The sequence below is a fragment of the Dermacentor andersoni genome, chromosome 10 (genome assembly GCF_023375885.2).
Source record: "Dermacentor andersoni chromosome 10, qqDerAnde1_hic_scaffold, whole genome shotgun sequence".
Lineage (NCBI taxonomy): Eukaryota > Metazoa > Arthropoda > Arachnida > Ixodida > Ixodidae > Dermacentor > Dermacentor andersoni.
This window is the reverse complement of record NC_092823.1, coordinates 3,837,418-4,125,775: the sequence shown is the minus strand read 5'-3', so window position 1 is coordinate 4,125,775 and position 288,358 is coordinate 3,837,418. Positions and strand designations below refer to the sequence as shown.

Here is a 288,358-nt window from a genome sequence, read left to right as displayed (position 1 = left end):
GACCGACAACAAAGAAGCTGCTGCTATGGTTACAACCTGACGCTGCGTTTCTTTCTTCGTGACTTATCTCTGGGCATACTTTTGCGCGAAAGTACAAAAAGGATATACCGTAGGTTTCGCATGACCCCTTGACCGAGAAAACAAGTATGCAAATCAATAATTTGACGACATGTAATGCGTTAGAAAAGTAGATTCATCTTGCAAGGATGGCTAACAAAAACGCCTACCAATATGGTGTTGTCGAACGGCTAAGACGCTGCTGCTTCCGCACGGAAGCATCGTTCGCCATAGAGTCAAAAGTGTCACCAGAGTGGGAGAATAACACGGCGACGTTTCGGCACTAGCTCCAGTTCGTTCGGTCCTCCACTTCGTCGTTATGTCGGAACCTGCAAAAGGGTTTTACAACAGCAAATGATCGAGCCAGCAGGAGCGAGTGCCCAGATGTCGCCATGTTCCCCTCTCGCGTGACCGCCTTTAGGGTCGTGACGTCATGGCTACATACAGCTCTCGTAACACGAAACCAAAACTGCTTCTTAGAGAGACGCTGCATAGCTTTCAGGATCGGAACGCTATAGCCATTGAGGCACCGCGGTGGATATAGTCTTGAGCTCTAAAACCACAGAAATAACACGGGCGAGCCTGAGAGTGTCCTGAATAATTCAGCGTAACTTTGTACTCAACTACTGAAGGCACCCCCAAGGCTTACCGGTTTTGCTTTTTATAGTTTTGACGTGCAGAACTGTAACCCGTCACGATGGCTCAATGGCTGTAACGTTCTCTTTCTGAGCACAATATGGCGTCTTCGATATCCAGCCATGGCGGTCGCGTTCCAATGGGAAGGATTGCGAAAAACGCTCGTGTACTGATGTTTAGGCGTGCGCGAAAGAAGTCTCAGGTGGTCGAAATTTATCCGTAGCTCCTCTATATGACGTCCCTCGCAACACAGTGTGCTCTTTCGGGAGACTGAACCGAACATTATGACTTTAGGGTCTTCATTTAAAGCGATAAACCAGAAGTCGGAAATACATATCGTGTGAGCAGGTGCCCTCTTAAGCATAACTGCCAGTGCGGAAAGGTGGGCTTGTTGATTTCACGAGGTTGCGTTCATATTGCCAGTGGAAAATTGAAGAAAACGCACACACACAAAGAAAGTAATGAGATGTACGGGACACTGCTTCTAGCAATAACATCGTCTTTCTTGTTTCTTTGTATAAGTGTTTTCAATTTTCTGTTGCCCGAATGGCTGGAAGTATTAGGTATTTGTGCATGAATTCCCTTATGGTGGAACAACGAAAGCTAAGTTGATTGTGGTAGTTCAGCGGCTATAGAGTTATGCTGGTATACACTTAAGGCAGGGGTTTTGATTCTCGCCGCAGCGGTCGTATTTTGATGGGAGCGAAATGCAATAACGCTCTTGTACTTAGATTCTGGGAGGTTTGAACCTCAGGGGGTCCACTACATCTGACGTCATGATCGGATTGTCCTTTGCCCGCACAAAACTTCAAAATATAATTTCTTTTTAATGAAAGCTAAGCCAACTACACTAAAAAGTGTAAAGTTTGGTATGCAACGGCTTCGCTTCGCAAGACGGATCGAAAGGTTATGGTCCGCTTTTTGTAGCGTATTATAAGTTTGCAAAATGAGGGAGAGAGAGTGAGAGAGAAATCATTTGAAAGAAGGCAGAGAGGTCGGCCTGAGGTTTCGCGCCAGAAAAGACAGATGAACAAGCATGTCAGTATATTCTAAGCAGCCTTCTCAGACATAGTAAACAATAATAACTAAGTATGGTCCTGTTTTTGTAACAGCGAAGTGCAGCTTGATTACAGCTAGAACAAAAAATAAAGACGGTCAAATAGCACAAGCCTCAACAAATGCAACATGCACGTCATGCCTTCTGTGTGTTCGAGTGTGCCGGCGCGCGCTAGTGGAATGTTTCATATTTTCTAGGAGGCACAGAAGAAATTGCAATGTACGCAAAGCGACAATTGCGCAAGTGGTAGCTCAGAAGTGGCAAAGGGTTTTTGCAGAGAGGAGTATCCAGGCATAGAATGAATGCGATACCGCCTTTATAATGATATTGCCTTTATCGGTCCATTCGTCCATTCGTCCAATGACTCATCCGTCCATTCGTGGCGTAGTGACTAAGCATTTTTTACTCCTAAGAAAACTCTGAGAGTGGAACTGGTTAAAGCTGCACATCGACGTTCGCCCTATGAAGTAGTGGCTATATTTTTGGGATCGTGGAGCTATGTGACTTATTTCTTCTTTTAATCCTTTCATTTTGATTCTTTTTTAATAAAAGACTTCGAGCGAGCTTTGAAATACGGTTTGAGGGCTTACAAGTTCATTCCAAGCGAGAGTGCCTTATCGACTGCGCTCTGCTCTGAGTATTTGTTTATGGCGTACGTTATTTCTTTCTTCTGGAATGAAGACTGGCGACATTCAATTTTTCGAGTAAGCCGATAAAGTACGTCACCACAATCCTGGTTTTCAAGAAAAAGGATTAATTCTGGCGCATGAATAAGTATTTTGTTCCATGTATTACATCACGTTTCTAAATATGGCTTTGGAAATATCTTTGAAGCGTTTCTGCAACTGTCTCTGTTTTGCGCTTTGGTCGGATTATTCCATTCATCTATAAGCAGCTATCTGGAGTTTTTAGTAGAATAACGATGGTCACAAAAATTTAGCCACATGTTTCTTGCTATCTGCTGCGATGTTCATCCGTCGCCCTGATTGAGCGGCTATTGTATTCCGTCGCTCAGGACGAGGACGAAGCGGCTGCGTTTCGATGGAGAGAAGACGTCAAAACGCTCGTGCACAGTGATTTAGGTACCCGTCAAAGCTTTTCCTTCTATGACGCACATTATTTCTGAGTTTTCTACGAAAGCGTACTTTGTCATCGACATTTCAGTTCTGGCCCATAAGACCCCAACATGTTGATTCGTTTCTACTTCATTTGCTATGCGGTTCCATTATCTTTTTATTCGATTTTTTTCCGTGGGGTAACCTCCCGTTCATAAATATTTATGGAAGTCAATAGAAATTCGTCTTGCGGTTTGACTACTGCAAGATTTTTTCATGATAGAGGAAATGCTTTCACCCACTGAAAAACACGTCCGAGCCTGGAAGGTACAGTGGGAACTCGTCCGTGCAGCAAATACAAATATATTTATTTGGTGTACAAATTATTGTTAAAAAATAGGGCTCCGATTGAGACGGCAGCCCTCATAGAGCACCGTTTCCTACGGGAAAAACAGAAACTGCGTAAACCAGCCAAATAGCAGAATCAGGACACAATATCCGTCGAAGCAGATATCTGGGCAACATACACACCGCAATTAGGATCATTTAGGGAAATCTGGCGCTCTGTGGGTGCACCGCATGCTTCGATCATAAGTGACGTCCCGGTTACAATGGCGCAAACAGTGACGTAGGGCAAAACGTAAACAGAATCAGTCAACTGAGGAGTGCTTTTTTTTTTTTTTGCGAACGAGCAGCATGGTGCTCCGGCGTTACACTGACGTTCTCAAGTCCACCTTAATCACCTTATCTGAGTCACTGTTCATTAAAAACCGCATGGTCATTGCCCAAAGGAGCGTGGCGGCCCTTCAGCAGGCTTTCATGAATGATGGTGAGTTTGCTATTATGACTAGGTTACCAAGATAATAATCTTAGAACGACCGTTTAATCCTACTGAGATACACTGTCTTTTAATTAGCTAAAAAGAAGAATCTACTCTAAACTCTATTCCTTTAAATAACTCTGTTTCTTGATGCAAAAATGCCCCCAAGTTTGAACACTCTTAACACGCTCCTATGCTTCAAACTTGCTCGCAATTCCGAGCATCATTTTGGCCGCGAGGAAAAGCAGCGCGTATGTATGGTTACCGAGCTAAGAGAATACAATCTATATGATTGCGCAGAACATTATTGGTTGAAGAACTATGCGAGTTCCTATTCGCAAAAACTCGTGCATTTCCATGGAAATCGTGCACTTCTAGCTAGCATGCCGCCGCTGGGAGTGCTGTTCGTTTACATGCCTTTTTTTTCTGGACTTGGGGCCAACAATGCACTTAAACAAACTCATTTTCTTTCACGAGGCCCCCAATTCAGCTTTTTTGCTTTGCTTCGGCTGCAAAATGATACTCAAAGTGTTTTGCCCGTTGCCAGCACTAACAGGAAATTTACCTAACAACCTTTGCCCCCCCCCCCCTCCCACCCAACATAGTCTCCAATATTCAGTGCACTTGAAAGTTTTGTTCTTCAATGAGATGTGGAACTTGCGCTTACGTGCCTGATTTTGCGTGTCTCGTTAGAAGCACACACCAAACAGTCAGGTACTGCACCCAGACAGCAGCGTCATCATAATTGGGCCAGCGTGCAAGAATATGCGTCAGATATAAATACGGCATAAGAGTCTTAAAGTGGGACATAAGGAAGCATGCAGATAGGTTCGTATATAACGAAGGAATTTCAATGGCCACAGTGAAGTGTTTTCAAAGTCTTGGCCAGCTTTTCGGCAGTCTCGAAGGGACTGAGAAAGTTCACATGTAGCTTCAGTGTCTTCCAAGAAGATGCTCGGACTGACATAGATTCGAGGTTTTCCTTTTCTAACTTAGTTTCCCCCGCACTCCATCCTCATTTCAAATTTCATTCAATGGAAACTGTCTTAGTATCTGTGAATGCCCATTTGCTCTTTTATTGTTTTCTGTGGAAAGCAAGCATATTTTAATACATCGTAGGAATCATAACACATGTACTTTATGCACATGTCTTTCACTTCGCTGGTTTATCCTTCACATAGACACTGTTTTTACACACCGACAGTAGTATTAAAGTTCATCTCGTTAGGAGTAGAAATACTGAAAATAATTGTTTTCTAGAAATCACCGAATTTCGGCAGTATTTCATATTTATGAGGCTTTGGGAGGGCAACCACTTGGGAAGACCGAGCGGGGGGAACATGGGCTGGAAACGCCTACAGTGACGCACCTACTATGCGCGCTACAGCACATCTAACATCCTAGCACCTTCAGGGAGTACGAGTGAAGATGAAGCCCAGCATGTGCTCCGCAATTCCGAACAGCAGAAGTGGCAAATCTTAGAAGCTATGCAACAACCTGCACACTACCTTCCGTTGTAGAAATCGGGCTTCACCAAGAATGATACCACATTTAAAAAAAGAATATTTGATGAAATTGCTCACCGCCGTGCGCGAGAATTAACGCGCCGCGACGGCGATGGGGCTACATTGGATCCGGAGGAGCTCGGCCACAGCGACCCCTTATTAACCTTTCACGAGATCGTCTCCCATTATAAAGAGGAACGCAGGCGCTTCCCGCCTCCACATCCAAATCTATGCAGATCACAATCGATCACGCTTAGGATGCTTCAGACGAGGTCATATTCTTCGCGAGGTTTCTTAAGCAGGATTTATCCAGAAATTGACCCACAGTGCCCGGATTGTGGGGAGGTTAGCACTCTACCTCATATGCTCTGGCAGTGTCCTGCGTTACGGGATACGTCCCTCACCAGCGAACGGAACTGGGACGAGGCCATATCTAGTACGCAACTCAAGCTCCAGTCCATGGCCGTCCAGAGGGCCCGTGAAAGAGCGGAGAGGCTTGGCCTCCCGATTCCGACATGGGAGCAGCCAGCGGCGAGCCGGGGGCCCCAACGGGTCTCCACCGGCTAGTCCCTCAGGACCTCAATAAAGGTTCGTTGTCTGTCTGTCTGTCTGTCTGTGCTCTCCGTTTGCTGTCAGCGTTGCCGCCACTCGGACTTCCCACGTGGTCTCACTGCTCCCGTTCCTCTTCGCCTCCCCCCCCCCCCCCCGCCACAAAGGGATCAATAATTAATGCTGTAAAGTTTTCATAAAAACAGACATTTAAGCAATACGTGGCCTAATATACTAAACTTGTATGCTACTATTGTTGTTTCACATGGTTTAGCCCTGGAATAAAAGAAAAATCTGCTTCCGTGACAAAACCACGATCTGATTTTGAGACACAATGTAAAAAGGGCGGGGGGAGGAGGAGGAGGGCGTTTCTGTAAAAAAAAGAAAAAGTTTACAACATGGCGGTCTCAAACGCGCACCCGTAGGCACGGCACACGAGCGTTCTCGTGTTGCGCCACCTTCGGAACGTGGCAGCCCCTGCCGAGATCGAATCCGCGACAATGTGCTCACCGGTGCCATGCCATAACTACCTAGCTACCATGGCGGCTGATTGTTCTGCGATATAAACGGCGCGAAGTAAAATGCATCTGGAGCAAGGGAGACGTCTATCAATGCTCAAATATTTAGTATCACGTAGTGCCATTTCGGGCCTACTAATCTTACTTCCGAGGCTCACCGTGCAAATCATACCGCACATTTCAAGCGACACACATCAAGCGGCGTAATCTCCGTAATCCGGCTCGCGCACCACGCACGCGACACGTGGTGAACTCTCCCTCTTTCAGAGCCATACCACACCCGGTAAGACTAAACCGAACATGGTCATGGCGCGGGCCATAGGGAGTCCGCTGCTGCAAGAAGTACACGAAACGCTGAGCCACAAAGCCAGACCAAGCTGAATGACGGCATTAGCGGCGGACGACCTTGAGCGAGCAGACCGATCGTTTTACCTGGGTAGTTATGATCGACCTTGGTGGTGTAGCGCTGCGTGTGAGGGCGCCATTGCAGAAGCGAACCAAGCGCCATACTCCAGACGACACTCCTGGGGACACACTTGTGGGAATTAAAAAACAATGTGTGCCTTGCTGCATCGATTTGGCCACTGTCGTAAATACGTTGGCCTTCGTCGGCGGTTTCACGATAAAAAATGAAGCAGAGGCTAGCGCTGGGTTCATTAGCTTGCTCAAGCGTATCGATGTGATGTGATGCGCGACAGCTATTCTGCGAAACCTAGCGAGCCTACAAGTAGGCACTGTTGGTCGATGATACACCGGGTGTCTAGGCCATCACAGAAAAGTGACTTCAATGAAGGTGTCTCCGATGGATTGTCGTCGATACGTCTGACAAGGTCTAATGGGTTTTTTTCTGTGCCCTTTGCATGATTCTACATAAACAATGTAGTGAAAGTGAATGCGCGCGAGAGAGCGTTTAAGTGCATTTGTCGCAAGGTTACAATAGCATGCTCAACTGTTTTCATTAAGGAGATTCGTAGTAAGGTGGCCGATGAGCAGGCACAGAAAAGCGTACCGTATTACACTTCTTTCTCGTTGTGATAATTGTTTGACTCCTGATTACTCAGGAAATTCAGGGTTCCGAGACAGCTAATTTCCAAAGTATCAAAATAACTGTTGCTTGATCGGTAACTCAACATGACACCGTGGAGATAATGATAATGTACAGATAATGTGTAAATACAGTAGTGTGCCATTCAAATACACGATTGCTGATGATTGTAGTTGCTATATATTCCCTGCCTAGCCCGTCTTCACTTTTCATAGCACAAGACAGCAAAAGGGAGAGCACTGTTTTCTCAAGCACATCCCCCTTGCTATCGGTCTCGCCTCTCTTTCACCATTTCTGTGTGTAAATATTTTCAGTGTTGGGGCGAGAAATTACAAGCTTACTGGCGTCTTTCTCAACTACAGCGCTTGTATTTTATTTCGATTTGTTCTGCTTCATGCACTGCCATCTTTCATTGTTGCTTGGTGTGCCCGCCCATGTCTTGATATCAGTTCAATATTTCCTTTATGTCATTCCATCGTTCATCCTGTTTCCTAACTTCATTTCATTACTTATTACATGTACTTTTTCTCAAGTCACCTTGTTCTTCCTATGTTATGTTCTGTTTTTCAGCCATTGCTGGGGAACCTAAACTTGCGCGTTCACTTAATTACGCGTCTTCCCTTAGGCTATTCTTTCGTCCTTTAGTTTCACACGTGGTCCCTTGATAAGCTCCCAGAAGAATGACTTCATTACGTCGCTTTTCTCGGTCTGTTGTTGCAGTCTTCATTGTGTGTAAGCCTGTTGTAGTTACAAGTATTGCAGATTACCTTTGCAGTTGATGTGATTAGTTTGCTTAGCCTTGCAGTTCGTGTGACTACTTTGCTTAGCTTTGCAGTATATAAGACTACATATGCTTTTGAAATTTCCCTCCGGGCACTAAGGTTTTTTTCCGTGGGCTTGTTCATTCATTGAATTTTACTGTGAGAGCAGCTAAATTCCTTCAAATGAGAGTAACGTTGCATGCTGATTGTAAAATAGCGATCAAGAAAGACGAGGACAAAAAGAAAAGGTAGACTTAACATGCGCTGACTTCAAACAGGCATCTATTCAGAAGCACTGATGTATAATATAATACTTTTATCCCAGCTATCTCACACATCGCTCATCAAACATACAAAAAATAATGCAAGCCTATGCTCACTATCGCTGAAACTTATAAATTGAATAGTGCACGCCCACATGTAAGTAAGAATTGCTAAAAAGAATGACTACCCCGCCATCGAACTGTGACATCAAACCATTACACCTACGCAATTTCATTGTCTAAAAGGTGTACCACAAGTTGGTTCACGTACGCGGAGCCTTGGTTCTGGATACAAAAGAAGCTTTAGTCAGCTCCCTTGTTGACTGACCAACTATGGCGAAAAAGAACTGTCATGCTTTCCAAGATAGGCTTGTGGCCGCACTGCTGGCAGTGTAGCGCACAAATTTGTCGAACGCCTTTCACGCCAACAATTTAGTAAGCGGCGCCATGAATAATGCTCTGGGCACGTGCCGCTCTTCAAGGAACTTCTCGCCGGCACTAGCGACGCCATGATTCTTGTCTCGGAGGCCACGGATGGACTTCTCGGCAGTACCACTAGATGGCGCAGCGTATCTAGAAAGAAGAGCGAGAGAAGAGCCCAGTTGCCAATTGACGCGCTTCTCGGTGTTCGCACGCAGAAGCGTGCAGTACATTTCGGAGGTCACGCGCAAGTTTCGCGGCGGCGACGCTAGATGGTGTCGAGGGAAACGTCGAAAGAGGATTCCCGCTGTAGTACACGTGTCATACATAACTTGTTTTGATGGTGGCAATACGTTGTGAAGCTGTATTTATTGAACGCAAGCCATTTACTGTCGACAGTGATCGGGAGATGGGCTCTGGCGCAATTTTTTGAAGCGATTGCTTTCTTAGGTTCTTCCTCCTCCTCGGCCCCCAATTTGCGGATTGTCAGTTTCGGGTCGTTTGCTGCACACTAGGCACCCTAGAGGCCACTAGCTGTCACTAGAAATAAATGCTGTATATAACTTTAAATAAAATAAAATAAAACAACAAAACAATATTGCTCATGTATGCCCTTTTTATGTTTATTTGTACTAACAGTCATCTCATGACCGCAGTAATTATTGCTTTATTGTCGCTATGATAGACAATCATGGGCGACACTGGAGATCTTAGCGAACGTTAGGTTCATGCACGGCCGATGGCGCGTCGTAGAGAAGTTGGTCTTGGTGCAACATTGAAGGCCTAACCTACCCACGAGAAACACGAAGAATCGCTTTCCGTCGGGAGGAGATACATCGACGTTAAAATCCCCCAAAATGACAATGTGATTTTGGTCCACATGGAGGATCCACCCAAATGTTTCGTTCATAAATTCTTCAAGGTCCCTCTTTGACGTTCCGGGATGAAAGCGTACTGTGGTGACGACGATGCCTTGCCCAGTCTGTACGGTAACCGCACTAGCTTGAACCACCGCAAACTGCCTTCGTTGGCCACTCAGTCCACTGTTTTTATCCAGGGTGAAGTGAAGGTACGCAACTCGATGGGAACCAAGTCCGCCATGATCTTCGTCCCCCGTCTCCAAGCAGCATGCGCGAGGGGCTTGGCTTTGATCTGAGCCAGTCGGCCAGTCTGTGGCATATCACATTTCCCGAAAATGCGCAATGCATCGTGCTCGTCGCCTTCCCGGTACTTCAATCTCTCGAAGTACACCGACTGTCACGAGTCCGTCCTTCACGTCGATGTTGAACGCGACCATGTAGGGCTTGCCCCGGGTGAGCAGTATTGTATGGGTTGAATTGTCCATTTCAACACGCGTCATACCGGCCATCATGGGCTGTGCGTGAACACACTCGTCGTCGGACCCGTAACTGAGGTACACATCAACTGCTCTAGCCTCGTGTACGTCTTCCACACCCTGTAGGGAAGCATTGGTGTTGAACCACCCCCGCCTCCCGACATGCGTCGCATAGCCACAAATTCTTTATAAAAGGAAGGCGCGTGCCCTCTTGATTTAGACGACGATGAAGCAAATAATTACAGAACGTGTTCACTCCAAAATTGCGCTTTGATGTGCTAAGATAATTTTGATTACAAGCCTAATGAGAAGGCGCTTCTAAAACCAGATGCGGCTTTGCAAATCTCCTGTATACGGTTATGATGCATTCTTCAACCGCAAACACGCTACGAGTGTGCGATGGCATTATTGCGCTGTGACTCAGTTCTGCTAAGTCCAAAATGGCATGCCTTGCGACTAAGCATGTTTTGACGATGACTAAAAGTAACTCTTTCTCTGCAAGGTCCAACAAGGTGGCTGAGGAGCACGTTCGACAGTGAAATTTGCAGTCTGTCTCTCGTCATAATGTGCAAGTTATCGCTTACAACGACATAAACCCAAAGTTTCTTTTGATATAATTTTTTTATACATGAGCCCATTACCTACCTATACGATGCAAACGTTTTGCAACAACAGTTATAAAATCTTTCTCGTTTAATTTGCAGCGTCGCTCAAAATGACAGCTTCGAGGGCAGCATTGCTTCTGTTGGCAGTGGTGGTGGTGCCGACAACACGAGGCAGGAATAACGATACTGCCGCACCGAAGTGGTAGCTAAACCGATACGCGATTACCTGGAGTTGCAGTCCGACAATGACGGTGTTAAGGTGTTTGCACGATGCCATTTACTGTTGTGAGCACGCCATTGAATGAAACTGCAAACCGAACGCTGAACCAGAAAAACCACGTACACTGTGCGTGCACACAAAATACGATTCTGCGGTGTCTCTCGCGAAGAATTCCATCGATATCCAAAAGTTGTGTTGAAGAAAGGCGTCGTGCTGCTGTAGAATGGAGATTATTACAAACGTGCAGCACCGACTAAGCGGTCACGCGACCGCAGAAAAATAAAACTCTACTGGAACGCAACAAAGGATACCCCTCAGCCTTGGTGCTCGAGGCGTTTTGGGCTCACCGCCCCATTGCGTGCCGGCGATCGCCCCCGAATTTCTTTCCATCGCTGGCGTCACGGCATGTGCTCGCTAAATAAGTACGTCCTCTAGTGCCTATGAATAAGGCATGCGAGTAGCAGCATTGGGCCGGTATTTAAAACGTGTTAAATTCTCTACATAGCGTCGTAAATGGAGAAGGACGGGGGTGCAAAGGTGGAGTCCTAAATGTGATTCATGACGCTCTTGCAACCAAAAATTGTGATTCCCTTGTTTTAATGATGATGCTTCAGACACGAGAACTGGCGACAATTGTTTACGATATTTAGATTGCTCTAGCTACGAGTGAACGTTCCTTTTTTCATTTTTTTAGGAGACTGGAAGAAGCCTTGTCATTTTTATTATGACTGGTTACGCTTCTTATACCGATATTTCTATTATTTCGGTTTCCCGAAGTTGTGGTTATTTTCGGGCAGACTTCAGTAACCGAGTATGGTCAAATTTGGAACATGGTCTAGTCAGATTTATTTGGACATTGCATTGCTAACCCAGATAAAAATGATATTTCTGACTTCCGATTTTTCTTGTGAATGGCCTAAGGGGAAATTTGTAATGCATGAAATGTCTTAGTGAGGGAGATCAGGTAAGCTAGCTTCATTTGACCTACAACCTTAAGCCTATTCGGGAGGTTCTGGTGAGAAGTTTTTTTTATAATGTCAATGAAGGAAAGGGCTGCAGAAACAAGGAACGTGTACCAATTTAATGCTATATTAGCTCATATGATAAAACTGCTCCACCTGACTAGACAGAATTCTAAAAGCTTCTTCATCTTTCTTAAAGCTGAATTCTTTATTTGTCTCTTTCGTTGTGCATGAATGCCTATAAGATAACCTCCATTATATAGCATAAGCGCACTGACGGCTACCTCAATGATTGTACGTCATTTTGTGGGTGGTACGTAAGCGTATTCGTTTGAAAATTTCGACGATACAAAGTGTGTCAGGCAACAGGTCTTTGTGGCTCATGCTAGAGTACTTAGAATCATATGTGGCCCTAAATAACAAAGGAACACGACCTTGAAGGTATTGATACAGTGTTGGTGAAAATAATGCGACAGAACATACCTCACGATGACTAGCGACAATAATGCGATGAGCATTGAAGGAAAGCTGAGACACCCCTTATTGCTGTAGACAGCGTTATCTAGAATCTGGGATGGCTATTCTGAGATTTTTATTGCTTAAGCTATAAACGTCGTACACAGTCATGAGGATCGGCTCACTTTGCTATGACACTCCCTCGCCGGCGTTTATGGCCGCACGCCAACGACTGTATGACGGCGGCGCACAGATGGCGACGGAAGAACAAACGAGGAATTACGTCGATGGAACGACGACGGCACGACGAGGTCGAGGTGAGTATTCTAAACTGATGAAGACGGCATAACGATGGCAGCATAACGACGGCAGCATAAGGACAATAGGATGATGACGGCTGTATGACGACTGCGAACTGACAGCCACGGAAAAACAAACGAAAAATTACGTCCAAGGAACGACGACGGCACGACGAGGTCGAGGTGAGTATTCAGAATTGATGAAGATGGCATAACAATGAGAGCATAACGACGACGGCCTAAGGACAATAGGATGATGACAGCTGTATGACGACTGCGCACTGACGGCCACGGAAAAACAAACGAGGAATTACGTCAATGGAACGACGATGGCACGACGAGGTCGAGGTGAGGATTCTCAACTAATGAAGACCACATAACGATGACAGCATAACGACGATGGTATATTAGGATGACGACGACTGTATGACGATAACGTGACGACGACGGCCTCATGGGTGTCGATAAACGATGATGGGAGGACGATTGCATGGCGACAATGACGCGACGATGACGGCACGACGTGAGTCAGACACAACTGTAATGGCTACGTTGAAACGACCACGACAGCCTCACAAGCACATACCATGCTGGTAGACAACTTGGATCACTTCATAGCCATAAGATAGATAGATAGATAGATAGATAGATAGATAGATAGATAGATAGATAGATAGATAGATAGATAGATAGATAGATAGATAGATAGATAGATAGATAGATAGATAGATAGATAGATAGAAAGCGCCTGAAGTAAGCAAAATTGCTGATCTACAAAAGTTATTACGATATAGGACCCTAAACTTGCAAGGAAACGCGTCTTTTACCACCACGCGACAAGTAATTATAGTGCCTCCGAAAATCTAGCGTATAATTTTCCTCACGAGTGGTAGCAAAATTTCTGTGTGTTCTGCATAAAGTTAGGGGAATGGATTGAAAAAAAAAGTCATTTTCGAGCACAGGCCGATGGAAATGGCTTAATTTGTCCTGTAGGGACCCTTCGCCTTATCAGTGCATTCAGTGGTTTCATTCTGCCAGTACAAACATAAGAGACAGAAACTTGAAGGTGAGCAAAAAACATTAATTTATGTAAGGGAGCGTGGGATGGGTGATAAATGTAAAAATAATAGATGCAAATTTAGGTGACGGAAGAACAACAACGTGTATTAAACCGGGTGGCCTTTATCATAGTTGAGATTAGGAGCAAGAATTTAGTTCAACAAGCCATTTTATGCGAGACGCAAATAACTGGTGGCGCATTAGGCCTCATTCACACAGCCGTCAAACGCTCCGTCGTATCACCGTCACGTCAAAAATATTAATAATAAAGAAACACGTACAGCAGATGCAACGGAGGAGCGTACGAATAGGCGGAGGCGGAGGTGACGTCGACTGCAGCACGGTTTTTCACATTGTTGACTGACCGGTCCCGTGTTCGCCTAAACCTAAGCTCCATTATGCATTGAATCTTGTAAATAATTGGTCAGTAATGTTAAATATGTTAAATAAACCACTGAAATGGACAGCTGAGTTTTTGATGTGCCACAAGTGGAACGCACATGTAAACAAAGCAGAAGCCCCGGCTATTGCCAGCTTCAGCTTTTTAAAACAATAGCTTTCTTTTGCGACGGCTTAATAATTTCCGCTTGGTCCAGTTTCTAGGGACTGGGCTCCATCACCGTGCCGGCGACAGAAACTTAGAACATCGCTCTACGTCTTCGGCGAACCGCTTTTGAGCCCAAAACGACTCCGAAACCCCCTCCCCCTGAAGAATACCAGTGCCCTGGCGGCGACTCGACTGAACATTTAACGGCTGCGTGAATGAGAGGCCTTAGGGTTGCGCAATTGGTGCGAAAATAAAAGCGTAACCGAGCACGCAGAAAACTGGGTTGTGGAATAAGATAGCAAATTTGGATGCAGGGAATGGAATCAGTTCAAGCAAGGCACGTGTAGTTGAACATCGCCGGGGAGGCCTTGATCCTGAGCACGCTTTAAGATAGGCTCACGATGATGACGAGAATGATTGTTAGACACCAAGGATTATCGAGCGCAGAACGAAACTTTGCAGCAATTTCGCGTCGTTTTGAGACCTTCGCTATAATGATGCGCTAACAATTGGAATGTATCATACTGTGCCATAGCACCATGGCACTCCAGGAATACACTTCAGAACATCGTGAAGCTCACAATTTCAACGTTCACTAAACAATGACTAAGCTCAAAAATATAATTGACATTCATCGTTTCGCTCTTAAACAACAACGAGACAAAGGCGCGATTAACATTCGACATTTCATTCTGGGTTTCTATAAAGATATCAGCATTAACGTCAGCGGATGTTGTAGTCGCGTCACTTCTAGAATACTGCTGCGGGCATATAACAAAAGTTGCCATATTATTATTATTATTATTACGAAATAAAAAAGAGATTGGCATCAATATATGCGCCGTCTACTAATATAACTTTATTCGCTGTCTTGTTTTTAGGCATGCCCGTTGCATAATTTTGTCATCTTTGTTGCCTATTTATTTTTCTAGCACGCAGCCGCCTATTACGTCACACGCAATTACACCCGCGGTTTTGTAACAATAAATAGAAGAGTATGAGCGGAATACAATGACGATTTCATTTGCATGACAAATATTAAAAAAAAAAAAAACATCCCCTGGATACATTGTTGCGCAACGACTAATTTGACGACTAACCTGCATTTCTATTATTACCGGAACCTGGCGACAAATATCCTGCTGAATGCTAAGACAAATGCTAAAAAAGAAGAAAAAAAGAAAAGCAGAATAGCGCAGTAGTTCGCTTGCACGTGTGGTAGTTCAACGTGAAGATGTATTACGAAAAATGGTAAGACAATATTATGTTCCCTGGAAATTGGACATGTCGGATTCCTTTCTTTCCCTAGGGGGGGTAGTTGTCCTAACGGATTACATTGAGGAATCAAATTACTCCTATCATAATCCAATTTAAATTCTTGCCCTGGCGCAGCCTTGCGTCAAGCTTGCTTCTCCGTACTATTGAATTGCGTTTCTACAAAATATCGCTGTCTCCTTAACCTCTATTTCATTTTCTTCTTCTTCTGTAGCCACCACCGTAGGCAGACTTCGTCGTTCAGCTGGAGCACATACTTTCCCGGAATATCTTCCCATTAATTTTTTTTTCTTTCACCATCTCTAAGATTGCACGAGCGAATGGTTCCAGTCTTTCTTTTCTGTTTTTGATCTTTTCACGGCCTGTAGCTCTATTGCAAGTTGAAATTAGTTATCCGCGATTGCACTGCGTTCTATTTTATAATGTACTTTCTAGTTTTCGTGCGAACTGCATTGGAATGCTTCTATATGCAGCCTGCCCTCTGAAAAATACTTACACGGCAGCACTGGTAACGTGCCTTCCTCGAAAATATCTTACTGTTTTATTATTTTTTTATTTTTTGCCAATGTTATCATATTATGTCGTTCGTTTCCTTTCTGGTATCGCTTTGCAAAGTCCGGTTTGACTTTTTATTTAATGCTCGTTTTGCGTTGGTGCACTTCGACCTAATTGCGAAAGAATAAAATGACGGAGCGTCTTTAAAATTTTAGAAGTAATTATGTTCAGATTTAGTGGGAAAGTTGCAGCAATTTACGTTGAAAATAGGTCAAAATGCCATATAACTTCTACATCTAATATTGTGACATCCACTTATGGTATCCTACGTAAAATTTTGTATGCCCTATATCATCTGTGATTTTACATATCGGAGGGGTGAGAAAGGCTAGATATTTTGACACGGATCACGTAGGAGATCATCAGTCGTCGGCTATTTTTAAGCAATACGTCATACGTTTAACGTTACTTACGTTTGAACTGTTTAGACATTATTGGCTATTGAACTTTACGGGTTTGAACATACTGATGGCGAAGTCCTACCAAAAATTTTTTCTGCATACTAATTTGTATTGTATCAGAATATTCTCACTCTACAGATAAATTCTTGAAATATGTATTGTGAAGATCTAAAGTATGCCGATAGTTTCGCGGTATTGTTACAATTTGAACAATGGGTTTAAAAAGTAACTTGCATTTAGTCATATCTGTATCTTTACCTCCTTCAGTGATTCTACGGTTACTGCATCTTGTGGCTGAAGCCAAGAATGCCAATTCAGTTTCCAGCCCTGAAGGTGGACTTCAGTGTATGCAGAATAAAAATGTGTGCTTGCGAGCGTTTCTCTGGGCATTAAAAAGAAAAGAATATTCTTGAGCCTTCCTCTTCTCTCGTCTTTAAGAGCAAACGCGTAGGCTTTCACTTATAGAGGCCATAAGTTATATGTGCCTTTAAATTTGAGACGGTGACTAACAGTCAGTGGATGTTTCTACAGGGTAGACCTGGAGCGGAATTGAGTCGACAGGGATCTCGACACTTGGAAGAAACTAAGCTTGCCATATACGATAAGGAAGCGGCCCAGAGCGAGTTATATATTCTAACCATCGAATAGAGAGCACGCTATTAGAGGAACCTTTTAATACATGTAGTGAAATAAGCAGGTAGATGAATAGGTTTCATTCTCGCAATCACGTTGTGGTTATAAAATTCGCAGTTCGTCGGTGGTGACTAGCATGCGAGCTGCCCTATATTAAAAAAGCGATGTAGATTAGTTTTCCTTTTTTACTTGTCGCACCACCAGTAACATGTGGTAACAGAGATATCTTGTATTATGCCATACAGGTTGCCCAAGATTTTAAAAATGAGACACATTTAAAGTGAATTGAACAAAGAGAGAGAGATAGTAAAGGTAGTGAGGTTAACTAGAGGCGAGTTTCCGGTTTGCTACCCTGCAATGGAGGGGGGATATTTAACCGAAATGTAAAACTGTTGGCAATAGCGTAGAGTTACTAAGGGTTACTTTTATGTTCGACATGCTCCATTGTATAATCTCATGCAATTACATAAGTTTTTAATGATTACCTTAAGACCGCAAGTGCGATATGCAAAGCTTTAGAGCGTATTTCAGAAACCACCTAATAAATTGTTTTCTGCGCATTATATGTCTGAAGTAGTTGCTGGTGTTTTTTTTCTTTTCGCGTGCCAGAAAAGCCCATGAAATCCGAAATGAAAAAAATGCAAGTGATGGGGCGATTGGAGTACTGCTATTGCTATTGTACCGCGCTCGAGCATATACAATTGGCGAAGACATGGCATAGATGATAACATGAACACATGGCATAGCATATATAACGCCGGAACTATACCTCATTTAGTATTCTCCAAAGTAATGCTTGGTTTCTTTACGTCACGCTAATGATTTAATGTACCATTCCCTCCGTTGGTCAAATGAACGTACGCTCGTTCGTACGTCATGACCTTAGAGGCTTAAAGTACCCGAATTTTTTAGAACGCGATTACTACAAATGGGTTCGAGTTAGCGAGAGTGTTGAGGGTTTCAGTCTAGTCCTCCGAGTTCAGAAACAAACCTCACAGCAAAACGCTGCGATATCCTAAATGTGACATTCATTTAGCGCATGCTGGTGAGCTTTTATCTTTTCCTGATCGACGCCACCTTCTTTGTGACTTCACTGTCTGAGCCACGTAGGGAGCAAAAGTTACCACTAAAGCTTTTTGTCGGGCTTATATTAACAAAGCGACCATAGCTTCAGAAGGCGAAACAAACTTCTCTTGGGGTGCTTGAAGGTAAAGCAGCGAAAAAGGCACCACCAACGACCGGTAGTCCTTTATATGACCGCAACATTTCGAAAGGTTGCAATAGTTCCAACTCCGAGTCAGCTTTACCTAATGGATTCATTTGGATCCACACGGGAAATTTAAGTCGCGGACCCCTATTCTCTGGGAATATCCCTTGCGGTTTTTCGAGGCCTATTTGAGGGCATATGCACCTGGTTTTGCTTTTCCAATAGCTCGTGCCCCAGATAATGGGTGAGCACTGCTGTTGATGTTCGCTAAAACAGGCGCGGGAATTCCTACACAATGTCGCGCAGCTTCGTGGCTGCGCATCTCAAAGAATGCATCTCAAAGAATGACTTCAATAGCAACTATAAGCGACCGCTGTTCGTCTGCTTTGAATTTGTTTCTATGCCGCCATTGTAAGGGGAGATTCCGCCAACGGGAATTCCTACCGCAATTTTTATTACCTTCAACATATCCAAACCAATAATACCCCCGCTACGTGCAGTTGCGTGCCCCAACTCTCGAGTTGGAAGTGGGGGGGTCCTAACCGAGCGCACATTCAATTTCCGAATTCTTCGGTCTACTGCAGTGCTACAGAGAGCACGCATGCTTCGCATTCTTCTTGAACAACCACTTTCAACTCGTCTCTATTTTTTTCTGCATATTATTGCCGATTGTCTCGAGCACTCCGCTCTCGATTTCCTATTTTTAGGTCACTGTGCGTTCTTCCTATGGGAAGAAATATTGGCGGCGTAGAGTCCCTCGAAGAATCGCGGACCAGGGAGCCGCACTTAAGTAGCCTCTTGCTCCTCGGTGTCGTTACAAGTAAAGATACTAGGAAGCACAAAAACTTGAACGTTCTTTAAGTAGCTGATGTGTTATTTCAAGTGAGCCTTAATAAATTTACTCAGACGATACTGTTCCTCTAGAGCCATAAATTTTAGTACGCGACTGCCTTCGTCTAATGCAAATGCTGGGGGGTGAGAAACGAATACGCCCGAGGTTGAGATCGACATTAGGCATCATACTTCGCGTGAAAGACTCTGGAAATTTCAAAGGGCTTAAATCTCTCGAATGGTTAGAAACCGTTTATTGGGGTGCCGTCGACTTATTTTTAGTAAAAGTATGGGGGTTTCATTTGCGAGACTTTTCGAATCGACGCGATTACAAATATCTTACAATACATCGGTCAATATCGACTCGTATACCGAATGCATTTTTTCGAAAAAAGAAACGAAATATAAAGCTTTCGGGGGGTTAGTTCGGGAGCAAAAGGCTTGGATACAAAGAGAAAAAAGGAAATCGTATCGGCAGCGCCTTCACAATGATTGCAATAAAAAACCGCAACTAAGGGAATTACTACAGACCTGTACATTTTGTTGCCTTATGAACTATCTACAATCAGCTTTTACTAGCCTTCGGCCATTGGCCCAGTGGTCTTTTGGCAAACGACATGATATTTCCATATTCATGAGAGTGCCTTTTTGGGCTAGTTGGTACATGGTTATACTAGGACAATGCCAGCAAACTGGAGAGCAGAAAAAAACCAGCCACCTTCGTGTCTCTTTGTCTATGTCTGCCTCTTGATTTTTTTCTACTCTTAAGTTTGCTGGCATTCTCCTAGTGTTTACATATTGAAATCTATTTTTAAAAGGAAGAAATTAATAAAGAGAACAGCACCATCACATGAACGTGAATAGGAAACATCATTCGTGTCATATTTGAAATTTTGAATACTGCCACAAGCCTATTAACGTTCGCGTGAAGTGAAAACCCAGTGCTCTTGAAGGCGACCGAGCGAGAGCCCAGACACCAGTTCTGAGGAAAAAAAAAAGAGAGCTTGAAGTTTTCTCGCTTATGTACCAACCAGCCCTAGTTAGCACACTGTTAATGTTAATCTGATGACCCTGTCTGCTCAGCGTAGGGTAGCAAACCGGATCTTCTGCTCTGGTGAAGAGGAAGCTTTAGCTCGGGTGCGCCTATCTAAATACATGTAAAAGGATAATTTGTTTTTCTCGGCAACCACTGCACCAAATTTGACGGGGTTTGCTGTACTTAAAAGAAAAACTTAAAATCTAGTGACTCTTGGTTTCGAATTTTTGATTTAGGTTGTGATTTTTTTATAAAAAATTGGCAAACTTCGCAAATTTTCAGAAAACGAAACTATCAAGTTTAAACCTCCGTAACCCAGCAAGAAAAAATGATATCGCAATTCTGTGAATCGTATCTGATAGCACATCTAAGGCGGACAAAATTGATATGTTACACATGAACCTCAAGAAATGTGTCAATGTTATTACAACTTTTCCAAAACCCTCGTAAATAACGTAACAAATTCACGTAAGATGCAAAATGACATATCAAATTTCTCCTCTTTGAATGGTCTAATGGATGACGTTTACAGAATCGCGATACCTGTTTTTAATGCAAAGCTATTAGTTTGTAAACTTCGTGCTTCTATTTTTTTTTCAAACTTCTGAATTTTTGAAAATCTTTTTAACAAAATTCAAGCCATAAATCAAAATTCCGCTTCCAATAGCCACTAGAATTTAACTTTCTCTCTCAAATACACCAAATTTCATTAAAATCGGTCCAGGGGTTATCTCAGAAAAACGTTTTTGCGTTTTTACATGTATTTGAATAGGCCGCGTCGGAGTTGGGCCCGAGCTAAAGCTTCCTCTTAACCTCTCAGCCTCTCCACTTTCCTTCTCTCTCTCTCTCTCTCTCTCTTCATCTCATGACCCAGCAGACCTTTAGGCGCAAGCTCAGAGATGCGTGCGAACACAGTAGGATTTAGGCTTGGGAGCAAGAACATGAAGGTCAAATTTGCCAAAATCAAAAAAAAAAAAGTACGTGGTGCTGTAAGAGTTGGGGTCGGGCATGCGAAAAGGTTTAGCCGGCCCATGCCTCGTCCGTCTCATCCACGGAAAGGACCTTGTTGAAGGGAGGAAGATGTTCTCATCGAGAACGAGGGGTACTGGGCTCATTTACGATATCTACACGAGGAGTGGAGAACGTTACGTTTCATCAGTCTAGCACTACTGAATTGAAGCACCCTGAGGAGCCCAAAAAGTCCGCCTAAACCCTCTCGGTCTTCCGTAGATCCCTAGGCCAGGGAAATCCGCCGTGCCACCTTCATCCAATCGGAGCGTCCAAAGTCGTCGAAGGACCCGCGTTGGAGGGTGAGGGTTCACATCAACACTCTTGCACCATTGTTCACTGAACACGCAGAAAGGAGGGGAGCTTCGTAGACAAGGATTGCCACGGTTGAGTCAAATTGGCACGTCTTAGTAGCTGGAATGACCCAGCAGTTAGGTGGAGCGTCTGGCAAACCACCGTGGCGGTTACCAGACTCCGTGAGAAAACGCCGTCGAACACCCTTTTCCAGGAGTTTCTTGCTCCCATCATCCGTGGCGGTGGCAGGGAATCAACAAACGACGACAAACAACAAACGTCGCCACAGGTCTTTCCGAGGGGTCCGCATTGTTAGCTTCACGAAGCGATTCGTCACCGCGGTACAGGAGAGGCTAGAAGGTCACTACTGCCGTTGGCCAATCGTAGCACTGCTTACTTTGGCAAGTTAGCTCGACTCGCCCGTAGACAAGGCGCATTACAAGGAGTTGCCGATGCTTGCAAATACGGTATAAACTGTAACCATTGTGTCGGGCGAAATTGACTGAGCCACGTGTTTTCTGCTATCGCCCTTTCTTCTATCTCTGCGAGCAATCATGGAGCAACGCGGGAGCGAAATAACTTTCAACACTGCAAGCTTCTAACTATAGGTGGCCGTGTTCGTGTTCGATTTTCCCCTTCTTTCTCCCCTCTTCCATCCCACCATAAAATATCTATGCGCTGGTAGAAGAGCACTTTAGCCTCAGTAGTTATGTGCAGAGCTTTTTCTTATACAGCCAACATTCATACATGACTAGTCTTGCCCGCATGGGTCTACATTTTTATACATTTATAGCAGTTTATAGTTTTAGTTTACATTTATACAGCCTTGCAAACATTATTTCTTCAAATTTGAATGATTGCCTTTAATATGACTAGTATAGCTGGACGTATGTGGAGGAGCAATATTGAGAAACACAGATTCATGATATGCCGTGAATTATATTCCTTTCCCACTTACCAATTTTAACACTTTCATGTGTGATATACTTTTGCACAGCACATGAGAGAAAGACCGGCAGGCTAAGCACACTCAGATAGGTTGGCAACCCTGCATTGTAAACAGGAGAAATGGGAATATAGCATGACTAGAGGGACATCCCAATAAGTCACAACAAACGCAAGGACACCCGCATTGAAGCCACCGTCGTTATATTCGTCGTCAAAAAGCGGTCATATAGGCTGATGCACCTCTAAAAACAACAGCCTTTTCCTAGTTTTGTACAGGCTCGCACATGCTTTACACGGTTTACACACTCACACACGATTTAAGATGTGGGGTCGTGGTGGCACTAAGCAAACCGTCAGTGCGGCAGGCGCGGCTGTGCTTAGCAGAAAATCTTCGCAGGTGTAACGACGTCTCAAGGACTGCACGGGCATGCTTTGGGTCTGCGTTCTGGTGAAGTGAACTTCGCTCATTCATATAGTCACGTCTCCAAATTTGGACTTGCGTTCGCGCATGACACGTAAGCGGTGGCCGAATTTCCCTGCCGTGAGCCACTTGATATGTCGAAGGGCAGCAAACGTTTTATCTCTCTTTAGGTAGAATAATTTGGGTACTTCTGTTAAGTGCATAAGCTGACGATAGCGGCAAAACTGTTTTACCTGAGGCAAATACTTACTCCAATCGGTGCAGCTTGTTGGACTGAAGGACATCCCATTTCTTTTTTTACGTTTGGTAAACAAACACAAAACTTGTTTTCCTAGGACGGCGATGTGTTTCTTAAAAACGAAGCTCCCTCCATGGCCACGAAGGCTTCGTGTTTCGCTCCCTAACAATAAAGCAGAGGACACGAAGCCCCGTCTCGAAGCATTACTGCAACTGCGCAGGATTTTTTCGATGAGCGGCCGCCACGCCTGTGCTGGAATTTCCTGGAGCCGAGGAAAGCGCTCGCGTAAAATGTCTCGCAGTTTTACGCCACGAAACATGACGTACTTATTAGATGAAAAAAAAAAAACCTTTTAGCCACCAACCGAGCGGAGTAACATGTTTCTGCGAAAAGCGGCCGCAGCCCATCACTGACGCTCCTCACGAAAACGTACAACGTCGCCTACTAGAGCATAAATACGCACGGGTAATGCGTGATTTGACGTAAGCATGCGTTCACGTGTAGGTGCAATGTGTGAAGTAGGTATTTTGCGGAAACATTTACAGCAGAACTTATCCCCCGATGACTGTTGATCATAAAGCGATTATCATTCGAGCAAGCGACGCACCGTATTTCCGAAGTCGCGTTTATTTACCATCTGTAGTGTGACGACGGCACGAAAACAATCCTGATCATGCAGTTAGACTGACGACTATGGAACGACTACGATGACATTGCGAGGAGGGTGCGGCAATAAATGGCTGGCGACCACTGTGTGACGGCGACACATTGAAAACGAAGGCCTAACAGCGGTGTAGGGCACTGTGATAACGACGAGTGTACGAGGACAATGGCATGAGAAGTGCTGTATAAGTAACTCTGTATGACGGCTGTGGCATTACGACATTCGGAAGGCGAAGCGGGATTGAGGATTGGGGTACGACCACGAAGGCATGACGATGACGGTATCAGAATGGATACACGGTAATTGATATCTGATGACGATGGCATGACAACAACAGCTTACCATTATTCAATTACGACAGCATGATAGCGATAATGACGAAGCATTTACTTCAGTGGGAAGACGAAAGCCGCATGACAAGACAGCGCCACTATAATGCGATGGTTTTAGCGATGAGGATAATAAAGCGACAGCATGAGAACGACGTAATGGCGTCAATGGCGTGAAGGCGATTGTGTGACGACAGTAGTAGGCTGATGACGGCATTGCGAGATTCAGATTAAGACGGATGGCAGTATGATAACGAATGGATGGCAACAATGGTGTCCCGACGACGGCATGACTTAGTGCAATAACTAAGCTGAAGTTATTGTGATAGAACGACCACGACGGCATCCCGATGACCGTGTGATGACCATAGCGTGACGATGACGGCACAACGAGAGTTGTAAGACAAAGCTGGAGTGACAACGATGAAACCACCACGACGGCATCACGGCCATGAGGCCATACATGCCTTGTGGCCCAAGCTGTTAGAACTACTTGGGCCATTGGAATGTCTGGGTAGATAGATAGATAGATAGATAGATAGATAGATAGATAGATAGATAGATAGATAGATAGATAGATAGATAGATAGATAGATAGATAGATAGATAGATAGATAGATAGATAGATAGATAGATAGATAGATAGATAGATTCAAAACGCCATAAATGGGTAAACAATTGTAACCGCATTAAAAGTTGCAGATCGGCAAAAACAACTGCACAGATTCCGCACCGCGACCGCCTATGTATGAAACGATTTATAACTACAAATGCATTCGATTCTCCTTCGGTCGCATCTCGCCCACTATTGAGGTGCGACGCCTGTTGCACTAGTGGAGGCGCTCGTCAATGCTATAAACGCTCTGTGATAACACTATATCACAGCAGGCTAGGCCGCACGAAATTGCCTAGCCTGCAGTGTCGCACCAGCGTGCACCCCGGCATGTTCTTAGAACATTGTCTGAGATTCTACAACGCAGCGCTAATCCTTACTATCGCTTTCAATAGTGGGCCCTTTGTGGAAAACTGTCCATTGTTTGTATAAGCAATTTTAAGCGACGTAGCATCACCACGAAAAAAACGGCAGCTAAAAGCATCACTTTGGTCGTGGTGTCGTCTGCTCGCACCGCACATGAGAGCGAAAGCGCCCCCTAAAGCCTGGAGAGCATTACTTCGTGTCACATAGACACATGTCCTATTCTGAGCGGAAGCCCGAGTAAAGTATTTCACTGCGCTTCCGGCACATTTTATGCCCCGTCAGGATCCCGCACACGGGCACTAGGCTTACTGTGGGACCTGTTTTCATATGTTTTCTTCTTGTAGGCCTTTGATGTACTACATGCCATCCAGTTACTATGGGATGTTTACTACCTCATTCCTCTAACCCATCTCACGTTGCTTTATCTTCGCTGTACCTGATGGCTGCCTTTTTGTGTGTGTGTGCTGTTAGGTATGTCGGAAGCGGTAAGCCACTATGTGATACAATCCTTCCTTAAAATTTCTTTATTCGTTAAATGAAAAGCCAATCGCCCTGAGAAGTGACAGTTATTGGATTGTGTCTCGCCCAAGGGCTGTCCTATCGGCCTGACCGAGGGCTCAGTCGAACGCTGATACCCTCCTAAAAAGTTCCAATTTTTTTTTCTTCATCATGTAAACAAACGAGTTTTTGTTACTCACTAAGCTTCGTCTTCCTTGTTTCGGAAGCGGTAAGCCGAGTAACTTCCTTTTTTCCCTATTTCCGACGGGAACACCTCGGACGTTTGAAGGGTACTTTTAAACAATAAAATCAAGCAACTTAAATGCCTGTAGTTCCAACAGCCATCTCGGTATTATGGTGTACTAAAAACAATTAAGAGCTCTTAGAATCGCAGTTTCGGCCTGCTTCGGTTTCTGACCAAACTTAGCTCAAATATTTTGGCGTCAAACTTTGGTTGCCCTCGATTTTTGAAGGAGTAGAAGCGAAACTCATTTGAACGACGTTGAAAAGCGCGTGCCTGGTGCCTTCACGGTTCTTCCAGAGCATTGCCACTTTTTAGCCAACGTTGCGATTAGTTGACAAGGGGTTAAGGAACAACAACTAACGCGGAAATAGGCGTACATTCAGAATGATAATAAGTTATCTGTGGGTAGTCCCGATTGCTAAACTGGAAGATTAGAGCTTTGAGGCGAATAATAATCATCGCCAGAAGCAGCTGCAACTGTAGGACGAAGGCCCCTTGCATCAGTTTCCAGTTACATGCATGTCTTACGCCAACTGATACCATTCTCTTCTTGCAAATTTCGTCGTGCAAACTAGTTTTCATAAGTGATCGACTGGGTCTTTCCTCAATTGGTGTCCATTTTTTTAACTCGAATAGACGACCGATTGTCTTGTCTACGTATTATATGGTACGCTCAACTCCATCTTTTCATCTTATTCTCAATTACAATGTAGATATCCGTTTATGGTCTCTAACGCACAACGGTGTCTTCCTGTCTCCTAACGTTACTTCTATCATACTTCGCTCCATTACTCGTTTAATTAAAAAGATAATAAAATAATTTTACTAAGTCTAGGTAAATTATTTAACTGGCCGGAAACTTCACCCTGGGCTTTTGAGAAACGCTTTAAGGCATGAATCAGGATTACTTTGATGACCTCAGGTTTATTAACTTACACCTAATTTAGGTACAAGTCCGTTAAGAAATTTTGCGCATGTTGAAAGGCGGCCACTTCGTCGAACATCAAATGCACGATTTCGTCGCCAACAGCACAAGGAAAATTGCGGGCAAAGCAATACACCGAAGGATGAGTAACAGAGTAAACTGCTATTTTACTAAGTCACGTTAGTTTATTGAACTAATTCATCTAACATTTCGTTTTCGGTACCCATTTATGGCCCTAACTACCGCACAGCGTTCAAACCCACAGCACTACGCACTCTCTCTATTTAGCACAAAAGACAGACTCAGTCACGCAAGATTACAGAAGAGTAAGCTTACAACCGGTCAAGCTTTGTATCGACTAGCGTGTTTTTCTACGTCCTTACAAACTTTTGCACAACGCTATCCTGTGTATTTCAATCGCGCAACCGTATAAAAATCCCATATCATCATTAAAATTTACGTTGCCGGTGTCACTATGCATACCACATATTAGGGCACACTAGCGATTATCTCGATTTTAGTAAGTTCCAGTTACACTTTGGAACACTTTACCACATAGTATCACACACGCCTCATACTTTCATTTATATAAGATCACTTTCACGTATTTACCATCCCAAAATAACTCTAATGGTAACGAAGCAAACTTCTTTAACGTGCTTGCTAATATATTCTTTTGTCAACAAAATTATTGTACCATCCGCATTTGAATTTGCGTGTGGTTAATTGATAGTCCCACATCTTACCCCTGCTACAACGTTTGAAATTCTCTTGTGGCCCTAGCTGTATAACAACAAGGTGTGGCATATATATACATTGTGTTGCAGGGAGGAGCCTGTATTGAGATTGAAGAACATGTGGATATAACGATAGAAGCGTTCACGTAGGTTGGTGGCAGGGTGGCATATATATATATATATATATATATATATATATATATATATATATATATATATATATGCCACCCTGTTGTTTTACCGGGAGGAGCCTATAGTGAGACTGGAGAACATGTGGATATAACGATGGGTGGGTAGACGCATGTTGGTGGCACCGAACTGTTTGGGAATTTAGTTTCGTCTGCTCTGAATGCAGACCGGCTCATTGACAAAGATATCCAAAATATTGTGAACTTGCGGAAGCTTAGAAGGTTGTAGTGGAACACGAGTACCTCAAGCCCTAAGCTCGTTTACACTAGGCCCGTTTTTTAACAAAGTTGGTGCCGTTGAGCACACACTATGATACTGCACATAGCTAGCAGAAACGAAAAAAAAAGAAAAACGTCAGTGCTTGCTCCACCTCTGTGTCCCAAGCGGGGTAGCCTGTATTGCATGTTTTCAATAAGGACATCGCAAACGCTGTCACTGCAGTCTTTCTCGTCACCTTCGCCGACTTCCGATAATATGGCGGTCATAGGCGAGTCAGCGTGGTCGATGGCAGGGAACGGCTGTTTAAACTGTTCCTTTGTTTCTGTATGCCTACGGCTGCGTTCCACTCTACACGCTCGACGTCATCCTGAAGTACACCGAACCACGGAAGGGTTCATCATGCGCAGTGACGCTCGATGCCGCTTCTCTCGACGTACCTGTCGTGCGCTACCAGCAAGCGCCTCGTCAGTGCTTTGTCCTTCTCTAGTCCGGCGACACCTTCCGTCTTCTTTCGCGTCAAGTACTCGTATCGCATGGTACCGAAGGTCAAACAAAGCCTTCACGCGGTGAGCTCTGCCGCTGACGAAAGATGTGCTGCAGGCAGGCGGTGCGCGATGGGCGCCACATGAAGCGTGCTCTCTCTCGTTCAGCTTCTAGGGTTAGTACTTGGCCATGCGCTAGCACTAAAAGTAAAACGCCTGGCCACGACAGACACTACTTAGTAACTAAACTTGAAAGCTAGCACGCGCTGGCTGCGTTGGTCCGCCATGGTCTCTCTCGTGGTTGTCCGTCGCATCCGCTCATAAAGTCAAAGCCACGCTTGCGCTGAACGTGCGCACTTCATCGTGTGACCAGTCAGCCATCGCCGCCGATGCAGCCTCGTCCATCCGGCTGCGGCCTGCCAATCCCGCAATCTGGCGAGCAGGTCCACATTACACTTTCTGTAAGTCAAAAACAAAATATTTTGGTATGTAGCGGAAGAGGCCGTATTTCCACTTAGAATTTCCGGTGCGCATGAAATATCAAAGCCTGTATTCACAAAAAGGTCCGCCGGTAGCATTGTTCAAAAGAAATGTTTAAAGCAATCTTGTTGCTAGAAATGTTACTATAGAAGGCGGTTGGCCAATGTCAAGCAACACTGAAGAAGAAATGACTTTCGGAATTCAGTCTCAGCTGCGAATTCAGCAAAACCCAACTCGCGATGGCGGTCGACGGTAATGCCTTTAGCATTCAACAAATGCAGGTATACAACGTATCGCCCCCGTCGAAAGGGGTTAAGTATGAGGAGTGTAGCGCAGCGGGACTCCATTTTCGTGCTTCCCAATGAGCACCTGGCGCCATCTAGCGGGGTCGGTGCGAAGCCTGCGCGTGGCCTCCAAAACGCATGGCACGCTGGTGCGTGCGAACGGCGTTCCTCTCTCTCGTGTTCTTTGCTGGACACTCGGCGCCATCTAGTCGCGCGGCCAAAAAGTCCACACGTGGCCTCAGAGACGAGAATCGCGGCGCGCCGGTGCATGGGAACGCTGAGAATTGTTCCCTCGCTTGGCACACGCCTGGTGGCATGTACACAGTCACCCAAGTTGGGGAAAGGTTCGCTGAAAAGCTGCAAATGCGCAGTGCATTCATGGCGCTGCTCGCTAAAGCATCGGCTTGAAAGATCTTTATTGAGAAGTGCATACATTGCAGAAGTGCATGCATACATACATACATACATACATACATACATACATACATACATATTTAGCGCTCGGAAAGTGCGTGAAGTACCATAAGAAAGTTAACACAATGATAGCCGGGTTCGGTTTTGGTGTGTCACGTAGCTGCTGTCGTGCTCAATTCCTCGGCGAAACTGCAAGCCATAAATAATGCGGTGGCGTTCCGGAACAAAGAAGGGGCGCTTTTTTTTCACTTATAGTTGCTGGCCTGACGTTCTATGCTTGTATGTAGTCCAGTGAGTCAGGTCGTATTACGCCTCCTTGTTCGATATGAAGAGAACAAGAAGGCACTTCCGCGTCCACAAGGTACAGGTGCTCCAGCGCCGTCCACTCTGCGGCAAAATCGCGGCGCTGGCTACAACTCCGCATTCGTTTACGCCTACGTAACAGATGCCAGCGCAGAACGCACGACAGAATCGCGAAGATTGCGCAGACGAGTCCGCCCATCCATCAGTGCTATACCTTATCGAACAGCACGTGGGATCTTCTCGAGAAAGCATGTACCGCGCCAAGCGTGTCGAAAGCTATTTGTCAGAGAATCCTGACGCCCTTCGACATTGGGGCAAGGCGCGTTCGACAAGACCAACGCGAGAGGTGTACCGTAAAAAAACCGTGGTTCACTTTATCGCGAAAACAGCCGAAGCCGGTTTGCACGACTAAGCCCATCCCTCCCTCCTGTGGCCCTTTCTCTCTCCCCCATGCGCTGGCGAGATTTCATGCGTGCCTTATCTCGCGAACCCGTGCTTTGTTTGCGGACCGCATGAGGCTGTAGTATAGATAGCGAACGCGGAGTACACAAGGGAAAAATGTTCGTGGCACCCGTTGCCCCTGCGAGGTGGTAGTTTTATTGTCTTTTCAATGTTAGGCGTAAGCTTTCGGTTATATCCTGCTGCTTTGCCCTTCTTCTGGCAAACATTCGGACACTTTATCTATATGCTTTAGATTCACCGATGTCCGCAGCCCGATCCGCCCCTGCCTTTGCGACGTAATTTAGAAGCCCCGCCGTTTATATCGCATCTAGGAGGTCTGGTGTTCCTTTCGTATTCCTAAAGATGCCGTAAACAACGTTGGATGACATACACTTCCGAAACTTCCGACCTGAAAACACGGGTCGGCATTCTTCTGTGTTTATTTACTGATGGCGCTTTCCTCGTCGAATCATTTTCATGAGCTTTATAGTGGAACCGGCATAACGTTTACCGGGTGACTCCATGACGCTTACTATTTTTATTCTAGATGCATTATGAGGACACGAGTGAAGGGAGAACAAATCGCATGTATCCCAGATGTTTTACAGATACCGTGACTTTTTTTGTCTTGTTTTCGGCGGTTACGTGCCAGGTAAATTTGGAGCGGTGGTAGGGCTTTTGCATTAGCATGTCTTCAACACTATATAAACAAATAACAGCGGTTGCCTCCAGACGAGCAAATCCAGGCCAGATGCAGGAATGCATGACCACCGTTTCTAAATATGCAAAAACACGTCGATTTGACATTGTGCGCTCAAGATAACAGCCGGCATTAGGCCGCGCTTACACATTGAAAAGTGGGATAATAATTACGCAGCCACAACGCTTCTTTCCTTTTTTCAGGAATTTATGTGAAGCTAAGCTTTTGTGAAGCTGCAATCAAACGCTATTAAACTGTTTTTCTATAACGCGTCTTCCCACGACAGCAATTACGGCGACAATCACGCGTCTTCACTGCCCCGCACATCAGCAGCGCGCCACTCTCGTGATCCACACGACCACGCATTCCACGCCCTCACGAAGCGGTCCAATTTTCATCACGCAATCTCCCCAGATCAGCCCAGTTTAGCCTTGCACTATCTTCCGCGCCAACCGAGCTTGTTTAGCAAGCAGGCATAGATGGAAAAGCACCAGGAAACAATGCTTACAACGCATCCCTTTATTAAGGAATCAAATTGCGCGCTCGAAGACGCGTAGTGCTTCCACTGGGGATATTTACGCAGTGCTTGTTGTTTCCCTAAATAAGTCCCCAAAGCACAGAGCTGGCAATCTGCATATCGGTAGGGCTAATACAGGTGGGGCCACATGCAAGCCAATTCGTTGGTCGAGTGCTGTCCTGAAAGTGAGCTACTCGGCCAGACAGCAGCAGCAGCCATCTTCAGCAATGACGGGGAGGGTTTGCCTAGCAATGGCTCGCCTTAAAGACAATGAATTCGCTGTGTCGTAGCGGTTAAATTGTAAAACGCTATTCTGTTTGCCCGAGCCTCGGTTCTCTGGGATGTCCTATCCAGTGCTATTTTGAGCTGAAGCGCTCATCCTGTGGTAGCTCGCACTCCTTGGAAACGAAAAGGTACACGTGACGTCATAGCATGTCAGACCGCACTGCGTGGTTCTAACTGCAGAGAAGGCGCAATAAGAAAAATGGGGAATGGGGGCTAGCCTGCTGATATTTTCATCTCCCCCGAAAATTAAAGGTGATGCGCATGAGTCACGGCCCGCCCAGTCGCGCGCCAGCAGAAACCGCCCTGGCTGTAGCCCTCGCTTATTTCGCTGCGGCATCCATTGTTATGCAAATAGGGAAGCCATAAGAGATGCGGTTGAATAACCTCGCTATGGGCGCCAGGAGGGAACGCTGCTTAATATTATAATGCAGATGGCGCCCACGTAGTAGCGTGTGCGTTTATTGAGCGCATTCGGGACACATTACGGGCGTTTTCTTCTCCGCTGACAGGTTACCGCCATTTTACAGCGATAAGTATAGTCTCGAAAAATCTGTTTATCCTGCACGGTATACGTGATGTGCCGTAACGTGACGATCATTTCATCAGACTCGAAAGTAGCCATGGGCGATCGTGAAAGGATGCGCAAATAAGATTTACCCCTAAGAATATAGGCAAACATCATAAGCTATGTATTTGAAGGTTTCCAAGAAGTGGGACCATCCTACTTGATGGACTGAGGGAAAAAAGATTTTGAGGTAACAAAGCGTATCTGAAAGGGTGAAGACGAACGTATAGTAAAACTTAGGTAGCATAGCATTCTTTATTCTAAAGTATTTTGTATAGTAACACGTGCATACCTACTTCTATCACTTCGGCTGCTTGTGCTCTACTCTACCACTACCGTTGAGCGTTCAAAGTAACTTGTTTGGCTGGGCACAAGTTCGCCCAATAAATAGTCCAATTCGTAACTCACAGTTTGACACTGCCTGCTTCTTCTTCCCTAAACTGTGACAGTGTTAAACGACATGGAGCCCATAGTATCACAACACCTGCAAAGATTTAATGCCTATACTGGCGAACATTACTTGCAGGAAAAAGTATCAATGATGACATAATTGATTAGAATGAATCACATTTGCTAAAAAGCTTGCAAACTATTCACTCTAAAACAATTGCCTCAATGGCCGAGCATTTAGGACGAGCAGTATCGAATTCAGGTCATACTCCGAATGTCACTACCACTTTTGATATATTCATTTTAACAATGTGCTACGCGAAATATTGACATTCTATTTAACACTTTCCCGAAGGCCCTGCTCTGTTAGTCTGGCACGGTCATAACTGTAGCTGTAGCCCATTTTTATCAGATTTTGGGGACGGATATATTGAAGATGACGCTAGTTTCAGGATCTCTTTTATATATATGGGAGAGTGAACGTCATACTGCTCTGCTTTAATTTCACATATGGAAGATCCGCCGTAAAGTAAAATATAAGAAATTTAATTAGGCGATCTTTCAAATGAGCTACGTGGGATAGAGCGATATTCATGCAGGTAATTTCCGCTAGTTGCGGCTGAATAGGCATAATACGGGTGTCAGAGGTCGTCTTAAAACATATCTGTACGAGCTAAAGTAAAACAGGAAAATTAACGCATAAGAGATGTTAGATGATAACATAGACAGAATCTCCTGCAAACATGCCAGTTAAAATGGGGCATTGGCCGTCAGATAACTGATACAAGCGGTAACAAATCTTGCTAAATTATGTGCACTCAGTTCTCTCTTCTTCATTTTTATTTTATAATTATTTCATTTTCTCTGGCTTCTCGTCTCCATTTGATCCCGTGTGCCGCTGTATGGTTTCTTCCTTTTTACGATCAGGCAGCTACTTATTTCCGGTAGCTGAGAGCGCACTTCCTCTTTGGCAAGTAAGCAGCAGGAGATTGCTTAAGTAACAAATTACGTTGTTTACTATCTTCCGACATAGTTTTCTAGAAGTAGATATTATGTGACCAATTAGCGGGCAAACGGATGCGTTAGCGTTCCATCGCTCGCACCTCTTTTGAGGTCCTGGATCCATGACTGAAACCGCATTGGCCACATTTCCAAGCGTTTTTTCAGAGCTCACTCGACACAGATTCGTGCCTCATGGAAGATCGAAGTGCCACTGACGGTGGTTCGCAGCAGATTACTGTCAGTCGCGTTTATATATATATATATATATATATATATATATATATATATATATATATATATATATATATATATATGTATACGTATAGTGCTTATTATAGCTATAAAATCTTATAATTAGATGAAACGTGTCAATGAGAGAAACTTGTAGAGCAACTTGCAAAACTCCCTATACAGCTTTCAGATGCTTGATACATGCTACATAAAAGTGTTTTTCCGAGCGTGAAAGAAGCCCGCGAATGCACGCTAAGTGCCTCGAGCGGCCAAGCGGAGGGACCAAGATGCGATGCTCCTCTGTACTAAATAACACTCGCTATGCGTAGGGATCGGCACGGCTCTGCTTTTCGTTGCTTCGACTTCTTTCGCGTATTCGAACCGCAGTTCGCCATGATGCGCTTGCGGGAATTTCTTGTGCCAGTGTTTGTAACGTCACACAGCCTACGAAATCTTGCAAAGCGCGGTTTCAGCAAAAAAAAAAAAAAAATCCGAGCTTGGTACCCCAGAGCACTGCCGTCCGCGTTCTTTCGAGTCTTTATGTCATTTTAAGAATGTATTTTCTCATGCGGGATCATGCATTGAGTAAAATTAATAAAAGGACGAAAATATTTAGCCTTTCTCACAGACGAAATACTGTCAATACGACGCCGAAGAGAAATTCTGCATTGTCTCTTTTTTTTTTTTTTTGCAGAACCGCACCTACATTCGCATAACTCTTCGACGTACTGTAAGGAATCACTGCCAAACCACGAAGTTTTGTCGTTAAATATGGGCTGTGTATCCAGTCCCTCAACCTTCGGACTTGCATCTTCTGAGTTTTTTTTTTTTTAATCGTGAGGCGTAGTCAACGAAGCGTGCCTACACATTCAATATGACATTTTCCTCCGCGTTCACCGAGGATGCGTTGCACCCGATTTCGTCTTTCCCGACAAGATGATGGCGACCCTTTCTCCCTTCAGCCCCCGGCTTGCAGCTACAACCTCATCTGAGAGCGCACATCCGACACCTGAGTCGGATTCCCTCACACCATCTTGCTTGCTTGCCAGCAAAAAGGCTACTTTCAACTTTTGCTAAAACTATTGTAAGACATCAGTCGTACTTGCCATCAGAATTTACGCCCGCTTCACGATTGTCAGATCCATTGTGGTGTCTGCACCGGCCGCAAGTGCAACTGACAATTCCAGGAGTCAGAAAGAAAGCTGGAGCGCCATTGCAAGCTTTGAAGCAAGCAACTTTGGAGCACACTCACAACGTGCACAGATTCCGGAAACATGTATACACAGATGGCTCAGTAAAACTCAACAGCGCTGCTGCTGCAGTCATCATCCCGGCACAATCTGAGGAAATCAAATTAAGAACTTCATGTGTGACCACATCGACGGGTGCAGAACTCGCGGCGCTCCGTGCTGCACTTGATTTCATTAAGCAGGAACCACCGCAACAATGGACAGTCTTCAGTGACTCAAAGGCAGCCCTTCAGTGCATACGAAGCCCAATGCGCCACGGACCCAATGAACAACTGGCCTCAGAAATTCGGCACATATATCATCAAAGCTATGATAAGGGACACAACATAATCTTTCAGTGGCTTCCAGGACATTGTAACATCAGCGGGAATGACCAAGCCGACGAAGCCGCCCGATCTGCACATGAAAGTGGTCAACGAGTCTTCATTCCGCTTTCGCGAACAGACGCTGCGGCTGGGCTGCGATTGATGTCCCGTGAGTGTACTTTGCCCCTGTGGGACTCAAATGTTTTCACCATGTGTCGGTTGCGTTCGTTGTCTCCGGACATACGGATGTACCTCCCGCCTAGATTACCACGACGTGAACAGACCATGCTTTATCGTCTGTGGCTAGGCGTTGCCTTTACAAACGCCTATGCTTTCCTCATAGGAATGGCCAACAGCCCCACGTGCGACACATGTAACATCGACGAGACGCTCGCACACATTATCTGTGTCTGCCCGCGATACAGTGCTGAGAGACAAGTGATGTGCAGGGTACTGGACCAGCTGGACAATCGTCCACTTTCAGAACTAAAAGCTTTAGGCCAATGCTCCGAAAGAACATCCGCGTTGAAGGCCTTACTCGCGCTATTAACGTTCTTGCGGTCTACGGGGCTTCACGATAGACTCTAAGAATGCCGCCCCCTACCGTTCTGTAGTGTACGCGCTTTGTTCGTGCTTGTCTCCCTTTCTTTCTTTCTTCCCCTTCCACTCTGTTTCTCTTTTTATCCCTCTTAACCCTTCCCCCTGGGCAGGGTAGCCAACCGGAACTACCTCTGGTTAACCTCCCTGCCTTTCTCTGCATTATTTTCTCTCTCTCTCTCTCTCTCTTCATCTCAGCTTTCACGCCACTGCAAAATGCAATCTGTCATCGCGGCTTGCTTCTTTTTGTGCACTTCTTTTTCTCTTTCGTTAGGAACATATTCTCCAATACTGCAGTCGTCTTTTCATTCATTCCTTCTATATAATTTTTCCCGACGAAGTATTCTATAGCGGGCGTCTGTCGCGACGTCCAATATCCGGACCCTACACACGTGTCTCGAAATGTGACGCAGCATTTTATTTTAGTATATGCCTCATGCTTTCGTTTTCAATACTTGAATCTTCTGCCCCGGCTTTCGAAATTTTGTCTGTGCTCGTCGTGATTCAAATTCGGACGGCTGGCGGAAGGGATAGACAAGTCAAAGGCCGTGTCGTCGGCTGCACGATTGAATGAGATCCTCCGGGGACGAGATTCCTGGGCCGGTGCGGTGACTTGCAAAAAAAAAAAGGACGAATGATGACTCAGCTAAATGTCGACACACGAAGCATCATAGAGAAGGTTTCGTCTGCCGTTGAGCTTTGTTGTCGCTGTCTTGTGGATGTAGGTCGGCAGCGATTCCGGCTAGCTATGGCTACGTAGAAATAAACAAATGCTCGCTTACGGGTCGCCGTTTGGTGAACGTTATACAATTGGAGCTGGAACCAGTTACTACCGTTCACTTGTCAACGCTTCAAGATTTAATGTTTACGCATGGTGCATGCAATGGTTGATGATGGTTTGGTGTACTGTATAGTGCTAATTTCTGTGCCAAAAAAACTACAGCAATGATAAATAGTTCGTTAATGCGCCCGTGCGCTTACTACACCGAACACGGGTGTAATCAGTCACAAGAGCGGCGTTTTTATTAAGGTAATAAAATTAATCTTAGCTGTTATTTTTTTAATAGAAGGTAAGGTTCCACTTTTCTTTAAATCCCTTTCAACGACCTCACAGCTTCAGTACCGCCCCAATATACCGGTCTAAATATTCTCCCCTTCACTTACGAATTTTCTTTAAAGCTAGCACTGCTCATTTGGCCTCTGCGTTATATACATTATTGTAAGTAGTGTACCTCTTAATAAAATATTACTCGCTTTTCTGGACACCTTATCTAACTATTAACTAAAGTGCATACCAATTATGATAAACACACAAGTTCTTCTTTCAGCGGTTCTCCTCTGAACTTATTGCCTTCATACATTGAGTGATCCCATTCCACATCATCATTTAAAAAAGCAATTAAGAATTTTTGTTGACGTATGTTTATCGTTTCAAAAGTATTTTCATCTGTTACCTTTCGTCTTTTCCCAACATTACTGTTATATTACCAGTAATGTTCGCGCTATTTTTTATGAAGAATGCTTTTGCTGATAGAAAGAATGTGTTGTATTATGAACTGATGTGTTTTATTTTTCATTTGCATTAATGTGTTGTACATGAATTGAGTCATTAATTTTCTATGATGTCGCTTCTTGTGCCGCCTATGCTTTTGCAACTGCGTGATTAGTGAATCTGTTTTTTTTTTTTATTTTCCTTTATACGTCTTTGCACATGCACTCTTAGAAGGCAGCCAGACTTATTTTTTTTATGGGACCTCCTTGTGTTAATAATTTGCAGTATAATCACTGCGAAATAAATCTTCAATAAATCTCAAATGAATGATTGCCTTGTGTATGATCGTCACAAATTATTGTATCGTAGAATCCGTGCTCATCACTGCTGGAAAAGAAGCAAGTAAGGCATCAGAAGCCATGCAGCACTGATCGAATGTGTAAATGCAGGTCATATCGTATCGTTCTATCTTTCCACGAAGTGCTTCTCTTGCGGAACACATCTCGCCCGTCTCTGTGTTTTTCTGGACTTCTTACTGCACCTGTGGGGTCTACCGCCCCCTCCATCGCGGTGATGGATGTACAACACCCCGAGGATCCTCCCGGTTCCCGTTCACCCGCGGACATCGGTTCGAGGAAGCGAGGAAATGCGTCGAGTGGTAGCGAGGACACAGAGCTGTACTGCGCATCAGGTGACGAGTCCTCGGAAGACGGCTTTCGACTTGTCCAGTACCGCAAGGCCAAACGAAGAATTATCAACTCATCTTCGGCGTCCAGCTCGAACACTGTGAAAACAGCTCCTCAGCGATGGCCTCACTCCATCCTGTTTGTGCCACAGAACGCTACCGACAACCTGCGCGTCCTCAACAGGCAAGCCCTCTCCGTGTATCTAGAAAACACCGTGCCAAATGAGATCAAGGATGTTAGGATAAATACTAGGCGAAACATCCTGGCAATCGATGTGATGAACCCGAGTGCACTGACCATACTACAACATGTAACGCAGCTGGGAAACATCAAGGTCCGATCCATCGTGCCAACGAATGGTGCCACAATAACAGGAGTCATCTATGACATTGACAATGAAATATCTAATGCAGACCTCCCAATTCTCATAAAACCGGCAAGCGAACACAACGTGATTGTGCATGTTGGTCGCCTCGGCAACACACGTTGTGTGAGGATAACCTTCAAAGGCGACTGCCTTCCACCCTACGTGAAGGTCGGCCACTTTCGCCACCAGGTTCGACCATTTATTCCAAGACCAATGCAATGCTTCAATTGTCAGAAGATTGGACATGTGAAGGGTGTTTGCCGAAATTCGGCCGTGTGCCCTCGATGTGCCGAACCCCACTCAGAAGACAACTGCAGCGCAACCACGTTGAAATGTCCTAACTGTCAAGGTGATCACTGCGCCTCTTCCAAAGACTGTCCCCAGATCAAGAAAGAGATCACCATACTTAAACAAATGGTGAGAGACAACTCTACCCACAAAGAGGCTGCTGTGAAAGTACGGCGAAGACGACGTCACCGACGAAGGTCTTCCCGGCGGAAAACATCAAGCTTTCAGGAAAAGTCACCTCGTCAAGCATCATCATCAGCAGATGTTTCCAGCGCTCCGAACACCGATGTTGGAAGGGAGAAAACTGCCAGATCTCTCTCCACAAAGGAATGGCCGCCACTTCCGCGTACACGACCGCCAGAAGAGGCGCAGAAGAATCCGCCCCCAGTACAGCAAGGTGCTGTATCCGAGGAGTCGCGGAAAACAGATGAGCAAGTGATAGCACTTATCAGGCCTTTAATGAATGCCATTCGCGTGCTGCTAAGCAACATGCACACACCGTCTGCCAGAAGTGCGCTTCAAGTACTGGACGCTCTGAGTCCGGTGCTTGCAACCCTTGAGTAGATCATGGCTCTACAGCCACGGTCTTTTAGGGAAGAGGTCCGACAAGCAGCTATTTTTCAGTGGAATGCCCGCGGACTCAGAGCGCGCCTTTCGGACTTCCGTCGCTTCGTGTACGCCAATATGTTTCCCATTATCGTCATTTGCGAGCCGAACTTATCGAACAAAATCAGGCTTTCTGGATATGAATCATTTATGTCGTCAGCTGTTTATGAAAACAGCAAGGTTTTGGTGTTTATTCGCCGTGACCTCACCTACACTCATCAGCCTGTACCACCTAATGACAGTAATCAATATATATGCCTAAACGTAAGGAAAAAGAATCTGGCCTTTACTTTTGTAGGCGCCTACCTATCTCCGTCAAGTCGATTTGATTACAAAAGACTACGAGACATCCTTTCCTCAACGTCCGATCCCTGGGTCATCATTGGCGATTTCAACGCCCATCATACACTCTGGGGAAGTCCGATCATCAACGCAAGAGGCAGAGCACTGGTTTCTTTCGCCTCCAGTAATGAACTTTGGCTGCTGAATGATGGAAGTCCTACGTTCTTACGTGGCTCCACGTACAGCAGCTGTCTTGACTTGGCTTTCGTCTCACGAAGCCTAGTCAGACGTGCAGGGTGGTTTGCGGACATAGAGACGCACGGAAGCGACCATATCCCCACGTACATCAAGATCAGAGGATTGACCGCTTCCAAAATACGGGATACGATCCAAAGAGTGGACTGGCCTAAATTTCAGTCTATTATGGAAGAACACTGCGACGCCAATCCATCTTTCGACTTGGAAGAGGCAATCAAGAGCGTGGTGCAAGACACTATGCGTACTCTAACATGCTCCTCGAAACTTAATGATTTCGATGTGGAACTAGAACGACTTCGAGCAATCCGACGACGTGCTGAACGAAGATACCGACGTACGAAAACAATGGACGATCTACGGACCGCCAGGCGCACGCAAAAGAAGATACAGCGCCGGTTAGACAAGCTCGAATCGCAACGTTGGGCTGCCTTCTGTGAGTCGCTAGATCCACGCAAGCCTCTATCTCAACTATGGAGAACGGTGCGCGGACTGCGGACACTTCCCGTACAGCGATTCCCATTCAAGGCGCTTGCCCTCTCTCAAAAGAGATCGGAGATTGACGTGGCAGAGGATTTCTGCGCCAGATTATCTGGCCAACTCACAGCTACCAACATTCCATCGCCTTCGAGCAGCTGTCCGCCACCACGTGATCACCGGTTGGATCTACCATTCTCGATCCACGAACTTAAGGCAGCATTAGCTTTGTGTAGCCGCACATCAGCGCCAGGACCTGACGGAATTTCCTACCGAGCTTTGTGTCACCTGGGGGAGCGAGCGAGAGGAGTTCTTCTTGAGGTGTATAATGAATCTTGGAGAAATGGCACGCTACCAACAACCTGGAAGACAAGTCGCCTTGTTCCACTGCTGAAGCCTGGCAAGTCGCCGTTGGAGCTCTCATCATATCGCCCGATCGCTTTGGCGAGCTGTGTGGGCAAAGTGATGGAGAGGATGGTCCTAGGACGCCTGGAGTGGTACTTGGAGTACCACAACACCTACCCAGATGCCATGGCGGGCTTCCGACGCGGTCGGTCATCGATCGATAACGTCGTCGACCTGGTGACATACATTCAACATGAGAAATGCCGTAAGCGTCTCTGCGCATCCTTATTCCTCGACGTTAAAGGGGCGTATGACAACGTTACGCATGAAGCCATCCTCTCTGCTCTCGCAGAGGTAGGAGTGGGTGGTCGGATGTTTCAATGGATACGGAGCTATCTATCCATGCGATCCTTCTTTGTAAGCACCGAGGAAGGCCATACTTCTCTACATTATAGCTACCGCGGCGTCCCCCAGGGCGGTGTACTTAGCCCCGTGTTATTTAATCTAACACTAATTGCTCTCCTTGAGCACGTGCCAACCACAGTCAGGCTATCAATGTACGCGGATGACATCTGCATATGGACATCTGCAGTAACACGCCTACAGTTGCGAGCGAGAATGCAGAGAGCCGCCACACAAACTGCTATCTACCTCCGTAATCGAGGCCTGGAAGTTTCCTCCGAGAAATGCGCACTAGTGCCATTTACGCGCAAACCCATGGCAAACTACAGTGTAACGATAAATGGCCAAATAATACGACGGGTCCGATCGTACAAGTTTCTAGGTGTCATAATCGACAGGGACTTGTCATGGAGCCCACACATATCATACGTGAAAAAACGGTTGACAGGCATCTGCCACCTGTTCAAGTTTTTCGCTGGCAAGACCTGGGGAATATCGCCTAGTGCCATGTTACAACTGTACAGGGTGCTTTTTCTAGGATTTCTGCGATACAGCTTGCCAGCAATAAACAACACAGGCAAAACGAATCTACGCACAATACAAAGTCTTCAGGGTCAAGTGCTCCGGATCTGTCTAGGCCTGCCTCAGAGTGCTTCAACAGTGGCTACGATAGCAATCGCTAGAGACCACCTTGTCAAGACCCACATTGAAATTGAAGTACTCAGGACCCATATAAGGCATCTAGCCAGGACTCCTCGTCACCATTTAGCCTCTCTACCAGCGGACAGGCCACAGACATCTTTCAGCCAAACGATAACTGCATATGATGAATCATTGCCAGCTTGTTTCACTCCGGCTGCGAGACCTTCGATCCCTCCATGGTGCCTCGCTCAGCCAAAAATCAACCTCGCAATACCTGGTATCTCGAAAAAAGCTGATCTGTCATCACCAGCCCTTAGACAGCTCACGCTACTATATTTGTACGAGAACTACCGTGACTCTACGCATATTTACACTGATGGATCAGTCCTTCCAAGCAGCTCCGCGGCGGCAGTCGTCATACCAGCGAAAGCTACAACAATTAAATTTAAGACGACCCACGCGACAACATCGACGGCAGCAGAGCTCGCAGCACTCTTTACTGCCCTTCTTCACATTGGTGATGAACCGCCACACAAATGGACAATATTCTGCGATTCGAAGGCGGCACTGCAGTCTCTACTGTCACCTTTACGACGCGGACCGCACGAACAGCTAATATTCCATATTACCGAGACGTTACACAATATACGTGATGCAGGCCATGAAATAACCTTCCAGTGGCTTCCAAGTCACTGCGGCATTATCGGCAATGAACGGGCGGATCACGCTGCCCGCTCAGCCCATACTGAGGAGCGCCACGTCCCAATTCCTGTTTCTAGAACTGACGCGGCACGGAAGCTCCGCCTACTTGCTCGGCAGTGCACCGCGTCGCAATGGAATGAGCCACATTTAAGAAATACGCGACTGTACTCACTTGATCCAACATTAAGTCTTCGAGCGCCATCACAGCTTCGCCGTAGAGACGCCACGCTGTTATATCGACTTTGGTTGGGCGTTGCCTTTACTAAAGCCTATGCCTTCCGCATAGGGATGACCGACACACCAACCTGTGACCACTGCGGCCATGAAGAATCAATTGGCCATATTTTGTGCGCCTGCCCGCAGTACAGTCCACAGAGGGCATGCCTTAGCCACGAACTTGACCGACTGGACGACCAACCGCTATCCGAAAAAAGAATTCTACAACATCGAAAGGACCTACCTGCACAGAAGAAGGCCGTGCAAGCGCTTTTGCGCTTCTTGCGATCTACCGGCCTGTGTGAACGACTTTAACTGGAACGCCTTTTGCGTGTGTGTCTCCATGTGTGCGCGTTCCCTTTTTTTTTTATTATTTTTTTTATTATTTTTTTTTTTCGTTTTCCTCTCTATCATCTTTCCAACCCCTATCCCCCATCCCCAGTGTAGGGTAGCAAACCGGAGACTCCTATCTGGTTAACCTCCCTGCCTTTCCTCTTCATTCTCTCTCTCTCTCTCTTCCTTTCATGTGTATACATGTTTCCAACCCGAAAATTCATTGCATTTCTTTTTGTTTTGTGTGACCACATTTATTTTAGTTTCATGTGGCTCTTATCTACTGTTTGCGTCACTAATTCAAGACATCTGTTTCGTCAAGAGGGTGAACCAATATACATTCGAAATAATTTTGCCCACCTGCGATTCTTTACCGTGCAAATAAATGGAAGTGCATGAACCTTTTGTATTTTGCCCTTATTTAAGTGCGGTCACCGTGGCCAGAACTCGACCCACGGCTTCGAGTTCAACAGCGGGACGCCACGTGAACTTGGCTTGTGAGACGGGTATCGATGTTGTATTGATTCCACGCTCGCTCTACTTACCCTCGCGCCCATCATAAACAACACGCATCCCCGCTGACAAATAAGCTCGCATAACACGGTGCCGAGTGCTTCAGCAGCTCAGATATTGCACGGCATTAATCACGGCGCCACCTGGCCTGCGCTACACATTTTTCACGTTTTGTAGCCGAACATGCCCGGCCATGTAACCGTGGATGGCGCCGGCTCCGCTGTGCTTTCTTCTGGTCCTGCATTGGGGACACTGTAAGCTTTACTGTTCCCGTTATGTAATCAATCTTATTTGCTCAGTGTTCCTGCAGTATGTTCGAAGTGCTGCTGTCTTCTGTTTCACATTGACTGTCAGTACAAACCTTTTTTTAAGGCACACTTCTACGGTAGTATTCCTCTTGCAAAAATTTCAGCTGCAGGAAGGATTTGGGCAGGGGAGCTGCCTTTTGTTTGTCATGTCGTCAGCACGGATTGTGATCACGTCACAAAAAAGAAAGCAACTCCAGCGCCGCGAGGAAATAAACGCAGGGTCACTCGGAACATGAAAACAAAGTCAGGTAGTCGATAAGTGCAAGAAGAAATAACAAATGCACAAGCTTATTTCGCCTCGGCAGTCTGTCTTAGCTTAATGTTGCTCGTGATGCGCGACTGGAAAATTGTATCCATTCTATCTCCAACATCTATCCATCCTCGCAGCGCTTATGGTCCGGAACATTGCGGCTTTGTGAAAGAACACAGGCGATAGCTTGCCCATTGGACTTATAATGCCAAATAGAAAAGGCGGATATAAAACAAAATGCATCAGATTCAACGAGTAGGAATCTGTATATAGCTAAGCTTTTTTCCAGTGCATAGATAGTCAAAACAAGAGTTTGTATCTGTTGAGTGTCGGCACAAAGTGATACTGAAAGCTTTATTACGGCATTGTAGAGAGTCTAATGCAATTGATCATGGTTATGATCATTTATTGACATCCCCTTTGAAACGGGATAGTGAAAAATAGTCACCTAGCCTATTTGCTTTATTCAGCTATGCTTTACTTGTTTCTTTTAATGTAGGATTGTACTGATATCCATAATCATTTTTTCTTCCTCAAAACTTCTGATCTACATTATATCGCTACCTATGCCTGTAATGAATCCGGTCGTATCAATATCTTCTCACCCTTTTTTTTTTCACCAGTGCACTAAACTTCTCTTGCCTGCCTTGACTGCTGAATGGTTGATGCTTCCGTCCAATTTTAATTCAAACGCTTCTGGAGGGTGCGTGTAACCCAACGCATTCCATTAGCTTGTAATGAATATTTTTGCTGCAGCATGTACATGCCTCATCTTGTTGCGAAGATTTTCTTCAATATATTTTTGTCCTTGAGCAACCAGCTCGAGCCCCAAGTAACAAGGCATTTTTCGTTGTGTTATCCTAGAGATCTTACCTTCTAATTTTTTTTTTTCCACTTCTTGTAAATCTCCATGTTCCTTAAGGGGAGTATGGTAGCGCGATTCAAAGATGGGACAAGAGAAGACACAAAGGGACACACACAGCGCTACCTTCCAACCCTGTTTATTGTCGAAAACCAGGTCGTACTTATACACTCAGACCACATGAGTCACAGGCACGTGAACAGATTAGCAATCAGAGCGATACATTTGTGATATGCTAAGCCATGCGCAAAAATTTCAGTTCTTTTTCAGATAGAGCCAATGATGGTTTGCTGATACATGAATCCCCTAGGGCATCAATCTGCCCGGCTTCTATTATAAGTCTAGTGAGTTCGCACTTTTTTCTACCGGTAATGATTGTTGATTCGAAGAGAGGGGAGCACCATGTTCCTTTTGTTTCCATTCTTTGCATCATATTCGCTGTTTGTTACCCTCGATTTTTTTCCTGATGGCTCCTTGTTCTGATGGCTCCACGCTCACCTCCACGGATGCGCGGAGGCGAGCGCCACCTGGTGCGTGCGTGTGGGGGGGGGGTGCAAGTAACCCTGTGGCAGACACGGCGCGCGTCCTCAGCTGTGATTGGTTTGCCTGTTCGGCTAGAGAAGAGCCAGGCCACAGCACCCACTGCCACGGAACCCTGTGAGGTTCGCAAAGTACTGAGCACCGGGAATCACGCACATTGCACGCCTAGATTGGCGAAAAGGCCTGTGCGTGTGACGGGTTCGGTGGTAACTCGCATTATTTATTTTTTTTCCTTCACCAGCTTCAACGTTGGCACAACCATTATTATGTTATTCGTTGCGCCTGTTCTTTTTTTTTTTTTTTTTAGTGCCGCCGCTCAAGTTGATTGGCTAATTTGGAACTTGGAGTGGACGTGTATCTCCAGCTACCGTGTCTTTTTTTTTTTGTTGGACTCATGTGAAGCACGCAAATGCTGTCAATTGGCCACTATCATAACGTGATGTGCATGATTGAAATTTAAGCATCCAGATTTCCAGCAGGGATTGTACAAAATCTGCATTAATAAATAAATAAGCATGTTATAAAATGCTTAACTATGCAATAAAGATCGATCGCACGTATCTACAGATTATTCAAAGATTGTGCACAGCGATATGTTATGTAACAAGGTTACCTCTGTCCATGCGAAAGTGAAGGTGAATGTTTATTTTTGCTTCTATTACAGGAACGGGAGCAGCGGCAAAGTCTACAAAGGCCTGACAAATGGCTCCCGCTCCTGTTGGCATTCAGCACTGTGCTACATAATATAGAATACATTGGTTACATCATATCAAATCAATGTTACATGTGCAGTAGGGAGGTAAACTTGTTATACAAATAAAATTGGTCAGATAAGTAGTGTGAAATGCAATATACATACATTATAAAATAATAATAGAGATTAACTATGAATATGTAGATACAATTTCCCGAATCACGGAAATAAGTAAACACGGTAAACATAAATTAATTGTAATATTCAATTGCAAAAATCATAGCAATGTGTTACAACGTAAAATGCTAAAATATACACCCATGAGCAAAAGTACACGAACCGGAGGTTGCGCGATAAAGCCAATTTTTTCCTCTGCCTGTGAACGCAGCTTGAAATTCAGAATTGCAGTCCAAACTTGGCATTGCGAACTTACCAGTGTTCTCGTCAATTTCTCTTTATGCATGTTAATTACAATAGAATTTCGTTTTTTAGGCTACCCTGTGGTCCGTATACTTTTGCTCACGGGTGCACATATAATCTATGTTGCATTTCATGCGCTATAATGTGATTTTTTATTAATTGCTTAGATAATTTACTGTAATCAGGTAAATTTAGGTGATTTATTCATTCAAGAATGTGGTGATCCAAATGCTGTCAGCCATAAATTGTTCGAGATGTCATGCCTGTTAACTATGATGTGATTGACAGTAAAAATGAGCAATTTGATAACTAAATAAAATACTATCCGGTTCCACCACACATGTTGGAATCTATGTGAAGCTATGCTTTCGTGAAGTGGTTACTGCAATTCTCTAAGTTTGCCCATTTCTTTCGTGCGCCTTTCGTGTAAAGGAGACTGATCTGCACGTGGGGGGGGGGGGGGGGGGATGCTCTTGCATACCCGTGCTTCTATGTTTCCTTTCAACTTACTAAAGCAAATCATTTTATGGCAAGCTCTCCAGCCCTTTCACGCGAAAAGTGCAATGCCTTGTATCTGCCCAAAAATGCGTAATTCGCAGAGATTTAGTCCTTATGATAGTGTAAATGTATATTATTGGTTGCTTTTAAGCGGTTATAAACAATTCAAAGCAAAAAAAATATCAACTAAAAGAAGAACACCAATAGAGATACATAGGGCTCTTTATAAAATGCATGGGGAAGGTTATAGTAGGGGTGGGCAAATGAAATTTGGGGGTGGGTAAACTTGAAATTTGGGGTGGCCAGCTTCAAATTTGGGGTGGGCCAACTTCAAATTTGTGGTTAGGCCAACTTGCTATTTGTTTGTAAGCCAAGTTAAAACTTCTGGGTGGGCCTACTTGAAATCCTGGGGGGGGGGGGGGGGGGCAAATTAAATTTTGGGGTTGAGTCAACTTGAAATTTCCATGTGGACGAACTTAAATTTAGGGGTGGGTCAACTTGAAGTTTGGGGGTGGGGGAGGTCCAACTGCAATTTGAGTGTGGGCCAACTACATTTTCGAGTGGGTTCACTTAAAATTTAGGTTGGCACAACACAAGTGTTAGGTTGGGCAAGTCTGAAATTTGGGGGTAAGTCAACTAGAAATTTCGGGGCGGTACAGCGGTTGATTGAACAGTCCTCAGCGTCCTTCTAGTTATGTACACTTCGCGGGCAAGCGAGCGTGTTGAGAAACCTTGCACATTTTCATTGTTTCTTACCAAGGCGAAGTTAGAAAGCGGACTAGAGCTTGTTTGGGCAAGGAACGTGCGCATTAGACAGGTTTGCGAGAGCAACAGCGAGGGTCACATGGTTTCGCGGTGATGCACTCTCATTTCCACGGTGCCGAAACGGAACGATAGCCAAACGAAAAAAAAAACGAAAAAAAGTGATATTTCTGCCCGGAACAATAACTTAACCGAAACGTTATTTATTATTTTGTTTCGACGTCAAACACAGATATTTTTCATCATTTCTTGGTTCAAGGGAAAAGTCGCCAACTCTAGACAACTGACTTCAGGCAACATCAGAATTAGAGCGTGTATCGCAGGCAGAGATAGTGCGAGCGAAAACCGGTCGAGTACTGCACTAATCTATGGATGTAGGTCGGGGCACTAGCGAATCCTCATCATCGCAAAACCCAGGGCCTGCCTGCTGAAGCGCTTGTTTCGTTTTAAACTGGTACAAGCGCTCTGTTACCGAAGTGTTATCTTTCGTATATGTTCGTTTCAGTTCGTTTTATCGGAACAATGGCTTCATATTTCGGCGAATACGCTCGATGACGTGCTGCTTCTGAGATCGTGCTCAGAAGACACTGAGCATGACCTCAATTGATAATCCTGTAATTGGGAAAAATAAATGCCATCTTTATATCGTTGCCTTCGTTCGAAAATTTTTGCGTGCGTACCTAAAGCGTTACGAAGCGTTACGGATCAGTTCTTATCTGTGTTTTTTTTGTCCCGGAGCTGCGCCGGAATGGAATCCTTGCTTTTCAGTGGAACGAAACTAAAACCAGAACGAAAAGCGTTTCCTTCCGACAATCTGCTCCCCCACGCAACGCCTCAGGCGCTACTGCGGCAGCAGCTGTTCTCTCTCGCGCGCTCTTCTCCGTAGAGGAGTCCTCGTGCCCAGCGTTCCGGTTCGATTGGTACGATTGCATTGAAGGGGTTGGTATGCGTCGAGAAAATCTGGCAAGTATCCACTCAAGCCTAAGTATTCTATGCCACCATGAAGGCTATTGATGTATACGCGCATAAGCTACGGAAATCAACTAAGCGAAATTCAGCAAATACGAAGTCACATCCGAGGAAAACCGTGTTTTGCGCATTAGTAGACGATTCTCAAGATTTTTGTAGCTCTTTCTATTGTGACAACAACGGTATGAAGACACTATGCGCATTTCTGCCATCATCGTTGCTGTCACCGTGATGTTCCGTATAAAGTCCAGGCGTTATAACATCGTCCCTGCGTGTCCTCGCATGCTGTCTATGCGAGTGAAAGTGCGAGGGCGAACCGAGGGTGGTGGTTCAATCTCTCGCGCGCAAGCCCCGTGGGTAGGGTAGGGAGTGGAGGTGGGCGGGGGGTTCCATTCCGGCGGCTGCTGCATGTGGGCCGGCCGCGCGCTCTATCTCGAAGGCAATCTGCAATGGGGTCGGAGTTCGCCACTTAGTTCACGTTGCAGCGAGAGGCAGCACAAATGCCAGTTCGCTCGCTGCTGCTGCCGCGCTTGCTCACTCCAGCGTTTTAACAGCGAGTTTCCGCTGCCATCCAGTGAGGTTTGTTCATATTTGCTTGTGCGCTCGTGACACCATGCTTGTTAATTTAGTTGTTAACCGAATGTTTACTAGCTTATACGGTCCATAAAACTGCTCTTCTTACTTTGTATAGCTGTCTAGTTCTTTGCTATCGCAATTGATGATTCGCCTTCATGGCGAAAGTGCGACTTCTTTTTTTCTGTCCCTACGCTAGTCTTCCCTACGTCTACCGTGGCAATCCCGAAGTGTTTTCCGAGACTTTTATAAAACGATAACCCGAAGGAAAAAAAAAACAGACTGCCAGTCGGAAGTGATACCTCTCGACCACTCCGCCGACAAAACTACAGGGAATAACACACCTTAACAGGGCAGTAGCTCCTCAAACGGTTCTGATAGGCCGACGCCACGCTCTTCAGTGCTTCAGTTTATCTATAAATCAGCGCGGAAGTGATGCGATTTAAGCGAACAAGCAGTCATACGTGAAAGGCTGTAAGGAGAGAAGACGTCGAATAGTGTCTTTTCACTTTACCTCCGTCAAGTTCCACCATTACAATATATGGTATGTTCTTATCGATTGTAGGTAGCTCTGCATGCACCTCGAATATTTATTCCAACCGAGGTTGGATAGAAGAGCACCACACTTACTGCGTATAATGCTGCGTCGGCCCAGATGCCACGACAGAAGAAGCACGCGCCCAAGGAACTACGATTGTCTGACGCTTTATGATTACTGTACAATTTGCCCTATACCCTGACCTATAAGACCATCTCAAGCTTAAACAACTTTAACGAAGTCAGGGGAGAGAGCTGAAAGTTAGAGAAGGAAATAAAACAAAAGGCTACGGCTTTCCACTTCACCAACAGGAACTCCGCGTTCTAGGAAGTTGGCATCGATAACTTACTGTTACTATACGACTTAATCCAACACTGACTTGGCGCAATTCGCTGGAAAATAGGCATATATGGCTTTTTGCTTGTTTGTAATGTTAAAGTGCCCCAACACCTTTAAATTCTTAAAGATACACGTTTGCGCAAAACGCCCTTTAGCACCCTGCAAAGAATGAAAGGATGCGTTAAGGGTGTTCTGCTAATGAATGAACGTATTATCAAGATTTTAAGAGAAATTAGTGCGCAAAAAAGATGTTTCCACGTACAATCCCCACCCTAGAGGGTGTTATTTTCCTATGTGTGGGGTCCTTCCTTCCACTTTTGCTGCGATATCTTGTCTGCTGAAGCAGTTGAAGCAATTGGGGCCATGCAATGAGCGATAAATAACCCATGACAATGTTTGAAGCTCCGTCAAAGTTTTGCTCTTCGCAGGCGACGTAAAGGTCAAGAGTGTTTTGACGGTGGATAGTGATGTATCGGAGACGAAGGGTGTAGCCATCGCCCGCCATTTTTGCTCGCGGCCTCTTCATTATTTCGGTCTGCGTGAAACATCAGTTATTCGTTGGTACCTTCTCTAGGGGCGCTGATGTCGCTGTACACCAGTCTGTAGTCTCCTGGTACTGTTTCAAATCTCAAGCATTTTCGCTGCCGCCCTGAAAACTTGAAACCACAAAATTTATCAGCACGGAAGAAATAATTCGTGTATTTGTTCGTATGCTTTAAAATTTCCCGTTGGAGATTTTGCGTTTAAAGACTTCAAAAGCTGTTTGCTGAATTATTGTTTACTAATTACCGAAGATCATACTCAAAAATACCCTGAATTGCTCAAGAAGACAGTGAACAATACTACTAAAGTTTCACCTCTAGTTCCTAGCCCACACCGTTCTTGGGGACTTTCTGTGCCAACTAAAAATTATAATTCGTACTTAAACCGCGAAGAGCAGGCTCGATTCGATTACTATATTTCATTAGATTTTCATTTCCACCGATATGACAAGACACAATTTGGGCGGTTTTCAGTCATTTTAACGCATTCGCAAGAAGTTTTGCGTGGGGTGGGTCAAACCATATAAAAAACAAATTAATCTTGTGGTACAGCCTGGTGACGCATATTTTTGAAATGCTTGTTACTGAATGAATGAATTCTATCCACAAATTTTTTTTTCTTTGGTCTCTTGTTTTAGCAATTGCGGAGACTGATCGCAATATATGTTCTTGTTTCAGATTGTACGCGGCACAGCATAGCCTTAGTACGCGCAGTACTGTGTTTCTGTACTTCTTGAGTGATTTGCGCTTTGTTCATTACTGCGATTCCTTTCGAATGAAACGCGATAAAAACAAAAGACAAGCGAAAAGCCTGGCGAGCCATCCGAATTAAAAGAAACTGCATAAGAATCAGACTCAGTGAATGGAAGGTCCCAGATTACTGACAAATACCCGATGTACTGAAGTTCTAATCCCAGGCATTGTTTTGAACAGAAAAAAATAGTCCTCGAGCCAAAATAAAACCGGAAGCCACAAAAAACAAAGAAGAAAAAACAGGGAGACTCAACGCGGTGTTGAAATCCGCGTGACGCAAACCATCTTTGCATTAACGGAGTAACAACAATGTCAAGCGACATGAGCCTAGCCTGGTCGTTTGCATATAGCCGTTGGCTGTCTCCGTCACGAGGTCAGAGGCAATGTACGATGCGTGTGGAGGGAACAAAGTCGTAGGGAAGCTTTGACACCGAGAAGCACCACACATACGGAGATACACTTAAGGCTTCATGCCCTTTCTGTCACATTCTTGGAGACAGGCCACAAAAATTCGCGCCATCCCAAAGGCAGATGTTGTACATACCCAGTTGTACATACCATGAGCCGAAGTTGTCTGTTCGGCGCATACCTAATGGCCCGAGAGGTCTACTTGATGAGACAGAAGGCGAACCAGCGATCAAGTTGTCTATACAAATGCAAAAATATATGTAGCGAACGAACTACGATGAACGCCAAACACAGTCGAATGAGTAAAAAAAAAAGAGAGCTTCGATGTATAACGATACTTGTTCCGCAGAAGCCAAGATTCAGAGTTGAAGAAGAATTTGCGCTAGTCAGTCGACCAAACCTGGCACCGCTGTCTTCTTTAGGGCGGTCGTTCTTTAACAACAGGTCTAACCTGAATGCTAGTAGAGGGCTAGACGACAGAGATTTTATCGACAGAACAAAGCACGGAAACTTACCTTGCAGTATTGATATATTTAGTGAATGCGCTAGTAAAAACTATTTTTATCTTTCTGGAGGAACGTGACACAAATAATGGAACGTCAGCTGCAGTGGAGAAGTGCAAAAAATAACATAGCCCACAAATACTTCTCATCGAGTTAAAGCTTTGTCGGCAGTTTCAGCGCATAGACCGCAAACAAGAAAGCTTTGTGTTCCGCCGCTCAAATCGCTTAGGTCATTTTCTGCTCTTCTTCCTCTAGACGTATGAAGTCAAAGGAAGATGAACTTTGCGAACATTGAAGATGGTCTGTGAAGATCTCGGAGAACTAGGCCGAGAAACACTTCGAGGTTTAGAAGAAAAGTAGAAAGAATACACAAAATATTATTCTCCTCAGAGGTCATCTTTTGTGAACAGCGAAGAAAAAGAATATAAGAAAGTTTGGATTTGAGAAGAAAGTATTTGGGCGAAAACTTAGTAAACTTTCGCAAGTGCTCCAAAACAGCAAGACATCTTTATTGGCGATGGGCGTAGTTAATAACGCTGATGGCTAAATGATGAGAAAAATACGCACCGCGCCTAGCAGGCAAAAAACAAAAAAGCGTTCAGCTGTAAGCACCTTGAGGCCTCAAAGTTGGAGAAAAAATGAAGTTCTGGCTACAACTAAGTCTCTCACTATTTCGGATTCTTGTGTATACCTCTGGAGGACGAAAGTTTGGCCTTCAAGTTTCGAAAGTGAAAGGACAATTGCTTGCTCTAACTTTTTTTTTCTGCTTAATTTTCGCAACAATAAACTCATCTTACTTTCAGTTTTATTGTAGTGAATTTCCTCAAAAGCTGAGAAAATACGCTATTTGTCAAACAATAAATAAGCTCTTTCCTTTCAAATCTGTGCCCTAGGCGCAATATGGTATTTGAGAATTTGTTTGTTTTTGACACATTCTACGGAAGAATACCGACAGAAATTTTGGTTATTTTAAAGATGTAAGCAGGAAATGATTTTATAAATCCGTAACGATAACCTATGCATATGTGTTAAAGCAGGTTCGAGACTTAATCATGAGGTGTGCTAATGCAAGCGTAAATTATATCATACATATTACCTGTGTACTTCTAAGTTTGAGAAGTGCTCATGAAAGCGCGAGCCATATCTATTTATTGTTTAGAAATGTGTCTATTACATATACTCAACCACATTCTCATGGGTCATGATATGGAAGGCAATGTTTAAAATATCACTAATGCAAAATACAACGTGATGCGCACAAATTCGCTGTTCCACAATGGGCAATCAACGAAACGGGAATCAGCGAGGAAGAACAAAGGAAAAATTTACAATGGGAAATTAACTAAGGAAAGTTCTCGGAGCAAAACTCAGAATGCTATGTTTTCCAAAGTACGTGCTCAATGAACGTTCCGAATTGGCCGCATGTTCCTTGGTTGCCACAGCGTGAGGCAAACTATTTACCGTTTCTATTGTGTGGAGAAAAAAACAAAGCGACACGAGAACAGTGAGTACGCAATAAGTAAGGCTGCATAACTCTGCTGTGGTTTATACGGCGCAAGCTATACCTGTAGGTGGCATATACAATTCCATTTTTACCCTTATGGGGCCGTTCATGACTTTAAATAGAAACTTTAGTCAATGCTAGATGTTTGCGCTCATCCACTGCTTCTAGCTAAGAAGATATTAAAGTAGTGGTAACAAAAACGGGTTGCGTGTCTTAGTGTTTTTTTCTCTCCATTTTAGCCTTTCAAGCATTCCGATGCGGAGTTCACACCACACAAACACACTCCAGGTCTGGGCGTACAAACATTTTATATGCAGCAAACTTCATCTTTAGTGTTACATACTTCAGCTTTTTCTTTAGAAAAGGTAGTCTTTGGTTTGCCTTAGAACAGACCCTATGAGAACAGACGCTATGACTGAGATTGAATTGTACGCGCAATAGTGACCCCGATGTATTTGGAACGCTTGGCATTATGTAAAACATGATCTCCAATATTGTACATGAAGGAAAGTTCGCGCTTGCTTTGGTTAATATCCGTTATTAACTAGCCATTGTAACCGCTAACTTTAAATGAAGAAACGAGGAAGTAGCATTATGGCTTTGTTTTTGATGCACCCTTAAGATTATGCACCTCTGGTTGGTATGCGCGTCAGTGCTATAATTGCAGTTACTATAAACTGACACTTCACAAACGTTGTTATGAAAAAAAAACATTTTGTGTTTCATTTCATTGTGTTGTAATCAAGAGAACCGAATACTAAACTCCGGAATCAATGGCAGCAAGGCAGAACGGGATCTTGCCGTTCTGCCACAACAGACGAAAAAAAAAAAAAAAACGTTATGGCGCACAACGTTCCGGTTAAATAAATTCTGGAATTCCCTGGTTCATTCTGAATACTTCGTTGGGTTATTCTGCATTGGCTTTGCTAGCGACCGGCAGAGAGGCTTCACTTGTAAATCAAGGTTTGGTGAATAGTCGAAGCAGCTTGCCTTGCAAAATGGACACACAAAATAAAGAGGGATACCGAGCGCTGAACAGGTAGGCCTCAAGTGCTCTTCCCTTGTACATTCCAGTTCTCTGCTGTTGTATTTTAATAACGGTACATGTATCGAAACAAGAAACACATGGGGCGCTTTAAGGGGATGCCCTTCCAAACTGTCCATTCTATTTCTGAGTGAGTGAGTGAGTGTCAACTTTATTATTAGAAGGGGTAAGGGATAAAGGAGGCTAAGCTACGTAGGCTTCCAGGTTGTACTTCACAATGGCGTCTTCAGCTCGTGCCAGGACCTGTGTTTGGATATCTCGGTTTTGCAGTCAGCCGTCCACGAGTTAGCTGTCATGAGTTAGCAGTTAACATTTTTCGGGCCAATGCCACTTTGCCTGTCTGTCACGCGACATGAGCTAAGCCGCGAAAACTCCGAATTGAGATATTTGCAGACTGATTATGCGTGATTAGAGCAAACAAACGAAAACAAAACATTTGATTTCGGTTCTACACGTTCTCCGCCATGAAGCCTACGTTATTGGTGAAAAGCTATCGGGCAGCGCCCACTTCTTCGCCTTTCTTTCCCCCGACGTCACAAAACCTCAAAAACTCACGACGTCAAAGTGATGTGTACTCTTTAATAACGCATAAATATGCCGAACAGAACTGCTTTTTTTTTCAGTAAAGCCAGGAGGTGCCCCGTTCCGGAAGCAATAAACAGATGGCTCCCCGCCGATTTCTCCGTTACTGTGCAGAGCTGCTGGGCAGAAAGCATTTCTTTGCGTTTTCTTGCTTTTTGCCACATGCCGTTTTTGTCATTGCATGCATCACGTTGTATAGCAACGTGTTCGAGTGTTGCTCTGCAATATTCCTCAGGAAAGTGTTCTGTTCACTCCTTAAGTTACGTATTAAATCAGGTTTGCTTCCAACGTAATGTGCTTAGGTGTAGATATCAGTGGGCTTGCACAGCAACGAGAGTAAAGAGTTTGAAATTTGGAATAAAATTCAAATATTAGTGGAAGAATGCGTCACACTTACGCGAGCGAGTAACACCTTCACCAAGAACAAGCCTTCAAAAACAAAGTTCTGCGCACTTTGTCATCGCAATTTCCTATCAATCATTTCACTAGCTCTCCATCCTCGAATAAAGCTTTTGCACCAAGGAAAAATCGCTTTTCATTAAGTGCTGTACGGCACACTTCAGAAGCTGAATGTTTGAAGCCTGCGATCAATATTATTTGTCGCAGATCTTTCACAGCAGTAGGGTTCTCGTTCGCGCCCGATATTTTGCTAAAGCGAGTGTTCACAAAAACAGAAGAAAACGAACAAAAGTTAGGCAGCTTCAGTAAGTCTATGGACGCACGGCATCGCCTTTGAAATTGTGGCTGATGGATCGCTCCGCGGCGGTAAGCTCGGAGTCTCGGATAATGCGCTCTACTGGAAAATACATTACCTTCATTTGGGGAAAAAATTTGACATTCTCGCGGCGATGGTCTCCAAGATATGTTATTCGGACCATGTGTTCTTAATCAAACGAAGTCCTTCGGATCACTACCAAGGGCTACGAAAGTAGTGAATATCGGAATGGCAATATTTCTTCATTCGCTAGCGAGAAATAAGCCGGTGCTTGCGACTTCCTTGGGTAAAGCAAACGTAAGCCTAACCAACCTATAAGGAAAGTCTAAGCAATTTCAAAGTGGTCTTCCTTTTCTTTAAGGCTTCGATTCTTGAGCATCCTGCCTCTCCTTATTTTTATTTTAACGTCTCAAACATTTCAGTGTAGAGCCGCCTACCCAGTTAATGCATGCCGGCACAATTTCCTCGCTTGGTTTTTCCTGCCTCCTTCAGTTATACCACGCAGTGGTCCTCCTGCATAAATGAAGCTGACATTCCCACATGTGCGAAATCGCATTACCGTAGCCGTCGAAAAGATCCCCAAACCGCACTAAACTCGCAAAAATATCCTTTTAAACTGCACATTCTTGTATTCGGAAAAATAAAGTTGAATATTATGGAGGAAGTAAAGAACACGTAACTCCTTTTCAGTTTTTCTCGGAAAGCGCTGCGGCTGCGTGTCGGTGTAACGCTGCAGATTTCAAATTATCCCGCCTATTTGGGCTATTTTTGAATGCAGGAACATCTATTTCTCGAACATTGCTTGGTTTAATGTTTGGTTTTTGAAAAGACAACTACAAGCCTCATTCCAATGAGAAATAGACTGGACCGGAGCATACGCTTTGAAAATCGATGGAAGCACCTGGACTCCATTCGGGAAGACAATGAGTCACCTTGAATTTTCGCCCATTCTCCAATTTCCGAAGTAGCGACGCTTCTCTTGTGGTAGGAGTTATTTTCCTCCTAACGCGTAATGTGCTCACACAGCTGAACACCTGAACATAATCTCGTCTCGCTCTCTCCAGACAGTGTCACGTCTCGCATTTGATACTCGCGATGCCATTTGCGTTCCCTTGTTCTTGAGGGTTATATGGTTCTGTTCTGAGTTTTCTTTGGATCTGGAGCTTGGATGTGAATTACTCCGCATGCACTTTCCCCTCCTTTTCATGGATATTAGGCGCAGGTTACCTAACTGTAGTTAGGTGCTCCACTTAGTTATAATCGTGTGCGTTTTTTTCCTTCACGCTGCGTAATGCAGATGACCGCTATGCCATTAATCTCTGGTACCGGCGACAGTCACGTGATGACAACCAGTACGACGCGATGCTGTACGGGAAGCAATCAAACAGGGCGCGTGTTTCGTGAAAGTTCGTTGCTCGAGATAAGCCATGTGAAAGGGTGTGGACAGCGGAAGATGTTTGACGATACGAATGCATTGGAAAATTTCAAAGAGTGCAGGCATAGAGACATATTTTCTCGCTTGGAACCTACTGTCAATTCGTATATATACGCATATTCTGGCCTGACTTATTGCCGCTGTTTGGTGATCCATGTTGCTTTAAAGTCAGACCTAAGTTAGAAGTGGGCGCTGGTCTTCGTCCTGTCTGCGTCCTTGTGTGTCTCCACTTGCACTGTCCACTCACTAAGGATTACCGGTCAAAGGACACAAACAGAAGCAATGTGCATATCCAACGAACGAAAAGCTGTCGTCGAAATTACTTAGCTTTTACCTTTGAGTTGCGAGCTCGTGAATACATATACAGTAAAGTGCGAAATACCTACAGGTGTAGATTACGGAAAATAGCACCATAAGAAATGTACCTGTACTACTGTTCACAGAGCAAACGTGAGGTTTGAAACGAAACGAGAAGAAGAAGAAGTCCCTCCGAGTGGCCGCTGCTTCTTCGGTGAGATATTATTTTCTGTTTCTTCGAAGAATCAGTGCTGTGTTGAGACTTCACTGTTGTCCAGGGAGAACAGACATCCTGTGGGATTCCTGTGTGCTAAAGATCACGCACAATATCGCGTGGTTTGGCTGCGCTCCGCAGCGCATCTACGCCTACCACGGCGGTAGGCAGCAAAGAACACCGGCACGAGCCGTATGTCCGACAGCGCGTTCCTAGGCGCATGAGTGCCGCAGAATCGGCGCCGCATTCGGAAGTGCCAGAACAAGCGCCCAATGTCATCAAGCCGGCGACGCTAGTTTTCAACGCTGCCCTACGTTCCAGCGCACCTTCAGTGAATATGGCTGAGACAAGCGAAAGTGAAGCCAAGAAGCCACGGGTTGACGAGGACAAAACATCCACCTATGATCTAAGTGAAGATGAAGATATAGACTGCGATGAAACGCCGTTCTCCTTGGTAACGTATAAAAAGGAGCGGCCTGAGGGAATTCCAGTTGTTTTTCGACCCTCACAGGAAGGACGCAACTTCTGGCAAGTGAATCCAAACCGCGCTGCGTCGGAAATTGTCTCTGCGGCAAAAGAAAAAGTGCAGTCTTTCCGCGTGAATAGAGATGGAAGTTTCTCTGTCAACGTTACTTCAGTCTCATCTGCAAGACATCTACTGTCGATGAGCGAAGTGGCTGGTTTGGAAGTCAAGCCATTCATTCCGGCGTCTTATACCAAGAATGTTGGCAAGATACGCCATGTGCCCATTGAATATACGGAAGAACAACTGGTTGACTTCCTGAAGGATTTTGGAGTCACATCTGCCCGTCGTCAGGCCCGCTACAGTCGCCAAGAAAACGGAGCGGTAGAATCACGCCCTCTGAGAACCGTCATCCTCCATTTCAGAGAAGACAAACCAATGCCACAACGAGTGCATTTAGGTTTCACGAGTCACCCCGTAGAAGAATATCATGGCCCTGCTCTAAGATGCTACAACTGCCAGAGATTTGGACATCTATCGAAGAACTGCCGCAGTCAGCGTCGCTGCAAGATATGCTCAGAAGACCACAACCATTCAGAGTGCAAGTCTGTGTGTCAGCCAAAGTATGCCAACTGTGGCGGAAACCATACAGCTTCCTACACCGGGTGCCCTCAGAGCAGAGGTGCCTCAAGGTTACGCAGACATGAGTTAAAATACGGAAGGCTGCGTCCTCGTAATGCGCCCCCACCCAACCTTGACGCTGTAAGATGTGCGCCTCCAACTCCTAACAAAGAAAAAGAGCAAGGGGTCTATATGACCTATTCTGCAGCTCTAAAGCACTCAGGTCGACAACGTTCTGACAGCGAGCGACATGATCCACCTTCAGAGAATGCTACTCACCTTGCCCAGGTTTCGAGTGAAATTCGCCGACCTTCTCAGCAACGCCCTCAGCCATTGACACAGCAACCTCACCTAACACCTGAGCGACTACCTCAGCATTCGCCTGAACCACACCAGTCATCCCAGCGACCATCTCAGTCAACTCTTCAGCGACCTGCTTCGAGCACGCATGGAGCTTCAGCGTCGTTTGGTGATTACGCGTCTTTACCCGTAGCCCATATTATCCTGCCCATGCTATTCACAGCTCTGCGTGCAATCCTACGTGCCATTCCACAAGCAAACAACCTACCAGAGGTAAAAGCACTGCTTTCTATGGAATCGTTGGTGCTTCCACAACCACCAACAGCTGCACGGCAGGCTTACAATGAATAATCGTTACAACAATGTTTTCGTATTTCAGTGGAATGCTAATAGCCTTCGAAATAAGTCAGCCGATTTTCGCAAACTACTAACTCAACATAACTTTCCTGTTTTATGTATACAGGAGGCAGGCGTAAGAGATGACTTTCGTCTTTCAAACGACGTTATATATAAATCATCGCGCATTGCTGGAAGTAGCAGAGCGATGTTATGTGTGAGAAAGGACCTGCCGTCTTATTTAATACAGTCGAGCGATTTAAATATACCGGAGTTCGTAGCATGCAAGATATCTTTTAGAAATACAAGCGTCACAGTGATCAGTCTTTATCTGCAATGTGCTAGCAAAATATCAGTAGACAGCTTGGTGAATGTCTTTGGTATCGCAAACTCACATGTGCTGGTTTGTGGGGACTTCAACGCACATAACGTCATCTGAGGCAGTGAATATAACGATTCCCGTGGAAGCATCATAGAGTCTGCTGCATAAAAAGGTAATCTTATCGTGTTAAATGACAGGTCTCCAACGTTCTTGCGGGGGTTTCGTTACTCAAGCTGTATAGATGTTACGCTCTGCTCACAAGACCTTCTTGATGGCGTTGAATGGTCAACGGACATAGAAACGCACGGTAGTGATCATTTTCCGATTCTGGTAAAACATCGCCTTATACGGAGTGAGGGGACCCGGCGCTACTCAAAATATACTAATTGGCAAAGCTTTCGTCACCACTTAAGTAACTCATTGGGCGAAAATCCGAGCTTTCAAGGTTTTGCAGATATATTGTGTGAGTCTTACGAGATCTGCACAAAGCAAGTCATTGTACCAAATGAATACGCTGCAGTCGACGGAGAATATGAATGTCTAAGAGCAACTAGAAGACGCGCAGAACGGGCTTACCGCCGCAGTGGAAAGCTGGATGACTACAAGATGGCACAGAAAGTTCGGTCAACTTCGCGCAGACGCTTACAAAAATTAGGTACGAGAAGGTGGCGAGAATACTGCGCGTCGTTGTCTCCGTTTACTCTAGTTCCCAGAATATGGTCAGTTGTCCGATCTTTTAGTGGTCCAGTTACCCAGAGCCATCCCTTCCGAGCCCTTGCCGTAGCTCGAAGCACTCCGGAAACATCTGTTGCTGACGAATTCTGTCAACTTATATCCAGACCAGGAATTCCGTTCACTTGCCTACAATTTACAACTTCGATAACACTAGCAGAACAGAAAGTTCGGGCATGCTTTATGTCACAACATCCTCAACTTGACTGTGAGTTTAGTCTAAATGAATTGAAATGTGCTCTTTCGTCATGCCGTACAAAGACAACTGCAGGCCCAGATGGTGTCACGTATATGATGTTAAAGAACCTAGGTCCTGTAGGAAGAAGGCTCTTTTGGAGATATTTAATGACATCTGGATAAGACAGACTCTGCCAGATTCATGGAAACTAGCCCGAGTAATTCCAGTACTAAAACCACGAAAGACTCCCCTTTGTCTTGACTCCTACCGACCCGTCAGTCTCACAAGCTGTTTTTCCAAACTAATGGAGAAGATGATAGACCGTCGACTATAGTGGTGGTGTGAACACACAAATGTGTTTTCCAAATACATGACCGGTTTTCGGCAAAATCGGTGTAGAATGGATTCAATATTAGACATTGCCACATGCGTCGAACATGAGCGAGGATGCGGAAATGTGACAGTAGCAATATTTTTAGACATTCAAAGAGCATTCGACACTGTAAGTCACATACACATCCTTGCTGGTATGTTAGCGCTTGGCCTACACGGTCGAGCGCTGCGATGGGTATCAAATTTCTTGAAAGACAGAAAAATATTTATGGAAACAATCGAAGGAGCCAGTAATTATCACAGCATCACACAGGGCGTTCCGCAGGGCAGTGTTCTCAGTCCGTTTTTATTCAACTGCGTCATGGCAGCCTTGCCACTAAAACTCCCGTCTGGTGTACAGTATTCGCTGTACGCAGATGACATCTGCATATGGGCCTCTGGATCTCATATACAAGACATTCAAACAACGCTGCAAGAGGGTCTTGATAGTATCGACACCTTTTTAAAAGAAAGAGGCATGAGTCTTTCATACGCAAAGACAGCCGTACTTCCTTTCACTAGACGGCAGCTGAATAATTTCCAACTTACGCTTAATGGGCAAACTTTGAAGTTTGTGAAAGAGCATAAATTTCTTGGAGTTATTCTTGACCGCCAGCTAACATGGGCTTCACACATCCGCGCAATTGAAAAGCAGACCAATGGAGTAATAAACGTACTTCGGCGACTCGCGGGTACAACATGGGGGGGATCAGTCTCTTCGCTACTACAAGTTCATGACGCACTCACAAAACAAAAAATTGCTTACTCGGCACCTATTCTCCATGGTTTATCGCAAACTTCTGAGGAACGTCTTCAACGTTTACTGGCAAGAGGGCTGCGAGTGTGTCTTGGGGTTCCGCAGGCTGCTTCGAGTTCTTTAGTAATTGCTGAAGCTCGTCACCCACCATTTCCAGTCATACGAACGGTTGAAACATGCCGACACATTTATCGCATCTTAACCCAACACGAGAATCATCCGTTAAACCTCGCGCTTACCGAAAGAAACAAAAGCAAAATTCACGATGTTGTTCGAGAAGATAAAGCATTATTACCAAGATTTGAAATATGCAAAGTGGATGTTTGTTACCCTCCCTGGATGTTAACATGTCCTAAAATAGGATTATCGATTGACGGGATTATATCTAAGAGAGACATGTTCATAGTAGCTGCCCAACAACTGGCCCTCTTCCAAATTTACTCCTCATATCCCCAGTACATCCACATTTATACAGATGGTTCGTGTCATAAAAATTCCTCGACTTCAGCATTCGTGATTTCACATTTAGCGCTAGAGCAAACATTTAAATTATCCCGAGAGACATCTTCCACCGTGGCAGAACTGTTTGCAATCCTGTGAGCTTTGCGTTTCATAACATCAAAAGAACATTCGGAAAAATGGGTTATCTTTAGCGATTCGCAAGCCGCTCTCACACTACTACAGAGCAATAAGAAAAATTCTTTGAACACTTTGCTACTATATGAGACACTCAAAGAACTTACAAAAGCAAGCGCAATGAACCACGTAATTGCATTCCAGTGGATACCTGGACACTGCAATATTCCTGGCAATACTGCAGCGGACGCAGCTGCGAATCGGGCGCACAATAACGCGGAGACAACCAATCTTCCTCTATTGCGTAGTGAAGTCCGTCTGCTCCTGAGACAGATTTCTTGTCGCCTCAGCGAAACTACCTGGTTTGATCAGCAAACTAAAAACTCTGAGTTATACTTTATAGACCCATGTATAAACTTATCAATGCCGGAAAACCTAAGAGACAACAGAAAATTTGAAACATTGGTACACCGCCTGCGTCTTGGTACTGCATTCACTAAACACTTCTTGTACAAGATAAAACGTGTCCCTAGTCCACAGTGTTCTTGTGGCCATCCAGACGAAGATGTGCATCATCTTCTCCTCGAGTGCACATTACTGTGTTATTTTACATTTATTAGACCGAAGTTAGAGTATGCATGTATATCATGGGATCCTTACACTTAATCAAATATCGTGCGTCTTGAAAAAATACAAAGAAAGGCAGTCAGGTTTATATTTAATAAATTCGCAAGACTGGACTCTCCCTCCAAAATTATGACAGAACACTCCATACCTACTCTTGAATCGCGCCGAAAGCTGCTAAGACTTGAATTCCTTTCCCTTCTTCTCAACAACAGGCTTGAAATTAAACCATCTACTTATATAACGCCTGCACTAACACGGCAAACAAGACAGCATCATCCGGATTCACTAACACCCTATTATGCTCGAACTGACACGTTTAAATTTTCTTTTTTTCCCAGAACAGTATCAGACTGGAACGACAGTTTACAGACACAGTTTCACTAAAATTTGTATAAACTTGTATTTGTTTGTTCTTAATTTGTTCTCTTTTGTTTGTATACTTTCTATTGCCCATCTGCTTGGACCGAAAGGTCTGCAGTATGTACTAAATAAAAATAAAAATACGATCCACAAAGAAGGGTACTGCAAGCAAATTTGTTGATATTAGACAGAAGACCGTTCACTCTAAAAAAAGATACTTGGCCCATGGCCAACTGTGGGCCTTCAAAAAAGAGCGCTTCTTGCTCTGAAAAAGTTTTTAGAGGAGACCAACATTTTGGGAAAATATTAGGTATCAGATGATCCGAATACGCTAAATGAGTAACACAAACGTTGTTTGTGGTTCATAATTGGTTTATGTGGTGATCACAACTTTTGCCCAATATGTATAATTCTGTTCTGTACTTGCAGTGCATTACATGTATTGTGTGTTTTGGCTGTTCGAAATATCTGACTTTATGTATGCGTGCGTGGACTGAACTAATGCACAGAACATTGCGACTCATGTACTGTTGGACTGTACATTTTTTATTCATCCAGTGTTCTATTGAGTGCCATATTTCGTGTCGCTATTCTCCCTTTTTACGCAAATTTGTTTCCTTTGCCAAGTGACAAGGAGTAGCCGGTGCCACCATAAAGGCGCCAACCTCTCCTAATACTCATTTCAATAAAAAAAAATACTTTGAATATGTCGGTGCAATGCGCACAAGTGCGTTCCGACTAGCGTAAAACCTTATAGCATATCTATGAGTTTTTTTATTTGATAGGGAATTTATTTCACCAACTAATTGCTAATGGAAAGCAAGAGCACCTAAAACCATCAGAATTAATGGGATGCGTCTTAGTTGCTTGCGAATAGTGATGACTATATGAGGAATAAAGTAACTTGAATATCAATTAACTGCATCACAACACCGTTTTTATATTGCAGTTAACTCGATGCTCCATTGTTATGTGATGGATAACTATTATTGAACCAGATATTTCCAAATTACTACAAACAATAGGTTATTGTGTACAGCCGAAAGACGCATCACACATAGTTGGCTATTCTCGGTGTTTTTCTTCAGACTCCACGAGAACTTTCACCCTACAGACGTCAGCGTAACAGCTTAATCGGATTGATAAGTGCGCAAAACTGACCATAAGCTATCTAATCTACGCCTCATGCCTGCTGGAAATTCGAAAAGAATGGCTCATCTCGCTGTTCGCGCAATGAAACGCACGCTCACAAAGATGTCGCCAAGTTGTCCTGTTGATTGCGTTTTCAATAATTTCTCTCGCAGGCTGATTATCGGCAGCTGTGGCTTAGCGGTAAGGGCGTTGTACGGCTAAGCACGAGGTCGCGGGTTCGTTATCTGGCGACGACGGCCACATTCCGAAGAGGGCGAAATGCAAAACGACACGTTTACCTAAATTGAGTTGGGTGATAAGAACCCTATGGGGGTCAAAAGCAATTGTGATACACCTTGGCTTATAATCATTTCTTTTTCTTTTTCATAAACTGATTCTTGCTTCCGCGAACAGTTCTGCTGATATAAAACAACGGCGGAAAGCGACAAGTCTGAAGCATCGCAAGAAAACCAACCAAAAGAAAAAGAGACACCTGACAGTGTACATTGCAAGAATGATCCCCCAAAAGGTCATTTAGGCAACGGCTGATCTGCCTAATTCATTTTTCGCAACATGGCACGTGCATGCAATATAACCTGGGCACTGATACACTGATTATGTTAACGTTTATGGGTACGAAGCATAGTAACGGGGTCACGAGAAGTAAATAGTGAAACTGGTGCAATTTTCTTGCGCGCATGTGCTTTTTGTTCAGTCCGTGCCCTGCCTAGATGATTGAGTTCCAACGTGCCAAAACTCACACCCCTATTAAAAGTATAACTATTCCACAAAAGATGTTGGGCTGCTCAGCACGAGGTCGCGGGATCGAATCCCGGCCACGGCGGCAGCACTTCGGTGGAGGCGAAATGCGAAAACACCCGTGTACTTAGATTTAGGTGCACGTCAAAGAACCCCAGGTGGTCAAAATTTTCGGACTCCTCCGCTACGGCGTGCCTCATAATCAGAAAGTGGTTTTGGCACGTAAAACCCCATAATTTAATTGTTTATTCCGCAAAAGAGGGCAAGTGTCACGGGCCGAGATATTCGCTCTAGCGGGCTCTCTACACACCCTGGTTCTGTTTAACGGCGATCACCGTGGAATTCACCTGGGGCGTGCTCAACCAGTGCGGAACCGCACATCATCTCTACCACTGGCAGACGCGGACTTCGCTGAATGATGACTCGCGGGTGCTTCAGTCGAACGGAAGAAGTGGCTCTTGTGTGGAACCCCGTTTTCTACTGTTCTCATTTTGCGAGTATTTTTGCGTGTTTTCGGGAGGCGCCGCTTCCGAGACCTTCGGCGATGGAAGCGGAGTCAGGTAGACGTCCGGAGGAGACCGACGTCACAGCGTCGAGCGCTCCGAGGAAGCGCAATCACCTGATGAGCGACACAGGCAGCGAGGACACCCTGCTGTACTACTCTGCTTCAGAAGAAGATCTGTCGGATGACGGCGACTACTTGACAGTTGTGAGGCAAAAAGGAAAGAGGAGAATCGTCACTGCCTCCTCGCCTTCAACAAGGACGACGGCGGCAGCAAAGGCCCATGACACGGCTCATACCATCCTCTTCTTACCCGTGACGCCGACCGACAACCTGAATCGGCTAAACAGGCAAGCCGTATCTGTAACACTAGAGGCTGTTGTTCCAAATGAGATCACGGATATGAGAGTTAACACCCGTAAGAACATTCTCGCGGTTGATGTCAAGAACAGAGCAGCATTGGATATCTTGAGTACAGTGAAAATGCTGGGCAAGATGAATGTTCACACCATAATACCACAGGACAGCAATGTCGATGAGTCAATCGACGACAACGATCTGCCTATTTTGGTCAAACCCGCCACAGCAGATGTTCCTATTATTGAAATCCGTCGCCTAGGAGATTCACGCTGTGTGAGGATAACTTTCAAGGGAGGTAGCTTGCCGTCCCACGTGAAAGTTGGATTTTTTCGTCATCCAGTGCGACCGTTCGTTCCAAGACCACTTCAGTGTCGTAATTGTTTGAAGATCGGGCATGTCAGCGGCACATGCAAAAATTCGACCATGTGCGCGAGATGTTCTGAGCAACACAGTGCTGATGCTTGCCGTGCGACTCACTTCAAATGTGCCAATTGCTCCGCTCCCCATGAAGCATCGTCGAAAGACTGCCCGAGACACAAGACAGAGCGGGAAGTCCTCAAACAAATGGTGAGAGACAACTCAACTCACAGAGCGGCCGCCGCCAAAGTACGACGGCGTAGTGTCCGCCGTCACCGTAGACGATCTTCGTCTACTAGAGATACTGATACCGTCGCAAGACAGCCGATACTTCCTGAGGCTGGTGCTCCCAAGGCGCTCACCCACACTAACAACAAGGTGTCTGATGACGCAGTGAATACCTCTACCGCAAACGACTGGCCTGCACTTCCGACATTAAGTCCTCCAGCCCAACAAAGGTCGACGGTGGACTACCGACGAACCAATGAGGGCACAGATCACGTGCGAGGTCAAGACAAGCAAGTAATTGCCATAATAAGATCTCTAATGAATGTCATTCGCGTGTTGTTAAACGACATGCAGACGCCATCTGCTCGAGGTGCCCTACAAGTGCTAGACGGCCTGGATCCGGTTCTTGCGAGCCTCGAGTAGCAAGCACAATGGCTCTACCGCGTCAGCCGTTCTTCAGACAAGTCAAGGAAGCATCTATTATGCAACGGAATGCCCGTGGCCTGAAATCCCGCAGTGATTTTCGCCATTACGTTTTCACCAATCGATTCCCCATTGTTGTCGTCTGTGAACCGAAGCTACAGACACCCGTCCGGATCTCAGGCTATGAACCTCATGTGTCATCGACTTGTACTGACATAAGCAAAGTGACCATCTACATACGGTGTGAATTGACTTATGTTGTTCATCCAGTGCGGCCACATGACACTAATCAGTATGTGTGTTTGACCGTGAAACAACAAAACCTTGCGTTTACTTTAGTGGGCGCTTACCTTTCTCCATCAAGTCGTTTTGATAGGCAGAGACTGAGTGACATTATAGATGCGACACCTGGTCCATGGATTGTTGTTGGGGACTTCAACGCGCATCATTCACTTTGGGGAAGCAACAAGATAAACTCGAAAGGAAGAAACCTCGTGTCCTTTGCTTGCGACCATGAACTTTGTTGTCTAAATGATGGCAGTCCCACGTTTCTGCGCGGCCGGACATACAGTAGTTGTTTAGACTTAGCATTTGTTTCGCGATGCCTCACTCGCTGCGTCCATTGGTTCGCAGATATAGAAACCCACGGAAGCGACCACATTACTACTTACCTGAAGATAAAAGGCCTCACCAAATCCGTTCCATCAAATTTTAAACAAACAATAGATTGGCCCGTGTTTAAATCCCTTATGGAAGACGCATGCCACGAAGGCATTTCGTCCACACTAGAATTTGAGATCGCCAAGGCTATGCAGGATGCTATGCGCTCATTTCGGCCATTAGAGAAATACACAGATTTTGATTCGGAAATACAGAGCCTCCGTGCAATCCGCCGGCGAGCGGAGCGACGGTACCGACGCACTAAATCACTCTACGACCTTAGAGAGGCCAGACGCATTCAAAAGAAAATTCAGCGTCGCCTTGCTGTACTGCACAATCAACGCTGGAAGTCGTTTTGTGAGTCTCTCGACCCACGTAAACCTCTGTCGGTTGTCTGGAGAACAATCCGTGGTCTTCGAACAGCTCCTCAACAGCGTCGTCCATTTAAGTCTCTAGCCCTACATCAAGGACGCCGAGAAGTCGAGGTAGCCGAAGATTACTGCACAAGGATCGCGGGTCCGGCGCTCACGTATTCACCTTGCGCACCTATTCCCATTGTGCCCCCTTGCTCCCGGGATCCTCGTATGGACGCTGCTTTCTCCATCGAAGAAATGGAGGCCGCACTTGCTGGTTGCAGGCGATCTTCGTCACCAGGACAAGACGGCATCGCATACTCTGCGCTTGTAAACCTTGGTCAAGAGGCCAGAGATGCCCTTCTTGGCCTATACAACGCATCATGGCGTGACGGCTTGGTCCCTAGAACGTGGAAATCCAGCCGGCTTGTTCCACTCCTCAAGGCTGGCAAATCCCCGTTGGAATTGTCATCTTACCGTCCAATAGCACTGGCCAGCTGTGTCGGCAAGGTAATGGAAAGAATCATACTTGCACGACTAGAATGGTACTTAGAATTCTACAACGTCTATCCAGAGGTAATGGCTGGTTTTCGACGTGGCCGCTCGTCAATAGATAGCGTTATCGACTTGGTAACATACGTACAACACCAGAAACATCTGAAACGAATCACTGCGGCCATATTCCTTGATGTTAAAGGTGCGTACGACAATGTAGATCATCAGGCAATTCTGGACGCCTTAGAAGCTGTAGGGATTGGTGGACGCACCTTTCGCTGGATATGCAACTATTTGCATGGAAGATCTTTCTTTATTTTGACTGAGGCCGGACCAACGCCATCTAGATATACCAGTCGTGGTGTACCGCAAGGCGGAGTACTCAGCCCTACCCTTTTCAACCTGGTGCTCGTTGGTCTCGCTGATTCGTTACCGCAAACTCTACAGCTCTCCGTATATGCAGACGACATTTGCATATGGGCTTCAGGCGTGACACGTGTACAAGTCCGCGCACGACTTCAGAAAGCCTCAACGGCTGTGTCAAGATACCTAAGAAGACAAGGCCTGGAGCTTTCTGCTGAGAAATGTGCAGTCGTTGCTTTTACTCGTAAATCGATGTCCCCGTATGCTTTGCGGATCAATGACCAAATCATACGATACAGACGAACGCACTGATTTCTTGGCGTCATCATTGATAGAGACTTGTCTTGGAGCCCTCACATCTCGTACATGACAAAGCGTTTGGCCGCCATTGTGGACCTTCTTGCGTTTCTCGGCGGGAAGTCCTGGGGCGCAACAGTACCGTCAATGTTGCAACTATATCAAGCACTGTTTTTGGACTTCCTGCGGTACAGCTTACCTGTAATAGGTAATACTTGTACTACGAATATTCGCAAACTCCAGAGCGTGCAAGCCCAAGCACTCAGGACTTGTCTCGGTCTTCCCAAAACAACGTCATCGATTGCGACAGTGGCCATAGCTAGAGACGCGCCTTTGACAGTCTACATTGATACAGATGTCCTGAGAGCGCACATCCGACACCTGACTCGGATTCCCTCACACCATCTTGCTTGCTTGCCAGCAAAAAGGCCACTTTCAAGTTTTGCTAAAACTATTGTAAGACATCAGTCGTACTTGCCATCAGAATTTACGCCCGCTTCACGATTGCCAGATCCATTGTGGTGTCTGCACCGGCCGCAAGTGCAACTGACAATTCCAGGAGTCAGAAAGAAAGCTGGAGCGCCATTGCAAACTTTGAAGCAAGCAACTTTGGAGCACATTCACCACGTGCACAGATTCCGGAAACATGTATACACAGATGGCTCAGTAAAACTCAACAGCGCTGCTGCTGCAGTCATCATCCCGGCACAATCTGTGAAAATCAAATTAAGAACTTCATGTGTGACCACATCGACGGGTGCAGAACTCGCGGCGCTCCGTGCTGCACTTGATTTCATTAAGCAGAAACCACCGCAACAATGGACAGTCTTCAGTGACTCCAAGGCAGCCCTTCAGTGCATACGAAGCCCAATGCGCCACGGACCCAATGAACAACTGGCCTCAGAAATTCGGCACATATATCATCAAAGCTATGATAAGGGACACAACATAATCTTTCAGTGGCTTCCAGGACATTGTAACATCAGCGGGAATGACCAAGCCGACGAAGCCGCGCGATCGGCACATGAAAGTGGTCAACGAGTCTTCATTCCGCTTTCGCGAACAGACGCTGCGGCTGGGCTGCGATTGATGTCCCGTGAGTGCACTTTGCCCTTGTGGGACTCAAATGTTTTCACCATGTGTCGGTTGCGTTCGTTGTCTCCGGACATACGGATGCACCTCCCGCCTGGATTACCACGACGTGAACAGACCATGCTTTACCGTCTGTGGCTAGGCGTTGCCTTTACAAACGCCTATGCTTTCCTCACAGGAATGGCCAACAGCCCCACGTGCGACACATGTAACATCGACGAGACGCTCGCACACATTATCTGTGTCTGCCCGCGATACAGTGCTGAGAGACAAGTGATGTGCAGGGTACTGGACCAGCTGGACAATCGTCCACTTTCAGAACTAAAAGCTTTAGGCCAATGCTCCGAAAGAACATCCGCGTTGAAGGCCTTACTCGCGCTATTAACGTTCTTGCGGTCTACGGGGCTTCACGACAGACTCTAAGAATGCCGCCCCCTACCGTTCTGTAGTGTACGCGCTTTGTTCGAGCTTGTCTCCCTTTCTTTCTATCTCCCCCTTCCACTCTGTTTCTCTTTTTATCCCTCTTAACCCTTCCCCCTGGGCAGGGTAGCCAACCGGAACTACCTCTGGTTAACCTCCCTGCCTTTCTCTGCATTATTTTCTCTCTTCTTCAGTCGAACGCTTGTGTGTGCGGCGGCAGATAGCGATCGTCGGGCACAGCTGCGTGGACATGTAAATCGTTGGGCAGAAAGTCAAACTCTCCTGTGCTACACTCCTCGCTCGCTTTCGGCTGCACGCATTAGATGAGCCAGCCATTATCGATTTTCTATGGTCTCCCATTTGCCCATAACTTAAGCACGGTTTCCTGATACTCGACAAGCTTCAGCGCCTGCGATATTCGATAAAAGCTTTAGCTATGGAAGCCTAATATCATACACAATTACTGCCTTGTGAATAACAGGATAATGGTCGTAGTAGGTATATTCGTGAAAGGAGGAGTCACCATGGACTTAGTGGCCGCGGAATTATGTTGCAGTCGAGCGGAGAGCTGCTTCTCCCCTCTCATTATTTCGTTCCAAAACACTCAACTCACGTCGTCAGCTCTGACGCACTGGCATTCAACTCATTGCTCCTGTCTCCTTTCTTGGTAGGCTGTCTTCAGAAGAACGCTGCAAAAAACATTAAGAAATAAAAGAAATTGCTCACGGCGATACGATTCGAAACATGAAAGAAACAAAGGGACTTAGTTTAGTGCTCCATCAGACCGCCTCGAAATGGTCAAGGAAAAAAAAACACGAAATTAGTTTCGAGCTATACCGAATGGAGTGAAAAAAAAAGCAAGCTTTCGTATCTATACCCTGCGGCGCCACCAAAGGGTCTTTGATAAGTGACCGTTCACGTGCCACAACACCTTTCGGATCGATGCAGTGATCGAGAACGTGGCTCTATGCGACCGAGATAAGAAGCCAAGGGAAAGTAGCTGCGACTGCTCGCACAGTGGGTTTTCTGTGGCAATGCGATGGAATCGACAAGAGACTGTCGGGGTGCTTCAGAAGGGGACCCCTGCTTCGGTGGTATACTTTTGGCGTCCCGCAGCCTGGCACGAAGTACTTTACTTTCTCTTTCTATTTTTTTTCTTCCTTTCTGCCTACGCCTGTGTGTTTTGCAGTCCCGTAGACGTTTCTTCCCATCCTTGATGCGCACAAAAAGTCGCACGAATGGTGCCGGGGTGGGGAAAATGGCGGTGCTTTGAACGACGGTGCCACTTTATTACCATCGGGCGTCTTTGTGACGGGCTGCGGCCAGCGGCTGTTACTGCGTCGATGCGGGAGGCAAAAAATACCCACGCTAGACTCGGTTTGCGTGGCCAGAGTCGAAGCGATCGCCATTTATAAGCCTTAGCGCAACGGAGGCTATCGTTTTTTAGACAACTGCGACGGGCTTTCTCTAAATTTCGCGGAAGCGCAATATGTAACCTCGTTCTTGGAGAGGTATTGTATTAAGCAGTGCGATCGTTTACTACATAAAGGGGGCAGCTTGAAGAAGAATCCGAACGCCCCCGCAGGGGCGTCTGCGTCAGCAGGCGTTTGGTGTGTTGCGACACCACGGACCCGAGCACACGAGGGTTGGACCCCCCCGCGTGTAGCCGTGCGCGGCTTAGCCGTGTCTGGGGAAAGGGGGATCCTGGAGGTTGAGCCGATGCTGGGTGTTTGGACCTTTAAGGCCCCCCGGCGGAGGCAACACACCTCTTCGGCCTCGGCTTCACATAGACGGCACCTCCAGGCTGACCCACCTGGAGGAAATCGGCAGTCACCTTTTCCTGTCCTTCTCTTCAATCTTCGTCTTTCTCTCTCACTTTCAATCTTTCCTGTCTTCTCTTCGCTTCTTATTACTTCCAGACTTCCAGGTGGCGAGGGTTAACCTGGTGTAGTTATCCAACCTTGGGTATCGTATATTAGGTTATAGCGGCGATGCATGGCTGGCGTCTGCAGGTATTTTCCCGACCTTGTAGCGTCCCCTTGTTGGGCTCGGTGGTGGGTGGCCACCATCGCCGCCGAATTTTCCAATTTTTTTACGGCTGAAGCTTTTCCCCTATTGCCTGATCGCTCCCTGAAGAGGGGGCGCACCGATGAACCTTTCAGCTTTTTTATGCAACCAAAAGAGTCCTTCCCGAAATACCACGTCGTTCACAGCCAACACGAAACTAAGACAGTCCGAATGATATCACCTTTTCTTGTAGCGAAATCCCTGACTGAAGCAATAGGCCCAGGGTATAAAGTAACAAAGATGGGAAGCGGTGATCTTCTTCTCGAAGTCCGCGACAAGCCACAGTACGACAGACTCTCAAAACTTGTAGCGTTTGGGGACATTCCCGTCTCAGTAGGCCCACACAGGACGATGAATACAGTGCGCGGGGTCATCTCGGAAGATGACCTTCTGGAACTTAGTGAAAGTGAATTACTAGAAGGATGGCAAGAACAGAACGTTGTCAAGGTGCAAAGGATTAAAATAAGACGAGATGACAAAGAAATACCAACTAGGCACATTATCATAACTTTTGGAACCAGCATTCTTCCTGAATCAATCGAGACCGGTTACTGCAAGCTACGTGTCAGGCCATACATTCCAAACCCACGTCGATGTTTTAAGTGTCAACGTTTTGGGCACGGGTCCCAAACCTGCAGAGGGCGTGCTACTTGTGCCAAGTGTAGCTCCATCGAACACTCTTCTGACCTTTGCAGTTCAGCAACCCACTGTGCCAACTGTGAAGGAGACCACCCTGCTTACTCGCGATCCTGCCCTTCGTGGAAAAAAGAAAAACAAATAATAGAACTCAAGGTGAAACTAAACCTGACTTTCCCAGAGGCCCGCAAGCGTTTCCATTCCAACAATCAGACCAGTCCTTCTTACACCGATGTGGCACGCCGGGGAGCAGCGCCACATCGTTCGGCGGCCGCCCAAGTCACTCGGAGAGTGACGGCGGTCACGCCATCCGCCCCCCTTACTGGAACAGCCAGCGCTGTTCCGTCTCCCGCAAATGAGGGCCAGCAGGCCTCCGGGCCTGTTGAACCCAGGGCCACTGCCGATGCAGATCGGCCCACCACTCCCGCGAAAGTGCCCGCTCCGCGGGCAGTATCCACCGCCTCAGAAGAGGTGATGGATACGAGCACAAACCTGGCGTCTCAGACGCCCAAGGAGCGGCGCAGCTCCCTCGAGCGCGCCCGCAAGATAGAGAGATCTCGTTTCACGGGGCCTGGAAAGGTCTCGTGAGATAATCTAATCTATTATTCTTAGACACACAGCACAAAACACATACATTATGGATAAACAGATAATACAATGGAATGTCAGGGGTTTACTCCACAACCTAGACGACATTAAGGAACTCTTAAATGAGTATAATCCAAAGGTGCTGTGTGTCCAAGAAACACATCTCAATCCTTCACACACGAACTTTCTCCGGCAGTATGCCATATACCGAAAAGACCGCAACGACGCCCTTGCTTCGTCTGGCGGTGTGGCAACAATTGTAGAGAAGGGTGTTGCTTGCCGGCAATTACAGCTTAAAACACCCCTAGAGGCAGTTGCCGTCGGTGCGATACTCTTTAATAAACTAGTAACAATTTCCTCACTGTACATCCCCCCCAACTGCCATCTTTCAAAAACAGAATTCCAAAGCTTTTTTAATGAACTGCCCGAACCTTATATTGTCGTCGGAGATTTCAATGCACACAACACTCTTTGGGGAGGCTGTCGTTGTGATGCCAGGGGACGCTTAGTAGAAAGCTTCCTCTTCACTACAGGTGCCTGCTTACTAAATAATAAAGAGCCTACATTCTATAGCGTGGCAAACAAAACATTTTCATCGATCGATTTAAGTATTGCATCTGGTACACTCGTACCGTATCTTGAGTGGAACGTGCTCAAAAATCCATATGGCAGCGACCATTTTCCCATTGTCATAAAATCAACAAAACGTGATGAATGCTCTTCATGCGTCCCCCACTGGAAAGTCGAGTCAGCCGACTGGAAACGCTATAAAGAACTCACCCGCATGGCTTGGGAAGACATCTCTACACTTTCTATTGATGACGCAGTGGCATATCTGACAGCATTTATTGTTGATGCGGCGTCACTATGTATCTCTGAATCAAATAGATCGCCCTTCAAACGACGTCTTCCCTGGTGGAATGCGGAGTGCAAAGAAGCTCGTAAAAATCAAAATAAGGCGTGGAGTCTCCTTCGCGAATCTCCAACTGCCGAGAATCTGATAAATTTCAAGAAAGTAAAGTCACTAGGCAGAAGAACACGCCGCCGTGCCAAGCGGGAAAGTTGGCAAAAATACATCAGTAGCATCAACTCATATACAGACGAACAGAAAGCCTGGAATAGGGTCAACAAAATAAAAGGCCGCGAAACTCGCCCTCTACCTTTAGTAAACACACAAGGAGACACAATTGAGGACCAAGCTGATTCGCTAGGGGCACATTTCCAGTACATATCGAGTTCATCCCATTACTCAGATACATTTCTAAGATATCAGCGACAAGCGGAGCGACAACCTCTGAACCGGAGAGGAAATAAAAACGAACCTTACAACCGGCCATTTAACATGGTGGAATTTCAGGCTGCACTGCACTGTTGCAATAAATCAGCTCCTGGAGGCGATCGAATAGTTTATGAGATGATTGAACACCTACACGCCGAAACACACAAAACACTGCTATTACTCTTTAATTCCATATTCTCTGCCAGTTACATTCCATGTGCCTGGAAGCAAGCAGTCGTAATTCCTATTCTCAAAGAGGGCAAGGATCCAACTTCTGTCTGCAGCTACAGGCCTATAGCCCTCACAAGCTGCCTATGCAAACTTTATGAGAAAATGGTAAACAGACGCCTAATTTATTATCTTGAGAGCAACAAAATACTAGACCCCTTGCAATGTGGTTTTAGGGAGGGTAGATGTACAACAGATCACCTTGTCCGCATGGAGGCGAATATCCGAGATGCCTTCGTGCACAAGCAGTTTTTATTAGCGGTATTTTTAGACAGGGAAAAGGCATACGACACAGCCTGGCGTTTTGGAATTCTTCGTGATCTGGCTGGTATGGGCGTCAGAGGCAATCTGTTGAACCTGATTCAAAGCTACCTCTCCAACCGTACGTTCCGTGTGAGGGTTGGCCAAGTGCTGTCTCGTCAGTTTACGCAGGAAACAGGCGTGCCACAAGGTGGTGTGCTGAGCTGCACGCTATTCATCGTAAAAATGAATTCCCTCCATAGGGTCATACCACGAACAATGTTTTATTCAGTGTATGTGGATGATGTACAGATAGGATTTAAATCATGCAATATTTCTATCTGTGAGCGACATGTACAGCTTGGCCTAAACAAAATATCTAAGTGGGCTGACGAGAATGGATTAAAGTTAAACCCGCAAAAAAGCACGTGCGTTCTATTCTCTAAAAAGAGAGGTGTATTACCTGACCCTGTTGTCCATCTTAATGGACAGCCGCTATCTGTCAGCCACGAACATAAATTTTTAGGAATCATCTTAGACTCTAAACTAACATTTGTCCCTCACCTTAAATATCTGAGAGCGAGATGTCTGAAGACAATGAATTTACTAAAGCTCCTGTCCCGTACATCTTGGGGAAGTGACAGGAGATGCCTTTTGAGCCTCTACAAAAGCCTTATACGGTCCCGCCTCGACTATGGAGCAATAGTATACAGCTCTGCTGCGCCTAGTGCTTTAAAGATGCTAGATCCCATTCACCACTTGGGTATACGCCTGGCTACAGGCGCTTTTAGGACAAGTCCCGTAGAAAGCCTGTATGTGGAGTGTAATGAATGGTAATTACATCTCCAAAGGACATATTTAATTTTTTCCTATGCTCTCAACGTTCAATCAGACGTGCAACATCCATGTCACTCATCTATTCGTGAAGTGTCTACAGCCAGGTTATTTCGTAACCGCCCAACTATTAGAGCTCCGTTGAACCTTCGTTTCATAACACTGGCAGAAGAAACGGGTGTCTTAGTCCCGGAGAATTTCCTAATGGCACCCACTCGCCTGCTCCCACCATGGGAATGGCAGACTATTAAATGCGACGTCTCTTTCGTAGAAATATCCAAGAGGGCACCAGAAGCACATATACAATTCAATTTTCGTGAACTTCAGGAGAAGTACTCCTGTAGAGAATATTATACAGACGCTTCCAAGTCCTCTAAAGGAGTTTCCTACGCAGCTCTGGGACCTTCATTTTCAGTATCCGGAGCACTAAATCCACACACAAGTATATTTACAGCTGAAGCCTACGCTATACTGTCGGCAGTTCAAAACATAAGGCTCAAAAAACTTGCTAGGGCTATTGTATTTACAGATTCACTAAGTGTAGTCCGAGCCCTACTTAGTCCAAGAAAATATAAGAACTCAGTTTTGAGTGAGCTGTTCAGTCTGTTGTGCTCCCTCTATATGTGCAATCAAGTGATTGTCATATGCTGGGTACCTGGTCACAAAGGTATAAAAGGCAACGAAGCTGCTGACGAAAGCGCTGGGTCAGTAACTTTTAGCGATGCAGATTCAAATATCCCCATCCCTGCCACAGACCTAAAGCTTTTTCTACGCAGTAAATTGAGGAATCATTGGCAAGGCGAATGGGACAAACAAGCAATGAATAAGCTTCACATAATAAAACCAAAACTGGGGAACTGGATAAATGGGAAAATAGCAAGGTACAAGGAAGTACTTCTTTGCCGATTAAGGATAGGCCACACGTACGGCACCCACTCTCATCTCTTGACCGGGGGCGATCCTCCAACTTGTGTTAAGTGCGGAAATAATCTCACAGTACTCCATGTTCTTATTCAGTGCCCTGCAATAGAAACAGAGAGGAAAAAGTATCTCCCTGCCGCATATCGCGAGAATTTACCCCTTCACCCTGCATTTTTTCTTAGCGATGAACCACTTTTTAATTTGCAAACAGTCTTAGAGTTTTTAGCCGAAACGGACACCCTGAAAATCATCTGGCCAGGCAACTTTTAAGCACACGACTAACGGCCCTGCATTCAAGGGCTCTCCTGAAACTCTGGTGTCAGTGTTATGTTTTATTGCATCATCGTTTAACGAAAGCCCATTGCCATAGCCCACATCACATCGTAGTCACCGTCATGATTTTAGCATTTATATATTCCACTCCACTTACAGCGTCAGTTTTTTTAGGCCCTTTTACAGCCGTATCACAGCTACCATGATGAGTTCATTGTGCATGTCATCCAGAATACATCGTCAACATTACCACATGTCATGGCGCTCTTTGGTCAAACCTGGCCCTTGCGCCATAAAACACCACACATCATCAAGAATCCGAACGCAGCTCGTGTGGTCCTGATCCACAGCACAAGTAATAAATTAATAAATACAAAATAAAGTCCGAGAGCACTTAAGCGCTTCGTATGAGTTGTGAAGTCGGAAGGAAGAATGTCCAATCGCTCACCGCTGAGGTGTCCTTCGAGTCATAAACCCTTCGCGGGCAAGCAAGCGCGCAGAAACGCTTGGCCAGGAAGAAACTTTACAAGGATTTAGTTGAAGTTATGATGCCAGTGCCATTGTACCGAATGAATTACTATGGAGGCCCAGGACAAGATGTTTTAAAAAGAGTTAAAAGGATGCCAGTGAGAGCAAGCGTAAAGTCGTTCTGCGTTAAATTGCATACATCTACCCTTCCGGTCAAAACATGGATAGCCGACAAAGGAATATTTGTACCATGGACGACAAACTGTGCGCTATGCAACAAGCCGGAGACCATTGAGCACGCTTTCATTGAGTGCTGGGATGCAATTTTTTATTGGGACGTCTTGCAAAGAACTCTTAAAAAGGAACTGCCGATAACAGCACAGGGTATACGTTTCCTGCCGGTAGACAGCCATCAGGGCTTTCCGTACGACATGATAATGCTCCTGGGCCTCCATAGTCTTTGGAAGACACGGATGGCGGTAACGCACGCCGATGTGAATGCGCGCTCAGCACGAGAAAACTTTGTTGAAAGCATTATCTTCATACGCGAGATATATTGTGTACAGGCAGATCCGCCTGACTGGTTGGGTATTCTTGATGAATTAGTGAATTTCAAGAAATTTTAGCTTGTCACGTTGGTCCAAGTAGCCCAACGGGCTTTTATGTATGTATGTCACTTTGTGAATAAAGAAAAAAAAAAACGCTTGGCCAGGTTTAGCCCTGTCGTTAAGACGCTAGGCTCCTGAGTGTGGGGCCGTAGGTTCGAAACTCACTACAGCCAACGTTTTTTTTTTTCCTTTCGAATTCATTCAGTTTTTATATATATATACATTAATTTCATTATTTCGATTGCCTAGAAGCAGTTACAGCGCCGGCGAGAGCATGCGCTGTCAATGGAGGCGCCGATAACAAAGGCTCCCAAGAGCGAAGATGAGAGAGAGAGAGAGAGGAATATAGGAAGGCAGGGATGTTAACCAGTGAAGGGTTTGGTTGGCTACCCTACGAAGAGCGAAGGTGATGTGGCGTCGCTGCGATGCCCTCTCCCCTCACGCAACAGCTGGAGCACTGTCGCAGCAGCAGGTGGTCCCTTTCGCCCGGTCTGCTCCGTCGAGGTGCACTCGTGATGTGGTGTCGCAGCCAATAGGAATTTAAGAGGCGTTTTTCACTTGTCCGTACGACAGACGCCGGCCTTTTCGCTCACAAAGCCATTTGACACCTTGGAATCGTTCTGAAGGAAATCTAGAAAATATGCCCCGCAGCACGTGCTTACGCCGCTTGTATGCTCGCGCAGGTCTTCAATGGACACGGAATTGTTTTCGTTAATTTCCTTAACGTTTAAGCATTTCAAGGATGAAACGATGCGATCCTGGCGCACACATTTGCTGCATGTGCAGATGTTCAATGTTGCTCCGGGATATATGGATAAGGGTTTCCAGATTTATTGCAGGTAAGCATTTGCTTAACATGCGTATATGCAAGGAAGAATTCTTAATCTATTGTTGGCAAGTGTGATATTGGATGCAAATGAGGTTGAGCAGTCTTTCCATTCCGAGAAAGAAAACAAGAACTTGTGACCATCAAATAATATTTAATTTCGTAAGGTTCTAAGGTGCCCTGGATGTCACTTGACGCTGCTTGTCAAGAATGAAAGGGATAAAACAAGGACCCGTCTCATACATTAGTCATACTGTCAGGAATGGCACGTTCGTTAAAGGACTATGCAAAGACTGATTTTTTTCTTCGAAAGAAATAGATAAATCTTTTTGAATATGGTGGTAGTTGTAGTAGAGTTGAATGACTGCAGCTAGTTCGCACTACATATTGAAAACTGTTCTGCAAGGACACACACAAGACGAAGAGAGACGTCCTTGTACATGGACAAGGCAGAGAGACGAGCCTCGTTTATTCGCCTTTTCTTTTTGTCCGTATGTTTCATTGCAGCGCCGTTTTCAAAAACTGGGCGGCCATCTGTTACGTGACAAAGCATCGTTTTACGCATACCGCGAACTAACAGATTAAGTATTCATGAATTGATGAGGTCTAGAAAGACAACCGCAAACCCTTGCCGTGCTTTTTCAGCGTGAAATTCAAATTCAGGTGGGGTTTTTTTAGAACCTGTGTTGCGTAATAAAGGCGGTAGAGAAACTGCCCTAGCTGAGAATATAGAAATGACAAAGAGCTATTGATTAATAATACATTTTGTTTCATTTTTATATAGTTTCAATCTCTTATTTCATTTCTTTTTATACTGAGGAATTAATTGTTCTCTGTCTTTTATAGTAATAGGCTTATTTCGAATTATTACTCACTGTAGAACCGTTCACTGGAAACTTCGATCTATCCATTGTGACGAAACATAATTACGGCACAATGTGACGCGCGGTTTGCATTGCTGTTGTAATTAACAGCCTGGCATACTTCATTTCTCTGTTGCGTGGGAACAAGATATATGAAAAGTTGATTTCGTTTTAGCTTTTGAGAACTAATGTCTCGAAACTGCAGCAAGAGAGAGTGCCTAGCCAGAAGTTATGCATACTTATTGAGAGACTTCAATTTTTCAATTTGAATGCGCCTCCTTCAATCCTTCTTTATAATGACAATTATTGAATTCTCGTAAATAAAAAATTCTACGGTGGTTATCGGAGTAATCTGGATGCCCGCCGCTGCTATAAAATTTAGTAAAAGAAGTATAAGTATTTCTGCAATCCCAACGAATGAAAAAAACTGCAAAGAAAATAACACTTTCATCGCATGAACACGTTCTGCCTTCACCTGTTTCTGAAAATAACGTTTCACATTGGTGATTAAAACTCGTGTACCGTTGCTTGACATGTCTTTTGCTTGCAGTCCAATGCTGTCAATTTATCTAACGCGCCAGTGCACGCACGCACGCACGCACGCAGCATCTTTGAAAGCTCTTCATGAACCACTTCAACAGAACCGACAGAGACAATCGCATGTGAAAGCAGCGAGTGTCGTCTTGAGTAAATAACACCACTTTAAGCCGCTGGCAACGGATTTTATCGTAATTTTTTGGGCAAAATGTGCGGCATGTAGCCTTGCCTCAAGACTTACGCGTGCCTCCACGGTACGCAATTCAGTAATCTTTAACGGGCTTGGGAATCGAGCATCGTAAAGCCAACGAAAGGGACTTTCTCGGAGACATTTAGGCCTCCAGAATTACTTGGCTGTACCATACAAGCGTTTTCTTTACCACCCGAGCTTTCACAACGATGTTGGAACCCACTCTTTCCTCCTGGGTTTTGAAAACAAAAAGAGACGATAAGAAGTCCCCAGGAACTTGCGCCTCAAAAAAGTGCAGTGACTGCTACTTGTAGTGCGGGGTGTCGATTGCAGGCGGTGTTCGTGAAAAAAAAAAAGGAGAGAAAAAAGAAATAACATGTTGAGGTGGCGAAGACAAAAAGTAAAGGTAAACTCTTGAAGTCGTGTGCGAGGGAAACAACTGAGGTGAGCGGAGGGAAAAGATAACGCGAAGCTCGAAGCGAAAGTGGTTCCTGAGAGAAGAATGCCGGGGGGGGGGGGGGGGAGAAGTCTGCGGTGCGTTCTCCTCCCTGGAGGCACACGTGACTCAAGAAATGCGGCCTTCCCATCGCTGTTCGCTTGGCTGCCTGCGCGACTGGAGATTTGATGCGCGTCTCTCTGCAGTCTGCGCGTGCGCCACGTGTACGACTACGTACGTTGCACGTTGTATATGTATACTTGCTGTTGTGCAGGAGTGCCGTGCATCTTGGAATGAAAACACGAAAAACTGGTGGAAGGGGGGGGGGGGGTGCTTTGTTGGCCCGGCGGAGTTGCTTTTTTTTTCCCCCGTTGTGGCACGAACTGCTGAGGAAGTGCTGTGGTAGCCGATGTGCGTCGTCGCTGGAGGTAGTGCTCTCATGGATATATGCCTTCTTGGGATTCAGGCCTATGCACTTTACGTCTGCGTGCCCTGAACGACGCCCTCGCGTCCCTCTCCGGTTGAACGTCCTCGTTTAGATTCCATGCGAAGTGTGCGTCTTAGTGCTACCTTCTTTGAAGTTTTCTTTTTCTGTTTTTCAGCGTGAATGGTGAAAAAAGCCAAAGAAAGTAGTTGTTTATCGCACATCTTTCAGTAGCAGCTCATGCGCTGCCAAGAGCAACCGTCTTTGACAAAAGCTGTTTTCGTTGAGAGCTAGGCGCGATTAGTTTCAATTAATTTAATGGCATAGCGGATGGCATGTCGGATGTAGGCAAAGGAAAATGCTCATTTGAGTAATGCTAGTTCCTTTTAAAAAGCTAATTTCTTTCTTCCTTTATTTTTTTTTTGTCAGGATCAAGCACACACAGGGCAGCGTTGTCCGTAAATGAAGCCTCAATTTAGCAGTGGCGGGAGGTTACGTAACTTTTTATAACGTTTTCCTCGAATGCATTAGCATAGGTGATGAAAACGATCGAAGCTACATGGTGGTTAAAATCTCCGTCAAGTTTTGTGAACGTAAGGATGAGCAGGTCAATGTGCTTTCTCGGCACGCCAACTTTGCACTTAGGATCCTTTCCGGAAAAAATCGCACATTCAAAAAGAAGTCACAATGACATTATAGTAAAATATTTACGAAATAAATCAAAATTCATCTAACCACAAAGCGCATGGTAAGGTCAGATAATTGCAAACCAGTTCTGCGGAAAGGCGCAAGGTGGAGGCACTGTCATGAACAGGGAGAAATTCTCATCCACCCGAGTGCAGCACACAGCTATACAGAGGAAACCCGTCCGGGTTTCTCAGGAAGAACGCCTCACAGTTTATGAAAAAAATCGTCCCGGAGAATATCAAATTTTTCCTCAACTGCGAAGCATTTTTTTTTTCTGACGAGGCCGTATGGTTTTCCTTTGACGCTTCGTGGGGCATTCGGGTAGATGACAACTTTTCTCTTTCACGAAGGTCAGACTAGTAGAGATTGGATCTCATCACCGTGATGCTCAATGAGTGAAGAAAAATTGAAGAAAGTAGCTCTTGCAGCGCGCTTCTGAACAGAATTTATATTGAGGAGTGGACTAGCATCACGTTTCTCAGTCTTCCTAATACTGTTGCTGGGGTACTGCTTGATCACTTGCTCTATGCAGTAGGGCTAAGTTAGTGAAGTAGATTCGCACAGTTGGGCAATATCCGTCAAGCTGACTACAGAGCAAATATCTTTATATGCGAATAAATGGTAGCAGGGCACACAATGCAAAATAGCGAAAGAAAGAAAACGATGCGTTTCTCTCAGCTGTAGATATTTTCATGTGTGCTGCTTTATCATATCATATTGACCGGAAATAAAACACGGGGACAGAGGGAGAGAACACATGAACAAGCTGTTTATGTGTTCTTTCCCTCTGTCTCCGTCTTTTATTTGCGGTCAGTATGATATGCAGTAAACACAAACTAGGCCAATGTGAAGTTCTTCTGCTTTAACATAGATGAGCCCTCGCCTACTAGCCGAAATGATATTGCGTGTTTATGGAAAATTGCTTTTTGTATAAGTGCGCGATGTCGCGGCAATGGGTTAGACGGTACTGGAATACGAAAACGTTTGTATAGCCATATTTACTCGGTGTTGGTAAAAATCAAGGCGCTTCTGTTCGAAAGGAAGCGTCAATTATCAATGTTTTTAAAATTGGGCGAGTCTGTGTCCTACTCTGTAAAGGTGCTGGTGTTCACATGTCCCATTCGCCAGTATAGAAACACCACTATAAATGTGCACTGTAGTGTTTTAGCAAACCTCCTGTGCATTGCACTTTAGCAAACTGGTCTAGCAATTGTAGCGAGTTATACTTGGCGTGGAAAAGTTGTATTACAATATGCGAAGCCGTTGTTGCCCACTGTGCGTTTTCACAAGTGCGTGTGATTCTCTGGAACATCCGTTTCGGGAGTGGAACATTGTCTTTTTTGCGGTTCCTGTACGCTTAATTTTTAGCAGAACAGCAAAAAAAGAAGACGTTTTATGGGCTTGGGCCATCAACTTTATAGACGAGCTGGATATTTCACACACGGAACATGATGCCAATAAAAATAAGATACATGCTTACGCAGTGTTCCTGGTTCAGATATAGGTTAAATTATAACTTTGATGTACCTAACAAGCATCACAATCACTAAATATGAAGCATTAATCATCGATCGGTGAAGGTTCCAGGAAACCGGAGCTTAAGACGAAACATGTGCTCGTGTAGCTTCCTTTGTTTCCCAGGGTGCTGCTTCAAGCCGTTAGCAGTAGAACAGCCAGCGGACTTCTGCTTAGCCAAGAATTTGCATGGCGCAATATGAAGCGCTGGCCCTACGGCTCGGTGACGGTTTGAAACATTCATTGTGCTTGTCATGTCATTTAACGAAAGCGTTGGTGCTTTACGGCAATCACGACGAAAGCCCGAGCGATGAAATTAGCGTTTCTATTTCTTTGAGCGTTTGTTTTCGCTACCTTAGAATGTGGGACGCCGATTCCGCAGAACGATCTGCAGTTCTTTTCATGGGAAAAACAATGACGATAACTATTTGTTACCAAAATCTTTAAAAAATACAGCTTCGGAGCTCAAACCAGAAATTTATTTTTTTCGTCTCGTAAATTCTTTTTGTAGAGGAATCACTATCGGGAATGGTAATGTCCTGTTGTCGTGACGATGAAGAATAGGGCGCTGCCATATGCGTGAGGTAAGAAGTTAGCACTCCTTTTGGGGGATTGGGGGCGGAATTGTGCATCAAAAAATCAAGGATGTTCAAAGCACAGTGATAGTGACAAGCACCATCGTCGAAATTTCATCTATGCGTCCAGCACGTCGGCTGTTTTTTACACGACACATCGTAGCTTCCAGCGTAAACACTCGTGCTCGCGTGATGTCCAGATTGCAGAACACTATTCGCGTCACGCATGGAATTTAATTAAATAAGGTTCCCTAGCTGCAGAATCGGCAACCAAATTTCAAATAGTTTCGGTACATGAAGGCGTGTCTTGTGTCAAGCCACGAATTTCATCCGGTCAAAAATGGTCATGGGAAAATATGCTGCACATGTCGATATGTTTAGGGTGATAACGGCGAAAGGCCTGTTTTGCGTGAAACGTGGTAATTGGTGTCTCAATTGCGGTTTCGGTCTCTAATTGATAATGAGCACCTCCGCTTGTCCAGCCACCTTGACAAGAAAATTAATCCTGATCAAGTACTGTCTTAGGCATAACTACAAATATGCCAGTTTCACCAGATCGGCCAATCACTGAAGGCGATAGCAAGGTATTAGGTAATTACAAGAAGTAAGGCTCGTAGTTTTATTGATGGTATATATTTTAGTAAACATACGCTTATTGTCTAAACACATACTGTGTCACACGCCCAAAGGCATACCTGAAGAGAGACCACTCTACACAGGTCGAGACAGTAGCACGTTGCGCCAGACCAGGATGACAGCGGAGAGCGCGCGCGCAGGTTCCAATGGGAACATTTCGTGCCCCCCCCCCCCGCGCAACCATTCGCCGTGCCGCGCCTGATAAACACAGCAGATCACGTGACCTTCAAGAATGCTCTAGCGGGAAGCCAGCACGAAAATCAAAGCACCTGCAGCCTCCTCCCCTTCGCTGCCGAGCTAGCACGCTCGCCCTCTAACCCGCGGCCAATCAGGAGGCTTCCCGCAAGGGGCGCGGTGACCGCATATGTCACATCCTGTCGCACACTGCGCAGAACTGCGACAGCCCATGTGCTCCTCGACTATACGTAAAGCTGCTACCACGATAGTTATTTTTTGCAATATGCGGTTAATAAACATTTTACCTAAGAATTAAATGTTACGGCATTTCATTATTACATTTTTAATTGATAATCAAGATTTTAACAATACTTGTTAGTAGTAATCTAATAAGAGTTAAGAACGCTCTTTAATACCTATTCGGTAAAAATAACTGAAAGGGAAGATGTCACGTTCGTTGTAATCTCATTTGTGCTTGAACAACACTTAGCCAATGACTGGAAGGCGCGAACTTGGGAGTGCAATGATGGAACAGCGCCTTTAGAGAGATATGAAGGATGTGTCTTCATTAGTCATTACGCCTATTTTTTTACATGAGTTTATTTAATTGTTTATTCATAACATGCTGCGCACTACAGGTCTCTAAGTAGGGTTGGCGTAAACATGTAGAAACACAATAATGAAAAGCAAGTACTACTTTTTAGAAATACAACCAAAGCGACATGCTATAACATGCAGTTTAAACAATCCCACTCATTTGTGGTTGTGGAAAAAAATCAAGAGCCAGTTTTGGCAGAATATGGAGTTAAGGTATGCTGACGGTGGCTTCGGGGTTAAGCGGAAGCTTTAGTTCGGGTGCTCCTATCTAAATATATGTAAAGTGAGAATTTGTGTTTCTCAGCAACCACTGCACCAAATTTCACGCGGTTTGTTGCAATTAAAAGAAAATCTTAAAATCTAGTGACTGTTGGTTTCGAATTTTAGAGTTATGTCGTCCATGTTTTATTAAAATTGGCAAAAATAGAAAATTTTCAAGAAAAGAAACGAAACTCTGTAACTAAACAACGAAAAATAATAATACAATTCTGTGAATTTCATCTAACAGTACATCTAAAGCGGACAAAGTTGATATGTTACATATGAAAATAAAAAAAAATTTAGTGATATGGAAATACAGGTTTTGCAGAACCCTCGTAACCAACGTAACCAATTCACGTAAGATCCAAAATGACATACGAAATTTGTCCGCTTTGAATGATCTAATGGATGTCGTTTACAGAACCGCAATATCTGTTGCTGATGCAGAGCTATGAACTTGTAAACTTCGTGCTTCTATTTTTTTTCAAACGGTCGAATATTTGAAAACCTTTTAAAGAAAAATCAGGACATAAATCGAAATTCGGCTTTCAGCAGTTGCTAGAATTTAACTTTCTATCTGAAATCCAAGAAATTTCATTAAATTTGGCCCAAGGGTTATCTCAGAAAAACTTTTTTGCGTTTTACATGTATTTGAATAGGCCGCGTCGGAGTTGCGCGCGAGCTAAAGCCTCCTCTTAAGGGTGGAGGGCTTGATTTTTTGCTAAATAGTTGGTTGAGAAATTCAAGTCGCAAGCTTTTTCTTTCCCCGTGCTTGAAGTGGGAGAATGTTATTGAAGTTGACTGGTTCTGAGTGAGAGTCAGTTGTACAGTATTAGTTCTGGCCGATGCCGCTGTCGGTGCCTTCGGCTAATCGGTAGTAAAGAATTTAAACAAGGACTAAATTCGGTACTGAAGCAGCTGGCTGCGCAGCATGCTTCCATAACTTTCATACATATTTAGCTTTACGAATTATAAACGCGTTTCAAATAAGTTTGGCGTAATTACTCTAGGAATGCCACAGAAAACAGATGGAATTATTAGACTGCATGCATAACGTTTCAACATCTTTCTGAAGACAAGGTTACTTGCAAAACAGGATACAGTCTTACATTCGCAGCGTCAGTTGTCGAAACCTCATCCACGCTTTGCGGCGTCTGTCCTTTGTCCTTCCAGTCGTCGGCGTGAGCCAGGTCGACATTTGAACAATTCGCGCAGGGGTTAAACTTTGATCGCTAATGAGTTTAGCAGTTGTAGACATCGGTGAAATAATTAATGCGCAGCTGCAGAAACCCTGTAGACTTTAATTATTTCAGAGACTTACAAGAAATCTTGGGAATGCTGTCAGGCGGACTCCGCTGAACACGAGTTTATAGAACTTGCGATGGGAAACGTAAGTCGAGTAATCTTCAAAGGTAGGACCGTACAGGTATTGTCGCACTACTTGCAACAGTAATTAATTTTTCGACTTTTAATGAACTATTCATCAGCCGATGGAGGCCAGCGACAAGCAGTTGAGTTCTGAACGGTATTGGTGTACGTGGCCCTCTGCATCGTGTGAAAATTGATACTGTTGGCAATTTTGGCAGAATGGTCTTAATAATTTTTTTTTTCACCTAGAGGTTGGCTTATAATTTCTTGCAAGCCTTTACGAGTTTGCTCGCCCTTCTATCTTTTGGTATATGCAGAGTAATATTTGTACACATGTTGTTGTCTGATTTTTAAAATTCTTAATGTGCAAACATTCTCTGGCTAGCAACCCAGCAAAATCTCTCCATCCCATGACACTTCATATCTGCAAAATAAATGCCTACTTACTCAAGTTAATACAAGTAAGTGCTAGAGTTGATCAATAGTAGATAATTGGTTGCGTTAGAAAAAGAAATACTACTGGCCAGGATTCGAGACATGGATCGCTGCGTAGCAGACAGGTACGTGCAGTGTGTCGGAGCGAAATCTTTTTCATTCTTGTTTTCGGTTTCGTTCCACTGAAAAAGGTTCCGTTCCGGTTCTGCTCCAGAACGAAAAAAAATATATAATCCGTAGCGGTTCATAAGAGTTTTGGTTGGCATTCAAAAGTGTTCTAAGCAAAGTAACGATAAAGACTCAAGAAGAATTATCAGTTTTCAAATCATGTTCTCTGCCTTGAGTCAACGCACTAAGAATGACATAAGAAGTAGCACGCCAACGAGTATACTCGCTGAAGTACGAGACCACTGTTCCTAAAAACGAACCTAAAAGCACATAAGCGAAGGAAAAAACCAGTCAAAAACACAAAGGACAAGAGGAGGTTCACACCGCAACGACTATCCAGTCGTTGTGGTGTGAACCTCTCTTCTTGTCCTTTGTGTTTTTTTACTGGTTTTTTCCTTCAAGTATGTACCAACTGGCCCAGATTTCAACTCTTCCAATTAAACGACCAATAAAACCTAGGTAACAAAACATTGTACTCGTAGGAAACGAAACGATAAGCTCTTGAGGCAATAAGTACTGGGTTTTGCTACGGTGCCGATCAGCTAGTGCACAGAGGCTTAGGTTAGTGGAGCGCTTGACCGACTATCGCTCGTGCTATCCCTGCCTGAGATGCACGTTTGTGTGGGCCCCTGAGATACGCGTTAATCCTGAAGTTGCCTGACGTCGGTTGGCTCGGATTGCCAACTTTCTCCTTGAACCGAAAGCCGATCAAAAATGTATCGTTTTAACCAACATTTTGGTTACGTTTTCGTTCCCGTCAAAAATATCGTTTTGTTTCCTTTCTGCTTTCGTTCGGTTCTGACACATTTGGTGCCTGTGTGAGCCAGATTACACCCACAGCAGTGAAAGAAGCTTTGCCCTCAGTTTACATCACACCCGGTTCAAGTCAAAAGGACATTGAGAGGTGTTTCTCAAATTGTGTCCCCGTTTCCATTATCCCAGTCAACGTGTTGTGTAGTATGTGCTGATAGATGGCTAGCAAATGGTACACTGCATCATAGTTCAGGGGGGCAATTCGACTACCACACGCTTTCTATTTGTTGTAGTTCTGAATCTTCTAGTGTGCTCTCTTTGGGGGATGAGAAATGACTTTGTTGTGGTTACATAATGTATGTGACAAACGCTTGCAAACGCTATTCGCAAATGCAGTTCGTTGGTTAGTGAATCTCCTGTACACTCTAAGACAACGCCCCGGAAACACACCCTCATGTTTAGATCTTTGAGTTGGGTAGCTAACAGCTTTCCTGCATTCAAGGCGTAAATACTCGTGAGTAAAATACAGGTAAAGTCGCTCTATCACACTAAATAAACTCTCCCTCACTTCCACGGTCTCGAAGAAAATCGACACAGAGTGCATAATTTGAGGCTGGCATGATTTACAGAAAAAAAAAAAAAAACTTTTGTTTCAGTTGTAATTTTGGTTTGCGGCATCCTTTTGTAAAATCACTACTCTCCTGTGATATCGTAAGGCACGTTACTTTCGAAATAATTAAAGAAAAAGCACTGTGGCGGCTCCGATGCATCGATACGCCAACGGCGACGAAGTGCGCCGAAAGAGCGCGAACGGAACGTGCATGCTTAAGCAGGCATGCAGAATGAAGCGAGTTGGTTATTGTATCTCGACGTGGCAGCGTTTCTCTTCCTACCACCCCAGTATATCATGAGAAGCCAACAAACAAAAACGCCAAGGACGACATAGGAGAAATTACTTGGACTTACGAATTGGGTTAAAGAAATGACAAATTAATGGCAATGAAAGTGGAAGAAAAAACGACTTGCCGGAGGTGGGGAACAATCCCACGTCTTAGCATTACGCGTGCGATGCTCTAACCAATATAGCTACCGCGGCGCCGTTTCCCGATCCACTTTTTTTGGGTATTTATGTTTTACTGCTACAACTAACCTTGGGAGTGTTAGCCAGCGCCACCACTCACAAACCTTCGCGGCGGAGGTTTGTGAGTGGTCCACGTAACAATGGTTGCTTGTGTACTGAGAAATGCTCATAAGCTGCGGTCTAAAGCTCACGGCAGGAAGCGAAACATTGTGCGCGGACATGCATGCAGACACGCAGTCGGTCGCTGCGAAACCGTGCGATCGCTGCATTGAGGCTTCATTCTTTATGATGCATTTAGTTATACAGACAGCTCACTATGACAACGTATTTTACATAGTTTGCTCCCAGCGGCTGCCTACCTCTCACGCAAGAAACCGATTCGGAGGACTCCATCGTGGCGACAGCGTGCCGTTGGCGTTCACTGTACGTATTCGGTAAAGAGATAACGTATGTAAGCCACTCTGTGCTTTCTGCTTGTCCAAGATCATAAATGTGACCGTCAAAAACATCCCCCGTTTCGAGAGTACTTACAGAAATGTCCAAGAGGGCTCCGACGTGGCGTTTTTATTGAGCGCCCACAGCCAACCCTATGAGGAGCGCCCCGCGCGTTATGCCTCATAATACGCAATCGAGGCGCTTCCGACAGATGGCGACTCCGTACATTTTCGCCTCTAATATTGTGGTTTGTCACCCGTAAACACCTCAGAATATAATGCTTTGTTAGAGGCACGCTTAGCGATTCGTCAGTCCATAGAAATGAATCACTCGTCCTGTCTACTGTCTTGTCCTGTATACGCTGTTTAGTTTCAAACATGTCGCTTTACCAACTAGCTCGGATTCAGGTTTTAGCGCAGTAGTCTTTGTTGTTTTGGTTCCAGGATTTCATACAGAAGAGAGCCGGTGAGCGGTGAAGATGTAGGGTTATTACAGATCACTATACGTTAACGCTGACTCATTATGAGTCTTGTCCTGTGTTGAGCCATGTTGAGCGATTACGCATCTTTTTGGGAAACGAAAAAATCCGGTTTTTGCGGGAAAATACAGCAAAACACGTGAAAATGCGGGAAAATGTGGGAGACCGCGAGAAAAGCTGATTCTGCTCTAAGAAAGCATGAGTGAAGTGAAAGAGCTGTAGCGCATCTCTAGTTGTAATGAAACGAAACAAAATACCCGGGGGGAGCACTCGAGTAACCACACGGCACAGTGTTTTCTTAAAGGCTTCGCATTTTTTTTTTCAAGACGTGGTATAACGCGACAGCGTGACATCTTCTACAAACTTGTTTATGCACAAACAACACTCAGCCGCACACATGTGAAACGATAACTCCAGCAATGACACTCTTATACGTGAAGACAGACAAGCATACATATGGGGTAGATACAATGTTCATTCCAATTCATCAGGGTATAAAAAAAATAACTCTGCCAAACGAAGATTCACCTTTTCGATGGTAACAAAACTATGACTTCTGCCGAAGACACGACACCATGCAAACTTCCAAGGGCTCGATGACACCATTGTTTGTGGGCTATAAAAACGCAGCATAGGTTGACATGATCCCACGTCAGCAAGCAACAAAATCGATGTACACCTATCATTCGCGACAGTTGACAAATTATTCACACAGTGAAACACTCTTCCGAAAGAGGGGCTACCCGTGCAAGGCTCTGGGTAAGTAAGGCGACATGAGTACCGGCTCTTGCAAGCTCATCTCGCAATCGAGACGCCGCTGTGCAGCTATAGTGGAAGGAAGGCAACATATCCAATGCGTTAAATATTTTGGGTACGATGAACACGTACAGTACACAGAGACCACCATCAAGGTTTTCATTATGAAGTAAGCATTGCAGAACAGCTTGTTATAACTGAGCTTTGATCTTGCAAAGCCTGTTTGCGTTACACAAGGGGCACATGTGTACGAAGTTACACGAATTAAGCAACACGCATTAGAATTTCAAAGCAACAGTAGAAATATGGCGTCCAGAAGTGTTGACATAGCCTAAGGATGCTTATTTGCGCTTTTTTCTGTCTGTAATATCACAAGATTGAACTTGAGCAATCATTCATTTCTTCAACCAGCCACGTAAAAAGAAAGCGTTTTTTGACCCTATCGTGACACTTCTTTGTGAATGTCATCGTAGTGGAATGTCATCTATAAACCGCTGAATGTTGAAGCGTCCAGTCACACGGCAACACATCTGAGCAAATCGGTCACACTTTGAGAGAGTAGCGCTCCAATGTCGCTCTTACTAACATGGGGGTCGGAAATCTAGGCACGTCGTTGCATAGTCTTATGCCACCACTCACAGGAATCGCATTCCTTTGTACAGGGATCAACGTAGCTTGTGGCAAGGAAAGGTCAAATTAAACAGGATGACAAACATGAGCCAATGCACAAGCAAATTTCATTAGTTAAATTATTGGTGTGCTGGAAATGCGCAATGATAGGAAATATATGACACATATATGACACATATATGAAATATATGTTTTCGTTCACATTTGCTGTTGGTTTGTTGGACTTGGACGAAACATTTGCAGAGTAATATCCTTCCCCACAAAATAAAGGAGTGCAGAAAATGTACGTCAAAGAGTAACATTTCTAGGAATCGTGTTGTTAGACCGATTGGAAAATCAATTAAATTGCGAGAATGGCACAGCAAAGCAACATGGTATGGTGGTTTCAAAAGTACACCGTGCACCTATGAGAAGGAGTGTATGGCTCTGCTTTTGGCTGTTTGCAGCCGTCAGTTTTTACACGGATTCCACGAATACTTTTGGACAGTTATTAGCGTTCCCATCAGTGACATAAAATTCCAAAGTCTGCATCATATTTGGAGGTGGCTTTAGCAACCCTCTGTGAAAGAGCAGGATGCTCTAAAGCTTAATATGTGTAAAATATGAAGTGAAAATTGCAGAATCGTTCTTAACGATCCCTGATATTGACGCACCACCCTTCGATTTTCTCTACCAGGCGACCGCGTTTACAATGACGATTTGCAAAACCTAAAAAGCAGTACAGTTTCAATCCAGCCCAAACATGTACAGTACAAACCAAAATTGTCTATATACAAAAAAAGCAGCACAGTAAATGCATTTAGACAATACTACCACTCTAAACGCACTCGTGGAACGGCAGTGGCCTAGTAATTCGCCGCCTTAATTTGGCCATGTTGTCCATGATGAGTTTGTTGTTTGGATCTAGAGATAGGGCCACCTGGTAGTGTCGGAAAGCGCCAGGGTAGTCCTTCTGGAATAGAAATTCAAGAGCCCCCTTATTACGGTTGCCAAAGACACCTTACAAACCTTATTTTGAGCACTCATTCAAGTGGGTTGGAGCAACATCAGAAGTACATGGAATAATGCGAAACATAGACTCAGAGAACTACATGAAATTATTACTGCAGCTTCAAAGGTAAACGAGAAGTAAAAAGAAAAGCTAATAATAAGAAATAATACAATCAGGTTCTTATAGCTTTACCTATGTTTTTTTCAGAGATAACAATGAACACGGGGCAAAGCCACTATACGTTTATACTCTGATGTTATAGCATCCGTAGATGGAATTCTGATAATCCATTGTACTGTCTCTGTTGCGTATTATGTTTGCAACCAGATATAAAAAAAGAGGGCTCGAATGACAAGCAGACATGGCTTGAAGCATAATTATAGCAGTGCTAATGCATGGTGCACTAAAGAACAAATTTATAAACGCGCAATAAGGCTTGTTTTACAAAACTGTTTTCCTTCTTGACAGGTCTGAACCTCTAGGAAGCCCTGGTGGTGGAGTAGCACAAACAAGCTCTCCATGCCTTGGAACCGCTTGGTTTTCTATAGGCAGTTTAATAATATACGCTGAGTTCTTTGCATAATTGTGGTTGTTAGCAAACCTACACTTCGTAACCAAAATGTTTTGAAACCTTTATGCAGTAAATATCGCGGAAAATGTTTTGACTGATTACATATTACAAATAATTTGTTTATTCATGAATTTAACCAAAATTTAACTAAACTGCCATGGCTTAATCAGGACGTATTCAGCGGGTCGCGCAGCCAAGATTGTCAGGCGGTCGTTAGAAACACTGATCAAGTTCGCTAACATTGGGAGCAAACTCCATGTGCAGAATGGAGCAATACCCCCTTAGTCTTACCCCTATTATCCTTGTCAAGAAGTACTGGATGCTTATCGCTACTTGCATTCTTGCCCTGACAATTAGTTTAGCACAAACAATCTCCTCGGTAGTAATGATTACTTAACATTCAGCCGGTATCGGACAAGCACGGCTATATGATACTGCGTAGTTAATGCGTGACTCGTTTCACCTAATCAATTAAAACTATGGGAACTTTTGACAACAGTAACAATGCCACTTAGGGTATGAGTACTGACCTCCATTGGCAGGGCATGTAATGAGGAGGGAAGGTAATCGATGGTCATTAAGAGATACGGACTGGATTCCGAGAGAAGGGAAGCGTAGCAGGGGGCGGATGGATGAGATTAAGAAGCTTGCAGGGACAACATGGCCACAATTAGCACATGACCGGGGTAGTTGGAGAAGTATGGGAGAGGCCTTTGCCCTGCAGTGGACGTAGGCAGGCTGATGATGATAATTACTCACCTCTAAGTGCCTTATCACGGCGAGATTCAGATGCGCATGAGCGAGATTTGGATCGAGACGAATAGCGACTTCGTAACTCTGCAAAATAATGTGAAATTCTCGTTTTGAATCTTTGCTCCTTTCAATAGCCGTTGTTGTGTAGAAAGCGACCAACATTTCCAATATTATTTGCAAGCTTCAGCATGTTCTGAAATACAAGTTAGCACCCATAACAGATAAAAAAAATTCTTGCTGTGCTCGTCCAAGATCTGTTTCCAACTTTTGTAATAGACATAGTGATTGTATTTTGTATGTGGTTTATGCCGCCAATAATATAACATACTAAACACTTTGAACGGTAAAGAAATTGATTCTACCTTGCGAAAACAAATTGGTTATAACTGCCTTCCTCACGTAATAAAAAATCAATTATTATGTTCTTTTTACCTATTACATAAATTCGTGAATTTTCACTTCAAATCCTTGTAGACTAATATCGCAGGACATTGTTTGCCATGATATACAAACATAAAAAAGATATGTTTATGTTATAAATACATATTCTTGGAAGCTGCAGTGTTTTACGCCTATTATTTCCTTTCGCTGGGTTCCCACTATCTATCTATCTATCTATCTATCTGTCTGTCTGTCTGTCTGTCTGTCTGTCTGTCTGTCTGTCTGTCTGTCTGTCTGTCTGTCTGTCTGTCTGTCTGTCTGTCTGTCTGTCTGTCTGTCTATCTGTCTATCTATCTATCTATCTCGTATGGACTCCAGTCGACTAGACTCGACTCACCTATAAAGGACGTAAATATAGCTTTTTGACCAGATATTTACCGCAAGAAAAGTAAACCTCGTATGGGTGGAGGCCTAATATCAACATTTCTATAGAAGGAATACTCGTCGATACTAACTACTGTGACGCATGGAAGCCTGTTTTGAATACTTTCGTAAATATTACGACACCCAGACTAACGGACCTGTGCTGAAGAGCTGAGGTTCCCCAAGTCCTTGAGTATATCGCCATGATCACTGTGTATTCTAGCACAGAGCAGGTCATCAACGTCGCAGAGCTTTAGAGCTTTCAGTACGTAGTCCAGAGCCTGTAATAACAAAGAACAATAAAAAGCCGGCGATTAGTATTCCCCTTCTACTTTGGCGTAAGATTGAGAATATTCAGCATTGACAGCTTGTTAAATTATTGTAGCGTAATGAAGTAATGAAGTTTGAGATGAAATGTATTAGAATATATTAGATAATTTAGGCCATTGTCGCCCTCTTTATTTATTAGTGAACTGGCAAGCGGAATATATTTGACGAAACTAATCAAACAACTTATGTACCGCCAACACCAGCAGCCATGGAGGCATTGCGGAATCAGGTTGTAGACGAGCCGTATGTAAAAATACTGAAAGATATGTATAGCGGCTCCACAGCCACCATAGTCCTTCATAAAGAAAGCAACAAAATCCCAATAAAGAAAGGCGTCAGGCAGGGAGATACTATATCTGCAATGCTATTCACAGCGTGTTTACAGGAGGTATTCAATATGTGTTTATTCCAATCACCTCACGTCAAATTTGAGTAACCGCCGACGCAAGCATCGCACGGTCACCCGCAGGGTTGTATCAACAGGCCAATCAAACGCTGTCCTCTTTCATCGGAGGTCACTTTCGTTTGCTTGAAAAACGAATAGCATTGCCTACAGTGAGCGGCTTGTCTTATCTAATTGGCCCACAAGAGGTGGGGAGCACGCTCACGTGGAGAGGGATTCGTTGGGGCCGAGCCAGTGCCCTGAAAATCGATAACTCGATGAAGAGGGTGGTGCCAGCGTCCGTGATTGGTCCGCTTTCCCTGACTTAGCTTGCGGTGGCTCGTCGACAATCACGACGGCATCCAACGGAAGCTTAAGAATGGCGCTAAAACGGATCCTCAGCAAAGAAGAGTTGGCAAAATGAGGTCGTAAATGTGCCGAAAGTGCTCGAAAACGTTACACGGCCACGCAAAAAGCTTTCTTACACACAAATAAACCCATGCTCTCCGGCAGATGCGAGTAGCCAGTGCCTGAGCGATCTGCGACAGCCATATTTTATTCCTTTCAGAACGGGGCAGCCTGCGGCTATTCAGAAGAAATTTCAGTTCTGTTCGGCCTATTAATGCATCTTTAGCGCGTACACGACACTTTGACGTGGCGAGTTTTCGCGGTTTTGGGACGTCGCGTGACGGGCAGGTGAAGTGGGTGCAGCCCGAAAGTTTTTGAACAATAGGCGAGGGATAACGGCGAAAAGGAGTCGAATCAGAATTTGCTATGTTTCTTTTGTTCGGTCAAATCATGCATAATCAGTGTGCACACGTTGTATAATATAGGGAGCTATCGCGCTTTTAGTGACGTTGCGTGACAGACAGGTGAAATCGGGGGGGGGGGGGGTTCCAAAAAATATTTTCGCCAATCGCGGAGGGCTGAGTGAAAAATTGAAATCGAAAAGTTTGGAAGAGTTTTACGTTATAGCGTCCATTGATTGGGAAGAATTGGGGACAAGAGTTAATGGAGAATACCTCAGTAACTTGCGATTCGCTGATGCTATTGCCTTGCTTAGTAACTCAGGGGCCCAATTGCAATGCATGCTCACTGACCTTGAGAGGCAAAGCAGAAGGCTGGGTTTAAAGATTAATCTGCAGAAACTAAAGTAATGTTTAACAGTTTCGGATGAGAACAGCAGCTTACAATATGTAGCAAGGCACTGGAAGAGGTAAGAGAATACATCTACTTAGGGCAGGTAGTGACCGCGGATCCGGATCATGAGACTGAAATAATCAGAAGAATAAGAATGGGCTGGGGTGCGTTTGGCAGGCATTCTCAGATCACGAACAGCAGGTTGCCATTATCCCCCAAGAGAAAAGTGTATAACAGCGGTGTCTTACCAGTACTCACGTACGGGGCAGAAACCTGGAGGCTTACGAAAAGGTTTCTACTTAAATTAAGGATGACGCAACGAGCTATGGAAAGAAGAATGATGGGTGTAACGTTAAGGGATGAGAAAAGAGCACATTGGATGAGGCAACAAACACGAGTTAATGACATGAAGTTGAAATCAAGAAAGAAAATGGGCATGGACAGGACATGTAGTGAGGAGGGAAGATAACCGATGCTCAATAAGGGTTACAGCCTTAATTTCAAGGGAAGCGAAGCGTAGCGAGGGGCGGCAGACAGTTAGGTGGGCGGATGATTTGAAGAAGTTTGCAGGGACAACATGGCCACAATTAGTGCATGACCGGGGTAGTTGGAGAAGTATGGGAGAGGCCTTTGTCCTGCAGTGGGCGTAACCAGGCTGCTGCTGCTGATGATGATGAAAGGTAAAACGTTCGCAGGTGATCGCAGTCAGTGCATTTGACCTCGCATTGCAAACTTCACCGCACAAAGAAGCCGAAGTCTATATAACAAAGGTTGGGAAGAATTTTAACTTTTCAGCAAAATAAATGTTCCGAAAGCTTTAGTTGTCGGCTGTGCCAGTTGCTATATTAGAAACGTTAGTGCGCCTGCGCGATTTTTTTCTCATGCGACAGACGACACAAAGGTGAATTATTATAGCCTTAAATATTTCTTATCTGATTGTTAAAAGTTAAAAAAGAAAACGTTTTGTAGTGATTGTGAGATTATAAATTGCGCTTCTCTATAGAACTCCTGTAAAAGAATGCAATAAAACAACCATTGCTACATGTCAATTAGCACACACAGAAAAAAAAAGAACAGTAGCACTTATAGCCATATACATGCTACGAAGACACTCACCGCGGTGCAATAATGCATTACTTGTTCGACCCTAAAACAAAAATTGTATGAGTAGGTGAAAAGTACCTCGACTGTGCGGTTGATGTGGTTGTACAAAAGAGCAGCAGTGTGCAAGGCTGCTCTGTCCGTGTTGTTATTCTCGATGACGTCTAGAAGAAGGTCCTCGGCCACGCGGAAGCTTCGGAGGCGAATAAGAAGCTGGGCCTGAAAATGGAGGCGTAATAAAAACAAAGGGAAGTCAACTGTCTGTCCGGAATTCCTCATCCAGAAAGTAAAAAGTTTAGCACCAAAAAATCATCCCTGACGTAACATATTCATTCACACCGTTTTCGTCAATTCCTTAATGGAAATTACGCCTCAATAATTATTATTAACCACCACTTCTTTAGAAGCCCTCATTATGCGTTTCAATATGCCGTCCTCTTGAATACAAAAATGTGTTTGTGTAGCCTTGAAGAAGGGGAAAATATGCCATTTCATGAAGTCGGTGGTCCAAACGGACTTTCCCTACTATGTTCTATTGATGCACAAATATGTTATTCCGAAAGTACAAGAGGAAAAACGAATTTCGCCCACAAGCACATAGAAGTGACAAGCATTCGCCTGGTTTATCACACGCCATGCCTTTATGTTTTAAAAACGCATGACTTCACATTAAAATGGTACTTACGAACAATAACTCTCAAATCCATAAACTTGGCGCCGCAGGTATTAGCACAGAAAGTCAAGAGCTAAATTGGATATCGGGTTATCATTCTGCAAGTTCGCTCAGCGTTTCCGACTGTCCTATGATTCCTGACTTTACAACAAAAATATTCGTTCTGCAAATCCCAGATGCAGTACACAGCAATGTATGCCTTGAGTACACGCAATTAGTGCAACTTTTATGTATTTATTGCTGAACCATTGAATAAAAACTTACCTATATTTTGTGTTTCAGTGGTCCATCTTATTTGTGCTGCATTGATCAAGTAAATGTAACAAGATCTACTTCTGGACTGAGCTTTCTTTATTTCTAACGGTTCTTTTTTCCAAAAGTAAGCAGTAAGAAGCGTGAAAGAAATTGCTTATGTATAAATAAGCTTGTAATGACAATCAGGTACGAATTAAACTTTATTTATCAATGCAATTGTCTGCTTGCTGTGGGAACTCACATGATGAACATTGCTGTCGAGGTGTTCTGGAAAGAGCCGGTTAATTTCTTCGAAGAGCTGCCTTGCTTCGTCCAGGCGACCAGCACTGACGTAGAAGACGGCGAGGTTGTCCATTACCTGTGGGTCTGGCTCCACCGCAAGGGCTCTATTAATAAAAATAAAGGAAAGAAATAAAAGGAATTGTCAAGCTTAAAGAAAGATATTGAGGTTGCACGCAGTGAGTTATGTCACGAAGGGGGATGTTGCTTTACAACACAACAAGAAAGAGGAGGACCTTGCTTTACAGGTTACAAGTGACGTTAACAATAGGGCACAATATTCTCACACATATCTAACGACTTATAAAATATAGTAGCCGCCTCCCTTAATTCCCACTCCAATAAACACAGATATTCTCCTTCACCTAACGCTTATTTCAAACCTGTGGATTAAGGAAGGTCGAAGGGTAATCGTGTAGAATACCTCTTGTAGAGACTCTCCGCCTGCATGTTGAGGTTCATGCTCCGAAGACTTCTAGCTGCGTTAAGGAGGGCCACGGTGTGATTTTGCTGGAGGTCGAGAGCATGCTGGTACTGTGTTATGGCTTCTTCCACGCGCCCTGTGCAGGAAAGAAAATAAGGTCACCTAAGCAAACGTAAGGGTAAATTCAATATTCCATCTAAGAGCCTAAATTAATTTAGGTCATTTGTAGTCAAGCCAATGCGTGCCATGTGAGCCCTCTCCTGGAGCTTTCAATTTCGAACATTTTGAAAGTGTGTTATTTCTACATCATCAATCATCCCCGAGGACACGCAAGCCCAGAAAGTAACGTCATAAACCTATGATACCCAACGTATCATTTTTGCTACAGAGAGTCTGAAGCATCGAAATTCTGACTTATGTTTGTTCAAAACATAGATCAAATTTATTGATAGGAAAGACAGAGAGGTCGACATGAATTAGTGCGCTCTAGTTTGTTACTCTACACTAGGAAAGAGGGAAGGGGAGCGATAGTACTGGGATGGATGATGATGATAAGACACGTGGTGAGTGCTCTTGTACATTAGTCGGTGGCCCTAGCAGAACCAGTTGTCTAGCTTGGTGTCCTGCAGAAACTTCAACAGTGCTTGAGTTGACCGCGTTGAAGTTACAGTGTCAGGCCATGGACCGAGAACAGCTGCCTCCGACAGTAGTTGCCTGCCATAGCTGGCTAGGGACGTCCTCCGCTCCAACTTACATGCTGCGCAATCACACAATATGTGTTCCAGCGTTTCAGGCGCCTGACAGTGTTCACAATCAGAGCTGTTCGACTGGCCGATGAGGTGTGCGTAGCTGAGGGTGAAAGCAACGCCCAACCGAGCGCCTGCTCAGCGTAGCCTTAGGGGGCAAACAGAATTTAGCGTCTTGGTCGATCGTACGTAGCCGTGTATGGATGTTGCGAGTGTGGGTTCTGTATGAATTTGTGAGGTTTTGCATGAGTTTCTCGATCGTTAAGTTGGTGTCGCGTCGCGGGTATGCAATCCGTACTCCACCAGAAAAGGGAATGCCGATCTTGCCTCACTTTCAGAGTTCATTTCCAATCCCAACACAATGACCATGTAACTCATTGCAATGTGATCAAGCTGATAGTATATATAGCCTCTCATATACACTGAAGTAGATTTCCAGCTGTGCACACGGCAAAAAAAAATTTTAAATTTTGATTTGCGGTTCTGCCACGCTTTGCTTAAATAACCCTTCGCTATTTCTCTATTAGAACAACTGTTATGTCCATGGCCAGAAACATGATAGACAAATTTTTTCTGCGTTTCCATGCTGCGTGGGACTACTTCGGCTGTACGGGCTGAATCTTGACGCACACAACACATGGCTGTATCAGGGACGACATGCCATTGTGAAACCTCAAGTCCTGAGTTTGAATGTCGAAGTCATAAAAACGACGCTGCATTCATACAATCGCGCTCACCGTGTGACTGAAGGAACGTTCCATAGTTGTTGCGCGCATCCGCATTTTGGTCGTCGCTCGTTAGCGCCATCTGGTGCAGCCTCTCGGCTTCAGCGAGGTCTCCCCTTTCGGCGGCCAGTGCTGCCAGCGACGAGTAGGCCTCGCAGAAATCGGGCTCCAGCTCTACCGCACGCTCCAGCAGAGTCCGGGCAACCTCCTTTTGGCCTTGCTTGCTGAGCGTGAAAATTGTAGGGGAATTTTTGTGCACTGCAAAGCGAATGCTTACTCTGGCATAGATGTGCTTTCTAGCTCAATTTAGGAAGTTAATGCATGGCGGCAAGTAAATAGCACAGGCAAACGCATTAATAAAACGCGTTTTGGAATTGGTACTTGAAAAGTACGACCCAATGTCTATGCCCTAATTCTATACAATATAAACACGTGCATAAATACAAGCACTATCTTACGTTCACAATTTCGCAACCCCTGTAGTAATATTCCACTTCGAAGAATGTGATAAGTTTGGATAAAAGAAGGAAATAATTAAATAAATAAATAAATTAATACTTGAATAGAATGACTCACCGCCATAGATTCTTCTGCGTGATGCTCTATCACGGCGTCTATCCGAATAAGAGTTATTTACATGCTTCATCATCAGCCTAGTTACGCCCACTGCAGGGCAAAGGCCTCTCCCATACTTCTCCAACTACCCCGGTAATGTACTAATTGTGGCCATGTTGTCCCTGCAAACGTCTTAATGTCATCCGCCCACCTAACTTTCTGCCACCCCCTGCTACGCTTCCCTTCCCTTGGAATCCAGTCCGTAACTCTTAGTGACCATCGGTTATCTTCCCTCCTCATTACATGTCCGGCCCATGCCCATTTCTTTTTCTTGATTTCAACTAAGATGTCGTTTACCCGCGTGTGTTGCCTCACCCAATCTGCTCTTTTCTTATCCCTTAACGTTACACCCATCATTCTTCTTTCCATAGCTCGTTGCGTCGTCCTCAATTTCAGCAGAACCCTTTTCGTAAGCCTCCAGGTTTCTGCCCCATATGTGAGTACTGGTAACACACAGCTGTTGTACACTTTCCTTTTTTGAGGGATAGTGGCAACCTGCTGTTCGTGATTTGAGAATGCCTGCCAAACGCACCCCAACCCATTCTTATTCTTCTGGTTATTTCAGTCTCATGATCCGGATCCGTGGTCACTACCTGCCCTAAGTAGATGTATTCCCTTACCACTTCCAGTGCTTCGCTACCTATCGTAAACTGCTGTTCTCTTCCGAGACTGTTAAACAATACTTTAGTTTTCTGCAGATTAATTTTCAGACCCACCCTTCTGCTTTGCCTATCCAGGTCAGTGAGCATGCATTGCAATTGGTCTCCTGAGTTACTAAGCAAGGCAATATCATCAGCGAATCGCAAGTTGCTAAGGTATTCTCCATCAACTTTTATCCCCAATTCTTCCCACTCCAGGCCTCTGAATACCTCCTGTAAACATGCTGTGAATAGCATTAGAGATATCGTATCTCCCTGTCTGACGCCTTTCTTTATAGGGATTTTGTTGCTTTCTTTGTGGAGGACTACGGTGGCTGTGGAGCCGCTATAGATATCTTCCAGTATTTTTACATATGGCTCATCTACACCCTGATTCCGTAATGCCTCCATGACTGCTGAGGTTTCGACTGAATCAAACGCTTTCTCGTAATCAATGAAAGCTATATATAAGGGTTGGTTATATTCTGCACATTTCTCTATCACTTGATTGATAGTGTGAATATGGTCTATTGTTGAGTAACCTTTACGGAATCCTGCCTGGTCCTTTGGTTGACAGAAGTCTAAGGTGTTCCTGATTCTATTTGCGATTACCTTAGTAAATACTTTGTAGGCAACGGACAGTAAGCTGATCGGTCTATAATTTTTCAAGTCTTTGGCGTCCCCTTTCTTATGGATTAGGATTATGTTAGCGTTCTTCCAAGATACCGGTACGCTCGAGGTTATGAGGCACTGCGTATACAGGGTGGCCAGTTTCTCTAGAACAATCTGACCACCATCCTTCAACAAATCTGCTGTTACCTGATCCTCCCCAGCTGCCTTCCCCCTTTGCATAACTCCTAAGGCTTTCTTTACTTCTGGCGTTACCTGTGGGATTTCGAATTCCTCTAGGTTATTCTCTCTTCCACTATCATCGTGGGTGCCACTGGTACTGTATAAATCTCTAGAGAACTCCTCAGCCACTTGAACTATCTCATCCATATTAGTAACGATATTGCCGGCTTTGTCTCTTAACGCACACATCTGATTCTTGCCTATTCCTAGTTTCTTCTTCACTGTTTTTAGGCTTCCTCCGTTCCTGAGAGCCTGTTCAATTCTATCCATATTATAGTTCCTGATGTTCGCTGTCTTACGCTTGTTGATTGACTTAGAAAGTTCTGCCAGTTCTATTCTAGCTGTAGGATTAGAGGGTTTCATACATTGGCGTTTCTTGATCAGATCTTTCGTCTCCTGCGATAGCTTACTGGTTTCCTGTCTAACGGCGTTACCACCGACTTCTATTGCGCACTCCTTAATGATGCCCATGAGATCGTCGTTTATTGCTTCAACACTAAGGTCCTCTTCCTGAGTTAAAGCCGAATACCTGTTCTGTAGTTTGATCCGGAATTCCTCTAGTTTCCCTCTTACCGCTAACTCATTGATTGGCTTCTTGTGTACCAGTTTCTTTCGTTTCCTCCTCAAGTCTAGGCTAATTCGAGTTCTTACCATCCTGTGGTCACTGCAGCGTACCTTGCCGAGCACGTCTACACCTTGAATGATGCCAGGGTTCGCGCAGAGTATGAAGTCGATTTCATTTCTAGTCTCACCATTCGGGCTCCTCCACGTCCACTTTCGACTAACCCGCTTGCGGAAAAAGGTATTCATTATCCGCATATTATTCTGTTCTGCAAACTCTACTAATAATTCTCCTCTGCTATTCCTAGAGCCTATGCCATATTCCCCCACTCACTTGTCTCCAGTCTGCTTCTTGCCTACCCTGGCATTGGAGTCGCCCATCAGTATAGTGTATTTTGTTTTGACTTTACCCATCGCCGATTCTACGTCTTCATAAAAGCTTTCGACTTCCTGGTCATCATGACTAGATGTAGGAGCGTAGACCTGTACAACCTTCATTTTGTACCTCTTATTAAGTTTCACAACAAGACATGCCACCCTCTCGTTAATGCTATAGAATTCCTGTATGTTACCAGCTATTTCCTTATTAATCAGGAATCCGACTCCTAGTTCTCGTCTCTCCGCTAAGCCCCGGTAACACAGTACATGCCCGCTTTTTAGCACTGTATATGCTTCTTTTGTCCTCCTAACCTCACTGAGCCCTATTATATCCCATTTACTACCCTCTAATTCCTCCAATAACACTGCTAGACTCGCCTCACTAGATAGCGTTCGAACGTTAAACGTTGCCAGGTTCAGATTCCAATGGCGGCCTGTCCGGAGCCAGGTATTCTTAGCACCCTCTGCAGCGTCACAGATCTGACCGCCGCCGTGGTCAGTTGCTTCGCGGCTGCTGGGGACTGAGGGCCGGGGTTCGATTGTTGTATTCATATAGGAGGTTGTGGCCAAGTACTGCACCAGGGTGGCCAATCCTGCTCTGGTGAGAGAGTGCGTTACCGGTTCTTGTCACCGGGATCAGGCCGCACTCCAGGCCTGTTTGTGCAATTTTCTCAACACACGGTTTTTTTTTTGTATTTTCCGGTGGAGAATAGCGCGGCACCGGGATTTGAATCACGGTCCTCTTGCACTGGAGACGGATACTCTACCGTCCCCGTAGGAGTTAAATTAAAAATTAATTTATGGGGTTTTACGTGACAAAACCACTTTCTGATTATGCACGCCGTAGTGGAGGACTCCGAAAATTTCGACCACCTGGGGTTCTTTAACGTGCACCTAATTCTAAGTACACGGGTGTTTTCGCATTTCGCCCCCATCGAAATGCGGCCGCCGTGGTCGGGGTCCGATCCCGCGACCTCGTGCTCAGCAGTCTAACACCATAACCACTGAGCAACCACTCCGGGTCCCGCAGGAGTTGTACGCCTCATTTAACCTACAGTGGTGCCCTATTTGATCAGTCAAGGTGGACCAATCTGAGCTCGGTTATACCGCATGGATTGCACTCGGCTAGAGAACCTGGTATTTATGACCTGCACATGTGAGGCCATACATATTTGAAGATATATATCTTTCTTTTTTTTTTAGGAGGGTTCCCGTACAGTGATAAAATAAAGGAAAAGACATTAAAAGAAAGAAAAAAAAGAAAGAAAAAGGGGCGAAAAAAAAAGGAACATAACAGGTGATTTGAACTCGTGACCCTTCGATGTTGCCCGGAAAGATAGCTCAGTCGGTTGGTTCGTCAGGCGCCAGGCTACTTTCAAGCGCCACAGCTCCTGCTCCGAGCCTCACACTTACGTGGAAAGAGACTCATGTTGTCCTAGGAAAAATGGCCGCTCGAGGAGAAGAGCGAACTCGAGCGGCTTTAGAGGCTAGGAAATAATTTTAATTGTAATAAATATATAAATAATTGTAATTGTATTAATTGTAATTGTAATAAATAATAAATAAATAATTGTAATAATAATTGTAAATATTCATCTCATCTATGGGATCTAATGCGCGCGCTGTTGCTTTGTCTCTGCGTGTAGTAGTTGAGAGAGCCAGTTTAAGGGCGGAGAAGTGGGAAGGAAAGGAAAGTCTCTGAAGCAAACTTGCAGCGCCGTGGTTTCAAAGCGCAACCGTGGTAGAGAAACGGAAGGCAATATAAGCGTGCGTGGCCATGATACGCACACGACAAACTGCCTTAAAATATTTAGACTTGAGGGAAAGCTTCGTAAACAAACTATAACACGGCAATCAGCACTTGGATACGACGAGAGAAATTACTGAGACGTGGAAAATTCCCTTGAAAAAAATCTGGTTTGCGAGACAAATGCTTGTATGTATTGAACCTCTTAAAAGATGAGGGGGGGAAATATGCGCTCACCGAGAGGGCATCGTCAGCACGAGACCACCACAAGGCACCTTACAGAGATGTGGAGAGCTTCGCGGCCGGAACGAAGCCTACCCTCTCCGCCGGCCAAGAGGGGAAAACGCGCTTTCCGATCGCTCAAGGTTGCGCGGACAAAGCATAACTCTAGCGTCTAGGAAAAGCTTAACCAGGTGCGATGGCGGCACGCATAGCGTGGGAAGCTAGCCGCCAGAATAACTATACCAGGGACTGCTGCTGACGAGGGCGAAATACCTTCGTGTAATTATAATAACCCTAATAGGACTACTTTCGAAAGAAAAAAAAAAGGAAACGGCCCAGAGGGCTATTCGACGAGAGCTATGACTGATAGTTTTCTATATATATATATATATATATATATATATATATATTCATCTCATCTATGGGATCGCATGCGCGCGCTGTTGCTTTGTCTCTGCGTGTAGTATAGTTAAGAGAGCCAGTTTAAGGGAGGAGAAGAAGAAAGGAAAGAAAACCAAAAAACTGCAGCGCCGTGGTTTTAAAGCGCACCCGTGGTAGAGAAACGGAATGCGATATAAGCGTGCGTAGCCATGATACGCACACGACAAACTGCCTTAAAATATTTAGACTTGAGGGAAAGCTTCGGTAACAAACGATAGCACAGCAATCAGCACTCGAATATAATTATAACCCTAATACTAATTGTAAATATTCATCTCATCTATGGGATCTAATGCGCGCGCTGTTGCTTTGTTCTGTGTGTAGTAGTTAAGAGAGCCAGTTTAAGGGCGGAGAAGAAGGAAGGGAAGGAAAGTCTCTGAAGCAAAATTACAGCGCCGTGGTTTTAAAGCGCACCCGTGGTAGAGAAACGGAAGGCGATATAAGCGTGCGTGGCCATGATACGCACGCGACAAACTGCCTTAAAATATTTAGACTTGAGGGAAAGCTTCGTTAGCAAACGATAGCACGGCAATCAGCACTCGAATATAATTATAACCCTAATAATAATTGTAAATATTCATCTCATCTATGGGATCTAATGCGCGCGCTGTTGCTTTGTTCTGTGTGTAGTAGTTGAGAGAGCCAGTTTAAGGGCGGAGAAGTGGGAAGGAAAGTCTCTGAAGCAAACATGCAGCGCCGTGGTTTTAAAGCGCAACCGTGGTAGAGAAACGGAAGGCAATATAAGCGTGCGTGGCCATGATACGCACACGACAAACTGCCTTAAAATATTTAGACTTGAGGGAAAGCTTCGTAAACAAACTATAACACGGCAATCAGCACTTGGATACGACGAGAGAAATTACTGAGACGTGGAAAATTCCCTTGAAAAAAATCTGGTTTGCGAGACAAATGCTTGTATGTATTGAACCTCTTAAAAGATGAGGGGGGGAAATATGCGCTCACCGAGAGGGCATCGTCAGCACGAGACCACCACAAGGCACCTTACAGAGATGTGGAAAGCTTCGCGGCCGGAACGAAGCCTACCCTCTCCGCCGGCCAAGAGGGGAAAACGCGCTTTCCGATCGCTCAAGGTTGCGCGGACAAAGCATAACTCTAGCCTCTAGGAAAAGCTTAACCAGGTGCGATGGCGGCACGCATAGCGTGGGAAGCTAGCCGCCAGAATAACTATACCAGGGACTGATGCTGACGAGGGCGAAATACCTTCGTGTAATTATAATAACCCTAATAGGACTACTTTCGAAAGAAAAAGAAAGGAAACGGCCCCGAGGGCTATTCTACGAGAGCTATGACTGATAGTTTTCTATATATATATATATATATATATATATATATATATATATTCATCTCATCTATGGGATCGCATGCGCGTGCTGTTGCTTTGTCTTTGCGTGTAGTAGTTAAGAGAGCCAGTTTAAGGGCGGAGAAGAAGAAAGGAAAGAAAAGCAAAAAACTGCAGCGCCGTGCTTTTAAAGCGCACCCGTGGTAGAGAAACGGAATGCGATATAAGCGTGCGTAGCCATGATACGCACACAACAAACTGCCTTAAAATATTGTTACGTAGGAAGACGCAGACGAAAAGCTATGTACAAATATATTTACAAGGAAAATACGCTGCGCTTGGCCAAGAGGCAACAGCCCGCGCTAGCTTCTAATCGTCGTCGTCGTCTTCACACTGCTGGCCTTTCGTGATCGCGCATATTGTGCCGTAGCACTACCCCCGGCTGCAAAAGCGCCGTCCCGGAGCGACTAAAGATCGGACTCGGAAGCAGTGTAGTAGGCCTTGAGCCTACTGACGTGTACGACATCACTAGATGCCACAGGAGAGGACGAGGTTGAGGCCACAGGAGCAATTTCGTAAGTCACAGGCGTCACCTGGCGCAGCACGCGGTAGGGCCCTGTGTATCGCGAAAGGAGCTTCTCTGAAAGTCCGACGTGACGAGAGGGCGACCACAGGAGCACGAGCGCACCAGGTGAAAACTGTACGTCACGATGGCGGGCGTTGTACTGACACTGCTGAGTGGTCTGTGAGGCCGTCAGTCGAGCACGGGCAAGCTGGCGTGCATGGTCAGCGAGGGCGATGGCGTCGCGCGCATACTCGCTTGTTGAGACCGCAGCAGGAGGAAGTGCCGTGTCTAGGGGCAAGGTAGGTTCGCGACCGTACAGTAGATAAAAGGGAGAAAATCCGGCGGTGTCGTGCCGGGAAGAATTGTACGCAAATGTTACGTAAGGAAGGGCAATGTCCCAGTCGTGGTGGTCCTTGGAAACGTACTTGGCCAGCATATCGGTAAGAGTACGGTTTAACCGCTCTGTCAGGCCATTGGTTTGAGGATGGTATGAAGTAGTCAGTTTGTGTTGAATGGAGCAGGAACGCACAATGTCAGCGATAACTTTCGAGAGGAAGTTTCGACCACGGTCAGTAAGCAGCTGTCGCGGGGCGCCATGAAGCAAGATAATGTCACGCAAGAGAAAGTCCGCGACGTCAGTGGCGCAGCTGGTAGGGAGAGCCCGAGTGATAGCGTATCGGGTGGCGTAATCAGTCGCGACGGCTACCCATTTGTTCCCAGAAGATGACGTGGGAAAGGGACCGAGCAGGTCTAATCCAACACGAAAGAACGGTTCCACAGGGACGGTGATCGGCTGGAGATGACCGGCAGGTAGCACCTGAGGTGTCTTCCGACGCTGGCAGGGATCACAGGCAGCAACATAGCGTCGAACGGAGCGAGCGAGACCAGGCCAATAGAAGCGGCGGCGGACGCGGTCGTACGTGCGGGTTACCCCAAGATGTCCTGAAGTGGGTGCGTCATGCATCTCAAAGAGCACAGTCTGTCGTAGCTGTTTTGGCACGACAAGAAGAAGGTCAGAGCCGTCAGGGAGGAAGTTCCTTCGATACAGAATGCCACCCTGGAGGACATATCGGCGAACGGATGCGTCGGTAGGTGTAGAGCGCAGACGCTCGATAAGTGCTCGCAGCGATAGGTCTCGGTACTGCTCATCGGCGATGTTACCGAAGGCAGAGACAGAGAAAATGCCGTTGGCGCTACTACTGTCGGCGTCGTCAGGCTCGTCGACCGGGTAGCGAGACAGGCAGTCAGCGTCCTTGTGCAGTCGGCCAGATTTATAGGTGACAGTATACGAATATTCTTGGAGGCGTAAGGCCCAGCGACCAAGTCTTCCTGTAGGATCTTTCAGTGAGCATAACCAGCAAAGCGCGTGATGGTCTGTGACAACGGAAAAGGATCGGCCATATAAGTATGGGCGGAATTTCGCAACCGCCCAAACTAGGGCCAGACACTCACGCTCAGTGATGGAATAGTTGCGCTCCGCGGGTGAGAGGAGCCTGCTGGCGTAAGCGATAACACGGTCGTGGCCACGCTGGCGTTGTGCCAGTACTGCTCCAATTCCGTGACCGCTGGCATCAGTACGGACTTCGGTAGGCGCAGAAGGATCGAAATGGGCCAAAACGGGAGGCGTTGTGAGAATGTCGATTAGATGAGAGAATGCAGAGGCCTCGTTATCGCCCCACTGGAAAGGAGCGTCTTTTTTCAAAAGGTCGGTTAGTGGTCGTGCTATGGCGGCGAAATTTCTCACGAAACGGCGGAAGTACGAACAAAGGCCGATGAAGCTGCGCACATCCTTGACACACTTCGGAACAGGGAAGTGCGTAACAGCATGGATCTTGCCTGGGTCCGGTTGCACTCCGTTCGCGTCAACGAGATGTCCAAGGACGGTAATCTGGCGACGGCCGAATTGGCACTTCGATGCGTTGAGTTGCAGACCGGCTCGCCGAAAAACGTCCAGGACTGCTGAGAGGCGCTCGAGGTGCGTAGCGAACGTTGGGGAGAATACGATAACGTCGTCCAAGTAGCGCAGGCACGTGGACCATTTGAAACCGTGAAGAAGGGAGTCCATCATGCGTTCAAAAGTGGCAGGGGCGTTACATAGACCAAACGGCATCACTTTGAATTGATAAAGACCGTCGGGTGTGACAAAAGCAGTCTTCTCGCGGTCGAGATCGTCCACGGCAATCTGCCAGTAGCCGGAGCGAAGGTCAATAGAAGAGAAATAGCGAGCACCGTGGAGGCAGTCAAGGGCGTCATCAATCCGAGGTAGGGGATACACGTCCTTTTTGGTAACCCTGTTAAGGTGCCGATAATCCACGCAAAAGCGCCATGAGCCATCCTTCTTTTTGACCAGTACTACAGGTGACGCCCATGGACTATATGATGGTTCAATAATGTTCTTGGCAAGCATTTTGCGAACTTCTGCGTGAATAACTTGACGCTCAGCTGGTGACACTCGATACGGGCGGCGATGAATAGGAGGGGCATCGCCGGTATTAATGCGATGTTTGACAGCTGTAGTTTGGGCTAAAGGACGATCGTTAAAGTCAAAAATATCGTGGTAGGAAAACAGAACGCGGTAGAGTTCACGAGCGTGCTCGGAGGGCAAGTCGGGGGCAATCATTTTCCGTAAGTCAGCGATGGTACAATTTGCCGACTGCGATGGTAGAGGAGTATCGGATGAAGTGTCGTCTACTGCAATGGATGCTACTGAGTGATCCTCGAATGAACAAAGCTGGGCCAAAGACATCCCACGTGGCAGCACTTGTGTCGTCAAGCCAAAGTTGACCACTGGCAGGCAGACGCAATTCGCCGTAATAGATAAAACTGTATGGGGTACTGTGATCCCATGTGTAAGGAGGACGTCTTGCATAGGAGCCGCGATGTAGTGACCGTCGGGGACTGGTGGGGATGACACTAGGTCAACGTAGGTCAGTGCCGAAGGTGGCAAGCGAACGAAGTCGGCGGAACTGAGGCGACTGGGGTGTGGTTCAGCAGGATCCAGAACAGGCAGGTCAAGGCGGAGAGTACTGGCGGAACAATCGATGAGAGCAGAATGTGCGGAAAGGAAGTCTAAGCCGAGGATGATGTCGTGGGGACAGTGGGCGATGACTGTGAATAGCACGATTGTTGAGCGATCGGCGAAGGAGACGCGGGCGGTACACATACCAATTACGGGGGCTGTTCCGCCATCGGCGACACGGACAACAGGCGTCGTGGCGGGCGTGATAATTTTCTTGAGCCGGTTACGAAGGTCAGCGCTCATTACGGACAAATGCGCCCCAGTGTCTATGAGAGCAGACACAGAAACACCGTCGACTTGCACGTCAAGAAGGTTCAGATGAGTGGGCAAAGTCAGTAGAGGATTTGGCGGCGTAGGGAGCAATGCAGCGTCACCTCGAGGCGCTGCATCGTCTAGTTTTCCGGCTGGGAGCGGCGTCCGAAGGGAGTCGGCGAATAGGAGCGACGGGGCTGGGGAGAGCGAGATTGTCGTCGTTGGGGCGAAGGCGAACGAGAATAGGGGCGGTTCGTTGCAGGAGAATCAGTGGCGGCATTATCGGAGCGTGCGGCATAGGGACGAGAAGGGCCACCTGAGGGGCGAGAGTAGGCAGTATAAGTAGGCCGGCTCGGGGAACTCCAGCGACTACGACAGTGCCGAGAAATGTGCCCGATTCGATGGCAGTGGAAACAAATAGGCTTGTCGTCAGCAGTGCGCCATTCAGATGGGTTGCGGAAACGTGGTGGGTAAGAAGATGCGGGACGGGGCGAAATCGAAGAAGCCGGGCGGGTATTAGGGCGATGGGCCGAGCAGATGGTGTGAAGACCAATGTTTTCAAACTCCTGGCGGACAACTGCCTGGATCAGTGAGACCGTGACTGCAGATGTGTTGGTGGGACTGGAGTCGAAGGCAGCCGGATAGGCGGCCTCGATCTCACGCCGGACGATCCTGGTAACATCGGCAGTGTTGTTGGGACGAGGAGCGTCGGCACAGGAAGATGTCGCTGGGGTGTTGGGCAGACGGGCAAACTGCTGGTCAATACGTCGGCTTTTGGCGAGTTCCAGGCGGCGGCACTCTCTTATAACAGCATCCACCGTCGCTACGTTGTTGCAAACGAGCAAGTTGAAGGCGTCATCGGCAATGCCTTTGAGGATGTGGGAAACCTTGTCTGACTCAGTCATGTGGGTGTCAACTTTGCGGCACAGAGCCAAGACGTCCTGAATGTACGTGACATAGGGCTCTGTTGACGTCTGCACACGGCCGGAAAGCGCCTTCTGCGCGGCAAGTTGTTGACCGTAGGGGTTGCCGAACAAGTCGCGAAGCTGTGTCTTAAGTGAATCCCAACTGGTGAGCTCATCTTCGTGCGTGCGATACCAAACTCGAGGTGTGCCACCGAGGTAAAAGACTACGTTGGCGAGCATAATAGTAGGGTCCCACCGGTTATTGCGGCTGACGTGTTCATACAGGCTGATCCAGTCATCGACGTCTTCCCCATCTTGGCCCGAGAATACGCCAGGATCGCGGGGAGCGGGGAGAGTGATGTAGGTCGTCGAAGTGGCAGCAGGTGTCGGAGCCGGCGGAGTCGGGTTGTCGTCGCCGGGAGCCATGAAGGAAGGCTCGACGTACCGTCCACTGCGAAGCTCCGTGACGAGGTACAGGGAACGTCCACCTCCACCAGATATGTTACGTAGGAAGACGCAGACGAAAAGCTATGTACAAATATATTTACAAGGAAAATACGCTGCGCTTGGCCAAGGGGCAACAGCCCGCGCTAGCTTCTAATCGTCGTCGTCGTCTTCACACTGCTGGCCTTTCGTGATCGCGCATATTGTGCCGTAGCAATATTTAGACTTGAGGGAAAGCTTCGGTAACAAACGATAGCACAGCAATCAGCACTCGAATATAAATATAACCCTAATACTAATTGTAAATATTCATCTCATCTATGGGATCTAATGCGCGCGCTATTGCTTTGTTCTGTGTGTAGTAGTTAAGAGAGCCAGTTTAAGGGCGGAGAAGTGGGAAGGAAAGGAAAGTCTCTGAAGCAAACTTGCAGCGCCGTGGTTTTAAAGCGCAACCGTGGTAGAGAAACGGAAGGCAATATAAGCGTGCGTGGCCATGATACGCACACGACAAACTGCCTTAAAATATTTAGACTTGAGGGAAAGCTTCGTAAACAAACTATAACACGGCAATCAGTACTCGAATACGACGAGAGAAATTACTGAGACGTGGAAAATTTCCCTTGAAAAGAAATCTGGTTTGCGAGACAAATGCTTGTATGTATTGAACCTCTTAAAAGATGAGGGGGGAAATATGCGCTCACCGAGAGGGCATCGTCAGCACGAGACCACCACAAGGCACCTTACAGAGATGTGGAGAGCTTCGCGGCCGGAACGAAGTCTCCCCTCGCCGCCGGCCAAGAGGGGAAAACGCGCTTTCCGATCGGTCAAGGTTGCGCGGACAAAGCATAACTCTAGCGTCTAGGAAAAGCTTAACCAGGTGCGATGGCGGCACGCATAGCGTGGGAAGCTGGCCGCCAGAATAACTATACCAGGGACTGCTGCTGACGAGGGCGAAATACCTTCGTGTAATTATAATAACCCTAATAGGACTACTTTCGAAAGAAAAAAAAAGGAAACGGCCCAGAGGGCTATTCTACGAGAGCTATGACTGATAGTTTTCTATCTATATATATATATATATATATATATATATATTCATCTCATCTATGGGATCGCATGGGCGCGCTGTTGCTTTGTCTCTGCGTGTAGTATAGTTAAGAGAGCCAGTTTAAGGGCGGAGAAGAAGAAAGGAAAGAAAAGCAAAAAACTGCAGCGCCGTGGTTTTAAAGCGCACCCACATGCTTAACACCCAGTAAATTTGGCGCATTCGGGATACCTGGAAAATGGAATGCTAGAGAACGAAAAGGTACTGCATTACACTGAGCATGCCTGGACAAGGCAAGCAGTTCTACACTTAAAGGTACGTTTAAAACGGTTTTGAAAAACTTGTTTAGAAGGAATACGCCAGGGCTTTCCGAGAAACCATAAGCTACGACGTTATGTAGTCCAGTGTCAGCGTGCTTCGGTTGCAATGCTGCCAAATTAATTTCTAAGGAGCAGTTGGTGATCATGATTTGAAAGTTTTCTTCTCTTCTCTACGAACATTAAAAAATGCGCTTGTGTCAACAACTACGCCCGTGAACTGAGTTGTTCAAAAAGATGTTGACTCAGCTGCGAGTCCACCATAGATCATCCGATGGCAAATGCATTAGTTTGTCTGTGGGGTCTATCACGAAAAAGCTCTCAACCTTTAAAGATTCCTAGATATAGGTGAAAATTTGATCAATTGACAGTTGCTTTCCGTAAACCTACATCTACGGACACATTTCTAGAGTTAACACCACTGGCACCAACAAACTTTTATGGGTCTGCAATGTTCCTCCTCATAAACTTGGCGCTCTCTACTACTTGGTTATCACAAACTTACTCCTTGAGTGCTTGACGCACAAAAAAGCAAAGTAATGCGTACCTGTAGATATTGGCGAGGTTAAAATGAGCCCCTGGATGATTTGGATTGACGCGCAAGGCGTACCGGAAGTGATGTTCCGACTCTTCCGTCGACGTCAGCACAGTGCCCAAGTTATTGTGCGCGCTGGCGTGCTCTGGCCACAACCTGAGCAAAAAGGCAGCAATAGTTCCAAACGTGAGGCAGGGTTTTAAATTTTACAGGGAACGTTTTTTGCAGCATATTGTAATAAGTCCCCAGCTAGCCACATTTTCAATCTTAACAGTAGGATGCACAGCCGAAGTGGAATAAATGTTAATCACAAAAGACAAGCAGCGCATGAGGATTACTGATTCACATGTGGTACATCGCTCAAAAAAAAGATATGCCTTACTGGATCGCCAGCCTGTAGTGCTTTACTGCCAGGTCAGAGTTCCCGATGTCCTTCTGAAGATTAGCGTAGTTGTAATGCATCTTTGCATTACGTGGAAGGTCCCTGACGCCCGATCTGGAAGAAAGAGTATTCAGATATTTTTAATCTAACCAAAGATTACTATGCTAGAGAGCATAGAAAAACACAGCGTAACTCTTGTTGACAATTTTTAGAAACGTGGACTTTGAAGAAATTCGAAGGTGCCGAAATAAAATGCTCGAACTCACTCGAACAGGGCTTCTCTAGAGGCCCACACGCCGTTCCTGCTCCAAGTACGGGCAGCAAAGAGCAGCACTAGAATGAAGCAGGAGCTCGCGGTGCACCACCCCATCGATCGAGAGCACCGTGTGTGGAGGCGGCACAAGCCTTCGGCCACAAGCAGTGTAACTCCGATGCTGCAATCGTTGGCCCGAAAGGGCAGAGAGAAAAGGAGTTGGTATTGTGCAACAGCGAACATGCAAGCTCGAAATCATTCTAGCAACGAATGAAAAGCAACATTGCCATTGAGTGCAGACGACGGTTTCATATTTAGAAGCCATTGTCCTCAAGGAGGGAAGGGGGAGGAGGCGAAGAGGGGCCTTCATTTCACAAATCTAAATATCGTATATAGATGTAACTGTCGTAAGGGAAACCACCATAGCGGACACGGCTATTTCTGAAACGAGAACTGTGCAGACAGCTCTATTCAAAACCACATTTCGAATTAACCCTGTGATGACGAAAATTATGCGGCCGTAGATTATTTAGAACAACCCCCCCTCCCCCCCCCCCCCCCCCCCGCCCCCGAACACTCGTTCAGTTGCGCGGAAGAAACAAATGACAGTTGTGCAACTTTAGAACAAATTACTGCGCTTTTACTTGGCAAAACAATAATTTCGCTATGGGGCACGACGTAATAGAGGACTCCAGATTCCAGTTCTTTAACTCCTGTTCTTTAACGTGAACACAACACACGTTACACGAGCGTTCTGACGTTCTTGTCTCATCTGAGTATGGCTGCCGCGGTCAGGTTCGAACCCGCGACCTCGTTTTCCACAGTGTGACCCCATACTCACTTAGCTACCGCAATGGGTGAGTGAAGTAACCTATGATCAGTAAACAAAAGATACTTTCGCTAATAACGCGCTGATAACGCAACAATATTTCTTGTTTATAGCTGCGGCGCTCAGAAAGAAACTGCAGTGCGCTCGCAATTCAGTGGCAGCATAACGATTACGCCGCAGCTTATTGCAGTTTGACCCTACTTATATGGACACACTGTCACGTGGTCCGTCTCGTGTGGTTTTAAGCCTGTAATTTCCAAAAAACAGTTCGAAATGGAAAGAAATTGGAACAATTTGTTCGCCATGGTTACTGACCATGTCGTGTACCTTTGCACGAAGTAAAACATTGAAATGTTATTCTATATAGAACTTTGCCACGTGGCCAAACATCGATCTTCTTACGAGGCACGCTATTTTGGGGGACTTCGGATTTATTTAGATCACGTGGGGGTCCTTCAGGTGCATGTCAATCAAGCTACGCGAGTATTTTCGCATTGCACCTACATCGGGAGAGAGCGAGAGAGAGAGAAAGGCAAGAGAAAGACAGGGAGGTTGATCAGAGATTATCTCCGGTTGGCTGCCCTGTACTGGGGAGGGGTAAAGTGATGCGACAGGTGAGAGAAAAGAATAAAGAAATGAGACAAAAAGAAACTAAATTAAATTATGGGGGTTTACGTACCAAAACCACTTTCTGATTATGAGGCACGCCGTAGTGGAGGACTCCAGAAATTTTGACCACCTGGGGTCCTTTAACGTGCACCTAAATATATTGACACGTGTACTTATCTTTATTGGGCGACCACGTTTCGCCGCCTAACAAATGTTATAGCACAGCGCGGGACGCGCCTGCATGCATCCGAAGATTCTGGAAAGTTATCGATGCTTCTATCCGGCTGTCTGTTGTCGTCGAACGTTGTGTTTTCTGATTTCATCGCGTGACGCGAATGGTGTAGAACATTGTAGAAGGCATGCGGGTCCCAACGATTAGTCTGGAACATTCGACGGCTGCTGTATAAAAGCCGACGCGCTTGGCCCGCTGATCACATTTTCGACGATTGCCGACTGTGTACGCCGCTATCGTTGTGCTATAAGCGTAGCCTGTTTTGTGGGCACAGGTTCGCCCAATAAAATTTAGTTTTGTCGTTCACAGTGTTGCTACTGTGTTCTTCAACGTCACCACCACGTGACAACATATACACGGTTGTTTTCGCAATTCGGCCCCATCGAAATGCGGCCGCCATGGCCGGGATTCGATCCCGCGACCGCGTGCTCAGCAGCCCAACACCATAGCCACTGAGCAACCACGGCAGGTATAATTTAAAAAAAGAAGCCTACACACACACACACACACACACACACACACACACACACACACACACACACACACACACACACACACACACACACACACACGTCAGCGTATTTAACACGCTAGTAAAGCCTAGATGTTAATTTTTCCGTGCCCAAACCAGCATATGGAAGTTTCGAAACAGCGTGCCTACAAATATCTTAGGCATTACAGGGTTGAAGGTTGTGTAGATAAAGCCTGAAGTCATTTTTTCTAAATGACGTCACTAGAATACTCGCTGACGAGTCTTCATCGTCAGCATCGAACGCATCGACCATATGTGCCATTTACGCACAATCTTCTCAGAATTATGGAGTGTTCAGGGTAAGCAAAGCACGTACACTGAACAGCCCGTTTTTTCTTTAGGGCAATGCAAAAAAAAAAGAACAATCATGTTCGCTTTCTGAAGCAAAAAACATCATAAACCATTATTTTCATTGGACGATGGATCCCTAGCAACGCCGTGTTGTGTGTGGCAATTATTATTACCATCATCAATATGGGCGCGAAGTCAGCTCGAGAGAGCGTAAGTAGGTTTTGTTGTTTTTTGCCTCCTTGATGATATTATTTGCTCTTCTGAGCCAGGAGTGTCGTTGTAGAGCTAGATAATTACGTTAGAATCGATGAGGCAGTCTCTGCACCGATAACTTTCTTTTTTTAACTCTTCCTGTGTCCAGACACCTTAACTAACCAAACGACCAACCAGCCAACCAACCAACCGAATATTGCATTATAAATGTACGAATGAAAAAATAAAACGAGACGACACGTGAAACGCATTTAGGACAAGCGACAAATTGTTGCGAAAGTAGAACAACTCGATGATAAAAGACGCTCCTGCATTGTTGGCGAATAAATGGCAACAGTTAATGAATGAGCGAAGTCGTGGGTGATTTTTCATACCAAGTAACAAGAAGGAAGACAGGCGAGAACATTACACAACGGCGGAGAAGTAAGTGCTTACACCGTTGTGTGCTACAGAATAACGCCTTCGCGCAGAAACAACGCTCATAGTAAAGCAAATAACAGAAATACTTTTCGAGCAAAACAACAGACCCGTTAGAAACGAAGCCTGGCGGGCCATGGTTTGAGACAGGAAACGACCAGCCACGTGGAGAACAAAGCACAGCCGAAACTCCCGATAGGAGAAAAAAAAATAACGTATGATGGGCCATTGAATCCGCAAGCCTGATAATTTATTGCCGAGAGTACGCAACACATTGAGAAACGATGGCACGGTGGTTTGAAAATATGAAAACGACGGTACCGGATGACCACTGCGGCAATTTACTGCAGCAGCATTGCAATTATGTGAGGATGCGCCCCGCGTAGAAGCGAATTTATTTTTCGCACCTCATAGAGGAAACGTAACAAGCGCAAGAAATAGTGGCTTGCGAAATGGCCATTCCCGTTCGCGATGTCATAGAAAGAGGTGCTTTCTTTATAAATTAATTTGTTACCTTTCCATATACAATACATGGCTGTAATTCACGCCGTAGACAAACATAGCAAACATACAGAAACACAAAGTATACGTAGGTATGCAGAGCATGCTTGTCCAAATCCGCAAATATGAACTCTGGTAGAATAATGCCGGGCGCCTTGCACACTATGTAAAACACCAGCAGTTCATGGGATGCAAGTGTGCGTGTCCGCTTAAGACATCTAGTTTTAAAGTAGGCTAACGTTATTGTAAAGAAGGCGCTAGAACTCAGAATAACTTGTTCTTGGCCTAGTTGGTTGATACTTGATGGCGCCGCACCATGGGAAAAAAAATTTCTAAAAAAATAGTAAAGAGTGCAGTTGCTAATTTTACCTTCTTTTACTACTTCTCCCTTAGCTCTTTACTACTTTTAATAATTCAGACTTGGTCACAACTGCGTTTGCTAAGAACACTTGCTATATTTTACTGACGACTTACTACAGGGTACTAACCTCGTGTTACGCGTTCTGTATTATTCTGTCTAGTGGCGATTAAAATGCGATTTTTAGATGAACTGTAGTTGGTATTGTTATGTTCGATGAATAGCTGTGTGCTTCGTTGTGGCGTAGACTGTACGGTACACAAATATAGGTTAATAAGTCTGTTTTTTATACCGAAATATATGAGCACTCCTTGGTAAATAGCCTGTTCTCCTCTGGGTTATGGCTATATCGGGTGTTTCTGCGAGGAGCTTTAATAGAATTTAAATATAGTCGTTTTGAAAAAATCAGGACAGTTCCTTCAGGGACATTCCCTGAGCTGTAGCAACCGTACGTTATTGGGTGAAGCGAGGTAATTAGTTGCTAATAACAAAAACTACACTTAATAAATTTTAAACTTTAGATTTCACCGTGATAGGCTAATTCAGGCGAGCTCTCCGTACAAGCCGCATCACACTCTAGATATCGAAAACTCGGGTTACCCGCGGAACTGACGCACAACAAATTTCGGCTATCAAAGCGTGCCAAGCCGAAACCGGGAGGCTGCAGTGCGAAATGACGTTCTGCTGACGTCATCAGGGCGTTGGGCAGCCAGCGCGCTGAGGCGGCGAGGAGCAAAGACGCGCAACGTGTTAGTGGCTTGCCGCTCAGTGTGTGTGGTCAAAATAGTTGTAGTATATTAAAAAATGATAGTAGGTGGGATCAAAATGAAAGGTAAAATTTAGTACAACATTCCAGTATATGCTACACGAGAATGTAGAGGCGTTACGCTGCTAAGCACGAGGTCCCGGGATCAAGTCCCGGCCGTGGTGGGAGCATTTCGGTTGGGGTCAAATGCGAAAACGGCCGTGGAGCACACAATGGGTGCATGTTAAATAGTGCCAGATGGTCCAACTTAATCCGAAGTCCCCCACTACGACGTGCGTCATAATCAGATCGTGGTTTTGGCAATTAAAATCCCAGAATTTATTTACAGTTATTTGGAATGTGGAGACATCTAGCACGACGCACCTGAAGATTGCAATTGCAGTTTGTCGTACATGTCGTTTGAAATTTTTTTTAGTACATCTGTATCTAGGCACGACGACTGCTGTCGCTGTGTGACCCCGGGGCACTGGTCCTTTCTGTGAATGTGCGAATAATAGAAATTTCGGATACGAATCTAATAGTTCTTTGTATTCGACTGGCATTCGATTCGATAACTGACTTTACTAACAAGTCGAATATTTGTTTTGTGCGAATAATACAAGGAACGACAAGACTTGTTCCTGTCTGCAGTGAGATGCACAGATGGAAGTGGAGCCTACCAAATAATGAGGCTGCAAACAAAACCGCAGTTTTAACCCAGATGAACCAGTGCTGGCGCGAATGTCTGAACGGCGTGAGTTCTGCACTATACCTTCTCTAGTCGTTAAATAAGCATGCTTCGCCTTGGTAGCCCACGAATTTGTTTTCTTAGTTTAGAAACATAGAGTTAGCATTTGGCCATCTCACAACATCACAATTATTTTTCAGTATTGGCCAGTTTCAGCCGAAACGCGAAACGTTGAAAGCGATAGCGTGGCTTGTCATTACGCTGGAGCGCCTCGCAGCGCATTTTAGGGATACCTGGTGGCGACAGGTGGGCGCAACACAAGTATGCGCGAGAACTGCTGTGTCGCAACAGAAACACTACCCTGGCCGCTATAAGGTGTCTAACAACGCTGGCCTGATGACGAGCGCCACCAAAGCAAGTGTTACAGGCGTGACGCCTCAATGGTGTACGATATATGACTAAAGGAATACTGTCAGCGTTTACAGCGTCAACGTACTGGCCATTCCCGCTCCAACCATTGCGTGCCCCACGGTGTGACATTGACGCCGCTGCTCGGGAGCAACGCTTCTGCTTCTTCACGATGCAGCTTCCGGCAGAGGAAACCAGAACGCTGCCCTGGCACTGGTTCAAAGTCAACGGAGCGGGCCATGAGGATGCGCCCACATGGCGTCCTCGTGTTAGCAGCAAAGCAGACTGCGCGCCGCTGGCGTATGTGGGGACCTTCGCACCTCCTCACGCGCGTGCTGCGCATGCGCGTGCATACTATATCAACACGACGGCGGAAACAACGGCGACAGTGCGCAAGCGTCCGTAGGATTGCTGTCGCTGTTTACAATATTGCTCGCATCATCTGTTGTGCCCGAGGCAGCGATCACGGTAGAATGCGTGCAGGTAGAATACGCACTATTCCGCGCTCGTCGTCAACTGTAAGCGCCACGCCGCAGATAGTTAATCGCTTGCCCCTGCTGCAGGACCAGGGTTCGATTCCTCGCAGGCGACGAAAATTTTTTTAATTGTGTATCGAGGCTAGAGAAATAGCCAGACAGACCAAAGTGGGTGGCAGTAGGCAAAGAATGTTATCACAGGCAAGGCGCCTCTAGTGCTACAGTTATGCATTTAGCTATTTCAACAAACGCTACACTCTACTACATGCGTCTCATGACGCGCTGTTACGTAGTGCCATAACTGCCAGTTTCATGGTACTAGATGCTCTAAATTTTCTACGCCTCTCCTTTACAAGCTTTTCAAAGGAGCAAGCGTCAAGTTCCTAACGGCATTAGCTGTACCAAATAAAGCAATTGAGCCCCTCGTTGTCAGACGGACTCCACGCACGCAGTATCATTCACCTCTTTTAGAAATTAGAAGTGTTACACATCCGTTTCGATATACAAAGGTAGCTTCGCACGATTGCAGACATTCAATTTGATTCGGAAGTTTCGCTTCGGGAGCACCCTTTTCTCATCTGTAAACACCGACATACGCGCTACCCCTGTCCTTTGTGCGGCCCTCATTCATGCTTGTTCAGATTGAAGGGCTCCATACCTGGGAATGTAGAGAACTCTCTCGGCGACAACGAAGCCGACTGTCACGAAGATGTTGGACGCCGGAAGGAAAGGCAGCACAGTAAGAAGCAGTGCGACTGGTAGTCCCGAAGAAGCCTCTTGCAGTCGCTCGGGAGTTCTGTAGTAGGAGCACTGCTGTCTTGATCCACCAGCAGTCTTCATGAAAAGTATAAGGTGATGATACCCAGTCGTTGACAGCGGCTCTCTCAATTTTCCGTTCTATCGCTGACATCAAGATCCCCAAAATGTACCCGACTGCTGCTAATTGCGCATTCCGACAGGCACTCAAAGCATGTTCACGCACTCACGCTCGCACACCCGCACGGGCATGCACACAGACATGCACACACACACACACACACACACACACACACACACACACACACACACACACACACACACACACACACACACACACACACACACACACACACACACACACACACACGTTCGTATTCCCGGGTGCAGAGGTAATGAACCCCATTCCAATTAAGCTACTAAATCGTAAGCGAGCAAACATGTCGTAATTCTTCATACTTTAGCACATTTTCATTTTCACTTTCTACTTTATTTTCTCTTATAAGATATTACGGTTAACTTTCCGGTCGAAAAACCCAGTGGTAGTTCGATTAATCTGAAGTTTAAAGCTTTAGGTGACGGTATTTTCTACTTTGCTCACCATATCACTGCCACAAAATTATAATTTTTGAGCATCAGAATATGGAGCAATGTTTAGGCGCTGCGTGACCTGAGAGGCAGTATGACAGACACACAGAAAGTGCCATCTCACTACCTAAAGGAGATGGAGATGCGACGATCAGTCATTTCCTGCAGGAAGGAACCCATGAAGCTTAATTATAACTCACGCTGCCTTTGTGTTGCGATGAAATTAAGGCCCGCCAGGCAAGCACTGCTAGCAAAAGAAGTATCGCCAGTGTTGCCAGGTTCCTTGGATCAAACGGTGACGTCACGAGAGGTATGCTGCCCATCTGCCAATCGTAAGACAGGGTACGTGGACACAAGACGAGCCAGGCGTTGAAGGCGCACATGTAGCTGTAAGTCATCAGCCTGTCATTAAAAGAAAGAGAGAAAAAAGATTAATAGTACGAAATGTAGAGAGGTCATTAAGAGAAAATTAACAGTGGCAGTCAGTGGGCTCTCTAGCTGTCCTTTTACACGATAAAAATGACGGCACATATTTTCGCGCAGCTTTCTTGTGGTTCTGCAGTGGTGCTTGAGCGTTCAGCTATCTCTTCGCAGGGCATTTAAAACATGTTTATTCTCATTCAACACTTCATAAACTCTTGTTGAGATGGTATTCACATCGCCCAACATATCGAACACAGCCTACAGTTCTTATTGTGTATTTTTTATTTTACTAAATTTGTTCTATATATTGTGTACAGGAATACTTGCTGTGCCATGAACTTATTCGTGAATCACAGCTTTTATAAGATTCAGCATTTCCTATAACTAGGACCTTCAATGTTCTGCACAAGAGTTTTGCTTCTTTGCGTCATTTATTATAATCTCATTAATGCGGTTTCTGAGCGACACTTTTTGTAGTGATTGTATTTGTTGTGAAAGTTTCGGCTCATTAGACTGAACTTAATATTGATACAACGAGAAACAATTTCATCGGTTTCAGTTTGAGAATTTAAGCTGAATGCCAGCACAACTTATAGTTTTGTTCCATATATTAAAGCCCCAAAGCGACAATTTTGTATCTGGAAATAAAAACCTGCTCTGGAAAAGTAAATATCGACATACATGTGTCTATAGGGCATCATAGCACGAAACATGCGAGTTATAACCTGCCTGTCATACGCAAGCAGGACTAGTTTTCTATCGCGCACGCGCTGGCATGTGGGAGTTACTATTTGATTAATGGACGAAAGAGAAAGGAGGCTCAAATGGTTCTTTAGGAAAAAAGTTTACACCACAAACATATGAATAGAACCCAATTTCAAAGACATAGCCATATTCTCTCTTTTTTTTTACAGAGCATTTATGGCAAACACCGTACTTTTTACTCTAGTAATGAGCACAGTGATGCACATCGCGTTCACTGTCCTGGTATCACAGGTGGAAAGCTTGCACATACTGTAGGAAAATAAAGATACTTTCGGAGCCATTATAAATGATTGATTGATTGATTGATTGATTGATTGATTGATTGATCGACCAGTCAATCGATTACATGTAATGAATGTTTATTATTTATTATATACATGTATTACAACATTTACTAAACATAATCAATCAATTAGGTATAATAAATGTTGCAGCAATTATCGGTCTTCCTTTATGTGAAACATCAGCGTACATTTCTGTCTTTATTTCACACTCTTCCAATGATTCAGTACGTTGAATTAGTAATTATTTAACAACGCCCCACCGGAGCTTCAAGATCCAGCCCTCCTGACATGTAAGCCGTTCGAAAGAGTCAATAAATTTCCTACTCAAGTGGTTCAAGGTCAAATAATTAATAAATACTAGTAGATTAGCTTAGTCACTGTGTTCACCTGGTAACACGCATGGGTGAGAAGGACGCAGGGTTGTCCATCGCGGTGAATTCGGGGAAGCTTCCCTGCAGAACCCATAGCCGGAAGCACAGGAGTAAAGCTGTCTGCAGAGAAAAAGAAAATAACGGGAATGTAACAAGGTGCAGCGTATTGGCACGCACGTGTTGTTCCTTTCTCCAGCATAGTTAAATTTAGGTGCACGTTAACGAACCCCAGGTGGTCCAAATGATTCCGCAGTCCTCCACTACGGTATGCCTCATACATTAACAGATCGTAGTTTTGGCTCGTAAAACTCCATACTTTTTTTGGTAATTTCTTTGGAAACGATCGCTTTGACAAATGTTAGCGTATACAAGGAAAGAAATTGTGTTTCGATTCAACAAAATAAAATTGTACGTGTTTGTCACGTAAAAAAAAAATGCCTTGAAGAAAAACTCGTCTTGGTCCGGGAACTGAACGCAGGAACAGCGCCAATCAGAGTCGTTCGCTTCATCTTCCCAGCTAACCAGGAGACTAACAGACCACAAGGCGAAGCCGAATAGGTTTGTTCAGTTGCTAGAGCAACCACGCCGCCGGAAAGGAGTTGGTACCCCCACACAAAAACGAATATTTCTTTAAATGTGAAAGTGGTGTGGCATTCTTTTGTAACTTCTCACTGCTCTCCGGTGGGTGAAAAAGCTTTTCCCTTTAATGAAAACTTTCGCTATCCTGTGCGCTTCCGCACAAAAAATTTTGTCGTTATCACCTTATCGCCATTTGGGGACATACGTTTCAGAAAGGTAGTAACATTATCGCCAGTTTGATGACAAGTCAGGCCTGTCAATCGCAATGCATACGCCGCTAGCAGTGCTGCACGTTGTCGAATCACAGCGAGCGTTGCCGACTCTACGTAAGCGTACGCTATAACACATTTATAAGTGGTGGGAAAAAATTGAAATAGAAGAGCCCTTCGCGGCAGCTCAGTAGATATGACGTTCTGCTGGTGAACACAAGGTCGGTGATCCGATACCTGAACGCGGGAGCGGCATTTCGAGAGGAGGAATAAAAAAATTGACTCGCGATCCCGGCTCTACGAAAGTGAATGCGTAGCGAAGCTGTTGCGAAACCACCACTACAAGTGCTGAGGGTATTGATGCTTCGAATGCTTGTTTTGAGCTTGTTCCTTATTGAAACGCATGCTGCTCTGTGTGTGGTTTATGTGTGATTTCAGCGTATGTATGCTATAGGCTAACGGCTTCGCTGTAAAAACGCTAATGTACTTAAATTGAAGCGCACGCTAAAGAAGCGCAGGTGGTACGAATTATTCCAGAGCCCGTAGGCCTTCGCTGACCAACCTCCCGCGCAACTCAGTTGCGTGAGGCTACATATATGCCCTTCGCCTCGTTGCCCTTTGTACTTGATTTGAAAATTATAGCAGCGCAAACACATGCAACCACAACGGAACAAGGACGAGACACAAACGCCAAACACAAGACACAAGCGGTCGGTGAAAATCGATCCTTAGATTAATCAACCATCGACCACGAACATAGAAAAAATATTCAAAGGAAGCTATTCAATTGAAAACTAGTTTTTGATACTAGAAGCCATAAATACGCCCGACATCTGCAAAAAAAAAGAAGGCCATAGTTTTGCCTGAAAGGCGAAGCCTTGACAGCGATAGCAAAGCTTTATGCAATTACGCGAAGCAAGGTTTGTGCTTTCACCTCCTCTATAGTAAACACACGCATCAAAATTAAACTATCTTGGCACAAGGCGCGTGTCGGCAAACAGGAGTAGACCTCAATGGACGACCGCGAGCACTGGCTGTCACAACGCTCGCGTGATGAAGAGCGACGGCAGCTACGAGCGAAGGTATCGTGACCGATGGAATATTATTGCGCTTGAACTTTCTACTGAACGTCACGGTGGCTGCGACGACGCAAGTTCGCCTGCGTGTCCATATAATTAGTATCGCGAAAAAAAAAATATGTAGCAGTCAGGGAGAAAGCAGTTCATTTCCCAAATGCTTGTCACGAATGCTGCTACACATGGCTGCCTCGAGTTTAAAAGCGCCCTTATTCATGGATAAGGCGAAGTCGTCAGCATTGTTGCGTGTTCGCCATTTTGAATTATATGTGACATGTACCTAACACAGCCCCTTATTCTGCGGGCAACATGACGCACCAAATGACTTCCGCGTGCAATATCTCGCGGGAAAATAAGAAATCATGCCAAAGTTTTTCCTTTACGAGCGCATGAACTGTCTAGAAGCGCGCATTGTTGAGATGTTTCCTTAGACGTCTCGTTCCAACAGCACGTATCGTATTTTATTATGCAGCTCGTGTAAGATTCGCTACCGTGCGTTATAACCCTTTCAGCCTCTCAAGCGATAATAACGGCCATCACCTGGATTGGCGGTCGCGCATTATAGAGAGGCATGCATTTTTTTTTCCTGAACGACGAGTACAGGTCCCATACCCAAACAGAAGGCGCTGGCGACAGCAGAAATCGGAAACATTCCGAGTGATTGTCGGAGATGGGACGACTCCCCTCCAAGTATTACCACACAACCGCAAGTGCGGAAATGATTATGCTTCAGCCTCGCATACGCATGCATTAGCAAGCAAGCAAGCAAGCCAGGGAACGATGCCTGTCAGGATTGGGGGCTCAATCCCATCGCTCGAGATCCGTTGCCAAGATTGGAGTCCGGCATGAATTCGAAGGTAGCTGGCCCATGCCGTCGTCCAACTTAAACACGCTGAGGACGTTGATGAAGGGAAGAATTGCTTCTCATCGAGAACGAGGAAAATGGGTTTATTTACAGAAATTAAATCAGTCTGACATGACTGCTTAAGAAAAAGAGTGTCAGTCCAACATGACTGCTCAAGAGGAAGTGTGTCAGTCCAACCTGACTGCACGAGACAAGTGTGTGCTGCATCCGCACAACAGCCGTTCTTAAACACTCCGTCCGTCGGCGATACAAGGCGGCGAATGTTCGTTTCGTCATCGCAAAACTAGCCGCCTCCCGCGACAAGGTGACGCGAGCGTTCGTTTACTCATTGTAAATTCGCCGTCGCCCCGCAGACCAGTTTACGCACACACACACGCAAACACACAGGTGCGAAGGACTGGAGCCGACGACAGAGGGGAGTCGTTCCGGGAAGCTCGGAGACATTCTGGGTAGCTCGTTGTCCCGCTGCGGCTTGCTCATGCGTAGCAAAATCAGGTTCGCGCTGGGGACCTCGGGCACAATAGTTCGTCCGTCGAACCCGTTTCGTCACAACGGAGATGGGGCTGGTGGATGGAGGCGCTTTTCAGCACAAAGCCCGCTTCTTCGAACGCAGTCTAGCTGCAGCGACCGAGAGTGGGGGATGCGCGCCTTGTCCCCCCCAGTCGTAATTGGGTGGCCATTTTTCCTTGCAGCTCGCCATTCTTAACATGCTCAACAATAGAAACACGACGAGAACAATGGTTACGGCCGTGCTTTGTGCCACTACCTCTGGAGAGCACTCATACGATTGATGTGAAACGAGGCACTAATTTGCACCTGGTACTGTACTCCGTCGGCTATCGATCGGCATTCATTGCTTCTGAAATCGCGTGTAGGCCGCCCTCGTGAAAACAAAAAAAAATCTGCGTTCTGTCGCAGACATTTTTCTGCAATACGCTTCGCCGGTAGTCAGATTTCACTGCGAGCAGACGACATGGTGCAGAGCTGCAAAAACTCGACGAGCATCTACGTATTACAATAAAATGGCTCTTTTATTATTTTGTCGCGGCATACGCACGTATTTGGAGGGCCAGGCCATGTTAGAAACATGCCCTGGCAACGGTTGGTTAGCCGAGTAGGCGATTTCGTTTATTACTTATTACTTTTTTAATACCGGCTTTACGAATAGGGGTAGCACGTATAATAACAATTTTCCAATGTGGAGCGCAAGAGCATTATTAACTACCAGCGAAAAAAAGCAAGCGCTGCTTAGATATTGTCGCAAATTACTTTTATGTGCAGACGACACACAGACACCAACTGCTCAGCGACCAGGTGCGCTATTATGCGCGCAAAAGCCTTGCATCTGGAGAGGTCGGCTAGACATTACCATCAATGAGAGGCTCATGGCATGCACCGCTTCCTTGCATTTATATATTTTTTTACACCAAACTTAACTTCGCGCTAATATGAGACGTAGGGTTTTTTTATTTAGAATGCTTTCCATTGTTATCGCTCAACATTAATGTTATTACAGATTGCTTTTTTTTCTTTCCTTTACGTTATGCAGCGTTCTCGTGGCTTTCGGAATAACTACGCTTTCTTTTCCTTGTTTTTCTTTTTTCAATTGCCTAATAACCCGGAGCCCACGCTGTAGCCCACTGAAAGTACGAAAACCACGCCAGCGTCTCGTATTCCCCCCCCCCCACACACAACACACACACACACACACAACACACACACACGCACGCACACACACACACACACACGCACGCACACACACACGCACGCACGCACACACACACACACACGCACGCACGCACGCACGCACACACACACACACACACACACACACACACACACACACACACACACACACACACACACACACACACACACACACACACACACACGGACGGACGCACGCACGCACGCACGCAATCCGTACAACACTATACCGCTCGTCACGAAGAACGCTACCACCGCCGTACAACGCCCCTAACGCATGAGATAGCCGCAGTACGGCGGGAACTACAAACTAAGACATATCCCTCACTTGCGTCTTTACCGCGCTATATATACTCTCCGGGCTGTATTGTTATGACTGCTCACATGCGGGCGTGTGCGCAAATTAATGCGCAACGCTCTACCACTTGGCACGGGCATGTACACCCGTGAGCAAAAGCATACGGAACAGGTATTGCGCAATAAAACTCATTTTTCTGATATGTCAGTCATTTGAACTGGAAATTAAAGACTACCGTCTAAACTTGGCGTTACGAATGTCCTAGTGCACTCATGAGTTTCCGTTTCTGCGCGTCAATTACGGAGAATTTCGTGTTTTTCGGCGACCCTGTGGTCCATACACTTTTGCTCACGGATATACAAGCACACCTGAGCTCACTCCAATAACACATCCCACGACACAGCCACTGCCGCTGACAGCCGCTGTCCTGCTCGTGCTGGATGAACCAGCTCGAACTGGTGGACTGAGCGAGAAGGCGCAGCTAAGGTCGCTGGACTTCTGGACTGAGGGGGCCACCCACTGCAGAGCGGAACTCACGCCCGCTTGACTCGCGTGCTCTTCTGCATAAAGTTTATTCTCTCTCTCTCTCTGGCTTCCTAGATAAGCGAAGTAGTGTGCACACCATGTAGACGCTCCCAACATTGCGTGTTATATTGAAGAAATTACGCTGATGTTGGGTATGCTTGTGAGCCGCCCGCTGCTCTTTTTTTTTTCTCCTTTTTCGCATGTATGAAATATGTATATGCTCTTGTTAGTGACGAAAATGTTCCGAGGAGCCAAGAAACAAATGGAGCAAGTTCACCACAACACTAACGGATCACTTCTTTTATCCCACCCGAAAACGCATTCTCGTAATATTATCTTTTATTAGAACTAGTAGTTTTCTATTTCTAAGGTTGTTGTCTATTAGGACTTTTCTTCTATATGTTCGATCGCTCGGTTGAATACAGCGAACAGTATTTCTTATCTGCCTAATCATTAACTGCGCTTACGAGTGCTCGCGACAAATCAGTTAACAGTTTTACGCATTCATGCGTGTTGTGGTGACTTTGTATAAAAATGTCTCCGCACAAACGTCAAACAGAAGCATGTGCAGTAAATTGGAATCAGGTGCATAGAAAAAGTTCAACGAATTAGCAGGCACATCCTCGTGTATAGGGCGATTACGACAAGTGACAGGGGATGCTAAAGGAACCCAATATGAAAAAAGTTACTGCGACAAATGCACGTATAGACAGCCCATACGGGGTTCACTACGGTTCACAGCGTGCCATGTGACGACAAAATTCGCGGTTTTCGCGTGTAAATATCGCGAACCTCACATGAAGCATGCGGTAGGCAGGTGCGGACGAGGGAGGGGGCATGACAATGCTGTCAATCGGAGGAAAATTTTCTTAGATCTAGTGATTGAAGTGAAATGTGTCTTATTTGACGGAAAATTCGTACTATTACTTGGAGGATGAAGAAAAAAGCTCAGAAATGTGAACAAACACCCCTGCAGCGCCGTGGTGACCTTTACGTGGAACCTTACCTGGAACGTCACCGCAGCTTACTTTCACATTAGTAGGCGAATTATCAGTTATGATCGTCCCGCACTGCAGTGAACGCATCTCGCCAAACAAACCGCACGTTGTAGACGTCCCGAGAAACACTACTGCGCTATTGCCGTTTTATACTTCTAGCTGTGCTGCCCACTTATGTTTGCTTTGAACAAAACTATTTTCTTGTAACCGGCGCCGCAAAGGTGTGCCGCAACACAAGCAAATCTCGGCACGAGCGCGCGCGTGTTGCTAGCGCTAAGCACGACAAGCTGGTCGTGGCACTTCGCAAGCCGACTGCAAGCAAATTTACCCAGAACCGTCCGTAGGCCCAGCAACCTTGGACAGTGTCCCATTATGTAGCCCCTGTGTTCACGTGTTTGGCGGTGCGTTGGCATGGAGGAATGGCGTGCTTCCCTTCAAATTTCGCTTCAAATGACGCCATCACGCTATGCTTGATGGCGCCGCATCGGCACACGGCATGCACTAAAAATTTATCTCGTGTATTTTACGTCCATGTCGCTAAGTCACACATTATTTTGACACTGCTACTTTCTGTCAGACTGGTCCGGCGCCAATCTTCCTTATACTTCGAATACGGTTATGCGATAATCTTGGCACAAAGTTATCCAAAATTCTTTTCAATGTAGAGAAATGTGTAAGTGAGCTGACGTCTTCTGTGAATATAGCTTCAAGCAGGCTGTGTTGTTGGCAATCCAACTTGCGCTCCAAATAATTTTTCTGACTTCTTCATTTCTATATGTTGAAATCACTTAGGAATAAACGTAAACTCTAAATTTAGCAGTCTGATAGCATTACTAATATTTTATCTTTACAGAAGTCATATTGACAAACTGAACAGCCGTATCTGACATAAATTGAAGGAAATGTAGAGAAATGGGCAAATTTGAATTAAAAGAAACCTGTCTTCGGAGGTTAGCTGAACACATGGGGGCTGATGTGTAATGTTCAGTATCTGGGATTTTTTACCGCCCTCCCTATACCTCATACCTCATAACAAACTTGGAAAAGCGCTGTACGAACAGGACATAATGTTACACCTGTTTGGGCTACTTGTCCTGTTCGCAGCACGCTTACGCAAATTTACAATCGGGATCTCTTAATGCAAAATATTCTTTCCGTGTTGGTGTTAGCTTGGCAGATAGCATGTTTTGAGAAAGTGCACTTTAAGCCTTACAGAAAAGCGACTGGCCATGACACTTCCAGCAGAAACTTCACAAGGAGTACACCTGTTACGCTAATTATCCCAGAATCTTTCTATTATGTTAATCTAAAGTTGTTGATTGCCTCCTCTATGTATCCAAAATAATTTCTTCGCACCTCCCTCAGTCTAATTACGAAAACAATTTAAAGTGCACCTGCCGCGTCAATTTTCATACGTGGTGCTTGGAAGATAAAGACAGAGATATAGATGGATTATATGAAAAAAACAAAAACAAGCTAGGTCAGCCGTAACTACTGTGTTCCAGCCCCAATTCGCCGTGTTTGCTCAGTTGCTGTCGAGTTCCGCTGCTCTAAGCACGTGGCCGTAGGAACAAGTGCTAATCGCGACGGTCGCAGTTGGGTTGGCCCTCATGTACCGTGCATGTGGTCCATGTTAAAAACCCCATATTTGAAGTAGTAACTTAGCGCGAATACAAACACGGAAACAACAAAGACGGACAAGGACAAGCGCTTGTTACTACTTCAAATATGGACGACCAAGTAGCCCAACAGTCAACTCTTCTAAATAAGCCCAGGTGGTTGGAATTAATCCGGAGTCTCCCCGCATTATCGTGTGACCCATAATGAGATCGTGGTTTCGGCGCGTAAAACTCCAGAGTTTAATTTAAAAATTTTGTTCGTGCCTAGGACATTAGTGCCGGCGTAAGGACTAAATAGAGTTGAACGAGCGGGAGGAATGTGAAGATAAAGATAGGAAGAGAGAAGTAGATGCGCATGAAATATAAGACTAAAAAAACAGACTGAGAGCAACTTATTACGGTGCAGAAGATTGCTACCTTTCGCAGTGAAACAAACAGTGCGAAATTGCTTCAGCTGTCCGAAAGCGAAATCATCATTGTACTGCCACCAGGAGAATCTCTAGCACGCGCCTTATTCGCACAGCCATCAACGTAGTGGACACCGTATACATGACTCCGGCCGCCTTCTCGCGGCGAGTGAACGCACTCCTCGTGCGAACACACAGATATGTATTTCCACCCTCATCGTAAGGCTCTGCTTCCATGCCAATTTCGCACAGCACAACGCCAGCACAGTAATGAGCGCGACATCACGCTCCATCTACTTGAGGCTCAAAGCAGGAAGCACGGGGACCGCATTCCGACCTTCCTTACTGTGGAGTCACAGCGCGGTCTCCACGACAGACGCGACAACACTTCGTCATAAAAAAAAAGTGCCTGCAGGGAGCCTAATGTCGACGCCGCTGTACGAGCGAGACGGAGGTCAAGGTATATTAGAGTTGGCCACGTACATTCTCGTTTACCAGTGAAGGATAGGCTGCGGTAGCTGCGTTATCTGTCATGTATATCGTTACGTCCAGGTGCGTAAAAGGGACGCGGGGATCATGAAGCGAGAAGAAGAGAAGAACGAAGACTGTGCAGCGGCCATTCCTGTTGTTCATAGCCTGCGGTTCCTGCTCTCGCACGCCTAAATAAACCCATTTTCCCCGTGCTTGTAACAAATTGGTGGAGGTGCGGGCTACACCTCGTAACCACGGAGCCTACGCTGCAACAACTTCGCCGAAGCCGTCGACTTGCCGGACTTCCGCCACCCTCACCTGACATGCCTGAATACGCCTGCCAGACTCCCGAAGGATCTGACGCGGCTTCAAGGCCAGCACCTGGTGTTCCGTGGCAATACTACCGGGTGCCACTCACTTTCGGAGGAAAAGCCGGAGAAGATGTCGACGACTGGCTCACGAACTACCGAAGGGTGAGCCGGTTTAACGGTTGGAACTCGACCGCACAGTTGTCCAATGTTGTATTTTCTCTTACCGACACAGCGCTCGTCTGGTATGAGAATCACGAAGACGCGCTCACTTCGTGGGAGCTTTTCGTCGAGGAGCTCAGAGCGTGTTTTGGAGACTCTAGCGCAAAAAAGAAACGCGCTGAAGAGACGCTTTCGCAAAGAGCTCAGATTCCCGGCGAGACCTGTACGACTCATATCGAAGAAGTGCTGAAACTGTGTAAGATAGTCAACTCTTAAATGTCTGAAGATGACAAAGTTGGACATTTGTTGAATGGAATAGCCGAAGACATCTACAATTTTTTGATCGGCGAGGAAAGCTTGGATTCCGTGTCTGACGTCATTCGCCACTGCAGGACTTTTGAGTCGCTGAAGATGCGACGGATAATACCGAAGTTTGGTCCCCTCGCTAATGTCACAACGGTGGCAAGTGTAGACCCGAGCTCGTGTGTTGACCTTCCATCAACAATACGGAAGATTTTTCGGGAAGAGTTGCTCCATCGGGAAGAGATGTACCGTTGCACAACCGGCATCACTGGTGCGTACACCACACGAGATGAGAAACACGGCCGCTTCGACCGCATGGCAGCCCGCGGTTCACTCAGTGACCGTCGAGTATAGGTCTACCCCACAAACGAGAGGGACCATAAGCTATCAAGGTCATGACTACGACCAACGCCCTCGCCGCACGCACGCCTCCCGGCGGCCGGTGCTTAGCCATGATGAATGTGACCCACCTGCTGGATATGCAGTCGACAGCAACATGCGTGACTACGTGGAAGAACATCGAAATTTGCGGCATTTACCGGTGTGTTTCCAATGCGGTGTCGCGGGCCACATAGCGAGGTTTTGCAATCGTCGCCCAACAACGTGGAATGGTCGATCGGGCTCTGCAACAAGGACCACACCTCCTATGAGGACAACTCAACAGCCGTACACCACCTCTTGCTTAGCTGGCGTCCCTCCCGGCAACGTTTATTGGCAGAGAAGCTTTCGGATCCGCTCGCCGGCATCTGACAGGAGTTTGACGCCACCGCCATCTTCTCGTGCACCGCGCTTACGTCAATCGCCATCGCCAGTGCGCCGCTCCTCCTCGCCTTCACAATCGGAAAACCAGCTAGCGCGGCCGAAGGGGGTGAGGTCGCTCTACACGTGCTATCGACAGAAATGCCCCCTGCAGTTGCTATGATTAAGAACAAAGTGCATGTACTTGTTGATGGTGTTCCTACAATGGCTTTAGTGGATACCGGGGCAACTGTATCCGTAATGAGTCTCGGTTTTAAATGTCAGTTGGGGCGCAAAGTTGTATTTCCGTGGGACCAGGCTGCAACGTTTTGTGGAGTGAGCGGCGAGTCGTTGCGCCCTGTTTGTGTGTGCACTGCTGAAGTATCCTTGGCTGGTGGAGTTTTCGCGACGGAGTTTGTAGTTATTCCCCTATCGACGCACGAAGTGATTTTGGGCATCGACTTCTTGCGGCAGTGTGGTGCGACCGTTGATTGTCGCACGGGGGAAGTTTGCGTCGATGGCCATGTTTCGTCAGGGCTCTTAGAGGACACTTGCAGTCAAGGTGAACTTTGTGTGTCTGCAGATACTGTTGTGCCTGCGTCCACCTCTGTGTGCGTGCCGGTTGTATGTCGCGGTGAAGTTCCAGACAGTTTCGATGCTTCCGTAGAGCCAATGCATCTAAACTGCGTGAAGAAGAACGTTTTTGTCCCTCATTGTCTGGTATCCATCGGCAACGGGCGTGCTGGCTTGTGGACAGACAACTGCTCGGCAGAACCCGTCCTGCTTCCAGACGGCTCGAAACTCGCCTACTTTACAGAATACAAGTCTTCGTCCGTAGCCGTACCAACAGACCCGCCGTGTGAACCTGCTGACCTTCGCCACGTCTCAGACAAAAAGCTTATGTCTATGATAAACAAGTCGCTCAGCACAAGGGAGCGCCATACCTTGGTGGATACGCTTTCTAAGCATATGTCAGTTTTTGACTTAGCGCAGCCGGACAAAGCGTTCTCGATTCCCGAGTCACGAACGCGCCATACTATCGATACGGGATCTGCGCGCCCGATCAGGCAAAAGCGTTATCGCGTGTCACCTAAGGAGCGGAAGATTATCGGAGAACAAGTGAGTGACATGATGAAAAATGGGATAATACAAGAGTCCTCGGGTCCTTGGGCAGCTCCAGTCATACTCGTCAGAAAGAAAGATGGCAACTGGAGATTTTGCGTCGATTATCGAAGATTAAACGCCGTGACTAAGAAGGATGTCTACCCGCTGCCCCGGATTAATGATGCAATTGATTGCCTTCATTCGGCCTCTTATTTTTCTTCAATGGACCTGCGCTCAGGATATTGGCAAATCTCAATACACCCGGCAGACAAGGAGAAAACAGCCTTCATAACCCCGGATGGATTATTCGAATTCAATGTGATGCCATTTGGGTTGTGCAACGCTCCAGCAACCTTTGAAAGGTTCATGGACACCATTCTGCGTGGGTTAAAATGGAACATCTGTATGTGCTAGCTTGACGACGTTGTTATATTCGGGCGCACATTCAATGAGCACAATACGTGCCTGGATATTGTCCTCGACTGCATCAAAAACGCTGGCCTGGTTCTGAACTCCAAGAAGTGTAAATTTGGTGACCGTCAAACTCTTGTGCTGGGTCATCTTGTTGACAAAGACGGTATCCGGCCTGATCCCCTAAAGACGACAGCTGTTGAGGCATTCAGTGCACCGCAGTCAGTGAAGCAACTTCGTAGTTTTCTGGGTCTTTGCTCTTACCTTCGCCGATTTATTCCTGATTTTGCTGACGTCGCTTATCCTCTGACAAGTCTGCTACATAATGACGCACGGTTTGAGTGGACACCCGAGTGCGATTCTGCATTTCGTCAGTTGAAGTTCCTACTTACCTCCCGACCTATTCTTCGCCACTTCAATCCTACTGCGCCGACAGAGATCCACACAGATGCTAGTGGCGTCGGTCTGGGTGCCGTCTTGTTCCAACGTTATGACGACCGTCAGCACGTGATTGCTTATGCAAGCCGCGCATTGAGCAAACCTGAACGAAATTACACGCTGACAGAGCAAGAATGCCTCGCTGTAATCTTTGCAGTTCAACGATTTCGCTCGTACTTGTACCGACGCCCATTCCTAGTCGTCACAGACCACCATTCCCTGTGCTGGCTCGTCAACCTTCGTGACCCTTGTGGTCGCCTTGCACGCTGGGCTTTTAAGTTGCAGGAATATAACTTCACTGTTTCCTACAAGAGTGGCCGAAAACATGCTGACGCATACTGCCTTTCTCGTATGCCGCATACCACGACGGACTGCGACGCAGACGATTTTGATCATCTCGTCGCTTCTGTGACATCCGCTTTTCCTGATATCGGTGCGTTCAAAGCAGAACAACGGACAGACACCAAATTGGAGCCACTCTTCACTTCCGCCGATTCAAGTGCAACAAGCAGCTACTGTCTACGGGACGGGCTCCTGTACAAAAGGAACTACTGAAGCACGGGTGCGCGCTTCCTTTTAGTGGTACCGCAGTGTCTCCGGCCAGCAATCCTGCAGGCTATGCACGATGACCCTACCTCCGGTCCCTTAGGCACTGTGCGCACCCTTTATCGCATTCAAGAACGCTTTTACTGGCCCCGGATGCGACATTCGGTTGAGTTGTATGTCGCCAGCTGCATACAGTGCCAACGTCGGAAACGTCCAACCAGTGCCCCATCTGGTCTCCTTAAACCTGTGCCGCCTCCAAGCTCACCCTTTCGGCAAGTTGGAATTGATCTGTTAGGCCCTTTTCCAAAGTCATCTAAGGGAAACCGCTGGATAATTGTCTGCACCGACTATTTCACACGCTATTGCGTGACGGCGGCTATACCATCAGCCCCTGCCACCGAAGTGTCGCTCTTCTTACTTCACGCTATTGTTCTGCGACATGGACCGCCTGGTGTTATCATAAGCGACCGGGGACGTCAATTTACGGCGGATATCGTGGAAGAGCTTGTGCGTTTATGTTACTCGCACCTTAGGCACTCGACGCCGTATCATCCGCAAACGAACGGCCTCACTGAGCGCACTAATCGAACAATCACCAATATGCTTTCCATGTATGTTGCGTCCGATCACAAGAATTGGGATGAAGTTCTACCGTTTATTACTTACGCCTATAACACCGCCAAGCACAAGACAACCGGCTACAGCCCCTTCTTCCTTCTATATGCTCGGCCGCCCCGGTATACGCTCGACACTGTCCTCCCTTTTTACCACCACGACAATCCTACGGTCGCCGATACGCTATGCCTCGGAGGCTCGGAGACTTGCGCGTCTGCGGATTTTAGCATCACAAGAAAACTCCAAAGCCCGCTACGACGCACGACATCGGCCTCTTACATATCACCCTGGTGATCTCGTTTGGCTTTGGACTCCCACAAGGAAGCGCGGTTTGTGCCAAAAGCTTCTGGCAAACAACGATGGACCGTATATTGTCATCGACAAAGTCAGAGAAGTGAACTATACTCTCGCGCGCCTCACGAACACTGGTAGGCATTCTGCTAGGACACAAGTCGCGCATGTAGCACGGTTTAAATCATGCACGCCACGACAAGCTAGTTGACTCGCCCAGTGGGCTTTGTCTGCGAGGAGAGGTATATGTTACGTCCAAGCGCGTAAAAGGGACGCGGGGATCATGAAGGGAGAAGAGAAGAACGAAGACTCTGCAGCGGCCTTTCCTGTTGTTCCTAGCCTGCCGTTCCTGCTCTCGCACGCCTAAATAAACCCCTTTCCCCGTGCTTGTAACAATAAAATAATAATAATAATACTTTAATAATGACTTGAGTATAATACAATGCAAGAATCGGGCCTGCCAAAGACGCAGTGGGCTTGAACGGCAGTGCCTGGCAGACAGCCAGGCACTGCCGTTCCACATCGCGGAGGTAAACAAACGACGGCCAAGGAAGGCTTAGTCCACACAGAATGTTTGCACGCGTGAACTTTTCATTCTGGCCCGCGAGGCCAGATGAAATTGCAGTGAAAAGTATTTGAGATACATTAGGCAATGCTTCTTTCTTTTACGCACAAGCGTAACTGGCCAGCTATTCTTCTATTCAGCTATTTTAACTTAGCCGGCATTGATTGGCCGACACTTTCACCGGGACAGACTGAGGTTTCAAGTTGTGACCAGCTTTTGGAGCTAGCTTTCTGTTTAGGTCTAACCCAGGTAGTGACAGATTATACAAGAATCTGTGAGACTAAGTCATCAATACTTGATTTAATTTTTCTGTCAAATTCTTTAATACCATATCTAGAAATATGTAAAACGGAGGATGGTCTTTCGGACCATAAAATGGTGCAAGCATTTCTAAGCTTAGGACCTGTACCATACCCATGTGCTCTTCATAAAACATTTTTGAAGTTTTCCTCTGCCAATGATGTTGGTGTGTTAGACTTTTTAGAGCGTTCTTTCGACCATTTTGTTCATCTCTTTGAGTCAAATACTAGTACAGATGATTTATGGGACTATTACTTTGCAACGGTCATGGATTGTATTAAAAACTACATACCAAAGTGCTATAAAAGAATTAAAAGGAAAAATCCTTGGATTACAAGGGAAGTTATACATCTAAAGAGAAGATTAAGGCGAAAACGTGGGGACTGTTCGAGGAATCCAACCCCCGATAAGAAGATCTCAATTCAACACATGAGCCATGACCTGAAATGCCTTATAAAAGAATCTAAAGACAAATTTTATAATTTGACACTTACGAAGTTCCTTAAAGAGGCGCCGCAGAAGTTCTGGCGGTATGTCAACCCATCCACAAAACCGTTATCCTCAGAATCCTGCAGTACTGCTGCAATGCAAGCTGATAATTTTAATGCTTACTTTGCATCCGTTTTCACTAAAGATAATGGTCATACACCTCATGTAGCCTACACAGCTGCTAGACCACCCATTGCAGACATTGAAATCAATGAACAAGGCGTCTTTAATCTTCTGCTGAATATTGATGTTAAGAAGAGCCCTGGTCCTGACGGCATTCCAAATGAATTTTTACGTAGATATGCAGAATGGAACTCTAAATACCTAACTAAAATTTTTCAGTCCTCTGTTGATAGTGGTTGTTTCCCGGTAGCATGGAAACGCGCAAAAATCACACCTATACACAAAAGTGGCAGTACAGCGGAAGTGGCAAATTACAGACCAATTTCTATTACAAGCGCGTGTTCTAAGCTCCTCGAGCACATTGTTAATAAACAATTAGTTTCTTACTTGGACAAATACAACCTGTTTTTTCCTGGACAGCATGGTTTCCGAAAACAGCTCTCAACAACCACCCAACTCATTGAAATTGTACATGACCTCTCTGAAACGTTAAACTCCCGTGGTCAAACAGACATAATCTTCCTCGACTTTGCGAAAGCATTCGACAAAGTGTCCCATCCGAAGTTAATCATAAAAATTAATTCTGTATTTCTGAGCCCCGCAATCACTCAGTGGTTTTCATCTTACCTTTCTTCTAGAGAACAATACGTTGATTTCGGGGGGTCCACATCACGCCCTTCCCGTGTTGTGTCCGGAGTTCCGCAAGGAAGTGTCCTAGGTCCTCTTTTATTTCTGATCTTTATAAATGACTTGCCCAGTAATATTAGTGTCCCTGTCAGACTGTTTGCTGATGATTGTGTGATGTATAACAAAATTCGAGATAGTAATGATCAGGCCAATTTACAGTCTAGTCTGCAAATAATTAAAAAATGGTGTGACAACTGGCAGATGGAACTAAATGCAGCTAAGTCTGTTGTTATGTCCATAACGAGAAAGAAAAAAATTTTGCATTACCCTTACAATATAAATAGTATCACTATTAGCAGAGTCGATAAACATAAGTATCTTGGAGTAACGTTCACTTCTGACCTGAGATGGAATCAACACATTGATGCTGTATGTGGTAAGGCCAGCAAAGCGCTCTGGAGCCTAAGACGGAATATAAGTGCGTCGACACCTGAGGTCAAAATTTTAGCCTATAAATCCTTAATACGTCCTATCTTGGAGTATGCTAAAGCTGTATGGGATCCCTACACTAAATCCAACCAACAAAAGATCGACAGAATCCAGAGGTTAGCATCAAGGTTCATATTTAACAAGTATCGCTACTGCCAATCCCCCACTGAACTTTGTAAGCTTGCCGACCTACCTCCGCTAGACTTACGTACCAGGTATGAGCGACTGAAACTAATTTACCTTATCATTAATGGTCACTTGCTTGTCGACAAACACAACTTCTTCAAAATCTCGACAAATGAAATATCGAGACATCGTCATAGCCAGTACATCACACCCCCTCAGGTCAGAAATGACTGTTTTAAGTACAGCTTTGTCCCGAGAGGTATTACGGAATGGAATGCGCTCCCCGACTCTGTCATATCGGCCTCATGCGTTGAGGAATTTTCGCAATGTGTACACGTTATTCTTTTTGCCGCTAACTAATATGTAATCATAACTTTGCCAGAGGTGTATCTGTTCATATTGTTTCTTATTTTTTGGGGGGAAGTTTGTAAGGTGCATGGAATCTAAACTGATTCGCGTCCCTGCTGAAATGTCTGCAGTTTTTCATTTACTTTCTTTTGTTGTCATACTGTATCCTTGTATGTGTTTGTATTTTCCACTCCTGTAATGGCCCTTCATGGGCTGACAGTATTATTAAATATATAAATAAAATAAATAAATAAATGGGCGGTGTTTGCCTGAGGCCGCGAAGCAAGCGAACGAGGAAAGCGCCTGGAGGGGAAGAGAATTGCGCGCCGGTGATAGTACGAAGGAGCGCGCTCAGCGCGCGGCAAAGTGCCGCCACCCAGAGTAATTTGTAGGTAAGGTTGAGCGAAGTGGACATGGATAAACCAAGTGAAGCGTCGCGGAGGAGGAAGGTTGTCAGATGCTCGCTGGGTTGACCTCCTCTGTCAGTTGCTATTGGCTTTCTTTGCGATGCATACATAGTGAGTTCGTCTCGTGGTAACATCGTCCTCGCGCGATGTACGCTGTGTGCGCGAGCGAAAGCGTGCGACGATGGTGACTCAATCCCACGTGCTCAAGGGGAGGAAGCGCGCCGCATTCCGTCGCGCGCATTGCACCATGACACCGGGGGCGTATTTACAATTGCTAGTAGGTACAGCGGCGCGTGGCACTTGCGCAGGCGCCGGACGTTTGCGCGCATGCGCTGGTAAGAGTGGGTACGAGAGAGGAAATGTGGGGACTTTTGGTCCTTGAATATATAGCTCTGCCTAGGCACTACGGAGGAGTTTCTTAGCGCGCGTTGTATCCGTTTGGCCCTATAGGCGTGCCGGCAGAAGTCGCGGGGCACGGTAGTGCGAAACGTAGCGTCACAAGCTGGCGGCTGCACGTAATTATATTTATTCAATCGTGTTTTTTTACTAATTGAAACAACGGGTCATTATTACGCATCATTAGCGGCACCTCCAGGACACCAGAGCGGTAACGGGGACACCAAAGCTAGAACGTGGACTGGTCCGTGGGTTGGGGCTCGCAGAGGCCTGCGCGTGCACGCTTCGACCTCCACTGCCCCAGCCCACGGGCCGTTCTGCTTCCAGCTTTGATCCCCCCGCAACCCCTTCGGTGCCCTTGAGATTCTGCGCCACCTGCTTTATTATAATCTCAGGTGCTCTCCTGAGGCTTCCGTTTGCCAGTTACATGTGCCCTCCTGGAGCAGTGCTTGTAAAAAATCCATTCTATTGTCGCGAGGACAAAAACAAGCCGCGACTTATACAACACCCGTCAGAACCTTGCCTCATCAGACACAGCGATCACCAAATGTGTCGTCCATGCCCACTGCCTCACCGCGCGCGGGCAGCCAGCGGCGGAGCGTAAACAAATTCGACCGTACTCCGCAATGCCGGCATATCTAGCGGACAAACGCATGCAACACGCGCTAAGAAACCTCCTCCGTAGTGCCTAGGCAGAGTCACATATTCAAGGAGCTAAGGCCTCCAGATTTTCTCTCTCACCCCCACTCACACTAGCGCCTGCGCAGATATGTCGAGCGCCACGAGAAACGCCCAGCCCCGCTTTACCTACTAGAAATTGTTAAGATGCCACCGGGGGAGGGGATGGAGCGGGCGCGTTGTACTTAGGTAGAACGTGGTCGCGCGCGCTTTTTTACATTGTAAATTAAGTTTTCGGCTTTAATGTGCCACATTCTCAAACTGATGATCAGGCACACCGTAGTGCGGGACTCCTAAGCAATTGTGGCCAACTGGGATTCTTCAACGGGCGTCCAATGACGTCCTGACTTATACGATTGCAAGGCTATCAACCAATTTTAGCAAGGCTATCCATCAAGCCTCCATTTTAAGTGTACTGTTCAACATAGCTAAATTTGAAATAAAACACCACTTACCAATGTTGCGAGAGCAGCAAGGTCACGATCGGAGAAGCATCGGTAGGCAATTTGTCGCATGCAGTGTCTGTAGATTGGCCTGAAAGTTAGAGCATATTTCTTTTAGGGCAGTCAAATCCGTGTTTTCGAATGTAAGACGCATATGAATTCGACATTATTATGCGGAGTGCACATGTTCAGCTCATATGGAACCTCCGCGGAATAGTATTACGATGTTACGCTTATGAAGTAAAACTTATGTGGAAGGATACTAACAGTTACAGGTTTACACACTCTATCAGCGACAAGAAGCTCGACCGAAGAGGAAGCCGACGATCAAGGACCATGCTTCTATCTCGACACCCGTCACTACGTGAAACATGTGTGCAACTGTGTTCCACCTATGCGCAACGTGCGAACAGGTCGCATTGTGTCAACACCTTATCGACCTGTAGTGCGTACTGACGGAATGCGACAAGGCGAGCTCGTTTCCAAAATGACGCCGCAACAACTTACCACCGTCGTCGATGAGCCTCTAGGCACTGCGTCTGTCGTTCTGGACGCGTGGAATCAGCGACCAATGCGCGTATCCTCAGGGCCATGCACAGCGGTAGTACGGTGATGCCCTGCTCCTTCGAGAGGAGTGCACATACAGAGAGTAGACCGCAGGCTGCAAGCCAGCTCAACCTTCCACGACCTCCTCTGCAGTCACTGTAAACTTGGCAGCTGTGTCAGTGCGAAAGAAATACAATGCACTTCTATGACTTCACTTCAGTGCTGCGATTTCTTCCTTTGTGTGACGATGCAACCTTATAATTCCCAATTTAATATAACCCCAAGCATCACTTTCAAAAGCGTTATAAGATCATGTCGAACAGGCCTATAGAAAGTACAGCGTGGCAGTTTCAGATTGAGGTGCTCATTCCGAATTTGCTTTTGGCCAGTGGCAACTGTAGTACTCGTAAACCCAGCACTTTCAAACGCCAGGAACCGCATCGGTGCCTCCACATTTCTTTTACCGTTCGTCATGCTCGTACTTAGGAAGCAAAAGAAATTATAGTTTTACGTGCCAAAACCACGGTATGATTACGAGGCACGCTGTAGTGGAAGGCTCCGGAATAATTTGGACCATCTGGGCTTCTTTAACGTGCAACTAAATCTAAGTACATGACTGTTGTCGCATTTCGCCCCCATCGAAATGCGGCCGCCGCGGCCAGGATTCGATCCCGCGACCTCGTGCTTAGCAGCCCGACACCACAGTCACGGCGGGTAGTGAAGAAGAGACGACGTGAGTCTGGTTTAAACACGAAGCTAGATATACTGAGGTCAGTTTTGAAGGACTCATTGCCAACGCATACTAAGGAATGCGCGTGAATGAGAACTACGAAAGTACTCACGGGATGAAGGCCTCGGAAGTTAGTTTGATGGAAGATGTCGGTCATGCGCAGAAGAAAAAGGAATAAATTTTGAATGGTATACAACAGGTGTAGCTCATTCCCTTAACCGTGGAATGGTATAGTTGTTCCGTACCTATTTGAACACAATTGCCGAAAGCTATCACAGAGAAGCGAAGGCGTAAAAGATTAAGAAGTGAAGAAAATAGGATTCGTTTTGCCTGTTATCTTGGAACAGGGAAAGACGAGGTACATAAATATGATGTGGATGTAGTGAATGATGTGGACGTGCGCGCAATACTAAAATGACAGAGTAGAAGACGGAACAATGCAATCTAGTCGCTCTCAGAAAAAGTAATGCTGGCTTCAACGCTTCGTGACGTGACTAGCAGTGTCGTCCGTTTTGATTTATTATCCGTTGAGTTTATCATTTGCGACTCTCGTAAATGCGCACCAAAACCAAAAGATCGCGAACAAACTCCAACAACGTTTGTCAGCAGTGACCGGACATGAAGAAAAATAAAGTATAGGACAGGGAATCCTGAGAAACTTGATGTAAACGGACGCCTCTGCGTTTTTCAGCAATATAGTTCTGATTTGTTCTTCTCCTCTTTTTTATTATCATGCTGTCTTTATAAAAAAGATGTTTTAGTCGCTTGGGTTCAATAGCTTTCGCGTCTGCCTTGGGTTCTCAAAAAAGCCCCATCTCAATGCAAAATCGTTAGCTTCTGGTTTCTGCTTGAATAGCAGCCTGCGGGATAATGTATATTATAAATGAGAAACACGCTGCATGTCTAACGAAGAGACATGACGCTAAGCTAAACTTTGATTTCAGCGCATTATATCGCCATGCTTCTTAGCGGTGTGCCAGCACAAAGCGAATACTGTTAAGCGTACTAGACTTTGTCCGTAAGCAGCTTACGTCTCTCTCGCTCTCTTTTATTTTTTCAGAAAGCGCAAAACAGAGCAGCTCATACGCTAGTCTTTCAAAACTTTATTAACGCGCGTTCTTCCTAAAAGAGAGTGCACTTTGCTCTTTCGAAATCCTAAGCTTCCTTGTTTTCCGCAATTAAGGCGTCCATCATGGGTTCTACTCGCGCAAAGTACGCAGCCTAACAAGCGCTGCATTTTCCTGCTGAACGTTTGCACAAAGTCAGCCTAGTTGATGCAGAAAGCACGCGCTAATGCATGGTAATGCGGCATTTCCCGAGAACCAATTAGCAGGATTTCTAAGGCGCGCTGGTGCTAAAGCGCTTTATGCTTTCGGAATATCCTTTTTAATTAAACTCGTGCTTACATCAGTAACATTGTAGGACTTGTAAACGTTGCGCGCTGTTAGCAGGCTGGCTGATGCTAAACGATGCCCGGTGAGCAACACACAAGAGTAAAAAAAGCGCGTCGTTAAGAAAGCAATTGAAGAAGGGCCTTTCGATGTATTTCAACATCGCCTTCCGTTTCTTTCGATAATTGTTTGTTTTTCTCTCATTTTAGGCCCTTTTTCATTCCGCGCCAGCTGTCCCAACCATGGCGCTCGAGCAATATTCATCTCTCTGAAAATATTACAGAAGAATCGCACGTATATGAGGATTACTTGAACCGTATTTTCCCAAAATATTTTGAGCTGAAAAAGATTTTTGCTGCCGTGAGGGACGTTTGAATTTCACAAAACGGTCGACGACCGCGTGCGAAGCAAACATTTGCCAAAAAACGACCGTTTCGCATATTTTTCTATAGTTTGAGTTTTTGGGTTGTCTGAACGCTGGGATTTCATTAAACACTTTTGGTGCAGCACGAAACGTGACACGGACAAAAGTAGGTGTCGAATCACCAAGCGCAGTTAAGAGCACAGGGGTTTCATTTGCACGTCCCTTCACTTGAACGACTACCACGTTTCTTTTTTAACTTCTTCATCTTTTAAGCAGTACCCCCACTGCTCGCTAACGTTTAAAACCATTTTCAATGAAATCGCGAAAGCGACCGGCAACGAATAACCTTGGAAATCTGAGCTTTTCTGTGCAGTAATATAAACGATTAAAATTGGTTATTGTGGGAAAAAGCAAATGAGGCGTACAATTTTCTATAGTGGCAGAAGTTCTGCGAATGACGACTGCATTATAAAGAACATGAAAGACGCGCAAATTTGTGCGCTTTATTCTGATCAACGAAGAGAATGAACAACGTAAAATAAACTGCCAACTACAAGTTTGATCAGACCTTTATATTGTAATAGAGATGGCGAAGTTAGTTATATTCCCCCGGCCTTATTGCGGTCATGGTAGCATGTAAGCGATTACATGCGCATACGAGCACGCTTGTAATTACAGCCCACTACATTTTGTTACTACATTTTTCTTGTCCTAATTACACAGAAGTATGAAGAATGCTTTCTGTCATCCGCAAGTTCTTTAATATATTCAACAATGGGACTGTTACGTAGCTCATTATGCAAAATAGGTGAGGCATGCAGACAGCACGAACGCGTGTTAGGTAGCATTTGCGTTGTCTCTAGCCAGTGCGGCCTTGTATTATTTCATACAATTTATCTTCGAACGGGACTCAAGTCTGTGACCGCGGAAATACATTCGTTGCTTGAAAACACGAGCAGCAGCAGCAGATAATCAGTGTGCTAGTATAAAAGTACTTGCAAGATAGATGCAGCCTTGCTTGCGTTTGACTTTTTTATTCCGCAGTTGCAGATATCTACTGCTTTTATAAAATAGTTGACGGCGTCAATTCTTTAGTGATGGCTACGCAGGACACAACGTGGAGTTCAGCACTATCGTTCCCAAGCTCAGCATCACATATGCCATGTTACCCTGCTTTCGGGCAGGTCAGGGGTGCCACATATAACAACAAATAAATAAAGACACTTTAGCGCTCCACTTTAGCCTTTATATTTTGCTTTATCTGGGCTCTCAGCTTAAAGGGAAATATTTTATTATTTGCAGACCGTAAGAAACTGGTAGAGATTAGCGTTTAACTAAATCTTTCCTGGATTTTGAAGGAAGCAGTTAGCGGAATCAGCATGGTTCTGTGCAGTTGCTTGTTACCTGTGGCAATGTCTATGCGTATATCTGATTCAATCACGTTCTTCTGTCCCAGCAGTTCATTGCGCCTACAGAGCTGGGTAAAGATCTGAAGCTGATACATTCAGGAAACATGGTTTTGAGAAAACAAAACGTGGCCTACACTTGCAGGGTTATGTTCTAGTCCTGCTATGCAGAAGCTCCGGCAACAGGATTGCCCTTGTTACTGAGGTGATAAAATGGGTCTGGTGGTGCCTGTATTTTCGTATATAGTGATGAGCACAAGAAACTAAATAGGATGTTCTTGTGTACATGTGCCTACAAGTAAAAAATAAATTTGTAAAGTGAAACTTGTTTATCTGCGAGAAGGACTTTAAGTGAGACACCTAAAGTATTTTATTGGTCGTTCTGCTCGTCATTGCCCTGAGTTTCATTTTGAGTATTGTGCTGCCGAGCCTTCCAGATTGTAAGCACTGATCTCTGCGTAATTAAAATTTAGTTCGAGGTTTTCACATGCCAAGCTCAAGATATAATTAGGAGGCACACCATAGTGAGGCAGTCCTGATGAGTTTTGCCACCGGGGTTGCTTTACTGTGCATCTAAATCCAAGTGCAGAAGCGTTTTTGCATTTCGCCTAAATCAAAACATGGTTGCGTGGCGACGTGATCTCGAGCTAATGCTGCAGGTGATCTCTACATAATGTAAGCCGGCAACATTTATTTAGGAATCTTACAACATAACCTGCATCGTAAACTAGAATAGCGCTCGACAGTCAAGGAATGGGCAGGCTCTAGAAACGCGTGCGGTATGCTAAACAAGCATACACTGGCAGTACAATGGTTCAGACTAACCGCATCGCAATGTAGCGTGTGAAATGTGCCATGTTATAATGCGAAGGCGCACGGACGCTGCCTGCTTACACGTGGACTCACCAGTGGTAGCAGAGGAACGACAGCAGAAAGAAGAAACAGCACAGCACTTCGGCTCGGCCCACTATACTGGACACCTGCGCCATAATGACGGAACGAAATGATCGGTGGTCAGGTCACCACAATACCAAATTGAAATATAAAAGTATAAAACATGCGCTTCTTGACGCAGAGGGTGCTTAAAGAAGACGCTATATTCACAAATAAGAAAGAAAAAGAAATTTCGTTGCACGAGACAGCTTTGCTTTAAATAAAAATACATCTCAGTGGAAATTCACTGAGTGGCACCGCGTAGAGCACATTAAGATGAAGCGCAAATTGTTGATACAATTATTAGAAATCTTAGAGCGCGAAAAAGACACTGGACGCAGAAATGCAGCACAACATCGCACGCACTCGTGTGGTGTGTTTTTTTTTTCTCCATCGAGTGACTTTTTTGCGCTCTGAGTTTTATAATAATGAAATATCAACTGGACCATCTATCCATCCTATTGTTGACACAACCAGTAAGAATGGATTTCTTTTTTCAAGAAAAAAGCTGGTTTGTACCAACGCATTTTATCATTATGTTTTAAGGACCCTTCACAAGGCCCCATAGCACAATTCGGTTGTACTCCGGAAGTTGTTACGTGCCCTCTAGGGAGCATTCTCTCGCAACAATTTTTCAAATTGGTTCATTAATAGCCGAGATAGCAATATTTCAGTTCCGCGAACCCATAGTAATACCTGACTAGCGGTATAAATCAGTGTTACACAAATACTGAGGCAGACACAAGCGGATTGGAGAGCTTGAGCGAGCACTAAAACGTGGCAGAAGATTACATGGTTTCGTTGTCTGCGCGCGCGACTGCACGACATAGGAACAAGCAGACGATACGGAAGTACATCTCTCTAGCTACAGTACGAAGTGAAACAAACAGAAGAAGACGTTCGCTTTGTAGGTTTTATTATTTCTCTAAACTTTATTTCGTCCATTGAAGCAAAAGCTCAAACAAATAACAGATGTTGGCTCGAATGATTCTCAAAGTCACGTGCCACTATGAGTGATGTCACAGCACTGCCGTGTACCTAGGCGCACTTGTGCGATATACGTCGGCTCTCCGGTTTGGAGTGCGGCGCCCGCGAGGAGGCAAACGGCGTTCAGTTTGAAATGCAGCTCTTTCCGCGGTGCATAGCAACGTAATACTTAGCAGACACGATCGTTAGCGCGCATTGTATGCACGGCGCTTGTCAGCTCAAAATGGCCAGACCTTGTGAAGGGCCATTTAAGAAAATCCTTTTGACCAATTTTGACCGACAGACAAAATTCACAAGAAAAAAAAACAAGTTCACAGAGTTAGCCCACAAAGATTTAATTCACATTCACCTAACGCTGCTCGCAGGCGGCATACAATTGTATCGGCCTCCTGGATCTTCTGCTCCGAAATAGGTCCGTCTTTCAAACAAGACAAGGCGGCATTAGCAGGAAGTTTTACCTCGAGGTTCTCCTATCAAAATAAATGAAAGCAGAGAAATGTTTTTTTTTTCTATTTGTTGATGTTGAGAATTACTGCACCAATTTTCATGATATTTATTGCATTTCAAAGGAAAAAGTTAAAAACACGGTAAAGAAGATGAATATCTTTAATGAGGCACTCATTTTTACTTTCAAAAGATTGTAAGAAATACAGAAATAAAGAAATAAATATAACGCTCGAAACTCTGTAACTAAACAATAATAAACATTTCACCTAATTATGCATCTAAACCGGACAATGTTGCATTCATCTTTCGGTTCGTGCGGCACACGCTAAGAACAAAAGAAAAAACACAACGGGCATGCAATGTCTCACAACTGAGATCACGCATTTTGTGAGACAGCCCATGTCCAGTGGATTTCTTTGTCCTCATCGTTGTGAGCGCCGCATGAACTGAAAGGTAAATGCGTACCAGCTTGCTCAGTTTACAATTTTATAGTAAACGTATGATACACTGCTGTGAAATATACCACTAATCTGTGAGCTAGACTACTGCGAAACCATCGTTAACATGGCATTATTTTCACGTAAGCTGTAGATGAATACAGCAAATCTGTCTGGTCTAGGTGCTCTAACAGATGCATATACAGAACCGTGACGCCTGTTTTTGGTGCAGGTTTACGAGTTTTCAGCTTCGTGCTCCATATCTATTGAAACTCGCCGAGATGCTGGAATTCACGAAAAAAAAGTTCAAGCCCCAAATCAAAATTTTTTTCAAGCAGTAGTCAGCATTTGCTGCTTTCTCAAATACAACACATATTATTCTATTAGATGCAGAGGTTGTCTCAAATGAATTTCTGTGGTTTTCGTGTACCTCATTAGCGAAATCAGAGTTGGTCTTGAGCTTGAGATTTATAGCTTGATGTTATCTACTCTTATCGGGGCAGTGGAAGATGGTGAGAGATATTCTCTCTAGAGTTGGGCACGCTCGACCTATCTTAGGATGTCGCGTAAACCCCCTCTCCCCGAGCCTCGCTGTAGTAAAGTTACATGAACTCGCTTTGCTCCGTGCTGAAACTTCGATTTTAAATTGCGGTCTAGCGGCGAAAATGCTATTTTGGAATTAGTCCGCATAACGCAGTGGAGACTGTTGGCACTGTTATGTTGTACTGAACAGCACCACGACATTACGCCTGACTGTTAATGTTTAACAAGTTCACGTCACAATGCTCAAGCTTTGACCTATCGGCACTATAACCGGGGAATTTTAGTGCTTCTTCAATGCAACAGAGCTTTATCTATGGCGGGTTGCCCGATTGCTCCTTACTTCATTGAGTACCTGACTCTTTACAGCTTTGACTCAGCATCGCAAAATATTTTCTGTCAAAGCGATATGTCAGCACGGAGGAAACTTGGAGCCTATCAGACAATTAATTCCGCTAATTTTCGGGACGTCTTGCGGGCGACCTGGAAAAGTCGGTGTAAGCCACTTATGCGCATAACAAATGATGCGAATGTTAGTGGTGTTTTTCAGCGGTTTGCAAACAAGGGCAAGTATAACTGTTTAGTTCTCCTTAATGCATGATAAAGTTGTTTGCTTCAAAGGGGCTCCTTCATACAATATCACAAGTGGTGCTAGACCACAACTTGCAGTTAACTCGCGAAGCCGGGAAGCACTCAGCACTGGGGAAAATAGATTACAGCCTAATTAAAAATTAACAAAAAAAATCACAAACACTTACCGCCTCAGTGTGCACAGGATGTGCAGCGAAGAGCATCGCTGCGAAGCACGCATGGAGGGAACCTATCCGCATGACGCAGCGTGCGACGACGGCCACCAGCACTGAGCATGCGCAGTGCAGAGCTACGTTGACCACGTGGTAGCCGCGCACCTGGCGTCCATTTGCGTAGTAGTTGGCTCTGTGAGAGAAAGGGTGAAGACGCTGATAAGAAGAAAAGCTTTACCGCATAACGCGCGACTGTTTCAACCGTTCCCGTAAAAAAAAAAAATGGTCGTGACATGCTATTCGGCGATACTGCAGCTGCTTTTTATGAAGAAGCTTTCCCTCATGTCATTGCAGCTGTGCTCACGTTGGATGCGAAAAGCAGGTTTTGTTTGCGTAGGCTACATTTCGCTTGGCAAAAAGAAAACTAATTATATTAGAGCGCAAGACATCACACTTTGTACAGCCATGCTATTTCAGTATATGAATTTTTGAAAGCCGTAAGAAGTTGGCATGAGACTATCACAGTTTCTTTACTGCGATGTATATCATGTAATTTGGAAGTGCCAAGAAACCTAAAAAATTTTGCGTGTCTGCTTAGACTCACAAGGAGTGCATTTATCTTAGGCTGATTGTCTCGTGCAACTTTGTTTTCCATTATATTCGTTTGCGTTGTTATTTCCTTAGGTTGTTCTTTGTTTTTACCTTGTTCGTTGCCGTTGTTGAGCGACTCGAGCGCCCATATCGCGCCACGCTTGACTTAAACGAAGCTATATTTAGCCTCGCGCATGGTGTGCAGAGAGGCGTGACTCAACAGTATACCTTTGTCCATGAGAGCAGGAACGGTCGCGTTTGTCAGCGCTACGTCGTAGTATGTATGATTGATATAACAAGGCCAAACTGGTTTTCAACAGGAGTTACCAAGGCCTACAATTCTGCAAACTGTCGCAGAAGTTTCGCGCTTGTTATAGCACCATGCATTCTAGCATTTATTTTCTACCGTGTTTGTGCGCGAGTGATACCATCTGACAGAAAAACGCGGGCTGTCACCCATAACAAATTGTTATTTTGTGATAGGCTCTGAAAGCGTAGACGAGGCTACAAGAAGGCGCGAACAAACGCTAGCTGTATAAACAGGCCCCGTACATTAGAAACTTGTTAGGGAAATAATTGCACCGCGTCCTTTTCGTCGTTATAGCGCAGCTCACTATTACTAGCTGATTATCGCGAAGCAGGCAATGGCGTGTCCACCAACCACCTGCAGCTAACAACATCAGCAGCTGTTACTTGCAGCAAGAGCACGCTGTGTTGAGCACGTGCGGGGAATTTTCGGGCACGATGAAATCAAGCGCAGCGTCATTTTAATAAACCACGCGCATCAGGGACTTCGATTGCCCGGTGTAAAAACAAGGCTCAGTAGTGAGGAGTCCCACGCCTCATTCCTGACGACATGGAAGCAAACAGGGCCTATATTACGGCGACCCCCATTACGCACACGGCGCGGCTACCTCTGATGGGAAGGTCCCGCACTGTCCGCACCGCATCGCATTCATCTGTGCTTTCAAAGCAAGGTCCACTGTTGTCTTCAAGACTAGTCGGGTGGCGCAGTTTGCAAAATTGTGCAACACTTCCCCAGCAGTTGTTTACTACGATGAGACTTGCAGGCATCAATTTTTTTCTCTCTCATAGCGAGTGCAGTATAGGATTGTAAATACGGAATTCTACAAAACTCGATGGGAACGCACGCACATGCGTATAGGGTGATGATGACGGCACCTTTGCAAGGCTTCCAGCCAGTGTCGGCATTCACTTCCATCAAGCCTTGTTTTCCAGAGCATAAACCACTCTATGACATGTCGTTGAGGTTCGTGGTTTCTTACAATACTGATATGAAGTTTAACGAAACTGCAGTGGTCTTCCTGGTGAAGTGATGAAGAATCCGATTCACATCTCATTCAGCCAGCCACTAATCAAACCTCTGTCTTGTGGAATTCATGCTACGTTTACGCAGAAAAAAAAATAGAGAAAAGCAAGCCCTAGGAGTATCGGATCTTGCTGCCCCTTGTGCATTTGCGCAAAATCCAAGCCACAAATTTTGCAGCGACTGCCAATTAACCTTCCTGTCTTTGTAGTCGTGTGAAGCTTGTGCTAAACGTTTCCGTATGGGAAATAACAGCGCAGCGAATATTGTTGTGCGGTGCTCGATAATATGGCCGCATAAATGTGAAGTAATTTAGGAAAAAGCTCCTCGGCTGTTGTGTGCCCACGCAACTCTCTCTCTCGCTCTGTCTCTCTCTCTCTCTCTATTTAAAATTCACGCAATAGAAAGCGACATACATGGCCCTTACAGACCAGAAACCATATTTGAGGGTGAGTTGAATATCTCACTTTCCTCTTTCGTTAGCGTACTGCATACATATGCTGATAACTTTGTGATAGGAGAATGCCAGCTGCGTGCGGATAAGTGCCAGCATTTTCTGATAATTTCAATTATTGTCGACGCTATATTTAAGGCGTCCTCTTTGGCCTTCGAAGCAGTAAAATTTATCCAACAAGCTGTTTCATGTTTCTCTCTAAATTTGGGCGGCACTCTATGGGGAGACGAAATACACTCAAACCGTGTCAGCCAGATTTGGCACCTGTGCCACACGTGAACGCATCTGATTCTCGCTAAACTCCAGTGTGAAAATCAAATGCATTCCCAGAATATATATCCACAATGTGCATTGGTATGCAATTCCACCTTGTTGCTCAAAATCAAATGCGTAATTTCAACAGTCGACCAGCAGGAGCTGAGCTAGACTCGACGCTCGTCTCTTTCTACATAAGTTCAAATAAGTGGAACACTTTTACAAATATCTTTCACTTAGTTCATGAAACCAATGTGGGAGGAGATTATAATGTTCGTTTTACTTAAACTATGATCAGAGTGATAAAGAGTAACAGTGGTAAGAACGCCGACCGGAGAAAGAGCTGGCACTCAAGGACGCTTGCTCCACGTATGTGACACGCACTTAGCCTTTCATGGACAAGTGCTGCCTAAAGGCAACATACCAGAAAAAATATCTTTTAGCCTGCAGAGTATCGCTATTGAGTACAAAAGCTGCTGGCTGATTGTCTTAATCCTACACTTGATGAGAGGGAAAGCGTCATTTTTAGTTTTGTAGCCGGAACACAGGAAGAGGAAAAAGAAGTTTGTCACGCGACTGGGTGTTCTCGTTGAATCCCTGGTGAGAGGAGACCGACCGATGCAAGATCTCTGGCTGCAGTCATATCCGACACGTGACCTATGGCAAAATAAATGCATGTATGACTGTATAGCTGCCATTACAAATTACGAGATGTTCCGTGAAAATACGTTTTCTTTTTTTTTCATTTCAATGATCGGCTTTGTACCGATGTGTTTTGCGCATTCAAATAGAAAATAAATATTTTCGGGGGTATTTTGTTCCACGTTGATGGGAAACATGTGGGGAACAAGGTTAAAACTGAATCCATATTGTTACAGTGTGATATGTGCCTGAGGTCCGACGAAGTACATGTTGCGCTGAGTCATCGGGTAGCTGGTATACTCTAACAGCCAGGATCAGCGCTATGGACAAGGACCAAGCGAAGGTACATAAAAGAAACGACACCATACGCTGAATAAGAGCTAATTTATTTATGTAGCAAACATCTAAATCCGCTAAAAAAATTCATAGGAGCCATTTAAAACGGCACGGAGTGGTCACGCAACTATTGAAGACCGTTTAAGTGTTCAATTAGAGGTGTGCGGGCCTTAGACTAATGTTTTTAAAAGCTATAATGGGATTTTGTCGATTAGTCAATTGTGAAATGCAATTTCTCAAGCAGGTAATATCCATCTCTTCTAGTGGCCCAGCTCAAAGATTAGAATAGTGCCACCTGCGGCAGGGGATACTTAGAAAGTATTAATTTTCTGAAAAGAACAGGGCACTTATTGTATTATTGACCTTGCCCCTGTTGTGCCTTCCCACTCAGTTTCTCTTTCCAACCCAAGACAACGGTTCTTTGCCGACTGCGGCTTAGTGTCGCTTTTACAAGATCCTTTGCTTTCTGCATCAAAAGGGAAGATAGTGCTGCGTGTGACCACTGCGGCAACGAGGAAACTATCGAACACGTTCTTTGTCATTGTCCCCGATACAGCGTACACAGGCAGTCACACACGAACGCGCGGCGCTTCTTGAGAGTCGGCCGCTTTCGGAGTAGACAGTCCTGGAACGCCGAACTGTACAGTCGTCACACCACAAGACAGGGGAGGCACTCTTGAAATTTTTGCCTTTGAGTGGCCTATTAGAGAGACTCAAGCTCTCTTGGGCGTTCCTAACTTCCTCGGTTTATTCTTGTTGTCTTCGTGTTTTCCCCGCACTTGTTTTCGCCTTTAATTTCCCCTTACCCTTTCCCCAGTGCAAGGTAGCAAACGAGAATCTTCTCCGGTTGACCACCCTGCCTTTCCCACCCCGTTTAACTCTCTCTCTCTTGCTTTGTCTTAGCGATTCACGCCGAAAAATATTTTTGCTATTTTTTCCCAGTCATTCTTGAAGCCCTGAATGGGGAAACATGTGCTCTGTATAGACTCACAATGTAGAGAAAAAAATTTACGACTGCCTCGCAACTACGCCTTTCTGTCGAATCGTAACGGGGCCGCAGTGACGAAAGTCAGCTGCAAGAAAAAGACCGGTAACTCCTGCTTTATATGTATACCACTGCCCTCTTCACTACGTATACGTTTTATTTTTCCGCGTTAATATTTCACGTCTTTTAACTCACGTATTTAAAGACCGGCCTGCTCAAAGAAACCGTCCTTTCTTTTTTCGGAGAATTATGCTCCCTGCAGAAGATGTTTTTTATCTTTTGAGTGGAGATCTCTCTTCGTACTCTACGTCGTTCATGCGCTATCAGCGGAGGCCAGACTCCCCGTAGTTTCTGCTATGTATTTACATGTTCTTTTTGTCGAGTCTCAGCCCCCTCAAAAGCACTCGAGCAGCGAATGCGTCTGCTGCAAATCTTCCTCGCTCAAAAGAACAGATGTCGCAAATTCGAGTGCTGACTCACCGAGAGTGTCAGAAAGCAGAAAAAACAGAGGGTCCCTCTGTATAAGCCAGGGCCGTCTTTTTTTTCCTGCATCCATTGCAGAAGGCTTATTTCATATTTCTTTCTAACTGCGTAACACGAGAAAGAGACTCAAGATCGAAAGCGTCGTTCAAACAGCCGTAAGAGAGCAACCTAAAATAGTAAAAAAAAAAGAAACACGGTCCCTACTATACGCTATGAAACAATGTAATGCAAACGCAAGGTATATTGGCAACCGGGTGACGCTGCTGTGCTGTTGACTGGAAACGACACTTCCTTTAGCTCGAACCTCTTCTATGTTGGAGATAGGAGAGCCGCATAGAAAATAATGCCAAAGCAGAACTTCGTAGAAGAATCGTTTTCTCGATGATTGTACGCTCTGAATGTAAGCCTATTTCCAGAACATGCAAACTAGGATGCAAGGACGTCCATTATTACGTTGAAAGAATCAAGGAAATAAATGACGCGCGGGAAGCAACCGATCGCCCCTTTCCCGTTTCGGTTCCTCGGTTCATTTCCCGCTTTCACCGTATTTGTTAGCGCCTGTCTTTAGCCTCTTTACATTTCATGCTTGGATGAATAAGAGTAAAAGAGAAATGTTGATAAATGTCGAAATACAGTTTCTTCGACCCACTTCTTGTTCAGTTCGTTTGAAATAGTAGGTGCTGAAACAACTCCTGAGTGATGCGTTCACAATAGTTTCATTTGTTACATGTGGTAGTTCATGTCGCTCCTGAAGGTGCATTATGCAAAAACTGTTTCATATTTTGGTGAGGTCAGTGTGGTAACGAAGCCAGCATATGGTGGACAACAATTATACATCAAAATTATAATATTACGAATGGGTCTTCAAAAATGCCTGAAGGAAGAGACATGGATATGAGAAAGAACGATAGGTATATCGGTTGGTAAACATGTGATTTGCTACCCTACACCGGGGAACGTGTGCAGTCATACAGGAAAATGGATAGAAAAGACACAACGAAAGCACCCGTGCGAAAAAAGATGCGGGAGAGTGTTGGTTGTTTAAATATGTCCCTTGAACGTGCGTAGCTCACTAGTGCCTACATTCCCTTATGGTTTGAGTACCCTGTAGGCCGGCAGTGCTGGATTGTCGTTGAGACGTACTAGAACTTTTTAGAAGGATGGTACCAGTATACGCTTTGGGCTGTAGTACACCTCTTGTGATATAGCAAGGAATGTGCCAAAAACTGCAGTTTGGAATAGTTAACAGGTTATAGAAGCTTTATGGGCATTACAATTCCATAAAGTTTAAAGGCGATATTTCACACAATCCTCACTCATGCTTACTTGTTACACCTTGGCGGGCGATTCACACTGATCTTTTGCGGGCTGACGCCAACTATGCAATGTATATCGCAGGCAATTGTGTTCCAGTCTGCAAGCTTTGCGTGTTGGCTACACAACACAACTGTTGTGTGGTACAAAACGGTTGTACCACAACATTCACTTATAATGTCTCCCCAGTCACACTTTAAGACCCATAAAAACCCATTTACGTGGTAATTTTGAATGCGACAGCATCAGCAACAACATCTCCAAAGGCTTGACGGCGCTGTTGTCTCCCATTTGGAGCATGATAAGGAAAACAGCAAACAGTAGCAGAACTAGCGCAAGAAAAAAAAGGCATTATTTTTCTTTTGCTCCTAGTACATCAAAGTACTTGAAAATTCAGGTGTTTCTTTCTTTTTTTGTTTTAGCTCTTCAGCACCTATTTACCTGGAACCAATGTTATGAGCTTACTAATACAGTAAAAACAATAAACAGCGCGTGCGAAGAGATGCGTGATCTATATGGGAGTAAAATCTAATGCACTCAGTGTTGCCAACTTTATATGGTTGCCGGCGTACCTTACTACAATCCGTTTAAAACTCGAGCGCAACTGGCATTTCCTAACAGCACCGAGGCGCGATGATATCATTTTCAACGTAGTTACAAGACCTGCGTGAATTAGTTGTAAAGGATGGCGTCAAGCGCTGTGTTGGATGGTGTAGAGTGGCATAGTGCTATATTACTTTGTTAAAAACAGTCAAGCGCTGGTAAATTCTTTGACGAGGACACAACTGTATGCCTCACTTTACCCCATTTTAGGGGCTTCGGATTCAGTTTTCTCGGATTGTGCTTAATCAAGCGCACACACACCACTGGGACCTACGAGCCCTCTGAAGCGTAGTCTCAGACATCTTCCACTCAAAGGAGTTGCGAGCACTTCCTGCGTCCCTAGAGTGGCTGGCGCCAAGAATAGAACTGCACAGTCAGTATCTGGTTGTCTCTACTCTGGGAATAGCGGGCGTTCTGCGTGAGCCAGACGTGCGAATATTATTGAGCCCCATCTCTATACATTTCCCGCACGATAAAAGATTGCTACTTTTAAAGTTCTAAAAAATATAACTCCAGAAAGGCCATCTGAACTGCTCTATCATACATGTTAGTTTTGCTCTTGCATATATCATTATGGGTCTGCTATCTAGGCCTAAAACAGCACTGCCGAGAGATTACTGGTCATATGCACTCTACTAGCGTGTTCGTCAACGCCCCTTGATTTCAAATGACATCATGCTCTCGGTAACGCAGTAAAGAATTTAGGAACAAAAAACTTCAATTGCATTATTTCGTTAGCTAAGCAGTGGCAACGAATTGCAATAATCGATGCAGCCATGCGCTAATAGCTTATTAAATATAGTGGTTTTTGTACCTATGAACCTAGTGATTGCCATTTTTTCTTTTTTTTTCCAAAGTTCTTGGTGTAATTTAGTATAGAAAGAGCATGCTTATTATGCCAAATCATTGCTCGAAAATTCAGGTGTTCCTATCAGAAATTTCTTACCCTACGGCGTTCTTTAAACGCTTTAGTCATCCTTGGAATGTGTTTACTTTCTTTAGTTATTTTAACCTATTGAACATCATTGCTTTTGTGAAATTCTCGATCTTTAATATTTCGAGGCTGAAGGACTCCTCCTTTCCTACTCACATTCTCCACCTTCTCGCACTCCTGAGAGGCGCTCAGTTGTGCGGATCCTTGGCGCTTAAAAGCCTATCGCGCTCCTTCGAGTAGCGGGGGACAGGGACAGGAGAGAGGGGAGGAACGCCTCCTGGGATGGTGTAGATGTGCGCTCCGAGGGCATCGATTAATCCCCGGGCACTTGTTATAAATGACGACGGGGCCCATATCGAAGGCTGACCTCCGAGCACTTCACATGCCCCGGACCTGCAGGGTATATTTATAGTTTCCCCTCATCAGTTCGTTCTCGTTTTTATTTTTTTCTGTTTTATGCGCCCCCTCCCCATAATGCGACACAAGCGACTAGCTCGCTAGGTTTGTGTACATTACTTCCAGGGTTACAGAAGAAAAAAAAAACGTAAGCCGAAGTGAAGACGGAGACACTGTGGGCCACACAACAGACCACCACGGCACCGAAAACGGTCGATATCGATTCTGTTTGGGACCTTGCACAGCGATGTCTAAAGAGCTGCCTTTCTCTGGGTAGACAATTGCCGTTTGCCAGTGAAGTCAACTACAATTATGATCCGTGTTAGAGTCCGCGTTACCGGAGCGGTGGCGCTAAACATGCTTTCAAAGTTTCTTTAGTACTGTTACACTGAAAGACAGTTCAGAAAATGCTTTAATGGTGTTCAAAAATGATCTAAGAAAATGCGGATGACTGTTCCACATTGAACATTTGTCTTACGCAGCAATGCTGCTAAGACTAATCAACAATGACGGCTTTATGAATGGCGATTGCATGATTGTTATTTTTCATACAGTTAAACGGGCAAATCAAAAAAATTGCCATCTATCTAAATAACGGGTTGCAGAATACCACCCGAAGAATCGCTCTGCGAGCAACTGAAAGTACAAAGAAAACCAACAATGCTCCTGCTTCAACACATACACGTGAGCTGACATATCCTTCCAAATCGTGCAACGTGACACCCCACCGGACACAGTCAGCGTTTATGGACAGAACAGTAACCCGTGATACAAACAAAAAAAGAAAATAAGAGGGGCAGGAAATAATGTCACAATTGCACTCGGACGAGCACGGAAGCAGTAGTTCTCCGGTGGAAAGTTAGGGCATCAATATAAAAAGAAAGAAAGTAAGGAAGACAGATAGACAAATGAAGCTAAATGCAGAAAGAGTTACGATAAATGTGGAGATAGGCAAACCAAAAGAAAACAATGCCAATGGGCAACGTCTGAGCTCAGCATTTCATACCAACCGTTGGAGTCAGCGCCTTCGTCCCAAAAGACACAGCGTGTCCCACAGATCACGAGGGCTCTTGCGACCACCCTGCTTCTCGAGGAAGACGTCAGCTGCAGTAGACGCGCAGTTCCTTCGTTTTTTGCATTATCCACCGAACTGCCACAAATGAGTGATTCCCCTCGATCGACTAATCTAAGTCTGTGGAATCAGAAATGGTGGCAATATTTATTAGACTTCCTTCAGAGGTGTGCGTCGGTACGAACTTTCGGCAAGTAACACCACAATACATACAATGCACCAAAGACTCCTGCCCCCCCCCCCCCCCCCCCGTGCCCGCCCCGCCAGCCGGTGCCGTCTCGGTTGATCCGCCCCCCTCCCCCCCCTTCCATCACGATCAGGAAAATAGGAACGCTATGCCTCTGGCCTCAATTGGCATTGAGGATGTGCTACGGTTTTGACTTCCGGGCTCCAACTCTTACACTTGTAGTGGCTCGCCATTCTTCAAAGGCACCACAGAGAGTAGGTGACAAATGAACGCAGCAAGTATACGTAAAATGGAATGTGTTTGCAAACCACAGCATGCAGACTCTAAGCTAGCTCTTTTTTCTGCTTTAGCCACATTTACCTATGCAATCTATATAAACACAAGCTTCAGAAGCTCCACGAAATGTGATGAACGGGAAATAAAATACACGTATAGCCATTTGGCTCATAAACCAGAAGTTGTGCTCAGCTGGAGACGGTGGTATATATTTTTCATGTTTCGTTGCAATGGCACTACCAAAACTTCTTTATATTTCATAACTTCGGTCACGGTGGCAATTCTACGGGGACTGATTCCAAGTCACTAAATCAACAACTTGGTACAATACTGACAGAATAAAGACAGAAATGAGGTTAACAAATCTATGCAGTATAAATAAGGCTATGCACTCACACTCGGATATAATATCTATAATAAGCAATGACAGAACCAGATCTATAAACTCGAGATGGAATCCAATGAGCGAAATATGTGGTGTTACAGTCGTAACACAAGCCAGAAGTAAGCAAACAAAAAGTATTCGAAATGGGCTGAAATATGGTATAATATCTAGCGCCTCAGCAACCGAGAATAGAGAATACACAATATTGCATGACCCTATAAAGCATGTTTATGTAATCACAAAAACATTGCCGCTAATTTCTAGCATTTTTGTTGTTTTCTTTTGACGACTGTGGCGTAATTGCTATTTTTGGCATTAAATATCGCAATAGATTGCGTTAGTGAACGGCAACAAATCGTGAACCACGACAAGTTATTCGAACAACGTGACGTTGGTTTCGTTGTGTGCGTGCGCGCCGAGTGCTTTTTTGTTGTTTTGCTCTCCCCGTTGGGCTAGTGAAACACCGAGCGCACATATAGTCGAGCACGCGCTTCTTGCACTAATGAAAAACACACACACGCACACACACACACACACACACACACACACACACACACACAAATTCATACTTTCCATCGTAATACTATGGCACAATGTCGCCAGCATCCTGTGCGCTGCACGCAATTGTTGATATCCCATGCGCCATGCTATCCCAGAGTTTTGAGCGAGGGCTTTACGCGCTGAGCACTAACTTGTCCGTGCCAGAGTGTGTGTGTGTGTGTGTGTGTGTGTGTGTGTGTGTGTGTGTGTGTGTGTGTGTGTGTGTGTGTGTGTGTGTGTGTGTGTGTGTGTGTGTGTGTGTGTGTGTGTGTGTGCGTGTGCGTGCGTGCGTGCGTGCGTGCGTGCGCGTGTCGGAGGCGGACGGCACGTGACAAGCGAGACAAGGAAATGGTCGCAGCACGTCCCCGTCCCCTCGTGTGAGGACAGCGAGGGGAGAGGATGAATGGGTCGCTACTTGGTAGCCTCTCTGCGCAATAGCCCGGCGGTAAGATTCCCGCCCCCCATTCTAAAAAAAAAAAAAATAACGCAATGAAGCTTTTTTTGTTTTCTTTGGGGCAAGACGAGCGATTTGTTTAGCGCGCCAGGGACTGTGTAGACGGGATCTCATAAATTAATACGGATTGCCATTGCAAAAGAGCCTAAAATGTGACGTGAAATTCCATGCAAAGAAAACTCAAATAAATGTTTCGTGAAGGCAAACAATAAAAAGAAATATATACGGGTGAAATATAAGCGTTGCTATCACGCGACTTCGCTAGTTTCACGCGGAAATATCAGTGTGTTTCGATTTCTTTGAAATCGTTAACTGTTTACGACAAGCTTATTGCGGTGATATTGTGAGCGGATTCACCTTCGGATCAATGACAAAGTGGAACAAGGAAGAGCACTGGTACAGAAAGCTTATGATACCCGGTGCAGTTACAATGTATATAGTGATTCATTGCGCGGATTTCAACGTTGTTTTTATCATCCATCAATCATGCTTGCTGATCCAGTTGATAAGCAGGCGGAGCGTCACTATGACCATTGATCAAGCACAAAAAAGAGTGGTAGCCTCATAGGATCGTTACGTCATCCCGGTCATGGTCACATTCCTACCATTTAGGATTCGCACGTTACGAAGACCGCATGTCAATAAGCCTCTGGCTTGCATAACCAAATCTCTTGCTACCTGCAACGCCAGTACGTAACCAGCCTTCGCTACGTGTTTACACAGCTATCAAACAGACAAACAAACAAACACGAAAAAGCTAAGCTAAAGTGAGTATATAGTGAACTCTGGCTTCTTCTTTCTTTATTGGCTACCGCCATGCATAGATATGAAACAATGTATTGACGCATTCATTAAAGCATTTCATTGCTGCTTCACTGCGGAGTGCCGTTTGCAGGCTGTACATACCAGTACTTCCAGCACCTGTAGGCGGCCGCCATTTTTTCTTATGACGATGATGATTACGATTACGATGACGACAGTGCTGGGTCTGCTGGAACATCGCGGGTGGTAGCGGGTCCCAGCGCGTTTGCAATTCCGAAAGAAAAGGCTGCAGCCATCTTGTCTCTCTGAGCGCCCGTAATTGTGTCCTTTTTAATGCAATCACATTTCAGATCACATATATTTACCACGCAGATAATTTAGCGAGAACAGCCTGGGGCACCACCTGCTTCAACGAAGTTGGAGTTGCAACATCGTGCGGTTGGCCTAGTTTCTTTTTTTCTTTTTTTTCGATATGTGCTTAAATATAGGCGTCTTTCTAGAGCTTCAGGCACTGCACGAATGCTACTACACGATATCTAGTGCGCTGAAATAGTTTATTTTTTAAGGACGAGTGTCATATTTGGGCAGCGTGTTACCATGACACATTGTGCTATATTTTCACCCTGTATTGTCATCTGGACCGCCGTGGGCTCTTAAGATGTCGCGATCGATACGGGTAAAATAAAGTTCTTTTCTATATCTTGCACGTTGCGCGCAGTAAATGCTATAGCTCCCACGTGCTTACGCAAGGCTGTCACGAAACATGCATGAGCAGCATTTCACACCAACTACGGACACACTCGGCAACATATACAATTATTGGACTAGTGTAGGGTGCACGAGGTCTAAGTGTTTCATTTTATATCGCGTGTGCAGCCAGTTGCCAGCGCTTTCTTATTTTTCTACCTCGCAGTCAATAGAGCCCGCACAATAATTCGCGTATCCAAGTACGACGTCGCTGAAGGGGGCACAAGTTCTGTTTCAACGATTGAAATGCTTCTCGTGTAGCTGAGCGTGAGCATCGCGGAACTATAGCTGTTCAAGCACCCACACAATGCGCGAAATGAAAGAACAAATTCAAGTGAGCCATTGAGGCGTGCGCAGGCCTGCTTCTGCACACTCCTGTTATGTGCTTTCTTTTTTTAACGGTCGCAAATACTCGAATGCGGCTCATTCATGTGCGTGAAAAGCAAAGGACACAAAAACCGTGAAGTTCGGTGCAGTCTGGTTTATTTCCTATAACGTAACAATCGCTGCGCAACTTACGAAGTCGACGGGCCAGCCCTGACGCTTTCTGCTTGCCTTTCTTTCGCAACCGAAACACATTTCTGGGCACGAGTTGACCTCTGCGCACTTTCCGTGGGGAAACTGAACCGAGTGGACTCAAATTACAGGCCCCGAAAGGTCGTAAGCGCCACTGTTATGCTGTTACTAGCAGACACGCAGCACGGGAAGGCAAGGCGCACCCTATCGCCTAGTTTACGCCAGCATGGCGAAATGCGCGCACAAGCAAGCCCGTGACCCGCGCAAGGACGCGAAATCTTATTTTGATTTAAAGTCGTTATCCTATGGTGTCTTTTTCCAGGCGCCGCAGTAAACTTGTGCAGCGAACACAAGCATACCGTCTTCTGTATGCGTGAATGTCGGTCGCAGGGCTAACTAAAATTATTGGGGTTTCACGCGTCAAAATCACGATTTGATTACGAGGGCTCTTGCGAATAATTTGCTCCCGAATAATGCTCCCGAATAATTTGGACCACCTGGGGTTCTTTAACGTCGACCTAAATCTTAGTACACGGGTGGTTTTCGAATTTTAGTGATGGTGACGAACACCATCACGCCTGACAACTCGGCAAAATATGCGCACCGCCACGTGGACAAGGTCGCGGAGTGAGGAACCCCCGACCTAAACAGCGGTCGTCGTAGTAGTAGTATAGCAGTGCAAACTTTATTTCTCTAAGAAGTACTGGGCGGTGGGTGGGGGCCTCAGTTTAGGGCTCCATTGCTCTCTAGGGTTCGCTGGGCTTGATCGATAAGAGCTCTGTGGCTCTATAGATCTTAGCTAGGGAGCCAACACTCCCCACTGCCTGTTACTCAGCGTTTTCGCCGTAAGGGGCGAATTGAAATTTCGAGGCCGTGTAGCTTTCACGTCCGCATTGCGTAACATGGGAACTAACAAAAGCCTCCGCAATACGATAAAAAAAGAACCAAATTAAGAACACAAGTGCGAAAACTGGCATGATTTAGGGGCACCCTACCGGACGTTCGTGCAGGGTCTTCCCCTTGCCAGATGCATCGGAACACGAGGGAGAGTCTTGGTTGGTAGTGTGCCCGGACAACGCCGCGAAGGGCCCGATGTCTGTGGAGGCGGTGAACCCCTCGTAGAATAGGGAGAGAATGACCACTCTCCCCCTCCTCTTTTGTACTCTCGCTTCTGAAGCTGAGCCCTCCCGTGGGGGTTCTGTCGTCCCCTAGTTACGTGGGGCCCGCCCCTGCGGGCCCCACGTAACTTCATTTAGGTTAACCTTAACAGCAGTTGACAGGGCTGCTAGCAAGGACGACACAGAAGACGGGCAGATGCAAGCGCTGACTCCTGACTGAAGGTACATTTAAACATATTTCAACGCACACAGTAAGGTACCACCTTCACCACTTAGTTTCGTTTATTTGTAGACATGACATATCTCAAGATAAATCTTCAGTTATGCGTCAGCACGCGTGGGTTTCTGCGCCTTCTTTTCCGTCTATTCTTCTTAGCACCACACCTGTCTTCAATATTGAATCCCAACAAAATAGCCTAATGTGCCAGTTTGTTACAATTATAAGTCCTTTATTTCTTATTTTTTCTACGTCTAGGAGCAATTATTGACTGGGATAGACATTATCAGACACCCTCCATGACATGAATGAGATATTGGGCGCAATTACGTCCACGTCACCCACTTTTCCTTACCAAGGAGCGGACATCGCTATGTTCTCAGTTTTCAAGAATAATCTTATAATGCCGGACTCGAGCCTGCAAGAATTCGGTGTAATAAGAAATCTAGCAAGCATAAACTCGCGTGTCTTGAGTCCCATTTTTGATGGAAACAAATACAAAGAAATAGAACTTGCAGCCACGTGTTTTATTTTTTATTCGTTATTGAAAATGAAACGCATGAGCTCTGCGCGTTCTTTATGTTCATCCTGACTGCTGCGCAGCTTGCATTATAGTTGTACAAAAGGCATAAGCATCTGGGTGCCAGAAAAAGAAAGCAAGGACACACATTTAGTGTGCCGTGCCCCTCCCCCTCCTCCTCCCCCTCCTGTATAGCGGCGATTGCATGACGAAAATGGGCTGACGAAGACGGCGTGACGACAACTCCATGACGATAATCCGATGACGTCTATATGACGACGATGACACTTATGGCGTGACGCGTCGACACTATTACGACGATTGCGTCACAACGACCGAGACGACGATGGCGTGACCTTGACAGCACATACCTAATGGCATTATATGGCTTATCCAATTGTGCGTACTTAGCGGCACATGTACATGGGAACTGTAGACTGCACTACTCCCGAATCGGGCCGCCATCTCGGACTTCGCCAGCAGCGCAAAAACGACCTACGACCACAAAGACAATGCCTGACGTTTGCTTCCAGCATGAGAGGAAAGGTAGCGAAAGTGTACAGCCCCATGCACTTATTATAAAGGATGGACGTGGGTCAGCGATGGCTAGCCGTTTGAGCCAAAGCGGGCAAGCATGGCGCCGCAATGTCCGTATTTTGCATGGAATGGAAGCCTCCAGGAGACCTAGTGAAAATCAGATTTTGCAGTAAAAACAAAACATTTACAATAAAGATAGATTTGCTGCCAGTTCATTTCAATGACAATGCAATCGTAAAAGCGTTGGCAGACGCCTCTGGTCTGTCAGTATACGACAAAGCAAACACAGTCTTGCAGAGGACATACGTAAGATACATGGAGCAAGATAGCAGCCTCAAAGCAGCAGCAGCTTTGTAAATGCGCAAATCATTTCAATGCACGTTTTGTCATATCTACGTCCGCAATTTGTGTCCATGCATAGTCGGCGAGCATTAGCACGTATGGCCGCACGGGTCTGTTTTCAACAGAGAAGGTTCCACTGCTTCTCGTAGTTTCATTTCCTTTTATTTCTCTCGCTTGCTTTCGTTCCGTCTCCTCGGGAGTGGCGGTAGTGAGTAGCAGAGAGCGCGGGGCGAACTGCGCAGACAAAGGTTCGTGTCGTGACAGGAATTGCAAATGGAGCCCTGTACGGTGGCCGAGCGAACACACAGACAGAGAGAAACGCAACCGGTCGGCCACTAGCGTGCGCAAACAGTCGGACAACAATGTGGTCGCAGCTCCGAAGTTGCGACGACATACATCTGACGAGAATGGATTGCGAATGCTAAACGCAAACGCGATGTTTTCCCGAAGCATCTCAAAGTGTACGTTACGATAAAAACGGTACGTGACGCGTGAATTGAAACGCCAAGAACGCGCATCTATGCACAGAGCGAGAGGAACTACTCTGCAGGCTACGTACGCGTATGCGCGCTCTTTCAAAAGACCCGTGTTTGTGGCGGCTGTGCTGTCCAACCCTGTTTGCTCTACCTCGTTACGGTCACAAAATTCTTTCGAAGTAATTGCATTGGGCGTAGTGCTGGTTTGTTGACAGACGTTCTCTGGTGCGGTGTAGTCGCATTTGGAGCACCGCGCTTCTTTTTCGATCGATACAGTCAAGCGCAGGAATTTGCAGACGTACTCTTGGCGGTACTAGGAATATACGATGGCCGTTTTAGTGAAGTCTCTTTGAGAGCTGTGCTGATGATCCCCGGGGCCAAGTACACGGTCCGGAACCTGAATCGTTCATGTGGCAGCGAAGGAGAAGACCGAACAATTTCTTTTATTTTCTTTTAATATCGAAATTCACAGAGTGTACATTAAACGTAAATTCAAATTTATGTGACTACTAGAGAAATTCGGCACTTGGAGTATGATGGTCTTAGAATGTAGCGGTCTTCTTGATAAAAGAATCTTTCACTTCGACTTGAAGAGGCTCAGCTTGTTTAATGAATACACCAATTAGTATAAAGAAAGCAATGCGTAGCGTCGTTTCTTTAAACTGCACTGCATCAATAAGGTCATTTCACAGGGCTTTCCTAATGGGGCTAAGATAATGATAAGTATCACAACGTACGCGTGTTCTGTGGAAAAAGTTCCACGCATACCAAGAGGATTAGATTGACGCATTATGAAGAAATGAGTTTCAATGGATGAATAAGGTGAATGAACAGGGAGAAATAAGCGAACACACACATACACAGAGAGATAGAGAGAGAGAGAGAGACGTTGGAAGTGCTCGCTGAAGCCTACGTGAAGTTCGTCAATCCATGTAATGGCGAGGGACTGTAATGTTTCTCAGTAAATCGGCCCGATGCCCTCCCTATTCGACCAATGATTACGCAGTGATCCTGGTAGGCGGAAGAATGGTTATATGAATACACACATAAGTAGATAAGTAGATAAACATATAGCCCCCGCGAAGTGTGTTAAGTACCTTTAAGAATGCTAACGCCTTAATATATCACCACCGATTACAGATACATCATAGATAGATTGCTAATCGCATTAAACTCGCCCATTTACTCCAAAAGATTGATGCACCGCAGTTTTCTTTTCCAATACAGCCAACTACTCTTGTGCACATATCATGCCTCCTTAAATTACTTACGCAGTGTGTTGTGAACTATTAGCTCAAGTTATGTGATCAGAACTTCTAACTCATTATATTTTGGTTGGTGTATTTTTGATCATTTGTCGTAACCGCTTCCATCTCTAATATTTTCAGCCCTACGGTACAATAAATAAATAAATAAATAAATAAATTTAATGCAATGATTTGTCAGTATAGCACCGGTGATGTCCTGTCTTCTGTCCTTTTTGTATGTTTTTCCGCGCTACAGTGGCTTTCTCTTCCTCTTCTGACGTTCTCTACAGCTTCCTTAGGATCGCGAACGTCGCCGAAAGAAATAAAGAAATGGGAATGCCAACATATATAATTCCACCAACGCCCGATGACAGGCTAACCGTCAAGCCCTTTGCTAAGTGTAGAGCAGAAGAACATAAAGAACAGATGCAGTTCGGATGCTTTACACTGTCGCTTTTTACGTTGGGCATGTTGCCTTACACGAAATTTACTTAACTGAATAAAATCTCGTTCTCCCTATGATAACTAGTAAATCGTACATGTATGTACAAGATTAAGCCTGTATGTTTCCCAGTTTCCTGTGTTCTGTTCATTGTACATATTCTTATTTCAGTCATTTCATAGATTGCTTTTTGCATATTGATATATGAATGAATGCAGAAGTACCTGCGTTGCTCAATGGAGGCATTTGAACAGCGACTTTAACTGCCGTTAAATATTCTTGTTATTATATACAATTACTTTTTCAGTCATCATTTTTTTGTTACAGTGCACCCATTAAATCAGTATGTATAGCAATTGCTATAATTGACATTCGGAAAATGCCTTTGACAAATTTGTTTCTTAATATAAAACGTTCTACGCGAACATCGTTATGTGTAAATTCTTTATGGTGATACGAAATAAGTGGAGACGTTGAGGCATTACTGACACCCCGACTGGTACTATTCGCAGGGTAAGCAAAACTAAAAACAAAAACAAAACACTAAAAGACACACACAGTCCTGTAAACAAATGAAAACCCGCACCTAATTTTAAAAAACACGATACAAGATTTGCATACGTAGCGCCTAGACGTAATCTGTGTACTACTGTTTCAAAAGAACGGCTGTCCGTTACTCGGATATAGAACAGTATTTTTGGATCAATCCTTTGGAAAACAAATTTGGCTACTATTATTAAGCCAACTATCTCTTTACACTCTTACTGACATTTGGCTTATTTGAAAACCGTGCTTCACTTTCGTCTGCTTCCCATCCTAACCATGGAATTTTATATTCTGTATACCTAACATTACTTAAACCTCTATTTCGACGTCTGCACTCACGGCTGACATCTAGCTACGTCGACATGGTTTTAATTATCAATAGATTTGCCAGTTGCCACACGATGTTTACGTGCTGCTCTTAAAGCACTCATTTGGCGCTAAAAATTTCTGCTTTAAAACACCGGGAGAAAAAAGGGCGGGGGGAGGCTCATCAGGCAGCGTACGTAGGAAATGATAGACTAGCTAGGGAGCGAAGATTATAGCGCCGTTTGTAAAGGGATAAAAAATATTAGTGCCTCTGAACATATAGCACCTTCTGTAGTCTCGTTTATGGCGTCTAAATTATAGTAGGTGCCTGTTCTGACGACGTAGTTATACGTGGTCATAACAGTAATGCTCGTAACAGTAATGGTCATAACAGTAACAATAACAATATGTCGTTATATAGTAATGGTAATATCGAGGCACAGGTCATATCGGAAATCCAGCAAGACCTCTTATATGGCGTCCATCAGCAGCACGTAGAGCTCAACTACTAAATTACCGCACCTGAGTTTATCCGTCGACTTTACGAGCTATGAAGTATCCGAAATGTCTGCACGACCGCTTCAGCAGGAGTAGAGGAAAATTCCGTATACGAGTGATACCTCAGTACAACGGATTGGCAGTAGCGATAATCTTCACAACTGAACATCTTCAAGCTTCTTTCAAGTACGGAAGTTGATAACGTCTCGGGTAATGCCTGGCGCTCTCATTCCATTGAGTACAGCGGCTTCCGCTAGCATTCGCGATGAAAGCGCCTTCCGCTGCTGTTGATTCTTTTGCCGCCCATCAGCTGCTGACTTACGATAAGGGATCTAAAGCCGATCGTCCTACTCGGAAGCATTAAGGGGCGTCCCAACGTCGTCAACGCAACGGGGCTCACCATCAGTCAAGTACCAGGACATTACAGCGTAAGAAAGCGCGGATACAACTGCACTCGGATATTTCACTCTGGAAGCAGCACCCATCGTCAAAAATGTCAGCATCGACTTTTCGAGAGGGCGCCGAAACGCGAAGCGGAGCGAAAAACAAACAGGCGAGGTAACAAGGCATGCTAAGAGAAATAAAATGAAAAACAAAGACCTCACTGTTCCAAAAATACGCGCTGAGCACCGCGCCATGATTTTTCATCTATCGATTTTCTATTAAGTCGCGTGGGGCGCAAGCTATAACGGCAAAAAGCAAAGTGGAAGTCGAATATATTTGAATAGTGTTTGTTTGTTGTTCTTGTCGCTTTCTTCTCTTCGGAACGCTTCTAGACCTTTGTAGAATTTCACTGGAACAGGAACTATTTGGACGATGCGCCAGAGAGTATTTACTTGGGGACATCGCTTCTCACAAATATTTGATTAGAAAGAAGGCGTCAGTTTATGTCCGCAAAGGGCGGCAATAACTTTCGTCATCCCTTTGAGTAATTTGTACAGCAAAAGTTTCTATCGTCGCTGTGGTAACGTCCTCGTCGCGAAAACAAGCTGTCACTATAGGACTAAATCAATTGGTTGTGCGAATTGAATGTAAGATGTTTTGTGTTTTCGTCAGCTTACAGAAATTTACGACATGCCGAGAGCAGTGCCTCTTAATGTATGACGATAACTTTGGTCTTCACGGTAATCGTGTTAGACCTTTCGACTGGTGTATATTTGTTTAATCGGATGCCAGGCTTTTGCGTTGTCGAGATATTGTAAGTAAACAAATACAATGCGAACGTAAGCTAGCAGGATTGGTGAAATGAGGTGAGCAGGCCGACCATTTGCGACTCTTGTCTAGATGCTGGCGGAGCTTTTAACCCTCAATTTTATTAATTCTGCCATAATGAAGCACCGATTGTGTGACTGTGTGTCACGCTCTTGTGCTTTTCAAATCTTTGAGCATAAGTGCATGAGCGGGAGTAGCAGGAGGAGGAGGAAAAGGAGGAGGAAATAAAGAGAGAAAGCAGGGATGTTAACCAGAAATGCATCCGGTTCGCTACCCTACTCTGGGGGACGGGAAAGAGGGAATAGAAAGATAAGATACAGAGAGGGAGGGGAGGGAGAGGAGGGGGAAAGCCGCGGTGAGCTCGCGCACTCACTCGGAGGGTCTGAGCGAGAAGGGTTTCAACAAATTGAAGGTCATGGGCTCGTTTGATGTACTGGATGCACAAAAGTGCACATCTTTTTTTTAGGGATCAGGTCGGCTGAATACACGTCTCCTACTGGAAATCAATAGTGACGACTGGAGTCTCAATGACGAGGACGGCGACGAGAACTATGCGTACAGACTTGAAGTCGCGACATCTCCAACAGGCGACACAACCAGCTACCGAGAGGGAAGGAAAAAGTGCAGTTTTTCCGACCGCGTGCCTCTTAGCAACTGAAGAGATGGAGTGGGCGAAAACACGCCTTGCTTGAAACGTGTGGGATGCGGCAGTGCCAAGGATCTGCCCGAGCGGGAGACGATGAAGAATCCAGTTGACTATTCCCGAATTTTTTACGAATCTGCGTGTTGTAAGACAGGAAAAACACACTGCTGCAAAGCAGAACGGTAGGTTCTCATCGTTCATAAAAAAATTCCCAGTGCGAAAGAGGTGGGATCCCTTCAAGGTAGTTGCAACTGCGAACGTGAGGATGAAAGAGTGCGGCACTCCCCACTTGTAAAAGACGCCTGCAAACGTCGTAGCTGCAAAGAACACACGGTGTTCACATGCTGCATGTGCAGTGTTCATATCTTTGAGAAAATACAAGAAAGATTTCTTCAAGTTCCCTCAGTACTTGAGCCAGCAAGAATGAAATTACGAGTTATTTAAATAAGGATTTCAGAAGAGAAAATCCACACATTCTATAAGTACGTGGCCACCTGAACAAAATTTCAGCGTTCGCAGAAGGTGGGCCAAATGCCAAGTGTCACGAATTAGTGAGGTATTGACTTTGACAAACACAACGTTGCAATGAAGTTTTACCGTGCGTTTTTTTTTCTTAATACACGGGCAAAAGCCAAATAAACCTCAGTTTGAAATTTCGTCCCGCGTTTAAATAAATAAGGTATCAAAAGGTTACTCTCGTTCATTATAGGTTCTAGAAAATACGAGGAATATATATACAAAACTTTTCCGCTTACTTAATTGGCCTAACATGGAACGAAGGGTAAACGTCTAGTATATGGAAACTTCAGAAAACTTTTCTTTTTGCAAGAAGTCCAAACAGCATTTTTAAACAATCCGTGGACAAACGACTATTAACTTTTTGTCAGCTTATATGTATGCAAACATCCTACAAATACCCAACCAAGTATCTTTGACCTATCTTTAGCCCAACACTTCGAACGCTTACATAACAATGCGGGTGTTACTTCAATTTCTTTTTGTTACTCGACTCCCTCAGTGTGGGATTGTAGGCATGATGGGCCATCCCACGTATTCTGAGTGCTAGTGCCTTCCGCCTTCCCATTTTCTTGTTTGGTTTCTTGTCTTTACCTCCTAACCCGTGTGTAGTGTAACTAACTAGACGTGAGTCTGCTCGACTTTCCTACCTTTCCTCACTCTTGCTCATTCTCCTGCAAACTACCCCCTGATAAGTCGATGGATCAACGCCGAACGATGTATATAGGCCAACCTGCCAACACGCTTGTATAGACATTGTGCAGAGCTGACGTAGCTAAAAATGCAAACACGAAAGTAAGTAAAACTGTCTAAAACAAGGCTATGGACAAGTATATAGAGTGTCTTACTTTGTATTTGTGAGTGACCTTCTGCGCTCGTTGTAATCGCAACGCATACGCATTAAACGGTCGCACGCCAAACTAAATCGATAAACTTATCGTACAGTGCTTCGGCTGTCTGCATTGAAACTTAAGAGCGTGTGCTAATTTTTTCGCATCAAAACACGCAGTTGGCGCCACATACGCAAGAATCTCGCACATGGGGTTACAGTAGCGTTATACTTCATACAGCCAGCACCGACGCGTGCCAGGTGGACTCGGGGATCGCGGGTCACCGGTTGCCACAAATAACGGCTGGGCTCGGGGATCGCGGGTCACCGGTTGGCACACACAGCGGCACGAGTTATGCGGCGTGAATTCATCAATGCCAATGTAAATTCAAGGGATGCAGTTGCGCTTCGGAATATCGTAATGGCAGAGCGCGGCGAATGTCGCATGCAAGCTCGGTAAGCTGTGCCGATCTGAAAGGATATATTTTTATTCCCCGCTAAACGCGGATATGCATGTGGTAGACTGGTGGCCTGGTCGATGTGATACAGTGAGGGCATGTTTACGAGCAAGGCTTGCCTCAGATCCTTCCTATTCCTTTGCACATGAGAGGTGGATCGAAGAGGCTCTCAATTGCCAAATGGTGAAACGATTTGAAAAAAACTTTTTTCTATGAGAAGTGTATCGTGAGTACCACAGCAATAATAATGCAGCTCTTTATTTTAGAGCAGTTTCTTGGGGAAATTTGAGCTGTTTGCGGTTCTGAAGATTACGACGACTTCCCCATCCCTGTAAATCCACAATTATACAGACTTATCTGGTTGAGTATCTTATAAAATTATCAATCTTTGCATCACATTCTGCGTTATACCACCGAATTATATGACGCTTCGGGAACACCAACCAAGCATTTATCCTTTGATATTGATTCTTAAGAACTATGCTGTATTTGCGGACTTTAGATATGCTAATGAATGCCGCTTATAGCGGATTAAAAATTTTCCACTTCGTGCTACATTCTTTTTTAGACAGAAATTAAATTTTGCGAGAATCTCGCGAGAAATTTGCCAGCCAGATCGAAACATCACTTTCAATAGCCTTAAAAATTCCCTTCAAGAGGAACACATTTTACTCAATTGGTTAAACGCTGTCCTGTAGCCACATTTCTGCGTCCCCTACGTATTTGTGCGCTGAATTCACTGCTGGCACCAAAGTAAAGCCTTTTTATTGATACCAAAGCGGCCTGGCTGTTGTGGAGGAAGAGGACTGAACTGAGGGAAGTGTTGGAACGTTGAAGGAAACGGCTTTGCTAGACAACATCACCTGCTTAGTTAGTCACGAAAGCGAAATATCAGTATGTCGCTTATCGGCAGGGGAAAATGAAGCGGAATATGCGATATACCGGAAGTACGCTGCCCCACACTGTTACGTTCTCCGTACCTCGTCGATGGTCGACCTCCCGCTGACGACACCACTTAGCCAAGGTTACAGGTTAGTAAACAGCGAAGAGGGGGGGGGGGGGTGCAGTACAAAAAGGGATCGTGCAAAGATCGCGGCACCCATCCATGCGCTCCCGATTTGTTTCCGTCGAGTGCAGATTAAATGAGATGCGTGGAGAAGCGTACTTGCAGAATTTCGAATATCTCCTATAGAGGCAAAAAAAAAAAAACCCTTTTTTAATGTTTTATTGCACAGCGAAACGCTATGCACTTGCAGTAGGCCACGAAATACAGCTTTGCACTGGTGCCTCAGAGTGGTCACTAAAGTAGTGTATAGTGACATCTTATTTAAACGAGTCCAGCTGTTTAGCAATAGCCGAAATATAATTTCTTCGATGAAGCACGTTTTGAACACAAAAATTGTCCGCAAAGTAATAAACACAAAAGAACTGCTATTTCGGTTGCTTTCTTGCAAGCCGATATGTATCGCCGCTGCTCATCGGTGGAACCGAGCAAGAGAAGTATGCAACATAATTAAACTTTGAAGTGTCTTGCCCAGAAATAAATAAAATACACTGCGTATAAGTGCTTACGCTATCACACGCCAATGGAAGTGTTTTCTTGCCAGTCAAAAAAAGTAAAATAAATGGGAAGGATATGGAACACTGCAATGCAGATTATACGCTGTGAAACGAAGAAAGGTGAGAGAGAGAGAGAGAGAGAGAGAGAGAGAAAATATTGTTACGCGAACAAAGGATTAAGACTGGAGGCTATTTATAAAGTATATTTACAAAGGGCAACTGCAGCGCTGGCCAGTTCAGCAGACAGCTCGAGAGCCAAAGAGGGTTCGTCGTCTTCGTCGGGGCACCCACGTGCATCGGCCACTAGAAACACGCAATATTCATGTATCAATGCTATGAATTCTAGCTGACGCCATTATCTAGGGCTCCTGAGAGAGATAAAAGAGCGTAAACCTGCGTCTGTGATGTTAGAAAATATTTTACGCCAGCGAGGGGTTAGGCATGTGGCTGGCGGCGGTTGGTTCAAGATGGAACAAGTCCGTGCACGTCGGGGCGGTTGAGTGGTCGCTTTGAATTTGGTAGCGTTATTCCCGAGAGACCGAAGCCAGTGCTTCAAGGCATAGTATGGCGACACTTAGAAAGTCGTCTCTGGAGAACGCCGCCATCCAGCGCTGCGATAAGCCGACAACACGGATGTAGAACACAGCGACAAAAAACGAAGGTGCAGCGTCGCTTCCGGTAACAAAGGCGGCTCTTCGAATAAGCTTCGAAGTGATCTCGAAGACGAGGGTCTCCAAGGATAAAACAGCGCATGCTATCACCCTCATTGATTCTCTCGAGACGCTCGATGAAACCAACGCAGAGAAACCTAATAAGAAACTGGAGCCTCGTCGTATGAGCGTATGCGCATAAGGAAATACTCGTATATTGGATACTTCAGATGATAGGGGCTTCGTTCGCTGATATCGTTCTCTTGTTTCGAGTTATCTCTGTGTGCTGCATTTACCCGATGTCGGATCACGTGTTTATGTTATATTCTTTCCCGCTATCGCCGTTTATTAAGGTATCCTAATGTTTTTGACAGAGCTTTCGCTCGTTATGATTAAAATTCGTACATAGATATATTGATAGAAAAACACAGAGTGCACGAACAACTATAATGCCACTAGCAGCATGCGCTGAAAGAGAATACAAAATACTCCATTACTTGTGCTCACACGTCAGAAATAAATATAAAAATGTTGAGGCTCGTATGGTTCACCCTCCGCCTCTCGTTTTCTTCCATTTCCTTTCCTTATTGACTCTACCATCAGGTGGTGTTTGCACCATTGCATGCGCTGTCAATTTGGCGAATGCTTCTCTTGCGGAACACATCACGCCCGTCTCTGTGTTTTTCTGGACTTCTTAGTGCACCTGTGGGGTCTACCGCCCCCTCCATCGCGGTGATGGATGTACAACACCCCGAGGATCCTCCCGGTTCCCGTTCACCCGCGGACATCGGTTCGAGGAAGCGAGGAAATACGTCGAGTGGTAGCGAGGACACAGAGCTGTGCTGCGCATCAGGTGACGAGTCCTCGGAAGACAGCTTTCGACTTGTCCAGTACCGCAAGGCCAAACGAAGAATCATCAACTCATCTTCGGCGTCCAGCTCGAACACTGTGAAAACAGCTCCTCAGCGATGGCCTCACTCCATCCTGTTTGTGCCACAGAACGCTACCGACAACCTGCGCGTCCTCAACAGGCAAGCTCTCTCCGTGTATCTAGAAAACACAGTGCCAAATGAGATCAAGGATGTTAGGATAAACACTAGGCGAAACATCCTGGCAATCGATGGGATGAACCCGAGTGCACTGACCATACGACAACATGTAACGCAGCTGGGAAACATCAAGGTCCGATCCATCGTGCCAACGAATGGTGCCACAATAACAGGAGTCATCTATGACATTGACAATGAAATATCTAATGCAGACCTCCCAATTCTCATAAAACCAGCAAGCGAACACAACGTCATTGTGCATGTTGGTCGCCTCGGCAACACACGTTGTGTGAGGATAACCTTCAAAGGCGACTGCCTTCCACCCTACGTGAAGGTCGGCCACTTTCGCCACCAGGTTCGACCATTTATTCGAAGACCAATGCAATGCTCCAATTGTCAGAAGATTGGCCATGTGAAGGGTGTCTGCAGAAATTCGGCCATGTGCCCTCGATGTGCCGAACCCCATTCAGAAGACAACTGCAGCGCAACCACGTTGAAGTGTCCTAACTGTCAGGGTGATCACTGCGCCTGTTCCAAAGACTGTCCCCAGATCAAGAAAGAGATCACCATTCTTAAACAAATGGTGAGAGACAACTCTACCCACAAAGAGGCCGCTGTGAAAGTACGGCGAACACGACGTCACCGACGAAGGACTTCACGGCGGAAAACATCAAGCCTTCAGGAAAAGTCACTTCGCCAAGCATCATCATCAGCGGACGTTTCCAGCACTCCGAACACCGATGTTGGAAGGGAGAAAACTGCCAGATCTCTCTCCACAAAGGAATGGCCGCCACTTCCAAGTACACGACCGCCAGAAGAGCCGCAGAAGAAGCCGCCCCCAGTACAGCAAGGTGCTGTATCCGAGCAGTCGCGGAAAACAGATGAGCAAGTGATAGAACTTATCAGGCCTTTAATGAATGCCATTCGCGTGCTGCTAAGCAACATGCACACACCGTCTGCCAGAAGTGCGCTTCAAGTACTGGACGCTCTGAGTCCGGTGCTTGCAACCCTCGAGTAGATCATGGCTCCACAGCCACTGTCTTTTAGAGAAGAGGTCCGACAAGCAGCTATTTTTCAGTGGAATGCCCGCGGACTCAGAGCGCGCCTTTCGGATTTCCGTCGCTTCGTGTACGCCAATATGTTTCCCATTATCGTCATTTGCGAGCCGAACTTATCGAACAATATCAGGCTTTCTGGATATGAATGATTTATGTCGTCAGCTGTTTATGAAAACAGTAAGGTTTTGGTGTTTATTCGCCGTGACCTCACCTACACTCATCAGCCTGTACCACCTAATGACAGTAATCAATATATATGCCTAATCGTAAGGAAAAAGAATCTGGCCTTTACTTTTGTTGGCGCCTGCCTATCTCCGTCAAGTCGATTTGATTACAAAAGACTACGAGACATCCTTTCCTCAACTTCCAATCCCTGGGTCATCATTGGAGATTTCAACGCCCATCATACCCTCTGCGGAAGTCCGATCATCAACGCAAGAGGCAGAGCTCTGGTATCTTTCGCCTCCAGTAATGAACTTTGGCTGCTGAATGATGGAAGTCCTACGTTCTTACGTGGTTCCACGTACAGCAGCTGTCTTGACTTGGCTTTCGTATCACGAAGCCTAGTCAGACGTGCAGGGTGGTTTGCGGACATAAAGACGCACGGAAGCGACCATATCCCCACGTACATCAAGATCAGAGGATTGACCGCTTCCAAAATACGGGATACGATTCAAAGAGTGGACTGGCCTAAATTTCAGTCTATTATGGAAGAACACTGCGACGCCAATCCATCTTTCGACTTGGAAGAGGCAATCAAGAGCATGGTGCAAGACACTATGCGTACTCTAACATGCTCCTCGAAACTTAATGATTTTGATATGGAACTAGAACGACTTCGAGCAATCCAACGACGTGCTGAACGAAGATACCGACGTACGAAAACAAAGGACGATCTACGGTCCGCCAGGCGCACGTAAAAGAAGATACAGCGCCGGTTAGACAAGCTCAAATCGCAACGTTGGGCTGCCTTCTGTGAGTCGCTAGATCCACGCAAGCCTTTATCGCAACTATAGAGAACGGTGCGCGGACTGCGGACACTTCCCGTACAGCGATTCCCATTCAAGGCGCTTGCCCTCTCCCAAAAGAGATCGGAGATTGACGTGGCAGAGGATTTCTGCGCCAGATTATCCGGCCAACTCACAGCTACCAACATTCCATCGCCTTCGAGCAGCTGTCCGCCACCACGTGATCACCGGTTGGATCTGCCATTCTCGATCCACGAACTGAAGGCAGCATTAGCTTTGTGTAGCCGCACATCAGCGCCAGGGCCTGACGGAATTTCCTACCGAGCTCTGTGTCACCTGGGGGAGCGAGCGAGAGGAGTTCTTCTTGAGGTGTACAATGAATCTTGGAGAAATGGCATGCTGCCAACAACCTGGAAGACAAGTCGCCTTGTTCCACTGCTGAAGCCTGGCAAGTCGCCGTTGGAGCTCTCATCATATCGCCCGATCGCTTTGGCGAGCTGTGTGGGCAAAGTAATGGAGAGGATGGTCCTAGGAGGCCTGGAGTGGTACTTGGAGTACCACAACACCTACCCAGATACCATGGCGGGCTTCCGACGCGGTCGATCATCGATCGATAACGTCGTCGACCTGGTCACCTACATTCAACATGAGAAATGCCGTAAGCGCCTCTGCGCATCCTTATTCCTCGACGTTAAAGAAGAAGAAGAAGAAGAAGAAGTTTATTTACCACATAAGTACACTGATATATACAAAGCGGTAGGGATGGCAGGATAAAAGCTGCATAACGGCAGCTTGACTAGTCCCTCCTCCCCATGAACAACATGTAGCAACATGGCAAGATATTCGTAGTACATTCTTGTGGCAAGGTCAATATATACATATTCACAGACGCATATATAGACACACATTTATACATATATATATATACATACACACAGGCATATTCGCATACATGTATGCATGAAAAGCAGAAATGACAACTTAGAAATATCAAACAAATACTTTTCAACCGACAAACCAAAAAGTTATTTATTCACAGAAATTTTTGCAGTAATGTGCTCTTGGATATATGGCGTATGTTTGCATCATTTAGACTATATTTGTTAAGTGTAGAGGGAAGACAGTAGGAGAGTGCTTGAAGGCCATAGTTAGTCCGAGGGCGCGGGACTTCCCAGTGTTCCGTATATCGATTTAGGCGAAAAGAAGGATTCCGCTGCAAGTTCGCGATGTTTATGATATGATTAGTACCCTTAATCATGTCACGTTTAAAAGAACACATAATTATATACTCATAAAGGCGGTCTACACGTAAAATCTTGAACTTCCGGAATATGTCACGCGTATGTCCATTGTAAGGTAAGTCTGAAATAGCACGTAAGGCATTCTTTTGAACTGAAACTAAATTACCTAATGATTTCTTAGTACTATTTGACCAGACCAGGTTACAATAGCGCAGGTGAGAAGCAAATAGTGCGTTATAAACCATAAGTTTCTGTGGTATTGGTAGTAGCCTCTGGCATCTGTGCAACATACCTAACGCTTTACTAAGTTTATTTCGTAAGTAATCGGTGTGGTGGTCCCATAGCATCAATTCATGGAAAATAACACCCAATGTTTTTGCTGTAGCGGAAAGTTCTATTTTTGTGTCATTGAGTGTGAGGCATTGGGTTAGATCACAAGGCGTGGCCTTCGCTCTAAAGAGGACCGCTTTTGTCTTGGAGCACTTTAACTGGAGAGAATTTTTTCCAGACCAGTTATATATCTTGTGAAGTATTTCATTTGCAAAATTGATGAGTTGATCCTCCTTAGTTCCTGAGAAGAATAAAGGGGCGTATGACAAGATTACGCATGAAGTCATCCTCTCTGCTCTCGCAGAGGTGGGAGTGGGTGGTCGGATGTTTCAATGGATACGGAGCTATCTATCCATGCGATCCTTCTTTGTAAGCAACGAGGAAGGCCATACTTCTCTACATTATAGCTACCGTGGCGTCCCTCAGGGCGGTGTACTTAGCCCCGTGTTATTTAATCTAACACTAATTGCTCTCCTTGAGCACGTGACAACCACAGTCAGGCTATCAATGTACGCGGAAGACATCTGCATATGGACATCTGAAGTAACACGCCTACAGTTGCGAGCGAGAATTCAGAGAGCCGCCACACAAACTGCTATCTACCCCCGTAATCGAGGCCTGGAAATTTCTTCCGAGAAATGCGCACTAGTGCCATTTACGTGCCAACCCATGGCAAACTACAGTGTAATGATAAATGGCCAAATAATACGACGGGTCCGATCGTACAAGTTTCTAGGTGTCATAATCGACAGGGACTTGTCATGGAGCCCGCACATATCATACGTGAAAACACGGTTGACAGGCATCTGCCACCTGTTCAAGTTTTTCGCTGGCAAGACCTGGGGAATGTCGCCTAGTGCCATGTTACAACTGTACAGGGTGCTCTTTCTAGGATTTCTGCGATACAGCTTGCCAGCAATAAACAACACAGGCAAAACGAATCTACGCACAATACAAAGTCTTCCGGGTCAGGTGCTCCGGATCTGTCTAGGCCTGCCACAGAGTGCTTCAACGGTGGCTACGATAGCAATCGCTAGAGACCACCTTGTCAAGGCCCACATTGAAATTGAAGTACTCAGGACCCATATAAGGCATCTAGCCAGGACTCCTCGTCACCATTTAGCCTCTCTACCAACGGACAGGCCACACACATCTTTCAGCCAAACGATAACTGCATATGATGAATCATTGCCAGCTTGTTTCACTCCGGCTGCGAGACCTTCGATCCCTCCATGGTGCCTCGCTCAGCCAAAAATCGACCTCGCAATACCTGGTATCTCGAAAAAAGCTGATCTGTCATCACCAGCCCTTAGACAGCTCACGCTACTATATTTGTACGAGAACTACCGTGACTCTACGCATATTTACACTGATGGATCTGTCCTTCCATGCAGCTCCGCGGTGGCAATCGTCATACCAGCGAAAACTACAACAATCAAATTTAAGACGACCCACGCGACAACATCGACGGCAGCAGAGCTCGCAGCGCTCTTTACTGCCCTTCATCACATTGGTGATGAACCGCCACACAAATGGACAATATTCTGCGATTCGAAGGCGGCACTGCAGTCTCTACTGTCACCTTTACGACTCGGACCGCACGAACAGCTAATATTCCATATTACAGAGACGTTACACCATACAAGTGATGCAGGCCATGAAATAACCTTCCAGTGGCTTCCAAATCACTGCGGGATTATCGGCAATGAACGGGCGGATCACGCTGCCCGCTCAGCCCATACTGAGGAGCGCCACGTCCCAATTCCTGTTTCTAGAACTGACGCGGCACGGAAGCTCCGCCTACTTGCTCGGCAGTGCACCGCGTCGCAATGGAATGAGCCACATTTAAGAAATACGCGACTGTACTCACTTGATCCAACATTAAGTCTTCGAGCGCCATCACAGCTTCGCCGTAGAGACGCCACGCTTTTATATGGACTTTGGTTAGGCGTTGCCCTTACTAAAGCCTATGCCTTCCGCATAGGGATGACCGACACACCAACCTGTGACCACTGCGGCCAGGAAGAATCAATTGGCCATATTTTGTGCGCCTGCCCGCAGTACAGTCCACAGAGGGCATGCCTTAGCCACGAACTTGACCGACTGGACGACCAACAGCTATCCGAAAAAAGAATTATACAACATCAAAAGGACCTACCTTCACAGAAGAAGGCCGTGCAAGCGCTTTTGCGCTTCTTGCGATCTACCGGCCTGTGTGAACGACTTTAACTGGAACACCTTTTGTGTGTGTGTCTCCATGTGTGCGCGTTCCCTCTTTTTAAAAAAAAAATTTTTTTTTCGTTTTCCTCTCTGTCATCTTTCTAACCCATATCCCCCATCCCCAGCGTAGGGTAGCAAACCGGAGACTCATATCTGTTTAACCTCCCTGCCTTTCCTCTTCATTCTCTCTCTCTCTCTTTGGCGAATGCTGCATTGAGTGCCTGCTTTCATGTATTGAGCGTATGTTCCTGCTTCTGATGCCGCTTGAACGTCTGACGTCGGTACAAATGTAAGCAAAGCTGAACCTAGAATCGCGCTTTTAGTGAGCAAGTCATTGTTCGAGCACGTCATATGCTCAAAGTAGGACATGAATAAACACCGGTGGTGAAATGAAGAAAACACACTTGTTTGATTTATTTCCTCCACTTAATTTCCCTTCTTTTTTTCACCACTGGCTTCGTTTAAGTTTTCGCTCGGTGTTGCTTGATAGATCAGCTGCCAATGATCAGCGAATCGTAGCGCGTCAGCCAATCATTGTTCTTAAGGCGCATGTTTTTTCGGCTATATGATTGGGGCTGGCGCAGTATTACGCACAGTAAGCCTTGCATTGTTTGATGCATTATGGGCTGGAATAAACATACGCAAAGTGCATGCGGAGCAGTCTTCTACCTATGAGAGCGCAACATTCATTGGGAAGGTGGCGCGCCCTGGTGGAAAAGTAGAGAAACACAACTACTTTGTCATATTCCCCCTTTTCTGCCTTTCGCATCTTGCTGCTAGCTTCACTTATATTGTTTCGCGTTGGTGCATATTTATAAATAAACTGAAGTTCCCCCAAAAGCGTGGCATCAGCCCATCAGGGCAGCTTGAGGCGCTAGAGCGCTCTTAAGGTGCTGTATTATTCTATATGGTTGTGTCGGTGGAATGGTCAAGTACAAAAAAAATTATGTCCGTCTTTATGGAAATAAAGTCCATAATTTGTTGGTATATACACGCGTTCATGTTAAAGGCTTATCAGTGCATGAGTATTTTATGGAAATGACTGTGAAAGTACGTGATCTGTATAAAGTACGCATGCTTTATTTCCACAAAACAAAAATACGGTATTGCAGGGGGAAAGTGTGGAAGAAAAGATGCCCGTGGCAGCTTGACCAGCGCCTAATAGCCGTAAAGCAAAAACAGCGCCAGAGCGGAAACAGTTTTTGTAATTGTTTGCAATGCAAGCACTAGAACATACCATGCATAAATATCACAGATGAGAAAAAAAAAGTGTAACATGCACAAAAAAAGCACAATTCACTGCATTTCCTAACTTTACATAATAGCATACAACTCACACACGAGGGAAAAAAGCAAGAAATCATTAAAAATGAGATCATTTAGTAACCGAGGTAGCCTGGAGCACACATTTCCGACCCGTAGTCAGTGCGCGATTCTTGTTCGTGTCAATACTCTGGATTTCTTCTATTCCATAGGAAACTTCGTGTTGCTTCAAGTTGAGCGAAAAAAAAACATTGGTGGACAGGCTGCAATTGCAGAAATTCCCCCTCTCAGATCAGGCAATTAGTTCATCTAAATACTCTTTTCTGCAGATGTAAAGAGGTGAATTACATGCACAAGAAAACACCCTTCAGGGTTGAATATTCCTTAGTGTGCACGAAGAAAGTGCTCCGGAAAGGGTACCGATCCTGGTGACGGTGCAGTCTAAGACAGCCTTTCATAGCGGGAGTTCTTACGTGGTAAACGAAAATCACAAGAACCCATCACGTGACGCCCAGGGAAAACGTCTCAAACAGCTAGTCGGCTTTGACACGAGAATAGCTTCTTTTATAAAGTGCACGCCGAAATGCTGCCTGTTAAAGACTGGGTAAGTAGGAAAGGCATCTTTGTATCTTCGATTAGCTGTCGTATTTGTTATGAACCGTGAACCATACAACAGTCTTTTATTACCGGTTCTCTACTAGCAGTTTACTGCGTTGGGCGTCCACAATAACGTGGGCGGTGCATCCGGAGCTCTTTCCGTGCCTATTTTCGCTATGGAAACGGCAAAAGGCGAATCTTTGTCTACGAATACCCCGACAACAAATCGCGTTTCTTAAAACGGCATCACATATTTTTGCTCCCTATGGCGGCCTCCTCCAATGCTACAATTACCACGTTAGCGTCAAAACCTGTAAATAATAACTTCATCAAATAACCTTAGTTAACTATCAAACAAGCTGATATCCGACCATACAGAGTCCGCCGTGCTGGAAGAAAACATAGTGAAGGAAACATCATCACCTCGTTTAAATGCAGCTCTTTAAAAATCGGCTTCTAATAGAACAGATCACACGGTGTATATTTCACACTGTTCCCCAAATGAGGCTGATCTTAAGGGCTGGTCATTGTTTCTTTCTCAGTTGAGAATACCGTAAATAGAGCTGCATCGGTGTCTGTTTTCTCTTTATTTTTCTGTTATTTTCTGTTTTTACAGAATTGTTCAGAGGTTTTAGACGCTTTTTCGCAGAACATCAACGAGTGAAATGTTGGTGTTCTTGCCGCCATTAAATATAGCGCTTAAAACTGTTCCTTCCTCGCGAAACTACAAAGACATCTACTGTAGAGTTGTTTTAATATATTTGTGTGATTTGCGATGACAGCTGCTCATGGTTGTAGTGAGTCTTCCAGCTAGATTTCCTCTGAGATGAGCAAAAATATGCGAATGCAGGTATAAAAAATAGGCTGGTAATATTAAAGCGCATAATCTGAAAGAAAAAAAAATAACATGCACCGTGCGTAAAACACTTTCAAAATTTGAATTCATTCGTTTTCTCTGCGTTTCAACTATATAGGCAGAGAGCGCAGATGCCAGCTGAAACATTTTGTGCAGCTTTCAGACATTTGAGGCCGTTTTTCCAAAGAACCAAGTGCTGCCAATAGAGAGAGTATCTCTGTTGTTCAACATGACAAATTGCCCCTGATGCAAAAGAAATCCGCCACTGCACCGTACTTGATCAACGACAGAGCACTACTTCCACAATGTGGTTCACTTTCTCGGTAGCGCCATGAGCTCCATTCAACAGATTTGCGTGCAGTGTTACGTGCGCAGCCAGCACTCAGTGTGAAACTAACTTGCTCCCTAATATCCAAAGCGCATTGGGAAGTAAGGCTGCGAACAAATAGATAAGAAAGAGCACGCACTGATAAGGCAAGGGTACGTGTAGAAGTCCGAAGAAATAGAAAATGCTAGAGGCAGAGATTGGGGGTGTCTTCAAATCGCGGGAAATGTTACTCCGTTTCAGATAGCAGGTCGCAATAAGTTTACGCAATTTATCACTCTTGATGTTTTACCGTGATGGAAAATGTGTCTTACCTTCAATCCATCCGGACATAATACACCTGAAATACTGCCGAACTGACCAGAAATCACGCATTGAAGGCTTCGCTTGAGTCGATGTATTTATCCTTTTCTTTTAGTCCCGAACTATCTTTTTCCTGTTTTCTACTTATTTCTGCATTTTATAGGCTTGGTATTATCATAATGTTTAAAACGGAGCGCTCGGAGCTTAGTGGAACACCGAATTCGCTTGTTGACAAGTTTCCTGTAGTTGCGCCATCAACCAAATGCTACGCCAGCTGTGACGTTTAAATAAACTGCAATAAACTGGATGCTGCTAAACTAGATGTTCCATGAGTATTTCAGTAGTTGTACAGTGCCTGATTCGCTAATAGTATCTCATTAAATTCTGCGGTTTTACGCGCCGAAACCACGATCGCATAATGAGGCACGGCGTAATGAGAGGACTCCGGAATAATTTTGATCTTGAAGCAGAACCTAAGCACAGGCACACGAGCACTTTTTGCATTTCACCCTCATTAAAATGCGCAAATGGAGATCAGCAGCGCCAAGCCACAACCACTAAGCTACCAAGGCGGATTTGCCCCTTTTTTCTCGTGGGTTTTGTGAAAGGTAAAAATAGGCAACCGGTTTCTTAGCTTTGCAAAAACGCCTTCCTTAAAAAAATGAAATAACACGACACAACGGGAAGCTGCGAAACGCTTCAGGCCTTAAAAAAGAGTTTGCACGGAAAAGGCCGTTTTCTTTTGCTTTAAAAACACGGTATTTAACATTTTATTTCAATATGCTGAACGTGTCTTGGGGACACCAAATTGTTTTTCTTTTAATTATTGTAGAGAGCATGCAGAATCGAAATACACAAAGGTATGTCTGTTAGGAATATAGCTCAGTGTAAGTACCAGACGATGGCGCACCACTGCATAGATAGGAAAAGCTGGTCTCTCGCACAGCAAACTGCCTCCTCTCCCGTTGTTCATCTCTGCTCAAGCACAAGTTTCGCTTACGCACAACTGTTCTTGAACGCATTTTCAAGATTTGCGCAAGTTTCTAACGGAATGAAAAGCTTAAACTGAACATTCTCGCGTCTTTCTCAAAGCAAGCTGATAGAACCATCAAAAGTGAGCACTGATAAGTGTTTAGGTTGTTTTTTTCTCTGCGCTCCTGAAACATTGTGACATACTTGTACTAAAACGAGAACGAAATCAAAGAGCTGTCCATTATGTTGTTGCAGGGATTTCCGGGAGCTGTATTGTTTGCCATCAAGTCATCGTACGGATCGAGACGGTAACCAAAGGGGGGCGTAAGTACATTTTTCTAAAGTGCTATCATTTCTGCATTCACGCGAACAGTAAAACTCATTTTTAGTTTTCAATCGGCGGTCATCGGCACTTTACATTAGGCATTGACTAGCGGATATGCGTGTTATTGCTCAACCTTGCCATGCACTGCACATTCTGTTTTTCATCTCGTATATCCGGGACAAGCACAAACTTCTTCACGACTTGTGCGCATGGCACTTCACGACATCCAAGCGGCTTAAGTATACCCTACTCATTAATTTACCTCCATGGGAAGTTCTCAGCGATTAACCTTTAATTTTCACTCTGAAATTAATTTTGGATTGCGGACTCCTACCAGTGAACACTAAAACGACAACGTATAGAAAAAGTCGTTTAACCTTTTCACCAGACTAAGTACTAAATACGTTAAACTGAGACTATTCTGAGAATTAGGCGCAAAAGACCGTGACAACACGTGAACAGAGATCAGTTAGCACTGGTTAAGCCATTGACACGAAAAGTACTCTTTTAACAACTGACGATATTAGGTCTTTTTTAGTAGTTGTAGTAGTGCTGGCAGCAGTAGTAGTAGTAGTCGTATCAGTAGTCGTAGCAGTAGTCGTAGTAGTAGTCGTAGTAGTAGTATCAGTAATGCTGCTCCGTTTTTTTTTACTTAGCAGCGTAACGGACTAAGTTTGTACAGCGCAAACAAACAGGACAAGAAGACATGCAAAACGACGTGGACAGGCATTGCCCACGTGGGCACTACGGAGCGTATACAAAGTTGGAAGCTGAAGTGACTGAATTTGTGCTGAAGCGCATACGCAACAACCTACAGCCAACAGAAATTCCGTCAGCACGGATGCCACCAAGCGCCACAGTCGTTGAGGCTACTGAGCCTTCAGAAGTAGAAAGGATTAAAGGCAAAGAGCAAAAACGTAGTTATGACCCAGTAACAGCGTCTCTCGAGAGAGATGTAGCAACATGTCCGGGAGCGAAGTCTTTCGGTGTCCTGGTAGCTCTTATTTTTTTTTTTAATAAATAACAATCCTCCACCTGAGTAAAGAAATCTTATTACTCATCACTGCTATGGCTCCGACTATATGCCCTGGAACCTTTCCTATTTCAGACCCATACGTTCGCACATAGTTCACGGAGTAATGAACAGCCACGGTACGGATGAATAAACTTGCACACGAACTGGTGTGCCAAGGGTACCGGACATTGTACTCACGAGTGACTAATGCAATCCGTAGAGTCCACCAGGATACGCCATTATAGCGAATGGGCATTGGGCTTCCCGCTCGTTACCGGACACGGTGGAGCGGCACGTTTCAGTGAATTTCGCGCGTTTTTTATTCCCGCGCGCCTACGGGCAACCACACCCGTGGATACGGACCACACTTCGCGCGAGGTCGCTGGCGAGTGCACGGACAGAGCCTCCGAGGCATGACGGCGAGACCGTGGCCGACGATCATCGTGCGCGTGACCGTACGCACTGGTTCTGTAATATGGTGCAGCATGCTGCGAGTCTGCAGCTTCTCTCAATCGCTATGAACGGAGATGCAGAGAACTAGCATAGTTGTTCCCTTGCTTGAAATGGGCCAAAGACATCTTTGTAGTCTAACCATTGCGCTGCTGCCTCTTTCTTTTTTCCCTTCGCGTGTGTCTTGCTGTGCAGCTACTTGCTTTGTGGCGTCAACTTAACAAATACGAGTGCTGAAAGGAATTCCTTATTTCGCATTGTTTGTTGAAACAGTACGCTGAGGCATTTTCTGCGTAGACTTTATTTATCAAAGTTATATTAGAAGCAGAGACAGAGCATAATATTTTTTGCTTGCCTATTTAATGATAACGTTTGAAATACTTTTTGTCGCCACACCTGAAGCAGCTAACACAAGATATATGTTGCGAAGACAAAAGTTTAATAAGCGCTATATACCGTCGAGACTAAACACGCAACATGACAGGGTCGCAACGCTCTAATACGTGCTAGTCTCAATTATTTGAATTGATGAAATCAAATTGAATTTATTTGCGTGAGCTTATCTCAGAAAAAAAAATGTAAACATTTTGTATAACTCTCATCTTTCGCCTTCCAAGTATACCTTTTTTATTAATAATTCTTATTGTTTCTCGTGTTGATGACAAGAAACCGCATTACGTGGTTTCTGTTGATGTCGATTTATTGCTATTAGCCGGCGCAAAAGCAATCAGTATCGCATTTATACGTATGTGTGTGTCCCTAATGCTACGTTGTGTTGATATAGAGAGCTCGGACCGAGTAAAACATCTCAAGCAAATTTACGACGAGGTAGTGAATGGCGTTTAAGGCACAATATACTCTCTTTGCGCTGCAGGAGATGGGAAGATAAAACACCGGTTGCTTTTTTGTGTGTTGCATTAGATAAGTTCTGCGTCATCTGGCTATTCTCTAAGTAAAAAAAAAAGTAAGAATAATCAGTTCCTGTACTGATTGTTTTTCGAAGGAAAAGAGACAACGAAACAACGCTTCTAAAGTTATCGATGCTGTAGCGGTAGATCTGGCAAGAGAGTCTTACTTGCAACTCTTACGGTAAAAAAAACAAAAATAAAATAGACCTTGAAGTACACTGTCTAAGCAAAAGCAGGCGTGCTATCAAAACTGCGATGCGACGATCCACTTTTTCCACTTATAAAAGCAGTGCTTTTCTTTATCGCTTGGTTTTGAAATCGGTACAAGTGTTTCCACATGAGAAGAACGACTTCAAAAACCCATGTAATCCTTGGCAGATCCTATAGAGATTGAGAAATACCGGTCTTCGATTTACACGCACATCCATTGTAGCCCTTAAGGCTCTAGAAACCTTTACTAGCGAGCGAAGATTACCGGAAGAGCAGGAACGCTTTCTAAGCTACCTCAATGAGCCAACACTTTAAGGCAGACTATAGCCTTACACGCAGGAAACAATGTGTCACCATTAGTGCGGCCTGTGGCGGTCTATTTTGTTGTCTTTCAGTAAAGCACTAAGGAAATGGACTGCACAAGAGCGGCGATACTTTATTTTGCTTTCCAGATAAAATATTTGTAGACGTCTCTAACAAAATGGCTTTTGGGAGAAGGGTCAAATGAATAATGTGACTAGCGTTTTCTCACGAATATTTATTGCAGAGCACTGCTTTGTTTCTTTAGTAGTGGTCTTCACAAACGAATTTTCAATACTCCACACGATCCCTAACCACTTCCGCACAAATTGATATCAATGCGGCTAAGCTGCCCAAGAAGAATATGCGTATTAAACTTGATCGTGCTGCACTTTGAACATAACGAGTTAAAGGAGCCCTTGTTTTTCTCTTTCAAGAGAACTCCTGCTCACTGTGTCACTGAATAGAAAGTCTTAGGCTGTGTCAGACAGTAGCAATCATAATCGTGCTCAGTCTAACTGGCGTCATTGGAAACTCTAGCCAGCATAAGCACAAATGTCTTTTCGAGTCTTCAGAATTATCAACTAGGTGCATGTCACTGCTGTATATGTCGTCGTCATTGCTTCGCCGGCAGGTCAGAAGAATTGTATGCATCATGCAAAGTATTTCATATCCACGTATCCATAGCCTAGCCAAAGAGAAAAGAACGGCAGAAGGTTACGTTCATCTATTGCTTGTGAGACTCTCATGACAGAAAACATTTCTTGTTATCAACAGAAAGACAGTATTTCGCTGTCTATTCTTATCCAGCAAGATCTTTTGAGAATTGCTTGCTGATCATCTAAAAGCATAATATAGAGCTTCATGTATAGGGCACGTTATCCGTAAACATGAACGGTTACGAGCCAGCCGGTACTCACACTGGCCAACCTCCTTGTCTTTCCTTCCCCTTTTGTCTCTCTATCTCTCGCCATTTATGCTGGGGATATAGAATGTGCGTGATAATCAAGAGGCTGTATTTGTTACCCTAATACGTACTTGTTATTGGTCCACTGCCTTCGCTAGTAAGTTGGCTACCACTACTTGCCAGCGCTCGTACTTGACATGGCATAGACTAGGAAGATTTTCATTCAGGCCTTCATTTACACTTCGTCAGATGTCTCTGGTCGTTATCTTCCAACTGCTGCACCTTTCTCCCCGCTTCATACTCACCGTCTTTGATCGTTGTTCTCATTTTTCTCTTTGTAAAAGATGTTAAACATTCACTTATGAACATGAGACAAATTTACAGAGACGTTCTTCTTTCTTGAAGACCATTCTGTGTTAGGTGGCACCATGCGCAGGTCAGTTATTATTTATCGCTGTTTGGTGCTGCTTGTTATGATAGGCAGTCTTTACGTGCAGCCAATCCTTTTAGTCGGCTTTTGAGTGCAGGTCCTCACCCATAATTCACAAAGTAGTTCAAGCAGTTCATCAGCTACATCGGTCCACAGGAGCAGGCGACGAACCAGTGCGTAGCCGCAAACGGCAATATTAACACAGTTCGCGAGCCAGCGAAATGTCTTTACGAAGGGAAATCTTTGTGAACTTAGTGCGCTGATACTTGAGCAAGCAGGAGATGTGCCGGCACTAATCGAATTAGTGGTATTAGCAACTTCTGTATACTTCAGGACATACTAAAGAAGACGAGCAGTCTGTCAAGTAATCCCTGTTTAATGGCGAGAAAGTAGAGAAGTCAATGGGGGGGGGGGCTTTGACATCTGGTGGGTATGACATGAATATCAGCAAACAAAAATGAATTCCATTTATTTTTAGTTTCACAATGGTACCCTTTTAATAAAACCATCTAATGTAGTTGGTAGCCAACGATGACTTCATTCATGCGGCCGGATACTTCTTTTTGTGCTGAGGCTTTGTAGGTTTCAACGCGGCCTTCTTCCGAACTCCGTTTCGACTTCTTCAGTGAACTGACGTACGCTTTGAATCATTCATTAAAAAAACTTTTATTGCTCTAAAGGAAGGTGAAGATTTTAACTCTTCATGGTAAGCTCCCCTGGTTCAAAGAGCCAGCGGCTTCTGGTGCCCGGCGAGCTTGCTCGACTGTATTTGTTTGAGCTTAAAAACATAGTTTAAGGACTTGTTTTAAGTGGATCGACAAGGTTGCGGCACTCTTCATTGCTCCAGTGAAAGTAATATGCTTTCCCAGTGGGGAAGTTAGAGATCTGACATTTCTGTTATCGGAATCGACGCATGATTAAAACGCAAATGCTCAGGGCGATTAAAAGAACGTGCGTTAACAAGGAAATTCCAAGGTACAAAGCACATTACGGAGGTAGTGTCACTTACAGACATTCTAACGCGCAATGTCATCAGCGTTTAGTCCAACTCGTACGCGCTTTAGTTCTATAAAATTATCTCGCGTGGATTTGCCTACAGTGGCACCGTTTTGAATGTGATCGGTGGCATGCTTGACATTAAAAGAGAAGTCAGCATGGACGTACATCATCGTGCACACATCTGATTGCCTGTTTCGCCCGCTCCAGTACTCTAAACTTAGCAGACGAGAAATGGGATGAGAGCCTGCAGGGGCTCCGCAGACATGCAAGAACAGGAATGATGGGGTTTCAGTTTATTCGTTAGCAAACCACACATTTACGAATGAAGTTTTTTTAAAGAGGCACAAGCCGTGACAGATGGCCAAGTTGTAAAACATATCTTTTTTTGGAAGTGCGGAATGTGAAAAAAGGACTGCCTATTTTCTAAGCTAGGGCACGTATCCTGGAATCTTGGGGCAGAATTCACGAAGCTTTTCGTGATTAAGTGCTAATATTACGGCCAGGTTCACGGTTGGCTGGCACTTGCTCGTGAACGGTTTTAGCTTGATAAATTTTCTGGGAATGCGGCCCATTTTCGGCACCTCTACCGTAGTGTTCGTGGTCTACGTAGTATTTCACCGACTGCAACCAAAAACGCAGCTGATTTCTTTGTGTTATTTTTCTTTTATGCAAGGAATCTACATCTCGCACAAAGTTTTGGATCTGAATGTGCATATCAGAACAACTCCGGTCCTTTCATTCGGTGGTGAATGATGCGTTTACCATCTTTTACTCGCTTCTCGCCTTTCCTCTACTGGCCACTAAAGTCCCTCAATGATTCCAAAGTACAGACAGGCTTTGATCCAGCCGACGACGCCAGCGATAGGCTGATCGGTGACATGTGACCTTGCTCCGCCCCTTTGCCACCATGAAAGTTCCTGCGTGCCGGGGGAAGTGCGCGCGTTTCGCCTGCTGTGCTATACACACTGCTGCGGTAATTTCGTTGCGGGAGGGCCGAATGGCCTTGTTGCTTTGCGGTTGGGTGCCGAAACCGGACGAACGATGGCAAGAAGTTATTTTGCATCCCGCGCGGCAACCAGAACCTAACCAGAAGAAAAGTATGCTTGCACAGAATTGGACGGAAGGACTTTGAACTGCCGGTAACTGCACGGTTATGCGACGCAAGAAACACAGAACGATACAAAGGTGCGATAGAAAGTATACACGTGCATGCGTCGAGCTATGATAGTATTTCACTCGCGCGCATGAATGTTGACGGCCGAAGTTTGTGGATATTATTTATTTTAGTTCATTATGAGCCCGCTGAATAGCTCAGTATGACCTAGGATGCAAAGGACCGAAATTCCTTGTTGCTGTGCGGGTGAGTGCCGAGATCAGACGGAGGACGGCAAGAAGTTATTTTGCCTTCCGCGCGGCAAACCAAACCTAACCCGAAGATAAATGTGGTCGCATAGAATCGGACGGAAAGACAGAACCGTCGGTAACTGCACGACTATGCGAGGAAAGTAACGTAGAGCGATACGAAGGTGTGAGAGAAAATATACACGTGTGTGTGCAGAGCTGCGATAGTAATTCATTCACGCGCATGAATGTTGACGGCCGAAGTTTGTGGAGATTATTGATTTTAGTGCATTATGAGCCCGTTGACTTAGCAAGTGCAGTATGACCTAGCATGCAAGTAAATAGTGGGGCAGAAACGCATTAACTCGCTGACAAATATCCGCATTGCGTTACGTGCGATAAAATATAAATTTCAGCAGCGAATTCTACTTTCACACTTCCCTGTGTTTGCGCGCGTTGTTAACTGCGCTTTACAATATGTCCAAAAAGTCATTTCCAACTGTGCATATCCTAATCGTTTTTTGTGCATTGCATATGTGAATAAATATATCCCTAAGTGCCTGCATTACTCTGCTTTTAAAAACGAATACTGCATAGCCACTGCTACTGGCCATCAAATAATAAAGTGTAATAGTATAATACAATTTATCAACGTACATTACATACAGCTGCGAGCTCGTTCCTTCCATGTTTCCCATACAGTCGAAGAATTTTGAGTAATCGGCAATGCCATTTTACTGATGAAAAACACACAACTGCAAATTAGCATAAGAAAAACGCCAGAAGCTATACACCGATCGCCAGCAAAACACAATGTAGTAACAGCTAGGCCAATCCGCTTGCGTTTCGTATAAGGGCGCCCTAATTCTTACGGGGCTTTAGCGGTGCACGGAGGCGAAAAGGCATAAACACAACAATACAGGTCATGATTCAAGTTTACGTGGCGACGTCGCACGGTTCACGAGAACAGTCAACCGCATTCACACACGTGCACACACTACGCTCGATGTTGGTGTGCCGCGACATTAGATCGCGCTGGCAGCCCGAACACGATCGAGGAGACTCGCTGACATGATCCATACCGCCGCTTTAGAATGTCACGACAGTTGCACTGGCTCGTAGCACTGAACCAGAAAACAAAAGCCGTCGTGTATTCGCTACACGACAAACACACTCAGCGGCAAGAAGACTGTTGGCGCACTCATTTCCACACACATACAGGATGTTGTTTAGTTGCCTCTGAGGGTCGCACGTTTCAGCGACGTTATGTCGAAACTTTTCGGTCCAAGTCACTGTCAGCCTTCTTTTTTTACCCGAATTTTTCGTTCAAAGTAACCGCTATGTGTACGCAGCACTTTTGCGAGCAAAAGAATTTACAGAGCAAACAGGATTAAGCGCAAGCAATCACCAAGGCTCGCAAACGAACGCAAACGAACGAAAGGTAAACATGCGGAATCGCGAGGCGATCAAGCACGCATTCCGTGAGCGCTTTTCTTTCAGCGCTCATTTGAAATTAAAGGACTAGATTTAGCAGTTCGGGCCCTTCTTTCGTTTTTCACCACAGTCAGGCACCAGTAGCGTTTTATTTCCGCGCGTGTGCAGATATTTTTTCACCTCACGAATGCCGCGGCGCCGCGGTTTAGCTTGGGCGCAGTCTGCTACAGGAACTTCCTAGGTGGCGCGCGCGGCAGATGTCGCTACCTTGTTATAGAGGGACCTTACTGGCCACACGCAGAGCTGATGTAAAAAAAATAAGACATGCCTCTGGTACTTTCTCCAGTTTTTCCCGCTACGTTTACCACCAGGCATGCAAAAAAAAGAAAGTTCCGCTACGCCAGCTGCGTGCCGTGACAGGCCCGCTACTGCGGGTCATTACGCGCGCAAACAGCGTTTCAACAGTTCCTCCCGCATCCTTTCAGCACTTCTTCCGCTTCAGCGCGAAAAGAAAAAAAAAAGATCTGATACAACAAAAGCGAAAGGTTAGGCGCCCTTCCGAATGCCAGCCGACGCACGTGGCTGCCTAAAGAAAAGACGGGCGCATTGGCAATTCATATCAGAAGGAAGGCTGCTCCACGCCTACCGAGCTCGCGGGGCAAAGTTTTCAACTGTGTGGCTAAACCTCAGGGTAGGTCGAAACTGTAGAAACGAAAATCTCAGAGTTTTGCATATCGCGCGGTCGGCTAGCGACGGTGAAAGGAATTCAACCGAGCTTTTAAGGAATGTTAAACTTTGCATTTTAACTGTTGGCTCGTTGGGCATCGCCTGAGCAGAAAAGATAGATGGCAGCGTGTGTACTTGCCCCCTCATTTCCATAACTTTTTTGCTAAACTTGTGCACACGTTCCATCCTCCTTCCGTAATCGCTAGGTATACTAATGTTATTGTAGGACCTTGAACGCCATAAAACAACAAAACATAAAGTAAACTCATCATTTACCACAAGAACCGCACTTCATTATGTTTAGAATAGTGTCATTGGTCAGTTATGAGATGCAACAATTTTATCTCGTGTTTCTGAAGCTCGTGATGAGCGCTTAAGTTCTTCCAGCCGTGCAGATAGTATGCGCAAAAATTCATTTCTGAGCATCGTTTTTTTTTTTTTCGTTCGCGCACTCTCGAACTTTTTTTTCACGAAGACATCTTTTTCAACACTTGAGATTGTCGGCGAACGAGATACGCTCTAAGATGCCATAATTCAGGTTTCTCGACGACACTTAATGCAAGCGCCGTTCTTGTTTGACTACTGGATTCACTTTTTATGCCACCCTAATGAAAGTTGTCAACAATAAGTACTTCACGGAGGAACAAACGGCCTAACATTTTTTTAAAGCGGCCATTCTCTGCCCTTCAAATCTGATTTCTCTGCCGTGAATGAAGTATCTTTGCTGGCAACATTGTTTACCGCTAAGTACGCGTACTCGGATTGCTTCTGTGCGCGCAGTTTAACTCCAACAGGATTCAGCCGAATAAAGCGACTTGTAAATGTTTGCTGAAAATTGTAGTCGTACTATTTGCGCGTTATCCTTCTGTCCGGGCAAACGTAAGGCGTTCATGGGAAGGAGAAGCCATTGTGGAAGAAGTCAGTATGTTTAAGTAGTGAATCGTTTGTAGTGCTTTTACTAGCTTGCGCAATACTATCGTATTTGACAATGTACGTGTAGGGACTTACGCCCACTTGTCAGTTACATACACAATGCAATGAGTATACTACGAAGAAAGTAGTGAATTTATGCTTAAGCGAGCTCGCTATTTTGCTCCGTGTTTCGGTTCCAATAAAGTTGCATTTCATACGATTCCATGAATCTCTAAACTGATAATAATTAGCGAGACGTAAATTGTTGTGCCTTTCAATCTAGTGTTCAACAATGCGCCCTATAAATGAGGGATTTTCGCCTGGCACTTAATATACTAACTATGCTAAAAACGCTGCCTTTTCTAATTCATTTGCACCTTTCTGTGATGCGAGAGGAAAGTGCGCTTGTATGTTTTTCCGCACGTGTCCTACTGTCACGTAGTAATAGGCAAATGAAAATGAATCGGCCAGAAGAAAACTTAATTAGGAAAGATTGAAGTTCAGGCTTCAGCCCCTCTGGTGGATGTTTGAATAAGAAAGCTACGCATCGGGGGAAGGGGGGAGGGGACAACGCGTAAATGAATTGAGCAGCGGCCACTTCACTTTACCATCTAGATTTTAAGCTGATAACAAAGTTTGTACGACCGCAGTCCACGAAGGTCACACACCAAACAGGCCAGAAGAGGGAAACAAATTTTGAAGCAGTAGTCCGTGAAGCACTGATGCATCCCAAAGCGTGACCTTGTTCACTTTATTGGTCTCTTGTGCTTAGTACAGGATGCTCACTGTTTGAGCAGTGCTACGTTGCAGATTCATTGTTCCACTATACGCCTTCTTTCAAAACAGCACCACGCCTCTACGAACTAATACCTTCTGTGTTTCTCACCTGAAGCTGAGCACTGTGAGGGGCCGGTATGACTTGTGACTCCGGGGATCGGCCATGGGTCGCCCCCAGAAGTCATTCATCCAAAGCGCTGACGACGATGACGACAGCGCGTGTCGCCTGCTCTCACCGGTGACGTCTGGGTTCCCCACCACCGCCACCATGTCGTCGTGCACGAAATCTCCATCCAGCGAGTTGACGTAACACAGCACAGCCACAACACCGGCACACATAGCGGGTATCCACGCGGCACTGGTCGCACACCACTTCCGTCTAAAACCGTAGTCGATGCACGTCGGTGCTTTTGCGCCGGCACCGTCACGCCGCTTTTGCTGGTCTTGCTGCGGATGGTGGTGTCGACGGCAGCGGGGTCATGTCCGCCGCTGTTCCTCTGCTGGACCTGAACTCGAACTGAGTTGGGGACCCGAATGATGTTCAAGGTAGTCACGTGCCCTTGCAACTGCGGAAGCACACATGGCGCTCAGCGAGCCGGTCACCGAACGCACCATGCCTGCACCACGTGCTGGTTTGCTACGGCGAACTTTGCTCAATGAGTCTAGATGGCAGCGCTTCCGCTCACCGTTCGAATGATTTGATGTTTCCGTTCTAGCCGTCATCGTGGTGGACGCATCTCCAGAAGTCTCTAGGTAAGCGCGGAGCCAGGACGTCTCCGCAACTCCACCCAGCCAACCTCCTATAGCCATAGTCGGACGTCACACAGCGAACAGAGTTTCAAATAGAATGGTCTAAACACCGTGCGCGGATATTTGCAAGTCAGCGCGGTACGCTTACACAAGGCAACGGAAAACGGCGTGGACGATTCGGCGCTTACAAAGCACGTGCAGCGTAGGATGGCTTACTCACGGCCCTAAGCGTATTCAGGAGTATGTCCACTCACGACGGCGTTCTTCTTCGACGCTCTCGTCGACATAACATCATAACCCGAGATAGATCTGCATAATGGGTGCAATGCTTCGACAAACACGCGGGTAAGAGATACAAAACAAGGACGATGTCCTGCCTCCGCTTCGGGATGCGAGCGCCGGCCGCCTGCTCTGCATGCCAACGGCACGAACTGCGACCAGAATACTACGTCAGAAAAAAATAAAAAATATACAAGAAGTGGAGGTATCGAATGACTACCTGTATATCCCTTGAAATGGCGTCATTGTCATTGTCGTTGCCTACGCATAAGCTACACGACGCTAGTTCCACTTAAAAGAATTCTCCAGGCTTCCGCACCCTTGTGCTGAACAACCTACCGGATAGCGGGACCTGAAACTCCAACCCGAGCACTCATGCGCAGCGTTCGAATAAAGCAAAACATTCAGGCTTACGGGAGCGCACACGGCGTGACAGAACGGACGTAGGACCTGGGCGCGTGCACAAACACGCGCGATCGTGCGAGCGAAACGCGCCAGAGACCGAGCGTGAGGCGTTTCACCGGCGATGAGACGCGAAGAGGATCTGCATGACCCGAGAGAACCGCGGCGGCATTGCGCATGTACCGTTGAAGCGAGGCGCTGGCGCAGCGCCTGGCGTTTTGAGCGGTCTGGTGAGGGCTTTAGGAAGTGGCGCCATCTGTCTGGCGTTACAGAAGTTGAGGGGGCGACGGAGTCGGGAAAGCGCGCTTGTTGGACGCACGGACTTTGAACCGCTGCCTGTCCAGCTGAAATATAAAGCTGGAAGGAGTCAAGGAAAGAATTCAGTGGCCAAAGAGATGATGATGAGAACAAAAATAAAGGACACGGGAACGTGAGGAGCGCAGGTCCATCAGAAATAAAGCAAGGGTTAGATGTGCATAGATAAATTATAATGTAAGTAATGTTATGGAGAGCCTGAGGCAAGAAAGAAAGGATGGAAGGAAAGGAACATCCTGTAAGGCAACAAGGCAACTAAATGTCCCAGGGGTTTCTTCGTTCTCGATTGTATTTGTTCTCTACAGCACTCCAGGAAGCTCATTGTGTACCGACCAGAAATGAATGTGAAAGCGCAGGTATCGGGAAAAGCCGCCATGTTGCACTGCGAATGAGGAGATTGCTATATAGCTGATACCTAACCTGGTTGCTTGAACAAATAAAAACGACACGAATTAGATGATGACAACAGAAACGAAGGTACGAATAAGAGGCTGCAGTGTCTTGTTTTGCGAACTGTGACTACATTTTTTCTCGAATGCGAGAGAAATCGACCAAGCGAGACATGTACTGCGCAAATATTTCCACAGTAACCCATTCATCGGACATGCACGCCCAAAGGGAATACAGTTCAAAAAATAAGGATATTACTAAAAAAATTGGATATCAAGTGGCATGTTTAGGAAAGGGTTGATGCGCACTAAACTTGCAGGAAAGCAAAAAGTAAAAAGAAAACAATAGAGATGGGAAGGAATTGTACACGACAAATAGATACAGCGAAGAAAAAAGAAGTAGAAGGGTCAAAAGTCCCACTGAAGGTAGCGAAATACTTCCAAGGCGACTAGGATGGAAAAAGATATAGAAAAAAAAAGACTAACAAGGGCAGACTGTTGAGAACACAGGCTTGCCAAGGAAGTCAGATAGGGTGTAATGAGTCCGCATAGTAAGTTCCTCGGTTCTGCTGACAGAGTTGACACAAGCTGTGTCTACGATGTGCCTGATTACCAGGCTCCACTACGGTATAACGCCATGGCTCTTCCTGTTCCTGCGTCTGAACCGCCATGTGACAGAACGTTTGCTCGATATATTCAAGCCAGCGTAACTGAGTCAGCACACGGAAGTCGTCGACGTCCCTAACCGATTTCCTATTTCTTTCGGCTTCTGACAACCACGCTTAGGACGCACGTCTAAGGCTCGTAAGCAGAAAAGCGTAAGCTTGCGCACTGCAAGTGACCTCTTTTCAAGAACGCGTAATTTCTCGCTTACTGAACAGTGATACTGAAACAGTGCCCAATATATGTGCATTGATGCATAATATTGCTGTTCAATTGCGTTCTTCGAGAAGAGGAGAAATCGACCGCGGCAATATGCAAACACGCAAGCGCCATTTTGTTCTACCTGCTAATTTTGTGCAGCGCTCTGAAAAGGGACCTTTTGACAGCCTGACCTTTGAGAGCAATATGCACAAGCGTGCTTGAAGAATGTGATTTGTCCTGACAAAGTTACTTTTATACGTATCCAAGAGGCCAAAAGCCTAATAGAACCCGCCGTGGCTGCTCAGTGGCTATCGTGTTAGGCTGCTGAGCTTGAGGTCGCGGGATCGAATCCCGGCCACTGCGGCCGCATTTCGATGGGGGCGAAATGCGAAAACACCCGTGTACTTAGATTTAGGCGCATGTTAAAGAACCCCAGGTAGTCGAAATTTCCGGAGTCCTCCACTACGGCGTGCCTCATAATCAAAAACAGGTTTTGCATGTAAAACCCCATAATTTTAAAAGCCTAATAGAAACGTCTGTTGAAAATATTCATGAAGCTTCCGACCTACCCAGGCTGGAGCACCGACATTCCTTATGCATTTATCGAGAGTAGACGCTGCATGAGAGCATCGCAGTCTCGCGCGTACCATCACGTTGAGCTACTGGCATACTCCGAAGATCTATATGCGTTGATTATACAGCCTCGACTCATCACTGAAACTGCCATTACCAACAAACCTTTCATGACGACGTGACGCAACACTGCGGTGTCGGCTGTGGGTAGCAGTAGCGTTCACTAAACCACACAACTATCGCGTTGGAATGGCGGACTCACCCATGTGCGCACAGTTCAATGTGAAGGGACCATCGATCATCTTCTGTGCCACTTTTCTCGCTTTGATAAACATTGCCCAGCTCCCCAGTGTGCCTTCAATAGACTGGACGATAAGCCATTTGCAGAAGCAATAACCTGGCCTCACAGCTCGTCAGCCCAGCTAAAAAGTCTTTTGAGCACTTCTGCAGTACCTGAAGGCGATAGACTTGACTACCCAACTTTAGATATGCGGCACCAGGCTCACTGCATGCAAAGCTGCGATCAAGACGCGTGACTTGTCTCTCTCTTTCTTTCACTCCCACATCCTCCTCCCCTCGTGCAGGGTAGCAAACTACATAGAAATTCTGTTCACCCTCCCGGCCTATCCTGTCTCCTACTCCTTCTCTCTCTCTCTCTCTCTCTCTCTCTCTCTCGTATTTCGTCTGGCCATTCAAATTTGTGCAAACAGCAGCAATAGCAGGCAGAACTTTGGGCAACTACAAACGCGAGCAAGGCATTGCGAAGTGTCTTACTATCGAACGTTGCAAACGTGAACTAACAGTGAACTCATTGCTAACATTTAGTGCTTACAGAATAAGATGAAATGTGCGGGGCGCTTTAGTTTTGCGGGGTCAGTGAAACAAACTTACATTAAGAAAAGTTGATCCTAGAAAAATACTCTAGAAAGGGAGAAAGAATAAATGTGCAAATAGCGTTGAACATTGTACTTTTACACAGGCTGAATGCTCGGCAGAAAGGTAGCTCTCACATAGGTTTTCCCTGTTTGTGTTTGTAGTTGCAGGAATAGAAGTGTGCGTACATGTGTGGGCGTGCGTTTATTTACATAACACCACTGACAGCCTCACATGCTTTAATATCATTGGATACACAAATGATCAGTGGCATCGCATTAGTGGCTATAGGCATTCCTCGCCTAAGCACGGTGAAGGAAATGTAAGAGAACCACATGCCGTTAAAAAGGTTTCATTCATGCCCTATATTAACATTTCAGAGCATTAGAACTCATCTCAAGCGTGCATTGTTGTGCTCATACGAAGAATTCGACGTGGTAGGTACATATAGTAATTACGGAGATTTCAAGATCATCCGAAGGTGAATACAACTTAAAGAAAGAGGAAACATTATGATACAGATAATTCGGCATCAGCTGAATGCCTTCTGCTCTACTAGTCTTCTCTGAGGCAATGAAAGTATGAAAACAAAACATTGCGGCTGAACCGATGTCACCATGCCTATCGACAGTAAGGCGTTAGCATTGAATCCACATAGGGGCACGGTGTATTTCCACCATCGAAACGTTATGTATAAGGTGTGTACTGCAGCGGTATTCCTTTTTCCCACTTCCATAAGAACACTCGGCACCAAATAGCGTGAATGAATCATCTTGCAAATTCTTGATTGCCTGCTCCTGTGTGCGCTCTGTGCTCTCTCTCTCTCTCTCTTCGTTTAAATCTACTGTTATCTTATCTCCAGTTTACGCTAGCAAATCTGATGCATGTATAGCAGACCTCTTTGCCTTTCACACCTTCGCTTTCTCTCTCACCTCACTTTCACTGCTTCTGACCAAACAACGTGAAGCTGTCACGGCTTCATGGAGACGATGGATACAATGGACGAACTAGAGTTGCCCTATCGTGAAGCCGAGGTGTCCTGTGGTGATGTTTTAGAAGTGAGACTAGCCCTGCATTGCAAAACCCCTTTGATGAAACGTGCCCTTCAGGCACAAGAATCTCATAATTTATGCAATTCATGTTACCTCTGAGAAGTTCAACGCAGAGCATGTTACGCTTTAGGCGCATTGAACGTGCAGCTTTAAAGCGAAACGTAGATTCCGCTGCAATGGGTGCGATTTCTATGTCAGTTGACACGGCCGCAGAGTTGAAATGGCGGCTAAATTTACCCGATTTTCAACTCTATCATGCATGTGGGATACAAGTATGGAACCGTACAGTAGGCGTCTTTCCGCGCTTCAGTGCGTGATTCAGCTGTGTCATTGCGTATAAGTCTTACCTTCACCTCTCTTGGTAGAAACGCAGAAAACAAACCCTGCATCTCCAAGAGGTGAAGGAACGGAAGAATGTGTCTGAGGAAAGAACAATCGCCCCGGTGGCGCGCCTGTGACTGTCTATCGACCCACCGAAACAGTGCGACCCTTGACGCCTAACGATGGTCCTGCCCATAGGGTTTTTACACCTTGATGGAACTGCAGAAAACATAACAGAGAGCGCAGGGCCCCCTAAAGTAGTTCAGCGGGAGAAGTTTTCGAGCCAGAGACAGCCGATGGTGCTTGCAGAACCCTGAAAGAGGGCAGAGTGCTAAGGGAGAAAGCCGGTTACTCGGGGCCGCCGTTCAATGAGAGTCGTGCCTCGCCGTCGGTGAAAATAGTCGGTAGTACAGGCTTGGCCGAAAAGCTAATTCCGGCTTGCGTAAGTTATCAGGTCGGCTTCTTCGATCCAGGCTCCTTGGAGTAAAGGAGGTGGCGAACACGATTAGGACTCAGAGCTTGGCAGTGTCACTGCCTTTTTTTGGAGCCAGACACTATGACAATCTTGTTTCACTTGCCGCTGGCCGTGGCTCATTTCTTGCTTTCGTTTGCAGTTGTAGACCGTTAGACAATCTTGCTGGCAATTGCTGCTCACTAACACTACTTCCAAAACTATGTTTGGTTTGTATTAGTTTTTGCTTTTAGAGTTCTTTGCGTTACGCAGATAATGACCGCGTTTATTTCTACCAGAAATGCAACAAATAAGATATGATTTATGTTAGGTGTGACGTTGGCCTAAGGTTGTGAGCCTTGTTTTTTCTCATTTTAGAAACGGTTGGAGATCATACCAAAAGCGCAGAACGTGAGGCGTAATATCGTGTTAGTCGCGCCAAGAATGTAGGCGCTCATTTTTGAAACACGAATTCCTTTCAAGTATTTATTCTTACATCAGCGAATGAAAGGGGACATCTGCACTCCTACGTAGTCATTATCACCAACGCTTAAGGTTGTACTTAAGATTCCCGTTCGCAGAAACAAATTGTAAAAATAATTACAGCGAAGCTATCTATGGCTATATTCTGGTGGGGTTCTCGTATCCGTGGACATGGAGCAACAATTTTTTATGCATAAACCGATGCCGAAGAATGTGCAATGCCTGGTCGACCCGAGGCGGAGGTCAAGCGGGCGATAAGCACTCCTCATTCGTGGACCAATCCCAAAGATTGTGCAATACCGGTCCGACCCGCGGCAGAGGTGCAGCTCGCCATTAATGGGCCCACATTCACAGCTTCGCTTGTCATCCTTCTTCATAGAGTAGAAGGGCACTGAATTTTTCTATTTCTCTTCTTTTTCTTTCGCTCTAGTTTAAGGCCTTCGCTTATGAAATCCCGGGTGATTCAGCGAATACTGTCAAAATTTTTATAAATTACCTGTGACAGATAGCACAATTACAGTCCATGAGCTGGTCTACTTGAAGAGCAAAGGAATGAAATACATCATGGTCTAATTAACGAAAAATCACTCACTGAGTTTTAATCAATTACCTTAGGGCATACATTACACTTTAAATGTTCAAGCCGAGAAGTTCGCAAGACGGATCCACTGGCGATTCTCAGGATGACATCCGGTTCGAGATACTCATTCCCGAACTTTGCTCAGAAATGCTTTGGCATTTCAGTATTCCTTTCGTGCTTCAATGTATGAAATGACGTTGTGCAGAAAAAGTAAGTAGAACGACAGTGCATTTTTGACCGTAAGTATATGACGGCGCATATCTTGCAAATGGGGCCATTCGCACAGCTCTCTTCAAGTGGATACAGCCTGCAGTCTCACCCGATAGCCCTGCAGAAACCTGACCTCTCCGTAGACCCGAGCAACGACAAGCTTCCAGAACTATCCGAGCCTTATTGACTATCACAGCCATTGGTCGAAGACGCTGCCGTTTGGCGTGCGCTGAGTGAAGTCTCCCTGGAATCAACCAAGGTGACCCACACCAACGAGATCTCATTTATTCAAGACCTGCCCGTGGAGTCTTCCATTAATGCATCTTCTGACAAGGACGACTCAGCAGCACTGTGTTGCTCCGAGTTTTACTTTGGGCGGAAGACAGTGCCAACAGCGCCGTCGGGCAGTGCCGACTGTGCAAGGCCCGCAAAACCAGTGCCCGTCAACTGAATCACCGTCTGCTCGCATCTGACCCGACAGACGTGCGCGTGACATCAGTGTCCACTGGAAACCGGCGATGTTCCTGTCGTAGGCGACGACAAGCGCCGCCCAAACCTTTCCCTATGAATGAACAAGGGAGCCAGACACACGCATAAAGGTTCTCTTGCGGCAACACAAAGACATCGCCGAGCGCTATCGGTGTCCTGAGCCATGTCGGCTACTCCACCCACTGTTTGGGCAAGTAGGAGTCTACGAAGGCGTCTACCAGAGCGCAGCCGTCAGCGGTGAACGCCCGAGAAGCTCTTTGCGCGCCGCACGGCTCAACGACGATGACGTGTCCAGTCTTGGCGACTGGTTTTTCACCACCCGCGCACCCTTACAACCGCCGGAACCAACGTCATCGACTCCATAGGCCAAGACGGGACGACGTCCCATGTTGAAAGCCGCGCAGGAAACTTGCAGCGCGGCCGAATGTAAAGGTGAAGTTCACGAGGCAGCGCGCGCAAGGGAAAGGAACTGAGGGACGGAAGAAAGACAGGAGAGTAGCTCAAAGGGACTGGCACTCTGCCTCTCTGGTCTCTTGCTTTCAATGCACGCAGTTATTGTTCATGCTGTTTCTTTCGACGCGTGCGGCACAAGATGTGACCGTGCGCGAACATTGGAGAGACTGCAGATGTACGATGATCGGCGTCAGCTGGTTTCATTAGCAGTGCACGTTTTAACACCAATGAATAAGGCGGTTAATTGGTGGAATGTTACGTGCGTTATAGAAGCTTCTCTATTGGAGCATGCCCTGTGTTCCTTATGGCAAATTAAATACTCACAGAATAAACATTTCTTGGAGAGGCCGTTCCCCTTGCAGCGGACAGAAATTAGGCCGTTAAAGATGATGAAGACTAAAATTGTAATGCATTTGTGGTATACTGCGGCAAAAATTGTAGCGTACAAAATATACTAGGAAACATACTATAGCCACTCTATGGAAACATGCGGGAAGCACATATCATTGGCAGCGTCTGAGGTGCAGCTGACACATACACTGAATAAAACGAATTATGCAAATGGACGTGTTCGAATCTGCAGTAAAAGAAGCTTTAGTGAAGCTGCTAACTAATTTGTCACATCCCAATGCGATGCGACAATTTCTTTTCATTTTCATTCTATGCAAGGTGTAATGCCATGCGATGTTCATACACATAATTGTGCGCACTTAATAGATCGCAACTATATGCTTACGCAACGTATATGCTTATGCCCTGTGACCTTCACAATAATCCCGATATGCCAACACCAAATAAGGTAGATGCACAGTGTGCCACGTCTAAGCAGTGATGTCACGAGGACCAAGGTCATATTTGATGCTTGTAGAAGAATGCTAAAAAAATGGGACATGTATTTTCCAGAAGCCCGACGCCTATCTAAATTTGTTTGGGGACTCTGACACATGTCACAGTACGATAGGATCGGCAAAGAAAGCTTCACATTAAAAACACATTTGACAAACAGCGCTATTGTGCTTGTTCAAGTACGTTTCTTAAAGAGTTATGTGTTACCTAAACGAGAAGTCACAATGGGAAGGTTTCTGAACAGATATATTCAATAAATAAACTCCTCCCTAATGACTTTAGGGCACACGTTGCAATTGTGAAGTACAGCTTCAGCAGTATAGTGAAGTGATGACGGCTTAGCAGAAGTCCAAGCACTTACACCAGTTGCGAGCTATCCATCCTTAATACATGCGGCGAACTACGGGGGTTTTGCAGTTAACAGCTTTTCGAAAGCGTCGCTCTAGCACTTCAGGACAATCTGAAGTTGAATTAAAATGCACTATTGGGAGCGGGCATTGCAATTTGTGATTAATATAACGCAGGCGCTTCGCGTAATGAGCCTGAATAGAAAGAATTCCGTGATATGCTCTTCGAAAAATGAAAACACCCAACCAAACACACAAATTAAAAGGACACCGTACGCCTCAGCTCTGGCATCTTCAAATTTGCGGATCGGTTAATCCATCGCATAAATTTAGGTTATATTGTGTCCGTAGCCAAAGTAATCTGCGTGGCAACGCTAAATAAAACAGCGGATTATTGCGAAACAAACCAAGCAAGCGCCGCCCATCTGCAGCGCAACAGAATATTATTGTTTATATTTATTATTAATGTGCGTACTTCTCCGCCACAATTGTCATACGTTCCCTTTGCTCGTTCTCCCTCTCTTGTTTTAACCCTGAATATCTGCAACGTGTTTCTGACGGGCCTGCTGGCTTCTCTCGTAAAGTGCACGTCTGTTTGAGATCACAAGAGGCAGGCGCCCACAAAAAAGGCCACCATGCACGGGGTAATTCAAACATTACCTTCTTCAAGTACATTTCTACATGTCAGTGATTCTTTACATCTTTTTACCGACGCGCTTCGCAACAGCGGACACAAGGTTCAGGTGCCATGTCAACGCCGGCGTCCCTACAACTACAGAAAAAGATATCTCGCGCGCAAAAGCCGATGTGTGTGACAAAATTGACAAGCGCTCGTCCTTGGGTTTCTACCATTCTTCTTTCACTTCTCCCCATCCGAAAATGAGAAAGTGCATTTGGTAGCAATAACAACCAAACAATCGTACGGACACAAAAACAGGCTTTCATTATTTCTGTGCCGGCAGATAATTTTTCACAGCCTGGAAAATTCCCATTTTTCTGTGCTCCGTCATCGGAAGCCAGTGTTTCGAGTATGGTTTCGTTCCTTCACATCTCACAATGAAACTAGACAGAATATGCACAAATTATTTGTTTCTTTTTTTGTTTCGTTTTTGTTTTACTTTTAGTGGTGTCATGATTGAAAACTCCTGAGTAACATTGTAAACGGCGATGCCGTAGAGAAGCAAAGTGCTCAAGATTCGCCGGAGGAAATGGAACTTAACGACCAATAAGGAAAGTGAGTTCCCGAAGACAGGTAACTCGTACGACCCTATTCCCGTCGTCTGGGAGAATGCAAGCTGTCACGGCCGGTCGTCGGCGACGTGCATTCACAAAGGAATCCATCCCATCCCACCCCACAATGCTCCGTCATTTCACCTGGACTTCGTGACACCCGAGGATTGTCCACAGTTCCGCTGCAAGAATCAAGTGTGAGACGCTGTGCCGTATCGACGAGGTGGCGTGCTCTCGCAAGGCACGAGAGGGGGAACGCATTAGCAATTCAGATCGGGAAAGCTGGAGCACCGCTGCATACACTTTTTTACTCGCGGTCTTCGAAGGCGGCCCGAGAGTTGGCACCGACCTCTCTTGCTACGGAAGGGTTCACGATGGTTCTGCATTTCTGTGATCGTTCTCAGCTGAGCACCACCGGTAGTTTATTTTCTCGTGTTTTTTTTTTTAAATTCATTTTAGAGAGAACTCAAAATGAGCGTTTTTCCACCTACCTGTGCTGCTCCGTATACTTTTACCGAGCTGGAGTGTGTTCCCCGAAAATGATTTGTTTTGTGCTGCGGTGACACAAAGATGTCCTCGCATTGCAATGACCCCGATAGGAACCCTCTGTTATGTATTTGACGCTGTAAAGTTGTTATGATTGCGAAATCAATGTTATTTTTTAAAGAGCAAACTCTGCATTCAAAGGCATAGCGCACCTTTAACGTTGTAAGTGGTCCAATACATTAGTGGTTGAAATATTTGACTTGCTGCGTAGTGCCTTGGAACAATATAAATGTCTCCTGTGCAGTCTGCTTAGGTACGCCTACGACTTCGACATCTTACGCCACCTGTATGTAATATGAGAAGTATACTCTCGTATACTTCGTAATCACTTTTTTGATGTCCTATAGCTCCCTCTCTTAGGCGTCCGTAGACCTGTGATCGAAGCACACGTATTTATTGCTTGAAAACTTCGTCAGTCATTGAGTGTTCTCAGTGGTCCGTTATATAAATATAAGTGTGTATGGTCATATCATGGAAGGAAGGAAGGAAGGAAAAAGTGGAGAAGGAAGGCAGGGAGGTTAACCAGTTTAGCCTAACCGGTTTGCTACCCTACACATGGGAGCAGGATGGGGATGGATTCCTTTCTGAATGCATGTCGCCGACGACCGGCCGTGACAGCTTGCATTCTCCCAGACGACGCGAGTATGGTCGTACGAGTTACCTGTCGTCTGGAAGTCAGTTTCCTTATTAGTCGTTAAGTTCCATTTCCTTCGGCGAATCTTGCGCTCTTTGCTGCATATCATAAGAAGCCAAGAAGCAATGACATCAAGGACAGCACAGGCGAAAATTATTCCTAGTTTTTATTTCAGTTAAAGAAATGTTAAACAAATGTACATGTTCCTATCACACCTGCGGCCAGTTGTATTTTCATCCGCGTTCATTTCCATATATTTATCGGCGTTCTTTTCATCATTCTCGGCTCGTCCATGTTTCTTTGTGCACTGGAATGATGTTTTATACTGCTATTCACAAAGAACTACCCCAGCTGTCCACGCTTAGCGTAACTCCACGCACGCTAAAGATGCGCGTATACGGCATGTTTCTGCAGCAGCAACAAGCGCTGGCTTGGCGCAGTGATAGAGCAGCAGACTACCGCGCAGAGTGCCCCGGTTCGATCCTGGCGGTTTATTTTTCTCATTCCTGGCGATAGCGGCGACGGACACCAGTGATGGCGGCGGACAACAACGCTAGCCAGAACGGCTATTGGAATGAGACCATAACAGCCTGCGCTGTGAGACCGTGGCGTAACAGCACATCTAAATCAGTCTATCCATCGATTGTACTAGGAAGGCCCACAAAACTTACGTAGTACTTGTTTTGACCCTAACTGTACTTGCTACACATAATTTTGGCTACACAGTGCACATTCGTAGGAGAATTGAAGTGAAAGAATGGGAAAAGAAATAATATGTGCCAATTTAACACGCATGCTGCACTCTATGGAAAGATAATGTTTCGACAAACAGCTTGTGTTAAATTTTATACCACTAACGGCGATGCGTGCATTGTGCCTACTTTCATACCGCGAGACAAGGCTACATTAGGCTGTGTTTTTACCACAACAAAGGTCAGATTGATGCAATTTTTATGTCAATGCAGTACTCTGATCACAAGCCGTTTCATCATGCAAATACGGATAAGGCGAATGCATAGTGCGAGATGTCTATGCAGAGATGTCATCAGGACGAAGGCAGTGTATGATGGTTATCGTGGGAATGGGGAAAGCAGGCGTGTCCACACGCAAGCACCGCACATATCTAGCTGCATTTAAGGACCATCAACCTCTTGCGTCACCACTGCACATACCCGTTGGGAGTATTGGCCGAAACTGGGCATACGACCAGTAATATTTACCAAATGATTAGATCCCAAAATAAAATAATGGAAATATCGTTTGACAAAGACGGTGTTCTTTAGGGACACGCGTTAACCGGCAATATGCGTGTTCACAATTTACGCAGGTATTTTTTTTTTATTGAGCAGAACAAAGGTGCGCTTACTGGCACTTTCTTGGTCGGCATCACGCTTCTTTGGTTTCGCTTGCATTCCGCGCGCGGATAATATACTTATCTACTTGTACAATTAGCTATGCCTCTATATACCCATGCAGCCGGCCTGCCAGTGGCAGCTACACCAAACGCAGGAGGGCAGATAAGAAAAGCTTCGCTTTACTAACATGTCAAAGTTATGGCTTGAGAGGATCCAGATTTGATGTTGTGTGAGAAATCCCGGCAACACACATCGCATGCTGAATGTTGATGTTAGTTCGATCGGCACACAATCAATGTATAGCGGCATGCTATATTGCCAAAATGACAACTGCTGATTAAGCGACCATTAAATTTTTTTTCTGATGACGACATCTTATTCATTTCACTGTAGATCAATGCTTCTTATTCAATGCACGCTCAGGTCTCATTCTTTTCATATAACTTTTTTTTTCTCGCAGTTGCGCATACCCAAGTTGTCTATTACCGAGTGTTCTATTGAGGAACACACCGAGATTCGCATACACATCGTTGCGTGCACAGTCGGGCCAATTGGCATGAAAGATGTTTGAAACGGACATGAGGATCATCATCAAGTGCCCTAAACTGGGAAAAAATGATGATGGCGTTAAAACCCAAATGCGACCGCTACTGAATGCATTTAGCCACGAACATTGGATTACCAACTTGCCCGGAATGCTGCTCTCATTAACATTCGCTCGTTCACCAAACAACTGTGGCCAGATTATGAACTTAATGAACGAAGGCGCTTGAAACAATAGTCTTTTTTTTTACCTATCTCCACATTTTTATCAGTTTGAAGCGCAATCGTAGGGCCATATGAAGCGACCATGTGAAAGCACGAACATTAAAGAATTTCGAATCTGAAACGGCACATAAACCCTTAGCAATTCTTTTTTTATTCACAAACGTTATAGTGCTCAGCAAGATAAGCTTTTCTGGGATAAGTGATCTGGTGCGAAGGTTGCTGCACGTTACTTATCGCCGTTTCCAGAGTGGAATCTTTGTTCTGCATATGCGAAGGCTGTATACAGAAGCACATGCTTAATTTATACTCTTTCGTAATTAATTATGTTTTTCATTCAACCAGCCCTGCACTGCTAAGCGAGAGCTATTAGTGCGAGCAGTTATAAATGACGACTTAATATATAAATAAAGTTACCAAACGTAAGTCGAAATAAACATTTCATATTATTTCAGCTCCTGCTGAACGCTTGCAGGCTCTTAATCTCTGGTGGCTTAGAGAAATTCTGGCCCAGAAAGGGGCGCGCATCGCATTTTTGCAATATTTCTCGATGCTCCATTTGCGTTTCAAGAAACCTATAGCACATTCACGTTCACACTCTCAGGGATTGAGGGAAAGACGACGTAGAGTAATGGAAGGACCGCCCGTTGGCCATGTACGTTCGAAACCAATCTGAAACCATCTGAAAGCTCGTTAGTCGACTGTACGCACACAGGTTCAATTAAAGCAGCGTGATGTTCCACGAATGGTAACAGAGGCTCTCACTGTGTTAAAGCCTCCCTTCTGGTGGCTGCGGTGGGAGCTATGGGATCGGTGAATATAACGCCTTCGTGTCAAGTTGAGCTTCTAAAAGAGCGTACGTACTTCCAGCACCTGCCTCAATTAGCTTAGAACTTTCGCTAGGGAAAGCGTAGGCGCTCTCATGGAGTAATTGGGTACGCATTTCTGAGGATTTAAGGGAAAGAAGTTGAACTTTAGTGTTTTTCCAAACCATTGCGGTTTTTAGCACCAATAGAAGTTAAACTATTGCTCCGGGAGATTTGTGCTTCATCACGCACTCTTAATTGATAGTTTATTACCTTACTGCACAAAGCACGGGGATCATTCGTGAATAAGCTGAGTTTCATAACAAAACGTTCAATTGCATTACGATGTGTGGCACTTAAAGAGAGAAATCGGATGTGAAGTGCCGGGAGGTTATCCGGATGATGTTTGCTACTATGCACTGGGAAAGGGGTAAGGTTAGACAGAAACATGAAGACAAAACATTTAGTGTACTGCAAGTCTAGAATAAGAATAAGCAGGGCACAGAGCGGAGCATCCAAGTGCCAATCTTCGACTGCCAATCGCACTTTGAACGCGCTTAATCAAGGGAACAACGCTGGGAATGCAGTCATCCCGATAACTAAGGCACGCCCTTTTCAGCTTTCCCGCCTGAAACTGCCAACAACTTGTGTCTCCGATGCAGCCAGTAGGGCTTTCGGTCCGACGACGCCCATAAGTAACGCCCACCTCCCTCTGCACGCATGCCTACTTGGCGTTCTGTAGCGCTACTCGCAGTACTGCCTCGTAAACCTTTCCCGGGAACTACCGCCGGGGCTCACTGTAACGTCTCTCCCCCTGTAGCGCCAAGGTGTAAAACCGGAGAGGTAGGACCATCGTTAGGCAGCAGGGGTCATACGGTTACCATGGGTCGATGGGCACTCGGCGAACGCTCCGGGTCGATTGTTTCTCCCTCGGACGCATTTCCAGTTGGTTATGTTTGCTTCTGGATGGTGGCGTTTTTTTTTTCTGCTATTTGAACAGAGGTGACGGTAGCTTTATCTGAATTGACGACGGCTGTCTACGCGTAGGGGAATGGCGACAGAGCTTCACGCCGCAGCACGTTTTCATATACAAGGCAGAGCTCGGAAAAAAAGTAGGGCGCCGGGGTTCTACATCTTACGTTTCATTACCACAAAGAGCACAGCTATCATTGACATCTTGGGAAGCAGAATGGTGCAAGGCAGTAACGTCGTCAAAGGTATGTGTAATCGCATTTCTAACCGAATACATACATACTTTTGGACAAGGAGTGTCTGAATAGACGCAATCTTAAGAAACATGCGGGAACTTATCCGTCCCACACTCTCCCTCCCTTGACCTCGCAGAAACCTCGCTTTTGAGCAACTGGATGCAAAAAAAAATTTTTTTTTTTTGATGTGCTATCATTCTTCAAGCGTTCTTTCTGTACGATACTTTTGTTTTGAAAGCCTCTGCGTCTGCTTTGCAGCGCGACAAGCTCTGTAGTCGCTAATCCAAATTTTTGCAAATATGTATTGCAGGTCACTACACAGCAGGTGAACGTGCGGGATTACACGTAAATCTTTGCATTATTTCATGTGCCTTCATCCGCACAGAGTCATGCAATAAAGGGCGTCACTTGAATGCATGTTAATTTCAGTATGTGCCAGAGTACTTTAAGACGCATCGGAATTCCCTTGCCTCTGGAAGCTCTCTTATTGCTTTCGTTGAAGCAGGATTGATAAGTTGCAACTTTTTTTTTTTTTGTTGGAATAAGCTCTGCTGCGTACCTGTAGCACTCAGGAAACGCATTTCTTTCAGCAAATCCGCCAGTCAGAGAAGCAGGGCAGAAAAGCGACATGCCGAAGTTCCGTTTCTTCGAGATTACAACTGACGTCATAAACTATAACCCTCACTTTGTGTAAGTCTGCTTGCGTTATGCAAATGTCGGGCAATATCCAGTGTCGTTACGATTGCCGTGCCACAAGGGTGGGGCACCCCTGTGCGGTTATCGGTGCAGCAGCTGTGTACGTCGAAAGGAAGGGACAGACTTCTTCGTTATGCTTATGGTAACTACCAAGGCAGCAGCTGGTCGCTTCTCATGAGGTGTTCCACAGTACCGCGACCCCTCCTGTCTTATCGCTGTGGCATGGCTACCTTCCAGGACCACTGCTCTTAACTTCCTTCAGAACAGTAAATCAGGCGAACTTTTAAGCACGATAGCAAGGCAGAGCTAGACGAAGTCTTTGACCGTATTCTATCATGACCGGGGCCTAGCCCAGCAGCACAGTGTCTTTTGTTGCAGCTATGCAAGTCATGAAAGCTGCATTCGCCGTGTTTGGCCGTGTCTAACATATTTACTGACATAGGGGTGTCTGTAACGGACTCTGCCCTTCAGCACCAAATGAAGGATAAGAAACCTATTTAAAATGTTTTTCCTGAGTGTCTTTAGCTGCTGTTGGCGTGGTCTGGATCATACCCCAGTAATATCACGCCATCGGCTTTAATCCCAACATCTCCACACTTGTAGCCTTTTCTTCGCTACCACAGAAAGCTCTGCAGAAGTATGGATACCTATGCAATATAATAAACGTCACAAATTGGCGCCACGTACTCGTATAGCACAGAATGGATCCAGAGTATGGAACACTACAGTGCGCAGTTACCTTATTATTATTCGATTGGAAATGCGTTTCACTTATGTAGGGCTCTACGATCTTAAAGTCAGGGAGGGCGGAAAACACGTTTCCATTTTAATAAAAATACGAAAGGCACAGTGCTACTTTGTGGCCAAGCATTAAATGGTTCTTTTTTTTAGGTAGCTTTGTTATTCGTCCCGATGCTCACGCCAACCACTACCGACGCCTTAAAGGGCAGTTCACTGACAACTGGAAAGTCTAAACATCAATGATATGTACATAACGGCAAAATTCTATCAACTTCATTTGAACAAACTCACTTTGGGATTTTACCTCAGATCTGAACAACAATCGAATACAGAATACTAAGTTCTTCTTTCCTTTAACTGTGCACGTCTGTACTTTATATTATTACGATATCCGTAGTCACTGACCATCATGCTCTCTGCTGGCTCTCATCGCTAAGCAATCCTACAGGCCGGCTTGGTTGATGGGCTTTGAGGCTACAGGAATTCTCATATTTCATGGTGTACAAGTCTGGCCGCCTGCACCAAGACGCTGACAGTTTATCGCGTTACCCGGTTGACGACTCTGACTGCGCCAATATTGCCAGTGCTTCTTGCGTATTCTTTGTATCCCTGCTGCTTCATTTCGCCGACGAGCAACGCCGTGACGCCTACATCAGAGCACTCATCGACCGTTTAGAACACTCTCCTGCCGATGCTGCTCTACGCCTCTTCGTCCTCCGCGACGGTACTCTGTACAGTCGTAACCTTCATCCGGACGGCTCTGAGTTCCTGCTTGTAGTACCTAAACACCTCCGCTCCACCGTTCTAGAAAAGCTTCACGACGCACCAACGGCAGGACACCTCGGCGTATCTCGAATCTATGACCGTGTGCGTCGCCGTTTTTTCTGGCCAGGCCTTGCCCGTTCCGTACCACGTTACGTCGCCGCTTGTGAACTTTGCCAACGACGCAAGAAGCCTTCCCAGCTGCCCGCTGGTTACCTGCAGCCGCTCGACATCCCTGCCGAGCCCTTCCATCGTGTCGGCTTGGACCTTCTCGGCCCATTTCCGGAATCCCCATCAGGAAACAAGTGGGTTGCAGTCGCGGCGGACTACGCGACCCGCTACGCCGTAACCCGTGCTGTTCCGACCAGTTGCGCAACTGATGCTGCGGACTTCCTACATGATATTATTTTGATGCATGGTGCTCGGTATCAATTGCTCACAGACCGCGGCCGTACGTTTTTGGCCAAAGTCATTGACGGCATAATGTGGGCCTGCTCCATACAGCATAAATTTACCACCTCCTACCACCCCCAAACAAACGGCCTCACTGAGCGTTTGAACCGCATCCTTACAGACATGCTATCCAAATACGTTTCAGACGACCACCGTGACAGGGACCTGGCTCTGCCTTACATTACCTTTGCATACAACTCTTCCCGTCTCGAAACTGCTGGCTTTTCCCCGTTTTACTTCTTGTATGGCCGCGAACTGACGCTACCACTAGACACTGTGCTTCCGTCCGCCACAGGTTCAACTAGCGATTATGCCCGTGATGCAATCGCCCATGCTGACCATGCTCGCCAACTTGCGCGCGCTCGTCTACAAGTGTCTCAAGATAAGCAGAAACAACGCTACGACCTCCGTCACCGTGATGTCCATGTTGTGCGTGGCGCCCTCGTATTGCTTTGGTCACCATCCCGTAAAGTCGGCCTTTGTGAAAAACTGCTTTCCTGTTACACAGGCCTATCTCGCGTGATACGCAAAGTGACCGATGTCACCTATGAAATCGTTCTAGCCACGCCCACTACGTCCTCCGCTGTGACAACCAACGACATTGTCCACGTTGCCCGACTCAAGCCCTACAACGCTCCATGCACCTTGGATATTTAACAGCACCGTGACGGTGCTTTTGCCGCCGGGGGGGGGGGGGGGGGGGTAATATTACGATATCATCGAGAGATGCTCAAGAGACGAGCCGTCGTGAGAACGACGGTAGAAGTTGGTCCGTGCCCTTGGCACGAGCGAGTGTCAGCCTGGCTGCCTGGCTCCAGTGTAAATCGCGTGTAAATAGCATCTTTCGTCCGTGACTTTCCAGACGTAACAATACAATTAGCAGGAATTGGGCACTATGCAGAGCCCATAACAGAATTCGTTTTGCAGCAAAGACGCTTTCCAACTCGCGTTATAACGTTAAAACTTGTTTTACCGGAATTAGTCGTAGTCGTCAGCGACAAAAAAGCCTGCAGTTTCGGCATCTTTCGCGAGTGATAGTTAAGCTAAAATGGAGAAATGCGGACAGCAAGTGATAAGCAAACTACTGATAAAGACTTTAGGTTGTCCCGTCTGATTCTGTCAGCACTGCATCCCCCAGCGGTCGGTAGCCCTCTTCTCTTCCGGGGACGACAAGGGCGCGTTGAGCGTACGCTCCCCGAATTAAACGGGATGTGCGCGCCCGAAGAAGGAATGGCGCCAGAACACGGCTACATCCGAGAGTGGCCCGCTTTGTTCAGTCAGTTATTCTTCTCGCCCTCGTCTCTCTCCACCCATGGTGATCCTTGAGTCACATTCGCGAAGTGTACACACTGACGGAGAAAACGCCGGACACAAAAGGCCACTTCTTTTTGTTGTTGTGTTCTCTCTTGTATTGTTTTTTGTTGTTGTTGTTCACTGTACATCACAGACAAATGTGGGTCAGGCCAGAAGCACGTACGACATCCTGGCTAAGGTATATCTTTTGTTTAAACAGAATTACAGCGATATTCACGAGGCAGAAAAAACAGAAAGAAATACAGGCGATATAAAAATAAACAGCACTTGGTTAACACTCATGTCCTGTGACACGCTGATACACTTTTCTTTATTCGCCATTTACTTTGATAAACAAATAGAATGTAACCAGTCTTCTTAAGCTTTCTTCGTAAAGCTTTCTCTTCAGAATAAAATTAATTCCGTGGCCAGAAATCTAGAATAAATGTCATTACATGGTTGAACTTTTGAAATCCGCATGTGTGCAAAATATTGCCTTCTGGAGCATGACAGCTCAGACGTTGCAGACCACAGGCAACTAAAGCCATACATATTTTGATATTATCCTTAATGTATGGTCACTTCTCCTACCATATCTTTATATTTCTTGTGAGCTTCAACATTACGTTAAAGACGACATAAAACCAAGCTCGAGTTGCGCGATTTTATACGTATAAAATAGTTTTTCGACATTTTGTGCACAGGGTGGTGCTTTTACACTTGTGTTGTCCACATTCACAGCAAGCACAGAGCTGATTGGCGCAAATCACAGTTCTACGCCGTACAATCTGGGCTGCACTTCAAGGCTCAGTCTGTGAACTTGCAACCATAAACTTTAATTACTAATAATTTTGATACTCTGAGAGAAAACCCGAAACCGGGTTTTCTCTCAAAACTGAGGCTCGCTCTTCTCTGCTAGTCAGAAATGTTTTCTCAGATGTTTCATTCTGAAAGCTGCTCTTCAAACACCCGGAGCCTTTACAGCAACATTACGCAAGGTTCGTGATGTTTCTATTCCTTTGTCAATGGTTTTCTAGGATCTTTCTGTATCCCTTGGAATCTAACGCATATGTAGCGAGTGTAGCGCCCTTGGTGTGTAGGGCGCTACACTCGAAAGAGTGCGAGTGATAAAATACTCTCTCTCTCACTCTCCCCAATAAAGATTAAACGCCGTAATGCCTTCCCTAACATGCGCATTTTGTTATGTTCATCCAGGTTCAGGGTAACCAGAACGCGACTAGTTGCAAAAGCGAAATACCAAGCGTAAGATTAAGAGAAGCGTAAGGAGTAACTCTTGAGCTTGTTGGTTTTACATTGGAGGACATTACGGCTAAGTGAAGACGCACCCACATGAAGAGGGGACGCGTCTTTTTCCTCCAGCTTGTTCGGGCGTCTTTCTTTAGCATTAATTGCCCTCATCACTTCTACAAGACAACACTGCTTAGACATGGTTGTTCCTGATATCATGCGTGCAACAAAATGGTTTCCATTTGACGTTACCAACAACGCAATACCGAGGACGACCTGACTTTTGTACAGCTTTGCAGACAATCGGGCATTGTGATTTTAGCGTGTCATTGACTAACAAAAAAAGTTCCACCCTTTTTTTATCCGCCCCTTGTGATCCGCATTTTCCCGCCGACTGACTGAGAGTTGTGTTTGCAAGCTGAAGTTGCCGCTTTTTAACTTAGTGCTGCTCCTTAGCGTACACTTCAACAGGTGTACACGCTAAATGCAAATTCGTTGGTCACTCATTTAACTACTCAAGCTATTTTAGTGTATTCCGTCTCTCTCTCTATCTTTCTTTCTCACTATCGCTCTGTCTCGCTCTCTCTTTCTCGCTGTCTCTCTCTCTCTTTTTTGACGTCTGCATCGTTTTTGCACATGTGATAAGACGATGGCGCACTCGCACTGACAGTAGTAAACAGTGCCTGCCAAGTGCCAGTAGTAAACAAATATCGGCACGCTTCTCTCCTGTTTAAAGGCAACGTCTGAAAAGCAGTAAGGTTGTCGGTACATATAACTTTGAAGTTATGTCCGCAGATAAGTGCGAGAACTCATGTCTATCGCGGAGAGGCGATAAAGTGGACCCCCGGGAAAATGCGTTGTCTGGCACGCACGGCCACCTCTACAAGGCACGGAATGAAATAAAACCACTAAAAGACAAAAAAAAAATGCTAGCCGCGTTCGCAGAACCCAGAGTGGAGCCAAGAAAAAAAAAAAGAAACACGGGTTGGCGCCACTCCACTCAATGCAATATCAGCAAGAAATAGTTGAGCCAAACTAAGTTAGTGCGAGGGAGGCCGGGTGGGAGTCCGCGCAATCGCGGCCTCAATCGCGTTTATGACGCGTCGCCTCCTGCATGTACCGTGTGATCCAGCCTTGTGGCAGCATGGCGCCTGCTGAGCGTTAACAGAGGCCAAGCGGATTTTTTATATACCTGCAAGAAAACAGGCGAAGTGCAGTGGAGGACACCCTTCCCCTTCTATATATGTATATAAAAAAAAGACAGTTGCGATTTAAGGGTATATACTACGGAAATCCGTTAGCATTGTGTCGTACCTCTAAGGTCCCGGATCAACGAATTACACCTCGTTCACAACATTGCGAAAAATGTTGGTCAAGAGTTCCTGCAACTGATGGTGATGGTGCGGAGCGGACCACCATCAGTTGCCCTATATATATATATATATATATATATATATATATATATATATATATATATATATATTGTCGCAACGTGAAAAACAGAAAAACAGGGGCCGTAAAGCTCTATTCAGGAGGCACAGCGGCAGGTCGCCTTCTTAATAAAAGCGCAACTGCGACTTCTTCACTGCGCCTTAACAGCGCTCACGCATACACGTGTTGTTCTGTTCATCGGAGTACTGGCGCTGCAACTATATATATACATGTATATGTTATTGCACAAGAACCGCGGGGTTTAACCCAGGGGCCCAACTTTTCTTAATCCTATCACAAGAAGCCAACACACAAGACACCAAGGACAACACAGGGGAAATTACATGTACTTAATAATTGAATTATAGACAATTACTTTATGATTTTTTAAAGTCAATTATTATTTACAAGTAATTTTCCCTATGCTGCCCTTGGTTTCTTTTTTTGTGGTCTTCTTGCGCTATATATAAACCTCTATCGCGCTATTGGTTTCCCCCCCACTTCACAAACTTTTTTTCCGCTATGGCACTCTTAAAACTAACGCATTAAAATCAGCGTACGTATTATGCATGTGAAAGACAGAGGGAGAGCTCCTTTCGAAGCCCTCGGAAACGGACGAAAGCTTTCTTATCGTCGCATTTCTGTGGCTAAATAGTAAGTTCCATACATTTACCTGGGCTAACAGATCTTGCCTGTGACAGAAAGGCTTGAATTTGAAAACTCATTGCTGCAACGAATTGAGCCGTTCTCCATTACAGCTCGCTGTAATATCTGCGACTGATCACTCTCTTGCCTTCTGACAAAGTTATCTATAGGAGGCACCCGAGGAATTGAATTTCGGGACGCCTGATTCTGGCAGTCCTGGTCCCTATTAGTGAAAAATCACCTCCTTAATGTCTTTCCCACTCTCAAGACTACTGTAAAGAAGAATAAGCTTATTTGTGCAATATGAACAATGTCTTGCATACAAGAACCCGCATTTCTTTGTGATTCAAGCATCGGTATAGAAGAACTTGCAGCTTCGTCCATATTTCGGCGTCGTGATATACGCAGCAGGCCAATTATTATACATGATGAGCTTCAAGTCTACTTACGCTGCATAACTTGTAGAAACATTACCAGGGCCACGATGACAATCTACGAACTATTTTGCGTGCAAAAAAATGGGTTTTCGCGCGGGTCACGGAGCACAATGACTGCCATGTGCAGTGAGTGGTCTGCAGTATGCACAGTACAATTATGCACTCCGAACCAACTCCCTCTCCGTCTCGTTCCGTCGCGTCGTCTATAGCGAGGCACTTGAGGAATAATTTCCTTTTCCGCATGCTTCAAATACCTCCACTTAAACGACTTGTGCCTCGTGCCACAAACAGGGTCCGCCAACAATCAAGGGCTTTGAGTATGCCCAGTGTCCCGCTGTGTGTGGCTGCAACTAAACGAGTCTCAGTGTTTTCAGCCTTGTGGCGTGGCGGTGATCTGCATGGTACTGAAATCCACCCGGCACCACTTTACCTGTTTAAATTCAGGGATCGTCTTTTACTGTCCTATAGCGCATGGCTACGACAGCATTTTGATTCAGTGCGGTCTTATGCGGTCGTATTTTATCGTCGCCGTGTCGAGGTGGTTGTTGGAAACGTGCGCGTTCAAGAGGAAACTTCGCAGGTTGAAACTTGACACACGTCTTTTGCTCTAGTATGTTATGCATTGTGTACTTCAGCTGTTGCGCGACGACATGATGATGTTGCCATGTAGCTACTACAACGCCGACCTTTGATGACGTCTTGTATGGATGATGCAGCTGGTGTTGTAAAAGTCATAAGGTAAAAGATACCCGTACACATCTTCCGTGTTCACCTCTTCGCAGCCTTATCTCCCATTTTTGAAACTTGCCACTTTTCTATATTATGCCCTGTGATGAGTAATCGCTTTTACGTCGACTCACTTGAGGAAATATTGTGGCATAGTATTGTCACGTAATATTTTCGCAAACAATCACGTGATTTCTCTGACAGATCTGTCAGGGGAGATCATGCGATTATGTGCGAAGGTTTGAATAACGGCATCGTCTTTACTCGACTACAACGGTGCGCCTCGGCGTTTGCCGAATGCTCCCATAAAGCGCACAAATCCCACTTTCATTCAGAATTTTACTAGGCTATACTAAATAGAGCATCGGCTTGGGCCAATGCTTTATTTTGTCTGACTGGAAGTTGATGGCTGCGCAGTTGCTTGCCACATAGAATAAGCTTCAAATTTTTTTCGGGCGAACCGTGCGTCTTATTGCCTTCATTATCACCGTCCATAAGACCCCCGCCTCGTTGGTGAACATGGCGGGGCATGCCACCGCCTGGTTCATAAATGCATGGAGGAAGGAAAATATACGAGGCAGCATTACGTCACGCAGCTAGCCTTGACAAGCGAACGTTCCGTGACGCCACAGTGGTGGCCCAACGCGTGACCTCTTGCGTCAAGATTGTGGAGCAAGAATCGATGTTTCTTGAGACGTTTGGTTCCCAGTAGCTAAGCCAGTAGTTTTTAATTGGTGCACGCTTGTTCAGCTGCCCTGCCGTGGCTCTTCATGCAAAACGGGAACGCTAAAACTTACCACCCACTTTGACGTGTAACCACATGTTGGGCCACCACTGGCCCAGCAGATTGCGGCTTCAATCGCGTTGCGGTATGTTCCTTCGTATCATTTCCTTCTTCCACGCATAAATGGCTCCACTGAAGCCTGAATAGAAAGTCATATACCACGTGGCAGTAGTTAGAGCTTAACTGAGCGCCTGCTTCACATTGGAGTTAGCATAAATAAACACTTGCTGGCGTGACCGCCTATAGGCGTAATTGTTAGCATTTGCTGCGTACATACGGCTTAATATGTGGTGAACTTGTTCACAGTAACGGCATTCACCCAAATGGCTCAGTGCTTGGCTGCGACACTCTTTTGAGGTGCGTGAGGTTCCGGGTTCGATTCCCGGCCACTGCGTCTCAGTTTCGATGATGATGGAACGCAGATACGCTTGTGTGCTCTGCGTTTAGTGCAGGTTGCAGAAATGCTATGATCAAGATTCAGTGGCAACCCTTAACTACGACGCCTCTCGTAGCTCCTCAGTTGTTTGCCATGTTCATCTCCGTTGACTAGGCAACCATGGCTCAATCGATCCACTAAACAGCAGCACGTTGGTAATACGCATTTCAACTGCTATTTTTGAATAGCACGTGATCAGCCTTCTCAGCCACCCTTTTTCTCTAATTTATTATAGCTTGTGGTATATATTATGCGAACGCTGAGAAATATACGAATAGAACCAAAATTTATCAAAAAATTAAGTAATTATTGCATTAATTAATCTTAAATTGCTGCAAAAGGGAGGGTGTACTTGTAGATGTTATGACAAGCAGTTTTTCTGGCGATCGCAAATTTGAGACCTTAGGTTTTTAGAAAGAAATTAACTAGAAAGGAGCTTTCTCGCTATCTCTGTGCCAACACGTGGCACCAACTGTGCCAAACAAACAAGTCTCACTAATTTAGCGCAGTGCAGTGAAGGCCGCGGTTCATGTCATTCATTCAGTAATGAGATCGGTTGCGCGCTCGGAGATGGGATGAAGGCTCATCCATTGTACTCAACTAGTGCTTCCGAGAATGCGATCTTAAATATTAGAGTGTGCTCACATGCGTGCAGGAAATATCGCCCTTGCAATAAATAGCTTCTCTCTCACCCGTGGACCTTGCACTCACTTTTCGTCACACAGAGGGCGATCAGAAACGGATGACGGTGGGACCCTTGTGCTTCTGTATTATTCTGGACTGGTAACGTGAGCCGTAGCTTTTGCTCTAATGCACAGAGCTGGTAAATTTTAAACGAGGACATCGCATGGGGACAGAACTACAAAAACCACGAGGGGAGCCTGATGGTCATGCATTTACTGTGCAACTTCTTCTAGAAGCTACAGTCGTAGAAGCGCTGGGAGGTTAGCACGACATTCTTTTTTTACATTACTTGCTGATGTGGGGTTAGCTTTTCAGATGTGCGTATTGTCAGGAAACTTGGCTTACGCTTATATAATGTTCAATACGATATACCCGGGATAGCGCGGTTTGAAAGCTTTCGCGATAATGGCAAAATGTAACAACGTAATCTTCTGATATTAACTTGGCTGACATAGTGTAAAATCTGAAAGTTCTATTTGCAGAGAACTACAAACAGCTAGTGCTGCCTCCAGATGTCATGCAGTTGTAATAACGAATAATATGGTGATCTAGCTGCGATGGCGCTCTTCAAATAATTGGGAAGATATTTAAGTCTTAACGGTGATCCCTACACCGACGTACAATTAGGCGCATCGCGCAATACGAGAAAAAGCTTAATAGGTTTGCAGCTATGGCATGCATCCATGCCACCTGATATTTGAATTTCTGCTCCTGCACCAGTACATGCGAACAAAATTCTGTGGTAGGAGTTTTGTTCGATTCGGTCACGAACTGCTGGAACATTTAACGTTTTCTCAGATCCCGCGGTCATCGTACTTTTGCATCCGCCTGAATTGGGCGCAGTGGCAGGCATATACGACCACGAAAGGACATGGATGAGTATTGAAATATCTTGACACCGGGCGCTTGCTTCGTCAGAGGGCGCAAGTATACAGTTTGTCACGCGCTTGTACATCCCGCAGTATTCTCTTCCCTCTTGTAGTTTGTGCGTGATGTGTCACCTGGGCAGGGATAATTTCCTACAGAATAGAATTCAATCAGGAAAAAAATGGTAAGGGGCCCTAACTTTGACTTAGGTGTCTCTTAGTGGCACTCGCACCTCGGCGTTGGGGTTCTTTAGTTTAACTTTAGGCGAACTAAACGCACGAATCGAACTCGGATGCAACTGTTTTCCAATAATTAGCCACTTAAATATCATGCCACCTTCGTGTGTGGGATGTCATTAGTGACATCATGACTTCCTGGCTTCCAGGACTTTCGCCAAAGTCGTGCTCACGTGCTCAAATCTACGATTCAGTGCTTTGGTGTGCGGTAATCAATTATTTCTAATTAATTATGATTATTTGAGATACTTCAGTAACTCAACTTGGCACTAAACTTATGCTCTGATATCATATCTATAATGCAACCCATGAATTTTGTACTACTTTTTTCTATCTTTTCTGATTCATTTTAAATTTCGTGCCCGGTCATCCCAGCAGGTGAACCGGAAGTGCTACGCAAGAAACAAAAGTGTCCCACAATGCCCGTGCCACTAAAAGAGAACGCCTATATAGGCGATTCCTTCGGCTCTGAACTCACTTTCTCATTTTTTTTTTGCCGGAATTAAAAGATAAGAAACCCAGGCTCCCAGGGTTCTCTAACAGGTCCACCAGTGGCATGCTTCAACGCCAAATGCCAAACATACATTTATTGTGATCTCAACAGTTCTGCGCGTAATTGTCGTGAAGGAGATATGCCACATTGTCCGAATAAGGGGGTGTTATGACTTCACCGACATGAGCTTGCCTGCTCAGTTCAATTGATATTTATTTAAAGATTCTTCAGAATTTGGCAACGCGTACAGTTTTGTTAGCTTGACGTCAAGTTGGTGTGTTGGCTCATGCCGTTAGGTAATTTGCATTGCCATAGTAACTCAGCTCCCCAACTTTTAACCTTATCCCTTCATTAGTAGAACGTCATGGTCGCATAGCTTATTAATAATGTGTTTGCAGCTCGATGACAGTTTTTCGTATAGTAAAAATTCCGCAATTATATTTCCCCGACTTCTACAGACTGTAATATTGAGGGCGCCGCCATTTTGAGATGACAGCTCCGTCTATCGTACGGCGCCACGCTGGTATGTGGAATCGCGCTGGAGGGTGCACGGCCAACGTGCTGGTGACGACGAGTGGCAAGTTTTCGCGTTTTCCCGAGAGGTGTCAACAAGTTTTTGTGATTAAAAAGCTTCTTAGCATGTGGTTACCAAGCTCTTAGCTTAGAAATAGCCGCATTTTCGAACGGCGACGGGCCTTGAGGCGCTGCCTCACCTCTGCCCGCGATCGAAATAAGACGCGAGTCAAGTCTGAACATTCTGGATACGTCACATAGGTGCAGCGTGGGATTAGATTGTTTTAGCAGCGTTGTTTTAATGAACGGTAAGTACGGTATACGGTACGGTGTTACCGTTCCGCACTAACCTACCGCGATGACCAAAGATGCTTTAGCTACGCGTGCGTCTCGTGCGTACGTAACGTGGTAATGATAATAGTGACTAACATTCAGGCCTTGCAGACAACAATAATTATGTGCTGAGCACGAAATATTCATTTCGGCAAGTACGAGAAAGCTTTAGCTTGTCCATACACACAATATTCCTTACGTAAATGACGGATTACTGCAAACGTGAGACGCCAGTCACAAGGACGGTAACGACATCGTGTGACACTTGTCCTGCAACACGTGAAACCTTTTTCTGGTATATAGGTGTTTTTGTATAAGCAATACACAAAAAAGGACTGTTTGTTGTAAATTGTACCCCTGCCGACACTTTACACCAGCAAATACGTGGGCTATATTTATTTACTGCAGTAAAATCTATGCGTCAACTCTAAGTAAACTCTGCGTAACTAGATGGCGCCACAAACCCGAAGTTTTTAAAACCCCTTAAACTTCGTAAAGTAGTGCCACGCTTTTTAGAATGCCGCCCCCTCCTCGAGCGCTCTGCCCGAAGCCGACGCCGCGTCGCTATTGGCCTACTGGCATCACGTGGCCCCTTGCACCGGCTTCGTTTGTTTACAGTCGCGCTTCAGTGCCATCTTTGCTCGAGAAGCGGCGCTTGTTGGCGGCATTCCTTCCGTTCCTATTCTTTGTTTTGAACTTGTGAACGCCTTGAAGGATGTTTTGTGGCAAGTGCGACGTCACTTCACGTCATTTTCTGTTACCATGACCTGCTGCACGTTTGGATGCCAATATAGTTTTAGCAAAGGCAAGAATATGTTCGCGATACCGTCCGGTAAGCGCAACGCGTTAAGGAGAAAGGCATGGCTTCACCGAAACGGGAGGGACAACTTCCGACCAACTTCCTCCGCGCGACTATGTGATGTAAGTTGTGGCTCTCTCAGAGTATTGTATGTGCCAGGCTTGGGTATTGTGCTGCGGGCAATAACGTAGTAGATATTGCACAGTTCACTGTGCATGTTGTCATTTGTACGCACGCTTTAACATGATTTTTACGCAACGTCCGCTTTGCTTATATGCGCACTACGTGGTCGTGTTAGTCACATTTGGTGCGTTTAAGAACGCCAACAGGCTTGAGTTCGCGGGCACGCGAGGTTGCGTGCGATAACGTGATTACGAAATTTTTAAGATTCAGCGCAGTCCTTTTGATAAAATTTCAGTCTCGATCATGAAAACGCCTCAGGAGAGCAACTCTCTGCCTTTTGTGGTTACTTACTAGCCTTCTTTAGATAGACTAGCTTTGTTTGCCACATTTGTTCGTGTTCCTCGTTGGCGGTCGCCCGGTGGATTTGTGATACAGAGGCACCGATGAAAAGCGTGCGTGCTCTCCCGAAACCGTGTTACGCGGTGCGTTCGTCGTCGAGCGACCGCATCATATGTAATTGAGACGTATGTGCTAATTCGCGTGCGCTTTAAAGTGTGCGAAGCTTAAGATGCGGCGGTGGAGCACTCGCAAAGAAAACGTGCGGTCGCCCGCCCGTTCCCTGGCTGGTTTAGTCGTCGTTTGTGCTTAGTCGTTTGCTCGTTCGTTCGCACGCTCGTTTAGTCGTTTGCTCGCTCGTTTAGTTCGCGCGCTCATATAGTCGTTCGCTTGCTCGTCTATGCCACTATTAGTTTCTACAGTCACTATGCCTCATTGAGACGCGCTTGCTGTAGGACTCTTAGGCTGGTGCGTTTATTTACGCAATGAGACAATAAATGGTGCACACGGACTTGTGACTGCAAAGGCAAATCTGTAATGCATCTATGTGAAAATAAACTGTTGACTTGCAACTCGAATGCTGTTTCATATCATTTTAACCTATGGATAAAACATCGTTTCACTTGCCGCAATTTCGGCCGCGTCATGGCGGGGGGATTCTTTGCGCGATCATGACTTCACTAATAAAGTAATGTCTCGCAAATGTTACTTCGAAGGGAGTACAACCGTCCTGAATGCATGCACCTCAGTGCAACTCGGTTCGCGACAAGTACGTCACTTAGTAAACGGACGAACCAACGCACGATGAAGTGTTATTCGTGATAAGTCATTAACCTGAAAAAATTACTGAAGGCCACAGTGGTCTTGTTTGAGATTGAGTCAAGCCCGTGAGAAAGCGAAAAAGAAGACGCCTTCATTTTCTTAGTCGGCACGTACTGTTTTCGCGATACGTACTGAGTCAACTTCCATGGGAACCAGTTACCAAGCCTGGTAATCTCAGAACGCATTTGAACAAAACAATGTTAACGTGCGTGCCTGAAGAAATGGTTGACTTCGGACATTCGCAATAGCTGAGCGACTCGAATATCCACATTTCGGTAATATTCCACTTTGATCGTGGGGACCGAGTTCGTCACCGTGCCTTTATTGCAAACAAAATCTTGTGAACATACACGCGTCGAAGATGATGACGTCAAGCACTTTCTGCTTATACTGGCAATCTATAGCGGCCGCTGTTCTGCAACCGCATCAGCGGAGTCCACGAAGTCGCCGCGGCTGAAGAAGCACTTCATGTTCGCTACCGAAAGTTATTTTTGCAGCCTAATATAGCGCCGTGGTAGCCCGTTGGCGTTTTCTGTGAGCAGTGGTTTCTGTGCAGCCAGATTTCTGTGAGCAGTGGCTGAGCACGCTGCCATGGTTGTGAAGTGACTGTGTTATGTAGCGCAGAGGAGGTACAAATAACACAGGCTGAGAAAGGCGGCGACTTGCTACTAAGGATTACTTCTCGGACACACATATAGACAAATTTGTGAATGCGTCACCACTGATATCAGTAGACATCTTGGCAGCAAAGCAACCATGACGGGAATAGAATCATCCAAATGCAAAAAGACCAATTACATACAAATGAGCCTCAAATAGCCCTCTACCCAGGGACTACAGTCTTTCTTGAGAGAGATCAATCGAGATTTGGCTTACTTCACCATATCTGGTTATAGTTACCGCTGCTCAAATTCTCCCTGTATAATCATTATCATGCTTGTCATGCTAGTCTACAGTGTTCGTACGTTGAAACTTTGAAACGCGACTGCACTGATTGCAATGTAGAGGGAGAAAGCCCCCCTCTGGTTACCCCGCTTGCAACAGCTCAGACAACCTGAATGTTGAAGCTGTTCTTACGCGTATGCGCATATATCGGGAAGCCGTAAACAGGCATTCGGCGAAGATGGCTTTTTACCGCGTGTTGGAACATTTAAGTGAACGACCTCTTTGCCTTTTTTATTCATGTTTTCGAAATAAACTTACAGTTGTTAGTCAGTGCTCCTCCTTTCTGTTCCACTACCTGCATATTCTTTTGTTCAGGCTCTTCTTTTTCCTCAATATTTTTACTGTGCATGTCACTAAAATGTGCGCGAATTTCGGAGTTGGTGAAACGGAAGCAATTCCGCTCCAAGTGCGAAGAAAAAAAGGAATCGCACACTAAGTGACCAGTCTTTCCCTGATCAGTCACTGGTCTAAGACATAGCGCCAACTGTGCATGGATGACAAGCTACGAAAGACGAGTGTAAGCTTTTACTCCGAGGAATACCTTAGAGGCGATAAACGCGTAAACTAAATCAAATGCTCGATAGAAGAAAAAGGCGCATGGAGACAAATTCAATATAGGTCCAATTAGGCCGAAAATACAAAGTGTATACAAAGTTTTTTCATACAAAGTGTATAAATTCATGACAATTGAAAGAAAAATCGCAAAACGGGAAAACCATTATAGCTGATACCGGCGCGGTGAAAATGTGAGCCTGCCAAAATAAACGCGGCACTCATTTCCTACCTTACACCGTCCTTACACGTTTACGTGAAGCCGTTACATATTGATACGCATCCTAGTTAATCCTTATTTTAGGAGGGGGCGGGCCACTTTTTTACACGGTAAGAACGTGAAGTTACCGCTCAGAGCAATACACGCCTGCATGCATCACCTCTTTATCGCATCTGGTCGTTGATTCTATCTGTTGTCTGCGTTGACGCCAAATTTTGTGTCGTCACAATTTACGCGCGAGGTAAATGGCGGGTTCGCGAGCGCCACCGATTACGCTGGAACCTTCGACGCGTCATCTAAAATTAGGCGACGCACTTGGCCCTCAGCTCTGATTCCTACGATCGCCGACAGCGTTCGCCGCTATCGCTGTGCTTTTGAGTGTTGCTTGTCCTTGCGGACGCAGGTTCGCCCAGAAAAGAGTTAGTTCGTGACTCGCATTTTTCGCTACGGCGCTCCACACGGTCTTTGCAACGTCACCTCTCGTCACAGACGCTAAACGGCTTTTACACCTTTACAAGGAGCCGTTTCGTGTGAGTGGGTACGCGAATTGTGTAGCGCACTCTCGCTTGTTCTTGTGTTTCTGCAGTACACATACCTTCGTCCTCCCGAATAATGTCTATTTGTGTGCACACATTTGACTTGCCTGTCAAGAAACCAAAGAGACCGTCTATTGCCGTGAAAACATCGAACGTCGGTGCTTTCACTCTTTACTCCATGACGAGCTGGTATTCCTTGGTGCAAAAACACGGAAAATGCCTCCCATAACCAACACATTCGCGTGGTGAAACCTAGGAGAGGTACGTCGCTAACAAACTCAATAAACAGCTTAAACTAGGTCGCGGCTGGAAGATAGCTTGATATATGACGCGTCAGCTACATTAGTGGCGAAGGCATATAGGCACGAAACTGTGGCCGAAGGACAACGAAGGTGTTCCGCAGCCTTAGCAAAAAGATTGCTTAGTTGCCCTTTGTCGAGTCCGATCTGTCGGTCTTAATCAAGCCAGCTACAGAAAACACCGTCATTGCGAATGCGTTTCGTCTCTGCACGTCACGGTGTGTTAAGATAATTGAGGGCAAACCCTTCTCAACACATGTGAAAGTGGGCCACTTTTACCTCCGCTATGATCCTGTTCCTTGTTCAATGGCTCGCACTGCGAAGGCTACGGCGGAGTGGGGCGTGCCCGCAACGCCCCGCCTTCTAAATATCGTGGCGCGCAGCTTAAATTTCCATTTGGATGCCACGACTTCCGATTTTGGTGCCTACAACGTGCTAAACGTAAGCCAAAGGCGGTGGTCTTCCACGAGCAGCTGTGCATTTAGCTAGTGGACTCTTGGTAGTACCCCGGGGCGGCCGCGGTATCTACGCTACGTAGCCGCCCGCAGCTACTAATAGCAGCCGCGTGTAGGCATCGGGTTGCCGCCGCGCGTCAGTGACGTGCTAGTGTTCCTGTATTTACTCCCGCAGGGAGCAGATCTGCGCATAAATTTTCCGGCGCCGCTTGGACCACTAATTGCTGAGCGCTATCACGTGGTACCAAAATGACGTCAAATGTTCAACTGCGCCGCTGCGACGCCAACTTTACGGGCACGACGCCGACTCGGTTGCATGAGTGCCATCGAAATTGCAATGAGCGGACCGTCGAGCGTGCGTTGCACTTATTGACTCTGGGTTCCAGGTACGGTATTCGACGACATTCGACAGCCGCCAGCCGACATTCGACAGCCAGCGTGTCAACTGCGTCTGACACGCCGGCTGAAAAAATAGCAAGGAAGAAAAGGATAAGCCAAGAAACCAAACTAAGTGTTGTTGCCTATAGCTTGAAATTTAGCATAGCGAATAGATTCTGAAGCTCCCTTTGAAACGTTCATGCCTATTGGTTGCAATGTCTTGAACATATAGATAAGGTACGATTCTCTATATTTTCTTTCGCGTTAAGAACGGAAATTTGACTGTGGGATGTTGACTTTAAGTTCATCAAAATTATGACCAGGTTTGTTGAAATGCTCGGCGACGGCTTTGGGAAGCGTTTTAGCTGTGTCCGCACGATGTCCGTTTAATCTGACGTTCAGTGATTGTCCTGTTTCACCGATATGCTGTTTCTTACAGAAGGAACATTCAAGCACATAAATCACATCAGAACTTGTACAACTGAAACTTGATGTGACTTGATGTGTATATTTGCGGAGCTTTGAATTTTAATGTCACTTTGAAGGTGCCAGCAGGTTTTGCACCTTGGCCGACAACATGCTTTTATTACGGGTGAATGCTGTTGGCAGAATTTGCGTGCATTAACATGTCTCTAAAGTTCCTGTTTCGGCGATAGGTAACGCTAGGTACATTCGGGAACGCTTTTCTCAGACGCTTGTTACTTGATAATATTGGGTGGTATTTTCGTAGGACGTTGTTTATGATTGGGAGTGCATTAGAATGTTTTTTTACAAAGGCTGGCGGTCTGTCAGATTTAGTGTGGGCTGTTTCTTCGCCGATTCCGACGGTCCCTCCCATCTTGACGCGGCATCATACGCTCTATCGAGAGTAACTTGAGGATAGTTCCTTTCTGCTAGCGTTGTTTTAAGGTCATTTATGTGGTAAATATAATCGTGGTCGTCTCTGCAGATTCTTCTTATTAGTTTCTCTTGTCCGACAAAATTCCTTGCTTGGAATGTCGCGGGTGATAACTGTTGCGGTCTAAATATTGCTGGCTATTCGTAGGCTTCCGGTAAAGTGTCGTTCTCAGTTTTCCTTTATCTAGTAGACCATCATGTCCAGAAAGTTGATCTGGAACGCCTCTATGACCTATATTACGAATGACTAATTGTACGATTAGATTACCTACGCACTGTGCCTATAAGTCGCAAGAAACGCAAGGGCAAACGCTAAAAGCGCGACTAATATGTTCAGGCTACAATCATATAAAGCTTTAAGAGCGCAACGGTCATCAGACAGGCAAGTGTATTTGTGCAAGTAAAACTCTTGCTTGGGCTAGTTGGTTCATGCTTGAAGTAGTAAAGACAAGGCGCAGAAGACCAGGACTTAAGAAGAGGAACACAAACGACCGGCGCCACTGGCAAGCTGAGACGGCGATCATGTTGACGCACAATATGGCAGGATCCGTGCGAAAGCTTTGTTGAAAGAAAGGGCCCAATGTAGATGAACTATACTCAAGTAAAACTCTTGCTTGGGCTAGTTGATCGAAGGCCCGCTACTTTAGTTTCATACGGATACGACGTTACGACGTAGCCATGAAGCAGCGCAGTTTCTGTTTTAAATTGCCCATGGCGCGACTTCCGGCACCCTCAGTTAGAACAAGAGACATTACTACGTATTCGTATGTGCGTTGTTCGAGCTGCAACGGCACCCGCATTTCTTTGGTCCCTTCGCATAGTCTTTTTCGGCGGGTTCGCCATGTTAGAATCCACTGGGACGCTACTGGCCGGTTCACGTTTTTATTGGCCGGTCTAAGAAGCGTAGCGAATACAAACAATATGCACGACCAGCATTGTTAACGATCTTACCGCAAGTAACGCGCTATGCGGGCTTTACCACAGGTGCGCGCTTAGCTAACGTTACGACCGCAGTTTGAGCACACCTTAGCCCTGTCCTTGTTTTCAAATGAAGCTTGTATTGGCTCACAAGTTTCAGTGGTGTTGTTGTGAAGTAAAAAAAAAACAACTAAGTTGCTCACAGAGCACAGCAGCTCCTGGAAAGGGTGGTTTGATTAGTTGGCAGCTGCGCTGGCGCCGGAGCGGCAGTCATTAACAAGGATTTCAGCTGCATAGGCGCAGACTCGCTGCACGCGGGCAACTAATCAGAACCGTTTCGCTTCAGCTGGGAAGGGAAAGGGCGGGGAAAGAATTCGCGCCCTGCGCCGGCTTCGTTTCCATTCAGTTCTTCTCGGAAAACGGATGGGACGGCCACGCGTTGTGCATTGCCCCGAGGAACGGGCAGCGTTCGACGAGCGTCTCCGCAATGGGTGAAGTCCATATTCCGGGACCAATGGGGTCCCGGCATAGAGACTCCACCCGTTGCGGAGCCACTTAAAGGCTCCACCTCTCTTTTTCTTTGCAATAAAAGCGTTCAAGCTAGCAGGCAAGAATTTGCCCGCCAAAGGGCTCGGCGCGGATCGCCATTCCAGCCGTTAGAGCCGCACAAGCCCAGGAAATCCGACAGCAACGAGAAGATTCTGAGTTGAGGGAAGGGAGGCTGAAGCGATCCGGCGCCATTACCCGTGGGTTACATAACCGCGACTCAAGACAAGCTTCAAGACGAGCTTCGATTACCCCCATTTTCCGGTAGGGGAGAGGTTCGTCAAATTTTTTTTATATGAGCTGTGCGCTCTGCGGCCTTTGCATTGAAGTGTCCTTTATAACGAAGGATTTCACTTGCCCCAAGCACTTCGTTATCAAGGCGGGTGACTGTATTACACTTCTTTGGCACGAGTGGCACGTATACGTCACGTGCCACATAGCACGAGCTCGAGGACATGTCTAGGCACCAGCTCCCGTTCGGCCACTAGAATTACTGACTTTTTTCTTTGAGTCCGGAGTGTGAGTGTGTCAGTTTGTCCCGTTCTCGCCACGTGGCAGCTAACGTTTTGGGACGCTGTGTTAAGCTGCACCCCCGCCTTGGTGGTCGGCTCTCATTCCCCACTCCTTTCCTAGAAGCAGAACACTACGAACACGCTGCAAGACATTGTAGCGCCTTCGGGTTCGACCCGGGTTATACCGTTTCTTTATGGAGTAAAAAATTCGCCGTCGATCACGCTACTCCCTAATGCGAAGTTTATATGCGTTTTCATTTCACGATATATTGGCTGGCATGGAAAATCAGACACGTGAGGCACATTGCAAAGGCAGGGAGTGTGGCACGACTACCTCGCTAATCGGGTAAACACGAGAGGCAACGCGTGGGTGATGCATGGGCGTGATTCACAGCAGCCGCCGCAGACAGACCTCCGCATGCAGCGCTTCGGTTTCCATATATGATATCGGTGGGCGCGCTCTCCGCATGCCATCGGTAAAAACCTTGTTTCCACCTCATCCCCGTCGTCGCCGGAGAGCCCCTACTGCGCGATAATACGTTTTTCTCCTCACGCTTTCGCCATAATCTCCTCCGCTCTCCGGCTCATGGTTCCCCGGCCCCCTCCTTCTCTGCTGTCCTCCTTGCGCTCTCTTCACTATCGCCGTCTTTCTTGCCCCGCCCTACGCTCTGCCTTCGCTCTTTCATCTTTCTCTGTGCCAGTTCGCTCGGTTACGCCGACGCTCAACGGAAGAACGGGCTTCTGAGACCTGCGCTCTAAAAGCATGGACAAAAAAATGAAGACGTATGTCTCCCTTTTTTTTTTTGTTTCTTGAGCGGCTTCGCCGATCACAGATGTGTCGTTAAGTTCCTGTTCGGTGTCCGTTGTAATTATTTTTATCACTGTAATGCTTTGTCATTCCTAATGTCTTAGAATGTAGGCCAATAGTCGTTGGCGGCAAGTGTGAACACACTGGTGCGTTTGTGTTCGCTGTGGACGGACAGCGAACTATCATGTGCCGGACGCAACCAGAGTTGGGAAGTGCGAGGAAAGTTGACATACCCAAAACGGAAGGCTGATGCACTAATAAGACGACAAAATGGTGACTGTCAATCCGACTGTTTGCTTTCGTCAACCTAGCTCCGGAGCTGTTGCAGCGGCGTAGACGAAGAGAAGTAATTCCGATGGGACACAAATCTCTTCCTTGTGAACAGCTCCTTTAATAATGTTTGAACTACTAGACAATAGCACAGGAGCGTCAGAAATGTACAGTGCTCATTGACTGAAACGCAAAACTAGGACAATGTTATTTCAACAAGCGCTTTAAGAAAAATAATAAAACCCGTGTCGGCAGCTTCGTCCAGCTTCCGATCTACACCAGCGCTGGGCCTTCGTTTTGGAGGATGCTTACCGACATGGCTATTAGCTGGGCCCACCACGCCAGCAGTTGCTGGTCCCGCGGGTCCCAATTGAACAGCATGGCCTCTCACTTTTCGAGGGTAGCATTTGTGATGAGGCGATGGTGGGCGTATTTAAGCATGTCCTACTGGAGCCATAAAGGTTGCGTTCTCGCCGCAGTGTGGAGGTTTGTAGGAGTCGAGTGTAGGGCTAATATGATGGTATTGATTTAAGTGCGCGCGGGAAGGTCTGTAGCTGCCGCCACATAACAGCTGCTTCTCTCGAGAAGGTTTTGTTACCAGGGAGTAAAGATGGCGCTATAGTCGATAGTGATGGAGGAGGGTGTGATAAGTACAGTGTATGGACTCGACTTTGCGGTCATGGTCTACTTGGTGCAGGTTCCGTATGACATAGGCTCGCGCGACCGCGTGAAGTCGCTGCTTGTTGCGGTGGGAATCGTGCCTTTGGGTTGATACGATGCTGATGTTCGGTGGCATTATGGTAGCACGGCAAATGATGCGACTGGCTGCTTTGGGGAGCCAGCCTCAAATGAAGCTACGACAAGAAGTACGGGAATCAGAGATCGTGTTGACGTGTTCTCTGTTTGGGTTTCGAGGGATGGCAAGGTAAATATACGCAACATCTGCTGGAGTGATGATGTCTGCATAGATGATGCTGTATGGATTGATCGCCATATTGTTGTTGTAGCGCACTTGGATGACTACGGCGATATCCGGCAGGGAAATCTGGGTGTTTATTTCGTGGCATGCAGGCGACCATTAGGCAATGCCAGATTTTTGGAAGTAGCGCTTTGGTGTTGAAGTCGAAATCTGCAACAGGGTCCCCTTATCGGTTGACGACGGTGCGCCCTGCTGTAGTGATTACTGGGCGTTCTCATTAGTTCATTATGTGTGCCTCGACGGTCCCTGTGACAGTATTGCAGACGCCTAGAAATGTCAAGCAGAGCGTGCAAGGGTAAAGGCCTAGACCATGTTTGTAAGCCTTCGTAGGTACCTTGTCTGTATTGCCCAGCTTATTTGATGTGAGTTTGTATGCGAAGCCTTGTAACTTCGTCCTGCTGCAGGCCCTGACGTCGAGTGATCCTTGTTAGTTTGGGATACTACGTTCTATAGTAAGAAATCAAGCTTTGCGAGTTATGGAAACATTCTTCCTGGAAAGCGACTCGAATAACGTACCTACGCCTTTCGAGCTCTTTCTAAGATCTGAGCTAACCAGGAGGCTAGCATATCACAGATAGAGACAAAAAATCGCCGTCTAGAAGCGCCTGGGACAGAGAACGCAGAAATGCAGTTCTGCGGAAGTGTGCAAGGTTAAGGATAGCGTCTAGGCATTTTCATTGTAGCTACGTGGTAATAATAATAATATTTGGGGTTTTACGTGTCAAAACCACTTTCTGATTCTGAGGCACGCCGTAGTGGAGGACTCCGGAAATTTTGACCACCTGGGGTTCTTTAACGTGCACCTAAATCTAAGCACACGGGTGTTTTCGCATTTCGCCCCCATCGAAATGCGGCCGCCGTGGCCGGGATTCGATCCCGCGACCTCGTGCTCAGCAGCCCAACACCATAGCCACTGAGCAACCACGGCAGGTGTAGCTACGTGGTGTCGTCGACGGGAGGACAATTATCCCTTTTTATAATTTCTCCTCCATATCGGAGGCATGGGCACTGCCCTACACTGCACATTAGGGATTCCGTGGTCTTTTTTTTGAACATTTGCGACACGAGTATCTGACTTGGTTTACCTCGTGCCTAAAAAAATGCAAGCGACAATTTGCATCTGTTTCGTTAGAATAGGAATCCCACAGTCAAACAGGATATTGCAAAGGGCAAACCGTTTGAGGAAGATATGGTCTAAAGAGTAGCCAAAAGTACAGCTGCTCTAGCGGCTCCCAAACGCTACGGCTGCATTGCCTATAGCCAGCCTGTCCACCTGCTTCGTCTTTATATTTAATATAGGATGACATCTAAAGAGGCTGTGGTTTATAAGTATAAAGCACTTAGAAATAGTGTAAAACAAGTTTCATCAAAACCAAGCCCACACATTATTTAAAGAAATTAGTACAATTATGTCCCGCTGACACATGAGAGAGCCTACAAAAGTGGGAAAACATTGTTCCACTGTCTCGTGACGGCACCATCTTGTGAAACACTTTGCGAGGTTTTTGGCATGAAACGGTCCGAACTAAGTTTTTCAGGCTGGCACTTCACGAGTTGCGCTGAGGAACTTTTTGCGCACCTCATTCCCAGCAGTAGAACACCACCTGCTTCTGCGCCTCTAGGGAGCCTTCATAGCATTGTGGTCTCTGCCTACGAATCTCACCTGATCGCATACACCAACCAAATTTTCGCCATTTTTTTTCCTTCTTTTTGCTGTCGATAGGGTCGAGTGCTGCTGCTGTCCCTGAATTTCTGCCAATTTCCCTGCAATATTTCAGTGCACCATTCACCACAAATAAGCTTAGCGAGAAATGACGCAATATTGCGGACTGTGCTTTGATGCCTATATCGCTCAAGGTACTGCACAAATTTGTAAAAAAACACACGATGGTTGGCAGCTAAAATTGACTTTCTAAAAAACCAGAAAAGGAGTAACTTGACTGCATTATGAAGGGCAGGTTTTTTAAACCAAACAGGGAGAAAATTCAAAAGCTTACCTAAAGGACACAACAAACATTAACTTAATTATGGCACTACCGCCACCTGTTGAAAGCGTGTTAAAACGCTTTTTTTAGCTGAGATTATCGTAGGTTATATTTGCAGCACCGCCTTATTGCGCTGGTTGCGATGGGCGCTGGCGGAGCACAAGTTTTCTGCAGAAAGTGGAGCGTATCTTTCCCGCGGTCCCACAAAGGGATAGAATAGAGTGCATCATATTTATGCAGCTCGGACTCCAGAACTGAAAGTGAGTTGATGAAGGGGTCTTTCTGATAATGTTATCAATATACAAAAGAAAAGAAGCTTCTTGTGAATTTAATATTTGTACAAGAAAAACTGGCGCCGTGTGCAGAAAAAGTACTGATAAGGTAAGAATGAATTGGTGTCTTTCGGCAATCTAGTTCAAAGACTGGCTGCAGTCTTTGTAAAGTTTGAACATTTGAAAGATATCTATTGTTTCCGCAGGTGAATAACCCACTGTCTATGGAGACAATATTTATGGCACGGCCACGAGATAACAATTTGTATATCGTACTTTCCTTCTCAAGGTACCTACGTAAGGTACTTAACATTATTTTTAAACTGAATGCCTTGAAGAAAAAAAAAGCACGTGTGGCACAATACACCTGTAGAAGTAGCATTAAGTTTTTATCTTACTTACGCTTGAACAAGATATCTTCCGTCTTGGGCTAATACAAAATAAAATACAGGTCACCAGCCCCTACCAACACCATGGTCGAAATATGACTCCATATTAGCAGTGCCGCCCGAAAGGCGACGGACCGATTGCAATAGCAAATTAATTCATCGTAGTAAGAAGTAAGGATAGTTGTTTTGTCAGCCGTATAAACTTGTAAAGGTTCACTTACTAACTAAATGATTATGATAGAATGTGTATTCTGGACTCAACGAGGACGTAGAAAGAAACATACGCACAAAGACAGTGCTGTCTCTGTGTGTCTACTTCTTTCTGCGTCCTTGTTCAGACGTGCTTACACATTCTATCACGTGTTCAAACCAACCAACCCGCCAACTTGTTTTAACTAAATTAACTACCCCGGTGTCACGTGCGCGCATGTAGACTTGAACACATCTCGCTCGATGCGCGCGCCAACTCGCCGTCAAAATTCTTGATTGAGGAATCGCGGCAGCAGCAAGCGAATTAACCTACCCGCATGTCTCGCTTCAATGCGAACGAAACGTCGAAAGCAACGCGCATACGAAGCTACCGCCACTACGCGCGCTGGGCAAACTTCGCAGATCGTTTTGAAGATGAGGCCCGCGCGGCCGCGCACTTTGGCAACGTCGCAGGTCCCTTTCAAGACACACAAGCGCCGGCAACACGACGAGGGGCTCATCGAGGTGGATGACGATGCTGATGATGATAGTGATCTAAAGAAAGGATAGACGCTTGATTCTGCATCCTAACAGCCGCCAGAGAAGAACGGCCCTCCTCCCTCGTTTGAACCCCCTGCCTCAAGCGTGACAGGAGTGGGCACTCCTGCAGGCCGTGTTCCTCATTTGTGCACGAGAGATTCAACGGCGTTCGCTGGCTCACCCTCACACATTTTCATTCATTCGTAACATCGCGGCGACGCCGACGCCGACAGCAGAAACGTACCTAGAGTGTCGATGTAATTGCTATCGCAATAGAAGCAGTTTTTTGTTTCTCCTATGCGCATGCGTCTGTGAAATCGGCGATGTTATGTTTGAAGCCGCGAGGGAAACGAGCCCGGAGGAGGAAGGCACTGAGCCGTGGAGAAAAGAGTCGCCGAGTACGCGCGTTATCCGTTTGTGCTTCGATGCCGCGTTGCTCACAGTGCATGTTCGCGGAATCTTTTCTTTGCATGTGTAGCAATAAGAATGTTCGGTGTGGCACAGCAGGCGTCTCACGGTCAAGATTGACGTAGTGTCCGCTAACGGGCTCGCACCCTTTCCCTTTGGGCTTCGACGCCGTGGGGCCCACTGTGCATGCTCCCGGTGTCCGTACACTTGCGCATAACTCGAGTTGCCGAAGTGAAACATCCCTGTAACTTTTTGTTTATTTGCCCACTTTGTAGGTATGCGCCCGAAGGAAGAAATCCGCCGACGATAACGGTACTCTGGAGCGTGAGCTCGGAGCGCAGCGGTTTAGGGGTTTTCAATTGACTACATATTGTGGCAAAGAATTTGATTCTCAACGACAGGGACCTCTGAGGGGCGTGTGAGCCTCTGCTCGGGCAGCTCGTATATCACCAGCCGCAGACGAAGCATCTATAGCGATTGGGTCGATAATTGTTCAGAAAGAAAGGATTAACACGGGAACATGTCGCAAGCACACAGCGCATTCTCTAGCGCCGTTACCCCAAGCGATGCAGCGCATGGGCACTAGGTGCGACGCCCACGCCAGCTTTTGTGTCAATATGTGGTATCGGTGTACGCGCTCGCCACATGCCTCGTCACCGTCATAGAACACGTGCCGTGCGGTACTCCGCTTTCCTCCTCATGCTTGCACTGCACCCTCGTGCTCCGCTCTCCTCACGCTCTCTTCCCTATCACCGTCTTCCATGCCCCGCTGAGCTCTGCGCTCGCTCTTTCATCCTTCGCAGTGCTCGGTCACTCAGTTACGCCGAGGGACAACAACGCCAATGCTCAACGCAGGAACGGATGCCTAAGAGCTTCGCTCTAAAGGTTAGGTCAGAAAAAGAAATATTTGACAGACATGAGAGATGGGGAATGAAAAATATTGAAAATTATACAGGCATGGACAATGTAGTCAGAAACTGCGGCTGTTGAACACTCCGAGGCATCTTCCATAACATTTGGCTTTACCATGAGCTGTGTCGTCCTTGATGTCAATTCAGCAAAAAGCACAGAAGTGCGGGTAGTGCGTGGTTAATGAAAAGCCCTAAGAAAACACGCACAATGCATGTGTGTGTTATCACGCCTTTACGCTAACCACATGGTTTTTCTCCCGAACTTGGGTGATTTGGGGTTCATTCAAATAATGAACTTGGACTAACCCACCAAATCGCTATCCAAATTACTCTAACCCAGTTCATAGTCTTGAGATGCACTTTTTCACCACCAGTTTAGTAAACACACACTTTGGTGAAAGCTCAGACCGGACTTCAGCGTAGTTACGAAGCATGCCCTCAGAGAGAAGATTAGGATCTTCAAAGTCACACTTGACGCTGTATTTTATCGGCAAAGTTGCAATGAAGACGAAGTACGAGGGTAAAAGGAGAGGTTGGCAAAGCATCCAGCCGAGGGCATTCTCATATATTTGATGTCCCTCGTGTAAGCATTCGCATATATAAGTAACCTGTAGGGCGGCTTTGTTGATGTTGTTGGGAATATGTGCGGTCGCTCACATCTGGCACTGTTCCTTCTGTACACCCACAAAGACTTAAGTTTAAGCGTTTTCGTTTCAATTCTGCGGAAAGTGGGACGGCGAGTGGCGAAAATCCAGGATGCTAAAAACGACACATTTTCAAAAATAAATGCGGAACGGTAACATAGATAAAATAACCTTGTCAGGGAATTTTGAAATCTGGTTCATTGAAACCTTTTCGGTGATAAGTTACTCTACGAATGATACGGGAGATCTGTTTCACCGTAGTCCAAAGGCTTTTAATGATGTGGTCTACTCGTCTGTTGCTCTGCAGCCACAGTCCGACGACTCGCATTTTCTGGACCTCCCTCATCTGGCTGTCTCCTAGAAAGAGGTTGACGGGCTCGTGAGTTTGAAGGCCTCGACATCGGATCTTGATCAATTCTGATTTATCGGGAGCGCAGCTCATTCCGCTGCTGCGAGCGAAGGTTTCAACAGCAGTCGCTGCTTCTTGCAGGATTTGTTCTTTTTGTCCTAAGGAGCCGCTGGTTGCCCATAGGGCAATATCGTCTGCATATAACGCGTACCCTAGCCCGGGTATGACGTCGAGTGTTTGGGTAAGCGTCTCAAGACGATATTGAAAAGAAGGGGGGAAAGTATCGCCCCTTGCGGTGTACCTCTATTGGGCATGGGAAAAGGGCCTGAGCACGTAGTGTCGGTGCCTTCTGTCGCGATGCAAGAGGTCAGGAAAGAGCGGGCCTAGTCATAGATTCTTTGACCACAACCGATGTCATTTAGCTCAAATAAGATAAGTTCGTGTGAAATGCAGTCGAATGCGCTTTTCAAATCAAGAGCTAGGGCGAGAAGTTCTGCACCAACCGTGGTGCTGCAAAAAACTTCTTCGCGAAGTAGCAGGAAAACATGTTGTGTCGAGAAATGTTGGCGAAAGCCGAATATGTTTGTGGGAAATAGGTTGCGGTCTTCAATGTAAGACGTGAGACGTGTGTGGATCACCTTCTCAAATAATATGCCAAAACAGGAGGTTAGTGATATCGGTCTGAGATGTTGTAGATCATGAGGTTTTCATGCTTTCGGAATAAGCACAATTTCGGCCTCCTTCCCCTGTTGTGGAACTACGCCCCTGTCCCATATCTGTTCATTAAAATACCGAGTAAGCTGTTCTAGGTGCTCGTCGCACGGGTTCCGGATCATAGCATTTGTGAGCTGATCTGGTCCTGGAGCAGTATTTCTCTTCGCAGCTTGCGCTGCTGCGAAGGGTTCCGCCTTAGTTATTGGGGCGTCTAGCACCGCGTTTTGTTGCCCTTGGTATGGCAAGGTGCGGGGGGGGGGGGGGGGGGTGATTACTGCGCCTACGGACTTCTCTTTAAGCTTAGTGAGGAGGCTTTGATCTGTTCCTGAAAAATCTCCGGCAAATTTTTGAAGGGTGCGGTTAATGGCCGTTTTGGTTTTTCTTGGTTCCATTATGCTGCAAAGTATCGCCCATGTCTTAAATGTGTGTAACGTTTCGCGAAGTGAGTCGCAAGAACTCACCCAAGTCACTGCCTCTACCTGCTGTGCGTAAGCGTTTGCCCGCTCGGATATTTCAACAATTCTGTGGCGCAGTTTATGATTAAGTCGCTGATTTTTCCATCGCTTAGTTAGCCCCCTTGTGGCTTCCCGCATAAGTAGTAGATGGTTGTAAACTACAGGCGTTTCCGCTGTGAGCGCTAGCCGCTTAGATGTTGCTTTATGAGCGTCTCGTATGTGCGTTGCCCACTCTTCAGCGTTCTCAAGTGATATATCCGGCATGGGGATTTTGCGAGAATTTACCCAGTTCGTGATTATCACCTGGCCACAGGGTCACCGAATTTTTGGGGAGCCGAGCGACACGCTGATGATGAATTGTTCATTACGTAGATTCTCTCCTAGATTGGTCCAGAATACCTCGTCGACATTATTTGTGAATGTGAGATCTGGGAAGGTGTCTGCACTGACGCAGTTACCTAATCTCGTCGGGTTTCGAGGGAGAAGGATGAGTTGGAGATCATATGCTTCGGCCGCTCACTCGAGCTCCTGGCATTTGGGGGTGTCTGTTCCGTAACCCTAGCTGGTGTGAGGGGCATTGAAGTCCCCAATTAGCAGTAGCCTATCCTGGGTGCCGGAGTGGCACATGACGTACCGAAGGAGGGCCTCAAAATCGGCCCTCCTTTCTTTAGGTGGTCTATACACGTTCGTTATCATTGTTTTTGCCTTGCTACGCTTCTGCGGTGGTATTGTTACTATTTGGTGGTTGATGCAGCTTGTTGCCAGATAATCTATACTGGTTGCTATGTCCTTGAGTAGCATCGTCGCGACCGTAGAGTAGTCTGGGTGGGATATGGTGTAGTAGCCAGTCAATCTGACCGGCTTGTTACCGATCTCTTGCAAACAAATACCATCAGGTTTGACTGGCACCGTGTTAATGTATTGCTGTAGAGCTGCCGCCCGTTTGTGGAATGTGTGGCAGTTCCATTGCCAAATTTCGAGATATTCGTGATGTGCTAGCATTCTACTCGCTATGAATAGTGCTTTCGCTGTCCGAGGTCGGTATGGGCCGGGGACGGCCGTTAGATTGAGCACTGGGGCTAATGCTGGCTCGCTTACGAACCGTGCTCTTTACACTGGCCACGGATTCATCGACGTAAGTATTTAGGCTTTGAAATTCTACGTACATCTGCTGCTGAATAATTTGCGTACTTTGTAATTGGTGCACAACTTTTGGAGTGTGATCTCCATGGAATTCAGCGTCCTTATAACCTCGAGAGGCGTGCCTGCTGCTTTAGTATGTGCTGTTTTGTTCAGTTCGGTACAGCGACTAGCTTTGAGGGAGGCCAACTCTCGCTTGGTTTCTACCAAGTTCTCGCGGAGAAGCTTGTTTTCGTTAATGATCCTCTGATATTCGGGATTTTCTGTTACAGGAGCAGTAGGATAAACGACTGATGCCCACCCTACCATGCTATCTTGTGGTGCTTGCCGGGTCACAGTGCCGAGAGCCCCCGATTTAGGCGACTTTGGTGATTGGGAATGAGGTGGGTTTCTGGCATTGGAGTTCTTTCGCATCCGCGATCTTGACCTGGATCGACGGCGAGTCCCTGATACCTGCGGCGAGGGATCCGATGCGGATTCTCCATCATCGGAACTGAACCAACTTAGGCGTTGAGGTGGCTTCGTTGAGCTGTCTTTCCGGGTAGTCCGTTGAACGCGAGTCCTCGGCGTTCTTTTGCTTTGGGGTTCGAGACGTTTCTTACAGCTTCGGTCTCCTGTCAGGTGACTCCCCCTACAGGCTGCACACTTGGGAGAGCACAGGGTCCCGTTGTCCACATATACGACATACTGGAGTGTCGGGCTGGGGACAGACGTCCGATCGGTGACCCATTTGGTGACAAACTTTGCACACCTGAGTGGTAATTTTGTAGAGATAGCAAGCAAGTTCTCCACCGTTGTAGTAGACGTACCGTGGCGTAATTCCTCCAAAAAAGGTGACAACACCGCTTTAGTGTTACGGAACAAATTTCAACCCCTTGCGTGCGTATGCGTAGATTCGCTTTTAGCGCTTCGGGCGTCATGTGCGGGTCCAAGCCGTGAATGTCACCCTTGGTTGTCCCGTCACATGTCGCTAGGTAGGCGTTTACCGAGGGAGGCCGGACGTTGATGTTTAGAATTGTAATATGTCTAACGCAGTCCGCCACTGTCTGGTGCGGCGTGGACACGATAAAAATGTGGGAGGACGGCTTGATTCTGAGCAGAAATTGCTCACCTGATATTGGCCCGTTGCATGCAGCAATCACGGCGAACCGCCAGTAGTGGACTAGTCAGGTTCTTGATCGGTAGCCCATGGTGCGGTCGCACTACTATCTTGAAATCGTCCTTCGGCAGGGGGGTTAACCGCCTGTATGCTGGTTTGTGCTTAGATTTTCCGGTTGCTTGACCAGTGGAAACTTTTTGATTCTTCAAGGTGCCCGTATATTCCAGTGCTCTGGTCTTCTTCGCTTTCGCATTGTTCTTCTTCTGCCGAAGCGTGAGGGCAGTCTGTCAACCCCTATCTGTTTGACTTTGGCTCTCTGTCCCGGCGTTCTGTTCACTGGGTCTTTTTGGTGTCGTGAGGTTGTGAGCAGCGGAGTCTCGAAAATCCATGTTGTCAAGGTACTGGCGGCGCGTCTCCGTCATCCGCGAGGGTGCGGGACGCGCAGTAGCGTCGGGGGTTTGATTTGTAAGAGCGATCTAGCGCGCGTGGGAAACGGCGAGAAAGTCGCTTCCCATATAACTCCCGACAAAAGCGGCCCGGACAAGGGCGCTCGGTGAAGGTCGCATCGTCTCGGTGGTTGCGGAGCGTGCTGACGGCACGTCCATTCACTTCCAAGGCGAAGCAAAGAGTCGAACGGAAGTAAAACTATTTGTTCTAAGCATTTTGGCTCGGCGGGGCTGCTTGGAACCCTGATGCACACTTCGCAGCATTCCTCTAGTCCGCGTCCTTCCTTTGGTGTGGAAAGGGCCGGCTTCCGTGGAGACATGTGGGGAGTTACCATAAACTAAGACATTAAGCGGCTGCACGTGTAGATACAAATGGGTTCCTCGAATTGGGTCTGGTGAAGTCAGAAAACTGCTACCTGGTTGTAAGAAAAAAAAATTTTGTAAGTGTTTGACGAAGCGCATTAGAAAGCTAGTGGGAGGGGGAGATATCTTTACCCGCCACTGTGGCTCAGACATCATGGCGTTCTGCTGCGTACATAGCACCAGGTCTCACATTCCATCTGCGACCACGGCTGCCACCTTTCAATCGCGCCGATATATAAACACGCTATTGCACTTAGATTTAGGTGCATGGTATAGAAGCACAGGTGGTCAAAATTAATACAGTTCACTCTTTTACGGCATGTTTTTGAGGCCTTCTGTGATAAAACAACATAATTAAATTTGAGGAATAAGCGCACCTTCAAAGCCGACAGAGTAGTAGTTGAACACACAAAAGAAGATTTGTGGGAAAGTTAATTATAACACATAACAGATAAAGTGTTAAATGTAGAAATCTTATGTTATCACGAATGGTTTGGCACGGGAGATCTTGACAGCCGCACCGTTTTATTGTGTTACGAAATAAAGTTGAAGAAAACGAAAGGAAAAAGAAAAAGAAAGAAACAGAACGAAAAGGAAAGATTATTGTTGATCAGGTTTCTTGAGCCTTCACAAGCTACAGGAACTCGATTGGGGACTATATTGATTTGATTGAGTGCGTCGCAGGCACTGTAAAGGCCTTGGAACTAAAAAAAAAAAGAAATCCGCTGTTACAAAGGAAACATGAAAGTATACAGAAAAAAGTTTACCAATGGTTAGAATTGTCCATAATGCGAAATTTGAGTGCAGGTGTATACGCGCTTTCATTTCGATATATTTGCTGGTGCAGCAAATCTGTCTTGTGCGGCAAGTTGCAAATGGAGCCATATGTGGTTGCGACTGCCTCGGGAATCCGGACATCGCAAGATGCAGCGCGTGTCTGACTAGTGGGAACAGTTCACAGTAGCTGCCGCAGACAGACCTCCGCTCATGCAGCGCTTTGTTACCATACAGACGACGCCCGCTACTTTGGCGGCCCGCCGCAGTGGCTTAGCGGCTATGGAGTTGCGCTGCTAAGCACGAGGTGCGTGGCCAAGTCTCCGCCGCGACGGCCGCATTTCGATGGGAGCTAAATGCAAAAAACATGGAGGACGCTTAAGCTTCGCCTTTCAGAGTGGAACACGATTGCATAGAAAGATCCCTGACTACTTCTCAAGCTTCCGGCCAACTGCAGCGTATGTAACCGCAATGTTTAGCGGGAATAGCTGGCCGCCGAACGCTATGCATGAAGGTGGGCTTTCTTATATAGGCGTGTCCTCTTGCGTGGGCTGCGATGGAATGGATGGTTGTTATGAGCGTCCCCTTTGGAACGGGGCGGTGGGTTGCGCCACCAAGCTCATGCTGTTATACTGCCTAATGTCCTACCTAGGTTAAACAAGGAAAAAGAAGAATAAAACACTATAAACTGCCACAACCAAATTTTCTGGGCCCCTATTGCGAACTTTCTTTTCGCACGTCTCAGTTTTTCGTCGTTTCCCTACTTTTCTTCCAACAATCCTCCAATCGCCTCTTACTAATTCCTATTGTGGACATGTTTACTTTTCCACTGCTCTCGCTGAACCCAAAAGCTTCAAGGAGGCCAGTGCCGATCTGCGGAGGCGAGCGCCATCTGGAGGTATTGCAAGTAACCGGGCGCGCCGCCCAGTGGCCTCCGAGATACCCACGCCCCGGCGCGCGCAAATGGTTGCCGCCGTGGCCGGTCTATGGATGGTCAAACGCTAGAAAAAGCGTTTCTTTTTGAGTTTTCACGTAACGGAATTATGTTTTCTCGTAATGTCAAATTACAATACGATGCCGTCATGTTTGTAAGTTGTGTGCAAATCGTACTTTACATTTTTTCTGCGTATTTTGCCTTGAGAAATTCAATTCAGTAGCTTCCTTGTGCCACCTGGAGGGCCTGGGTATGGCTGCTTCAAAAATCTTTTTGCAGACACCGTGCCTCGCGCTGGTCGTCGCAGGCGGGACGCCCACGTCGGATTTTATGCGACATGGGGCCGTTAGCGCTATCGCGTCAAAACGCCTCTGTCCCATGCATGGGGCGCATGATAGAGATTCTCTCGTGGTCAACATTAATCCGGGGTCCTTTACTACATACAGCATGCCCCATTATCAAATCACAGTTTTCGCACGTAAAACCCAGAAGTCATCATCTATGCTCTGGTGATATCGTCGCTGGAAAGCTTGTTTGGTGCAGCACTACGCTTTTCTTCTCACGCTTTCGCCATATCCTCCTCCTCCGCTTTCTGTTTCGTGGATCCGCTGCACCCTCCTCCTCCGATGCCCTGCTCGCGCTCTCTTCGTTAGAGCAGTCTTTCATCTCTGGCTGCGCTCCGCGTTCACTTTCATACTTTGCTGTTTTGCTCTGCTCGGTTACGAGAGACAACGCCGACACTCGCCGCTGGAACGTGGGCCTAGGAGCTGTGCTATAAAAATATCACAGTTTTCCCATAAGACTGACACAAATAATGCGATAGTAACACGATATTATTGACACGTGTACTTGTTTATCTTTCTCGAGACACCGTCTTTTTTTCACCGTCTAACGAATGGTAAATGTTATTGCTCAGCGCAGGACGCACCTGCATATATCGGAAGTTTTTCTAATGTTATCGATGGTTCCATCTGTTGTCTGTTGTCACCGAACTCTTCCTAATCTGATCGTATTCGTCGAACGAACTGTGTAGTACTTTAGTGAATACAAACCGGCACCAGCGATTATTCGGGAACGTTCGATGACTTATGCTTAAAAGCGGACGCGTTTGCCCCGCAGATGAGATTTCGACGATAGACGACTGTGTTCACCGCTATTGTTGTGCCATGAGTGTAACTTGCATTTGTGGGCACAAGCTCGCCCAATTACAAGTTAGATTCCTTGTTCAGTATTGCGACTGTTTTCTTCTTCGTCACTCCAACGTGACACTGTATTATACTGTCACATGGTAGTGACGCCAAAGAACACAGTAGCAGTACTGTGAAAGACAAAACTAGCTTTTATTGGGCGAACCTGTGCCCACAAAACAGGCTACACTTAAAGCACAACGATAGAGGCGAACACAGTCGGCGATCGTCGAAAATCTGCTCAGCGGGTGAAGTAAGTCGGTTTTTATACAGCAGCCATCGAATGTTCCAGACTAATCGCTGGGACCCGCATGCCTTCCACAAAGTTCTACAACATTCGAGTCACGCGATGAAATCAGACAACACAAGGTTCGGCGACAACAAACAGCGGATAGAAGCATCGATAACTTTCCAGAAACTTCGGATACATGCAGACGCGTCCAGCGCTGTGCGATAACATTTGTTAGCCGGCGAATGTGGTCGCCCGTTAAATATAAGTACACGTGTCAATACCCCCCTCTTAAATAGCATCGACCCGATGCCGCAAACAAACGAAAGTAATAAAAGAAAAGCGCTACTAGCAAAGAAAACAACAAAATAAGGAAGTTCGTCAGCATCCGTAAAAGGGTTTAAGACGCACCACGTGGACCACTTGAGATCGTGCGCGGCGTCGCTGTGAATGCGAAATGCCGTCTGGCACGACCTCATAGTCCAGTGCGCCAATACGTCGGATGACCTTGTAGGGTCCGAAATATCGTCGCAGTAGTTTTTCTCTGAGTCCTCGTCGGCGTATCGGGGTCCACACCCAAACACGGTCGCCGGGCTGGTACTCGACGAAGCATCGTCGGAGGTTGTAGTGTCGGCTGTCGGTCCTCTGCTGGTTCTTGATCCGTAGGCGGGCGAGCTGTCGGGCTTCTTCGGCGCGCTGGAGATAGGTAGCGACGTCAAGATTCTCCTCGTCAGTGACGTGCGGCAGCATGGCGTCGAGCGTCGTCGTCGGGTTCCTGCCGTAAACCAGCTTAAACGGCGTGAGCTGTGTCGTTTCTTGCACCGCCGTGTTGTAAGCGAAGGTTACATACGGCAGGACCGCGTCCCACGTCTTGTGCTCGACGTCGACGTACATTGCTAGCATGTCGGCGAGGGTCTTGTTCAGGCGCTCCGTGAGACCATTCGTTTGCGGATGGTAGGCAGTTGTCCTCCGGTGGCTTGTCTGGCTGTATTGCAGAATGGCTTGTGTGAGCTCTGCTGTAAAAGCCGTTCCTCTATCAGTGATGAGGACTTCTGGGGCACCAGGATGGTCTCGACAAAAAATTTCGCCACTTCGGCTGCGCTGCCTTTTGGTAGAGCTTTAGTTTCAGCGAAGCGGGTGAGATAGTCCGTCGCGACGACGATCCACTTATTCCCGGATGTTGACGTCGGAAACGGCCCCAACAAATCCATCCCAATCTGCTGGAATGGTCGGCGAGGAGGTTCGATTGGCTGTAGTAATCCTGCTGGCCTTGTTGGTGGTGTCTTGCGTCGCTGACAGTCTCGACATGTCTTGACGTAACGGGCAACGTCGGCGGTCAGACGCGGCCAGTAATACCTTTCCTCTATCCTCGACAGCGTCCGGGAGAATCCGAGGTGCCCAGCGGTTGGATCGTCGTGTAGGGCGTGCAGTACTTCTGGACGCAGCGCTGACGGTACAACAAGAAGGTAACTGGCGCGGACTGGTGAGAAGTTCTTCTTCACGAGCAGGTTGTTTTGTAGTGTGAACGAAGACAACCCACGCCTAAACACCTTAGGGGCAACGTCGGTATTCCCTTCCAAATACTCGATGAGGCCTTGTAGCTCCGGGTCTGCTCGTTGCTGTTCGGCGAAGTCTTCCGCGCTTATTATTCCAAGGAAGGCGTCGTCGTCCTCGTCGTCTTGCGGCGGGGGATCGATGGGGGCGCGTGACAGGCAGTCGGCGTCAGAGTGTTTTCTTCCGGACTTGTATATTACGGTGACGTCATATTTCTGCAGTCTGAGGCTCCACCGCGCCAGCCGTCCTGAAGGGTCCTTTAAGTTACCTAGCCAACACAACGCGTGATGGTCGCTGACCACTTTGAATGGTCTCCCATATAGGTAAGGGCGGAACTTTCCTGTAGCCCAAATGATGGCGAGGCATTCCTTTTCAGTCGTAGAATAATTGCCTTCCGCTTTTGAAAGCGACCGGCTAGCATACGATATCACCCGTTCAAGTCCGTCTTTCCTCTGGACTAGGACGGCACCGAGGCCTAGGCTACTGGCGTCAGTGTGGATTTCGGTATCGGCGTTCTCGTCGAAGTGTGCAAGTACCGGCGGCGACTGCATGCGTCGTTTGAGTTCTTGAAATGCATAGGCCTGCGGCGTTTCCCACTTGAACTCGACATCACCTTTGGTTAGATGCGTAAGCGGCTCCGCGATGCGTGAAAAATCCTTGACAAAGCTCCTGTAGTAGGCACACATGCCAAGGAATCTACGCACTGCCTTCTTGTCGATGGGCTGCGGGAACTTTGCGATGACAGCTGTCTTCTGTGGGTCGGGGCGTACTCCTGATTTGCTGATCACGTGGCCTAGGAACAAAAGCTCATCGTAAGCGAAGCGGCACTTTTCGGGCTTCAGAGTGAGCCCTGATGACTTGATGGCTTCTAACACTGTCGCAAGCCGCCTAAGGTGATCGTCGAAATTTCCGGCGAAGACAACGACGTCATCCAAGTATACGAGACAGGTCTGCCACTTCAATCCTGCTAAAACCGTTTCCATCACGCGCTTTAACGTTGCAGGCGCCGAGCACAGTCCGAATGGCATAACCTTGAACTCGTAGAGGCCGTCTGGGGTGATGAAGGCGGTCTTTTCGCGATCTCTTTCGTCGACTTCTATTTGCCAATAGCCAGACTTGAGGTCCATGGACGAGAAGTATTTAGCGTTGCAGAGCCGATCCAATGCGTCGTCTATCCGTGGGAGGGGGTATACGTCCTTCTTCGTGATCCTGTTCAGACGACGATAATCAACGCAAAAACGTAGGGTTCCGTCCTTTTTCTTGACCAAGACTACAGGAGATGCCCACGGGCTTTTTGACGGCTGGATGATGTCGTCGCGCAGCGTTTCGTCGACTTGGTGCCGTGTAGCTTCACGTTCTCGCGTAGAAACTCGATAAGGGCTCTGGCGGAGTGGTCGAGCACACTCTTCGGTTATAATGCGATGCTTTGCGACTGGTGTTTGTCGAATCCTTGATGACGTCGAGAAGCACCCTTTGTATCGTCGAAGTAGACTTCTGAGCTGTTGTTGCTTAAGCGTGGGGAGGCTTGGATTAATGTCGAAGTCTGGTTCGGGGACTGCGGTCATCTGGGTAGATGCGGCAGAATCCGAGAGGACAAACGCATTGCTGGTTTCCAGAATTTCCTCGATGTATGCGATCGTCGTGCCCTTGTTGATGTGCTTGAACTCCTGGCTGAAGTTTGTCAGCAACACTTCAGTTTTCCCTCCATGCAGTCGAGCGATGCCTCTTGCGACGCAAATTTCACGGTCTAGTAGTAGACGTTGGTAACCCTCGATGACGCCTTCTACGTCGGCAGTTGTTTTGGCGCCGACGGAAATGACAATGGTGGAGCAAGGCGGGATGCTGACTTGAGTTTTGAGCACGCTTAAGGCATGGTGATGACGAGAGCTCTCCGGTGGTATCGCTTGATCTTCAGACAGGGTTATCGACTTCGACTTCAGGTCGATGACTGCGCCGTGTTGGTTTAGGAAGTCCATGCCGAGAATGACGTCGCGTGAACATTGTTGGAGGATAACGAAGGTGGCAGGGTAAGTCCGGTCATGAACGGTAATTCTTGCCGTGCAGATTCCAGTCGGCGTAATCAGGTGTCCTCCAGCGGTCCGAATTTGAGGGCCTTCCCATGCAGTCTTAACCTTCTTCAACTGGGTGGCGATGTGTCCACTCATGACGGAGTAATCGGCCCCTGTGTCGACTAAGGCGGTGACTGCGTGGCCGTCGAGAAGCACGTCGAGGTCGGTGGTTCTTTGTCTTGCGTTACAGTTTGGTCGTGGCGTCAGATCACGGCTGTGTCGCGTTGACCTGTGGCTGATATGGGGCGTCGGCAGGTCGTTTTTCGTCGTCGTATTTTTTGCTTTCACACTTCGTCGGGACGGCGGCGTGTCGTTATGTCGTCGAGGTAGTTTCTTCGGCATCTTCGTCGGCGGCGGAGGATCTTCGTCAGTTCGACGAACAGCAACCGCTCCTCCATCGGTTGCTGCTTTTAGTTTTCCGGATACGGGCTCGCTGACCAGCCCCGGGCTGGGCCAGTGTATGGACGGCGCTGCGGCGACAGGTAGCGGCCTGGTGACGGCGAACGGGACGGTCGTCGAGGGCTCCACTGAGTAGCGGCGAGGTATTCGGCGATGTCACGAGGGCGTTCACCTTCCCGAGGGCGCGGTGCGTTGATGGCGAACCCTCGCAATCCCAGGTCGCGGTATGGGCAACGGCGGTACACATGGCCGGCTTCCCCGCAGTGGTAGCAGAGCGGGCGGTGGTCAGGAGCGCGCCAAACGTCTGTCTTCCTCGGGTAGCTGCGCTGCGCGACGGGTGGGCGTGCTGGCGGCGGCGGTGGCAGTCGACGGAGCTGCGGCGTTACAGGGCCCTGGCGCGGTCGTGGAGGGGGACCTTGACGGCGGGCGACAGCGGCGTAGGTCATTGCTTCTGGCTGAGGTTGCGGTGATCGTGGTTGCACCTCAGGCACTCCAAGCGATCGCTGAACCCCTTCTTTGACGATTTCAGTGATTGGATCCACTTGGGACTGCGACCTTAAGTAGAACTTCTGCAGCTCCTCCCGTACGACCGCTCTGATAGTCTTTCGTAGATCGTCGGTAGCCAGTGATTGAACCCCGGCGTAGGTAGGCGATCGAATTGCCGGTTTCGCATCTCGAGTGTCTTCTCGATGCTGGTGGCCTCGCGAAGAAACTCGTCGACCGTCTTCGGTGGGCTTCGTACCATTCCGGCAAAAAGTTCCTCTTTCACACCACGCATGAGTAGGCGGACTTTCTTCTCTTCGGGCATTTCGGGGTCAGCGTGACGGAATAGACGGCTCATTTCCTCCGTGAAGATTGCGGTTGTCTCATTAGGTAGCTGCACCCGGGATTCTAATAGCGCTTGGGCTCGTTCTCGGCGTACGACGTTTGCGAATGTCTGCAGGAAGCCGCTTCGGAACAGGTCCCAGGTCGTCAAGGTGGCTTCGCGGTTCTCGAATCACGTCCTGGCATCGTCTTCCAATGCGAAGAAGACATATCGCAGTTTGTCGTCATTGTTCCAGCTATTAAACGTAGCGACCCTCTCATATGTTTCCAGCCAGCTTTCCGGGTCCTCAAATGTGGAACCGCGGAACGTCGGTGGTTCCCTGGGCTGCTGCAGCACGATGGGGGACGCTGGGGCTGCCATTGGGGTTGCTTTGGCCACAATCTTCTTGGTCTTCTCAAGTAGAAGTCCGTGCTCCGGGGGTAGCTGTTGAAGACGGCGGCTTGCTCGATGGTCCGGGACTACGTTGGTGTCCTTTTTGCAGTCCGGGCTTGGATCACGGCTTGTCGGGGGCGTCCGGTACATGGACAAAGAGCACCTCCACGAGATGTCACGTGGTAGTGACGCCAAAGAACACAGTAGCAGTACTGTGAAAGACAAAACTAGCTTTTGTTGGGCGAACCTGTGCCCACAAAACAGGCTACACTTAAAGCACAACGATAGCGGCGAACACAGTCGGCGATCGTCGAAAATCTGCTCAGCGGGTCAAGTGCGTCGGTTTTTATACAGCAGCCATTGAATGTTCCAGACTAATCGCTGGGACCCGCATGCCTTCCACAAAGTTCTACAACATTCGATTCACGCGATGAAATCAGACAACACAAGGTTCGGCGACAACAAACAGCGGATAGAAGCATCGATAACTTTCCAGAAACTTCGGATACATGCAGACGCGTCCAGCGCTGTGCGATAACATTTGTTAGCCGGCGAATGTGGTCGCCCGTTAAATATAAGTACACGTGTCAATACGTAAGACTCGTAGCTTTTGTATTGCATGAATTTAAGAAGATGTAAAGTGCTGACTAAGTAATACTACGCTGTGGTGTTAGCGGTTCTCCGTTTCAGTCCTGCCGTCAATGAATTCAATTTTTTTTACTAATTAAAACCAGCGTCTTTCTTAGCAACTTTACCACCACTTCTGGTCATTGAGTACATTTCAAACCTCCCTCCTGGGCAGATCATGGAAATAGTGCACAGTCGCGTCAATAATATGACATCGCTTTAATGTTTGAGCTCTGTTATTGTTGCGCACCCTTAACCTTAGAGCGCAGCTCCTAGGCGCCTGTTCCTGCGGCGAGCATGGGCGTTGTCCCTCGTAACCGAGCGAACGAACACAGTGAAGGATGAAAGCGAACGCGGATCGCAGTGCAAGATCAGAGACAGCGACAAAGAGACTACAGGAGGAAAGCGTATAAAGAGGGTGCAGCGGAACTATAGGAGGAAAGCGGAGGTGGAGGGTATGGCGAAGGTGTGAGTAGAAATTTCTCTGACTATCACGATACTCCCTAATGCGAGATTTGAGTGCACGGCACTACACGTTTCTTCTCATGCTTTCGCCGTACTACCCTCCTCCGATTTCCACTTCGCACTCTCTTCGCTCTCATCGCTTTTTTCAACCCCCGCTGCGCTCTGCGCTCTGCGTTCGCTATCATCTTTCTCTGTGCATGTTCGCTCGGTTACGCGACAGGAAGCCGACGCTGAAGCTCGCCTCAGGAACCGGTGCGGCGCCTAAGAGCCGCGTTCTAAAACATTTGACCGAAGGTACTAAATGGGCTCGCATTCCCGCACGTAAGTAGTTTTAGGTGGCTCTGGCACCTTATTGTGCGCGGAACTGTTGGACATCTAACTTTCTATTAGTTTATTATTTATAGCAAAGTAGAATACAGTGCATCATATTCATTTGTACAGTTGCGACCCCAGCACTCAAAGTGAGTTTTGGAAGGGGTCCCTATGATCATCATCAGCCTGGTTACGCCCAGTTCAGGGCAAATGCCTCTCCCATATTTGCCCAACAACCCCGGTCATTTACTAATTTTGGCCATGTGGTCCCTGCAAACTTCTTAATCTCATCCGCCCACCTAACTTTCTGCCGCCCCCTGCTACGCTTCCCTTCCCTTTGAATCCAGTCCGTAACCCTTAATGACCATCGGTTATCTTCCCTCCTCATTACATGTCCTGCCCATGCTCATTTCTTTTTCTTGATGTCAACTAAGATGTCATTACCTCGCGTTTGTTCCCTCACCCAATCTGCTCTTTTCTTATCCCTTAACGTTACACCAATCATTCTTCTTTCCATAGCTCGTTGCGTCGTCCTCAATTTGAGTAGAACCCTTTTCGTAAGCCTCCAGGTTTCTGCCCCGTAGGTGAGTACTGGTAAGACACAGCTATTATACACTTTTCTCTTGAGGGATAATGGCAACCAGCTGTTCATGATCTGAGAATGCCTGCCAAACGCACCCCAGCCCATTCATATTCTTCTGATTATTTACGTCTCATGATCCGGATCCGCCGTCACTACCTGCCCTAAGTAGATGTATTCCCTTACCACTTCCAGTGCCTCACTACCTATTGTAAATTGCTGTTCCCTTCCAGACTGTTAAACATTGCTTTAGTTTTCTGCAGATTAATTTTTAGACCCACTCTTCTGCTTTGCCTCTCAAGGTCAGTGAGCATGCATTGGAATTGGTCCCCTAGTTACTTAGCAAGGCAATATCATCAGCGAATCGCAAGTTACTTAGGTATTCTCTATTAACTTTTATCCCCAATTCTTCCCAATCCAGCTCTCTGAATACGACCTGTAAACACGCTGTGAATAGCATTGGAGAGATCGTATCTCCCTGCCTGACGCCTTTCTTTATAGGGATTTTGTTGCTTTCTTTATGGAGGTCTACGGTGGCTGTGGAGCCGCTAAAGGTATCTTTCAGCATTTTTACATACGGCTCGTCTACACACTGATTCCGTAATGCCTCCATGACTGCTGAGGTTTCGACAGAATCAAACGCTTTCTCGTAATCAATGAAAGCTTTATATAAGGGTTGGTTATATTCGGCACATTTTTCTATCGCCTGATTGATAGTGTGAATATGGTCTGTTGTTGAATACTTTTTACGGAATCCTGCCTGGTCCTTTGCTTGACAGAAGTCTAAGGTGTTCCTGATTCTATTTGCGATTACCTCAGTAAATAAATTGTAGGCAACGGACAGTAAGCTGATCGCTCTATTTTTTTTCAAGTCTTTGGCGTCCCCTTTCTTATGGATTAGGATTATGTTAGCGTTCTTCCAAGATTCCGGTGCGCTCGAGGTCATGAGGCATTGCGTATACAGGGTGGCAAGTTTCTCTAGAACAATCTGCCCACCATCCTTCAACAAATCTGCTGTTACCTGATCCTCCCCAGCTGACTTCCCTCTTTGCATATCTCCCAAGGCTTTCTTTACTTCCCCCGCAGGGGCGTCTGCGCAAGCAGGCGTTTGGTGTGTTGCGACACCACGTACCCGAGCACACGAGGGTTGGACCCTCCCGCGTGTAGCCGTGCGCGGCTTAGCCGTGTCTGGGGAAAAGGGGATCCTGGGGGTTGAGCCGATGCCGGGTGTTTGGACCTTTAAGGCCCCCCGGCGGAGGCAACACACCTCTTCGGCCTCGGCTTCACATAGACGGCACCCCCGGACTGACCCACCCGGGGGAAATCGGCAGTCGCCTTTTCCTGTCCTCCTCTCCAATCTTCGTCTTTCTCTTACTTTCCATCTTTCCTGTCTTCTCCTAACTTCCGCTCACTTCCAATTTTCCAGGCAGCAAGGGTTAACCTTGTGTGAATAGCCAACCTAGGTTATTTCATATTTGGTTATAGCGGTAATGTACAGCTGGCGTTTGCAGGCCGTGTTTCACACGCCCTGCAGCGTCCCCTTGTAGGACTCCACGGTGGGTGGCTGGCGTTACTGCCGAAATATCACATCTATTTATGGATAGCTCCTTTCCTCGACTCCCTGATCGCCCTCCGAAAAGAGGGCGCACCGATGAAGTCTTTCAGTTTTTCGGACGCCAAGTCCACAACTTCCCACGTTTCCATGTTATTCATTCTGCAAAACCAGATAAACCAGTAAGAACTATCTCACCCTTCCTTGTTTCCAAGTCATTGACCGAAGTCTTTGGTCCTGGTTATAAGGCATCGAGGATGGCAAGCGGTGATCTTCTCTTGGAGCTCCGCGATCAAAAGCAATATGAAAAACTGTCAAAACTAGAGTCATTTGGGGAAACCCAAATAATTATAACCCCGCACCGCACGATGAACACCACCCGTGGTGTGGTCTCTGACGATGACTTGATGGAGCTCACTGAGGCTGAACTCTTGGAGGGCTTCAGTGACCAGAATGTTATCAATGTTAAACGAATTAAGATGAGGAGAGACGGAAAAGAAATCAAGACGAAACACCTGATACTCACTTTCGGCTCAAGTGTCCTTCCCGAGTCCATAGAGGCCGGTTATATCAAACTTCGTGTTCGGCCATACGTTCCCAATCCTCTCAGATGCTTTAAGTGCCAACGTTTCGGCCACAGTTCACAGAACTGTCGAGGCCGGCTCACTTGTGCCAAGTGCAGTGACAAAGATCATTCCTCCGAAACATGCCAGAACACTCCACATTGTGTCAACTGCGATGGCGAGCATGCCGCATACTCGCGGTCCTGCCCGTCCTGGAAGAGAGAAAAAGAGATTGTGACAATCAAAGTCAAAGAAAACGTATCTTTCAAGGAGGCACGGAGGCGGGTGTCATACCTGTCTAAGAGCAGCTTTGCCGATGTGGCGCGTAAGGGGGCAGCGCCACAACGGCCTCCGGCGACTGACCGACCCACACCCAGTGAGTTGGCAGTTACGCCTTCTGCCCCCGCGGCGGTTGCAGCTCGCACTGCTCCGTTAACCGAGGAGAAGGGACCATCGACACCGAAGGTGGGCGTAGCCGAGGCTGCCTCATCTTCCCAGGTCCCTTCGAGCGCTGGCAACAGCCGGCGCAGCCAAATCCCGCAGGGTGCCCCATCGACCTCCGGGCTGGTGGTCGCAGGGGTCTTGCCCTCCAAGGCGAGACTTTCCCGGGAACCTTCTCGCTCGCAAGAGCACGTGTCCGGCGCCTCACCAGAGGCAATGGACACTACACCTATCCTCAAGGCGCACCAAGCGCCTAAGGAGCGGCGAGGTTCCCTCGAACGCTCCAGAAAGGGCAGAACTCCCGTTACAGGGCCTCTAAAGGGCTCTGTAATTTAATCTCTGTAATTTCCATAATCAGTATTTCTGTTTCTGTACACACAGCACATATTTACCACCAACATGGATACACAGATAATTGAATGGAACGTCAGAGGTCTCCTTAGAAACCTTGATGATGTGCAAGAACTCATCCACAAACACAATCCAAAAGTGCTGTGTTTACAGGAAACACACTTAAAATCTATACACACAAACGTTCTCCGAAAGTATGTTACGTTTCGTAAGGACCGCGAGGATGCTGTCGCAGCATCTGGCGGTGTAGCCATTATTGCTGACAGAAGTGTAGCGTGTCAGCATTTAAAGCTCCAAACGGCCCTTGAGGCCATGGCCGTTCGAGCCGCACTTTTAAATAAACTCATTACAATCTGTTCTCTGTATATACCACCACATTATCACCTTCACAGACGCGACTTAGAGTCATTAATAGATGAGCTCCCGGACCCCTATTTTATTCTTGGTGATTTTAATGCACACAGTACTTTGTGGGGCGATTCACGCTGTGATGCGCGAGGTCGCGTCATTGAACAGGTGCTTTTATCCTCTGGAACATGTCTCTTGAACACGAAGGAGCCCACATATTTTAACCTGTCCAACAAGTCATACTCTGCCATAGATCTTAGCATTTTATCGCCGACGCTTTTACCCTATTTTAAATGGAATGTGCTTAACAACCCGTATGGGAGTGACCATTTCCCAATAATCCTAAATACGCCGAAACAAGATCAACTTCCCCCGCAGGTCCCTCGGTGGAAGATTGACTCAGCCGATTGGGAACGGTACCGAACTCTTATTCACATGACGTGGACTGAGATGTCCGGTTTAACCATAGATGACGCTGTTGCATATTTTACAGCTTTTATACTGGATGCCGCCTGTAAGTGTATTACACAAACGAGCGGCATGGGTTCCAAGCGGCGTGTTCCCTGGTGGAACGATGCATGCAGACAAGCACGGAGGAACCAGAACAAAGCGTGGGCGATATTTCGCGATTCTCCAACAGCTGAAAACCTGGAAAACTTTAAACATGTCAAATCCCAGGCAAGGAGAACGCGCCGACAAGCAAGACGAGAGAGTTGGGCAAACTTTATATCAAGCATCAACTCCTATACAGATGAGAGAAAAGTCTGGAATAGAGTGAAGAAAGTTAATGGGCAACAAACATATTCCTTACCTCTAGTAAATTGCCACGGAGAAAGCCTTGAAGATCAAGCCAACTTTCTTGGAGCACACTTTGAATACATATCGAGCTCCTCACACTACTCCGAAACCTTCCTAAAGTACAAAACGCAAATAGAACAGCAAAAGTTAGAAACAAAATCTGCTAAAAGTGCGGCGTACAATGAACCATTATGCATAGCAGAACTGCAGGCAGCACTTAACCGTTGTAATACATCCGCCCCAGGTTCAGACCGCGTAATATATGAGATGTTAAAACAACTACCATCCGAAACACAGAAAACCCTCCTTTACCTTTACAACGTTATATGGTTTTCCGGCGAGATCCCCTCTGTTTGGAAGGAGGCCATTGTAATTCCAATTCTAAAGCAAGGAAAGGATCCTTCCTCTGTATCAAGCTACAGACCCATAGCATTAACAAGTTGCCTCTGCAAAGTTTTCGAAAAAATGATTAACTGTCGCCTACAACACTTCCTCGAATCAAACAATTTGCTCGACCCATACCAGTGCGGGTTTCGGGAGGGTCGATCTACCAGTGACCAGCTTATACGCATCGAGGCACGTATCCGTGAAGCTTTTGTCCATAAGCAGTTTTTCTTATCTGTATTCCTTGATATGGAGAAAGCATATGATACTACGTGGCGGTTTGGGATATTGAGAGACCTCTCACACTTAGGTATACGTGGTAATATGTTCAATGTTATCAAAAGTTATCTGGCTAATCGCACATTCCGTGTTCGAGTGGGCAATGTTTTGTCACGGAAATTTGTACAGGAGACTGGAGTGCCGCAGGGCGGGGTGCTCAGCTGCACGCTATTTATAGTAAAAATGAATTCTCTCCGTCTACACATACCACATAACATCTTTTATTCAACATATGTTAACGATGTGCAGATAGGATTTCAGTCAAGTTCTCTCGCAATCTGTGAGCGACAGGTCCAGCTTGGTCTTAACAAGGTCTCCAAATGGGCTGATGAGAACGGGTTCAGACTGAACCCACAAAAAAAGCACCTGTGTCGTTTTCTCTAGAAAAAGAGGCCTGCATCCTGATCCTGAAATTGTGTTGCATGATGCGCGTCTGCCTGTAAACAGGGAACATAAATTTCTAGGCATAATTTTAGACGCTAAATTGACTTTTATACAGCACATAAAGCATCTTAAAAACAAATGTATGAAAACAATGAATATCTTAAAGGTTCTCTCACGCACAACCTGGGGCAGTGATCGAAAATGCCTCATAAACTTGTATAAAAGCCTTATACGCACACGACTAGACTATGGAGCCATAGTTTACCAGTCGGCTACTCCAACTGCTCTAAAGATGCTAGACCCTGTCCACCACTTAGGAATTCGCCTGTCCACAGGCGCCTTTAGAACAAGCCCAGTGGAAAGCCTGTACGTTGAATCGGATGAGTGGTCTCTTAATCTGCAGAGAACATACTCGTCTTTCATGTATTTTCTGAGAGTGAACGCAAACAGTGAGCACCCCGCGTATCCCACTATAAATGATTTGTACAGTTCTCAACTTTTTCGCAACCGACCCTTAGTCGCACAACCTTTTTCACTGCGTGTTAGAGACACAGCTGAAGAAACAAGGGTTCCCCTGCTTGAATACCACCTTATGTCCCCTGCTATACGGCCCCCACCGTGGCAGTGGCAACAAATAGAGTGTGATACTTCCTTCATAACTGTTACAAAGCGCGCTCCTCTCGCGCATATACGAAACTACTTCCTGGAATTACAACACAAATACTCCTGTCCTGAATTCTTTACAGACGCATCAAAGTGTAATTCTGGCGTATCTTACGCAGCAGTCGGTCTATCCTTTTCGGATACCGGTGTTCTGCACACGAGCACAAGTATATTTACAGCAGAGGCCTACGCCATATTGGCTGCCGTTAAACACATTAAAGAACTAAATATCCCAAAGGCAGTTATATATACAGACTCTTTGAGCGTCGTAAACGCATTGAAAACTGTGAAGAAATATCAAAATCCTATAATTCTATCTCTCTATTCAGCATTATGCACCGCCTATGCGTCCAGGCAGCATATCGTATTATGCTGGGTGCCGGGGCACCGCGAGATTGAAGGAAACGTGTTGGCTGACCAGCTAGCCACATCCGTCCACACGAACGCTGCAGACACTTCCACGACTGTCCCTGTAATGGACCTCAAGCCCTCAATAAGAAAAAAGCTAAGGGCTTTCTGGCAGCGCTTGTGGGACAAACAAACAGAAAATAAACTACATGTTATCAAGCCGTATCTTGGTAACTGGCCGCCGGTAGCAAAGAACCGCCGCACGGAAGTAACACTTTGCAGACTTAGAATAGGACACACATACAGTACACACGCATACCTCTTGTCAGGTGGTGATCCACCCACGTGTGATAAATGTGGTGAGCCACTTACCGTGGTTCACATCCTGATACAATGCAGAGAATTAGATGCAAATAGGGAAAAGCATTTCCCATTACCTCACCGGCAACAAATTCCACTGCATCCCCAAATGATTATAGGTATGGAACCTCTCTTTAAACATCAATCACTGTTTCAATTTTTAAAAGCTGTACAGAGTTTTCATATTATAGCCCCAGGAAATCCGTAGCACAGCCTCTTAACAGAGGTTTCTGCTGCGGTAGCTGCATTAAAAGAAAGCACCTGCCTCCCAGCCTTTGGGCTCAAAGGCTTTAAGGAGACATATGTGCTATTTCCATATTCATGCATTTTAGCCCCATGATCACTTGTCACTCGTAGTATACCCAGAGACCACTCCACATATCACTGCCATAATTTTATACCTATATATCGTTTTATGCTCCTACAATAGCGATTAATTTTAGGCCACTTTACAGCCATGTTACACCCCATCCTCGTAACTCACCAATCAGCGCCTAACACATCATTATCAGTCATGGCGCTCTTTGCCACACCTGGCCCTTGCGCCACTAAACAACACACATCCATTTCTTTACTTCATCCGGCGTTACCTGTGGGATTTCGAATTCTTCTAGATTATTTTCTCTTCCATTATCGTCGTGGGTGCCACTGGTACTGTAAAAATCTCTATAGAACTTCTCAGCCACTTGAACTATCTCATCCATATTAGTATGTATATTGCCGGCTTTGTCTCTTAACGCATACATCCGATTCTTGACAATTCCTAGTTTCTTCTTCACCGCTTTTAGGCTTCCTCCGTTTCTGAGAGCATGTTCAATTCTATCTATATTATACTTCCTTATGTCAGCTGTCTTACGCTTGTTGATTCACTTCAAAAGTTCTGCCAGTTCTATTCTAGCTGTAGGGTTAGAGGCTTTCATACATTGGCGTTTCTTGATCAGATCTTTCGTTTCCTGCGATAGTTTACTGGTATCCTGCCCAATGGAGTTACCACCGACTTCCATTGCACACTCATTAATGATCCCCACAAGATTGTCATTCATTGCTTCAACACTAAGGTCCTCTTCCTGAGTTAAAGCACAATACCTGTTCTGTAGCTCGATCTGGAATTCCTCTATTTTTCCTCTTACCGCTAACTAATTGATCGGCTTCTTATGCACTAGTTTCTTCCGTTCCCTTCTCAGGTCTAGGCTAATTCGAGTTCTTACCAACCTGTGGTCACTGCAGCGCACTTTGCCGAGCACGTCCACATCTTATAGGATACCGGGGTTAGCGCATAGTATGAAGTCTATTTTATTTCTAGTCTCGCCGTTCGGGCTCCTCCACGTCCACTTTCGGCTATCCCGCTTGCGGAAGAAGGTATTCATTATCCGCATATTATTCTGTTCCGGAAACTCTACTAATAACTCTCCCCTGCTATTCCTAGTGCCTATGCCATATTCCCCCACTGCCTTGTCTCCAGCCTGCTTCTTGCCTACCTAGGTATTAAAGTCGCCCATTAGTATAGTGTATTTTGTTTTCACTCTACCCATCGCCGATTCCACGTCTTCACAGAAGCTTTCGACTTCCTGGTCATCATGACTGGATGTAGGGGCGTACACCTGTACAACCGTCATTTTGTACCTCTTATTAAGTTTCCCAACAAGACCTGCCACCCTCTCGTTAATGCTATAGAATTCCTGTATGTTACCAGCTATATTCTTATTAATGAGTAATCCGACTCCTAGTTCTCTTCTCTCCACTAAGCCCAGGTAGCACAGGATGTGCCCGCTTTTTACCACTGTATATGCTTCTTTTGGCCTCCTAATTTCACTGAGCCCTATTATATCCCATTTACTGCCACCTAATACCTCCAGCAGCACTGCTAGACTCGCCTCACTAGATAACGTTCTAGCGTTAAACGTTGCCATATGAACGTTAAACGTTCATATTCCGTATTAGCGTAGATGACCCTATGATAGATATTGTTAATTATGTATCTGTAACAATATCATATACATGGGTGTATACATTAAAGATTAAGGTAAAACGTAATACAATACACAAAAGGAAACTAAATTTTTGTGGATTTAAGAATTTTACAGGAAATACTGGCGCAGTGAGTTTGAAGAAATAAACATGAGCCATTCGACTCTGAAGCGAATGACCAGCGAAGCTGTTGAAACCACCACTACAACCTCTGGCGGTGTTATGCAGTGCTTCTTGCTTTAGAGTAGTGGCAGTGGTGACGTTATAGTAATGGCAGGAACGGGAGTAATCGTAATTTTGACAGAACACCGCGGCCCATAGTGGTGCTGCAACAACATTGAGATCAGTTGTTAGGCTGGTTATTTTATATACGAAAGGCTAGAGACGTCACACCCTATGTCGACAGCTGGGTCGCCGCGGTAGCTTGTGTAACAGTAATGTTTACCGGGAAACGTTTGGGGAGAGCGCTACGTGCTTCGCATTGCTGTCACGAGCGCCTCATGATGAATTATGTGGTTCCAATGCTTTCTTTAGTTTGTTCTTCATTGAAACATATGCTGTTCTGTATGCTGTATGCGTGATTTTCTATGGTTCTGTCCCCTCTTTTCTGAAGAGTAGGCAGGCATTGTGCCCCTTCCGGTGGCAGTTTCCAGCGTGCTCCTTGATTCCAATGTCCTGTTAAGCGTATATATGCTTCCGAAACAAAACAAAGAATATAAGCACTGTTCACTGCACTGCTGAGTGTTTGTACCCTCTGCCTTATGGCGATATGAGCGAAAAGAGTTTACGTGCTTCCGTGGACATGAGCCATTGATCACGAGAGTTTTTGTTCAGGGAGAATAAAAATTCACGGAACCATAGCCATATATAGTTTCGCTGTAAAATACTGAGTGGATGATGATTAAGGTACGTCTTCAGGAAGGGCAATTCAAAGACTGGCTGCAGTAGTTGCTAAGGAAAATGTTCCCTAAATTGTTCGTGCACATGAAACTGTAAACAACGAAAAGACATCTCTACACTCAGAGGACATCTATGGTACTGCATTTAGAGCCAATCTTATTTCAAGGCGACGACAAACTAATTTGTATAACCTACATAGTTTCTCAAAGTAATATATTGTCACGTGGTAGTGACGGTGAAGAAAGAAGCAGTACGGTGGAATACAAAACTAGCTTTTATTGGGCGAACCTGTGCCCACAAAACAGGCTACACTTATAGCACAACGAAAGCGGCGAACACAGTCGGCGATCGTCGAAAATCTGATCTGCGGGTCAAGCGGGTCGGCTTTTATAGAGCAGTCGTCGAATGTTCCAGACTAATCGTTCGGACCCGCGTGCCTTCCACAATGTTCGACACCATTCGCGTCAGGTGATGAAATCAGATAACATAAGTCTCGGCGACAACAGACAGCGGATAGAAGCATCGATAATTTTCCAGAAACTTCGGATACATGCAGGCGCGTCCCATGCTGTGCGATTACATTTGTTAGGCGGCGAAACGTGGTTGCCCGATAAAGATAAGTACACGTGTCAATACCCCCCTCTTAAAAGAAAGCATCGTCCCGATGCTACAAATATAAGAGAGCGAAACACAAAAGGACACTTCTTAAACATAAGTAACAAAAAAGAAATAAAGTCCAAAGGTCAGTTACGCGAAGCCACGAAGTTCGTTAACGCTGGTAGTAGGGCATGAGTCGCACAACGTGGACTATTTCAGGTCGCGAGCGGCGCCGCTGTGATAGCGAAATACCGTCTGGCACGACCTCATAGTCCAGTGCGCCAATACGTCGGATGATCTTGTACGGTCCGAAATAGCGACGCAAAAGCTTCTCGCTCAGTCCTCGTCGGCGTATAGGGGTCCAAACCCAAACACGGTCACCGGGCTGGTACTCCACGAAGCATCGTCGGAGGTTGTAGTGTCGGCTGTCGGTCCTCTGCTGGTTCTTGATCCGTAGGCGGGCGAGCTGTCGGGCTTCTTCGGCGCGCTGGAGATAGGTAGCGACGTCAAGATTCTCCTCGTCAGTGACGTGCGGCAGCATGGCGTCGAGCGTCGTCGTCGGGTTCCTGCCGTAAACCAGCTTGAACGGCGTGATCTGTGTTGTTTCTTGTACCGCCGTGTTATAAGCGAATGTTACGTACGGCAGGACGGCATCCCAGGTCTTGTGTTCGACGTCGACGTACATTGCTAGCATGTCGGCGAGGGTCTTATTCAGCCGCTCCGTAAGACCATTCGTCTGCGGGTGGTAAGCCGTTGTCCTCATGTGCCTTGTCTGACTGTATTTCAGAATGGCTTGGGTGAGCTCCGCTGTAAAGGCCGTTCCTCGGACGGTGATGAGGACTTCTGGGGCGCCATGTCGCAGCAGAATGTTTTCGACAAAGAATTTCGCCACTTCGGCTGCGCTACCTTTCGGCAGTGCTTTTGTTTCAGCGAAGCAGGTGAGGTAGTCCGTCGCCACGACTATCCACTTATTTCTGGTTATTGACGTCGGAAAGGGTCCCCACAAGTCCATCCCGATCTGCTGGAATGGTCGGCAAGGAGGCTCGATTGGCTGTAGTAATCCGGCTGGCCTTGTCGGCGGTGTCTTGCGTCGCTGACAGTCTCGGCATGTTCTGACATAACGGGTGACGTCGGCGGTCAGGCGCGGCCAATAATACTTTTCTTGTATCCTCGATAGTGTCCGGGAAAATCCGAGGTGTCCAGCGGTCGGATCGTCATGTAGGGCGTGCAATACTTCTGGACGAAGTCCTGACTGGACAACAAGAAGGTAATTGGCGCGGACTGGTGAGAAGTTCTTCTTCACGAGTAGACTGTCTTGAAGCGTGAAGGAAGATTATCCGCGATTAAATGCCCTGGGAACAACGTCGGTGTGCCCTTCCAAATAATCGGCGAGGCCTTTAAGTTCCGGGTCCGCTAGTTATTATTCGGCGAAGTCTTCCGCGCTTATTATTCCAAGGAAGGCGTCGTCATCCTCGTCATCTTGCGGCGGCGGGTCAATGGGGGCGCGTGATAGTCAATCGGCGTCTGAGTGTTTTCGTCCGGACTTGTATGTTACAGTGATGTCGTATTCTTGTAGTCTCAGGCTCCACCGTGCCAGCCGTCCTGAGGGATCCTTTAAATTCGCTAGCCAACACAAGGCGTGATGGTCGCTGACGACTTTGAATGGCCTGCCATATAGGTAAGGGCGAAATTTCGCTGTAGCCCAGACGATGGCGAGGCATTCCTTTTCGGTTGTAGAATAATTGCCTTCCGCTTTTGACAACGACCGGCTAGCGTAAGCTATCACGTGTTCATGTCCATCTTTTCTCTGGACCAGGACGGCGCCGAGGCCTAGGCTACTGGCGTCAGTGTGGATTTCGGTATCGGCGTGCTCGTCGAAGTGCGCAAGTACGGGCGGCGACTGCATGCGTCGTTTGAGTTCTTGAAATGCGTCGGCCTGCGGCGTTTCCCACTTGAACTCGACGTCACATTTAGTTAGCTGCGTCAGCGGCTCAGCGATGCGTGAAAAGTTCTTGACAAATCGCCTGTAGTAGGCACACATGCCAAGAAATCTACGCACTGCCTTCTTGTCGATGGGCTGTGGGAACCTTGCTATGGCAGCTGTCTTCTGCGGGTCGGGGCGAACTCCAGATTTGCTGATGACGTGGCCTAAAAATAGAAGCTCCTCGTAAGCGAAGCGGCACTTTTCCGGCTTCAGAGTAAGTCCTGATGACCTGATGGCCTCTAGTACTGTTGCTAGCCGCCTAAGGTGAACGTCGAAATTTCCGGCGAAGACGACGACGTCATCCAAGTATACGAGACAGGTCTGCCACTTCAATCCTGCTAAAACCGTTTCCATCACGCGCTTTAACGTTGCAGGCGCCGAGCACAGTCCGAATGGCATAACCTTGAACTCGTAGAGGCCGTCTGGGGTGATGAAGGCGGTCTTTTCGCGATCTCTTTCGTCGACTTCTATTTGCCAATAGCCAGACTTGAGGTCCATGGACGAGAAGTATTTAGCGTTGTAGAGCCGATCCAATGCGTCGTCTATCCGTGGGAGGGGGTATACGTCCTTCTTCGTGATGTTGTTCAGACGACGATAATCGACGCAGAAACGTAGGGTTCCGTCCTTTTTCTTCACCAGAACAACAGGGGATGCCCACGGGCTTTTCGACGGCTGGATGATGTCGTCGCGCAACATTTCGTCGACTTGTTCTCTTATAGCTTCACGTTCTCGCGCCGAAACTCGGCAAGGGCTCTGACGGAGTGGTCGAGCGCATTCCTCGGTGATTATGCGATGCTTGGCGACCGGTGTTGGTCGAATCCTCCATGACGTCGAAAAGCAGCCTTTGTATCGCCGGAGCAGACTTCTGCGCTGCTGTTGCTTAATCATAGGGAGATTTGGATTAATGTCGTAGTCTGGTTCGGGAACCATGGTCGTCGGGGTAGATGCGGTGGAATCCGAGAGGACAAACGCATTACTTGTTTCCAGAATTTCCTTGATGTACGCGATCGTCGTGCCCTTGTTGATGTGCTTGAACTCCTGGCTGAAGTTTGTCAGCAACACTTCAGTTTTCCCTCCATGCAGTCGAGCGATCCCTCTTGCGACGCAAATTTCACGGTCTAGCAGTAGACGTTGGTCGCCTTCGATGACGCCTTCTACGTCAGCGGGTGTTTCGGTGCTGAGCGCAATAACAATGCTGCAGCGAGGCGGGATGCTCACTTGATCTTCGAGCACACTCAAGGCGTGATGACTACGAGGGCTCTCCGGCGGCATTGCTTTATCTTCCGACAGCGTTACTGACTTCGACTTCAGGTTGATGATTGCGCCGTGTTGGTCCAGGAAGTCCATACCGAGAATGACGTCTCGTGAACACTGTTGGAGGATAACGAAGGTGGCAGGGTAAGTCCGGTCATGAATGGTTATTCTTGCCGTGCAGATCCCAGTCGGCGTGATGAGGTGTCCTCCAGCGGTGCGAATCTGAGGGCCTTCCCATGCGGTCTTAACTTTCTTCAACTGGGCGGCGATGTGTCCACTCATTACGGAGTAATCGGCCCCTGTGTTGACTAAGGCAGTGACTGCGTGGCCGTCGAGAAGCACGTCGAGGTCGGTTGTTCTTTGTCTGGCATTGCAGTTAGGTCTTGGCGTTGTATCACGGCTGCGTCGTGTTGAACTGAAGTTGGAACGTCGCGTCGTCAAGTCGTCTTTCGTCGGTGTAGTTTTGGCTTCCAGACTTCGTCGGGACGGCGGCGTGTCGTTATGTCGTCGAGATGGTCTCTTCGTCGTCTTTGTCGGCGGCGGAGGATCTTCGTCAGTTCGACGAACACCAACCGCACCTCCATCGGTTGCTGCTTTTAGTTTTCCGGGTATGGGCTCGCAGAGCGGCCCCGGGCTGGGCCAGTGTATGGACGGCGCTGCGGCGACAGGTAGCGGCCTGGTGGCGGCGAACGGGACGGTCGTCGAGAGTTCCACTGAGTGCCGGCTAGGTAATCGGCAATGTCACGTGGGCGCTCCCCAAGCTGTGGGCGCGGCGCGTTGACGGCGAACCCTCTCAGTCCCATGTCGCGGTATGGGCATCGGCGGTACACATGGCCGGCTTCTCCGCAGTGATAGCAGAGCGGGCGGTGGTCGGGGGCTCGCCAAATGTCCGTCTTCTTCGCATAGGTGCGCTGGGCGACGGGTGGGCGCGCTGGCGGCGGCGGCGGCGGACGACGGAATTGCGGTGTTGCAGGACCTAGGCGCGGTCGCGCAGGGGGGCCTTGACGGCGGGCGACGACGGCGGCGTAGGTCATTGCTTCCGGCTGCGGTGGTTCTGGTTGCACCTCAGGAACTCCAAGGGATCGGTGCACCTCTTCTTTCACGATGTCGGCGATAGAGGCCACTTGAGGCTGCGACGAAGGCAAGACCTTGCGCAGTTCTTCGCGCACAATGGCCCTGATGGTCTCGCGCAGATCGTCCGTGGCCAGTGATTGAATTCCTGCGTAGTGGGTAGAGCTTGTGCGGCGGTTGAATTGCCGGTTCCGCATTTCGAGTGTCTTCTCAATGCCGGTGGCCTCGCGAAGGAACTCTGCTACGGTAGTCGGTAGGCTTCGTACCATTGCGCCGAAAAGTTCTTCCTTCACACCACGCATGAGTAGGCGTACTTTCTTTTCCTCGGCCATATCCGGGTCGGCGTGGCGGAACAGACGGCTCATTTCTTCCGTAAAGATGGCAACGTTCTCATTTGGTAGCTGCACTCGGGCGTCCAGCATAGCTTCGGCCCTTTCCTTGCGCACGATGCTTGTAAAGGTGCGCAGGAAGCCGGTACGGAACAGGTCCCATGTTGTCATTGTCGACTCCCTGTTCACGAACCACGTTCTGGCGGCGTCTTCTAGGGCGAAGTATACATGCCGCAACTTGTCGTCGGAGTCCCAGTTGTTGAAAGTCGCGATTCGCTCGTACGTCTCCAGCCAGGATTCCGGGTCTTCAGTTGCTGCTCCATGGAAGGTTGGTGGGTCCCGAGGTTGCTGTAGGATAACGGGGGACACTGGGGCAGCCATTTGGTTTGTCTTGACCACGGCGATCTTCTTTGTCGTTTCAGGCAGAAGTCCGTGCTCTGGGGGCAGTCTTTGCAGTCTGCGGCTAGCACGCTGGTCTTGGGCGATGTCGGTTATGTCCTCGGGCTTCGGGCTTGGATCGCGGCTTTGCGGGGGCGTTCGGTACATGAACGCACAAGCACCTCCACCAGATGTCACGTGGTAGTGACGGTGAAGAAAGAAGCAGTACGGTGGAATACAAAACTAGCTTTTATTGGGCGAACCTGTGCCCACAAAACAGGCTACACTTATAGCACAACGAAAGCGGCGAACACAGTCGGCGATCGTCGAAAATCTGATCTGCGGGTCAAGCGGGTCGGCTTTTATAGAGCAGTCGTCGAATGTTCCAGACTAATCGTTCGGACCCGCGTGCCTTCCACAAAGTTCTACACCATTCGCGTCAGGTGATGAAATCAGATAACATAAGTCTCGGCGACAACAGACAACGGATAGAAGCATCGATAATTTTCCAGAAACTTCGGATACATGCAGGCGCGTCCCATGCTATGCGATTACATTTGTTAGGCGGCGAAACGTGGTTGCCCGATAAAGATAAGTACACGTGTCAATATTCCATGCTTTGTGCGTGTTCGTGAAAATCGGAATGGAGAGCGGCCCACCTACTGTCTTTGGAGCCGATTCGTATAACAGGGCCACGAGATACTACTTTGTATAACTTATATACTTACTCAAGGTACCTATGTAAGTTAGTTAAAAATATTTTTTAATGTTATTGCGTTGAAAAGAAAAGCTGTTATAGCACAATACAGTTGCGCACGCAGCATAAACCTTTTATCTAACTTACGCTTGAAAAAACATATATATGTGATTTCGCTATCTCAAACACCAGCGACCGGTGGAGGTCGGGGAAGTTAAGGCTTAAAAAAAAATCCACGCCGTCTTCATCTGTGGGGAGATTCCGGTTGGGTCAGCGCACTATTTGAGGCGGCCGCCGCAACAGAAGCGATTTGTTGAAGAGCATTATGCGTCGGTGTCGTGTGCCAGACGCTGCACCGACGCGACGCAGCGACAACCGGCGCGCCTTAGCTCTGATGCATGCTAGCTCCAACGCCGTGTACCTGGTAGCTTCTTCATATGAGCCGAAGAGAGCGCGCGGGTTTTTTATCGGAGAGCAATGACGTCACACCAACTGTGTCCCCGCTTCGCCGCTCCTGCTGTGCCGCTAGGCTCCACCCACCCTCACCGCGTTTGCTGCGCGATGCTATTTTAATACTCTGCTTTCACTCTTTCTCTCAGCTCTCCCTCCCGCAGCTGGGCGTAGCTGCGAACTGCGAACGTCAAGAGAAACCTAGCGAGGTTCTAGCATCTCCACTGTAAAAAAGAGAAAAAACTATGTATAACTTGCATAGTTTCTCAAGGTAAAATATTCCATAATCTGTGCGTGTACGTGAGACTGCTGGCTGAGAAAAGTTTGTTTCAACAAGATACGATATGAACAAGAAGTTACAATCACGGCACGATTCCACCAGGACGATAACATGTACAAAGTAAGAAGCATTGTATACATGGCGCATTTTGAAACAAGTTTTTGAGTCCACATTCTACGACAAAGATCTACGGAAACGCAGAGTTACACATAAACCAATTGTCACATTACACAAAGTGATGTTCAAAGTATACAGTGCACACAATCGTTTTGTTCAATTATCATGTGACTGCTAACAGTCGAAAGACATCCTTAAGGTCGATGGACATTGGCGGCACTGTCTTTGGAACCAAACCCTATGGCACAGACCCAGAGAAATGCACAGTTACACATTACCTATTTCTGACATTACACAAAATGCCGTTCAATATATACAGTCTACACAATAGTTATGTACAATGATGGTGTGAATGCTAACATCGGAAACACATTTTTAAGGTCAATGGACATCGACGGTACTGTACTTGGAACCAATCCTTATGGTGCCTATGTAAGTTAACAATATTTTATAAATCTGATTATTTTGTAAAAAAGAAATATTATGTGGTGTAATACAGTTGTACACTTAGCATAAAACTTTGAGCTAACTTACGCTGGAAGAAAAGATGTACCGCGTAGTCGTAATAGAATATTATTATAAAATAAATGTCGCCAGCCGCGACCGACATCCACCATCGAAACATTACGCTTTTAATTTTGGAATTAGGTTTTACTGAACGGTTATAAGCTTCTCTGATAAGTAAGCGTAGAAGGCCCGTCTGTGAAATCGGCGATATAATATTTGAAACTGCGAGGAAAGATAGCGCCGGAGGAGGAAGGCACGGAGCGGTGGAGAAGAGAATCGCAACGTTCGCGCCTTTTCCGTTGCTGCTTCAATGCCGCGCTGCTCGCTGATCATGTTCAAGGCGTCTCTTCTTTGCATGTGTTGCAGTAAGTGCGTTTCTTTTGCCAAGTGTTGCATGGTCGAGCGAGTGTCATCAATGTAGCGTTCGCGAACGGGGTTCGCGCCCTTTTCGTTTGCGCTTCGATGCCGCGGTGCTCGCCGTGCATGTTCGCGGCGTCGACACTCTTGCGTGTTGCCCGAGTTCACGAAGTGAAGCATCACTGTAACATATTGTCGATTTGCCCACTTTGTATACGACTGTCACGTATGTGTCACGTCCCACATAGCATGAGCTAGAGCACTTCTGTGTGCACCAGCTTCCGTTCGACCACTAGAATTGATGACTTTTATGCGAAGCGTATTACTAGAGCTCAACCCAGCTCCTCAGGCGCGGCGTTGTCGCCTTCAATACCACGTGACACCGTGACGTCACGACAGAGGAGAAACGGGGCTCCAACTCGCGCCATCGCTCGCGGCGTCGCCTTCAAGGCTGACCACGTGACACCGTGACGTCACGACAGAGGAGAAACGGGGCTCCAACTCGCGCCGTCGCTCGCGGCGGTATATAAGCAGCTGCGCTTTTTCTAGGTGGCTTTGGCTCAACTCTTGCATGATGGGCTGGGTGGAAATTGAACCAGGGTCTCCGGAGTGTGAGACGGAGACGCTACCACTGAGCCACGAGTACGATGCTTCGAAGCGGCACAAAAGCGCCTCTAGTGAATGCGGTGTTGCCTTAGAAACGAGCTGTTTCTAAGGCTCAGGCGTGCGTCGCTTGCTCAGGCGCACGTTTCGTTGCCGCGCCGAACGCTGCGTTGCTCGACGCTCACCGCGTCCAATGCGGGGCGCGTAGTCACTGTGCCGTAGCCCATTGTCTTACACCCCTTGGCGGGTCGACGGGAACGCTGTCGTGTTCCACTCTTGAAGGCGAAGCAGAGTAACGCATGAGTTGTTTCTTCTACTAGCCGGACCAAATATAGCCAAGCAACAGCAGTTCACCAGGCTAAATTTTAGTTCAACAACTAAAATAAAGGTTAGTATGCTTCGCATCCTGGGCTTAACCTTAGCTAAGCCACAGCCATTTTTTTTTCTTTGCGTCTCGAGTGTGAGCGATTCAGTTCGTCCCGTTCTCGCCATGTGGCAGCTAACGCTTTCGGACGCTGTGTTATAACTGCATCTCCGCCTTCGTGGTCGGCTCTGTATTCCAACTCCTTTCCTAGAAGCAGAACGCTACGAACACATTGCAAGATATTCTACCGCCTTCGGGTACGGCCCGGGTTTATACCATTTCTTTAAGGAGTAAAAAATTCGCCGTCGATTACGTTACTCCCTAATACGAAGTTTATATGTATTTTCATTTCACGATATATTGGCTTGTACAGAAAATTAGTCACGTGCAGCACATTGCAAATTGAATGAACTGTGGCACGAGTGGTTCGTAATTGGGACATCGATAGAGACAGCGCGTGAGTGATGCGTGGGCGCGATCCACAGCAGCCGCCACAGGCAGACGCCCGCTCATGCAGCGCTTTTGTTTGCATATATGGTATCGGTGGGTGCGTTCTCCGCATGCCATCGGTGAACAGACGACGGCGCGCTACTGTGTTGCAGCCTCGTCGAGGTCGTCGTCGCAGGGGCCGTCCTGCGCGGTAATACGCTTTTCTCCTCACGATTTCGCCATAATCTCCTCCTGAGCTCTCCGGCTCATGGTCCAGCCGCACCCTCCTCCTCTGCTGTCCTCCTCGCGTTCTCTTCACTATAGCCGTCTTTCATGCCCCGCCCTGCTCTCTGCCTTCGCTCTTTCATCTTTCTCTGTGCTAGTCCGCTCGGTTACGCCTACGCTCAACGGAGGAACCGGCTTCTGAGACCTGCGGTCTAAAGGCATGGACACAAACAGAAAACGTATGTTTCCCTTTCTCTTGTCTAGTGAGTGGCTTCGCCGATCATACATATGCCGATAAGTTCTTGCTCTGTGTCCGTTGTAATCATATTTACGATTGCAATACTTCGCCATTCTTAGTGGCTTAGAATGTAGATCAATAGCCGTCGGTGGCGGTATGTGTGAACGCGCTGGTACGTTTGTGTTCGCCGTGGATGGACAGCGAACTGTCATGCGCAGGACGGAAGCAGAGTTGGGAAGTGTGCTGAAGGTTGGCATACCTTAAATGAAAGGCTGATGCACTAATAATAAGACAAAATGGCGACTGCAAATCTGACTTTTTGCCTTCGTAGCCCATGCATCGGAGACGTTGCAGCTGCGGAGGCGCAGACAAGCAATTCCCATGAGACACAAGTCTCTTGCTTATGAACAGCTTCTTTAATAATGTCAGAACTACAAGACAATAGCAAAGCCCCGTAAGAAATGTACAATGCTCAGTGATTGAAGCGCAATCGTCGGACTATGTTATTTCACCAAACCCTGTAAGAAAAATAAAGAACTCGAGTCGGCAGTTTCGAGCGCCTTCCGACCTACGCCAGTGCTGGGGCTTCTTTTTGGAGGATGCTTACCGACTTGGCTACTAATTGGGCCCACCACGCCATCTGTTGCTGGTCACGCGGGTTCCAACTGAACAGCATGGCCTCTCACTTGTCGTTGGGAGGATTTGTGATGCGGCGATGGTGGGCGTATATGAGCGTGTCCTGCTGGAGTAATAAAGGTTGCGTACTCCGCGAAGTGTGGACGTTTGTAGGAGTAGAGTGTAGGGTGAATAGCATGGTCGCTACGCAACAGCTGCTTCTCTCGAGAAGGTTTTGTTAGCAGGGAGTCAAGAGGGCGCTATAGTCGATAGTGTTGGAGGAGGGGGTTATAAGTACGATGTAAGAACTCGACTTTGTGGTCATGGGGTACTTGGTGCAGCTTCCGGATGACATAGGCTCGGGTGACTGCGTGGAGTCGCTGCTTGTTGTGGTGGGAATCGTGCCCTTGGGTTCATACGATGCTGATGCTGGGTGGCATTATGGTAGCACAGCAAAGGATGCGATTGGCTGCTGTGAGTTGTCGGACTCATACGAAGCTACGATAAGAAGTCTGGGAATCAGAGATCAAGGTACCGTGTTCTCTGTTTGGTTTGCGTGGGATGGCAAGGTTAATGGACGCAACATGTGCTAGAGTGATGGGAGTTACATTAAATGGGGCCTACGCTAGCTCTTGCAAGGTGTGGTCGACCAATGGGACCATGTGGCCTTGCGACCGAGGTACGCAGCCGTGTCTACCTAGATGATGCTGTATGGATTGATCACCATATTGCTGTTGTAGTACCCTTGGATGAGTATGGCGATGTTCGGCATGGAAGTCTGGGTGTTTATTTCGTGGCACGCAGGCGACCATTACGCAATGCCAGATTTTTGGAGGTAGTGCTTTGGTGTTGAAGTCGAAATCTGCAGCAGGGTCCCTTTATTGGTGGACGACGGTGCGGCCTGCTGTGGTGATTACTAGGCGTTCTCGTTACTTGATAATGTGTGCCTCGATGGTACCTGTGACAGTACTGCCGACGCCAAGCGATTTTAAGCAGAGGTTGCAAGGGTGAAGGCCTAGAGCATGTTTCTAAGCCTTCCTATGTACCTTGTGTGTTCTGCCAAGCTTTGATGTGAGCGACACGCACGTAGCTGAATAGGCTTCTTCGTTGACGAGCAGTGTTTCTATGCGAAGCCTTGTAACTTCGTCCTCCTGCAGGCCCTGACGTCGAGTGAGCCTTGTTAGTTTTGAATACTACGTTCTGTAGTAAGAAATCAAGCTTTGTGGTCTAAGGAAAGATTCTTCCTGAAAAGCGAATCGAATCGCGGACCTATGCTTTTCGAGCTCGTTCTAAGGTCTGAGCCAACCAGGAGGCTAGCATATCGCAGAGAGAGACAAATAATCGTCGTCTAGAAGCAAAAGGGACAGGGAACGTAAAAATGTAGTTCTGCGGAAGTGTGCAATGTTAAGGAGAGCTTCTAGGCGCATCCGTTCTAGATACGTGGTGTTGTCGATGGGAGGACAATTCTCGCTTTTCATAAACATTACTCCATGTTGAGGCATGTGCACTGCGCTACAGTGCACATTAAGGATTCCGTGGCCTTTTGTCGAGCATGTGTGATACGAGTATCTGACTTGGTTTACCTCGTGCCTGAAAAAAATGCAAGCGACAATTTGCATCTGTTTCAGTAGATTAGGAATCCCACAGTCAAGCAGGATATTGCAAAGGGCAATTCGTTCGACGAAGAAATGGCCTAAAGAGTAGCGAAATGTACAGCTGTCCCAGCGGCTCCCAAACGCCACTGCTGCATTGCCTATAGCAAGCCTGTCCACCTGCTTCATTTTTATATTTGTTATCTGATGATATCAAAAAGCGGCTGTGGTTTAGACGTATAAAGCACTTAGAAATAGTATAAAACAAATTACATCAAAATCAAGCCGATACATTATTTAACAAGAAATTAGTACAGTTAGGTCCCGCTGACACATTAGAGAGCCTACAAAAGTGTGAAAACATCGTTCCACTGTCTCGTGACGGCACCATATTGTGGAACACTTTGCCTGGTTTTTGGCATGAAACGGCCCGAAACAAGTTTCTAAAGTTGGCACTTGATGAGTTGGGCTGCGGAACTTTTTGTGGGCCTCATTCCCAGCAGTAGAACACCACCTGCTTCTGCGCCTCCTGAGAACCTTCATAGCATTGGGGTCTGTTTCTACGAATCTCGCCTGATCGCATACGCAAACAAAATTTTCGCCATCTTTTTCTTCTTTTTGCTGTCGATAGGGTCGAGTGCTGTTGCTGTCCCTGAATTTCTGCCAATTTCACTGCAATATTTCAATGCACCATTCACCACAAATAAGCTTAGCGAGAACCGACGCAATATTGCCGACTGTGCTTTGATGCCTATATCGCTCAATTTACTGCACAAATTTGTAAAAAAAAAAAAAAAAAAAACACACGATGGTTGGGAGGTACAATTGACTTTCTAAAAAACCACAAAAGGACTAACTTGACTGCATTATGAAGCGCAGGTTCTTTAAGCCAAACAGTGAGAAAATTCAAAAACTTTCCTAAAAGACAGAACAAACTTTAACTTAATTATGGCACTAGCGCCAGCTGTTGAAAGCATGTTAAAGCGCTTTTTTTAGATTAGATTATCGTAGGTTATATTTGCAGCACCATCTTATTGCTCTGGTTGCGATGGGCGCTGGCGGAGAACAAGTTTTCTGCAGAAATAGGAGCGTATCTTTCCCGCGGTCCCACAAAGGGATAGAATAGAGTGCATCATATTTATGCAGCTCGGACTCCAGAACTGAAAGTGAGTTGATGAAGGGGTCTTTGTGGTATTGTTGTCAATATACAAAAGAAAAGAAACTTCTTGTGAATTTATTATCTTTACAGGAAATACTTGCGCAGTGTGCAGAAAAAGTACTGATAAGGTAAGAATGAAGTTATGTCTTTGGGCAAGCTAGTTCAAAGACTGGCTGCAGTATTTGTACAGTTTGAACATTCGAAAGACATCTGTAGATCACCCAGGTGTACCCAGCACTGTCTTTGGAGCCAATATTTCTGGCACGGCCACGAGATAACAATTTGTATATCGTACTTTGCTTCTCAAGGTACCTACGTAAGTTACTTAACATTATTTTTAAACTGAATGCCTTGAAGAAAAAAAAAGCACGTGTGGCACAATACACCTGTAGAAGTAGCATTAAGTTTTTATCTAACTTACGCTTGAACAACATATGTTCCGTCTAGGGCTAATGCAAAATAAGATAAAGGTCACCAGCCGCTACCGACACTATGGTCGAAATATGACTTCATATTCGCAGCGCCGCCCCAAAGGCGGAGCACCGATTGCGATAGCAAATTAGTTGATACTTGTAAGAAGTAAGGATAGTAGTTTTGTCGGCCGCATAATCTTGTAATGGTTCCCTTACTAACTTAATGATTATGATAAAATGTGTATTCTGGACTCAACGAGGACGTAGAAAGAAACATACGCACAAAGACAGCGCTGTCTCTGTGTGTCTACTTCTTTCTACGTCCTTGTTCTGTTGTGCTTACACATTCTATCACGTGTTCAAACCAACCAACCCGCCAACTTGTTTTAACTAAATTAACTACCCCGGTGTCACGCGCGCGCATGTAGACTTGAACACATCTCGCTCGATGCGCGCGCCAACTCGCAGTCAAAATTCTTGAGTGAGGAATCGCGGCAGCAGCAAGCGAATTGACCGTCATGCATGTCGCGCTTCAATGCGAACGAAACGTCGAAAGCAACGCGCATACGAAGCTACCGTCACTACGCGTGCTGGGCAAACTTCGCAGAACCTTTTGAAGATGAGGCCCGCGCGAGCGCGCACTTTGGCAACATCGCAGGTCCCTTTCAAGACACACAAGCGCCGGCAACACGACGACGAGCTCATCGAGGTGCATGACGATGCTGATGATGATAGTGATCTAAAGAAAGGAAAGACGCTTGATTCTGCATCCTAACAGCCGCCAGAGAAGAACGGCCCTCCTCCCTCGTTTGAACCCCCTGCCTCAAGCGTGACAGGAGTGGGCACTCCTGCAGGCCGTGTTCCTCATTTGTGCACGAGAGATTCAACGGCGTTCGCTGGCTCACCCTCACACATTTTCATTCATTCGTAACATCACGGCGACGCCGACGCTGACAGCAGAAACGTACCTAGAGTGTCGATATAATTGCTATAGCAATAAGACCAGTTTTTTGTTTGTCCTATGGGCAAGCGTCTGTGAAATCGGCGATGTTACGTTTGAAGCCGCGAGGGAAGCAAACCCGGAGGAGGAATTCACTGAGCCGTGGAGAAAAGAGTCGCCGAGTTGGCGCGTTTTCCATTTGTGCTTCGATGCCGCTTTGCTCACAGTGCATGTTCGCGGCGTCTTTTCTTTGCATGTGTAGCAATAAGAATGTTCGGTGTGGCACAGCAGGCGTTGCACGGTCGATATTGATGTAGAGTGCGCTAACGTGCTCGCAGCCTTTCCCTTAGGGCTTCGACGCCGTGGTGCCCACTGTGCATGGTCGCGGTGTCCATACACTTGCTCATAACTCGAGTTGCCGAAGTGAAACATCCCTGTAACGTTTTGTTGATTTGCCCACTTTATAGGTATGCACCTGAATGAAAAAATCCGCCGACGATAACGGTACTCTCGAGCGTGAGCTTGGAGCTCAGCTGTTTAGGCGGTTTCAATTCACTACATATTGTGGGAAAGAATTTGATTCTGAGCTACAGGGACCTCTGAGCGGCGCGTGAGCCTCTGCTCGGGCAGCTCGTGTATCACCAGCCGCAGGCGAAGCACTTACACCCATTGCGTCGATCATTGATCAGAAAGAAAAGATTAACACGGGAACATGTCGCAAGCACAGAGCGCATTCTCTCGCGAGCGATGTAGCACATGCGGACTAGGTCCGACGCCCACGCCAGCTTTTGTGTCCATATATGGTATCGGCGGACGCGCTCACCACCTGCCTCGTCACCGCCGTAGAACACGTGCCGTGCGCTCCTCCGCTTTCGTCCTCATGCTTGCACTGCACCCTTGTGCTCCGCTCTCCTCACGCTCTCTTCCCTATCGCCGTCTTCCATGCCCGGCTGAGCTCTGCGTTCGCTCTTTCATCCTTCGCGGTGCTCGGTCGCTCAGTTACGCCGAGGGACAACGACGCCGATGCTCAACGCAGGAATGGATGCCTAAGATGTTTGCTCGAAAGGTTAGGTCAGGAAAAGAAATATTTGACAGACATGAGAGATAGGGAATGAAAAATATTGAAAATTATACAGGCATGGAAATTGTAGTCAGACACTGCGGCTGTTGAAGACTCGAAGGCATCTTCCATCACATTTTGCTTTATCATGAACTCTATGTCGTCCTCAACAATGTCAATTCAGCGAAAAGCACGGAAGTGCGGGTAGTGCGTGGTTAACGAAAAGCCGTAAGAAAACACGCACAATGCATGTGTTTGCACGTCTTTACGCTAACCACATGGTTTTTCTCCCGAACTTGGGTAATTTGCGGTTCATTGAAGTAATGAACTTGGCCTAACCTGACCACATCGCTATCCAAAATACTCTAACCCCGTGCGTAGTCTTGAGAAGCACTTTTTTACCACCCGTTTTTTGAAATATATACTTCGGTGAAAGCTGAGTCCGGACTTCAGCGTAGTTACGAAGCATTCCCTCAGAGAGAAGATTAGGATCTTCAAAGTCATACTTGACGCTGTAATTTATCAGCACTGTTGCAATGAAGACGAAGTACGAGAGTAAAGGGAGAGGTTGGTAAAGCACCCAGCCGAGGGCTTTCTCATGTAATTGATGTTCCTTGTGCAAACATTCGCATATATAAGTGACCTGTAGGGCGGCTTTGTTAATGTTAGCGGTATTGTTTTCGTTTCCTCCATTGATTTGGGCGGGTGGGACATGTCTAGAATCTTGTGCTGGGAGGCCAGGTTGAGGCTTTCGCGGGCCGCGGTTTGTGCGGCTTCATTCCCCTTGAGTCCCTCGTGCCCCAGAACCCACATGATGCAGGTTTAGGGGGGTGGAGTGTCCCCACGTTTCAGTATGTTGATCGCTTTGATGGAGATCCTGCCCTTCATGTAGTTGCGTGCCGCTGTTTGAGAGTCGGTGAAGACCACTATGGCATCCTCGCTTGTTTGGGTGGCGAGTGCTATAGCGGCCTCCTCCGCTGCCTCCGCGCGTTTGGCGAGAATTGTCGCCAACGCCAGTGTCGTCCCCCTGTATTCTGTGACGCTGATGGCGAAGGCGTTTCGGCCCGGATACTTGGCTGCGTCCATGCAGCGCGCCTGCGCGTCGTTACGGTGCTTGTGTCTGATGGCATTTACTCTGGCGAGTCGTCTGCCTCGATGGTATCCTGGATGCATGTTCCAATGTACCTGAAGAACTTGTAGAAATTCTCGGATCTTCGACATGATCTTTTCATTACATGCGTGATCGTGTTCTATGTTGGTTACGTATCCTTTGCGTCGGAGGACTGCTTGGCCTGTGGTTGTGAGCTAGTGTCTCTCGATCTGGTTGATTAGGTGCGCTTACGCGAGTTCTTCCCAGGAGTTGTAAATTCCCATGCGAAGCAATCGGTCAGTGGCGGCGGTTGTCGGTAGTCCTAGGGCGAGCTTCGTCGCCTTTCGTATCACGAGGATTAGCTTTTGGTTCTCGGCTGTCTTCAGTCTGAAGTAAGGAGTTCCGTATGTAATGCGGGTGTAAAGGAGGGCTTGTACCATTCGCAAGGTGTCGTGCTCATTGAGGCCATTGTGACGATTCGCCGCCCGTTGTATCAGATGAGTAAGTTGTGCAATGGTGGTGTGTATACTGGGGAGTGTGGTGGAGCCGGACCCGTCCTTGTGTATATGGCCTCCAAGGATTCGAAGTGAGTCGACTTTCGGTATCGGGACACCATGAATTAAGAACTTGTGGGGGCACAGCACATTAAGCCTTATCCGGGGCACAGTGGAGGCCGTAGGTGTTCAGGTACCGTTCGATGATGTTGACCGCCTCCTGAAGACGAGCCTCCTGTTCGCCCGTGCTCGCGCCTCTCTTCCACAGCATCATATCATCTGCGTATAGAGCATGGAATATTGCTGGGACGGTGTCTAGGAGGCGGGGAAGCTTGAGTAGGGCCACGTTGAAGAGGAGTGGCGAGACTACCGAACCTTGTGACGTACCACAGTTAGGTAGGTCAAATGTCTTGCTCCCAAGGTGGGCAATCCCCACCGTGGCCGTATGGTTGGTGAGAAAAGCGCGCATGAAGGCGTCCCTTCTGTCTTCTTCGATGTCTTCTAGGTTACAGAGAATGGCTTCATGGCTCACGTTATCAAAGGCGCTCTTTACCTCTACAGCTAGAATGGAAGACTGGCTGTGTTTGGTCAAATGGTCAATGATGTCTTCCTTTAGCTGGAAGAGGACTTCCTGCGTAGAGAGCATCTGGCGGAAGCCGACTATGGTGTGCGGATAGCGATCGTTTTCTTCGAGATATGTGGTGAGCCGCTCGTTGGCCGTGTGTTCAAACAGTTTCCCGGCGTAGGACGTAAGGGAGATGGGCAGAGATTTGCGATAAAGATGGGCTTGTTTGGCTTGGGTACCATGGTTACCTCCGAGCGTTTCCAACCTGTTGGTAGCTCGCCCTTAATGCAGGAGTCATTATAGTACCAAAGGAGAGCCGTCAGCGCCCGAGGGGGTAGCAGCCGAAGGTGCTTGTTGGTGACTCTGTCATTGCCCGGGCTCGTATTGCGTGTTAGCCTAGACAGAGGGCCGCCTATAGTTTTGCCTATGTGAAAGCTCGAAGTATATGCCAAGTCTTTTTTGTGCTAAGGGTCCCTTGAAGTTGGTCGCAGAAGGATTGCCAGTTCTGACTTGCTAGCT

General features: G+C 46.2%; 1 protein-coding gene across 2 annotated transcripts; it reads right to left on the bottom strand.

The window, feature by feature from the left end:
- Nucleotides 1–92,424: 92,424 nt before the first annotated feature.
- LOC126519694 (protein O-mannosyl-transferase TMTC1-like) lies at nucleotides 92,425–202,662 on the bottom strand. Of its 2 annotated transcripts, XM_050169054.3 has the most exons (18): nucleotides 201,176–202,662; nucleotides 153,790–153,967; nucleotides 150,594–150,667; nucleotides 145,758–145,967; nucleotides 145,263–145,341; nucleotides 126,606–126,709; nucleotides 124,947–125,148; nucleotides 124,061–124,236; nucleotides 117,117–117,284; nucleotides 116,851–116,964; nucleotides 116,481–116,624; nucleotides 102,645–102,856; nucleotides 101,162–101,297; nucleotides 100,700–100,844; nucleotides 99,612–99,749; nucleotides 96,736–96,858; nucleotides 95,780–95,857; nucleotides 92,425–94,410 (listed from the first exon to the last, which is right to left on the bottom strand). In XM_050169054.3, exons 1-18 carry the CDS (start codon nucleotides 201,403–201,405, stop codon nucleotides 94,276–94,278), a joined length of 2,646 nt encoding a protein of 881 aa, XP_050025011.3. In that variant the 5' UTR covers nucleotides 201,406–202,662; the 3' UTR covers nucleotides 92,425–94,275. The 2 variants fall into 2 exon arrangements, with proteins under 2 accessions (XP_050025011.3, XP_054921315.2); XM_055065340.2 differs by lacking the exon at nucleotides 95,780–95,857.
- Between the last annotated feature and the right edge of the window lie 85,696 nt (nucleotides 202,663–288,358).

Coding starts and splice junctions, on each gene's coding strand:
- LOC126519694 (XM_050169054.3), bottom strand. CDS start 201,405: ATGTGTGCCGGTGTTGTGGCTGTGCTGTGTTACGTCAACTCGCTGGAT. Junction 153,968..201,175: donor CTCACAGTGCTCAGCTTCAG/GTGAGAAACACA, acceptor TTTCTCTCACAG/AGCCAACTACTACGCAAATG. Junction 94,411..95,779: donor CCGTGATAAGGCACTTAGAG/GTGAGTAATTAT, acceptor TTTCTATTCCAG/AAGGACTACCCTGGCGCTTT.